General features: G+C 40.9%; 3 protein-coding genes and 2 pseudogenes across 6 annotated transcripts; 1 reads left to right on the forward strand and 4 right to left on the reverse strand.

Moving 5' to 3' along the window:
- Positions 1-11,046: 11,046 nt before the first annotated feature.
- Positions 11,047-37,729, forward strand: ELMOD2 (ELMO domain containing 2). 3 transcript variants are annotated; one of them, XM_033215331.1, is made up of 10 exons: positions 11,379-11,599; positions 11,676-11,677; positions 12,331-12,481; positions 14,388-14,416; positions 19,141-19,238; positions 20,822-20,951; positions 23,932-24,065; positions 26,334-26,402; positions 27,201-27,334; positions 34,189-34,334. In XM_033215331.1, exons 3-10 carry the CDS (start codon positions 12,340-12,342, stop codon positions 34,332-34,334), a joined length of 882 nt encoding a protein of 293 aa, XP_033071222.1. In that variant the 5' UTR covers positions 11,379-11,599; positions 11,676-11,677; positions 12,331-12,339. The 3 variants fall into 3 exon arrangements, with proteins under 3 accessions (XP_033071220.1, XP_033071221.1, XP_033071222.1); XM_033215329.1 differs by lacking the exons at positions 11,379-11,599; positions 11,676-11,677 and adding an exon at positions 11,047-11,169 and having other exon boundaries at positions 34,189-37,729; XM_033215330.1 differs by lacking the exons at positions 11,379-11,599; positions 11,676-11,677 and adding an exon at positions 11,058-11,164.
- A 5,610-nt stretch (positions 37,730-43,339) lies between these two features.
- Positions 43,340-54,074, reverse strand: UCP1 (uncoupling protein 1). Its single transcript, XM_033213297.1, has 6 exons — positions 53,716-54,074; positions 52,900-53,098; positions 47,373-47,573; positions 47,160-47,261; positions 46,239-46,419; positions 43,340-43,911 (listed from the first exon to the last, which is right to left on the reverse strand). The coding sequence occupies exons 1-6, from the start codon at positions 53,839-53,841 to the stop codon at positions 43,797-43,799; spliced, it is 924 nt and encodes a 307-aa protein (XP_033069188.1). The 5' UTR covers positions 53,842-54,074; the 3' UTR covers positions 43,340-43,796.
- Positions 54,075-94,124: 40,050 nt separating this feature from the next.
- Positions 94,125-94,993, reverse strand: LOC117085951 (annotated as a pseudogene). Its single transcript, XR_004438145.1, has one exon. The product of XR_004438145.1 is annotated as a ferritin heavy chain-like (transcript).
- Positions 94,994-99,463: 4,470 nt separating this feature from the next.
- TBC1D9 (TBC1 domain family member 9) lies at positions 99,464-239,162 on the reverse strand. Its single transcript, XM_033215332.1, has 21 exons — positions 237,853-239,162; positions 181,411-181,521; positions 166,470-166,588; positions 159,476-159,704; positions 158,808-159,069; positions 156,436-156,643; positions 149,473-149,679; positions 148,388-148,558; positions 147,680-147,830; positions 140,874-141,088; positions 138,913-139,030; positions 136,805-137,090; positions 136,374-136,503; positions 118,051-118,149; positions 117,811-117,879; positions 112,637-112,877; positions 106,989-107,054; positions 106,080-106,166; positions 102,990-103,064; positions 102,792-102,895; positions 99,464-101,602 (listed from the first exon to the last, which is right to left on the reverse strand). Exons 1-21 carry the CDS (start codon positions 237,980-237,982, stop codon positions 100,880-100,882), a joined length of 3,801 nt encoding a protein of 1,266 aa, XP_033071223.1. The 5' UTR covers positions 237,983-239,162; the 3' UTR covers positions 99,464-100,879.
- LOC117085950 lies at positions 119,913-122,947 on the reverse strand (annotated as a pseudogene).
- Positions 239,163-243,295: the final 4,133 nt, after the last annotated feature.

The following is a 243,295-nucleotide window of genomic DNA, read 5'->3' on the forward strand; positions in this document are numbered from 1 at the left end:
TGAAATGGGACTTCCTCCATGAAGTGTTTTTTGAACTCCTATAGCACTTGGACCCTTTCTCAGAGCCCTCAATCTACATTATATATAATTGTTATGCCCATGTTTTATTTCCTCTACCATGTTATGAGCCCCTAGAAGACAGAGATCATGACATTTTCCTTCTTTCTTTTCTTTTTCTTTTTTTTTTTTTTTTTGAGACGGAGTCTTGCTCTGTCACCCAGGCTGGAGTTCAGTTGCGCAATCTTGGCTCACTGCAATCTTTGCCTCCAGGGTTCAAGCGATTCTCATGCCTCAGCCTCCTGAGTAGCTGGGACCACAGGCACGTGCCACTATACCTGGCTAATTTTTGTATTTTTATTAGAGATGGGGTTTCACCATTTTGGCCAGGCTGCTCTCAAACTTGTGACCTCAAGTGATCCGCCCGCCCCGGCCTCCCAAAGTGCTGGGATTACCAGTGTGAGTCACCGTGCCTGGCTGACATTTTCATACCATATTCCACACTACATATTTCAAGGTGCTTTACAGATCAAAGGTATTGATTGAAACACAAGCCTCCACCTACAATCAACCTACCTACGACCAGTTAAGCCAACAGTAAATATTACTCCAGGAAATCCAGATAGAGAATGCAGCAGCATCCTCAAGGACCTTCAGAATTCTCCTTTGTGATGTTTGTCCAAATTAATGTTACATCCAGTCCATGGGAAGTTGAGAACTGTCAGGCTAAAGATAAATATTTGCTAAAATAATAGGAATGGAAAGAGTATCCTCTGAGGATATTACCAGTGTTACAAACACCCATCAAGGCTTCTTTAGTTAACCTTAATCTAAATGGTGATCTCATAACTATTATTAGCACAGAAAAGTAAACTTAGTGGAGACGTCTTTCTAGTGTCATCTATATGCAGGATCCTGAAGGTGAAAACAACCTGAAAGACAATGACTTTGGACAGCCATTCTTCTCAAACTTCAGCATGCATAAGAATCACCTTGTTAAACACAAGGTGATGACTGGGCCCACTCTCAGAATTTCTGATTCAGTAAGTTAAGGTTGCGGGCCCAAAATGTGCATTTCTAACAGGTCTCACATGCTATTAATACAGCTGGTCCCGGAGCACACTTTGAGAATCTCTGCACAATAGCATTCCATAGAATCATAGATCAGACCTATAAAAACATTTCATTATGTCCCTTGGACATCATATTCTGGAAGTGAACAATATTTACAAAAATTTATCTCTGCTATCCTTGGACATACCAAGACTGGCCTGATTAGCTGACAAAAGACACAGTAATTTTAGAGGCATCAGGTTCTAGGATTGTCCCCTGAATCGAAAAGCTGAGCTGCAGACAAAAGGAGGATGCCCCTTCCAGCCAGCAGAACGTGTGATCCAACAACTGAATGAACAGAAACAGGAATAGGGTACAGACCAGTAATAAGCATCAGAGCGTCCAACAGAGAGTGACAGGAACGGATTTGTTTTCTTTTTCTTTTTCTTTTTTTTTTGACAGAGTCTCATTCTGTCACCCTGGCTCACTGCAACCTCCGCCTCCCAGGTTCAAGTGATTCTCCTGCCTCTCAGCATGCTGAGTAGCTGGGATTACAGGTGCACGCCACCACGCCAGGCTAATTTTTTTATTTTTATTAGAGATGGGGTTTCATCATTTTGGTCAGGTTGGTCTCGAACTCCTGACCTCGTGATCCACCTGCCTTGGCCTCCCAAAGTGCTGAGATTACAGGCATGAGCCACCGTGCCTGGCCCTGATGTGGTCTTTTAACTGTCCTTCCCACTGTAACATGACTTCAGTTTTTCTTAGGGGAACTGTGGTAGTTAGCTAACAATTCTTCCCATCTCTGTGTGCTGCTCCTCCCATGAAGAGGTGAAGTCTCCGTGCCGACCTTATAATTTGCCTTGATGAATAGATATTATCAGAAGAGATGTTCTGGGACTCCTGAACCAGGCTTTAAGAGGCCTGGAAACTTTTGCATCTTCCTTCTTGGAGCCCAATTGCCATGCTATGAAGAAGTCCAAGCCAAACTATTGACTGATTAGAATCTTCTTGGAGTGGAGCACCGTGATGAGAGGTCAACCTGACTACTCCAGCACCAGCCAAGCTCCAACTGAATGCAGTTGTGTGGGAGACCTCCAGAGAAACCAGCAGGAAAGCTGTCTACCTGAGCTCAGCAAACCCACCTACTTATAAGAAATTGTTATTTTAGGCCACAATGTATGGAATGGTTTGTTTTGCAATAACAGGTGAGTGATAGAGGAACTAATGCCCTCTCTGCCAACTTTATGCAGAAAGGGTTCACATACAACTCAGCTCTGACCAAGCATCATAGTCTCTGACCCTTTACACAGAGATTAGTTCGGCACTTGACTCAAATCAGCCAAAAGTGGCTCAATTATGAGACCTTTCAATCTAGACCGTCTTGCCTACAGGAAGGAAGAACTTGCCAGAGGGTAATGCTGACTAGGGTGGAAGCAGCTCTGAAGGATTTCATTTGATTACCTACCCAATCCAGTCATGCCTAGATCTATATTAATCTATGGTTATCTTAGTTGCATGAGTCAATGCATTTCTTTCATCAATTATATCAGCTTGAGGTAAGGTTTCTATAGGTTGTAACTGAAAGACTTCTGACTAATATGGGGAACCTAGCAGGTAAGTAAAGGACAGTAATAGAGAATCTAGAAAGAACAGATAATTTGGAGATTCAGCTAGGTGCAGCCAGCACCGGGAAGAAACAAACACACACAATTTCCAGCAACGTTGGCATTCTGAAGTAAGACCTCAGGCCCCAGGATCACTGAGTATAGTTATATGAGTTGTGTCCTACCAAAGGGGTGCTGAAGGAGGGCTAAGGTGAAGGCTAAAGATTGGCACTTGTTCCAAATGAACTGTGGTGCAGGACTGTGTCTGTTTAGAGTAAGGAGTGCATCTTTTTTAGATTAACAAAACAGCATTGTGTAGGCTGAAGCCTCAACTGTCCCTGGAGGCAATGGGAGAAGCCCAAGGCACAGTCCTGCTCCCAGTGAAGGCTAGGAAACCACATGGAGTACCTAGAAAAGAACTAGAAAAATAGGCATAACTCATAAATCACAACTGAAAAAACAGTGCCAATCTGCTACCATTCAGGCAGGGGTTCAGGGATCCTGGGTCAGTTTTTCTCTAGCTTACCCATACAGAATTTTCAGGCCAAACGTAAATCAGCTTTAATTTGATTTGGGAGGAGAACAGTTCTGAAGGTTTATTCCATCATCAACCATGATGTGGCTTTCCACCTGAGCCACAGGTGCATTATTCTCTCACCTTGAGACACTCTAGGGGGTTCAGAGTGACAGTACCTTCCCCAGCGTCATCATTTATTTGTTCTCCTGTTTTCTTTCTCTTAATATTTCACCTTTTTATCCATTTGTCACCTGTCAGAACATAGATGTGGTCTGCCAGGCAGGGGCCTCTGGTTCAGACATACTGTCAATCCATAAAGAAGACAGCAGTAGGAAACGTGCCAGGGCCTTGCCTTTTGTCAGTTCTCGGGAAGAAGTGGCAGGGCTGCCACAGTCAAGTACAACATAGCTATATTCCCACTACATGGGGTGAGTGGAAATAGCCAATCCTTGTTTGGCCACATGATAGGAAGTCACTACCCAGCATAGGGGTTCCCTGAAAAATATGTACATGTATGTTCAAAGCAATAGAAGTTGTGTCTTGGGCAGCAATTTTTTCTTCGACTGGATCACCCAAATGCGAGAGAGACAGAGAGAGAGAGAGAGTTCTAGTAGAGCAGTATCCTCTGTCTCTTCCCTCCTGTAGCACTAAAAAGCCTTTTTAAATCTGTTTCTCCCTTACTTCCCCTCATATGTGGACAGAGCACACAGTCACCTGAATGAGCCAGCCAGCCGTTCATATCCTGTGTTTTATACTGTATTTTCAATAATAAATATTTCATTATCTGTTATCATATCAATTTGACAGTTACTCCATCGGTGGAATATGATATTGACATGTCCATATCAATATGACATGCTGGGATACTTTCTGGGGAGGGGGGCTAGTTCTGCACAGTGGCTACATAGAATACCTTCTTTAGTATAGTGAGATGTATGATGGGGAACCAAATGGCTGTATAATACACTGTTCCAAGTCCTTGATAGTGTTTGTGTCTGCAGCCTTAGCCCAAGATGACATATGCATTAAACTTATTTGAATCCTCTGGTTGGGGGGGGGGCTACAAGTAATAATCCTATATAGTTCACTGGCCCATTCTGTGCCCAGGAGATTTTCCCAAATGGCATTTTTAAATGGCTATTTTGGGTTAGCATTCATTTGTCTCTTGCCATATTAGTGGCTTAGGTAAGGAACAGGTGGAATATATAACTATTTCACACATTCGTGCATGGCTTTGGCACCACTGTGCCTACTTAAATTGCCAAGGAGACTACTTCTAGGGAATGGCAGGTGATCATCTTCACATTTTGTTCATCTTTTGAATCAATTTGATTCTTATCATGGGCATCTGTTTGATCCACTATCATCCTTCCTTGGGAATCCCACAGGGCCTTCCACAGTCAAATCCCCTGCACTGGGGTATTCTTAATGTTAACCTATCAAGATTCTCAGATTCCTGGGCCTGGTGGCTCATGCCTATAATTCTGGCTACTTGAGAGGCTGAGGTGGGAGGAGTGCTCGAGCCCAGGAGTTCAGGGCTATAGTGAGTTATGATTGTGTCACTGTACTCCACTCTGGGTGACAGAGAAAGACAACATTTCTTAAAAACAAACAAACAGGCCGGGCGCGGTGGCTCAAGCCTGTAATCCCAGCACTTTGGGAGGCCGAGAGGGGCGGATCACGAGGTCAGGAGATCGAGACCATCTTGGTTAACACGGTGAAACCCCGTCTCTACTAAAAAAAAAAAATACAAAAAACTAGCCGGGCGAGGTGGCGGGCGCCTGTAGTCCCAGCTACTTGGGAGGCTGAGGCAGGAGAATGGCATAAACTCGGGAGGCGGAGCTTGCAGTGAGCTGAGATCCGGCTACTGCACTCCAGCCTGGGTGACAGAGCGAGACTCCGTCTCAAAAACAAACAAACAAATTCCTGACCACATAGCTAGACTATCAGTTACTATATGACTCTGTAAATATCCAAACATTGCTCTGAGGTAAAAAAAGAAGCGGTTCTTCCTCCGCTGTCATGAACATTGCTCTCAACTCAGCCCACTGCATGAACTTACCTTGTGTTATTTGACTGAGTTTTTACCGGGCATAGGCAAATAATAGCAGACTTTTATATTGGCATTCCTGCTATACAGGAACTCTCATGGATAAACCAAGAAACTTGTTCTATTTGGTGGAGAGTCATGAGGTTTAGATCATTCAGCAACAGAAGGGGTCTCCTAATTAGTTTTAAAGCAAGGATGCTACCTGCTCACGTATGAATTATAACTCCCCAGAGACATCTCTCATGACATGAATTCTTTTGAAAATTGTGTTGTGCAGATTCCTCTTTATTACAACCTAATTTTTATATCACTTGTGATATAATAGGTAGTTCAAGTCTTACTATAATTTGATGGTCTTAAGTTATGGGGACTGTTTTCAGTGGAGTCCAGTAGCATGCTGGCAAATGGGCTCTCTAGCCCCATTATCAGGAACTTCTTGAGTCAAAAAAAGTCTCAGTGGTTGCCACAAGGCAGTTTGCATGTACTGTATTCAAGTGTCAGACACTTCTAAAATCATGTGTGAATGTGCTAGAATCCTAAGGTCCCACTAGCATACTTGGGTTACTGCCCACTACAAATTTTCACAGCTTGTCAAACTGTCCCTCGAGATATTGTATCTTCTTTTTATTCGCAGGGTCCTAAAGGGAACATAATACTGTTTGTGGAATATCCCTGGTGGCCCAAAGTTATGTTTAGAAATTTTACAGATTGGGCTAAACTTGGAATCTCAGCTGGATTGATGAACCATCCCACTAGTCTTATTTGCCACTGTAGCCCTCGACGCTCTTTGGGTTTTTTCCTCAAAGCAGGAAATCATCACAGTATCATCAATATAATGAATTAACTTCATTTTGATGATGATAATGTTGAAATCTAATCTCACCAAATTGTAGCAGTGAGTTGGAGCAGTTGGAGATCCTTGAGGAAGGACCCTAAAGATATATTACATTCCTTCTCATGTACAAGCAAACTGTACTTGACTTCTCTCTGAGTGAGATCAAAAGGATAACATTAGCCTAATCTGGCACACACAAAAAACAGTCATATTTATCTTGCTGTACCTCTTGTACAGCTTGTACAATGCCTAGCACAACAGACACTTGTTTAAATCATGGGAACTACCTTGTTTAAATCATGATAGTTAACTGTTCTCTCCAAAGCCTGCTCTTTTTCTCCTGGGTCACATAGGATTAATAGAAAGCATTAGTGGGGATTAGCACTTTCCCTCCCATTGTTTCTTAATGAAAGATAAGATTTCTTGTGTCCTTCCAGAATCTGACACTGCCTGATTATTTACTACAAAGGAGGGTTGGTGTGAGTCTCAGGGCTTCCATATTGCCTGACTAATTAAAACCAAGTGGAGGGCAGACTTCTCTATCTTTTAAAGACATTTTTCTTGGCTTTAAGCTGGTAAGGACAAGACTTTTCATCACATCCATCCTCATTACATATCCAGGTGTAGACCAAAAATAAAATTCTAAACCTCTGCAAGAAACTGAATGGACCCCTCCTCTTGGCCAAGGGGATGTCAAAGAAACCTGAAAAACTAGTTAAGCTCATGATGGGAAGTGGGGGTCAAACAGCCCTCATTATACCCTCGTCCTTTGGAATTCAGGCACAATAATCAGCATTAATATTAAAACCGAGACCTTAAGACTGAAAAAGCAGACTGTTTGTAGCAGTATGATATAAAATTCCAACTTTACTCTAGTATAGCGTCTCACAACAGATATAGCAGGCCCTGAAAGTATCAAAGTATTTTACCCCAAAATATTTGGAGATGGCCCTGCAAAGTTGATTCTTATGGATAAATTTGCATTCTGTAGAGAATCCCCTTCCCTTTCCAGGTGTTTTTCTGATCCTAAAGAGATTAGCTGAGAGTCTAGCACCTTTTAAATGTCTAAATAGAAAACATTTGCCATCTATTGCCTCTAAGGGTGGCCACATATGAGATTTCATCTACATAATAAGAACCTTGGTCTCTACAACCCTTATCTTAAACCAGACACTCCTTTCTGTTGATTCCAGGTCTTTAGATAATAACTCAACTCTTTCAAGCAATTACCAATAAGAAACTCTTTGAATCTACCTATGACCTATAAGTCTCTCCCCACCACAACTTCAAATTTTCCCAAGTTTCTGGACCAAGCCAATATATACCTGACATGTATTGATTGATGTCTTATGTCTCCCTAAAATGTATAAAATCAAGTTGTAACCCAGCGACTTTGGGTACATGTTCTCAGACCTCCTGGGGGTATGTCACAGGTGATGGTCCTCACATGTGGCTCAGAATAAACATCTTCAAATATTTTACTGAGTTTGGCTTTCCATCAACACAGGTAAAGGCAGGAATTTCATTTTTGTTTTTTATTTCTTTATCTGTAGCTTCATAGTGATTCTGGTGCTATCTACTGTAATATTTTGATATGCTCTAAACTTTCCTTTTCATACCTTAATATTGTCTTTTTATTCCCCTGCTATTATGGTACACTTTACACCATCATTATGGTACATCTGATAACTCCAAAAAAGGTTTCCACTATCCTCTGCCACTCAACATTAACTTATATCATACAACCTTGGACCCTTCCAACCAGGGGTCATATGAGGATTTCTTCTCTCTCAAGTTTTTCTTTTTATTTATTTATTTTTTTTTTAGACAGGGTTTCATTCTACTGCCCAGGCTAGAGTGCAGTGGTGCCATCATGGATCACTGTAGCCTTGACTTCTCAGGCTCAAGTGATCCCACCTTAGCCTCTCGAGTAGCTGGGGCTACAGATGCGCACCACCACACCTGACAGCTTTTTTCTATTTTTTGTAGAGAAGAGTTCTCACTAGGCTGGTAGTGAACTCCTGAGCTCTAGTAATCTTCCTGCCTCAGCCTCTCAAAGTGCTGGGATTATAGACATGTGCCACTGTGCCCATCCTTCCCTCGTTATTTATTCTTTTACCCACAACCTTAATAGACAAGTTAAAATCATTACCCTGTGCTAAACACACTTTATTTTCCTATTTTTTCATCATTGCTACCTTTAAACTCCTCCAGGCTGGGATAATTGGAACAGATCTGATAGGGTAGCTTAGGTGAGGTAGATGCAGGAGCTAGTAGGTTTCCCTTCTCTAAGCTATTGTTAATGTGCTGTCAAACCCTTTGTAGGGATCCTGTCAATTTCTTCCTTCACTATTCCCTCCCCTCACTTGCCCTTCAAAAAATTTTTAAAGATCATTCTACCTGATTCAATGTTTATTTCTCTTATTCTGGTCAGTATCTTCACCCCAGCCCATTAGCTTTCTTCTGAACAGCTTAAACTTTCTTTTTATTGATAAAGCCCATTATCAGTAGCTGTGAGAACAAATCTGCCTTGGCATTCTGCATATTCGAATCCTTGTTTTCTCACTAAAAGTATCCTACTGGGAACATACGCATGAGGGATTCCCCCAATCACAATGTCTATAATAGTGCAGGGCAGAGGCATAGGGAAGCTCAACACTAATCATCATAAAACCAAGCAGGGTTGCCACTGCCCTTTATATTTTTAATGCTTCCACAGAAGCAACAGTTTCACTGTTAACAAAATGGATATAAAGTTTTCCTTTTCCATATAAATTCAAGGTATTTTAGACATCACACACTCCCAAAGGGGCGCTGATATTTAATTTGGGTCTTCTGTGGATCAAATACTGAACACTGTGACAAGTTGATGATTAGTAGTCATACCAGAGAACTCTTTCCATTAAGCAGTTTCTAAATTCAACAGTTCCATGGCTGTTTAGCCTGAGAATCCAAGAAAGCAGAGATTCCTCAGTACTACTAAAAAATATAACCAAATTTCATTCCACTATTGCCTTTGGTTTGTATGTAGGTATATCTGATAAGGCCAGGTAGATGCACACAGGTTGAGAGACCTAGGGACCTAACCTGTGAGAAGGCCCCACTTTCTCCATGAAACCAGAATCTTAATCTTAGGATATGATTAGCCTTTAGCTAGCCACAAGAAAGAAGAAAACCAAAGAGAATAAGAAATAGAGATGGACAATCTTTCCTGAGAAACAGGATTGATTTAATGTATCTGCCAGTCACATGCAAGGAAATTAGTGGAAAAGGGAAGAGGCAAAAGGTATGCATAAGAAATTTTAATGTACAGTGACCCTGCTTACAATAAATGCAGCTTAATCAATTTCTCAGGTTCTGACAAAACATATTAGCATTCTCTTCTCTTGGGGAAAGACATAAATGGAAGTGGGACAACAGGCAACAGGGAAACAAGGAGGAGAGAGTTCCTCTACAGCACTGCCTACACTCAATATAGCACTTTGAAAAGGCAAAAGGATTACGTATAGAATTACCTCACCTTCTACTATGTAAAAGTTTGTGTAACAATGGAGAGCCTCCTGAAATAGAAGTTAGTTTACATCTCAATTTGCCAAATTGGCTGTGCACTTTGCCTTTCTATCTACAATTAAAAAAAATTACATTAGATGATAGTTATAAGTTCTCTTTAAGATTTAAGATTCCATGATTTTACTAATATAGTGTCTATCCAGACTTCATTACAAGTTCATTGTTGGTATGGGACAGGGACGATGGCTTACGCACCTTGCACATGGCTAGTGTTCTGCAATTCGTCCATTGTTTAAATGCCAGTTGAGATGTGGGAAGGTGTGTATCACTTGCTTCAATTCAAGGAGCTGGGAGGAATATACATATGTACACTCGCATATAATATTTTTGGAATTAGAAAGAAGCAAATAATACTGGTTGTTTCTCAGCAAGGTGACTGAGGTATCAGGAGTTTTGGGTGGATGGGAAAATTTGTTTTCAATATCAGTTGTCCTTTGTACTTATATTCGACTCCCCCTTGCTCTTTCTCCTCCAGCCACCCCGACCTTCTTGCTGTTCCTCCATTTCAAAAACGCTCTCAACTCAAGGTCTTTGCACTTGTCATTCTGGTGCCTGATGCACTCTCCCTCCAGATACTCCCACAGTGAACTCCTTTACTTCATTCAATGAGGCCGAAATGCCACGTCAATACTGAGACTTCCCTGACCACACCGTATGTAATGACTTCCCCCACAGACTCCCCATGACCCCTTAGCTAACAACCCTTAACATTTAGTAGCATCTGACATACTGACATGCCTGTTTGTTTAGTGTTTGACTGCCTTTTGGAACACTGCCTGTGCTAACAATCAACAAATACTTGTTGAATTAAGAAACTTACTGTTTGAGATTTTAAAAAAGTAATCACGAAATTACTTTTTCAACAAAAACAACCAGTTAGGGAATAAACATTTGATAAATTAACTTTTAGATCTATATAGTATTATAGGATAAAGTCCAAACTTCTTTTCTCAACACACGGATTTTCCTCATTTGCCACGTATTGACCACAGTCAAGTAACCCGTTCCCTTTCCTCCTGCATAAAGTGGGGCTATTCATAATTACTTTACAGAATTAAGATTCAATGCAGATGAAAGCGCTTTTATAACCAACGCACTATAAGTTACCATAAGCACAGGGTTTCTTCCGCGCTTGGAGCCTAGGAGTAGTATGTGGTGTCAACCTGCGCTAATGACCTGAGGTTTAAGGACAGGAAAATCTCCAGCGCAGCGCTTGCAGACACTACTCTGCCGCGGGGCGGGGCTCCTTGCCACCGTTGCCAGGGAAACTGTCCGGGGGTCCTTAGAATCTGAGCCCGCGCGCCGGGGACACTCAGCTCGACCTCTCTCCTGCGCTAGCAATAGGTGGAGCGCCGGCCAATCGGAAGAGGCCGGAGGGGCGGGGCGGGCAGTGGCCCTGGGAAGGCGGGTCCGCGGCCTCGCTCCCTGACTTCCGGGTCGCGGTGCTAGCAGGGAGAGTTCCGTCGTTTCCGTTGCCGGCTGTTTGCAGTGGGGAAACCGAGGCAGCTCCTGCTCCCCCTAGTTCTTCCGCTCCTGTGAGGTGGCTGCTGTTTCTTTTCCTCTTGCCCCGCGCTGCATCGGTGCGGCTGCGCTGAGAGTGCGCGGCTCGCGAGCCCCGCGGGGTTCTGCGGGAACCCGGGGGCGCCTGGGCCGGCGGGTCTTTGTGCGAGCCCTGCCCTCCCATTCGCGGGCGGCGCGCGAGGGGGGTCGGCGCAGTGACGCCCCGAGCCTTGGGGTGCTCAGGCGCCGCTAGTCGTGCATCCCTTCTGCTCGGCAGTTCTGCGCTTTTGTCCTAATGAGCGCGGACTGGATGGCTTGGTTTTCAAGATAATGATCAACCCAGCTGTGCTATGTGCTGTTTCTGCACTGACCTGCGGCGACTTCGAATTTGACAGCCCCTCCTCAGGCCCCAGTCCAGAGATGACGTGTCTGTGGGAATGTTTAAGGCAGGAAGGAGACGAGCAATTTAAGTATCTCCCTCTCACTAGTATCTCCCTGACTTTTTCATTTAGAAGCTGAAGAATTTTCTTAAGACATAAGATACAGTTGTATCGAGTGTATACTTAAAAAAAAAAAGCAAAAGAAACTTGTTAGTATTTCTGCCCTTGACCTATTGAATGGAAAGTCAATAATGAGCTAAGGTGTTATATACTCCATGTTCAACTTGTATACCTAAGTTTATAAGCCATATGTAGTGTTTTTATTTGCTGGCATCACCTGACTGGTACAGTTGTAACGAATTATCCACATGGGATAAGAAGAGCGTATTCTATAAAAACAATTCTGATGTTTTGGTATATATTTTAATTGTTGATTAGTTGGGGTCCTCTTGATCTTGAACTGTTGAACCCCAATTCTCAAAGAATGGGAAATTTGGAAACTAAGATATGAAATACAATTATTTAGCGAACCATTCTGTTATTCTTTCAAGCCATTGAGTGGTTTGACTACGTTGTGTGAATTTTCGTTTTGAAAAAGTGATAAATTGGCCATTGAATCATCCATCATTTAATTAATGTAAGCGGCATATATTACACCTGCCATTGTTTTTAGGTGCCTAATTAAACACTATCCCAAAACAGGCACAATGAAATAATAGATACATAATTTGAGATTTGATCAGTTGTATAAACTAATTTTAAAAAATTTTTAAATTCAGTTTAAGGTCATTGAGCTTGTCTTGTATATTTCCCTCCTCCAGGAAAAAAAAATGTTTATTTCTTTGTGGGAGTTCTTCTATGGGCACTTTTTTCGATTTTGGATGAAATGGCTATTACGACAGATGACTGGGAAGTGTGAATTGCAGCGAATATTTGATACCTATGTAGGTGCACAGAGGACACACAGGATAGGTAATGTTATTCGAAAAAGAAAAAGTGCTAATAAAAGTTTAACTGAATATATTTCTCAGTACTCACAGTGACAGATGTATTTCTTGTGTATCCTGACAAGTCACTTAAACTGAATTTCATAAGCTTTGAAATCCTGCTTTGACTCCTTCAGCTCTAAAATTGTATGAATTTGTAGAAAAAGTGATTATTGAGTTGCTTATCTGTGGAAAGAATTATCTCCTTTGACTCCTGAAGTTTATCAGTTATTCCTTAGATTATAGTTGCAACCTATTTTCTGGTGAAAAATTTCTGTACTTCTATAATCCCTTTGGAATTTTCACTCACATGATGGGATGAGTGCCTCAGTGTAGATCCATTTTTATACTTAGCATCCTTCATCAGCCTTTTACTTTCTTACTGTTACTTATGAAAGGCCAGTAATTAGGTATCCAGTGGTCTCTAGGAAAGACTATTAGACTCATTCTCACTGTCCAGTACCGTAGCCAATAGCCACATTATATTGAGCATTTCAAATATGGCTAGTCTAAATTGAGATGTGCTGTGAGTGTAAAATATAAACTATATGCCAAAGGCTTACAAGAAAATGTAAAAAAATTTCAGTGATTGTTTATATTCTCTATATGTTGAATGGTAATATTTTGGGTATGTTGGGTAAAAAATATATTAAAATTTTGTCTGTTTCTTTTTACTTTAATGTGGCTATGGAGAATTTTAAAGTACACAAATGGGTCACAATTTGGGTTGCGTTATATTTCTGTTGAACAGTGTTGCTCTGGTACTTTGTAAAATACATCAGTTTTCAGTGCTTCACTGAAAATTTTACTCTAAAATTTGAGCATAAATGAGTAAGAACTGTGGTTTGAAGTCGCTTCTTTTCAGCCAGGGTAAGGAAGTGCAGGGAAGTGCTCTAGCTCATGCTCTCTGTGTTAAACAGAAAATTGTGAAATAGCTAGATTTCCTTTTGTGTTAATCAAGTGTGCTTCGACCGAGAAATCAACCCCTGTCAGGTTGAGAGAGTGGAGTATTGGCAATTGGAATCTGCATCCAAAACAACATCAGAAGAATGACAGACAGAAGCTGCCTCAGGGCAACTGGTTGATGAAGTTTACTTTCTTTCCTAGTTTTCTTACAACTTCATGGCTGACTTAAATTATTGCTGCTCTTTTAATTTGCCCTTCTGACTACTCAAAAGAACAAAGTACATCTTGATAAGAAATCTCTTCAGGCAGTACGGGTTGGTGTTTTAGAGTGTGGGGGAAGAATATATATAAAGGCATTTGTTTGTGGCAAAAGCATTTTTCTTATATTTTTCAAATTGCTGAGAAAAGAAGATTATTTGTAAATGTGCCAGAAATTTTTTTAAATAGACCAATAAAAATGTTCCTGTCATTCTTGATATAGAAACCAGGAATGGAGAAGCTATTTGTCTGGTGACAGAAGGGTTGACCAGATAATCGGAAGTCCCTGCTTCTTTGTTGTACAATTTGGTTGCTGTCACCTCAGATGTAAACGCTCAGGCTAACAAATGAAAATGCGGTAGAGAGTACTCTCATTGTAGTCTTAAGATGAGTTTCTGGGACCTGAGCTACTGTGACGCAATCATGGGTGAGTTTGCAGTGGTTGGTAGACACTTCGGGGCCTAAACAGAAACAGATGACCCCAGGTAATGAGGTTGGTGTCCCCTCTTTGGATAGATATGTTGTGTTTGGTTGAGTTTTTTGAAATCATATATTTATACTGTAAGATTAAATTTTAAAATGCTTGCTGTTATGTAGAAATTATATCTCCTGGAACTATTAGTTTATTACTGGTTTGATATTTTTACTAGTTGTTTATTATAGGGTAATTCACAAACAGCATTCAATGGTAACATCTTTTTTTTTTTTTTTTTTTTTTGTCATTTCAGAAAATTCCTTGACATACTCCAAGAATAAGGTAGGATAACATAAAGGTGGTAACTCTAGAAACCTTAACTTGGACATATTTTTCCTTAAAACAATAAAAAGTGCCCTGCTAGAAAAGTGTTTTCTATAAGGAACATTGAGTGAAATTTTCCCCCTTTAAAGGTAATATTCTGTTTTCAAACATTTCTCTATGTATGTGTGTTTTTCATGTGTATTTCAAAGAAAATACTTGAATAATTTGTCCTGTTCTGAGGTTTTACTTGTTTATTTTGCTTTAAGAGTTGATAGCTTTTGGGAAAGCAGGGCCTTAGGAGGAAAGTTGTCTTTTAGACAGTGTCCTCAGGATAGGTTATGTGAGAGAAAAGCAGCTTGGGATAATTAGAGAAAATCCTGGGTTGTGTACCTTCTGAGCTAAAATAAGTCATAATTCATGCTATGTATTAGTCAGCTTTTGCTGTGTAACAAACTATTATAAAATCTCAGAGGCATAAAATGATAGTTGTTTCTTGCTCACATGTCTATGGGTCAGTTGGAGAAGCCTTACTTCAAGCTGAGGCCAAGTTCCTGTTTATTCCATTCGTCTCATCTGGGACTCAGGTTGGGGGTTAACAGGTACCTGGTGAATGTTTTCACCATGGGTAACTGAAGGCCCAACCACGCAAACATGTTTTAAGTTTCTTTGTGTCAAGTCTGTTAGCAGCCCGTTAGTTAAAACAAGTTACGTGGCCAAGCGCAAGTCAAGGGGTGGAGAAATATGATATGCCCACCATAAGGCTGTGGTAGGGAGTAGGTTGTATAATTCAATTACAGGGTAATGAAGAATTGGGATCAGTAATTCAGTCTACCATGTGCTGTTACTTCCCTATTGTAATTCACAGTTTTGTCTACACGTAGATTATTTGATGTGGCAAGGATAGAATATGGGTGATCTAGACCATTGTTTGAAATCCCATAATAGAACACAACCAGTATTAAACAATAATAGGAATAGAATAGAAAATATTTAGAAACCATTGGTCATAATATGGTTAAATATATTTTAGGAATTTTTTTTTTTGTTTTTTTTTTTTTGAGGCGGAGTCTCGCTCTGTCGCAGGGACTGGAGTGCAATGGCCGGATCTCAGCTCACTGCAAGCTCCGCCTCCCGGGTTTACGCCATTCTCCTGCCTCAGCCTCCCGAGTAGCTGGGACTACAGGCACCTGCCACCTCGCCCGGCTAGTTTTTTTATTTTTAGTAGAGACGGGGTTTCACCGTGTTAGCCAGGATGGTCTCGATCTCCTGACCTCGTGATCCGCCCGTCTCGGCCTCCCAAAGTGCTGGGATTACAGGCTTGAGCCACTGCGCCCGGCCAGGAATTTTTTATATTTAAATTTTTTCTATTTTTAATTTTATAATTATATAATTTATAATTTTATAATTATATTTAAATTTATAATTATAATTTTAATATATTTTAATGCCTCTCGAAGTGCTGGGATTATAGGCATGAGCCATCGCACCCGGCCCGTCATGTTGAGTTTTCAGAATCAATGTATGTAATTTACTACTTTAACAGAGTAAATCAGAAAAATAAGATCATTTCAGCAGATACTGAAAAACTGTTTTGACAGAATTCAGTACCAATTCATGATTAAAAAATCTCAACTAGATAAAGAAGGAACTTTCTCAACCTATGAAAGGCTGTGAAAAACATGCAGCTAACATGATACATAACACTGAATTATTGAATGCTCTCCACATTCAACTGAGAAGAAGACAAATAGATGTACTGTCTCTGCTTTTGTTCAGCATCATACTAGAGATCCTAAGTAGTGCAGTAAGGCAAGAAGAAGCAATATAAGACATAATGATTGGAAAGAAATAAATTATATTAACAGATGACATTGTGAATGTAGAAAATCTTAAGAAATCTACAAAAACTACTAGCATTATTAGTAAATGAATTTAATAGTATTATAGGACATGGTATACTACTGTATGTTAGCAACAAACTTTTGGAAAATAAAGAACAGTACCACTTACAAAAGCATCCAGAAAACATAAAATATTCAGGGCTAAATTTAATGGAAGATACATAAGACTTCTGCACTAAAACTCCCAGAGAAGACTGCTGAGAAAGATGAAAATGGAACCATACACTGTATTCATCCATTGGAGGTCTCAGTATTATTAAGATGTTAATTCCCGAATTGATTTATGGATTCAATGCAGTTCCAGTAAAAACCCCTGCAGACTACTTTTGAAGATTGTGACAAGCTCATTCTAAAGTTTATAAAGAAATGGAAGGGACCTAGAATAGCCCTCATAATCTTCTAAAAGGACCCCCACTACCTGACTTTAAGACTTTCTAGTCAAAAGTTGAATATAACAGATGAGAGACCAGAAATTGGCCACACCTAATATGTCATATAATTTTTAACAAGGGTATCAAAGCAATTCAATGAGGAGGAGAAAGTCTTTTCAATAAATAGTGCTGGAACAACTGGGTATATATATAGGGGAAAAAACAAACCTCAGCTTCAATCTCTTACTATACACGAAAACTAATTTAATATGGACATTAGACCTGTGTTTAAGCTAAAACTTTAAGTTTCTGAAAGCAAGCATAGGAGAATATCTTCCACCTTGGGTTATGCTACCACTTAAAAAAATTGAAAAGTTAAACTTCATCAAAATAAAACTGCTTATCAAAGGTATCTTTAAGGAAAGGAGTAGGCAGGCCACAGACCAACAACATATTTGCAGGATATTTTTCTGATAAGGGACTTGCCTCTAGTAAATAACTTTTATAAGTCAGTAATAAAAAGATAGCAGAAGTTTTAGTGGACAAGAGCCTTGAACAGTCACTTGACAAAGGTGTATATATACATATGTGTGTGTGTGTGTGTGTGTGTGTGTATACACACTTGGAAAAGTGCTCAGCATTAGTCGTCAGGGAAATGCAAATTAAAGTCACAATGAGAGGACACTAAAAGTTACCTAAATGACATAGACTAACAACACAGATGTTGCAAACACCAGTTGGAGTATAAGATGATGATATCACTTTGGAAAGTGGTTTTGACAATTTCGTTGAAAGTTAAACACATACTGCCCTATATCTTAATAATGTCACTCTTAGGTGTCTAAGAAATGAAAATATTTATTTATCAAAAGTATAATAAAGTGTGATCCCAAACTGGGAACAATGCAAATTTCCAGTACCAGGAGAATGAATAAGCAAATTGAGGTATATTCATGCAATACAACTCAACAATTAAAAGGGACAAATTACAGATAAGAGAAAGAATGTGGATTTGAGTAAGAATGTGGATGAATCCTGGAAACGTTAGTTGAACAAAAGCCAGACACAAAAGAGTACATACTTTGATTCCATTTATGTGCACACAGCTAAGCTATGGTGGTAGAAATCAGAACAGTGGTTGCTTCTTGAAGGAAGAATGGATTGAAAAGGGGCATAAAGGAACTTTTTGGGATGATAGAAATGTTCTGTATCATAGTAGGGATGTGGATTATCTGGATGTATGTATTCGTCAAAACGGATCAAATAACATCTGTGCCTTTCACTGTGTTTAAATTATAAATCAATTTTTAAAAAAGTAATAGAATAGTATATACAGGAAAGAGTATTTGCTTAGAAACTAGATGTGGTTTCTCTTCTTAACTCTGCCCTGCATTTATGTATGCCTTGGGCGAGTTCATTCAGTCAGTCATTTGTTCATAATATATGTAACGAAGTTTTGAGCATATAATCAGTAATGTGCTATGCTAGATGCTCAAGATATAAGAGTAAATAAGAGAGACAAAAGCTGATAGAGAACATGGAGAAACAAAATATGGTGTGGTCAGTGCTCTCTAACTGAAGTATGACTGTGAAAAGAAGTAGGTAACTCTAGGGCTGGGGAAGACTTCGCAGAGGAGGTGACATTGAACTGGATTTTTAATATTTTAGGAGTTTGTAATACATGCAAAAGGTATGGCTTTTGCCTTGACTACACATGGCGAAGGTAGTCCTTTTACCATTGCTGGTATTTAAGCTTCAACACTTTTCCTGTACCCATATTATCTCAGGATTGGACAAACTAGACTTCGTTGACCACATCTGTATCTTTACTGAGTGTTATTAATAGATCTTTGACCATTTTCTTCTCACCTTTTACTTTTATCTGGGGAAATCTGTTTCTTTCTCTCTCTCTCGCCTTGGGGTATATCTAAACTGTGGACTCTATTTTTATTTTTCTTACCAGTTTTGATTCGAAGTCTTAGTTTGTGAACTGTTCTTCAGTATGCACAGTAAATTCCTACAGTTCAAATTTGATCTGATTTTGTTTTCGTCAATGCCAGTTTGTTGCCAGTGGTGATCTCTGGAGACAAGATTATGAGATTCAACTCTTTTCTGCATTTAATTTTTTAAACTTATGCATTCAATGTTTTTTAACATTTGTATTATGTAATTAAAATATCTACTTCATAAACACTATGGTGGCAGCTCATTTGCTAAGAACTCGCCAGCTGAGAACCTGTTGACTCAGTTGAGGAAGCCTTCCTCTGATACATCATGTTGCTGTTCTTTTATTATAAAACTATATATATGAGGTTAGCCCTAGAGAAATTTTGAAATAAACTGGTTGCAACAAACTGAGTTTATTTTGCATTTTCAATATCTACTTTGTAAGGTTGATTAAATGCCTCAAAACTATGTCTTTTTCAGCTACAAAGAATTTTTCTCATTTGGCTTTCTTTCACATAAATAGGTTTTACAGAAGGCGACACGTGTTGTTCAGAGTGAAGTGGACAAATGTGTGGATGATATTATGAAGGAAAAGAATATTAACCCTGAGAAGGATGCCAGGTGTGCTTTCTTTTACATTATTATTTTTTTATTATGCAGTTATAGCCTGTGAAGTATCGAGATCACACACTGTTGTAACACTTTAGAGCTGAAGTGTTTGTGGAGATCATCTGATTCAGCGCTCTCACTTCACAAGAGGAGCAGTCGAGATCCAGAGAGGACAGTGATAGAATCAGTACTAGAACCTGTATCTCTTGGTTTCCAATCCAAAACTAATGCCAATGTATCATCTGCCTTCTTCAAGGTGTCCTACCATGACTTTCCCAAGGTTAATAACTTTGGCTACTAGGTCTTTTGAAATACAGTTCCTATATCCTCCTCTAGTAAAATCCTCCCAGGCTCCTCCATTCTGAGTTAGATGCATTGCTGTGGCATCTCATAGTTCTATCATACCATGCAACCCATTGTACTGTAGTCATTGATTAACTCTTGTCCTTCCCCCTGTAAATTCTAAGTTCCATAAGAAGTGGACTTATCCCATTTCTGTGTTCCCAGCACTGGTATGTTGACATAGTATTTCATATTTTTTCCTTCATTCAGCATTTTCTATGTGAATATAGAGGAAGGAACAATTTATTTCAGCTGAGACGAGGAAGGGTCTAGGAGGGAACTGTGAGGATAGTTCCACCCAAGAGATGGCATTTACACTGGACCTTCAAGAGTGGGTAGGGGAGCAGTGCCAGCAAGGCACAGAGATATAGAAATATTAATACTTTTGTATCTGGAATGATAGGGAGTTATTTGTAGCTGGATCATTGAATATGATCAGAGTAGTGGCTGGAGAAATGAGTGAAATGCTAGATTGATACATCACAGAGTCTTGTATGCCATACTGAAGGATGTAGATGTTGTCCTCTGGTTTTTAAGCAGACAAGCTACATTTTTAGATATGTATTTTAGGAAGATGGAGAGTAGATTTGATGATGGGGGAGGCTGGCAGAAGGAGTAAATGAGGAAACTTGAGTCATTCAGGCAAGAAATGACAAAGGCATAAATACAGTAGAAGAAAGAGTGCTATGAGGATTGCTTTGAAGGACATTTCAGAGCTAGAAAGGATTAGGGTATGGAGATCTTTGGACACATTGTGATGCAGAGAGGCAGGTCAGAACTTGGAGTGTTGTAGCTTGGGGAACTAATGGGTAGCGATGTCGTTAATAGATCTAGAGACTAAAGAAGGAGCATGTTTCTTTAGGGAAGAGAAGCAGTTGTATTTAGAGCTGAGATAAACTGTTGTGGAGCTATTTGTTTTATATATACTTGGAAAATTAAGTCTACTGGTGATATCTGGCAATAAGGATTTAGGAATGTATAGGATTGCCCAGAGAAAACATGAAGAGAAAATCCTTCACAAATCCTTACAGTTGTGAAGTTTGCCATTCCTACCATATCTTGCCCTCTTTCTAGGCCTTGTATCCTATATAATACTTTGCATAATGTTTTGTGTTTAAGGAGGCCTTTGGTGGGTCTTATGTTAAACTGAAAACCAGGAAATGCTTTCTAAATAGATATACGAACCCCAAGCTATGAAAGACTTTATTGTGATAAGAAGGTATGCTTTTTAAAAATAATTTTATTATTTTTAGTTTTAAAATCTGCATGAAGATGTGCTTACTTCAGATAACTGGTTATAAACAGCTCTATTTGGATGTAGAAAGTGTGAGGAAAAGGCCATATGATTCTGATAACCTACAACATGAAGAGCTACTCATGAAGGTAAATTTCTGTTTTCTTTATGTGGAGTTGTTGAACACTAGAAAAATAAATCAGGCTTCAGCTAAGTAAAGTCTGTGCAAATTCTAGAGGCTTATATGGCTAGGCTTATATGGTTTCTTTGCCCTTAGAGAATTGTATTATGCTGGATTTCATTGATATGGAAAGATTTTTAGTTAGCTATTTTTATAATTTTCTGATAAGCATTATTATAAATATGTAATATGTTTTTATGAATAAATATATGCAAATAAATTTTACTTTAATGTTTTTAATTCTGAAATAAAAACCTATAGAGATCTTTTCAACCAAAAAGTACATGTCTACAAGTTTCAGATTTTTCTCCTACTTTTTATACAAACTGCTCATATAAGTTACGCTTTTTTTTAGCTACTTACAAATTGAAAACATGCGTATCCCTTTTCAGATTATTATGTCCAATCTTTTGGGACTTACAGAATGTTAATTGCCAAGTAATGCCACATAAGATTTAAACTTTATGAAAGTAAAAATTATTTACTTAGAATTTTTCTATTTCTTATTTCTAAAGTCTAAATGCATAAAGCCAATGAAGTGCCAAAATTAAAGAGTAATAGACCTAGAGTAAGCTTTACAGATCATCTGGACTAGTCCCTTTGTTTGAGGAATGAAGATTCTAAGGACCAGGGAGATGAAGTGATTTGCTTTAGTCCTAGAATGATAGGGACTGGAACACAGCTGAATCTCCTGCCCATCCTCTACACCTGTTCCAATTTTATTTGAAAATGGTTAAAGAAAGTAGCACATTGCACTTGGAATTAGGAGTTCTGTGGAAACAAACATTGATACTATCTAAGTAACACTAAGCAATACAAGTTTAAAAACAATGAAGGATTTTTTTTGCTTTTCAGGAAAAGTGTATTTTGTTAAATGAGGATAATATAAATATGTATCTCAAAGGGTTATTGTATGGATGAGTTTTTAAAGTGTTTAAAATAGTACCTGGCACTTACTGAGGATTAACTGCTGTTTCTGTCCCCATTGTCATTGTTATTCCCTTCATGTTAGGCCCTTGCTACACAATACCGTTCCTTTTGAGGGAAAAAAGTACAACTCCTAGCCCTCTAGTCCAGGGAATTTTACCTTGGTGCTTCATGGTGGAATTCAATTCTACACTACACATACTCAGCAGTCTACACTACACGTACTCACCAGTCTACACTACACATACTCAGCAGTTCTACATTACACATACTCAGCAGGGTAAAGAGCTGTGTAATCCGTCTTGCTTTAAGTGTAGTTCAAGGACCACATTTACTAGAGTTAACTAGTGTTCAGTATGTAGATTCTGGAGTTCCACCTTAGACTTACAAAAATTACAATCTCCAGGAATGGAACCCAGAAATTCAATATTCATGCATATTAAATTTTTAATACTAGTGGTTCTACACTGTGGCTCTCACCACATCACTGAGACCTTATCATTGGCATAATCAAACTCCTTGCAGAATTCATGGAGAGAGGCTAATGTAAGCAAGTCACATGTGTTGGTAATAAAAGTAGTGACCAGGTAAACCTAATCTAATGCTTGGATTTAGCTTCAGAGCCAGTCTTGACCCTGTTTTAAAACACGGTCACAAGTCTTCACATTTTATTTTAGGTAATAGAATACTCCTTTCATTAGGGGTCCTTATTTCAACAATGCCTGAAATGGTAATGAAATGGGAAAAAATGCAAGTATTTCTGTTTTGCAAATTTTCACAAACCTTTTTTAGTCAACTTCTGTGTCTTTTTTTTTTTTTTTTGAGAGCGGAGTCTCGCTGTGTCGCCCAGGCTGGAGTGCAGTGGCGCGATCTTGGCTCACTGCAAGCTCCGCCTCCCGGGTTCCCGCCATTCTCCCGCCTCAGCCTCCGAGTAGCTGAGACTACAGGCGCCCGCCACCGCGCCCGGCTAGTTTTTTGTATTTTTAGTAGAGACGGGTTTCACCGTGTTAGCCAGGAGGGTCTCGATCTCCTGACCTCGTGATCCACCCGCCTCGGCCTCCCAAAGTGCTGGGATTACAGGCTTGAGCCACCGCGCCCGGCCAACTTCTGTGTCTTTCATTTGATGGCTTGTATTGAATTTAAACAATAAATTTTCTTTATTTTGCATTGATTAGTTTGTTGGTATATAATATTTGATAGCTGTTGTTGTTGTTGTTGTTGTTGTTTTTAAGATGGAGTCTCACTCTGTCACCCAGGCTGGAGTGCAGTGGTACAATCTTGGCTCACTGCAAGCTCCGCGTCCCAGGTTCACGCCATTCTCCTGCCTCAGCCTCCCGAGTAGCTGGGACTACAGGTGCCCGCCACCACGCCTGGCTAATTTTTTGTGTTTTTAGTAGAGACAGGATTTCACCATGTTAGCCAGAATGGTCTTGATCTCCTGACCTCGTGATCTGCCCACTTTGGCCTCCCAAAGTACTGGGATTACAGGCGTGAGCCACCACACCCAGCTTGATAGTTCTTAAATCCTCATCCTTAAAGATATTTATTTAAAACCAAATTATATTTTTTAAACTGAAAATCTGTAAAACAAGTTGGAATGCTATCAGTATCATTTCTTCATCCTCTTAGACCGATTTTCATTCTGATTAAGCACTATTAACCCACCATTATAATAGAGCCTATTTAACTATACAGTATCTGAAGCAAGGGCTAAGTTCCTAAAATACTGTGTTCTTCTCAAGCAAGCAGCTTACCAGTTCTGGGCATATCTGTATTAATTAGTAAATAAAGACATCTCATTGTTTAATATTTTTGTGTATTATTTGTTTTCAAAATCTGTTCTTTATACCAGTCTTTTTAATGGGAATAAATGTGCTGTATGTTTTAGGATAATTTGAAAAATGTTCTAAAGTCTTTGCTTAACCTATGATTTTTCTACAAAAGTTATTTGATAGCATTAAATTACTAGTAATAAGCTATGAGAAAGAAAATGTCTTAATAATGGAAATATGTTTGTACAGCTTTGGAATCTTCTAATGCCCACAAAGAAGTTAAATGCTAGAATCTCCAAGCAGTGGGCTGAAATTGGTTTCCAGGGTGATGATCCCAAGACAGACTTCCGAGGCATGGGCATACTTGGATTAATCAATCTTGTGTAAGTGAAAGTGAACTTTCTTTTCTTCCCTAAATGAAATTACATGTAATCTCTGATCTAGTTACTTCTAATAAGAAGTGATCTAGTTGATTCATACTATCTCTGAATTTTAATAACTGCAGTGCAAGAAGTATTTGCTAATGTGTTGGCAACAATATGAAAATATTGGAGGCCAGGCACATGGCTCATGCCTGTAATCCCAGCACTGGGAGGCTGAGGCCAGAGGATCACTTGAGGCCAGAAGTTTGAGACCAATCTGAGCAATATAGTGAGACCCTGTCTCTACAAAAATAATTAGCCAGGCATGGTGGCATTTGTCTGTAGTCCAGCCACTTGGGAGGCTGAGGCAGAAGGACTGCCTGAGCCCAGGAATTCAAGTTTACAGTGAGTCATGATTGTGCCACCTCCAACCGGCATGACAGAGCAAGACCCTGTCTTTAAAAAAAAAAAAAAAAAAAGACATTGGTGGAAATATACTTGTGTTTGTGATTTCTTTACTTACCAATGCTTTCCTGTCCTTTTTCTTTCTGATCTCCATTCTGATACCTCTTAAAGAATTATGTATCCTCCTACTGCCTTTATTCACTTGCTTTTTCTCTCTGGGCTCCCTGATTCTATTTTGGCAAATATAACCAGGTAAGGTGATAATAAAGTCTCTTTACTCTTTACATATGTTCTTCACCACCTGTGACAACTTACCTACCTGCATTCCTGACTTTGTATAGACTACCATATGAACTTTCTCTCCTTTGTCTTCTTTAATACTTATGATTAGCTACATGTGTGAAACCCCAAATATGTAACTCAAGTCAATTGATAGCCAAAACTATTCTAGAAGATGGCCTGGAAGATTAATTTCCTCCCATAAGGATATGCAAATGTACAAATTGTAGTGTTTGGGTCTGTCCATGAAATTGTGATTTATAGACTATGAAATGTCTAGAATGGGAAGGTGATTTATAGACTATGAAATGTCTAGGCTATTAAAGTTTGGATAATTCTTACTGTGAAAAAATCCTGAAATTGGCTAAATTAGGTTAATTTTGATGGTTTTTCTTATTGTGTATAGATGTTTATTTTTCACCATTTGATACTGTTAAGACAGGTTAACTAAATTCAGGAAGGAAATTAAAAGTTGTTCATTATTACAGATTGAATATTTTAAGAGTTGTTTGACTATTAATGCAATGCTGAATTATTAAAAAAATGAAATATAGTCAAGTAAAGGCATTTTAGAGTCAATCTAGGGATAAAGTAGAAAAATTAGAGTACTTAGGAAAGCATTGCATTAAGCAAGACTTTTGAAACTATTTTGGTGTTTACAGATCCCTTAGGGAATCTGATGAAAGCTTTGTATACTCTTTCCCCGGGAAACATATACACAGAAAAAGTTGTCCGTAATGTAAGATGGTTCCTGGATTCCCCTTCATTCATAAATTATCATTAATTCATGGACTTCTAAGTTAACAGCCCCTGGTATAATGGGTTGAAAATTAGAGCCCGTGAAGAAATAAGGAAGTTTATATTAATACTCTGTAGAAAAATAAAGAGGGAAGAGTTAATTAGAAATTTCTATGCTTTATGAAAATGTCAATGATTTTGTCCTCTAAAATGTAAAACCATGGACATTTATTTTTTATTTTTATCTTCATATGAGCATTGTGTGTGTGTGTCTATCATTTAGAGGTGATCCTAAGGTTAAATAGATTTGGTATAGGCCAAAAGGATGTATGTGCCTACAAATAGATAGTTCCATATCCATCTCTCTTGTGCTACTAATACTTCTGTTTTATAGCTAGTATTTTAGTTAGATGATTGATGAAGCAAAAGATTGTTGATTCCCTTCTGATTGCACTGAAAATGGCACTAAACAACACAGACTTAAATTGTAGTGGAAGGAATGAACCTAGGTGAACGGAAGAGTGTCCTAACAGGTACATATTGACTCTTCTATAGAACTAGAACCAGCAAAGAAACAAAACTCAGTTTTTTTTTTTTTTTTTGAGGTAGTCTCTTTTTATATTATCTATTTACTAAAGTACATTACAGTCTTGTCAACGGCCTATATTCTGTACTACATAGGCCTGATAGCTTAGGAAATTTTGACTGAGAAGCATTTGTGAATCACTGAAGTGATTTGAGACAGATACCAGGATACTCATGGCAATACTAGGACTATCATTTTGACAGTAGCTTTTTAAATTGGTTCTGGATATCTTATATTTGAATGGCATACATTCGTTTGATTGTTTTTCTTAAACTTTTTAGGTATTTCAGTGAAAATTACACTAGTGAAGCTCATCAGATTCTTTCCCGTTCAAATCATCCAAAACTAGGGTAAGCTGGGTATATTAAAGAAGCTGTAATCTCTCACATTTATAATGCTTAGATGATTAATGAATTTGAAGGTATATCAAAGTATTTCTTAAAATGAAGTATTTAATAAGAACTTTATAAAGAATATTACATGATACATTATTTTTAAGGATAAATGTGATTGTAAACCAATTTTGTATGTATTTCAGTATATTTTTATCACAAGATATAGTTTATCTATACAATGGAGATAAGGGCCCTTATAAAATCTTTTTGAGAAATAGATTTGAAGATAGGAATAGGAAATAGTTTGGAAAAATAATAGGAAAATGGGAAATAGCTTTGAAAATTATAAAGTGAAATGCAAACTAAGGTGGTTTTATTAGCCCTACCATTAGTTTTTAAAATATTCTGATGGTATCTAATGTTTGAAAAAGCATAGTAACAATGTTAGATCATAAAAATAAGTACCCTGATAACGGAGAAGAAAATGTCAGATTATCCAGTGTATTTTAGAAATCAGTGAGATTTGGTGTCTGTAGTCCCCTGACCCCTTTTTTATTTAAGAATTTTAGTTTTAGATATCATGTGAACAGAGCTTTATTTTTATTCCTTAGATTATATCCAGAAAAATATACAGGCTTTAAAAAGCAAAAATGTTAAATTCTTTCTAGTATATTTTTCTTACCGTGTAGAGATTATCATAAAATCAGTACTGTGTTAAACCTGAAGTCATTTTCTACTAATTCCTAACATAATTTTAATTTATTTTATGAGTTATTTGGCTAGCTGGTATAACTGGTAATATTTCTGACATAGGTATTCTTATGCAATAGTTGGAATCAATCTTACAGAGATGGCTTATAGCTTACTGAAGAGTGAAGCTTTGAAGTTTCATCTCTATAACTTTGTTCCTGGTATACCAACAATGGAACACTTTCATCAGTTTTATTGTGAGTATTAAAATGAGTTAAAACTAGATCTGAGATAATTCTTAAACCACTAGGAATGTATAATATATATTTTAATCTGTTGCCTCTATGAAGTATATAACTTATGTTTATCATTTTATTACTTAGGGTCTTTGAAAAACAAGAAAATAGTGGAAGATGAGTCCCCAAGAGTATTCTGTACTTCAGTGTTTATATTTGCTGATTATAAAAGGCAGTATTTCACATGTAGACACATCTAAGATTCATGTAATTTTTCTTTAGGCATTCATTTTCCAGCTAACTACAAAATATATTTTCCCTCTTGGATGCTGGTTAATGAATGCTGTTAAGGACAGACCATTTGCAGATTATTTTATTATTTTTGGAAAGAAATTTAATTTAGAGGAACTTTTCACCTCCCCCTGCCTTGAATTTCAAGGCCAAATTTTCTTGTGGTAGGTTAGAGGTACTAAGTAACTGTTCCTAAAGCTGTCTTTACTTTCTCTGTTCTATTCACTTTTAGTGATAATATTTGAATACTGAAGGTTTAATTGAATGAATCCATCTTCTGAAGCTATTGTTCAGAAGCAAAGAACTCAAATCTAGTTTTTCTTCACATACTACTTTTCTTGATCTTTTTCTGTCTTTAGCATGTCATTTGCATGTTGGTAGCATATAAGAAACTACTTAGATAATCGGTGGCCAAATCATAATTTCTTCATCTCCATTGTTGAAAATATCATCCATGTCTCCTTTTCGCAGAACCTTTCCTGCCTTTACTTACACCCTAATTCCAGTTTTGTCTGCATCTGAACTTTCTCTTGCATGTGTCTGTTTCTTTCCGTCCCCATTGTAACTGTACAATATCAGGCCTTTGGCCGAGCGTGGTGGCTCAAGCCTGTAATCCCAGCACTTTGGGAGGCCGAGACGGGCGGATCATGAGGTCAGGAGATTGAGACCATCCTGGCTAACACGGTGAAACCCCGTCTCTAAAAATACAAAAAAACTAGCCGGGCGAGGTGGCGGGCGCCTGTAGTCCCAGCTACTCGGGAGGCTGAGGCAGGAGAATGGCGTAAACCCGGGAGGCGGAGCTTGCAGTGAGCTGAGATCCGGCCATTGCACTCCAGCCCAGGCGACAGAGCAAGACTCCGTCTCAAAAAAAAAAAAAAAAAAAAAAATCAGGCCTTTGTTACTAGGTTACTGTAATAGCCTTTAGCGGTCTGTTTATGGTAACACTTCTATTTCTTCTCCATGTTGAAAGTATAGTTGTTTAAAATGAAAATCTCATCATTTTACTCCACTGCCAAAAATTCTTCACAGGATTCCCATTATAAGGCCCTGCATAATCTGAACCTTGGTAACCTCTCCAGACTCATTTTTTGCCATATACCAGCCCCCCTCTCACCCCTACAAACTCTATAGTGGAGGCATCCCAGTCTTCTTTTTAGTTGCTCAGATATATTATGCTCTCTCGACTCTGTGCCTTTGCAAGTGACATTCACTTGGCCCGAACACTCTTCCAGCTCCCTCTGTTCTTTCCAGGTGATGCCTTCTCATCTTCCAAATCTCAGTTTAGACATGCTCTTCTCGGGGAAGTTTATTCATTTACTGTGTGTTAGGGGTTGTTCTAGGCCCTGGGGATATAGCAGAGAAGAAGACAAAGTCACTGCATTCAGTGAGGAGCTGTCATTTTCAGAATCAAAATTTCCCCCTAATGCAGTGTCCACCTCCAGATACTACTACTTTTCTCTGCTCCCTTTCTTCATGAAACTTTTTCAATAATTGCTGTTTTTCATTTCTTCATCTCCAATTTTTATCTAATTCCAATTTAGTTTCTCTCTCCATGACTCTGCTCACACTGATTTTTCTCAAACACCAAGTTTTTTTGCTGCCTAATACCATTGCCATGTTTTTTCTTCATGTTATTTGATCCTTTTAGTGGCACTGGGCATAAATGACCACACGTTTCTTCTGGAAACATTATCGTGACTTTTCTGATGCCACATTCTCCTTGCTTTTTTCCTGCCCCACAGGAATTCCTGTAGACATCCACTACCTTACTGGATGTAGGAGCACCTCAGGGCCCAGCCCTGTGCCCACTCCTCTCTTTAGCCCGCATACTTTTCCTAAGTGATACCATCTGGTCCCTTGCTTGAAATGCCAAATGTGCATTAAATGCCAAAATATATATCTTCAGCCCAACCTCTACTTTAACCCCAGCACTGTATGTCCAGATCCTTTTTCTCCCTTAATGGATAAGGATAAAGAATCATATGGGCATGCTTACACAAAGTAGGAGCCAATGCAGCATGTCTTTAGATGGAGGGACAGGTTTCAGGTCCCTAAGGACAGCATTGATGATTCTACCCAAGTGTACTAAAGATTTCTGGCAGGCATGAGATGCTTTCCTTTACCATTCCAAAGTGTCGTCGCTGGGACTTTGTTAACTTGCCTCTAATTTTTTTTTTTTTTAATGAAATATATCTCTTGTTCATTAGCTACCTATTGAACATAAATATAAAAACAATTTAAAAACTCCCCAAACAATTAAGCAGTTTCCCATATCTCAATATATACAGGAAGGTGGTAGGTTAGAAAGCAGTGCAAAATGACCTCTGTGTAGTATTTTTCCCCTAAAGACCAGGGAACTTGAGGATCTGTGGGAACTGTTGCTCTCCAGCACCCTCACACCGTCTCTGCTGGTTCCTCTATAGGAAGGACATTAAAGTGTAATATCTGAGATAAAAAAGTCATTGTAGAACCCTTTCAGTTACCTCCTGTCAGCTCAATCTATAGAGCTATAGATCATCCTGGAAACCGTGAAGCTTATGGTTTTCAATTATTTTGAGATATTAAAATGCACATGCACATATACCTATGTACCTTTTAAGCAGAAGTTTCCAAAAACTTGATTTCCATACCCATTACCATTGCAAGTTTCACATCTTAAGTAAGGTTCTGCTTTTCTTCTTAGGAGGAACATATTCTAACTAGAATAATAACTTGAAACCTTGTCTTTTGAATGTGCATACTTTTTTTGTTAGAGGAGTAGGATCAATTGGTTTGCACAAATTAGTTCCAAGGTCATAGTTTCTCTCCAGAAGGAAGAACGGTTAAGAGATTAGTTTCCACATTTTTTGTTTCCCTACAATCTGCCTTCATCTCCTCCTTTTCCTTTGATCTCTCTGCCTTTGTTTTAATGCGTCCTGTGTAGGAAGGGCTGGAAACATTGGTAGGTTAGCTTTTTAGCTCCATTGTCATCTTGTACGTCCAAACTGTGAGCAGGTATCTGCCATGATTGTGGAAAGTTACTGACCACTAGTCCAGCAGGAGGGCTTAGGATTTGGGGACCTCTGTCTTCTTTATATTCCTGTCTAGGATGTCTCCATTCTAGTTTTGTAGGGCCACAATTTTAGCTGGACTTCTGGTTTGGTGGTTCCAAAAAAAAAAAAAAAATAGTAACCCCTCAAGTTTGTGTAACAAGAAAGTTATGCCTCAATAACAACTTTATTGAGGTATAATTTATATACCATAGAATTTACCCATTTTGAAAATACACTTAAATGGATTTTAATGAGCTAAATTGGGTAGCCATCATCATCATCCACTTTTAGAACATTTTCATCACCCCAGTGAGGTGCAGGTTTACAGTTAATCCCCCTTCCTATTGTTTTCTTATCCTTAACCTCTGCAGTAAATACATGCAGGGAATTTCAGGTTTAGACATTTCATATGACAATTTCTACAGAGTCTAAGTGTTCCAAACATCTGGACTCAAAAGGACAAAATATGTGCATCATGGAAAACAGCTCTGTTCCATCACTTTTTGCAAAGCTTTGGGGGTCTTATGCCAAGGATGGCCCTGCCAGTTTCCTAGAATTTCAGTATTTTTTCCTGTGGTTTCCTGATGTCACATTAAATCACTTTAGCTATTATAGTCTCCATTCTTCAAGTTAGTCTTTCTCTGACACTGATTTATATTATAGGTCAATAGCCTCACTCTGAAGCATGAAGTTCCTAGTGCTTTAACTTCAGCATTTTGTTCCAGGCCCATGTAGTCATTTGAATGGGCCACATTACTGACAGTAATGAAAAAGCAATTTAAAGGACATAAGAATGGTAAATATCTAAAACATAATAACCAGATATACCGAAACGAATGGTATGGCCATGAAATTTGGATGGCTATCTCCCTTATCATACTATGCAGAACATTAGTCTCTAAATATATTTATTGTACATCCCTGACAGTGTATGGGGGATAGAGATAGCAGATGGTATTTCTTCAGAGGCTTCATTTCTTGATATTACTTGTATATCATGGTTGACAGAAATCTGTTTTATCATATATTGAGAATAATCCAAAAATCTTTCTTTTTTTTTTTTTTTTTTTTTGAGGCGGAGTCTCGCTCTGTCGCCCGGACTGGAGTGCAATGGCCAGATCTCAGCTCACTGCAAGCTCCGCCTCCCGGGTTTACGCCATTCTCCTGCCTCAGCCTCCCGAGTAGCTGGGACTACAGGCGCCCGCCACCTCGCCCGGCTAGTTTTTGTATTTTTAGTAGAGATGGAGTTTCACCGTGTTAGCCAGGATGGTCTCGATCTCCTGACCTCGTGATCCGCCCGTCTTGGCCTCCCAAAGTGCTGGGATTACAGGCTTGAGCCACCGCGCCCGGCCCCAAAAATCTTTCTTAAACTGGCCTTCTTATGAAATGATATTTCAGTGTTGGAATATGATGATTTTAACCATTAATGTTTGCTTTATGACCAATATTATTAAAATAGGATTTCCATTTTTTTCATAGTAGGCAGTCATGATAGTCTAGCCACCCTTTTGTGTAAAGTCATTGGCTTTTACAACAGAGACCACTTACAAACTGTGTGGTTTGGGGCACATCATTTAACCTCTCTGCACCTCTGTTTCCTCTTCCGTAGAATGGGAATAACAGCATAGTACTTGCATCCTAGGGCTGCTCTGACAGTATATGAGCATTTAGTGAGCACTGTAGAAATATTTGAAAAAAAATTCAATAAATACATTTGATTACACACAAAGTAGGACTGGGGTGGTTTTATTTTTTGTTTTACTTTTTAACAGCTTTATTAAAGTATATGATAAACTACACATATATGATAAACTGCACATATTTAAATGTGTATGATTTGATAAGTTTTAACATATGTATACACCTGTGAAACCATCTCCATGATCCAAATGGTGAATATAATCACCACCTCTGAAAGTTTTTATGTGCTCCTTGGTAATCCATGCCTCTTGCCCCTCCCCGCCGCCATCCTAGGTACCACTTTTTTTTTGTCACTATAGAGGAGGTTGCATTTATTTTCTAGAATTGTATTTAAGTGAAATCATGCAGTTTTTACTCGTTTTGGTCTGGTTTCTTTCTGCATAATTTGTTATGTGTATTAATAGCTTTTTTTACTTGTTACTTTTTTAAATTGACAAATTAGCTCATTTATTTTTATTGCTGAGCAATATTCCATTATATGCTACACATTGTTTATGTACTTGTTGGTAGATATTTTGATGTTGGGTGGTTTTAAATTCACGTTTAAGTTTACATATGTGTGTGTGTGTATGTGTGTGTGTGTATATATATAAACAAGTTCAGTTTCATGAAATACCTTTAACATTTTGGGGGTTAATTTGGCTACCATAATGACGATATTGAAAGCCAAAAATATGACGCCGATTTAGAGTGGATTTTTTTTTTTTTTTAAAGAAAAGATGCTGATAGCTCATTAAAAAAAAGTAGAAATAACTCTTAGATTTGGAAATCAGGAATTAAGTAGGAAATAGCTTTTTACCACATGCATGACCTTAGACAGCTTGCTTCCCTTTTCTAACCTCCAATTCCTTTTTCATGTGTAATTGGGCATAATACTCATCTTAGACTATAAGGATTAAATTTAATAATGTGTTAAGCACCTAGCATAAAGCCTGGAACATTGTAGGCTCTCATTAAATGTTAATAACTATGAAAATAGACTAAAATGGCTTATTGACTAATTGGGGTCATAGGCCATTTATCATCAGAAATAAATTTGAGCTGATTTTCCACAGCATACCAACAGATTCATTATGACCAATATAAATAAAATGTTCACAGGGTGATTCATGTACAATAAAATCATTAAAATTGTCTTTTTGGAAAAAAAAAAAAGTAGGAAATAGCTTTCCTACATGTTAGCCTTATCCAACATTTTCTCATTACTTGCATTTTTGTGCTTCAGAGGTTTCTCGGGAAACTTCTCAAGGTATCTTTTCAAAGTACTACATCTTTTTTTTTTCTTTTTTTTTGAGATAGGGTCTCACTCTGTCACCCAAGTTGGAGTGCAGTGGTGCAATCATGGCTCACTGAAGCCCTGACCTCCTGGGCTCAAGTGATCCCTTCACCTCAGCCTCCCAAGTAGCTGGGACAACAGGCGCATCCCACCATGCTTGGCTAATTTTTGTACTTTTTGCAGATACGGGGTTTCGCCATATTGTCCAGGCTAGTCTCTTAAGTCCTGGCCTCAAGCGATCTGCCCACCTCAGCCTCTGAAAGTGCTGAGAGTTCAGGCATGAGTCACTGCTCCCGGCTGAAAGTCCTGCATCTTTTAAGCTTGAAGGACGTTGTTGATTTTTGAGACCAATAGTAAATGCACACTAAATCGTTTATTGAAATTTCTGTTCATTTTGAACATACAGAAACATTTCTTATTTAGTCCCTCAGGCTTCTAATAGTTTTGAGATTACTTTTGATTATTGTATTCTAATACGGAATTTAAAGGATGGTTATATAAACTTTGTAAAATGATGTGGTTTGAATGTGATTCCAACATTGAGGACTAAATGTTTTGTTTTTCTTTAACTGTAGGTTATCTTGTCTATGAATTTGACAAGTTTTGGTTTGAAGAAGAACCAGAAAGCATTATGTATTTCAACTTGTATAGAGAGAAGTTTCATGAAAAGATTAAAGGACTTTTACTGGATTGTAATGTAGCACTTACTTTAAAAGTATAAATCATCCACTGTATCTTCTATTTCTACCACATTTTGCACATTCAACAGAATTTATATGTTGTAATGGAATTATCTGATCAATTACACTCTTATATATAATTTCCTACAAAAATATTTCAGAAATTCTATTTAAGAAAGCTAGTGGACAATCAGTGTATGTTTACAATTGTTTATACACTGTTCTCCAAAGGTACCTTATCCTTCCAAAGATCCCCTCTGTAGAGTCATGCGAACTACAGTTTGGAACTTGGGACTTAGCCCGTTGGTGTAAAAGTATAAATCAGGTATTTGTATTAAATTGTTGGTTAAAATGTGTAAAATCAATTTTCATTTTTATGTGTTGTGGGATCAAGTTGGTATCTATTTTCAAAGCTCTTTTAAGATTTTTTTTGGTTTTTAGTTTGGGAATGGCTGTTTTTAATTTTCTTTGATTTTTATTTCTAGAGTAATTAGCAGGAAGAGTGTTTATGATTTTCTTTGTTTGCATCTTAATTACATGTCATAATGTTGCTTCATTAGTAGCAAACAGAGCAGAGATACGGCAGAGAGAATAAAGAATTATGGCCTCCTTTTGGGTTTCTGTGATTATTGAGCATAACTGATGAGAGAATGACAGTATTGGTGACTAGCTTTTTTGTTTTTAAATAACACACTTTAAAATGCCACAGTGTTATTTGAAAGCTTAAAGGCATTTTCTCATCTTCAGTATTTGCTTTTTATCAGTTGTAGAAAAGAACCTTAATGTTTTCTTCTCTAACTATGTATGTTTATGAAACTGCTTTACTTGTGTATGAAACTTCTCTACCTATGTGTGTTTATGAAAAGAGATGTATTTGCCAAGAAAATCTTGATTATATAAAAGACAAAAAGATTATAAAAGACAGTTTTTATTTAAATAAAACTGTCTTTGAAACTTAAGAAAGTTTAAGTTTTAAAAAAAATCTCAGTTAAACATCATTGGTTTATTTGACTTACTGTTAACTCTTGCTTCTCTTTGACTCCATGGTGTTTTTAGATAACGATGTATGAACTTTATGTTAACGGTTTGTGGGATACTAAAATAGCTTGAAGATGACATGATGACTGTGCATTTTATATAGTTTTATTCTCCTAAAATCTCAGGAAGGCAGCAAGTGCTTTCAAGGATTATATAGTGATGAGATTCTTATGGGAATGATTTCTTCTTGGTGTGTTTTACACATTTGTACTGATAGCAAAACTAAAGTTTAAAGCAGGAAAGTTTAAGTTCTCCTTAAATCCTACAGAAACCAACCTTTTGAAGACATAAGTTCATCTAAAACATGATGATATTTAGCACACCTTTTAATGTGGGTGTATATCAAGTGTTTAAGGACTGGCTCGTATATAATAGAGCAAGACCTCAGAGTTTTTAAGTATTTGCTCATGTCTGTTGACGTTTCTCTTTCAAACTTGTTAAAGAGAAGAGTGGTAAGACATATCCAATTGGAAAATAAGACGCAGTGTTGTATAGCACATACATTTAAAGTGCATGCGTTAAAATTAGTTTCTCAATAAGATAAAATTATTTTAAAATTTTGGTTCCTTTTACCGTAGTGGCAATTTAGCTTTTCAGTATTACAGGAATTTAAAAATTGGTTTCTTGTAGGGGACATCTCAACTTTGGGAATGTCTTCACTTAATTTTTAAAAAATATTTTCATGCTTTATTGTCCAGCTATATGATATATCGCAAAATCCTGACAAGTTCATTGTATTAAGGTACTAACTATTACATGGAAAGCAATTCTGTTCATCTTTTGATGTTTGTGCTGAAAATGCTTATCTTTGTATTTTGATCCTCCAACAGCAGAGAGCTTGAACTGATTTAAACCTTTGTCAGTGTACTTAAGAATGCTTTAAGTATGGAAGGGGAAAATTTTAAGGAATTAAGTTTTTTCCCTTCTAGGAAGAAAAACTATGATGATGTTAAGAAAATGTCTGTATAAAGTTTGCTCAATAATATGTTCTTTAAATCCACCTCCATATGTACGTTATAAGTATCATTCTATTTTTGCTTAAAATAATCTGCATCCATTTCAGACAGTTTTACAGCAAATTGATCTAAAAGCCACTATTAAATTCTAGGTTTGAGTCTAGAAGCCAAGCAAAATGTCACCAATGTCAGTTGTAAATTAGAATGCAACATGGGCCTTCAGACTCTTGATAGTGATATACATGAAAACAGAAATATAATTGCGTCTACCTTCCTACTTTCCCTTTTGACATATGTAGTTGGAATTTTATGTAGTCTTAAAATCCATATTTAGAATCTTACCTATTTCTATAATGATTAGTAAATTGCCAAAGTAGTGATAGAATATTGTGGCATTGAAATAGCCAAAAAATTATGTTAGTTTTAGCATCAAAAAAGTAAATAAATGTTGAAATGAATTTTTGTATGTGCCAGATTGAAGAGAGTGTGCCAGTGACAGGAAGTAGTCTAAAAAATTAACAGTTATGGTTTTAATAGGGTCTGAAAGACAATCTTTAAGAAATGGGAGAAATCAGGGGGTATCAGTGAACCTATACCAACCTCTCTTTGTACATAAATACGGTGATGTAGCTAGATATAAAAATCAGTGTCTTACTGGCACCATTTACAGTTTAGAAAACTATCTTTTTCTTGAAAATTCCCATCTGATTCATATTTTTAGGAGCTACTTGGATTTGTATGTATTTTTTCTACGTGAAAATATATGTACTCTTCACTTTTGTTCCAGTATTATAATTGCTCATGTACTCTTTCTCCCCTTTGAGAACATTCAGTGAAATATAAGTTCATCAAAGATTTGCTCAAAGGAGAAGCATCACATGAGTATGAAAAGTAGATGCTTGCAGCCAGAACAGAAAAGGTTACACATGATCATGATAGATAGGAGGTTTGACTTGGAGGGCCATAATGTTTATTATCTTTCTTGAAATAATGGGGACCAGTAGCTGTTTTCTCAGGATAAATGGTCTACCCCACTTCTCCATGAACAGGTGTGGGGAGGCTTACTTTCCATTTTCATATTTATACACCTCTCTACAAAAGCAATTTTTAACGGAGATTAGTGGAATTGTTAACAATCTGAGAGGAATCATGACTGGAGGTGTTTTGGGTTTTTTTCTGTATTCAGTTTTTAATGAGAAAAGTTTTAAATGTAGTACAGGTAAGACCCAACTACCACCTTATTATTATAGGATGATTCTGTGTTTCTGTTAAAGTATTCAAGTAGCTTTCTCTGGGGGAAAAGTACCACTTGTACACTTAAAGGAATTGGGATTTTTGTCTACTTTGGATAAGGCAGTTGACTTCTTAAGTAAAAGCAATAGTGTAAAATGTCATTTTGTTTGGAATGTTAAGTGAGCAAATAAAAAACATGTTGAAATTGTTATAAGCCTTTCTGTTGATACTTTTTTTCCATATTCCCTCATTTGTCATTCGTGCTCATTAAACATTTTTCTTATGTTGCTATAGGTAAATCAGAATATACAGAAAAAAGTTTTGATTTTCTTGACTTTTTAACTGCTAATTACCTATTTACAATGTTGAATGAGAAACAAGTGGTTATGAGACTGAAAATGTCCGTTATTTAAAAAGAAGCCACCACCTCCACCTGCCTGTTCTTACAAACAGTAGGAATAATTCATGCTAAACTGCACTGTTTTATTCTTAACTTTACATAAAAGTTATATTATCCATCATAAAACGGATCTATTTTCACATAAATACATCATTTTTTACAGCTGCATAGCATTTCTGTGTGTATGTATGTGTATGTGTGTATATCTTTGAAATAAAAATATTACAGTGGATCTGGTTGGATAAGGTTAAGTTAATATATTAGTACTAACTTTATTAAAGTTAGTGCTAATTATAATTTTAAATATATGTATATATTTGAAAATAAGAAAGGCTGGAAATTAAAGACAAAACATCCATCTTAAGGAGTTTGATGAAGAACACAATAAATGTAAAGAAAATAGACAAGGAAATATTAAAGATAAGTGCTTAAAATGCATAGAATAGAAAACAAGCATATAGGATCAACAGAAATAAGTTTTTGCTTGAAAAGGCTAATATTGATAAACTTGATGATACTAGTTAAGAATAAAAGAAAGCAAATAATGTCAATGAAATATGGGACATCCCTACAAATTATACAGATGGTGAAAAAAATTAATTTTTTCAAAAATTTGAAAATTTTAATGAGATACAAAAATTTCTAGAAAAATACAGCTTACCCAAATTGTACAAGAAAGGGGGAAAGTCTTAGCCCTATTAAACTGAATTAGCAATTAAAACCATTTCCGCTGAAAACTGCAGTTCTATATGGCTTGCATCGGTGAGCTGAATGACACATTTAAGAGTAAAATCACTTTTCACAAACTCTTGCAAATGATAAGAGTATAGACTCTGCAATTCATGAGACTATCATAACCTTGATGACTAAAACTCCACAAGAACAGTATGAAAAAAAATTGTATGCCAATGTCACTTTAGATGCAATAATTATAAACAAAATGTTAGCATACTGAATCTGGAAGCTTACTAATTGTAATATATTAATGACCTGCATTTATAGATATATTGCTTTAATATGTGATCAGTTATGGCTCAGTTGATCACCAGAATAAAACTAATATAACTTTCCATGTTAACATTTGAAAATCATATGATAGTCTTACATGCAGAAAAAACATTTGATAAAAATTCATTTATGTTTAAAAAATAGTAAATGAAAAATAAAAAGTGATTAATTTTATAAAGTGTATCCTTATGAACTACAACAAATACACTTTAAACAGTAAAATATTGGAATCAAATTTAGAAAGACTGGAGAACTATGGAGCAGTTTGATGCAGATCATTTCCCTCTAGGGACAGACTATTAATGATAAAAATAAATGCTTTAACTCTATAGATTGCATTAAATCTGTAAGATAAATGTAAAAACAGTTTTTCCCAATCCAAGAGTATGTTATATACCTATATAGTTTTAAAAAAACATATTTCAATAGAATTGTAGCCTTTATAGTGATACCACACATCTTTTGTTGTATTTATTCCCAGGTACTATTTTAAAATGCTTTTTTTTTTTTGAGACAGAGTCTTGCTCTGTCACCCAGGCTGGAGTGCAGTGGTGCCATCTCGGCTCACTGTAACCTCTGCCTCCCGGGTTCAAGTGATTCTCCTGCCTCAGCCTCCCGAGTAACTGGGATTACAGGTGCCCACCACCATGAGCAGCTAATTTTTTTGTATTTTTAGTAGAGACAGGGTTTCATCATGTTGGCCAGGCTGGTCTCAAACTCCCGACCTCAGGTGATCCACTTACCTTGGTCTCCCAAAGTGCTGGGATTACAGGCGTGAGCCACCACGCCCAGCCTAAAATGCTTTTATATAATACATTTTTAATATTGATTTTATTAGCCACTTTGCCAAACTTATGTATGCCAATTCTTTTGGATTTTCTGTGTACACATTCATATCACTCGTGAGCAGTAACTTTTATTTCTTTCCATCCATTTATTTGTCTTACTGCATTAGCTAGGACTTATAGTACCATGTTGAACAGATGTGCTGTGCCAGTTTGGATTTATTCAGCAAATATTCAGTCCTCTCTGTTTCCCAATAAGGAGTGCATTTCCCTGCTCCTTGATGTTAGGCTTGACCATGTGACTTGCCAAGATCAGTGGAATGTCAGTGGCCATAAGCAAAGGCTTGAAATAGGTTTGAGCAATTGGGCTTATTCTTGCGCCTCTGCCATCACCATGATAAAGAACATGCCTTGGTTTATCCATGGGTACCAGATGAATCAGAGCCACATGGAGTTGATCAGAACTGGTCATAAACCCATGGCCTGAATTTAAAGGCCAACTGAATTCAGCTAAGATTAGCAGAGCTGCCTAGCTAGCCTACTGTTGTGTGAATTCTAAATTTGTAATAATGGTCAAAAGATGCACACATAAAACATACTGGATGATTCCATTTATTTGAAGTTTAAAAATAGACAAATGAGCCATATAATTTAGGGATGTATACTTAAATAGTGAATCTGTATAAAAACACACGGAAAACCATTTACAATGAAAGCAAAGTTAAGATGGTCTCAAGCTGTGATCCCGTGGGTGGAGGTGGTTCTGCGGTGCTTGCAATTTTCTGTTTCTTGAGCTTCACTTTGGTTACCTGTTAGTTCACTTTGTAATAATACATTAAAATATTCATTTGCTTTATGCACTTTTATGTATATGTGTTATATTTCACAATGAAAATTTTCCCATTTTAACAAATGAAGACAAGATGCAAGAATGATTTGCGGACTTTATATCTTACCTTGTTTCAAGTAATGGCTTGTCTTGTTAAACAAGGAACAGAGTGTGATTATTGCCACTTACTTTGCATGAAAAAGAAAAACTTTGTAGTGATTCTCAGGCCTGTAGGGGCTCCCCCTCACCCCCCGCAGTTGTGTTCCCTATCAGATGAGATCACTGAGGCTGTTATCAAAGCACTTGGTAAATCCCCAGGTACCTTCTGATAACAGATGGATTCCCTTATATTTCCTTCTGTATGGGGGCAGGGCCTATGCTTGTTTTATGTACCACTGTGTAGTATACACAGTGTCTAGAGTGTAGCAGATCCTCAAATATCTTCCGATGACTGGCATTTCTCTGTACCAGGAATTGGCCAACTTGCTTCCCTCCATTTGCAGCTTCCCATTGCCTGACCAGGGTCCCAGGCACAGAAACAAAGTTACATGTTTTATTCCTTATTCTTGAAAGAAACATGCTATTTTAAGGTTGTGATTTGTCCTAGTTTGAATTCCCTGTGAATCAGACCTTGAGGAAAGGATTTGCAGTTCATTTCGGAGGTGATCCCAGGAAACACTGGTAACGGAGTAGGAAACCGAGATAGGGAATAGAAGTCAGCCCACGAATGTTGTAAGCTAAAAATAAAATCTAAAGCTTCCCACTGACTAAAGGACCCCCTCTTGGCCAAGGGGACCCCAGAGAAACCCTCAAAACTGAATTCCCAGCCATGATAGAATGGAAGGTCAGATATGCTTTGTTATACCCCCTCCGCTGGATGGTTTAGACACAACTGACCAGCACGAATGTTAAAATAGAGATCACAGACTGAGGGAACAGACGCTTTGTGGCAATATTCTTTGTAGCATTGTAGTCTTCTCCATAGTGATATGACACATCTTTTGTTATATTTATTCCCAGATACTATTTTTAAATGCTGTTATACATTTTTACAGCTTTATTTTCTTACTTCCTTTTGCTGGTATATAGAAATGTAGGTATCTAGTCTTTTAAATATTGATTTTATTAGCCACTTTGCCAAACTTCTATTATGCATGCCAATTCTTTTGGATTTTCTGTGTATACATTCATATCACTTGTGAGCTGTAAGATGCCAAATTATAAACAGGACCTAAGGCCATGCCAGGCAGGATTAAGTTACACACTCCTACACTTAAAGAATAAACTATGTTCTAACTGCCGCAAGATTTTTCTTTTTCTTGAGCAGCTAAACAAACACTGGCCTTGAGTGTCTGAAGCAATTGCAGCTTCACCAAGTGTTGACTGACTCCAGCCCATTTTCCACCAGCCATAACTACAGTTTTAACTGGACAAGAGGATTCTAGTAGCTTTCTCCTGGTAAGAGACCAACCACTGTGGACTGGCTCTGGCCCATTTACAGAGATGGTGCATTGTGTGCCTTTGTGTGCCTGCTTCACCTTGTCATGTATAGGGCCTAACTGTAATGCATTTAAATGTTAAGTCCCCACCCCAAGGTGTAACACGCATGTTTGTTTAACATGCATGCATCAGGACTGCCTTCATGAATATTCATGGATCCATCTGTAGCCTGTTGAATATGTATACTTGACCAACCCATTCAACTTAAATTCCTGTCTTACTCTTCCTTTCCTAGAAGTGCCTGCCTCTGGTCTTTGCTGGAGGATACGCTTTCTAACCTGCAGAATGACCACCTTGAAGGCTGTAACCCTTTGTAAGAAATAGTCTCCTTTCCAAATGCATGAAGACCCTGTGATTTTTTAGTTAGCCATAATAAGGAAAACACTACTGTGTGTTACTAGAGTTTGATCCCTCAGCAGTACTCCACCTGACAGTTGAGGGAACTGAGATATTTGTACACCAACTACTACCAGTTATTGGTTATGGGCTGCACTGGGGCTGTGTTATTTTCCCTGCTCTTCTAGAATGCCATGCACAGGTGAGTAAAGCTGGCTCTGGTGGCCAGAAGACCCTAAAAAGGGCAGGTGCTGACATGACAATAGGAAGTCAGGCCAGCAAGCACTAAAGAGCAAAATGATATGTGTGGGACATAGAAGATATCTGCTACAAGACACTTTTGCGGGTAATGAATGGGGAAGATAGGCATGAGGGCAAGGTGAGGATCCTCAGTAGTAAATGTAATGTGGAGTTGATTAAAACAGAACTAGAATGATGTTTGGCAACCTGTAACCTTCCTGGTCGTCCAAGCTGCCAATCCTTGTATTTGGCTTAAAATCAGACTGGGCTTTGTCTTAAAAACTTCTTTTTAATATGTTTTACTGTTTCCCTATCTCTTCTGCATGCAGTTTGTAGGCATTAAAAAGGTTACTACGGGTGCTAATGATGAATTTGAATTTGACTTTGCTGAAAGATTCCATGAAGATTCATTTTCATCTCAGTAGGAATCTCAAACTGTTCCTCTGTCTTCCCAGAAGTACCCTCCAGCTCTAAAATTAGGTGATGCTATCACAGATGCCAGGACTCTAGTAACAATTCTGCTAAAATGAATATAGTGTCTTAGATTAGAAGTTGTTAAAAATGTCATCAAATCTGGACTCTAAACATTAAAAATTTATACTAATAACATTCAGAGTAGATTTATGCCTATGATTCTACAGACCTGCACTTCCTATTGGGCAGTATTGTTTTCTAGATGAACTTGACTCCTACACCCAGGTATAGATCTCAAAAGACAAACTTTAAAAGGTATTAGCAATAGTTTATTGAATATATTAACTGACAACTGTGGTTAATAAAAACTAATATTTTTAATAACTTCATTTTTAAGTATTTATAAATATAAAGTGTATTTCACTCAGTTTCTTTTCTACCAGTTGGAATTGTAATTAAAATATGTTAAAGTTCTTCACATTCATTCACACAATTGCACTCCAGAAATGGTCAAATGCAGTAGCTTATCTGCATTACATTTGCCAGGGTATATGCTGAATGTTTTGCTTTCCCCTTCTTAAGACACTGAGAAAAAAAAGTTGTATGAAATAGGCATTAGTTTTCCTCTTTTTTATAAAGTCCAAATTTCTCTACCAAAATTCCTTTATCTTTTTAGGTTAAAATAAGTGAATAAGTTTCGTTTGTTTTTATGATCCAGTCAGCAAGATTCCCACTGGTATGTTACATCATTTTCTTGAAGCTGATTATGTGGCACAGTCTATAGTCTGCCTTGACTTTGACAGTTCTCGTTTCAGTTGTTCAAAGCACACAAACATAATGACGTTCCAGGATCCAAGTCGCAAGAAGGAAGGTACCAACCTAGAAAAGTGCATGTCATCGTTCGATTAGTTTGTTTGAGATTCTTTTATTTTTATTTTTATTTTTTGAGATGAGGCTTCACCCTGTCACCCAGGCTGGAATGCAGTAGCACAATCAGCTCACTGCAACCTCAAACTCCTGGGCTTAAGTGATCCTCCCACCTCAGCCTTCCGGAGTAACTGGGACTAGAGACTGCACCACCACACTCAGCCTGAAATTCTTAAAGTGATTATAGCAGGTTATGCTTCTCATTTTGCCACTCCTCAAGTGAAGATGCTTAAAAGTACATATTCTTCATCTTTCCTCTGCTGAAAATAAATTTTCCTTTAGATGTCCTATATTACTTCAAAACAACACAGCCCTAATGATCACATCTATACAAATCCACAAATATCCTTCACTCCCAAAACATGTCTTCTCTTCTCTGACATGAACTTTTTCAAAAACTCTTTCCTTGTTTGAGGGAAGGGGGAATTTTTGCTTGTTTTGCTTTGCTTTCTGAATGGGAGGTAGGAAACTTAGAAGGGGGAAGGAAGAAGAGAAACCAAAGAAGTATTGAGTAGAGTCAAGAAATCAATGCTGTCTCAATCTTGACAATTCTTAAATGTCAAGAAATTGTTAAATGTTTAAATGGCTTTTATTGTTTAACCTATAAAAAACACCCCTCTGCCCCAATTTTTTTCCTTCAAGTCTCTTAACATGTTTCTCTTCACTTCTCAATGTGGGGTATTTTATTGCCCAAAAAAACCCACAAAATTACATTTCAGTAGCATTAAGTACATACACATTGTGTGTAACCATCACCACTATCCATCTCTAGAACCTTTTTGTCACCCCAAAAAGAAACTATCCATTAAACAGCTCCCCATTTTTTCCTACCTCCAGCCCGTCGTAACTTCTATTATTTCTGTCTCTATGAATTTGACTACTCTAGGTACCTCATTTAAGTGTAATCATACAGTATTTGTTCTTTTGTGTCTGGCTTATTTCACTTAGCATAATGTTTTCAAGGTTCATCTGTGTTGTAGTATTTCTCCCCCAAAAGGTTTTTAAATGTGAAAAAAATAAAATTATTAAATGGTTAATGGTTTAATAACTGGCATATCCATTTTAAGTTAATTTTATAAAGAACTTCATTTGTATTAATGTATCATAAGTACGGATTATGATGAGTTGGAACTTTTTATAAAATGTATATGATGCATTCATGCTTAATTTATAAGGCTTGAGGAATGGCCTTACAGTTTAAAAAGATAATAGAATTTTTTCATTTAACCACTAGTGTAATCCTTGTGGAATATATTGACAGATTACTTAATACTGTATCTTCCTCTTCCTCTTCCTCTTTTTCTTTCTTCTTCTTCTTCTTCTTCTCCTTCTTCCTTCTTCCTTCTTCCTTCTTCCTTCTTCCTTCTTCCTTCTTCCTTCTTCCTTCTTCCTTCTCCTTCTCCTTCTCCTTCTCCTTCTCCTTCTCCTTCTCCTTCTTCCTCTTTCTTTCTTCTTTTTTGAGACAGGGCCTTGCTCTGTCTCCCAGGCTGGAGTGCAATGGCACAATCATAGCTCACTGAAACCTTGAACTCCTAGGCTCAGGAGATCCTCTTGCCTCAGCTTCCCAAGTAGAGGGGTCTATCAGTGCGTGCCACCACACTCAGCTAATTTTTCAATTTTTTGTTGAGACAGGGTCTTGCTTTGTTGCCCAGTCTGGGCTCAAGTGATCCTCCTGCCTCCATCTCCCAAAGTGCTGAGATTACAGATGTGAGCCACCACACCGAGCCCATACAATATTTTCTTAGGAAGGAAGTTTCCAATACAACATTGCATTATGGAAATACGTAATCTATTACACAACACTTGTTTCTAGGTGAGTGTAATAATTACCCAAATCACATAATTTTCTGCATCACTTTTCTAGATTGGTGGTGATGTCTTATCTCTAGTTTTACAATTTTAAAACTTGAGTCCATCAAATTAAATCAAATCAAATCTTGTTCTCTCATAGCTCTCTATTATGATTTCCCTCTACTTTATAGCTCTCTTGCCCAGAGAAGGCAAAATACTGTCTACTTTTCCAATAGATTGGGACCAATGGAAAAGGCACTGATCTTGAATGAGCCTTTGATCAAAGTTGAGAAAATTTTAATATAACGGCTTTTTACTTTCTGGCACAGTGGAATTGGTGGATTCAAGAAATCTATGGTAAGGAAAAGTCAATACTAAGTATATGAATACTAAGGCTTGTAAGCTAAATGTCAGTTGTTTGACATGAGAGTGTCCCAAAGCACATAGACAGTCAGAACACATTACAGATACACAAGACCACATCTTACCCCTTGAAAAAAGCCATTGGTCCTTCATTAGTGAACATTTTCATTGCACAGTTGGGCACACTTCTATACTGTCCTGGTGGAGAATTAATAAATCTGGTTTTTACTACATCCACCGGGGAGGACATAGCTGTTGCGCAAAATCCAGCAATAAGAGCCGACACCAAGTGGCAGGGGACATCATCTAAAATGGATCAGTGAAACAGGTCAACATCAGACTTTTGGGGGCTTGCAATTTAGTTATCTGTCATATCTTTATAAACCTGTTGATAACAGTAGCTCAGTGAAGATGTCTTATAAATAAATAAAATAAGAAAGGTATTGTACTAGAAAAAGAAGGTAAAGAGTAAATGGCTTAATAGATTGTTAACACTTTAGGAAAATAACCTGTTAGTTTCCCTTGTGCCTTTAAGGCCTGCAATAATGCCTAATATATGAGCATGTAATACTTTTTTACTGAAATAAAGTGCAAGGGAAACTTTAATGTCTCTAGAAGTTGTTAGAATATTATTTTTAAGAACCTATCTTGTGGAATTACTTTTTGGATGAGACCACTGATAAACTCCTTGTATAACTAGATCTTTTGGATATAGTGCAGGATGGACTTACCTCCTGGATTCTGCTGTATAAAGAAAAAGATTCTAACAAAAGTCCCATATATTAGTGTTAAATGAGAATAATGCTGACCTAAGATGAAATTGCCTGTTATTTTTGTTGCAAAACATTTCTGTTGTGGCACAACTTCTTAAACTTAATATTTTGGTCTTTTCCTGCTGCTCACAAAGTTATATATAGTTTAAAATTACTTATTTTTAAAAAGAGAAAACTATTAGAGTTAAGGGATTGAGTATAAGGTGGCTGCAGAAGCTCCAAGAGGAAATTCTAAAGGTGCAGACCTGTTTGTTATATGAAATGGGAAGTTACCTGCTAATATGTTGTTTTTCACAAAGGCTTCCTTCATTAGATCATATGTTACTAGCTCTGTACAATTGATGATGACACTTCTCATCAGATTGGGGGTAGTCCCTAGGAAAAAAAAAAAAAGAAAGAAAATGTTTACTAACTCTACTTTGTAGTAAGTTGCTAATTGTATGTATGTGCTTTGGTGGTTCTAAAACCCACTTTGAAGTTAGTTACCTTTCCAAAGACCCATCAAGCCTTCCGTTGTTGCTATTATTCTGTACGCGTTATAAGTCCCCGTGTAGCGAGGTTTGATACCGTGGAGATGGCTCTGCGCTTGAAGTCTGACTTTTACAACCTCTGTGGGTTGTCCGATGAATACTGCCACTCCTCCAGTCATTAGACCAGCTAAGATCTTGCTTCCTAAGCTAGGTGTTGCTATCCAGAGAGAAAAAAAAATTATTAAGAAAAAAAAATTAAAGACCTAGAATGCATGCATGTCTTTTTAATTTTCAGTGGTTCATATTTTTGTATTCTTTTTTTTTTTTTTTGATATGGAGTCCTGCTCTGTTATCTAGGCTAGAGTGTAGTAGTGCAATCTTGGCTCACTGCAACCTCCACCTCCTGGGTTCAAGCAATTCTCCTGCCTCAGCCTCCCAAGTAGCTGGGATTATAGGCATATGCCACCACACCCTGCTAATTTGTGTATTTTTAGTAGAGACAGGGTTTCACTGTATTGGCCAGGCTGGTCTTGAACTCCTGGAACCTCAGGTGATCCGCCTGCCTCGGCCTCCCAAAGTGCTAGGATTACAGGTATGAGCCACCACACCTGGCCCATGTTTTTGTATTCTTACAGCTTTTCTACTCCTCTAATGCATGTTCATGTGTTGATCATGTACTAAATGCGTACCAACTCAGAGTAAGGCTAGAAAATGTCAGGTGTCTGAAATTTTTTTAAAAATGAAGACTTTCAAGGAACAAGAAAACACAATGCTTATTTTCACAGTGGTCTGATTTTTTCCTGTGTTCAGCTTGGTTCTTTCTTATATTTAGCTCTCTCTTCAGTATTATCCGACTATGAGGAGGCACCCATCACCAATGAGGCTTGATCTTTCTCCCATGAAGGATAATGTTAATTATGGGACTTGGTGGCCTTAGAAGAAACCCAGTGGACAAGCTGCACCAATATGGGCCATCAACTAGTGTTAGGCTACAACATGGGAAGGGAACAAAAATAAGAAGACAGGCGAGAAGAAAGTGATTTTTGTCTTAAAATTTTGAAAAAATTAGCTTATGTTGCTCAAGACAGATATCATTAAATACAAATAGTCTTGAAGCCCAATATTCATTTCTATCATTAAGTAAATATAAAATTATGGTTCAGTAACATTTACTCAGCAAAGACTTTCTTAGTCATTCTAATTCAGTTTCCTAATCTGTCAAACAGGGATAATAATATCTACCTCCTCGAGTTGTGTGAGTTAAATAATACTGATAAAGAGCTTACACTGTCTAGCACAAAGAAAATCCACAAAACTGGCAGCAATTTTTAAATCACTATCGTGATTGTACTCTTCTCATCATGCTTTAGCAGGAGCTGGGCATATGATTGACAGCTGTCTTTTAATTGGCAATATCATATGATTACAAATGCCTTCACTTTTAGCTCACATTTGTAATGCATTGCACTACAATGTAGTGTATCTTAATGTACTCATCCTATCCTCCAATCTCCAACTTTCAAATCCCTCTCTTCACTTCTCAGTCAAGCTTCCTGGAAAAGAGGCTATGTATTTTGTTTTTCAAGAACTAAAAGAAATTTATTTACAAAATATATTGTTTGTCTTTACTTCTCAGACCCATTTCTTCCTCAGTCCCCTACAATATAGCTTATACATACCCACTACTCTGCTGAAGATGTTTTTACTAGAAAATCAGTGAGCTTCTATTTGTTATGTACAATGATCACTTTTCAGTCCTTTCCACACTCTCTGCTGTTTGACCCTGTTGATAGTCCCTGCTGTGACTTCCTGGAATCTAGCCCAGACTTTTCTCCTAAACTCATGTGCCTATTGGACATTACCTGTTGACATGGCCTAAACCAAATTTCTTGTGTTCCCCCTAAGACAGCTTCTATACATCCTCCCTCAATAAAGGGTATCTTTAACCAGAAACTTGGAAGTCATCTTGTATTTCTACCTGTCCCTTATGCCTTACTTCTATTTGTTCACCAATTCAATTCAATTATACTTTCTCAGTCTTTCTGATTGACTTCTCTTTTTCCCTGTTGCCAGTGCTTTAGGGCATACCCTGATCAGTTCTTGCTTTCTAACTTACCTCTCTTTCTTACTCCTTTTACATATATACTCTATCTGCTGCCAAAGTGATCTTTTGAAAATGTAAATTGTTTATGCCACTCCCCTGCTTAACATTTTTATAGTGACTTCCCACCAGGGTAAGGATAAAGTCCAAACTCCTTAGCATCGCCTGCAAGGCCTTCTGTGATCTGGCTCCTTCCTGCCTCTGTGGCTTCACCCCTCCTTCCTCACCAACATGTCCTCCCTGTGCTATGTTCACTCTACTCCTCACTGAGTCTTTGTGCATGACCTTCACTCTACTTGGAAGGTCTTTCTCACCCCTTTGCCTGGATCACTCCTGCTGGCCTTTCAGAATTGATCCAGATATTAACTCTTCAGGAAAATCTCACAGGACCATGCCTCCATGGCTAGGTTAAATAGTTCTGTTTAATATGGCCACCATCTTGTAATTACAGTTAATCATGTGCTGCATATGTGATGGTGGTCCCATAAGACTAGAACAGAGCTGGAAAATTCCTATCATCTAGTGACATCCCAGGCACCATAAGGTTGTCATGTAATGTGTTACCTTTTCTATTTTTAGGTACACAAACACTTAACTGTTATACAACAATTGCCTGTAGTATTCCATACCAACAGTCTGCATAGGTTTGTAGCCTAGGAGCAATAAATTATACCATATACACTAGGTGTGGCTATGCCATCTAAGTTTGTGTAAGTGCTCTCTGTGATGTTCATACAACAACCAATTTGCCTCTTAACTCATTTCTGAGACTATATCCCCATCATTAAGCGAAGTAGGACTGTATTGTAATACAGCATGTGTCATGGTGTTGCTGGAAGTCAGGGACCCCAAACGGAGGGACCGGCTGGAGCCACAGCAGAGGAACATAAATTGTGAAGATTTCATGGACATTTATCAGTTCCCAAATAATACTCTTATAATTTCTTATGCCTGTCTTACTTTAATCTCTTAATCCTGTTATCTTCATAAGCTGAGGATGTACGTCACCTCAGGACCCTGTGATGATTGTGTTAACCACACAATCTGATTGTGAGACATGTATGTTTGAACAATATGAAATCTGATTGTAAAATGTGTATTTGAACAATATGAAATCAGTGCACCTTGAAAAAGAACAGAATAACAGCAATTTTAGGGAACAAGGCAAGACAACCATAAGGTCTGACTGCCTGTGGGGTCGGGCAAAAAGAGGCATATTTTTCTTCTTACAGAGAGCCTATAAATGGACGTGCAAGTAGGATAGATATCACTAAATTCTTTTCATAGCAAGGAATATACTATTAAGACCCTAGGAAAAGAATTGCATTATTTGGGGGAGGTCTATAAACAGCCGCTCTGGGAGTGTCTGTCCTGTGCAGTTGAGATAAGGACTGAAATACACCCTGGTCTCCTGCAGTACCCTCAGGCTCACTAGGGTGGGGAAAAACCCCACCCTGGTGAATTTGAGGTCAGACTGGTTCTCTGCTCTCGAACCCTGTTTTCTGTTGTTTAAGATGTTTATCAAGACAATACGTGCACAGCTGAACATAGACCCTCATCAGTAATTCTAATTTTGCCCTTTGCCTTGTGACCTTTGCTTTGCCCTTTGCCTTGTGCTCTTTATTGGCCTCAGAAGCATGTGCTCTTTGTGACCTACTCCCTGTTTGTACACCCCCTCCCCTTTTGAAGTCCTGAATAAAAACCTCTGGTTTTGCGGCTCAGGTGGGCATCATGGACCTACTGATATATGTCACCCCTGGTGGCCTAGCTGTAAAATTCCTCTCTTTCTACTCTTTCTCTTTATTTCTCAGACCAGCCGACACTTAGGGAAAATAGAAAGAACCTATGTTGAAATACTGGGGGTGGGTTCCTCCCATATCATGGAATATAGTCATCTATTCACTTCTCCCCACACCCCCCTTACTGTCAACTGTAAACTCTGTCCAGAGACACATCTGCCATCTAAACATCTAACATAGTTACTGGCACATGGCAGTTCAATAAAGCCTACTAAATAAACTGAATCTATATAACATAGAACACTGCCAACATATATCCTATTAATTTGGTGCCCAAAGTCCACAACAATTGATAGAACAGTCAATCTGTGAAGAAAACCACCAGAACGAGCACTTGAGCTCCTTTGTGTTTCCTCTCTTGTACATCTATAAATATCAAAATGCAGTTTTGATCTAGTAACATACAGACTTTATCTTCACTTTGAAAGTACTTGTGTGGATAAGTATAATTTACATATTTGTATAGACAATATTTATAAATTATCCCATAAAGCTACAGTATTGAAGGTTACTCACAGCAGAATTGATGAAATCTACAAGATGGATTTCACTTAATATATTCATTTTGTCATCAGCACATCATCTCTCTGGTTTGTCTGCTCCACATGAAAGTGCCTCTCATGTTGATTAGCTGTGTGATTTTGTGCATGTTACTTAACTGCCCTGATACTCAGCTAACAGTTTTTACTCACAGCATTGTTGTGCGGTTTGAATGATGGACAGAATCATATGCGAAGTGTAGAAGGCAGTAGAGAACAGGGTTAAGAGCCTGGAGTCCGAGGCCAGACTGCCTGGGTTTGAATCCTGGCTCTGTCCCCTCCCAGCTGTGTGACCTTGGGCAAGTGATGAATTGCTCTGTGTTCAGTTTTCCCATCTGCCAACGGATAATGATACTAGTACCCTTCCAGTTGTAATGTATCTGAAGCACTTAGAACAGTGTCTCATTCATAGTAAGCCCTCAAATAAATACTAAAGTGACAGGAATTCTTAAAGTGCACTTGCACTCGGGAAATATGTTTCTTTTTCCTTTTCCCGTAAACAAACTCCCTACAGCATTCGTCCATTTTTTCTGGTCTGGTCTTCCCTGGACCTTATGAGGAACCTCTTAAAAGGAAATATGTCTTTTCCTGTCCTTTCAACTCTCCTCACCAAGTCTGGCTTTCTTTGCTTCAAACAGAAGGTTTTGAACTTTGTTGCATACTCAAATGATGAGGGAAGCTTGCGGAAACACAGATACTCTGGTTTCTAGCCTGAGGATTCAGACTCAGAGGACCATGGTAGTCCTTGTCTGGATTTCTGACAAGCTCCATAAATGTTTCTGATATATTTCCCTGTTTGGAGAACTTTAAGTTAAACATCATTCTGTAGCTCATTCATATTCTCCAGATGGAGATCCAAATTAGGTACAAAACTTCCATGACTGGGTGACTTTTTAAAAGTATAAACCTGCATCTAAAATGTCAATTTTGCATACTTTTTTCTTTCTATGAACAATGAGCTAATATTTGGGGAAGGGAGAGAGTTCAAATATGAATGTTTTCTCGCCAATTTGTTATGAAAACCACTCCTCGATGTGTTACATTTTTTGGAACAGAGCAGAGCCCAAGGTTTTTCTGCCCCTCCCAGGAACGTTCACGGCTTACTTTCTTTGCCTGCGGTGAGGAACTCCTGGACCATGTCATAGAGGCCGATCCTGAGAGAGGTGGAGCTGATTTGTCTCTGAAGCCCCGCAGGCAGCCCGCTGTAGAGTTTCAGCCGCCCTTCTGTTTTGACCAGAGTGGTGATTGTTCCCAGGACACCTTTATACCTAATAGCACTGGACGTCGGGCGTTCGCCTTGGACCTGGAAATAAGAAAGGTGGAGATCAGAAGGGAGCGAACACTGAGTTCACTCTTAAGCCAAGATTTCCCCCACCGTGTTCCTATTTTCCGTTTCTTTTCTCAGCAACATCCCCCATCCACCTCCCTCTACCCCGTGTGTGTGTGTGTGTGCGCACGTGTGTGTGTGTGTGTTCGCGAGCGTGCAGATTGGGGGAGGCTGGCTACAATGCACATTTTGAACATCCCCCTCCCCATGAACTCTCCAGAACCCCTAGGGCAGTAGGATAGGACAGAACCCCCGAAGAATCAAAGAAAGGAAAAAGCACCTGGCTAGTAAACTCAGGAGAAGCCAATATTTTCAGCTCTTAGAATACTAAGTGCACCCTAAATTTTGGGAGAATTTAGTAGTAGTCATGGTCAACCCATCCTCTGTGGCCCTCGTGGTTCTTCAGTGAATCCCAGAAAAAGTTCCAGTTTCCCATCCTAAAGCACCAGCCCTGGGACAAGGCCAGACTGCTTTGGAAGGGCACTTACCCTACCTAGAAACAGTGGTTACACCAAAGCAGAGAATAAATGGAATGCACTCAACAGCATCCCCTCTGCCCTGAGAGCCCTCGTCATACCCCTCTGGCTGGCTACCTGGAGCCGGACTTTGGCCGTGTCCAGCGGGAAGGTGATCACGTCCGCTAAGCACGCCGCTATTCCAGCTGAGAAGAGCTGGATCCCCAGGGTCGGGTGCACGTCCGAGGCTGTCAGGCCCCCCATCTTCACTCAGAGACTGGAGATGCAGAGGAAAAGGGTTCCAGCCCCGAAGGTGTGGGAAGTTTCTTTCCCTTGCTCTTAACGCCTGTCTCCCGGGCAGCGAAACCCGCTTTCTGTTTTTTGAACTCCCCACCGGGCAGCTGAGGTGCAGAGGCTGCTGCTCCAGACGAAGCGCGGCGTTGGGGGCCGAGTCCCCGGGTCCCCTCCTCCCCAGCCTAGGGCCAGCAGGACCCTCTGCGCCCCGGTCTTCCTCTGGGACTTATATAGCTGGGCCGCTCCGGGGCTGGGCCGCGCGAGGCGTGGGACCTGGCAGGGGCGTGTCCGGGAGCACCGGCTCCCTCCCATTCCCATCCTCGCCCGGCGCCTCGGGAGCCCGGCTTCTCTCCCCAAAAGCCCTAGGCCGGTCCCTGGTTGTCTGCGCCCGGCACTCCGCGCGTCGGAGGGAGGGCGCACCGCGGCGGTCAGCACCCGCGCCCTCCGCACGCGCCTCACCTTCTGTCACCCTTTGCTGCGCACCTTCGGCTGGAGCTTTCGGAAACCAGCACGATACCAGAGACCTTGGTAAAAGGTCCTGCCAAGCTGGAGCTCTCCCAGGAGAAAGAGCTAGGCACTCTCCCATTCCTCCGACTCCTCAGACATCTTGCAGGCACCTTGCAGCCTTCTCTGCTTCCTCTTCCTCTCGTTTAAACTTCTCATCCTCCTGCCTCCGGATTCCTTCTCTTCCCACTACCAATTTCAGACTTGGAAGAATCCCACACAGGAACCAAGAACACTCTGAACTTGTCAAAGAAAGCGTTTCGTTTCATCACTTTTTGAGAGAAGATGTCAAACGAGGCAATAGACACACTAGAAAGCAAATAGTACATTGCTAAAGCATATACAAAATGAGATACCACTTGTTCCTTCTAATGACATTTCTTAGAGGGTGCAGTGGAAAAGACAGGGCAGGTTGCTTGGCTCCTGGTGCAGCTCTCCAGCTTACCAACTCTGTGAACTTGGGAAAGTCATCTGCACTCCAGCTTTTATTTTCAGCAGTGTGAAATGTGGTTCCAGAGCTAGCCCAGGTCTGAAATCTTCCTGCTAACTTACCTATAATGATGTAATGTGTGTTGGTTGTGTGGCCTTTCCTAGTTCAATCGTTGTGCAAATTTTATTTTCAATGTTTATTCTTGTGAAAACTTTAAAAAAAAAATCTTTTAAAAAACAGTGGGAAATAATAGGAAACAGGAGAAAGAGGGAAATGGGCAAGGTCAGGTCCCACCTTCCAGAATCTCTCAGATGAACCAAAGATCCATTTGATATTACCAGAATCCACATCCAGCTATCTAGGGGTCAGGTACTCAACCCTGACTTAAGCCCCCCAAAAGAGTCAGTGGAAGTGAGAGTCATCTCCTCCAGGAGCAGGGGAAATAAGACATGAATAAAGAATAATCTCCAATCCCTCTGTAAGTAAAGGTTGTGTACTGTGCAAGAAGCCAGTCCTAAGGCACTTCCAAGGGAGGTCAGGCTTACAGAGCTTCCCTGAAAAAGGCAATGTTGACCTGACATGGTAGCCTCTGAAAAAATTAGAAAGAAGAAGGAGTGAGCGAGGTTCCCCCTCTGCAAACACTTGTTGAAATAAAGATCAACTGAGGCAAATAAGTGGCATGCATGCAGGCAAAGATGTTGAGGAAAGCATGTCGCATATATAGAGTGCATTCTGTTGGCCTGACTGACTGGGAAATTGGGTGACGAGGAAGAAAGAGAGAGGTAGGGCAAGAAGTTGGTGAGGGATGAGGCTGTAGAAGCCAAATGAGAAGCAAAGCCTGCAAATCCATTATGAGTGTAGATTCATGTTATCACCTGTGTAGTGCTTTATGGACTATGAAGTGTTCTCACATAAATGTCACGTTTAATATGATAGACAATACAGCTTTATGAATGATTAGATGTGGAGTCAAAGATGACTCTGTTTAAGAACATGGGTTGCAAACTTAGTAATGGTACCAACAGATTGTCATGAGACAGTTGGTAAGGGGGTGGATTTTAGGGGTAAGAAGATTAAACCAGTTTTTAAAGTCTTAGAATTATTTGGAGAGAATACTGTTGATGTCTAGATAGAGAGCCTAGGAAGTTGCATCTAACATGCTAAAAGAGCAAGAAATAGAGCTGGGAGGTATTTGGTGGTCATGATATGGATGCAATGAAAGGGGCATGCTTTACATGGGAAAATGGGACTAGTCCAATAGGACTAGGAAAAGAGTTCAAGGGCCAAATGATAGGGGGACCCAGAGCCAGAGTTATAGTCTGGAAAGAATGGCCTTGTCAAAGGTAGAGTGAGAACAAGAAACTGTAACATATCCAGTGATAGAACTGGTATTTAAGGATATGATTAAATAAAGATTGGGTCTTGACCAGTGTCAAGTTTAGAAAAAATGTCAAGAGGACAAAAACAAAGGAAAACCTACTGGATTTGACTCTAAGATTGTTGGTGATCTTAGGGAGCACAACTATGATGGAGTTGTTAGGTTGTGAGGCTGATGGCTAAGCAGTGGTTAAGAATGTTGGTATAGTATGACTAAAATGTAGAAGAGGAGACTTTATTCCTTGCTGACTCTAGTGAACCTCTGCTATCAACAGGGTCATTCTCAATCCTCACCCCAAAGCTACCCATGAATCTTTCTCAGTGGTTCTGTCTGTAGTAGTTTTAAAACATAATTTCAAATCCATCACATTCTTCCCATCAAAAGATGAGGGTTCATGTGCCTTCCGCTTGCATCTGGCAGGCTTATGAATGCTTTGACCAATAGAATAATACAGAACTGATGCCATGTGGCTTCTGAGTCCAGATTATGAAAGTCCTTGTATCCTCTACTTTACTCACTGCAACATTTGCTCTTGGAGCCCTGGGGCAGCATGTAAGAAAGCAAACTTCTCCGAGCTGTCATGCTGGAGAGGCCCCACATTGTCATCCCTCTTTACCAAGGCACCAGGCACCAGAGTACAGCTATCTTGGACCCTCCAGATAAGCATACCTGCCAGTTGAATACCACCAAGTGATCTCCAATGATGTCAGTAAAACAGAAGAATCGCCTAACTGAGCCCTGTCTAAATTCCTGGTCCATAAAATTATGAGATATAATAAAATAATCATTGTATTAAGGTAGCAAAAGATAACTGTAACAACACCTTTACTTGTTTGAGCAGTTGGGAGGGGCATGCATTCTCTCTGTGCCCCATCCTACTTTCACAATGAGGAGTTCAAGGCAGTGGGTGTGTATAGAGTTTTGGATTTGGACTATAAGAAGAAGCCACAATACATTTGTAAAGAAGAAGCAAGGTAAATTAAAATTGTCTTTTTTTCCCCATAAGGCACATGTTTGCATGTTTAAAACCAGAGTATGACAAACTGGAGGAGAAAGTGAGAGGAAAACTATGAAAAGGGAAGGAAATATGAGAAATAAATCTATTAGAAAATAAGAAAGGTTGTTATCCAAAACAGGTAAGGACAGGTAGGGAGACCTGTGACAGGATAAAGGGGCTGCTTTATTTGAGCCTGGAAGGAAGAATGACAATATAAGCTTCTGGGATATTAATATCAGACTAAGATGGAGAGTTAAGAGCCTTTGCCAGGAGACAGTATGACTGTAGTTCAATGGTGACTGAGCACCTGGGATGTGCGAGGCACAATAGTGACTTCTAAGAGTCACAGGAGAAGCTGACGTCAAAAACTTCACACAAGGAGACCCTGAGAGGTCACAGAAGTTCAAGATTCTGAAAATGGTTCTGGATTCCAACCAGCAGGTGGCGTCACCACTTCTGAGAGGCTCTGGGAAGTAGGAGAAAGTTTGCCTCAGGTTGGAGAGAGCAGTAGGGGAAAGGGTGGTATCTCCAAAAGGTCAGATTTCTGCTCTTCTGGCATGAAGAAGAAGCAGAGAGGTAAAGAATAGGTCAGTGTGAGCAAGGGCAACTGACCCTTTATGATGTAGCAAAGGAGTGGCAGCAAGCTCTGAATGTACCAAATTCTCCTCTCCTTTTTAAAAATTTAGAACACATGAACAAATGCACTTGATCAAACTGTGGTCAATCAGAAATCGCTGCACAACATGTCTTCCTATTAAAAAAAAATCATACAGTGCTTTGCACTTGAATAGTGTTCTATACTTTCCCATAATTCTCTCATTAGTCATCATTGGGAAATATCCTGTTATAGTTATACAGATAAATGTGCAAATGACAGAAAAATCAATTTATAAAAGAAGAAATACAAACTTTTAAAATGGGAGAGAGGATATATTTATTACCACTAATAAAGAAATGTATATACTTTACCTAATAAATTAATACTGTGTCACTACCAAAATTATAATTACTATAACTTTATATATACTATACATTAAATTTAATATTATAAATATTAATAAATTCTGAATGTTATAATTATAAATTATGAATGTTAAAATGTAATAACCATAATATCAATACTATATTAATGATAGCATTATACATTCACACAATTCTTTTGGAAAACAATTTGGCGGTATACACTGAGCCAAGAGAATGTCTATTTTTTTTTTGAAACAGAGTCTAGCTGTGTCACCCAGGCTGTAGTACAGTGGCACAATCACAGTTCACTGCAACCTCCACCTCCTGGGTTCAAGAGATTCCTGTACCTTAGCCTCCCAAGTAACTGGGAGTACAGGCATGTGCCACTCTGCCTGGCTAGTTTTGGTATTTTTAGTAGAGATGGGATTTCGCTGTGTTGACCCAGGCTGATCTCGAACTCCTGGCCTCAAGTGATCTGCCTGCCTCTACCTCCCAAAGTGCTGGGATTACAGGCATGAGCCATCACACCAGAATGTCTATATCCACTTCTGGTAATTCCACTTCTGGATTTCTACCCTAAAATAATTAACTAAAATATGAAAGAGTCATATGTAGGCTAATGTTTATGATAGCTTAATATTTATAACAGCAAATTAGTGAGAGTGCCAATCTCAGCTTGGCATCTAGATGTGGGATTGTCTGAAGAGCTGTCCAGAATAGTGGTGCTCAAGTGTCTACCGTTAGGAACTGATACACACGTGAGAAAGGAGAGTGCTCTTAGGAATAGAGAAAAAGTAGAAAGAGGACAGGATTGGGTTTTCTTGGTCCAGCCCAACACAAAGAGACAAAGACTATCAAACTCCATGTTAAGGAGAAAATACTCCATTTCTATGCTGATTCAGGTGGTATAGCATGGTGATTAAGAGACCAGGAGGCCCATGTTCAAATTCTCGCTAAGATACTGACTGACTGGGTAAGCATGGCCAAATTACTTAACTTTTCTAAACTTCAGATTCTTTACGTATGTGATGAATATTCCTGCATCATGAGCCTATTCTTATTAATAAGTCACTCTTTATGCTAAGCACCTGATGTACCTAATCCTCATAACTCAATGAAAGATTTATTCATGTCATGTATTTAACAAATATGTAGCATTGAACTAGTGCCAGACACTATAATATTTTAAGCATTTTACAAAACTTAACACAGTTAGTCCTCATTGTGGCCTTTGGAGGCATATATTATTATTATTCCCACTTCACGGATGAGGAAACTCAGAGGCTCAGAGAAGTAAAATAACTTCTCCTATGTCACGGAACCGGTAGATGGTACCCTGAGGATCTGCCTGACCCCCTAACTCTCAACTACTATGTGATACCCCAACTGTCTTCCCAATACATTTGTGACATGATACTTTCCTATGATTTGAAGACACATAATGGCTACGTATCCTTATATATTTTTCAATAAATCATATCAAAAGTTAAAATATCACATGTAATATATATCCCTTACTTGATTTGTATATATTACTAAGGAACTTACAAAGACAAAAATAAACAAAAAGCACTTTTTTTCATCTTCAGTAGAACCTGGTAGAAGAGATAGGAAAAGTGACCCCTGAGATTCAGAAAAATGAGGTGTATGGGTATTGAAGCCCCGTGGAAGGACCAGAGAGTGAAAAGGAGAAAATGTCTTACAGAACAGGACATTACTGTTCTCAGATACTTGAAGGCATAGCCAGTGGACAGGGGTAGATTTGTTCTGTATGCAATTAAGCAAAAAAATTAGTGCCAAAGAGTGGAAACTACAGGTGGGCAAATTCTAGATAAGTGTAAAAATGGTGATCCAGAGATAGAATGTGATGCTATTTGGGGTAATGAGTTCTCTATCAATACAGGCATTAAATTTCAGGCAGTTTGGTATAGTATTCATTCAGGGCATTAGATTTATTGTCAGAAAGATATAGGTTTGAGTATGCCATTTGCTATGTGACCTCAGGCAACTTCTTTAATCTTTTAAAGTTCCTGTTTTCCTGTCTATAAAATGGGGGCAGTAATTATAGTTATGGAGATATTGTGAAAATATAATTAAAGAATACTGGTAAAGATCTTAGTATGGTAACTGGAGTGGCACCTGGAAAGGGCATAATAAGTGATAGTTATAATTACATTTTCTACTGATACAGTTTGGATGACCACTTTGTAGGCTGTTACAGGGAACCAAAAGATTGAACTAAGGGCTTTACTAAAAATCATGAAAAGGCCTTGTACATCCTGAGATCCTACAAGTCCATGATACTGTGGCCCACACTGGGACACAGTTTCTATGCAGGGAGGCGAGGCAGGACTGCCTCCCAGATCCCTTTAGAAACGGTCTGAGGGTGAAATGGGGACGTTCCAGCTAAGAATAAGCCTCAAGACTCCTGGTATGCAGAGACTACAGGGCCTCTGTACAAATGAGGACATGGCTGCCAGGTGAGAGGTCACAGCCCAGTGACAGGGCCCTCTCCTTCCATCGTCCTTCCTCTTTCTAATCTCCCAGACAAATGGAAATTGCAGAGTGCTGCAGAGTGGTGCGTCCTGCCTGGCAGAAAGGACTTGGTTAAAGGTGAAGAATTGCAGCCCTAGAGTGAATGTGAGGCAGCCAGTGGGGGAAGGAGCAAAGACGAACTGAGGTTACATTGGAAGCGTTCTTTGTGATGTCTGTGGTCGTCTGCCTATTTCCAGCACTATGTGGAAGCCAGGGGACAAGCCAGGAGGCCTTCTTAGCCAGTGCCCTGCCTCTATGAACAAACCCCTGTAGGCCCTCCTGTGGCCGTCTATTGATCCTGAGTGTCTGGGAAAGATGAAGCTCCCACACCAGGACAAAGAAGGATTTTATTTCATCTACAGCATGATGGGGAAAATACAGAAAAGAAATCACTACCCTCAACAGTTTTCACTTTGTTGTTTGAGCTATTATACAGTACGTGAAATGCATTATATAGTGAGCAGGTAATGGGGAACCTCCCGCAGGGAATTCACACATCTGAGCTGCCCAGGGTGCTTCGTCTGAAGGAAAAGCAGAGGGAGAAAACATCTAGGTGTACAAATATACTTGTGTGCCTAAAAGTCCATAAAAGCTCACTTTTTTTTTTTTTTTTTTTTTTGATACAGGATCTCACTCTGTTGCCCAGGTGAGTGCAGTGGCACAATCAGGGCTCGTGTATTCAAGTGATCCTCCCGCCTCAATCCCCCAGTAGCTGGGATTACAGGCACGCACCACCACGCCCAGATTTTTGTATTTTTAGTAGAGACAGGGTTTTGCCATGTTGCCCAGGCTGGTCTTGAACTTTTGGCCTCAAGTGATTTGCCCGCCTCAGCCTCCCAAAGTGCTGGGGTTACAGGCATGAGACACCTGCCTGGGCAAAAGCTCACTCTTTTACATTTACTCATGTGGTTGAAATTCTTACTTGGAAACACATATGTGACTGGTTTTAGAATGTCTCAGTCTCACAGACAAAAGAGTAAACGTTCCTTTCTATTGTTTTCCTATGATCTGTCGAATGACCTTATGATCACTCTCCAGGAGGGTTTCTTTGCCCAGCTGAATTTCATAATGAAGTATAGTGCTTGGAGTTTAGTTCACCTTAGAAGCCATCCTTTGGCATGATCTCCACCTCATGTTTTTGGGTCTTTGTCCTTTTGAGGTGCATCTTTTGTGTTTAGATCCTTTGCTAGAAACATTCTTATTGAACATTTCTTGGTAGGGTATGAAGAGGATCAGCCTTTGCGGTATCTGTCCATTGGGCAGAGCTGTTCTAACATTCTTGGAGCAACTGTTTATTCAATGAATGTCTAATTCCACACACATTTATTAAGCACCCCCTGCATACCCTGTGCTAAAGTCTGGAGAGACTGACACATTGGTAGATGATTACGATATAACATGGCAAATACAATGTTAAAAATGTCTCCAGGAGAATTGGGATCAGACAAGAAGAGCTCCTGGCCCTGGCTGTGAGCATTTGGGGGGCTTCCCAAAGAAGGTGCGAATAGATCCAAATCTTGAAGAGTGAGTAGGAGTCACCCAGACAAGAGACGGGCATGGGAAGTGGGAGTGAGGTCATGCAAGACAGATGAGATGGCACAGCCAAGACAGGGAGTCAAGGAACACCATGGTAAGTTTGGATAAACAAAAACTCATTGGTATTTCTGGACCATAAAAGTCAAAGCAGGGGAAAGCAAGAGATTGGACTTGAGCCTGAGGAGGCAGAGCAAATCCAGAGGCTTTGATCCTCCTATCTCATAAATAATGAGGAGATTTTAAATCCGGAAGTGACAAAGGTAATTTTATGTTTTAGATAGATCCCGGTGGCTTTGGGATTGAAGTCCTGAGGGCTTTGAGAAGACCCTGTTGCATGTCTCTCCCTAGGCTTCTGGTGGTTTGCTGGCAAGCTTTGAGTTCCTTGGCTTGTAGAAGCATCACTCCAGTCTCTGTGTCCATCTTCTTCATCTTTCCATGATGTTCTCCCTGGGTGTCTGCTGTGTCTAAATTTCCCCTTTTTGTGAGGACACCAGCCATACTGGAATAGTGCTCACTCTAATGACCTCATCTTTATACCTGCAACAACCCTGTTCCCAAATGAGGTCACATTCTAGGGTACTGGTTGTTATTACTCCAACATATGAATTTGGGGGTGGGGGAGACACAATTCAACCCATAGCAAGTGCCAGTGACAAGCTGCATAGGCCTCTTTTGGCAAGACTTGAGTCTGTCACCCTTGGGTTAAGAATGAATAAGCCAGGTGTGGTGATGCATGCCTATTGTCCCAGTTACTTGGGAGGCTGAGGCAGCAGGATCACTTGAGCCCAGGAGTTCTGGACTATAGTGTGCTATGCCGATCGGGTGTCTGCAGTAAGTTAGGCACCAAATGGTGACCTCCTGGGAGCATGGGACCACCAGGTTGCCTAAGGAGGGGTGAATTGGCTCAGATCAGACATGGAGCAGGTAAAAACTGCCCCGCTAATGGGTAGAGGGATTGCACCTGTGCATAGTCACTGCATGCCAGCCTGGGCAGCATAGCAACACCCCATCTCTAAAACACAACAATGAAAGAATGAATAAACAAAAAAAGAAGCATGGTAACAAATACAACTTCTTTTTTCAGGAGCCAGAGGAAAATTTCAGAAAAATAGCATAGTGTATTAAAAGTGATGTAACGAAGACACAATTTTTGAAAAATGGAGCAGAAAGCCCAAAGAGAAATCATGCTTCAATGAAAATTAAGAGAAGATAAGATGCAGACAAGTTGAGAAGAAAATGGATTTAGAGAGATAAGAAAGAAATGCAGGTAAATCAAAATTTAAATAGCCAAATGGAAATCTGACTTGGACTTTGGTGGAAGACATATACAATTTGCAGAGGGCTACTTAGCATTTTGAAATATTACTTTATTCAAAAGTAATACAGTGAGGGTTTTTTCCTCCCTATTTTCCCCCTTTCCATTTGTCTCATTCACGCAGGTAGTTGGGTTTATGCCTATTGTTTTAGGAGATATGAGATAGGATGGAAAGGTATATTGTCCCGAAAACTCTTTCTTTCTATGTTTTATTTCCCAAAACCTAAGTCCAGAAAGGGAGAGAGTTCCCAGGTAGGGGTAAAATGACTTCCAAGTACAGTTTAACCCACAACAGACATGCCCTGTCTTCTTCCTCCTCCCTGCCCTCTAGGTCCCGGGGAAAGAAAGGCAGCTACAGAGTAGTTTCTCGCACCCTACATGTGGCATGAAAGCAGCAGAGACAGGCTGCTTGAAGAGCCTCTTCCCACCCTTGGCATTGTGCAAGATGAATGGCACGACCCCAGGATGCAGCAAGCATAGGGATAACTAAGAATAAATTTATGCCAAACCTGCAGAAAGGCACTCTGAATCAGAAATGAAGTTGCATTCCTGAACTTGCCATTGTCTTAGAGGGGCTAATGGAATTTAAATCAGTGATTGGAGAACAGACCAGAAAACTTCCCAAATGTGGAGGACATTGGACAAGAAAACTGATTAGAGAAGTGATAAATATGAAAAAGAGAATAGTGATCCAATTTTAAGATATCGCAAAGCTCAGAACTTGGTAAAAATCACCTGAACATGCAGGCTAGTTCATGGAGCAGGCTAGTTCATGGATCAGAAGCAAGAGCCCAAGAGGCTGGAGGAGGCGCACTGCTGCAGGCTTGGAGGGGCCGCTCCAGCCGGCAAGGGGTTCCCCGGACCTGGGCTGGCTGCCGCAGAGGGGCTTCGGCTTGAAGGGATCCAGGGCAAGCGCGCGGGCTTCGTGGTACCGCGCCGAGTCCTTCAGCGTCGGCGTCAGCTCCTGCCAAGAATCCTATCCCCGCGCGGTGCAAGACCAGGCGGGCGGCGCTCCCTTCCTGCCTCAACACCTGCGGGGCAGGTGGGAGAGCAAACGCCCCCTTGCGCCCCAGCTCCCGGCTGCGCCGCTGCCGGCCGCGCCGGGGACCCCCACGCGATCTCTGCTCAGGGAGACCCTCCCCAAGTTGTTCGAGGAGAGGAGCCCACTAGGTTAGGCGCCTTACCATCTACACTAGGCGTGGGAAAGTTGAAATGTATGGAGACAAGAGAATAAGCGGAAGAACAGAAATAACATTATAATTAACCTAGAAATGTCATCTGCGTTCGAAATACCTGCTGGAAAAGTCAGAACAAATAAAATAAAGCAATGCAAGATTATAGCTCTATGTATTTCAGCAGAACGTCTGAAATTTAACCAGAGGAGTGTGACTACCGTTTCCTGAGAGAAGTGTTCTTTTCCGCACCAAAGCCGTCAACCCAATCAGCCTCTGGGTGAGAGCTGCCTGGTGTTCTCAAGATTATACTTAGGAACACATAACGGAAAACTTCGTCATACGAATGTACAAAAAAGCGTGTCAGAATATTATGGAATATTCTGCATTTCAATAGCATTCATCAACCTTTAACTTTTTGGTAAACGTTTCAAGATTTTGCATATTTCTTCAGTGAGTTATTAAATAGCTGTCTGTTCAAATTATGTCCTTCATTTGTGGATTTTTACATTAGTAAATTGTTTGACTTATTACCTAAATTTACCTAAACCCATCAAGTTTCTATATATGACTGACAGATATTTCATTTTCCTACAGTAGCTTCAATTTGTTTTATGATCTCCATATTTGTTCTGGGAGATGCAGCTACCTATCACAGTCTGAATTCACAGAAGTTTTATTTTTGCACATATCTTCTTTACAATTATGTGATGACTGTCACGTGTCTGGCTTTTAAAAGAAAAAGGGTCAAGGGTTAAACCATAGAGGTACCCAGAGTTTTGGTCTTGTTGAGCAGAAGTTGTCACCCAGGCACAGCTGGTTAGGATAGTGTTGGGTGGCCAGGTGCGGTGACTCACGCCTGTAACCCCAACACTTTGGGAGACTGAGGCAGGTGGATCACCTGAGGTCAGGAGTTCGAGACAAGCCTGGCCAACATGATGAAACCCCGTCTCTACTAAAAATACAGAATTAGCTGGGTGTGGTGGCACATGCCTGTCATTCCAGCTACTCAGGAGACTGAGACAGGAGAATCGCTTGAACCCAGGAGGTGGAGGCTGCAGTGAGCTGAGATCCCACCACTGCACTCCAGCCTGGGTGACAGAGTGAGATTCTGTCTCAAAAAAAAAAAAAAAAAAAAAAAAAGATAGTGTTAGGAAAGCCATTGTGCATGCCCCCTCTCCATTCCTGCTTAGCCACAGAAGAATGATCCTTGGGCCTGGCACACTTGCTTACCAAGAGCCCACATAGCCTGTGCTGGGCTTATTACCTTGCACAGGAATATCTTTCCCTGTTTGAGACTCAATGTGTACTCCTTTGTTCTGCGTAAGCATATGTGTCAGTGGGCCTTAGGCATGCTCCCAGCTTTCAGTATTCCCAGCTCCACTGGAGAGAGGTTGGGGTCCATTTACCCCAGGAGAGGGGCACATGTAGCCTACTGCCCTACTTCAGCTGCCAGAAGAGACCCTCTGGCCGTGGGAGATCACCATACATACTAAAGCTCTGTCTCTTCTCTTAAAGCTAACCCGTTGCTCCATCCAGCACTTGACTGTGTTGTTTCCCTTGCCTACTCTGATGTCAATATGCAAAGGAAAGAAGTGTTTAGAGTCCTTCCCTGGAACTGGTAACCAGAGAATGATGTTTTGCTTCCCTGGGACTGATGACTGGTGCCCAGTGCTCTGCTTAACAAGATAGTTTTCAATGTGAACGAGTCTATTCATCTTTTCATTTTGGATGTGATTCATTTTGGATGTGATCAGACCCTAGTTTATTATTTGTGTCTTTTTGAAAGCGGACACTGTATTTACTGTTTCAATAATAACCATTTTTCTAGTAGTATAGATTGTAGCCTTTATTGAGATAAACATCTCAATCAATAGTTTTCTTCTTTTTACAGTTGACTAGTTAAGGTGCTACAAGCTCGTTTATTTTTTAAATTTTATTTATTATTATTTTTGAGACAGAGTCTCACTCTGATGCTCAGGCTGGAGTGTAATGGTGCTATCTCAGCTCACTGCAACCTCCACCTCCCAGGTTCAAGAGATTCTCCTGCCTCAGCCTTCCGAGTAGCTGGGATTACAGGGGTGCGACACTATGTCTGGCTAATTTTTGTATTTTTAGTAGAGGCGGGATTTCACCATGTTGGCCAGGCTGGTCTTGAATTCCTGACTTCAAGTGATCTGCCTGCCTTGGCCTCTCAAAGTGCTGGGATTACAGGAGTGAGCCACCATGCCTGGCCTACAAGCTACTTTTTTTTTTTTTTTTGAGACGGAGTTTCGCTCTGTCGCCCAGGCTGGAGTGCAGTGGCCGGATCTCAGCTCACTGCAAGCTCCGCCTCCCGGGTTTACGCCATTCTCCTGCCTCAGCCTCCGGAGTAGCTGGGACTACAGGCGCCCGCCACCTCGCCCGGCTAGTTTTTTGTATTTTTTAGTAGAGACGGGGTTTCACCGTGTTAGCCAGGATGGTCTCGATCTCCTGACCTCGTGATCCGCCCGTCTCGGCCTCCCAAAGTGCTGGGATTACAGGCTTGAGCCACTGCGCCCGGCCCACAAGCTACTTTTAACAGGCAAAGTATCACCTGTGAATCCACTTATCAGCTCAAAAATGCAGCCTTATTTTATTTAAATTCCATGATCATGAATAATTGGAAAAACTTAGATTAAAAAAAATCTGTTAATAAATTGCCATGTTAAAATGAAGTAAAAGGGTTTGTTATATCTAAATAGTTGGAGAATAACCTTAAATATTTTGCACTCAAAGATTTTGTAAAAATCTATACTTTCCTGAGAATGATGGTTCAAAGCATATAAAAATGCTTAGAAAACCAAACACTGCATGTTCTCACTTGTAAGTGGGAGGTGAACAATGAGAACACATGGACATGGGAGGGGAACATCACACACTGGGGCCTGTCAAGGGGTGAGGGGCTGGGGAGGGATAGTATTAGGAGAAATACCTAATGCAGACGATGGGTTGATGGGTGCAGCAAACCACCATGGCACGTGTATACCTATGTAACAAACCTGCATGTTCTGCATATATATCCCAGAACTTAAAGTATAGTTAAAAAAAAAAAAAAAAAAAAAAGGCTTACTTAGATGAATTAGTTAATATTCATGGTACAGTGGGGATTGGAGTTTTTACACTTGAATTTTAAGAACTGAAATTTGAACTTAAGTTCCCTTTGCAACTTCCGTCTATTCAAAAAATACCATTTGGGATTGTGATTTTGTTTGTAAAATAGTACAAAGCAAAACAAAATAATTTCAAGAAAAGTTTTACACTTGTCCAGGAAAGTTATCCACCAAAATTTGTTCTTAAGACAAAACACAGAATAAAGTTGAGAATATTTAGCCATATTAAGGTTTATGTTAATCAAAATTTTATTGAATACCCATTGTTTATGTTAACCTGAGATTTACTAATGACTTTGAAATTATAAAAACTTAAACATCTTAGCCAAATAAAAAAATGAAGAATTTGGAATACAAAAGGACTGGCAGTGAGCATTAAAACTAGTTAAACAAATTTACATGTTGTTATCAACATGTTTATAAAACAGCATAAACATAATTTTTTAAAACAGAAAACATGAAATGCAAAAAATATAATATTTGAACAATAGCCTTAGTCCCTAAACCCCAATTTTCAGAGACTGGAAATTGGGAGGGCCTCGGAAATTGGTCAATTGGTGAATGGATAAACAAGCTGTAGTATGTTTGTAGAACAGTGAAATACTACTCAGCAATGAAAAGGAATTATATACTGACACTTGCAACATGGAGGAATCTCAAATGAATTATGCTAAGTGGAAGAAGCCAGACTCAAAAGGCTACACACTGTATGACTCCATCTGTATAACATTTTGGGAAAGGCCATGCTTAGAGAAGGAGAACAGACCAGTGGTTCTCAGGGGCGGGGAAAGGTTTGACTACAAAGGGGCTGAGTTTTTGGAGAGTGATGAAACTCTCCTGTATCATAATCATGGCAATGGTAGTTATGGGACTCTATGAATTTGTCAAAACTCATAGAACTATACACCAAAAAGACTGTGTTTTACTATATCTGGATACAAAATCAATTTAAAATAATAAAAAAATCCCCTCAAATCTATTGTCATCAGACTTAGAACAAAATTAAAGGTCTTTATTATATCCTCTAGGACACTGTATAATTTGGCTACTGTCTACTCTTAATTTTATATATTAAAAACAAGGGCACTTCCAACGTGGGCGGGGGGGGAGAACTCTTTTAAATCTCATTCACAAAAATACATGAATTAAAGTCCTAACTATTAAAGAAAAAAAACTATAATAAAAACACTACAAAAATATACAAGATTATTTTTATTAATTTGGAATAGGAAAAGCATACTTGAATCAGACAAAGTTGGTGAAAGAAATAAAGGAAACTATTGAGAAATTCTATTGGATCAAAATTTAAAACTTCTGAATGAAAAGTCATGATAGATAGATAAATATAGATAGGTAGATGATAGATAGATAGATACATAGATACATAGATAGATAGATAAAGTTAAAAGAGACAGGGAGCAAAAGCAGAAACTTTTTTTACATCCTAGCAAACCTAAAGTGATTTCTGTTCCTCCTAAATGTTCTCTCTTGTCTGCCTCACTTCTTATGCTGTTCTCTCTGCGCGGAATGCCCTTCTCTCCTCTGTGTTTGGCCAGCTCCTATTCACCCCTGAGACTCAGAGGAGGTGTTGCCTTCCCCATACTTCCTCCCTAACCATTCCTCCTTACCCTGCCCCCAGGGTGGTTAGACACTTTTTCAGTGATTCCAAATTTCCTGCACAAGTCCCTACTATTGCACTCCCCCACTGTTTTGTAATTGTTTATTTTTGCATTTATGTCCTCTGATAGATTGGGAGATCTTGGAGGATCAGAATGCTACATCATCATATTTCCTGGGCCTTCCACTTGTCTGACACACATAAGCACAATGTGTACTTTAAATGAACTAATTTCTGTGCATAACTAACTTGATTGGGGCCAGCTAGCAGGGCAACTAAGTGCCCTTTCTCCCTTAGATCAAGTGTTCCAGGCATGTCCTTAACAACTGGCAGCCACTGTTTCAGAGATTCTTGGCTCCAATCCTCTTCAGCACATTAGATACATTTTACTTCATAAGTTGCTTTGGAATCCATATTGTGACTTGTATACTTTGTCATATATGGTCTTAATTTTAATCAGCTAAATAATTTAGGCCCTTAAATTTGAACCAGTCCTTTAAGTACTGACCAAAAGTTTTACCAGTATATAATTTTTCATGGTTTGGGAGTGCTGGCCTGGAAATGAGTACTTACAGTTGCTACTATATAGACATTTATTACCTATAGAAGTGTCTACGAATATGGCTATAATGAAAAGGAACAGAAAACTCTAGGCTAAGGAAAGTAGGAGAAAACATTCCTTTGCTAGTACCTTTTTTAAACTCCAGATTATCAAGCTCCAAGTTTCTCCAAAGGAATCCTCTGCTCTCTACATTTTATGTTCTGAGTTTCACAAGAGTTATACATAGCTGTTCTCTTTGAGAATTTAAGCTTGCTTCTTCAAGTGAAAATTCAACTAAAAGAAAATCAAACAGTCAATTTTCAACATGAGGCATTGTCACTGTCCATGAGAACAGTGTCTCACAGAAGCTGAAAGAAGGATGGGAGAAGATGATTGAAATGTTGCGTATCTCTGTTGGGCCTGAAGATACTCTCTTCCCTCCACCATGCCCTGGGATGAAAATTTAGACTAGCCCCTCACCCAGCCTGCTATCCTGAGTCCCCAGAGCCAGTTAAGGCACCTCTAGATTTTGGTCATCCTCTGAGGCTGGATTCTAAAACTTTACATAATATAAACAAATATAATGACTTAGAATCACTTACTGTTTTCAATCCCCTGTATAGCTTTTAAAAGGGGGATCTCCTCCATCCCTCTGTTTAGTTACGATTAGGGTTAATCTAATTTATGATTGAGTATATAATCCTTTCCTCATTTTAACAGGATTTTTGTTAACTGTGTTTACTTCATGTTTATTTCACCCATTAGCATAGTGCTTTATACATGTAGGAGCTCAATATAAGTTTCACTTACTGAACAAATATTATTTGGTACTCTCTATGCTTTAAGCACTGTTCTAGGCCTTCAGGACATGGCAGAATGTTTGCTTTCATGGCATTACACTAGGGGTAAGGGAAAGGGTAAAAAAGATAATAAATACACTGGTAATATTTCAGGCAATAAATAAGTGTTATAAAAAAACAAAGGAGACATACAGCAATTGGGGGCTGTTGTTTTTGATGCATTACTCGGGAAGGCCTCACTAATATGGTGGCATTTGAACAGAGACCAGAATGAAGTGACAGAACAAGCCATGCTTGTGGCTTAGAGAAGTATAGTCCATGCATAGGGAACTACAATCACCAAGGCTCTGCGGCAAGAATGTGCTTGAATGTCCAAGTAACAACAAAGAGACCAGAGGGACAAGGGGGATGTGTCAGAGTAGTAAGTGACCAGTTAGAGCAGCCGCCAGAGCTAGATCATCTGGGCCATGACGAAGACTTTGGATTTGATTATTAGTGTGATAGGAAGTTACTGGACATTTGGGCAGAGAAGTGTATGATCTGGCTTACATTTTTAAAAAGAACAACTGTAAGCTGGGTTCAGTGGCTCACGCCTGTAATCCTAGCATTATGGGAGGCTGATGTGGGCAGATTACTTGAGGTCAGGAGTTCGAGACCTGCCTGGCCAACATGGTGAAACCCCGCTCTATGAAAAATACAAAAATTAGCCAGGCATGGTGGCAGGTGCCTATAATCCCAGCTCCTCAGGAGGCTGAGGCAGGAGAATCTTTTGAACCCGGAAGACGGAAGTTGCAGTGAGCCAAGATTGTGCCACTGCACTCCAGCCTGGGCAACAGAGCAAGATTCTGTCTAAAAAAAATGTGTATATATATATATATGTGTGTGTGTGTGTGTGTGTACATATATATATGTATACATATATAATAAAAAATAAAAAGAATAACTGTAGGGGGATACGATCCTAGCAGATAGACCAATTAGGAGGTATTTGCCAAATACAAGTAAGATGTGATGGTGATTGGGACTAGGGGAGTAGCAGTGGAGGTGGTTAGAATAGATCAGGCCTGATAGGATTCTCTGACATATTTGAAATGGAGGTAGGAGAAAGAACAGTCAAGAATGATTCCAAGGTAATTTGGCCTGAACAAAGGGAAGAATGGAGGTAGCATGGGAGGAGCAGGTTTAACGGAGTGGGTGAAATAAAGAATTCAACTTTGGAACATTAGATTTACTATGTCTATTAGATGTCCAAGTCATAATTTCAATCAAGCAAGTGGGTGTGTGATTCTGGGATCAGGGGAAAGTCAACAACATACAGATGGTATTTAATGCATGGGACTGAATGAGATCATCTAGTGAGCGCAAATGGAGAAAAAAAGAGGACCAAGGACCTAGACCTGGGCACTTCAACACTGGAAATCAAGATGATGATGAGTAATCAGCAAAAGAGACTTGAACAGGAGTGACCAGCAAGGTACTAGGTGGAGAAACAGAGAACGATGTCTCTGTTGCCAAGGGGTTTGTTTCAAACAGCTGTTCATAAAGTTTTGAGTAGGTGCCTGTAAATTCAGGAGGCGATCAGAAGTGTAGACCTGATCCAAAGAAACTAGTTAAGAGAATAAAGTAACCAAACAGATATCCTGTGTGTGTTGCTGCATACCCTGGGACCTTTGCCTTTCTAGCGTGTCAGCTCACCCACCTGCAAGGGTCCCTCCTCCTATGGGTGAGGACTGCCCCGCTGAGCTCAGAAATATGCAGTGAAGGGTTCTGCAGCCAGCAAGTACCACCTTCACCCCAGGCCAGGCAAATCCCTAGGGTCTCAGCTCTGGCATATCAATGACATGGGAGGCGGTATGTTACAGTGGAAAGTCTTGGCCTTTGGAGTCAAAAAGGTTTTAATTTGAACCTTGAACCTTGGCTTTACTGCCTGCTTGCTAGATGAGATTGGGCAAGTTCCTTACTTTTCCCCCTTTGCCAAATGGAAATAATAAATATTAGCCTAGGAGGATTGTTACAAGAATAAGAAATAATATATTGAACATGATATTCCTGATGCACATTGTATACACACTAAATGGAAGGTATTATTATTACTATAGACAGGAAGTAAGGGCTACTATCAAATACAAAGCTTTCTGCTAGAACTATGGAGGGAAATGAACAAAGAGGTAGACAAGATCGATATGAATGATCAGTGAAAACTCTAGTAGTGAAACATCAGGACAAACTAAAGCCCAGGAAAACTCAAATACTAACACGATTTAGGGGATTATTGGCCCCTTACTCTTATCTTCCTGGAAACCTACAAAAGGCTTTCTCAGAGGCTTCCTAGCAGTGATCCTACTGCCTCTTGGGACACCTGACCTTACTGGATGAGGACACTTGCCAGTGGAACTGCCTGACCTTCATGAGTGCTAGCTCTAGAAGTCTGTCTCCTCGAGGCCAAGGGCTGTCCAGCTGTTTCTGAATCTCATCAGGGAGGATGGTACGTGAGAGGCCCTGATAGGCTCCAAATGGTGTGGCAACTATGGCAAAGTTTAAAAAAATCCTTTTGGGATTTCTACTTGAACGTGCTAAATAAGCACAACCAATATTGACCTTGAGAGAATGAGGAAAAGTCTGTTTTCATATGGATTGACCATCACCATTTGTTGGGAAAACTGCACTTTCTCCAGTGCTCTTCATTGCAACCTTTGTACTAAATCAAATGTTTTATGTATAGGTCTGTTTCTGAGCTCTTCAATCTATTCTATTGGTCTGTTTGTTTCCCCTGTGCCAATTCCACATTGTCTTAATCATTACAGCTTTAATATAAGGTTTAGTACTCAGTAGTTCTAGAACTCTGCTCTTTAACACTGCCTCGGCTATTCTAGGCTATTGCCCTATTAATTTTAGAACCAGGTTTATTTCCACTAAAACAAAACAAAACAAAACCCAGAAATTTGACTGGAGTTTTGTCTATAGATTCATTTGGAGAAAATGGACATCTTTATAATATCAAGCCTTCCAATCCATGAATGTAATATATTGTTAGGTTCACGAATATGCCAAATGTCATGTTGAGGTCCGAAGAGAGTGGGTGGATGAGCAGAAAGAACACTCAAGAGGCTGTGGGCAGGTGAAAGACGAATTTATTCAGCAGTAGCTCTCATCAACAGCTTTCTCACACTCTCCGCCCTGTCTCAGCTGCTTAGTCCAGCAGCTCCCACACACAGCTGTGTGCGTGGCCAGCTCTCCCTTGCCAGGGTCAGCAGCTTAACTCTTTCTCTCTTTGGGCATGAGTGAGCAGAGCTGTGTTCTGACTTCCCTATGTGCATTGGCAAAGACCAACAGCTTTGGCTTTCTCTTTCTCTTGGCACCAGCGCGTGTACAGTGTTGGCAGGGCAATTATACCTCTTACAGACAATAGTGGTATAGGGTTGAGAGATGGCCTTCCCATGTTATAGCTACATGGCTGTGATAACAAGTGGAGTTACACGCCTGTGCTCTAAACTCTTTAAGTAACTCTGGCCCAGGTGTCCGTGTCAGCGTATTCCTTGACCAAAGCACAGCCATGTTCCTTACATATATTCTCCCATTTGTTTAAGTTTTCTTTACCTTCAAAGACATTTTGTAATTATCAGTGTAGAGGTTTTGGTTTTTGGGGTTTTTCTGAGACAAGGTCTCACTCTGTTGCCCAGGTTGTAGTGCAGAGGTGGTGATCACAGCTCACTGCAACCTCTACCTGCTAGGCTCAGATGATCCTCCCAGTCTACAAAGTAGCTGGGACTACAGGTGTGCACCACCAACCCCGGCTAATTTTGCATTTTTTGTAGAGACGCCATGTTTCCCAGGCTAGTCTTGAACTGCTGGGTTCAAGCAATCCTCCCAACTTGTCTGGGATTGTCTTAACACATATTTTGTTAAATTTATTTTGAGATTTATGATGTTTGTGGATGCTGCTGTAGATGGTATGGCTTTCAAAGTTTCTTTGCTAGTTAGTTAGTTTCTGGTGTAAATAACTAAAATACATTTTTGTGTATTGACTATATTCAGCCACCATCTGAATCCACTTGTTAATTTCAATAGTTTTTGGATTATTTGGCTACACCATCAAATCATCTACAAAGAGTGACGGTTTTGTTTCTCCTTCTTCTTTTTTAATCCTTACAATGTTATTGGTTTCTCTTGAATTCTTGCTCCTACTAGGACCTTTAGTAAGTTTGTGCAAACATAATTGCAGTTTTTGCATTGTTGAAATTTGCCATTTGATATTGGAATAATTCTTAAATAAATGGGGTTATGTTATATGTCATTTTAATGTGCATTTCTCACTTTATGTTGCTTTGCGAATGACTTATTACTTGCTGTTTATTTTATGTTTATTTTAAACTATGGAAATGATGCTATACAAAAAGCAAATTCAAGTGATTTTCTTATTTGAGCTCAAAATGGTCATAAAGCAGCAGAGACAACTCGCAACATCAACAATGCATTTGGAACTGCTAACGAACGTACAGTGCAGTGGTGGCTCAAGAAGTTTTGCAAAGGAGATGAGAGACTTGAAGATAGGGAGCATAGCGGCCAGCCATCGAAAGTTGACAATAACCAATTGAGAGCAATCATCGAAGCTGATCCTCTTACAACTACACCAGAAGTTGCCAAAGAATGCAATGTTGACCATTCTATGGTGGTTCAGCATTTGAAGCAAATTGGAAAGGTTAAAAAGCTCGGTAAGTGGGTGCCTCAATGAGATGCACTGAAAACTGCAACAATTGCAACCAGCATTGGTCAACAGAAAGGGCCCAATTCTTCCCCAGGACAAAGTCTGACCACACATCACACAACCAACGCTTCAAAAGTTGAACGAATTGGACTATGAAGTTTTGCCAGATCTGCCTTATTCACCTGATTTCTCACCAATGGACTAACACTTCTTCAAGCATCTCAACAACTTTTTGTAGGGAAAATGCTTCCACAACCAGCATGATGCAGGAAATGCTTTCCAAGAGTTTGCCGAATCCTGAAGCACAGACTTTTTATGCTACAGGAATAACCAAATTTCTCGCTGGCAAAAATGTGTTGTTTGTAATAGTTTCTATTCTGATTAATAAAGATGTGTTTCAGCCTAGTTATAAAGATTTAAAATTCACAGTCCCGAGCCGCAATTACTTTTGCACCAACCTAGTAATATTAAAGAGAAGTGGCGATAGAGGTCATCCGTGTCTATGTCCTGATCTTAGGAGAAAGGTGTTTAATATTTCACCAGGTGATGGAGGTGAGGTTCTACATAAGCCAATTAGGTCAAGCTTTTATTTTAATGAAAATTTTTTTTATTTCCAACTTTTAGGTTCAGAGGGTACATATGCCTTGGTTATCTGTACACCTCCTTAGTTATCTGTATTCCTAGGTATTTTGTGTGTTTGTGTGTGTATCTACTGTAAATGGGATTGCATTTTGATTTGGTTCTCAACTTGAATGTCATTGATGTATAGAAATACAAGTGATTTTTGTGCATTGATTTTGTATCCTAAAACTTTACTGAAGTCATTTATCAATTTTAGGACGCCTTTGTCAGTATCTTTAGGGTTTCATTTGTATACAATCATACCATTAGCAGAGAGAAAATTGGCTTCTTCTATTCCTATTTGGATGCCTCTTCTTTCTTTCTCCTGCCTGATTGCTCTGGCTAGGACTTCCAGTACCATGTTAAGTAGAAGTAGAGATAGTGGGTATCCTCGTCTTGTTCCAGTTCTCAAGGAGAATGCTTCCAGTTTTTGCTTATTCAGTATAATGTTGGCTGTGTTTGTCATAGATGGCTCATTAGTTTGAGGTATGTTCTCTGGAAGCCTAGTTTGTTGAGGGTTTTTATCATGAATGGATGTCAGATGTTATCAAAAGCTTTTTCTGCATCTATTGAGATGATCATATGGTTTTTGTTTTTAATTCTGTTTATGTGGTGAAACACAGTTATTGATTTGCATATGTGTTGAACTAACCCCTCATCCTAGGAATAAAGCCCACTTGATTATGGTGAATTAATGTTTTGATGTGTTTCTGGATTTGGTTGAGGATTTTTGCATCTGTGTTCAGCAGAGATATTGGCCTGTGTTTTTCTTTTTTAGCTGTGTCTTTGGCATATTTTAGTATCAGAGTCGTGGTGGCTTTGTATAATGAGTTGAGGAGGAGTCTCTTCTCAAGTATTTGGTATAGTATTAGTAGGATTAGTACCAGCTCTTCTTTGTAGGTCTGGTAGAATTCAGCTGTGAATTCATCTGGTCCAAGGCTCTTTTTAGTTGCTGGGTTTTTTATTTGATTCAATTTCAGAACTCAGTGTTGATATGTTCAGGGTTTTGATTTTTTCCTGATTCAGCTTTGGGAGGTTGTGTGTTTCCAGGAATTTATCCACTTCCCCTAAATTTTCTAATTTGTGTGCAGAAAGGTGGTCATAAGAGTCTCTGAGTATCTTGTATTTCTGTGGGATCAGTCATAATGACACCTTTGGCATTTCTGATTGTGCATATTTGGATCTTCTCTCTTTTTTATTTGATTATCTAGCTAGTGGTCTATTGATCCTGTTTATCCTTTCAAATAACAAGCTTTTAGTTTTGTTGATCCTTTGTATAGATTTTGGGGTCTCAACTGTACTCAGTTCTGCTCTGATTTTAGTTATTTATTTTCTTCTACTAGCTTTGGGGTTACTTCTTATTATTTCAGTTCCTCTAGGTTCAATGTTACATTGTTAATTTGAGATCTTTCTAACTCCTTGATGCAGGCCTTTATAGCTACAAATTTTCCTTCTAACACTGCTTTTGCTGTGTCTTAGAGATGTTGGTATGTTATGCTTCTGTTTCCATTTATTTGAAAGCATTTTTTGATTTCTGCCTTAATTTCATTGTTTACCCAAAAGTCATTCATGAGTAAGCCATTTAATTTCCATGTAACTGTGTAGTTTTGAGAGACCTTCTTGGTATTGATTAGTATTATTATTCCACTGTGATCTGAAAGTATGGTTGGTATAATTTCAACTTTTTTGAATCTATTGAGACTTGCTTTATGGCTGATCATGTGGTTGATCTTAGAGTATGTTCTGTGTGCAGATGAGAAGAATGTATATTCTGTGATTGATGAGTGGTGCATTCTGTAGATGTCTATTAAATCCTGTTGTTCAAATGTCAAAATTAAGTCCAGAATTTCTGTAGTTTTCTGCCTCAATGATCTGTCTAACACTGTCAGTGGTGTGTTGAAGTCCCCCACTATTGTAGTGTGGCTGTGCCTTTCCATAAGCCTAAAAGTACTTGTTTTATGAATCTGGGTGCTCCAATGTTGGGTGCCTATATGGTTAGGGACTGGATGAGGGTTGGGCTAGCCCAGAGTTCAGGTACTGGCTGTGATGGGGATGGGTGGGCTGGTCCCTGAGTCACCAGCCAAACTCGAAGGTGGAACACTTAGGTGGTGGGAGCCTGAGGAAATATCAAAGGCCTGTTGGGGCTGGGTTATGAGAAGGGCTCTGGGTCGCAAGTAAAATGTTCAGGTGGGGGCAGGGCAGCTGTGCTGTGGTGGGCCTTTCACCTTTCACCGGGAAGGGCTGGACCCCTGAGTTGTGGCAACAGAGACTGGTGGCTGTGTGGTATGTGACACATTCACGCTTCCCTCCCAACCAAGCAAAGCTGGGCTTTGCTGTTGGGGCATGCAAAGGTGTCAAGCTTTGTCTGTTATCTCTGGGAGTTTCACCCCAGAAGAACACAGAGCCACGAACAACCACAGTATTCAAGCTGGAACAGAGCAGCTGTACTGGGAGCCCAGGCCAGCAAGTCGTGCCCGGCAAGGAGTGATGGGAATAAGATTTTCCACGGTCTACAGTCTGGGCACTTCCCAGAGAAGTATAGGGACCACCTGCAGTATTCAGGCAGGGTTGTTGCTCTGGAAGCCCAAGCTGAGCCCTACGAGGAGCAGGAGGGCAGTCTGGCCACTCCTCAGCACTGTGGATGTGACCTTTATTGGGGCTATGGCAGCTGGCACTGGGTAGATCCAAGGCCTGTGGGGCTCCATGTGGACTTGAGTGGCACCTCTGCAAAGACTCCAGGCACTTCTCTGTCAGTCTGGAGGCCAGGTAGGGGTCAGGGAGGCTCTCCTGTGCCCAGGATTGCAAAGGTCTGTGGCAGAAGTGTATGTCCCCGGGGACTCTCACTATTCACCCTCTCCTCACATTAGGGAGCCTCCCCTGGCTCCACTTTGGTCCTGGGTGGGTGGCTGCCTGGCTTTGCTTCTCTCTGTTCTCTGTGGATCTTGTCACTTCCTTGGTGAATCCCGCCATGATCTCTTAGATGATCCACTTGAAGAGCTAGTATTTGCTTGCTACTTTGATTCCTGTCTGTGAGAGAGGGTAGGCACCATCTCCTTCTAGTCAGCTTTCTACAATCTCCCCCAGTCAAGCTTTTAAATCACAATTTCCAAATTTTCTAGATGCTTACGGCTGTTGTTTTCTGCTTGTTCTATTAGTAATTGAGAGAAGTTCTGAAAATATCCTCCTATAATTGTGGGTTTTCCTTTTACTTCTGACAACTTTTGCTTCCTATATGAAACTATCTTTATTAGCCACATGTATGTTTAAAATTGTTCTAAATCCTGAGGGGTTGACCATCTTTTTATTGTAAAATATGCTTCTTTATCAATAGCAATGCTTTTGCTTTACTTGAAGTAGAATTTATTTTTACAGCCACACCAACATTTTTTGGGTTATTATTTGCATGGCTTATTTTTCCTCCATTTTCTTATTTCAACATTTCTGGGCCTATCTATTTAAAATGTATCTACTATAAGCAGCATATAGTGTTTTTTTGCTTTGTTTTGTTTTTAGACGGAGTCTCACTCTGTCACCTGGGCTGGAGTGCAGTGGTGTGATCTCGGCTCACTGCAACTTCCACCTCCCAGGTTCAAGCAATTCTCCTGCCTCAGCCTCCTGAGTAGCTGGAACTACAGGGGCCCGCCACTATGCCCAGCTAATTTTTTGTATTTTTAGTAGAGAGAGGTTTTCACCATGTTGGCCAGGCTGGTCTCGATCTCCTGACCTCATGATCTGCCCACCTTGGCCTCCCAAAGTGCTGGGATTACAGGCTTGAGCCATCGCGCCCGATCAAGATTTGCTTGTTATGTAGTTTGAAAATTTTCATATTTTGGTGTTTAGTCCATTTACAATCAATGTAATTAGGAATAGATTTAGAATCACATTCATCATTTTATGATTTTTTGCCTCATCTATTCTTTGATGCCTTTTTTCTTACCTTCTTTTTAATTAATCAAGGTATTACTATTATTATAACTCATCTTTCATTTTCTGTTAGCTTGTTATACATTATTTTGCTATTTTTATTAGCTTTATTATATATTATATAATTATATAGTTATTTTATATATTATATATTATTTATGTATTTTTAAATTTAGTTTATTCTTTTATAGAGCTTATAGCGTGCATCGAGTATTTAAAGCTTAATGATAATAACAGTACTTTTCCTACTCTCCAAAATATGCAACTCCCATAGAACATGTTCATTTCATTTCCCCTCTCTTATCTTTTGTATATTGTTGCCACACATTTCAATTCTATGAACCCTACATGGCATTATTGTAATTGTTCTCTATAGTCAATATTTATTTCAATTTGGTCAAATATTTACCCTTCCTGGTGCTCATCTTACCTCCCGGCATTTTTACATTTCCATTTAGGATCATTTTTCTTCTGTTTAAAGAATTCTCTTTGATATTTCCTTTAGTGCATGTCTGTTGGTAATTAAATATCCTAATTTTTATTTGTCTGAAAAAATCATAATTTCAATACTTCACTTTTATTTTTGAAAGATATTTTCATTGAGTATAGAGCTTTAGTCTGTCAGCTATTTTTCTTTTAGAACTTTAAAATGTTTATTCTGCTTTTTTCTGGCTTCCATCATTACTGAAGAAGTAACTGTCAGTCTCTTTGTTGTTCCTTTGAAAAGTGATTTCCCCAATACTTTTGAGGTTTGTCTATATCATGAGTTTTAAGCAATTTTACAATGTCTAAATGTAGTTTTCCTTGTATCTGTCCTGCTTGGGATAGCTTGCACTTCTGCAATCTGTAGCTTAATGCCTTTTGTAAATTTGTAAAATTATTAGCCATTATATCTTCAAACATTGCTCTGTCCATTCTCTTTCCTCTCCTCTTCTAGGCTTCCAAAAATGTATTTTAGACCATTCCCCTAAGTCCCATATTTATCCTATACTGTTTTCTATTCCATTATTTTTTCTCTCCATGCTTCTGTGTGGACATTTTTTGTTGACCTATTTTTTTTCAACTCATCAATATCTTTTTGGCTATGTCTAATTTTCTTCTTTTTTTTTTTTCATTTTTAGCTGTGTCTAGTTTTCTACACAGCTCATCCATTGAGTTTTTAACTTCAGTTATTATTTTTACCTGTTATGAAATTTGCATTCAATTTTTATTCCGTTCCTCTCATGAAATTCTCCATGTAATTTATATTCTTAAATTAAATGCAATCTTTTAAAAGCCTGTGTGTATCTGATAATGCCAATATCTGGATCATCTCTGGGTTTGATTTTATTTCTGATTTTTTCTCTAGTCATGTCCCATAGTACACTTGATACTTTTAAAATTAAATGTCATACATATATATGAAAAATTATGTAGGATCTGGATAATATTATATTCATCCAGAGAGGATGGAGCTTCTTTTTGCCATGCAGTGAAAATAGGCACAGCTCTCTTTATCTTTGTGATTAAACTGGCTTCTGGGTTTCAGTTTTGATAAAGACTATTTTTTATTCACATGTGCTTTTTTTTTTTTTTTTTTTGAGACGGAGTCTCGCTCAGTCACCAGGCTGGAGTGCAGTGGTGCCATCTTGGCTCACTGCAACATCTGCCTCCCGGGTTCAAGTGATTCTCCTGCCTCAGCCTTCTGAGTAGCTGGGACTCAGGCACCTGCCACCAAGCCCAGCTAATTTTTGTATTTTTAGTGGAGATGAGGTTTCACCATGTTGGCCAGGATGGTCTCGAGCTCTTGACCTTGTGATCTGCCCGCCTTGGCCTCTCAAAGTGCTGGGATTACAGGAATGAGCCACCACACCTGACCCACATGTACTTTTAAGATACAAATTTTCAGGAGTCCCAACTAATAGTTTGGGGTGCCTTCTAGGATCTCAACTCCTTGGCAGACTCTGAAATATTTTTATCTCCCTGTTCCATGAGAATACCTGAAGTTCGACTCAGCTTCCTAACCTGTTGCTTTGCATGTTGCCCAAGAGTCAGAAAATGCCTTGAAGGGAAAGGGGTACCCATACAGAGTTAACTTCTCTCTGTATTTACATTCTCTCCAGGATTTTGGCTTCTCACATCCTTGCTCCCTTTTCATTCTCAAACTACAACTTTTATTTCTCTAACTTCAAGAGACTACCAAAATCTCTTCAGCATCTTCGCCTCTTTGAGACCCTTTTTGCTGGGTTTCTGAGCCTCTTGCTCCTGCACTGATGAATAGTTGACGAATTCCTTAAGAGGAAAAGTTGAGAAGAATGTGGCAATCACCTTTATGCATATTCCTTTGTTCTAAGACCTTGGTCCTTTAAGTCCTAGCTTCCTTGGTAGCTTTCTAATGCTAGAGTTTGTTTGTTTTGTTATTTTATCCAGCGTTTAAGTTCTTCTTGCGATACTGTTAGTCTGATACAAGACAGTTTATCATACTTAGAAGCAGAAGTACTTGATAACATATTTTTTAAGAAGAGTAAAGAGGGGTGAGCTGATGCTTGATCTTTAAAGTATTATAAATTCTTATAATAAAACCATAATAAAATAGACTATTACATTTAAACATAAATTAGCTTACTTTGATTTAAAAAATCAGTTGGTACTGAAGATCCCTAAGAATATAAAATGATCTGAAAAATTGAGAGATACACATCCTCTCAATATTTTTGTTTGCATATATGAGGCATGCTAAATCAAAATCTATGTGAAAACAATCAGGCCATACTGTACTCTGCAGCCATAAGCTCACATTTTAATGGCATTTGTGCAAATTGAGCAATTTTTACTGCCAATTAAAAACAAAGGGTGTTATTTTTACTGTAAATAGTGAGAAGCAGCAGACAAGTTTGTATTTCCGTTATTAAGTTAATTCTGATTTTTGGTGGGGGTGAAGGATGATCCGCTTTCTCCCCTCATCTTCTAGAGCGTGCTAGGGAAAAAGCCCCCAGGACATAAACACCCCTGGAGAAAGGCTGCGTGTGTGCCTCCTATCAGGACTGTCTAGAAAAGCACTGTGAAATACTGGCAATCAGACAGGTTTGAAACTGAAGATTGCCAAATCCATATTCATTTTTATTCCATTAAATTGATTATAGTTTAAACATGTAGAGTCTCAATTTCTTTCTCTGTAAAATTAGGGTATTTGGACTGATAATCTTCAAGATCTTTTTAAATACCAAAATGTTATTCTGTGAATATGGGTTGTGCCATATGAGGGTCAAAGAACATGACTGCCACCATTGCCACCTGACAGCCATTCTGGTGTCCCTCAGTGATCCTGGTCACTTTGTGTGTTACTCTATCCATTTGGGCTGAAGCAGGATGGTCTGGAATTTGGGGATTCCTTTGTTGTTCACCAATAAGTCTCAAGTGCCTGAAGTTGCTCATACAGCCTAAAGGAGGAGGAATTGTGGCAGCAAGGGATGCCATGTGAAGGAAGGGTGATGAGGACAGACAGTCAAACTTCTCCTAGTATAAGGTAGGGGGTTCAGGATAAGACAATGAATACATGACCCAAAACCATCTGCTTGACTTAGATTTAGCAGAAAGGAGGTAACTCTGGTTTTCAGAAAATAAAAACCCAGATATTTTGTTAGGATTCCAGTCTTTATTCTAGCCTCTGTAGGATGTTTCCAGTCTAAGATAGGATTGAGTCTAAAGAGTAATACCCATAGGAAATTTTCAAGTACTTCTGTTTGACGAAGGGTGGCAAACACCTGGCACATGTGTGGCTATTTTTCTATCCGGCTCCAATGGTGGTTCTGGCTAAGTGATCATGGCACACTTTTTCTGTGACTCCAGAAAATGTGTTAGAATCCTTACCAACAAAACACACAAGCCAGGACTTGGCCTACACAGTGAAACTTGTCAGACGTGCCTGTCTTCAGCATTAGGCTTGCAATTGGGGTACTTGTCACGAGGTGAAGAGTAATGTCATTCAGGGTGCCAGGCCAAGGCTAGAGTCATTGATTAGATGTCTAGTTGTGCACAGCATTGCTACAGGACCCAGTCATATAACTCAGTGTCTTCTCCACCTCTTCTTGATCCTGCTTATTGTAAATGAAAAATAAAATTCCAGGTCCCCCAATCATCTGAATGGATCCCTTCTCTCAACCAAGGGCATTCCAAAGTTAACCTGAAAAACTAGCTCGGGCCTTGATGGGAAGGGGGTATTGGACATGCCTCATTAAACCTCCTCCCTTTCAGAATTACTGATGGAACAGATTCATTAAGTCTGTTAAGAAACATTTACCTTCTTTTCTCCCTGAAGGCTTGCTACCTGGAGACTTCACCTGCATGATAGAACTTTGGTCTCTACAATCTCTTATCTCAACCTGGACATTCCTTTCTATTGATTCCAAGTCTTTAGATAATAACTCAATCAAATGCCAATCAGAAAATCTTTGAACCCACCTATGACCTGAAAGCACTCCCCTACCCGCCACTTCCAGTTGTTCCACCTTTCCAGACTGAACCATACACATCTTAACATGTATTGACTGATAGCTTATGTCTTCCTAAATTACGTAAAACCAACCTGTAGCCTGACCCTCTTGGGTGCATGTTCTCAGGACTCCTGAGGGCTGTGTCACTGGCTGTTGCTCACTCATATTTGGCTCAGAATAAATCTCTTCAAATATTGTACAGAGTTTGACCCTTTTTGCTGACATTACGTATAGTGGTAGAGTCCAGTGGTGAGTCTGTAAACTGATTTCATACTAATGAGTTAGTATTGTAGTCCCTTTTTGAAGAAATATCGCTAACCCAAGCTGGCCTACCCAAAGCATGTTTGGGTCGGGGAAGAGTACACATGGAAGTCCTAGGCCCACCCCTCAGCATTCTGTATCTCGTTGTGGATGGCGTTGTGCATGTGGATGTGACACCCCAGCTTATATATGGAGGGTCTATAAATGATCCTCCCAACAGGCAACTCCTAGGCACCCTTCTGCCCAGGGTGCCATGCCTGGATACATGGCTCTGCTCTCTCCAGCATGAGAAGAAGACTGGGCAGGTCCTAGGAGGGGCTCAGAGCCGTTTGGGCAGGGTTACCCGAGTGTGGTCTAGACAAGGCGAGTGGCACAGTCCCCCTGACAACAGTCTCCTTGGTCCTTCCAGAGCAGTGCATCGAGGGGCAGCATAGTCAGAGTGGGTGGACCAGGCAAGGCCCACTAAAGCCTGAGGCCCAAGGCAGGACACCAACAGCCCATGTCTGAGGACAGCACTAAACCCAAATGGCTCTGGCTAGTGGCATTTCAGTCTGTATAATAATCAGATATTGAAAAATACGGGCAGAGTGAAGAACAGGTAACTCAGTGTAGTCTGCCCACAGGCTTAGCTTCACTAAGCCATTTTACTAATTTTCTTCCTTTTCTCTTCTTGGGAATCAGAGAGCTCACAGAAATCTCCAGGCTTGTTTTTTTGACTCACAAGACTTTCAGATTGGCAGCTGCAGTTAGTGAGGAGAGAGGGAAAGAAGACAGAGATGGGAGTCCATTTAGGAGGGCAGAGATTTGTGTGGGGAGAGAACATTTATTCCCAGGAGAGGGCTCCCGTGATCTGCGCACTGCTTTACTGACTCTTCACCACTCTTCCCTTTGTACCCCCTTCCCAGGCTCTCAAATTACAGACTTTAAACTGGGCATAGCATGTCTTCCCATTTCCAAACTATCCGTCATAGATGGGGAAGGGAAACCGTAGAAAATATCCGTGGAAGTGTAAACAAGTGACTGTGTTACCTGCTGATGCCTGCTTCAGGTAGCTTGGCCCTGTTGCTCTTCTCAATACCTTGGGGTCAGTCAGAACCAAAGGTGACAATCAGAAATAGAATGTGTAGGCTGGGCGCGATGGGTCACGCCTGTAATCCCAGCACTTTGGGAGGTCGTGGCAGGTGGATCACTTGAGGTCAGGAGTTCAAGACCAGCCTGGCTAACACGGTGAAACCCCATCTCTACTAAAACGCATGGTGGGGGGCACCTGTAAACTCAGATACACGGGAACTGAGGCAGGAGAATTGCTTGAACCCAGGAGGCAGAGGTCACAGTGAGCCAAAATCGCGCCACTGCACTTCAGCCTGAGCAACACGAGTGGAACTCTGTCTAAAAAAAAAAAAAAAAAGATATAGAACGTGTAGCTAGGTGCTGTGGCTCACATCTATAATCCCAGCTACTTGGGAGACCGAGAGTTCAAGGCCATTCTGGACAAGATAGCACAACCCCATCTCTTAAAAAAAGGAAAAGAAAAGAAACAGAATGTAAAAGTCTCTAAGGGGGCTGGCCTCCTTTACTCTTGATGTTCTTGAAATTCGGCCTAGCTCTTTTACTTAGTGAGCTCATTAGGTCTTTCTTCCACATGCATACAGTTCTCTCTCTCTCCTCTCTCTTTCTGTCTCACCAAATCTAGAAGAGGAAATTACCCCACTTTGTGTGCTGGTGGTGTTGTCTGTGAGCTTCTTAGTGAAATACTGGAAGGCCCAACCTGCTTCTATCTCTCTGACAAGGTCCAGGCTGCATTGTTTTAAAAGTAACGCCCTTGGCCAGGGGCGGTGGCTCACGCCTGTAATCCCAACACTTTGGGAGGCTGAGGTCAGGAGATCGAGACCATCACGGCTAACACGGTGAAACCCATCTCTACTAAAAATACAAAAAAAAAAAAAAAAAATTAGCCAGGCATGGTGGCACACGCTACAGTCCCAGCTACTCGGGACTGTAATCTCTAGTGATTGCATTACCTGCTGACCGCACCCAGCCTACACATTCTGTTTCTGATTGTCACCTTTGGCTCTGACTGACTCCAACGTATTGAGAAGAACAACAGGGCCAAGCTACCTGAACCAGGCATTGGGAGGTTGAGGCAGGAGAATTACTTGAACCAGGGAGGTGGAGTTTGCAGTGAGCCAAGATCACGCCACTGCACTCCAGCCTGGCAGCAAAGCAAGACACCGTCTCAAAAAAAAAAAAAAAAGAAAAGAAAAAGAAAAAAGAAAAAAAAGTAACGCCCTTGAATCCTTAAATGGTTGTGTCATTTAATTTGGATCATTTTGACCTTTAAGTTTCTTTATTCAGACCTTTGATGTTTTTACAGGAGCTGTTAGAAGAGGAATTGAGTTTGCCTCCTTTACAGAGAAAACTGAAAGTGTGCCATGACACTGAGTGCCCTTGGAGAGAGGGAAATCTTTGGAAGGTTGAAGGGTGATCTTACCTAGAAGGTGCTTTTGTACGTGATTGTAGAGGGGGCAAAGAAAAAAAATGGCCTCCACCCATTGTGTTTCTCCATGGGCTATGACTGTGAGTGAGGCCACCGGGGAGTCACCTGTTCCCACAGGTTGGCGCTCTGATGGAAGAGTGCCAGTTAGGCAGGCCACGGAGGAAGGCTCTGTGACCCATGAGACACTGACACTGCAGGAATATGACGTTGGCAGGGTTTTAGGAGGGGATTTTGCCAGCTTAAGGCCATGAAGCCAAGAGGAAATTAGATTTTAAGCAGAAATAAAATCCTGCGGAACTATTTAATGTTAGGTAATGTTTGCATCATGAAGGACATCATCTCTCTTCCATTTAATCTTTTCCTCTTTTTGTCCATGGCTTCCTGTGTCTGTAATAGAATGAAATGCATTGTCTCCACTGAGTGCTGTCTGGAGCAGAGGCTTTTGTCAGGCTCTTCTTGATAATATCATTTCAGTTACACTTGAATTCAAAGCTCTGCCCTCTTTTTTTCCCCCCCCTAAATGTCTCTAGCATTAAGGGAGGAATGGATCCTTTTAGTTTTGACCGCAGAAATAAAACTTTAATCAGAACATGTTGAATGCTGTCTTCAAATTTAGTCACCAGGAATGGTCTTTAGCCCAACATTCCCCCCTAGTGGGATAAAATAGAATAGATATTAATGAGGTTATGTGGGATGCCTTTGAATGGGTGTAACTAGATGTTCTGGCTTGGGCCTGCTCTGTGACAGATACAAGTGGCTGTTAAGGCCCCATGGAAAAATGCATCTCCCCAGTTCTTTGGAAAGCCACTGGCCTTCAGTGAGCATGGAGCAATTCATTCTGCTTAATAACCTCTTTCTCTTTCATTTTATTCTCTCGTTGTTTTCACAGTGAGTGGCATTTAAGAGCTGGAGAAACAAAACACAGAAGTCATATGTAAAAAGTGTAACAGATTTGATTTCAAAAACATGCACACTATTGTGTAATGCAAGACACCAAAAGTTAGAAGGCAAATTCAAAAGACACCTAAAGGAGCAATAAACATTGTTTAAAGTAGCCCATAAATATGTAAAATATTATGTATCCGTTTAAAAAATTCAACTTCTTCACTGTGAAAGGAATTTGAATTAAAATGAAATATCATCTTTTATCCATCAGATTAGCAAAAATAGAAAGTGTTAATTTCAAATGTTGCCAAAGGTTTGTAAGAAGGGAGCACTAGCTGTTGATGGGAACGTAAACAAGTGAAGGACTTTGGAAGGCCATTTGTCAGGATCTGTTATGACTTTAAATGGACATACGCTTTGATCCAGAAAGTTTATCTTTTCAGTTCTATTCCCCAAAGATATTCTTATATATGTCAAAGATCTCTTTACAATAATATTCCTTGCCACAATGTTTATGGTAAGAAAAGCCTACATATAAGTAAAAGTCCATCAACTGAGACAGAGGGTGGGGCAGCAGAGGTGTAATTAAATAAATTATGGAACATTTCCTTTTCACACAATACTGTGCTGACATTAACATAAATGAGACAGAACTCCATATACATCTATGGAAAAAATCTCCATGACCCTTAGGTGAAAAACAAAATCACAGAATAACTTTTAGTTTGATTCAGTTTTTGTGTGTATGTTTTAAAAACGTGTATGTGGCCGGGTGCGGTGACTCACTCCTGTAATCCCAGCACTTTGGGAGGCTGAAGCAGGTGGATCACAAGGTCAGGAGATCGAGACCATCCTGATTAAGACGGTGAAACCCCGTCTCTACTAAAAAATACAAAAAATTAGCCGGGCGTGCTGGCGGGCGCCTGTAGTCTCAGCTACTCAGGAGGCTGAGGCAGGAGAATGGCATGAACCCAGGAGAGGCAGAGCTTGCAGTGAGTCAAGATCGCGCCACTGTACTCCAGCCTGGGCGACAGAGCGAGACTCCGTCTCAAACAAACAAAAACCAAAAACGCATATGTGTATGTAGACATGTATAGAAATTTCTAGAACAAATGAAATTCAATCTATTAATAATACTTACCTCCAAGGAGAGAAGTAGGAGTACAGAAGTTAATAAAGGAAGACTTTCTTTCTACATAACTTCTTATTGGTCAATATGGGAATTCATTTTGCTGTGTCTGTGCATTACTCGTACGGAAAAAAGGAAGCAAAAATAAACACTATTATGTGATATTCATACAGATGCATGATGTTTCAATGGAAACTTCTCTACTATAAGATAAAGAGAGTTTAAATTTAGCATAGCAGCAAGGCTAAGCCCAGTGACAAGTCCTTCATCGATTGTCTTTTTTTTTTTTTTTTTTCAAGAAATCTCAACACATGGGTAAACATTGTGCTGGAGAAATGAGTGGTTCTGTAATTTCCCAGATAGTCAGAATCTTCTTCTGGCCTCGTGGCTTCATCATTACCTGAGTCAGCATTGTGTACTCAGGGCCCCTAGAGTGAGCCATGGTGAACCAGGTGGTTAGAGTTGCAGGGAGTGATGGTGTAGCCTGAGGACTCCAACTGCTATGTCTCTTCACAGCAAACACCTGGATATGGACAAGCCACCCAAGAGACAGTTTTGCTCTAAAATGGTGTTTTTTGCCCCTTCCCATTTGGAGCAAAGATCAAATTCCAAAGAAGATTCTGAAATATTCATGCCAACTTGTGTATACTATTAAAGCTATTTCATCTTATTCATTTTCAAAAATGTTTATAATTTCATAGGTTGCTTAAGTATTTTAGAAAATCAATATACCCAGGTTAACTCCACAGCAGCAGGTATTTACAAATTCTCTTTATGAGACAAACTATTGAAATAAGCCAGTGTCCTATCTCAAAAGATTTTGTGCTTTTATCTTTTCATAGACTCTTCCAAATATCTTCTCAGTTTATATGAGCATTTAAGAAGGATCTGGCAAGTTCAGGTATTACTTCCTTATTTATTTCCTCATTATTCAGCACAGTTCTTTATTTTTCACAGTGAGAAGAGACATGGTGTTGCATTACACTGAAAATACTGGACAATTCAATACAAATTATAGAGGTGTATTATCCAAATTCTGATGCTAAGTTTTCATTTTTGGCTTTTGAAATGTCATACTGATCACTTATTAGTTTATACCAAACTTTCTTTCACTTTTGAAACTTCAAAAGTAAATACTCTTCCCCGTTTCCCACTCTAAGGTATAAATTTGCAGCAGGAATTGAAGGAGGGATTGAAATATTGCACCTGACTCATAGAATTTGACAGCATGACAAAGGATGCTGTAAAATATGAACCAAAAGGGGAAAATGAATATACTGTAATACCTTGGATATTTTTGGTCCTTTACCTGTTAGAATACCAACCAGTGTTGAGAAATAGTATATAGAGTAAAGGTAGTGACTGATCATAAACTTTGAATATGCTTGTCTATTATGCTGCAGGAAGATGGGATGTTGAGAGGCTTGAAACAGAGGAAAACATGATTACATTAAAGTTTTCAAAAGATCACGTAAGCAGTAGTTTAAAAGAATAACTGAGGAGTATGAGAGGGAGGACTAGGGGCAAACAATAAAATGGCAACAATCCAGCAATCTTTGTTGTGATCCAAAAAGTTTGTTTCAGACACTTGCTGCAAACATTCATGTACACATAGGAAAGTGTGACATGATGAATTTACAGACTTGCCCGTTTCTATCTTGCTTGCCAATGATTAGAAGAGTAATTATGTCACACACAGACTGACAAAGAGCCAAAGGGCCATTTTCAATGACTGCTTTTCAGTCTCTCATTGATGCAGTTAGGTTGATTCCATGCCTTTGCTATTGTGAATAGGCTGGATGAAGAAAATATGACACATACGCATCATGGAATATTATGCAACCATAAAGAGAATGAGATCATGTCTTTGCAGGGACATGGATGGAGCTTGAGCCCATAATCCTTAGCAAACTCACACAGGACCAGAAAACCAAATACTGCATGTTCTCACTTATAAGTGGGAGCTAAATGATGAGAACACATGGACACATAGAAGGGAACAACACACACTGAGGCCTATTGGAGGGTGGAGGTGGGGAAGAAGGAGAGGATCAGGAAAAATAACTAATGGGTAACAGGGTTAATATCTGGGTGACGAAATAACCTGTACAACAAACCTCCATGACATACATTTACCTATGTAACAAACCTGCACATGTACCACTGAACTTAAAATAAAAATAAAAGTTAAAAAAAAGAAAGAAAAAATGAATGACTGCCTTCCGATTACTGAAAGCAGACATAATTAAGGAAACTTAAGTTGCCGAGGTCAGGGACTATAAGTGCATACGTGAGCTTCCATCAGAGCACCAACCTCTGAGTTCTCCCTTTGGGTCACACTTTGGGGCAGTTGGATCATCAGATATTGGGCAAAGGTGTCAAGAAGAAGCAAGATGCTGAGAGCCTGCTCAATCCACAACAAGCCAAGGAATGTTTTGTTTTGTTTTAAGTAAAAAGCAATCAATCTCCTTTTGCTTTGTGAAGGTAATAGGATTGATACTTTTGCTTAAGGATAACCTATACAAATACAGTCTGGACTGAAGAGATAGATCAAACATTAATTTATAAACCTAATAAAACCCTCCTGAACCTATCGCCACATACAAAGCTGGACTGTCAGTATAACTGAGAATAGGCTGAGGAGCAGAGATTGAATGGTGTTTATAAAAAATAATGGGGCCGGGTGCGGTGGCTTACACCTGTACTCTCAGCACTTTGGGAGGCCGAGGCAGGCAGATCACAAGGTCAGGAGATCAAGACCATCCTGGCTAACACGGTGAAACCCCATCTCTACTAAAAATACAAAAACTTAGCTGGGCGTGGTGGTGGCCACCTGTAGTCCCTGCTACTAGGGAGGCTGAGGCAGGAGAATGGCATGAATCAGGGAGGCAGAGTTTTCAGTGAGCCAAGATCGCACCACTCCACTCCGGCCTGGGTGACAGAGTGAGACTCCATCTCAAAATAAATAAATAAAAATAAATAAAATAAAATAAAAACAAAAAATAATAAAAAATAATTGATAAGGGCTGGGCACAGTGGCTCATGCCTGCAATCCCAGCATTTTGGGAGGCTGAGGTGGGCAGATCATCTGAGGTCAGGAGTTTGAGTCTAGCCTGGTCAACATGGCAAAACTCTGTCTCTACTAAAAATACAAAACTTAGCCAGGTGTGGTGGTGTGCACCTGTAGTCCCAGCTACTTGGGAGGCTGAGGCAGGAGAATCACTTGAATCCCAGAGGTGGAGGCTGCAGTCAGCTGAGCTCATGCCAATGCACTCCAGCCTGGGTGACAGAATGAGACTCCATCTCAAAAAAAAAAAAAAAAAGAATAGGGGTCACAAGCAATTGGGAGGAATCAAGAATGACATACATTTCTGGCTTCAGTTCTACAGGGATATTGCTGTTATTAATTAACGAAGGAATAATAAAGGTATAATAAAGGGAAACGTTATGGGGAGAGAAGAGTCCAGTTTTTGAAGTGCATATAAGTTCAGGAAGTGAGAGCATTGTTGTGCCACTTGTTCATTGTCAATGCTGTTATTAGCCCATGACACAAAGCCTGGAACACCTAAGGCACTCAATACATGTAGACTAAATGAAACAGTTTCAGAGAGAAGCCTGAGCTGACTTAGTACTTGGGAGTCAGTAGTAGACAGATAGGGGCTGAAGTTATTGAAGTGGGTGCATTCTTTCAGGGCAAGCAATGAGAAAGGAGCACCTTGGGAAGATCCTTGTGGTGCCCATCATGTAAGAGGTAGGCAAAGGAAAGCAGCCCAGGAAAGTTCACGGTGAATTTATTAGAGAAACAAAGGGGAATTGCAAAGATACTGGTGTCACAGACACCTTGAAAAGGAGGAGATAATTTTAATGAGGGAGTGTCAAAAGATCTAAACACCACAGAAAGAGGAAGTAAGTTAAGAATCAGGATCTATTGGAGTTAGCAATTAGGAAATCATTGTTGCCCTCAGCAAGAGTAGTTTCAGTGCAATGGTAAATCCATGCTGAAGTGCATTGAAGTTAGACTGGAAGAAATAGAGGTAGTAAGATAAGACCACTCTTTCATGTTTGGCTGTGATGCAGTTAGATAAGTCAATAATTAGTATGTTGCAAAGTTAAGGGATTGAGCAAATATTCTTACAACCTGAGGCTATTGTGAAGAAGATGTTGAAGATAGAATAGGTTGAGAGTGCTGAATTTTCCTCCAACACGGAGGAAGGAGAAAAGGAGATTGCAGGTGCAGACACATTTGCACTTGATGGGCTCAGAGTTGAGAGTTGCAACTGATAGCTCCAATTATTTCTGTTAACCGAGAATCAAATTTTCATCTAAGAGGAAGCAGGTGTGGGATTAGGGGGTTCGATGAGACTAGTAAAGAATTAAAATAGTTATTTGGGGGATTAGGAAGATTGGATCAGAGACATAGAACAATCATGGATTGCTAATTGGCATTCAGGACCGATCTGAAGATAAAAATAAAACTGGAGTAGTATAAATCTATATCATGTAAATTTTTTCACCTCTAGCAGTGTCTGCTACTCAGTAGCCCAGATGTGAGTGCAGAAGGCAGATGCTTATAACAATTCCTGATTTGGGGTTTACAGAGTAACCATCACAGAGGACAGATGGCAGATACAGGGGATCCGGGCAAATTGAGTTGAGAGAGCTGAAAAGATACTGGTGGAAGAGATGACCACAGGATCATATCTCAATAGGAAAATCAGTGTGAGACCTCATGGATTAATAGAGGAGTTGAAGGAGGACTAGAAGTGCTGTAGACAAGTGTCCTGGGAATGACAGAGCTGAAAAGGTATGAGTTCATATTTCTTTTCTTTTTTTGGGGGGGGGTACCAAATTTCTTTATTTGAAGGAATGGCACAAATCAAAGAACTTAAGTGGATGTTTTGGTACAACTTATAGAAAAGGCAAAGGAAACCCCAACATGCATGCACTGCCTCGGTGACCAGGAAAGTCACCCCATGGCTATGGGGAAATTAGCCTGAGGCTTAGCTTTCATTATCACTGTCTCCCAGGGTGTGCTTGTCAAAGAGATACTCTGCCAAGCCAGATTCGGGTGCTCCCATCTTGCGCAAGTTGGTCACGTGGTCACCCAATTCTTTGATGGCTTTCACCTGCTCATTCAGGTAATGCGTCTCAATGAAGTCACACAAATGGGGGTCATTTTTGTCAGTGGCCAGTTTGTGCAGTTCCAGTAGTGACTGATTCACATTTTTTTCCAAATGTAATGCACACTCCATTGCATTCAGCCCGCTCTCCCAGTCATCACAGTCTGGTTTCTTGATATCCTGAAGGAAGATTCGGCCACCTCGTTGGTTCTGCAGCTTCATCAGTTTCTCGGCATGTTCCCTTTCCTCATGACACTGGTGAAGAAAGTATTTGGCAAAGTTCTTCAAAGCCACATCATCGCGTCAAAGTAGTAAGACATGGAAAACGTAGGAAGCGTAGAGCTCCAGGTTGATCTGGCGGTTGATGGCGGCCTCTGAGTCCTGGTGGTAGTTCTGGCGCACCTGCGAGGTGGACGCGGTCGTCATGGCGGAGGCTAAGGACAGGCGGCGGCGGCGGGGTCCTTGGGGCGGTCTGAGGACGCGGTGAAGAGGTGACGGAGGGCTGGTTATGGGCGGCCGGCCGGGATGGGGGACGAGCGCCAGGTTCCGTCCAAGCACTGTTGAAGCAGGAAACCCCGACGACTCTTGGCGAAGAACGTCTCCGTATGAGTTCATATTTCTAAGACTCTCAGCGAAGAACGTCTCGGTATGAGTTCACATTTCTAAGACACAGAAGGGGATGGAAAAATCACAGGAATCCGGGAAATCAAGGTTAAAATGTTTTCTGGGTTCTTGGTTTAGATGTAGAAGTTCCCTGAATGATAGAAAAAACTGGGGCAGAAAGGAACTTTATGAGCTAGATGCTAAAATATTTAGTGAACGTCCAAGAAGGCCCAGGAAAACCCAGAAGGATGGTCGATGTGGCAGAATAGGGGAGGACAACAATTCTTTGACATGTCTCTCATTGAGAAGTAGGATCCATCCCCCTTTCTGACAGGTCTTACCTGTCCTGTGCCTGCTTTGACCATTAGAATATGATGGATGTGCCCCTCTGCTCCTTTCAGGCCTCAGAAGTGAGGATAGATTAAAAAGTCATCATCAACTCTTACCTGGGTTCCTGCAGTGACCTCCTAAGTGGTCTACCTGCTTCTATCCTTGTGCTTCTACTTATTGTCATGATAGTGGCCAGAATTACTGTTAAAGCCTTGGTTGGGTCATGTCTCTCCTCTGCTCAGAACCCTTCAGTGGCTGCCATCTCCCTCAGAGTTAAGGGCCATCTTGTCGTTGGTTCCTTATTCCCTCTCTACTGTCATTGCCCACCACCTCACCTCACTCACTCTGCTCCATCCACAGCATCCTTGATGTCCCTCAAACTTACCAGGCGCACTCACACCTCCGGGCCTTTGTGCTTGCAGTTTCTTCTGTCTGCAAAGCTCTTCCTCCAGTCATCTCATCTGCATGGCTCGCTCCTTTGGCTTTTACTAAACAGTCACCTTCTGTGAAAGGTCTTCACTAATCACCCCATCTAAAATTTCACCACCTTCCCAAGCCCAGCATTTCTAAACTTGGTTCCCCACTGTTTGTTCTATTGCATATGCCGCTAACATAACAGATATGGTACTTATCTTGCTTATAGTCTGTCACCCTTATTAAAATAGAATTTCCCTTAAGGACAATGATTGTTTTTGGTCATTGTCATTTGCTGCTGTACTCTCAGTGCCTAAAACAGTATCTCACATAGTAGGTGGTCAATAGTCATGAAATGAATGAATTCACCAGACCTATTCTAGGACTCAAAAGATTATTTCCAGGCCAATTGTAGGAGGTGGCATGAATCTAGCTGATACTTTCCCTTAGGTATTCTAAGAGCTACAGGATTTAGCTTTGCAGAGTTCTTCTGGTTTCTCTGTGAAGGGTGAGGGGAGGAAGTAGTTATGAATCCAGGAAGCCCTAATAATCTACAGCTTGGCCCTCTGTCGTCTGCCAAGAGAATCCTAGTCTTAGTCTACTCTACTCACTTGTGTCTAACTAATCCTAGTCTTAGTCTACTCTACTCACTTGTGTCTACATAAAGAGAATCCTAGTCTTAGTCTACTCTACTCACTTGTGTCTAACGATAAACTCCCTTGTCTGACTCCTGTGCTTTCCTTTTAAAGAATTAGACTGTCAAGAACGCGTTAAACAAAAGGCACAGGGCTCTAAATATTATGTAAAGGAGTCATTTTAAAGCAGAAAATAGTATGAAATACTTTCTACTCCACACATCAATTGTTATTCTTTTCAGGTTAGAAGTTGAATCTGTAACAAAAGAGCCTTTTTACAGGATGGGTAATGATGAATACACAACCAGAGGAGCCCTTAACCGGAAGTGGAAATAAAGCAGCTGCCAACACCTCCACTTCAGTTTCCCTGCTAGGCTCAAGAAGCAGAACCTCTTTAAGTTCAGGTTCCTAGACAAAGCTTCAGCTGGAGACCAGACCAAGGTTACTCTACCGAGATCGGGAGGTTCCTATAGAGTCTCTGTGGCCAGGAAAGTGAGGAGGAGAAGCCTCACCACCCTTCCTAAAGAGGTTTGCCCTGAAGAGGGCAGGCTGCGGGATTTGCCCTGTGCCCAGAAGCCAGGGTACTCGGCTCCCACCCCTTGGTGGGGGTGAGGATGCTGTTGGAACATGAGCCTCCTTATTGCCCGTGGCTCTCTTTGTGGTACTACTACATGGCTTATCCTGCTCCTCCCTAGAATCAGCTTCGAAGTGGTGCTGAAGCAGTGATATCCTTATATCTGTGGTTTCTCTAGCATCATCCCTTCCCTGCATCCACACTCTGCATGGTTTGCTTTGTTCCTTTTCTGTAGCAGTAGCTTTCTCTTTTGCTTGTTCTTATATGAAAGCTCCATTGAGGCCAGGACCCAGTGCTCTGGAGCAGGAACCTCACTGGGATATAGACACTGAACCCTTCATCTGCACTGGTGTCATCATTATCATATTAGCATGGGAAGGACTGACAGAGCTGGGGGTAAAGTGGCCAGAGAAGATGATAAAGGCTGGGTGCGGTGGCTCATGTCTGTAATCCCAGCACTTTGAGAGGCCAAGGTGGGTAGATCACTTGAGGTCAGGAGTTTGAGACCAGCCTGGCCAACATGGTGAGATACTCGTCTCTACTGAAAATACAAAAATTAGCTGGGCATGGTGGCGGGCACCTGTAATCCCAGCTACTCAGAGGCTGAGGCAGGAGAATTGCTTGAACCTGGAGGCAGAAGTTGCAGTGAGCAGAGACTGTGCCATCACACTCCAGCCTGGGTGACAAAAGCAAAACACCGTCTCAAAAACAAAAACAAAAAACAAAACAAAACCAAAAACCCCACAAAACAAACACCCCGTACCACCCCCCCAAAAAAAAACAGATAAGATGGTGAATCACAAGTTGAAATCAAAGAGAATAATCCATGGAGACACGAAAAGTACGTAACACAACCATGAACAACTAGAAATGTATCACCTGCCTTCTGGAAGCTGAGGGCAAAATGATTCCCCCAGGGTGTTCTTCTGATGTAGTGAATGAGCTGATGAGCCTATTTGTCTCACAGACTAAGCTGGAAATTTCAACTCAAGGGTTCAGGCTCCTCCCTGTGCATCCTTTAGAAGTAAACACAGACTAAAACCTGCCATTATGTATATTGCTGCTGTGATGAAAAGCACTATGGTGTGCTTGAACGAATAAGGACAAGACTGCAACAGAAACCTCAGCACATTAATAGAGACATAGGCTTTCAGAGGGACTTGCTGCTCATTTACTGTCTCTTTCTTAATGATAATGGAAAATGCTGGCTCCTCTTCTTTATCCAGGGCTACACATTTAAACACACTCTTATTTCCCACTCAATCCTATCTTTGATTTTGGCAAAGTACAGATGGGTGAGAGTATTAGATTTTGCAGTTATTTCTTGAGGCATATTTAAGACCTCAAAGGTAAAAACACATCGAGTCATGTGTAACAATCAGAGTCCAATAAATGACTAGCTACTTGATTAAACCAAATGGCATTATAGCCTGCTAATAAGGATTAAACAGAGGAATTTTCACTGTTATTACTTACGTGGAATGAGTATTTGTTTTTTTGTTAACTTTTATTTTAGGTTCAAGGGTACATGTGAAGGTTTGTCATATAGGTAAACTAGTGTCATGGGGGTTTGTTGTACAGATTATTTTGTCACCCAGGTACTAAGCCTATTAACCAATAGTTATCTCTTTCTGCTCCTCTCCCTCCACCCAGCCTCCACCCTCCACCCTCAAGGAGGCCTCAGTGTATGTTGTTCCCTTCTCTGTGTCCATATGTTCTCATCATTAGCTCCCACTTACAAGTGAGAACATGCAGTATTTGGTTTTCTGTTCCTGCATTCGTTTGCTAAGGATAATGGCCTCCAGCTCCATCCATGTTCCCCAAAAATACATGATCTTGTTTTTTATGGCTGCATAGTATTCCATGGTGTATATGTACCACATTTTCTTTATTCAATGTCATTGATGGGCATTTAGACTGATTCCATGTCTTTGCCATTGTGAACACTGCTGTAATGAACATTCATGTGCACGTGTCCTTAGAGCAGAATGATTTATATTCCTCTGGGTGTATTCCCAGTAACGGCATTGCTGGGTCGAGTGCTAGTTGTTTTTAGCTCTTTCAGAAATTGCCACATTGCTTTTTACAATGGTTGAACTAATGTACACTCCCACCAACAGTGTATTTGTGTTGTTTTCTTTGCAACCTTGTCAACATCTGTTCTTTTTTGACTTTTTAATGATAGCCATTTTGACTGGTGTGAGATGGTATCTCATTGTGGTTTTGAAGACAGACATGGAACCAACAAGTATATTTTAAAAAGTTCAATATCATTGATCATTAGGGATAAGCATTTTAAGTTAGATAACTGATAACAATTATATTCCTTATTTTAAATATAGTCATTGATATACTACAAATTGTATTTGTCTCTATATGTTTGCCTACAAAATTTATTTAATCAAAATGGTTGCCGAATACAATTTCCCCTGCAAAAGTTGTCAAAAGAATAATGTTATTGCCTTAGGCAGGAACTCAAACACAAAGAGAAAAAGCTGTATCTGAGTATTTGATGTATTTTATTTGTTCACATTTAGCCTATTTGAGGTTAGCACTACTTCATTTGACAGTTTAAAAATCATCCTGTAAACAGAATAAAAAACAGCAGCAATAGCTAAAACAGGGACACAATGTATCATAAAATAAAGGAATGTGTTGAAAGGAATATTCCAAAGAAGCAAAGGAAATGAGACCATGATTATGAATTCAACAATCGAAAGAAAAAATCGTCCAACATCTGTAAAAAGCAAAATCATAACAGTAATAAAAAAGAAGCAAGAATTCAAAGTGCAGGTGCGCTAGTTTTCATTTCCACATCCATTCAGGAAATAGAGCATATTGTTCTTTTATATAAAGTGACAAGTTCTGTTTTTAAAACATTCAGTTACATTATCTTGCAGATGTTTTTTCAGTTTACATTATCTCTACATTGATTTAATGGAAAGATGGTCATATGCGATATGTGGTATAAATTTTTTCAATCTATGGAGAATACAGAAATGGTAAAGTTGACTGTTTTACTTATGCTTTCTTTTTGCAGTAAGAAGCTAAACATCCAGTATCACAAACATCAGTACTTTTACTCTTTCAAAAACAAAAGCAAAGCAAAAACAAAAACCTGTCATGAGCCCTCTGTCTTTGCTGCTACTTTCAGATTCTCTGTGACAAAAGACTGTTACTTTTCACTGAATTCCAATGAGTTGATGTAAATAATCAGAACAATTTCTTAAATGCAAAATTGGTCTGGTATCTGTCTAAATTGATCAAATACAAGTGTTATTTTGGAATCATGTAAAAATCACTTACTTTCATAACTGTTTAGAGCCCCAAATGTTTTCCCTTTGAAGGGGAACATCTGCGGAATATGATTTTGAATAGAGGACTTTTATGAAATATATTTCAAATCTTAAAAATATTTTTAATACTTCCTAAAGTGGTATAGGATTTACCCTCGCTGACGATGCCTTCCATTTAAGAACAGTCTTGTATTTGTGGCTTTTCATTTTCCTTATAGCTCTAATTTTATTTTAAAAGCCTGAATACACAAATGACTGCTGCCTTACTTAGCATTAAACGGTACTATTTTTTAAACCATGTATACAGCTCAACAGCAAGATTAATAAGTTATAATACACACATATCACTGACAGATTCATTTGTTTTTTAGAATTCACTAAATAAACTGTATTCTGGTAAATCCCCTCCCCGAAACAAGAGTGTACTGTACCTACATTGAGGTGTTTAAATATTTCTCCAACAGTTTTCATTGTATTACATTATGAAAACACTAGGCTTCAAGCCAGGTACTAATAAATATTTAATTTAAAAGAAAGAAAGAAAGAAAAAAACTCAACACAGAAGAACATAAAAAAGTCCCTCCCCTCCCTGTCCTCCCACTCCCCCGGGAAGGCGTCCGTGTCAGCCGGACATGGCAGAGATTTCATAGTCACTGGCCGAGGTGAGGGGCTTGCCCATCATCCGGATGTTTTTTGCACTGGTAATCCTGGCCATCATGCACACGGGCTTGTCAAAGTACTTGACCAGGGCAGGCTCAGTTAAGAGGGAGGCCAGGAACTGCTCGAAGGTGATGGCCCAGTCCCGGTCCAGGCTGGTGCTCCGGGGCAGTGCCGCTGTGCCCTGGCCGCTCCGCACCAGGACCGTGTCCTCTCCGATGTCCTCGCAGTGCAGCTTGTCTTCCTCGTGGGAGCCGGCACTCAGCACCGAGTACGAGGACATGGAGCTGTCGTCCTTGGTGTCATCGTCAGAGATCAGCATGGAGGAGCAGGCCCCGTTGTCCCGGGGCGAGGAGTCCTCCAGCTTGATGTCCTCCATCTGTCCTCCCAGAGAGTGTTCCTCGCTGTCGGGGGCCAGGCTGGCTGGCAGGGGCTCAACAGACTCCACCACGTAAGGCTGGCCTGGCCCCTTCTTGGGGAAGAGCACGCCTGGGATGCCCTGGTGGCAGGACGGCCCACTGCCTCCGCTCCCGCCCTCCTTTGCAGGCTGGGCCACAAACAGCTTGCCGACCTCGCCAATCTCCAGCAGGAGGCTGGTCACTGCTGCCGTGGCATGGTACAGCTCCTGCTCATTGGGGTCTTCGCTGAACATGTTATACATTGTCTTACACAGTTCAATGAACTGCCCCTGAAAAGAGATTTGGAAAAACACAATGTGAAATCTTCAGGGAGCAGAGAGGCAGGACTGAAGTGGACTGAAAAGCCATTTAAATGGGAATGCCTAAAGATCCCTGGAAAGTCCTCCGCCTAGGCAGGATGGACATGTTTAAAGTCTCTTATTGATGTTTCCATTTTTTATTTTTAATTTTTATTTCTTTTTGAGACAGGGTCTCTCTTTGTCGCCCAGGCTGGAGTACAGTGGTGCAATCACGGTTCACTGCAGCTTCAACCTCCTGGGCTCACGTGATACTCCCACCTCAGCCTATGCTCGCTAATCTTTGCATTTTTTGTAGAGATAGGGTTTCGCCATTTTACCCAGGCTGGTCTTGTATTCCTGGGCTAAGTGATCCTCCTGCGTTGGCCTCCCAAAGTGCTGGAATTACAGGCGTGAGCCACAACACCCAGCTTATTTTCCCATTTTTTTAATTTGAAAAATTTCAAACATCTATGAAAGTCGGAATGAAAAAGTAAATATCCATGTACAGCTCACCTAGAGTCAAGAAGGACTATGTCATACATTTGTCTCAGTAACTTTTTTCTTGTTCTCTTTTTCCTTTTGAAACATCTTAAGGAAATCTAAGACTCATCTCTTCTCACGTCTACACACTTTAGCATGCACCTCAATTTTTCCAAGCTAAGCTCCAATCCCTCCTCCCACGACACATGCCCCATCTCCCCGGACAGAAGTAATGCGTTAATGCTTTCAGTCTCCACCCAGATGATTTCTGTTCTCTGATTACAAAACTTAGCATTTTCAGCCTATAATTCTTTATATTGTTTTTTTCTTCCTCATTTCACCAGGTTTTTAAGGAAAATGTGCAGACGCCTTTATAGCTAAGCACAGTGATCTGAAAACAGCATGTGCTTGTCTTTCCAGTATCTGAGGGTATTTTTAATGATTGGAATAGGATACATTTACTCTCGAAATGGAATATGTTGTGGTTCACATTTCCTCTGAGGAAGTCATTCTCTCACAATGGAGCATATTTTTGATGCATAAATACATATGCACAAAATAGGTCCAAACAGATACTAATTAACTGTCCCAAAGTTATTATTTTTGAGGGGCACTGAGTCCACATTTATGGATGACTTTTCAGTCATAGAAAAAAGAGCGACCAGGTTTGAAGTGAATGATTTGAACTTTAAGCACTTACCTGATTTAATTTGGGTAAATCCTTTGCGTTCTTTGACTTAGATTTATTTTCTGGAGTCCACAGTCTCAAATAATTACGATTTTCTTGGGAATTTGCTCTCTTCCCTACAACCCAAATGTCAAGAAGTAAGTGCTTACAGGCCAAAAAACAAGTGTACAACCAGCAAGAAGGTAAACATATAGAAGAGAATATCCATACCTTTGTCTGGCTTTAGGCTCACTGTAACGAAGCCATCATCTGCACCCTGTTTGCTTCTGCTATCCAATCCAACAACTACCAAGAAATAGTTCAGAAGAAAAAAGTAGAATGTTATAATATGACCATGGAATTAGCATTTGTAGTGGAAAATAGAAGACTCTCTAGGTAGGGTTGCCTGATTTAGCAAACAAACAAACAAAAAACTCCCCAAAACAAAACATTCAGTTAAATTTCAATTTCAGACAAACAACAAATTTTTTGGGGGGATAAGTGTAACCCTGTCATTAGAGGGGACATACTTGTATTAAGAAAATTATTTTATATCTGAGATTCAAATTTTACTACATGTCCCATTATTTTATTTGACAACACTATCTCCAGATAAAGGACCTCTGCAGAATTCTTTCTCACAGCTTGGGTTCAGTGTACAATAAAAAATTAATGGAGGGCCAACCACTGTGGCTCATACCTGTAATCCCAACACTTTGGAAGGCTGAGGTGGGCAGATCACTTGAGGTCAGGGGTTCGAGACCATCCTGACCAACATGGTAAAACCCTGTTTCTACTAAAAATACAAAAATCAGCCGGATGTGGTGGCATGTGCCCGTAATCCCAGCAACTCGGGAGACTGAGGCAGGAGAATTACTTAAACCCAGGAGGCAGAGGTTGCAGTGGGCCGAGATGGTGCCATTGCACTCCAGCCTGGGCAACTAGAGCAAAACTCCATCTCAAAAAAAAAAATTAATGGGATAATGCCACATAGACTTCACACTTAAAAAATGGTAGTGCTTGCCCCCATGAATGCTGATTTCTCTCCTGTCTTTTCTATATTATCATTTAACTTTGCATATATGAGACTGATTTTTTTGCCAGACCCTGCAAAAGATCAGTAACTCACTCTTTCAAGGAAATTAAAATCTATGTTGGTAGAAGAGAGAAAAAAATTTTTTTGCTAAAATGTTATATGCTATAAAACTACTTCAGATTTATAATTTGGTACTTCAAAAATAAGACTTTTAAGGAACCCACTTATAACTGTTTCGTCTTCTTAAAACAAGACATTACAGGGCACGCAGGGACTTCAAAACAGAGAGGTGTACAATGCCCTCAGTTTCCCATGCACTTTGTTGGCTGTTAGGGTGCATTCCAGCACTTCTTCAACCACCCAAAGCTGGCTGGTCAGCCAGATATGTGGCCTTCACTATACTATGGGTCAAGGTAATCTCAGCAGCTTTTAAGACACAGTGAGGAAAGTGTACTATATATCGTTGGGAAATTCCTCCCCTCTTAATGTTGCAAATGATGTAGGAAACAAGTAGATATTTAAAAAATATTTAATGTATGGTAAGTCCATGCAGTGGATACTATATAGCCATCTAAAAACCACGTTTTCAAAGAAATTTTAATGACAAAGTAATATTCTCACTGGATTTTAAGTAAAAAAAAAAGCAGGTTACAAAACTGTATAGGTAGTTTGATTCCAGTTATAGATATATACAATTTGTGTATAATTTGAAAACAAAATTAAAATATTTCAAGGTTAGTTATTAGTTTTCTACAGTAAGATTTTAAGACAGCTTTGGCTTACTTATTTTACCTGTATCTTAAACATTTTCACACAAAGCAATAGTACTTTTGGCATTGGAAAACCTTCTTCAAAAAGCATCTTTCAATGATATTACATGCTATTGGCATGTGACCATTCCTGAAGCATTTCTAAAACAAGAGACTCCCTTTCTGAGATGAATGTCTACTAAGAAATGTGTGAACATTTTGTAGCCAGAATGTGACTGCTAATGATATTAGGTTGGTGAAAAGTAATTGCAGTTTTTGTCATTACTTTCAATATATAATATTAAGACTACATACGATGCACTAAGGCATTATGCAAAAAGTCTTATTACATTATCTTATTAGGTTCTAATTACACCCAATATGATAGTGTCATCTCCATTCTCCACACAAGGAAACTGAGGCTCACATAGGAACCCCCCTGCACTCACCTAGATAACAATATACATAGCTAGTGTTCTGTCCAAAGCTCCTACCCTCAACTTGTATTGCCAGTCATAAGACTGAGCCTGGCTTACTCCCTCTACAAAAATCACTTTGGTGCTTACAGTCTAAAAGCAGGTCTATATTGTGCTTATCTGGGGATGGCAAAACTTAAGAGGCAAAAGAACCCAGGAGAAACCTACATTTACTTTTGGACTTAGGTGAGTTGATAAAGTTGACCTAATGATGAATTAGAAGGTGGGTAACTTACTACAGTAGCAAGCCAAAAGACAATGCTAGATTAATGTAAGACAAAACAGTGTATGACTTAATATATAAATTTGGAGACATATATGAGTTGAATCACATCTTTGTAGACCTATCGTCCACAGAGAGCAGGGTTCAGCATACGTCTTCTGTAAAGGACCACACAGTGAATACTTTAGGCTTTGTAGGTCATACTGTCTCTGTTTTAGCCACTCAATTCTGCAGCAGGAAAACAGCCATAGGCAATACATATATAAATGAGCTTGGCTGTCTTCCAACAAACCTATTTATAGGCACTGAAGTTTCTATTTCATATACTTTTCATGTGGCAAAAATATTTTACTTTTGATTTTTAAAAACCATTTAAAACTGTAAAAAAACATTCTTAGTTCACAGGCTATAAAACCTAGGTGGTGGGCTGGATTTGGCCCCTGGCCCATAGTTTGCTAATTTCTGCTACAGAGCAAACACAGATATAAGAGAATGCTTTCTGACAGAAATGCTAGTTCCAATTCTGGATGGCTGCCTAACAGGATATTATTATTAATGAGGCTGATCCTAGCAGAGAGAGGGCAGCAAAGCATATAGCTCTACAGGACACAAGTGTCCTAATCTACTGGGAAATAATGTACATAGTTCCTTCAGTGGGCTGAGGTACCTGCTGCCCAATAGTTGCTTAATCTCAAAAATTGGAAAGGAAAGTAACCAATTAGGCAACCTTATTTACATAAGTCTTTGATTGACTAGCTTTGGAGGAAAGTCTTTTTCCAATAACGGAGGGCTCCGTAGAAAACAAATATAGTATCTTTGGTGAGAAAAGTCACTTACCATGTGTACACTCTGGGGTGATATCTTCAAAGAAGTACTGAGTTGCTTCAAAAGCAGAATCTGGCTCATCTTGATCAGAGGATGGCTCTAGGGAGGGGAGGAAACATAATTCTCATATTGGTAGGGCCATGAACCAGTGAAAGTATGCTTAATCATTAAATGAAATGACATAAGTGGGGATGAAAGGCTAAAGTTACAAAGGTGGGATGGGGCGTTGAGTGCCTACTGCCTCTAAACCTTAGTGGTCACATCACTGGGGAGCCTTGAGTGGCTACTGTCTCTAAACCTTAGTGGAAGGGGTCACTCCCTTTCTAACTCCATCTTCCCTTTTAACAACCCCACACCAAAGTGTTCCTTCATATTTTCTGTGGTATGAACAATTTTCCAAGTTGTATGGAATAACGCTTTATCAACAAAATTTTAGGAAACCGTATGCTATAAAGAGAATTCCCAAATCTAGTTTTATCCTACCTCTACTGTTAGTGTCAATTTCATCTCGTTTTTAAAAGTATTTGCTAGATAGATCCCAGCTGGTACCAACCTTGTTTAAAATTGAACTCAAAACCTCACCATTTTCCCCACTTGTTCCTGTCAATGTTCCTACGTTCCTTTTCTCTCTCACAATCCTTGTATCCCAGGTGTTACCAAGTGCTATTTATTCTTTCTCTTGCAGATGCCTGCCTGCTCTTTTCTGTTACCACAACTCACTCTTCACACAGGTAAATGACCATACAATCAAGTGCATGCTGATTCAAGAACTTATGGAAATTGTCATGGTTCCGTTAGTTCTTAGTGACTCATGAATGACTGTGTATATCAAAAAGAGGACAATCAGGTTACACCTAAAAAAGAGACTTCAAGCCAGGTCATGGTTACAGACACATGTAGTGCTCCATGTAGCTCACTCACCAGGCAAGACGTGCATTTTGTACAGGAGTTTGAGCTTCTCTGTGAGATCCCCATGGCATGCAGCACCTAGAAGTCACATAAGTACCAATGTGAAATGTATCACATGTGCTAGTAATCTCCAGGCCTAGTATTCCCCTAAAAAGTCTACTTCATACACATTGCAACCAAGACACTGCATGGTGAAAGGCCTGGCCAGGACCTATTTGGGTTAAGAGCTCAGGAACCAGGATGGTTGGTTTCAAATCCTCTGCATGTACTATGTACTCTTGGGAGAGTTAAACTCTCTGTACCTCGGTTTCCCCTCTGTAAGGTGAGATGATACTAGAAGATTCTACCAGTGATCTTGATGTCAGGACTCCATGAAATGTCAGAACTAAAAGTGTTAAAACATATAAAGCACCTAGAAGAGTGCCTGGCACCTAACAAACTAGCTTTAGTAATGAGAAAGGTCATGTGATTGGGTCACAACATCTTAAATAACTATTAAGAGTTCAGAAATAATTTCAAGATGTGTTTGATATCATTCCTAATTACTCATTCCAGAAATCCTTTTTAATTGTTTTTGAGCTCCTAAGTATTTCCTTAATTTGTCTGAACCTATCTGTCATTATATCACCATAGCTTCAATCAGAAGAATCCTGTTGCTTTTCCCCTCAAAGTCCATATTTATTGTTAGAACCAGAAAATCCTTTGTAAATACATATTCTCAGAGTGCCTAAAGATAAATGAGATTTGGAAAAAGAAGAAAAATAGGAATCATAGAATCTGGGTTGGAAGGGACCTTAGGGGTTATCTTGTCTGACCTTCCACTTAATGTAGGATCTCCTCTCACACACCCCTATGAGACAGGACTCCAGCATCTGCTGAAACACTCTCAAAGATGGGGAACTCAGTACAACCAGAGGCATTCAGTTCCAAGCTATATTCTTTAAATACTGAAAGTTCTTCTGTAATTTTTAGTCTAATGACCCTTAAAACCTGTAGTCTCAACTTTATGAAGTCCATGAACCCCTCAAAATGCAAAATTGTATTTATGTGCATATGTTACTTTGGGGAAAGAAAATGTCCATAGTCTTTATCAGATCTCAAAGAGCCCATGACTCAAAAATGGTTTGGAACTACTTCTCTTTCTCTTATTCCACTCTTTAAAGCCAAACAGAATGGGTGTCTCATCTCTTCCACACAACAATCCTTCAGATTTTAAGAACAGCTGTCCTGTCTTCTTTAAGCTTATGCTTTTGGGGCAACTTTATCTTCTCAGATTAGATCTCTCCCATTTTTTCAATTTTCTCATCTGATGTGATATGTATATCCTTCCCTATTATGATCCACATCTACCTTATGTGTTAATTTCTCAATCAATATCCCTCTGGAATGAGTTCAGAAGCCTCTTGGCCACTCCAGGAAATAGGGGAACTGTTCCTGACTCTTCCATTAGTATAGCCTAAGTGTGAATTCAACTGTTCACACTCTTAATGATCACATGGTTAACTAAACCCCCAGATGTTTGCATGATTAATAAAACTAATCATGAAAATAATGACAGACATTAACCATCCACTCTGTGTTAAGCCCTGTGCCAATTACTTCATATGTATAATCCCACTTATATATCATAACAATTCTATAAAATGGGCACAATTATTACTCCTATTTTACAGATAAGAAAAATTGGGCTTATTCAGGTTAAGTAATTTGTTCAAGGTTCGTAAGTAAGTGACAGGTCCAGGATTTGAACCTGGATTTGTCTGACTCTAGATTCCATGCAGGAAACTATTATTATACTACATGCAGACATCCTAGCTAGTTCTTTTAACAATTATTTCTTTAAATGTAGAACTTATATTTATCCTTACCAAAACTTGTTTTTCCGCCAATCATTTTGCAACAGTGAAACAGCAAAAGAACATAACTAATTCAAGTTTTGTTTAAGGGACCTTTACCTTCATGTAGGCTAGGATAATTTTAGAGCACTAAGATAATATGCAAAAACAGCAATCATGTAGTTTTAAAAAATTAACTCTGAAATTGAAGGAGAAGTGTGCAAAAAACTGTTTTGTTAAAGATTCATAGTAGCATTATAATCTGACTGAAGACGAAGAAGTTCCCAACCTTCTCGGACCCCTGCAGATGCCCAGATGTCTGTGCTGTCTGTCACCTCTTGATCCCAATTGCTTCTCATTCCCCTGCCCTTAACACAAAAAGAGCCTAAAATCTGTACTGACTTAAGATGGTAGTTTAGGATGCTAGTCTGCCATTTTCGCAATTTGCTGGCTCTCAGAATAAACCTGCTTTTCCTCCCACCCAAAAAACTCTCATCTCCTGAGTTTGTTTTTCAAGCGGTGAGCAGCCAAACCTGGGTTCAGTTACAATTTCTCGCTATCACAATTTTTAAAAACCTACTTTGGTCACCTAACATATTGGCTCTCTAGTCTGCCTTCATGTGGCCCCACCCATTCAGTAAGTAAGTGTTCTTTGCCTTCATGGTTCAAGGTGCCTGCTGAGTGTGGTAGAGGAGAATGAGTAATAATCATAGTGACAATCATAACCGACATTTTTTTAGCCAGACACTCTTCTAGGAACTTTACTTGAATTGTTTCATTTAGTTTTGATGGTTAACTCTATCGTGCAAATAAGGATGCAAGCACAAAGAATCCAAATACTGGGCCCAACGGTACTAGTGAATGCTCTCTCAGTTGAAATGAATTTATTACCCATCCCACTTTTGGGTGCAGTGTTCAGCCAGTTACACAATCACCAATTTCCATATACTTTTGCCTTTTCCATTGATAATGAATTATTCATCCAATGACCCGCTGCATCACAACTCATTATGCTATGTTTATAGACAATAAGTTTCAGCCACACTGTTGGAAAAAAGAGATACAGCTAATTTATGGCTTCTGACAGAAACTCCTCATTTCTTTGTTTGTTTGAGATGGGAGTCTTGCTCTGTTGCCCAGGCTGGAGTGCAGTGGCGCAATCTCAGCTCACTGCAACCTCCGCCTTCCGGGTTCAAGCAATTCTCCTGCCTCAGCCTCCCAATTAGTTGGGACTACAGGTGCCTGCCAATATGCCCAGCTAATTTTTTGTATTTTTAGTAGACACAGGTTTCACTGTGTTAGCCAGGATGGTCTCGATCTCCTGACATCGTGATCCACCTTCCTTGGCCTGAAACCCCTCATTTCTAATTCCACAAACACCATCTATCTGTTCAGTAATTTCTAGAGGGATCTCTCTGGGGATTGATATAAAATTACTGATACATGTTTTTCGGAATTCATTTTTTAGTTTTTCTTTTTTTTTTTTTTGAAATGGAATCTTACTCTGTCGTCTAGGCTGGAGTGCTGTGGCACGATGTCTGCTCACTGCAAACTCTGCCTCCCAGGTTCAAGTGATTCTCGCACCTCAGCTTCCTGAGTAGCTGGGATTGTAGGGACCTGCCACTACGCCTGACTAATTTTTGTATTTTCAGTAGAGACAGGGTTTCACCATGATGGCCAGGACGGTCTTGAACTCCAGACCTCAAGTTCTCCGCCCACCTCGGCGTCCCAAAGTGCTGGGATTACAGGCATGAGCCACAGGGTCCGGCCCATTCTTTAGTTCCTTTAAACACAGACAGAATTTCTAATTTCTGCTTGACTTGCCCATCTCCATAACTATAACTGACCAAAGTAACTGACAACAGCTCTGCAATCACATCTGAGAGTTCTCCCACTAATCTGGGGTATAGTTTACCTTGCCCAGGAACTCAACTGCATTTTGAAGTCTAAATATTCTTTTCCAGTGTTTTCTCTATGCTGGACTTCAAGTTGCTTTTTCCTTCTTGAAGATTTTAAAAAGTATTCTCTTTACTGGAGTTGACTAAATTTAAGTAAATTAAATATTTTTGTTTATTTCTGTCACTTTCTACATGTAGAACCTGTCTCTTTTTTCTCCTCTTTATTTTTGCCCAAAGGTATTTTTTTAATATCTCTTTTGATGGATACCTATATGACAATCAGTAATTACCTTGGAAGTAAAAAAGATTAGCATGGGGTCGAAGAGGTCTTTAGCATTATCTGATTTGTGCCATGTTTTAAAAAAGCACACTGTACTTATATATCACTTGTGTAATTAAAAATTAATACTGCCTCCTTCTTCCTAAAAAACTCCCTTTTATTATCCTGAGTAGAGAGTAGTGAGAAAAGGATAAGCTTTCAGGACAGATAGCCCTTGGCTAAATCCTCGGTCCAGCATGTATTAGCTGTGCCTCTCAATTCAGTTCAATAACAGATATTTACTGGTTTGCTAAAAATTAATGTTCCAACAAGTTACTTTAACTTTTCTGAGCTTCTATTTGTTTAGCTAAATATGGAGATAATAGTAGCAAGCAGGTAGGTAATGAAGCATAAGAGTAACAGCACAAACTGTGCCTCTTGGGTACTTGGTATCAAACACAAACTTTATAGTTGCATGCCCTTAGACAAATTAAATGCACATGAATTGTGCACATAAAAAACATTAGGGTAGTGTCAGGCATGGAATAAATGCTGTATAAATGTCAGTTATTACTGTCATTATTATACCTAAGAGCTGCTGTTTGGATTAATATAGTAAAAGTTCTAAAGTTTCACAACAGTATCTGCACTCTAAATAAACGTTGAGTTCTCCCATGTCTCCTCTTTTAAGCGTATAGATGAGCGCTTTACACAATTTTTGTTTTAACCTCAAAGAACCTTACCTACATCCCTTCCCTTTTTAATAAAAAACCATCAGCTTCCTCTGGCCTTTATGTCTTCTAGATATAACTCTTAGAGATTAAAGATGTTCTTTAGAAATGCTGGCTCTATGCCTGACATTTTCTCCTTCCTTGGGTACTTCTTTTTAAAGCATATGGCCCAAGGTCATAGAGTAGCACAATTAGAATTTAAAAAAAATTGTTCTTACCTCATTCTGGCATAATGCCTGCTATACTCTCAACCTTACGTCAGGTGGGCCAGGCTCCACTACCATGCAGCTTTTGTGCCCAGTTATAAAAGGAACAAGAGTCCAAAAAGGCAGTCATATGTAGGGCAGTGAGGAAGCCAGACAGGGAGCTGATGGGTAGCTGCCCTCATGCTGTGGTGAGGTGTGGGGTGAGGCTGGGCCTGCTCCTGCTGTGAAGTCCCTCCTCCCAGCAAAAGGGAGAGAAAAGACTTTCATTTAGGCTGCGGGGCTGCTGTGGTGCTACTTTATTAAAAACATTTCATAATGTTTTATGAAACTATGAAATTACATATAAAATTTATTATGAAATACATGTTTTATGCAATTACATATAATATATTCAATAAAATATTCTGGGTTTTTTGGGTCAAATAAAAGTAATCCACCAACCCAAACATTTGTCTCTTGTAAAATTATCTCAGTCTGTGGTTTCAGTGATTATGTTGACATTTCATTGTCTTGTGACTTCTCTAATAATGTATTTTTAACTAGTGTTGAGGGCTGTCTGATGTAGAGGCAACAATTTATCCATATACGATGTTCGTGAAAAACACATTTTATAATCAGTTTGCAAACTTCCCCTTGTGCTTCTGTAGCCCTGAGGGCAGCATGGGCGACACTGGGCCTGGGCACAGCTCCGTCATCCCATCCCAACTCATGCAATAGTACCACGTCCTTACTTAGCCCAGAGACAAACTCCCGGAAGTTAATCAAAGAGTCTCCATTTTCATCTAATAACTGGAACAAGCGGGAGGCCAGAACGTCAGAGTGAGTTCCACATGCCCAAGGAAAGAGAAGAGCAAACATCCCCTTGAACTGCTCAAAGTCAATGCGATACTGTTCGAGGTAGGGCAGGCTGGGGTCATGCCGGTCCAGCGCGTTGCTGCTCCCGCCCCAGTAGCAGCTGGTGAGATGTTCTGCCTGAAAAAGAATGGATGATCACTGGGGATCTTCTTTTGCAGCAAATACCAGAAAGAAAAGGCCGTCCTCCAGTTTGGAAAGCGCTTTAAGTCAATCTGTGTGCATCCCCTGAGGCAGGGCTATAGCCTCAGGGCCCCCTCGGTCTCTTAGTTCTACACACACCTCCACTTGACCAGCCCTTCACCGCCTCCACACCAACCATTTCTGCAATTTACACCTGGAAGGTCTGCAATTACTGGGTGTAGGTAAAGAAAGAAAGGGAACTCTCCCCCACCACATTCTCTTCCCTCTTACCTACACACTCGCATACATTTTAGAACTAACTCCTATAAAGAGAAAGAAATTTTTTAGCTTAAATAGAATGCTACTTGAAAAAGACAGGAATTTAGGTAATGTGACCACCTTGTTTTCTAGGTGACAATAGTAAAGTCCAGACTTTATGTGGCTCACATGAGGTCAACCAACCAGTTAGTTAAAGCAGAATCATGATGAGATTTTGGGTTTCTTAATGCCCGCTGTAATGTCCCATGTATCATACATAATCCCCTGCTTCCCTGCTCACCAAAATCACATAAATAACATCACAGTCACACAGTATTCAACCTACAAGTGCATGGTCATCCAATTTCACACATCTGTAAATAGCTCCAGAAAAACTGTCAGCATAGGAACCACTCCGGCGAGCAGAATAGAGATTCGGACCCAGCAAAGGGCTTCCTGTTGCTGCCCTTGGAAAAAAGGCAGCCTCTTTATTCATGAGGTCATGGTGACTCTGGTAGAAATATCCACTCCTTTTAGAAAGACCACACAAAAAAGCATGCACTAGAAAGTTCTGAAAGAACGCCCTCAACCCCACACAGCCTTTATAGTTAACTCTGGGTGGCAGGTGGGGGAGAAAGGAGGAGCACAAAAAGGAGGACTTCGTTTTTACTTTTTCCATATTGTATTGTCTGAATATTTCACTATAAGCATGAATAAATATGGTAATAGAAAAAAAAACACCTTTGGCCAGGTGCAGTGGCTCATTCCTATAATCCCAGCACTTTGGCAGGCCAGGAGGAGGAACACTTGAGCCCAGGAATTTGAGAACAGCCTGGGCAACATTCTGTGACCCTGTCTCTACAAAAAAAAAAAAAAAGTTTAAAAAGTAGCTGGGCATGGTGGCACATGCCTGTAGTCCCAGCTACTTGGGAGGCTGAGGTGGGAGGATAGCTTGAGCCCATGAGGTCAAGTCTGCAGTGACCCAGGATGGTGCCACTGCACTGTAGCCTGGACAACAGAGACCTTGTCTTAAAAAAAAAATAATAAAAAAGAAGGAAAAAAAGCACTTTTGAAACTCTTTCTCTTTTCCATAGGGGTTCTGAAAAAGAGGAGAGTCAATTGTGAGTATGTTGTCTTTCTATTTTGCTCTCCCTTAGAAACGGAGCAGAGAAGATCAATGTCTTTTCACAATTGTTTATTGGGAATTGTAGTGAAAAAACTAAAAAGAGGAGTGGGAGTAGGGAAGAGAGGAGGAAGGAGAGGTGGTGAGCAGAACCAGTCAGGGTTTTTGCAAGGCGACCTTGAGAGAATAAAGGAAACGGTGTCAAAGTTCCGCAGGGCTTTGGGACTGCATTCCTGGGACTGCATTCCTGGGACTGCATTCCTGGCTGCAGGGTGGAGGCAGTGTGTGTCAGAGGCAGGAAGGCAGATGCTGAGGTCAGAGTGGCCTGCTGGGTTAAGCTGTATTCTGAATGAACATTAGTGGAGCCCAGCAGCCTCTCTGTGGGCAGCATGGTGTTGGTGACATACTCCAGGAAGGAACCCCTTAACCTGAGCTACATCGGTTGACAAAGGTTACCCAAAGCATTTCCTCCTAACTAAGCATCCCAAGTTGCTCTGAACCTGGCCTGAACGTGGGTGCAGGCACTTTTATGGTGCTCACAACCATTAGGATAAAACATGCCTTTCAGATCATCTCCCTTGTTCCTTGCTGAGAGCCCACAGACCATCATTTGGGGACTACGGGCCCAGAGACTGAAACAGAAGGGCTAATTTGGAAAGAGTTCAAGAGAAACCAGGTCAAAGGGCCCCTGAACCACATTTTCCATGATATCTGCCTTAGGGTGCATTCTTTAACCTTTTCTCCTCAAGTTCCACCCAAAAGCCTGTGCAGTCAGCTCCTTGGGAGGAGGACTGCATCAATCCTTTGTATCTCCAGAAAAATACTCAGAAATGGGCTTTCTTAAAAAAAATCTAAGAGACAGGGTCTCACTCTGTTGCCCAGGCTGGAGTGCAGTGGTGTGATCCTGGCTCACTGCAGTCTCAACCTCCTGGGCTCAAGCGATCCTCCCAAGTCAGTCAGCCTCTGTGCTACAAATGTGTGCCACCATGCCTGGCTAATGTAAAAAAATATATTTTTTTTAGTGATGGGTCTTGTTATGTTGCCCAGGCTGGTCTAGAACTCCTGGGCTCTAGCACTCCTCCCTCCCACCTCAGCCTCCCAAGTACCTGGGATTACAGACATGAGCTACTGTACCTGGTTCTAGAAATTGGCTTTTTGAAGTACTAAAAAGTCTGGCAGGGTGACTAACACATCGTGATGACTTAATAAATGTTTGAGAAAATGAATGAAAGCCAATTGAAGTGTTACAATGATTCCATAAAGTGTCCATAACTGAAGTTTTATATTGGATTCTTTAGTAGAAGAGACTCTGTCCCATCCCTGACACCAACCGAGTCTCAGGTTCTTCTGGGTCCTCAATAGAGCTGGGGAACTTGTGTTATCAACACACTGTTAGGAGAGGGTTTTGAGTATAAGAAAAGTGCTTTCCTCAGCATATTCTCAGGGTTCAAATGACACAGTTGTTATCTGAAGGTACACAGCCCAGAGAGCGCAGCAGTGCCCAGGTTAAGATGTGGCTTCGGCCGAGTTTGGTGGCTCATGCCTGTAATCCCAGCACTTTGGGAGGCCAAAGCAGGCAGATCACAAGGTCAGGAGTTCGAGACCAGTCTGGCCAATATGGTGAAATCCCATCTCTACTAAAAATACAAAAATTAGCCCGATGTGGTGGCAGGCACCTGTACTGCCAGCTACTCAGGAGCCCAAGGCGGGAGAATCGCTTGAAACCAGGAGGCAGAGGCTGCAGTGAGTCGAGATCGCGCCACTGCACTCCAGCCTGGGTGACAGAACGAGACTCTGTCTCAAAGAAGAAAAAAAAAAAAAAAAGATGTGATTTCAATGACTTCCAGATCCAGGACTTCTGTACAGTCATCCCCGGTCCTCCTCCTTTTGCTTTCCCCGAGTCAGCCTCCTCTGTACACTGTCACAGTCCTTTCTCTTACCTGTCCAGGCTCTTGCTGCCTCCAGCTGCTACTTCCACTTCCATTTAGATCCCCACAAGAATCCTGGCCCTGCCCCCATGCCCTGTGAAGACTTCTGGCCCTCAGCATCCCTTAAAAACCTGATCTCAGTTGCATCATTGTTTTCTCCTGCCTTACGGATCTCCAACTTACACTACATGGAACAATTAGCTACAGGTGCTTAACATGTACGAATAAAATATTCATTAGCTGGCACACCACAGAGACTGCACCCTCAAGTGCTGGAGGCAGGCTGGCGGGGGCGCCGCTGTCCACTCTGTTGATAATGCTGATGCTGCACCAAGCGCACCACCAAGCAGCCTGGACACCCAGAGTGCCTCCATCTTTCTGGGCTTCGGTTTCCTCATCAGAAGAATGCAGGGACTGTGTTATATTGAGAACTGATCACTAATTTATCTATTAATTCAACACACACGTTTGGAACACCTACGAAGGCAGAGACTCTAGTATTAGTACTAGTGCACTTTACCAGGCACTGGTGACACCAACATAAATAAAACGGTGGTGCCCTCCAGTGGCGAACAGGCAGTGGGCGACACCAGCAAGAGCAATCCTAAGCAACCACATTTTCTGACTGTAAGAAGCAGAATACCAGTGTTCAACTCTGGTTTTTATGCTCGTTTCTATTTCCTCCTGTACTATCTTTGCAATTCTCAAAACAGTCAAATTTTAGTTCTGACGGTAATTAGAAACTGTGATGAAATTGGCACCTGTATAAAAGGCATATTTTAAATTTTTTTTCCTGTTGATTATCACATTTTAACCTCTGATGCTGATGATACCTATGATAAAAATATTTTTTTTCCAAAAGAAAAAAATTGTACTTTGCTTTATTTATGACCATAATAATTTACTTTCTTATTAAGAATCAAGATTGGGGCCAAGTGTGGTGGCTCACACCTGTAATCTCAGCACTTTGGGAGGTTGAAGCGGAGGTCAGGAGTTCAAGACCAGCTTGACCAACATGGTGAAACCCTGTCTCTACTTAAAAAAAAAAAAAAAAAAGAAAGAAAGAAAAAAGAAAAATACAAAAGTTAGTTGGGTGTGGTGGTGTGTGCCTGTAATCCCAGCTGTCCCTCGGCAACAGAGTGAGAGATAGACTCTACCTCAAAAAAAAAAAAAAAATCAAGATTGGTAGAGGTGGAATTATAAAAGGAAAATCACAGAAATTTAACCAATTATGCTTTTCCTTGGGCATTTAAACAACTTTATTCTAACTACATAAGGGTGTTTTTACAGCTTAACACAGGAAATCACAATTTGCAAGAATTCAAGCAGAATTTAAACTTGATCACCATTGTTTTTAATATGTATTATGAAGCAATAACCTTTTTTTTAGGTTCAAGTAAACAACTAGAATATTATATGGAGTGCAAGAGAACTAAAACATCAACTTAAATTGGTTATAAGAATGTTTATTTTCATATTAAGTACTCCAGTTTTGCACTCTCAGTTCTAGCTTCCTATTTATATTATCCCTTAATTTAACAGAAAAATCAAGAACTAACTGAATTATTAAGGTGAACTCCTTTACTCCTCTGAATGGGCATAAATTTACTTTGAAACTCACCTTGAAAAGAGCATAAAGTTCTTCCAGCTCATCAATGGTAAAGGAAGTTTCTGTCACAATGGTTCGTACCTATAAAAATATTAAGCACAATGAATTTCACAAACTCAAAAAGTGTCATGCTGGAAAAATCCCTAATTTTCCCCTTTCAAATTGTTTTCAGTTCTGTCAGGCAGAATTCACAGCCAGCAGGAGTGTGAAGAAGGAATACAACAAAGGCTGCCTGCTACTTCTCAGACTTACCACATTGCGTTTCGTAGTATCCTCCAGTGTCTGGATCACTTTCAGTCTCTGTTTGAATCTCATCTGTTCAATCAAATCTGCCCGGATAGTTCCAAATTTCTGGAAAGGAGCAATATTGGTGTCTCTGAAAAAATCTCTTACAGCACATAATATCCTGTCTGCAGAATGCCTGCAACGCACTCTTGACACATGAAAGAAATGACCTTTCATATGATAGGCATCCTATAGCACACCTTTAGTCACTGTTTTAAAGCCACTGAGCAATTAGAAATAAATACCTGGAAATTCTCAGGCAGCTCAGCAGTTGAATTAAATTTCAGAGTCAAATGTATTTTCCTTAAGTCATCGATTTTGTCAAGAAGTGCTAAATAAGGCTACTTGTGTATGAACAAATGCTTCAAAGAAAGAATCTTCTCAACTAGCAGAAAGGTCTGAGGCTAACCATTAGACTAGAAGATTGGAAGAAACCTCCAACCCTGTGTGAGGCTCCCTGCTCCTGACCAGTAGGTTCAAGAGCATTTGTCCATCTGGCCCAGAAATGCATGCTGTGTGTCTCCTGATGGCAGGCACTGTGAGCTAGCCATCTCTTCAAGCTCCCTAGTACCCCCTAAATATTTGTTGTCAAAAGCCAAACCAGTCTATCTGAAGGCAGAGAAAGAATATGTAAGACTTTATATCTCTTAGGGATGCAAAATAAAGACAAAGAAACCCCACTTAAAATCTGGAGCTTAACCCATGGAAGCTGTGACTGCCATAGTTAAATATATTTGGAAATCAAAAAAGTATCTGAGACAGGTCTCAATCAGTTTAGAGGTTTATTCTGCCAAGGTTGAGGAAATGCCTGGGAAAGAGATGCAAGTCACAGTAGGCTATGTGGCTTGCACTTTTTCCAGGGAGGGTTTTTAGGGCTTCAATATTTAAAGGAGAAAATGGGCAAGAGGGGGAAGAAAGGGGAAAGCCAAAAAAAAAGGATGGGTATCACATGTTGCGCAAAAAGGTGGGGTAGAGGGAACAGTCAACTATGTATTTGTGTGGCGCTCAGTAAATCTGCACTTTACATAAGATAAAGTAAACATATAGTAGGGGAAGATGATAAATATGACCTTATCTTAGGGTGGGGGGGGAGTAGGTGGGGGTGATTTCTAGTCTTCCGTGGTCTTGTACCTGTGAAGAGCTGTTAATTTACATTGTCAGGGTGAGGGAGGCCCCCTTGGGAGACAGGAGGCCTTCTTTCTTGCAGCTATATGTCTAGTAACAAAAGGAAGGGCAGCTTTTTACAAGACTCAGTTTCCAAGCATAATTTTTCCCTTTGGCAATGAGTTTGGGGTCCTGAGATTTTGTTTTCCTTTTGCATAAAGGATAAAGAAAAAGCTGACAAACAGCATCGAGTGTTGGTAAAGATACGGTGCAACCAAAACTCTTATATACTGCTGGTTGGAGTATCAGTTGGTACAACTGTTCTGGAAATCTGTCTGGCAGTATCTACCGACTGAACATTCTTAAGATTCTCATATTCCGCTACTAAGTATATACCCCCCAAAAAAAGCATATATATATATGTGTGTGTGTGTATACATATATGCTATATATATATAATTTTATTTTTTTACCAAAAGACATGTGCTAGAATATTAATAGTGACACTATTAACCAAAAGTCAGTAACCACTCAAATGCTCATGCACAGAATGGATAAATGGCAATATCATCACATATTCAACTATTTTGCAGCAATAAAAAGAACAATGTATTTAAATCTTACAATCATAATACAAAGCAAAAAAAAAAAAAAAAAACAGAAAGCATATTCCGTGAGATTCCATTTGTATCAAGTTCAAAAGAAATCAAAGATAATCTATGCTTTTAGAAGTCTGGAGACGTATTAACCATGGTTGGATGGACAGTGACATGAAAGGGGCACAAGGGGCACTTCCATGTTGCTAGTATGCTCTATTTTTGATCTGGGTAAACAGTTACATGAGTATATTGAAACAGGCTTTAGAAAGAGTGCCTTTGTGAGCCTTTGACCTCTTTATCAACACCTACTCCCCAGGAATTTGCAACCATTTCTATCACCTCCACTTTTTCGTTGTTGTTGTTAAAAATGAACTCAATATGTTTTAAAGCTTGGTATTACCAAAATCGCAGTACAAACATCAAGTCACATGCCCACATGACAGAATTCAATTTATAAAATGTTTCTCGGGAAGCCCCCACTGGGCCCATGCCCAAAGAGAGCCCGACCCAAGCCTGGGATCTCTGGGTGGGTAGAAAAGGTGAGTATGGGGGTCGGGAGGGAACTCGGGGTAGGGGGAGGCGGACAGAGAGGAGGGAAAGTGGAGAAAAATGCAGACTCAGAAGCAGTCCATATAACAGCTCAAAAAGAGCTAGCCAGCAGTAGTATCACAATGATACAGTATATATCAAAGAAAAAATAAAAATAATTTGGCTGATACAGCAGGCTACACTGCCAAGAACCCAGATGGCGGCCTTCCTGCGGCCATCCGCACGGGCCTCCTCACCCACCATCTCTCCCGTGTGCCCACTCGCTTCCCTCTCGCTCACTTGCAGGCACTCTCTCGCTAGGAAACACGGAAAGTATTTTGTGTCTGGAGCTAGTAACCTTAGTCAAATGAGTCCTCTGAAGAGTCGCTGAAGGAGGAATGCACCTCAGCCTCTCGAAGCAGCAGACAAAATGGCCGCTTCCTGCTGGTGGCCAGCTTGGGTTTCAGAGATGGGCACCAGGCCCTCTTGGTCAGCTAGGGGCTGCCAGCTGCCTTGCTGTTCTTTGCCACCATGCCACACAGGAGGGAAGGCGTCAGTGTGGATCTAGCTGGAGAGGCCTTGGGCGGGCCACTCTCCTTCAGGAATTCTTCCTCTTCCTCTGAGTGCGTATTGTAAGAGTAGCTGCTCACTTCGGAGGCAAACGCGGAATGAGCCGACTTGGGCTGGCCTCTGGCCTTGAACCCCACCCCTATCCTCCCGGGTTTGGCGGCCCTTTTGTGTTTACCTTCTCTGGAAGATTTCAGAGACAGGTAGAGGCCCTTGGCCAGCACCTTCCTGTCCTTGCCCAGCAGGCTGTCATAAGGAGTTAAGTACCTGCTGCAGCCCCGGCCAGTTTTCGATTTCCCCCCAGCACTGTCCGAAAACTTGAAGGGTGACTTCAACTTGTCCTGCTTGGTGAAGGACAGGGCCTTTGTCGAGCTTGCCTGCCAACTGTTCCTGGTCGCTGGCCATCTTCTTCTTCTTAATCTTTATTTGACTTATGAAGTCAGACGAGGCCTTGCATTCATACCAAGTCTGGTTCCTCCCCCTGGCTTTCCCCATTCCAGTGAGGGCATTGTGTTCCTCCTCAGGCCCTTTGTGTCTCTTCCTTATTCCTGCTCCGAGCTCATAGTCATCTGATGTCAGCAGAGACTTGCTGCTCAGCTTTCCGCTACTGTTGCAGCTCTTCCCCCTCTTGCAGGGGGCGACAGGGCGCTCGGGGGCATGGGTCTGTTTCCGTGGCCTGCGTGCCAAGCTTCCATGGGACTCCTCATGCCTGTCCTCGGAGTCCCGGCGCCGCCGCAGCTTCACCAGCTCGCGCTGCTTCTCCTTGTACTGGCGCTGGACCTCGGCCAGCCGCATCTGGAAGTCCAGCTCCAGGGCGTCCATGTCCTCCAGGGCGTCCATGTTTTCCAGGGAGGACTTTTTGGGGTACATCCGCTCCTCCTTCTTGAGCATCCAGCTGTACTTCTTGTGGGCTTCAGCTCCCGTGGGAGCTGCAGGTTCTTGAGCGGTTCCCACCACGGGCCCATCCAGCACCTCCCTCAGCATGTGGCTGCAGGCTGCCAGCAGGCTCTCCAGTGAAGGTCGCGCCACCAGGGCCAGGGCCGCGCCACCAGGGCCCGCGCCGCACCTCCCATCTTCTGGCTCCTCCTCTCCAGTTCCAGCTCCACGATCTCGCTCAGCAGGGTGATGCCGTGCAGAAAGCTCTTCTCCAAGACAAGACTCTCTGCAGCTTCCAGCTTCTCCAAGGCCTGGACTCCAGCAGCACCTGGAGAGGGCAGAGGCCTGGCCTGGGGCAGCTCCACGGCTGCCTCCAGGGCGTTCATGCCAGCCAGTGTGTCTTCCAGGCTGGGCAGGAACTGCTCAGAGCTTACCTCTTCCAGGTAATCAGGTGCTACTGGGCACAGGCACGGCCTCCTGGGGCTCCAGTCTCAGGCACTGTCCCTCCCCGGCGGGCACGTCACAGTCTGACATTTCCAGGCTGGACTGAGGCTCGCTCCGGGCCACTTGGGCCAGGCCTTCCTCCGTCGGTGCCTCCGCCGCGGGCACCTCCACCGGTTCCTCTTTGGCCTCCACCAGCGTCTCGGTGTCAGCTGCCATCCCAGGTCCAGGGCGGCCATGCAGGGTTCTGTCCGGCCCGGGGAATCCAGGCGTGCTTCAGGCCCCTCTGCAGTCTGGGCACTTGGAGGGCTAGGTGCAGCCCTGCCTAGTGGCACTCAGCGCATGGGCCTCCGACAGGCCACCTCCGCAACCGCCTGCAGGGCTCGGGGTAGCCATGGTTTCCGTGGCGGGCAGTGGCAGCGGCAACTCCAGAGGTGGCAGCTCTGCGGGGTGCTCGTCCATGTCCTCCAGCTCCACCTTTGCCTCCCGCTCGGCCAGAGGCTCTTCCTCCGGGCCCTGCCGCAGCGGCTCTGGGATCTTGGAGGGGGATAGGCGGATGGGCTTGTCTTCAGACGAGAGTGTCAGGCACCTGGGCCCATCAGCTGGGAACAGCACAGCAAGGGCCAGGCTATCCGCATTGGCGGCTGCTGTGGGCTGCCCCAGGAAAGGGTAGGGCCTCGCGTAGTGCGGTGGCAAGGTTTGGAACGGGTACCTGGGAGGCATATCTGAGAACAAGGCCTGGAAAGTAATGCGGCTTCCTTCTACATCTCCAAGTCTTCCTTCTTGAGCACATTCTCGGGGGCCTCTTCCTTGCGGGTGATACCCGGGGTGGGCAGCGGGGAGGGCGGTGGCGGGCTGGTGGGGTGGGAGCTGGGGGTAGCAGGGTAGGTGTAGGCAGGCGGCTTGGACACGTCCTCCAGCTGCTGGATGATCTTGGTCTTCGGGGAGGCCACGGGGGACGCGCGGGGCGATGGCGGCAGGCTCACTGCCTTGCCATAGATGTTCGCAGGGCCGGCGGCCAGGCCGGGGGCTTCCGCAGCAGCATCCCGGGGCCAGCGGTGGCCAGGCCAGCCTTGCCCGCGGCCTCCAGGCCCTGGTTGCTCCCCTTCTCCTCCATCTCTGCCCGGTACTCCTGCGCCTTCAGCCACTCCAGCTGGGCGCTCCTTTGCAGTTCCAGGGCCTGGGCCACCCACTGCTGCAGGTACAGGAACTCCTGTGGCTGCAGGAAGTGCTGCAGCGAAAAGAGCTGCAACTGCTGGGCGTGGTGCAAGGGGCTGCCGCCCGGAGAGTACAGGACGGGGCAAAGGGGCGGCAAGATGGCCCACTCCATCAGCTCCGCAATGTGAGGCAGGTGATCGCTGGGAATGACCAACAGCTGGCCCTACTGGGAGTCCCTGACAAACTGGTAGGCCGACGGCAGGGAGCTCCCAGGGTGGGTGGGAATGCAGGGGCCATGCCCTAGTGCAGAGATGGGGGGCCCAAGCCCTAGAGGTGTCCGGCAAGCCACATGGACGTGCTGCCGAGTGGGACAACCAGGGGTGCCTGGCCAGATGGGCTGCGAGGTCCATAGACTAGCAACCCAAGCCTGCCAGCACCGGCCTCAGGTCACCAGGAGGTTGGAGTTCAGGCCGTTAGGAGCACAGCTGGTAGGGTGCAGGTGGGCCAGGTCAACCAGCTCCTTACTCTCTCTGAGCAGCTTCTCCCGATCTCAGTCCAGCCAGGCCCCCAGCAGCCGTTACTCCTGGTGTCTGGCCCAGGGTCCACACAGTCTTCATCTGCTAAGTTATGCCCTTTCACATTACTCAGTGACAGAGGACACTCCTGGTCTGCCAGCCCAGGCCCCAGCTGGCCACTGCCACCACTATCCTTCTGCCAGGCCACGGCCACTGCAATGCCCACCGGTGAGTGTCACACTTCTGCCTCACCCTGGGCACCAGAGCCCTCGTACCCGAAAGCCTTGGCGCTCTCCGGCCTTTCCCGGCCCACTTCAGCTGCCGGCCTCCACTTTTAACTACCCCTAAGCCACTATCCTGTCTTGCAAGAGCCTCTAAATACATCTCTGCACTTCCTCTAGGCAATGCATCATTATCTTCCCCCAGTAGTAAGAATATCAGACAACGCTCTTCCTTTGTTTAAAATTCCAGTGATTTTTCATCCTCTCTCGGGATAAAATTCCAAGGCCTCTAAGCCCTTCATGCTCTTTCCACCTTTCACAATGTCGTCTCTGGCCAGCCACCACCAACCTCTTCTTACTCATCAGTTCTAGTGGCCTATTCTTGTTCCCCAAGTGCATCATGCAGACTCCCTGCCAGCCACAGCCTGAGCACCGGCTGCTGGCTGCCCACTCTGTGCTTCTCTCAGACAGCACTGTGTTCGGTCCTCCATGGCAGTGTGGTCTCTGCTAATTGTCATCTCACCAGAACAATAAACGCTCAGAGAAACAGTATGTCCCCACCCTTCACTGTGCTGTGTTCCTTCTTACTTGCCTTTAGCACCACCTTGCATTTGTTTTTGTTTGTTTGTTTTTGCTTAGTAAATCTATCACCACTTACTCTATGGCAGAGACTGTGTGACCAGGACATGAGCTGAGGACAGTGCTGACTCACATGTAAGTGCTCAACAAATATTTGCTGAACTTAGGGGGTCCTCATGATCATCCCAGGAATTAAGTGCTCTTCCTATCCCCATTTCAGAGACAAAGAAATGGAAGTTTAGCAAAAATCATTAACTTGCCCAAGTCTACACAGCTGGTAAGCAGCAAAGCTAAGTTTGAACTCAGGTCGTCAGATTCGAGAACTCATGCTCTTAGCTCCATCCCGGGGAAACTTCCTAGCGCCTTACCTTTCTGAGTTGCTGCACAGCACAGCAGGCACCCAATAACTGGCTAGGGATGCCAGATTCAATGAATAAAAATATAGAAAATACAGGATGCCCAGTTAAATTTGAATTTCAGGAAAACAATGAATACTTTTTTACTATAAGTATATCCCAATCAATATTAATTAATCCTGTATTTTTTCTGACATCCCTATAAATAGCACCTCTCTATAGATCAGTCCGTGTAGTGGACTCTAAACTATTATATTTCCTAAGTTGGAGTTTACAGCAAAAAAGACTATGCCTTTCTAGTATCTTTTACTTTCTGTTTTGAAACGACTAATCCAGGGAATTCGGTTTTGACCCAGGCATTCCTTTCAGATGATCAGAGCAGAAGAGTACACTGACATCTCTGAATCTGCCCAGTCCATCTTCCACCAGCAATGTGGTGAATGGGTCTCAACCTTATGAAAGCAGGATTTATGGAAGAAACTTCTTATCTCCAAAGAAGTGCCTTCCAAAGGTGGAATCGGATTCTTCTCAACAATGAAGATGCAATATGTATTTGCACTGAAAAGCTAGAATTCAAGAGTTAGTAGGGGCTGCCATTAATGATGAAAAGCAATTATATTTAATTCACTATGGGGTTTTATCTTTGTCTAGGAAAGAAAAACTTTCAAGGAAGGTAAGTCATTTGATCCAAACAGAAAAGCAGTGAGCATCCATTGCAAATTACATGCCTAATGATGAAGAACTGAGAATTTATTACTTCAAACTGGGCCATAGGATGCCTGTGATCAATAAAAAACACTAGCTGTGAGACAGAAGGAAAGATAGCTTTATTGTACCTACAACTGTTAGGGACATTAACATGCCATCTTATTTGCATCTTACAATAACTTTAGTGAGTCTAGACCTCTGTTTTATGAATGGGCAAACCAAGGTTTGGAGAGGTTAGGTCCCCCAGAGTTCCACAGTGGTTGAGCTGTAAGTGCTCTGAGACCCAGATAAATAGCTTTGTAACTCCACCAACTACCATTCTATCATAGGCAGTAAGTTCCTCCTTGTCTCTGGGTTAAAAAGAACATAAATTGTGGAGCTAGACAAAATTTGATTCAAATTATTGTTCTTTGACTAATTAGCTACGTGAATGAGCAACTCAGTTGAGTCTTCTGACCCTGTTTCTTCCTCTATAAAATGAGACCCCAAAGCTGTCCTTGTAAAACTGTGTTGGAGATAAAGATACATTAATATAAAGTCCCAATAATAGTAACTAATATTAAACATTGGCTTTGTAATCTTTTGCAGGTTGCTAAGCAAAAGAGCTACTTCCTCACAAGCCTGACATTCAAACAGCCCCGTGTGTCTCATATCTAATTAATATCAACTAGAAATGGATTCTGCTATTTGTTAGGTAGGGACCTTTCCTCAGCCAGGACTCTGCAACTTACCAGAGACCAAACACAATGGCCCTTCCCTCTGGAGCAAATGGTCCCAACCTAAAAGGAAACCATGGACTCCAAGTTTCTGCTTGGCTATTTTTGGAGGATTTGTAAAGGAATGTGAGCAATTAGAATGACATGGGGATCTCTCTCCCTCCCCTGACTTTGGGAGGGGCTCTGCCAGAATTAAATGCTAAAAACAGGACAAACAAAACTTGGCTCAGTAAATGCTGCAGCCAACACTTCCCATTACCCAAAACAAAGACACAGGTGTGGATATAATACCTTCTTCCAGGCATCGCATATTCCAGTTCCTTGAGAAGTGCTAGTTCACTAATGTAACAGTAATACTTGTTCCAAATAGAATTTGTGCTGGAGGTAAGGGAGCCTACAACTATTATTATTATTTTTTGTTGTTGCTTTGAGACAGTCTTGCTCTGTTGCCCAGGCTGTAGGGCAGTGGTGTGATTTTGGCTCACTGCAAGCTCCACATCCCGGGTTCACGCCATTCTCCTGCCTCAGCCTCCCGAGTAGCTGGGACTACAGGTGCCCGCCACCACGCCTGGCTAATTTTTTGTATTGTTTTTTAATAGAGACGGGGTTTCACCATGTTAACCAGGATGGTCTCGATCTCCTGACCTCGTGATCTGCCCGCCTCAGCCTCCCAAAGTGCTGGGATTACAGGTGTGAGCCACCACGCCTGACACAATTATTTTAATTTTCTAAAATTTCCCTTCCTTGAACAATAAACAAAATTATCCATCTTTGTTTATGTCTCTTCTCCAACTCAACTATTTTGAAAATTTTGTTTTGATGTAATCCAACTCAATTCTTATCTGAATGTTTCTGTGGCCTGTTTCTAATTTTTTCAGTTTAATTTCTAACATCTTTATTGGCAGAAAGGCAATTTATTATTTTTTTTGAGACAGGGTCTTAATCTAGGGTCCAAGATGGAGTGCAGTGGCATGATCATGACTCACTGCAGCCTCAACCTCCTAGGCTCAGATGATCCTCCCACCTCAGCCTCCCGAGTAGCTGGGACTATAGGCATGTGCCACTACGCCTGGCTAATTGTTGTATTTTTTTTGTAGAGATGGAGTCTCCCTATGTCGCCCAGGCATGTCTCAAACTCCTGAGCTTAAGTGGTCTGCCTGCCTCGGCCTCCCAAAGTGCTGAGATTATAGATGTGAGCCATGGCACCTGGCCAGAAAGGTAATTTTCAAAGCAGACGGTACTTCTTTTTGTTGCTTTGCCCCTGTGGGTCCTGATACCAACCAACAAATAGGTGTGTGGCCCTTCATTTCACACCACTTTCCTCCATCCTGCCTGCAGATGTTCCCTTTCTCTCCCCCAGACTTAGAACAAGGAGCAAGTAGCTCAGATAAAGGAATGAGGTGGAGATGAGTCTGTTTCAAGTTTATGTTCTCTGGCTCCTCCCACCCCACCATCATTCCTGAGTGGAACAAGCGTTCCCCTGCCCATGCTGGGCAGTGTTTCTGTGATTTACTTTATCCTTCAAAGCTTACCCTGTGTTACTGGGAAGACAAGATGGATGAAGAACAGATATAGATTTTTAAAAGAGACTGACCACATGGTCAAGCTCAATCAAGTTCAATCAGCCCTTCCTATCTAAATCCTCCAAAGAGAACTTGAAATATTTAAATGCTACAGCTTAAAAAACACCCAGCAAAACAAAACAACAACAAAGCTCAATGTAGGCCAGAGGGCCATGGAATGATGTGAATGAGTCTGCCCACCACAGGGAAATTCACTGAAATAAAAAGAAGGCATTGTTTCTAATATGCAAAGTCTATGGTTTATTTCTATTTTAAAATAAAACTAGGTCATCAAATCATGCTCAAAATGCCTCTTCGGTGTTTCTGAATTTGTGGGGTTCTTATTTTCCCAGTATGCAGAATGGGGTTCACTACTGTTAACAGAAGGCTGAGCACCAGTGACACCTGAGAGACATTCCTTGATCAGAAAAAAACTCCAAATACTTAAGATAGTAAATGAGGCTCTGCCTTGGATGACTGGGTGAGAGAGAGGAGAAATTGATGGAATGTGAGGCTTTAGGGTATAGAAAAGCCTAACATTACAGGAGGCAGAGCCCAAGAGACAAGAGAGGGGTTCTCACACACAGGGGGCTGCGAAGAAACAGCCCCACACTCTCTACCTTGACTTCTAAGGGGGTGGCGTCTGTCTGCACCTGTGTACTTATGTGTTTGGTGGGGAGTAGATGTTAAGGAGGGCAGAAGAGGAGGGTGAGGGGGGCAGAGGAGACAGGAGATGATAAGAAGAAACAGGGATATGAATTCAGGTGAACAAAACTCTGGTAGAGTCCCATGTTCATTGAATGGGCAGCCCTTTCTAGGGTACTCTGATCTCTGAAGAGTCTCCACCCATGACTATATTCTCATCCAGGAACACCCTCATAACTCTGCCAGAAGTGGGCACATATTTTATATTTGAATACAGTATTTATATTTTATGTAAAAATATATCATTTAATATTTTATGCTTCTTTAGGTGCCATATCTTTTGAGATCTTTTGTCTATCAGAAAGGGCTAGAGAAACAGTTGTCACATAAATATGGAAATTACAAAAAACATTTAGTTTCAATATTCCATGTGAACTATTAGCTGTAGTGTGAACATGCTGCTGATTAAATTACAAAAACTAACTCTAAGCATAGTGTCCAGTATCACTATATTTTTACCTAGAATTTATTTTGAAGGTTGCTGTAAAGCAGAAGTCATGAACAGGCAGCCAGTAGGCTAGAAAGTCCATGATGAATATTGTTTGGCCCAGGGAGTATTATAAAAAACAGGAACTTTCAAGTAAAATAAAGAGTTCCAATTTCTCTTGAAAAATAAAAAGTTTTGGCAGTAATGGTTCCTTGCCTCAGGTGCTAAAGAGACTGTCAACTTTAGCAGGTCCCAGCTGTTTAGTTCCATAAGCCCACCCTTTCCTACCACCTCCACTCCCTGCCCCATTGTTAAGTGCCTTGCTGAGTGACGCCACAGTCACGTGAATTTGTAATTCTGCTCTAGAGTATTTTCTTTTACTTTTTCTTTTTCTTGAGATGGAGTTTCGCTCTTGTTGCCCAAGCTGGAGTGCAATGGCAAGATCTTGGCTCACTGCAATCTCCGCCTCCTGGGTTCAATCGATTCTCCTGCTTCAGCCTCCCGAGTAGCTGGGATTACAGGCACCCGCTGCCATGCCTGGCTGATTTTTTGTATTTTTAGTAGAGTCGTGGTTTTGCTATGTTGGCCAGGTTGGCCTCAAACTCCTGACCGCAGGTGATCCACCCACCTTGGCCTCCCAAAGTGCTGGGATTACAGGAGTAAGCCACCATGCCTGGCCTCTATTTTCTTTACATATACACCAATAATGTAAAGTTCGGCCTCTGTAAAGGAGACATGCTTTTGACACCTGGGCATTGTAGAAAGGGCACAGTTTCACAGTCACATGTAGCAAGTAGGACACATAGCAAGTCCCAGATTTCACAGAAATTTTATAAAAACTGATGGCCCTCATGTTCTTCATCAGCAATATAAGGAAAATAATTCCTACCTCTTTGGAATGGTGTAAGAATTTTATACACACATAGGTAAAGCAATTAGTATGGTAGCTTTTATTATTCCTAGCATTGTTGATAAGAGAAACAGAAAGATGAAGAGGAGAGAAAAAACACGTTTTAAAATCAGCAAAACCTGGCCGGGCACAGTGGCTCACGCCTGTAATCCCAGCACTTTGGGAGGCCAAGGCAGGCAGGTCACTTGAGCTCATCCGACGAGCCTGGCCAACATGGTGAAACGCCGCCTTCACAAGAAAGACAAAGATTAGCGAGGTGTAGTGGTGCACACCTGCAGTCCCAGCTACTCAGGAGGCTGAGCTGGGAGGATGGCTTGAGAGCCTGGGAGGTAGAGGTTGGAGTGAGCCGAGATGGCACCACTGCACTCCAGCCTCGGTGATAGGCCAGACTTTGTCTCAATAACAACAAAAAAATTGCCAAACTTGCTAATGTTATAAGTGAGGTTCCATCAACAACTGGTGAGAACTAACTTATAGGTCCACATTTTCTTTTGAGGTATAAACAAACTTTTAAAAATTAAACTTAAAATTCAAAGTCATGGATTAGCAAAAAATGCCACACCCAAACTCACCTTATCATTAGAGACACATAATGAAGAATTTATCTGTTAGAGATACATTCTTTAACAGGTGAAATAATATACTGTCTGGAGTTTGCTTTAAGTTACTCCAGGAAAAAAAGAAAAAAAGGTGGGGAGGAGTAATAAAACAAAGATCAGAAAAATGTTGATAGTTGTTGGGATTGGATGATGGGTTAAAGGAAATGTATTATGTTATCCTTTTGACTCGTACTGTGCTTGAAAATATCTAGTGCTGGCTGGGTGCAGTGGCTCATGCCTGTAATCCTAGCACTTTGGGAGGCCGAGGCAGGCGGATCATGAGGTCAGGAGATCGAGACTATCCTGGCTAACACAGTGAAACTCTGTCTCTACTAAAAAATATAAAAAATTTAGCCGGGCTTGGTGGCAGGCGCCTGTAGTCCCAGCTACTCCGGAGGCGGAGGCAGGAGAATGGCCTGAACCCGGGAGGCAAAGCTTGCAGTGAGCCGAGTTCGTGCCACTGCACTCCAGCCTGGGCGACAGAGTGAGACTTCATCTCAAAAAAAAAAAAAAAAAAAAGAAAATATCTAGTGCTGATAATGTATCCCCAGGGCTGAGCATGATACCTGGTATAAGAAAGGTGCCTATACAATCTTAAGTAAAAATTTCCTTGGTTGGGCACAGTGGCTTATGCCCGTAATCTTAGTACATTGGGAGGCTGAGGTGGATGGATCACTTAAGGTCAGGAGTTTGAGAACAACCTAGCCAACTTGGTGAAGCTCCATCTCTTCTAAAAATATCAAAAAATTAGCCAGATGTGGTGGTGCACGCCTGTAATTTCAGCTACTTGGGAGGCTGAGGCATGAGAATCGCATGAACACGGGAGGTGGAGGTTGCAGTGAGCCAAGATCAAGCCACTGCACTCCAGCCTGCGTGACAGAGGGAGACTCTGTCTCAAATTAAAAAAAAAAAAAAAAAAAAAGATTTTGTTAATACATGAATAGACAAACGCTGTTTCTTGCAACTGTTGGGTCCTTCCCATCTTTAACCACACTATCTTTTTTGCTTGTCTGTTCCTTCAGCTCTCCCCCTCCTCCAATGTGTTGCACAGAAAGCAGAGATAACGTACTTCAAGAAGAATGCTCTTCAGTCTCCAGTGGCTGTTGGATGCCTTCCAAGTCAATTAGTGATTTCAAGACTCCCTACTAACCAGCTCCACTGGACCAGTTGACCTCATGACCATCGGTACATCCGTAATTCCATCTCTCTTCTAATCCAGATAAACTCCCTTAGTCCTGACTTTAATGCAAGGGAGCTCTTACTTGGATACTGGCTGCTGCTTTCTAGCTGTGCAGCTTGGAAAAACTAGCTCAACCTCTCTTAACTTACATTTTCACCTTGAAATGTGTTAACATTTACATGGCAGGGCTGCCTACAAGGCACCCAGCACCTTGCCCCACACATGGCAGGCTCTCGATGAGTAATAGCTATTACAGTAATCATTAATAAGCCAGAGACACATTGCTCTAAGCTTTCACAAATGCCTATCCATCTTCACAGATTGTGCCTTCTGTTTTATTAGCCACATCCTTTCCCTGGTTAACACTTTTCAGACTAAACACACTGGGCTGGGTCATCTCGAACATGAAGAGGCTCTGTGACAGCTGTGTACCCACTTTAAGGCCTATTAACATCCTCTTGTGCCTTCCAGGAGGGGCATCTCAGTCTATGAATCAAACTTAAAGATTGGGACTTTGTCTTTTACTTCTATATTACTCTGCCCAAAGTGCAGGGCTTCACACAAGGGTCCACGCAGAAGAAAACTGGAGTCTCATACCACCTGCACAATTCCCTTCAACAGAGGCTTAAGGGAACTTTTAATGAGTGAGATTTTCCCCACGAGGTATTTATGAAGTGAACTTATCAATATCAGACTGATTTCTAGCAACCTCAGGAGCCCTTAACTAAATCTCAAAAGACGAATGTGCTTTCAGGATTTCTTTCCTATGTTTCAATTGTCACAGCTAATTATCCTGAGGAACAGAAAGAAATGCATTGTGTACATGAGAACATTCAGGTGTCATGCCTGAGCCCAAACCAGATTCTTACCACATCAGTGATTAGCCCCATTCTGCCAGTGCAGTGAATCTCAACCCTCCCCGGACATTTGGAATCACCTGGGAAATTTTTAAAAAAATACATACTCTTGGGCTTCATGCCTAGATTCAGATTTAATTGGCCTGGGATGGAGCCTAGGAGTTTATTTTTAAAAGCTTAGCTTAAAAAATAAAATTAAGTGATTTAATGCACAGGCAGGATTGAAAACCACCAACGTACTGGTTAGGAGGGAAAAAAACGATCAGCAAGAGTTCGTGGTGTTCTCTTAAAGTTGGTCTACAAGGCGTTAGAGAGCCATGGAAACATGAGCAGAGTAGTGACACTTAAGCAGAGAAGAGAAAACAAAAACCCAGTTACCATGCACCGAAAGACCTGGTAGTACAGGCACTGATATAAATTAAAAGGATTGTCTTTCCAGGCAGCGGAAGGGAACTGCAGCTTTGTCCTGTTATGATAGGATGTTTGGCAGCCTGAGGGCCACCATTAGGGATCAGCCCAAGAGGATGTAAATGGAAATCAGCCCTTGGCCTTGTCTCAATTCTTTGCTTTCCCTTTAAAAATGGGCAAATTGCTGACGTCAGCATGAAGCTGGCTTATCTGCTGTTGAGAATAAAGCTGAGTTGCCACATACTAACCTTTAATACTTTAGGAATAATGCTCAAAATCCTAAGGAAATTGAACACTTGAACAAAAGATTCTTAGCAAAACAATTTCACTTCTGCGCAGAGGGGTGCCTCCTTGGCCAGTTGCCATGAGAGCACATCTGAACAAAGGGCAGGAGAGCCTTTATTCCTGATGCAGGACCTGCCCCTGTACCCTTTCCCCATTGGCAGGGGTCGGGTCATACAATCTAAACTAATCCCGGTTGGCCAAACATTTGATTTTTTTAGATAGGGTGGGAACGTAAAAGAAAGTGGAGAGAAAGGGGAAGCGGGTGTCGGTAATGAACAAGAAAGTGAGTCCTCTTTCCAAATAAGGAAAGGAATGTGAGCTGGTACTGGTAACGCTTGGTACTGAGGCGGCACTAGGCATCTAACAAAGGCAAAAAGGAAAAAGGAGAAAAAGAAGAAAAAGGTGGGGCGTACTATGAATTAAAGAATAAAAGATTGATCAGATAATTGGAAGAGAAACCCCATTATATCCCACAATACCTTGGTCCAGAATTCTTTTAACAATAAAGGTCTGAGGATTCCTTTAGAAAAGCAACCCACAGATAGAAAAGCTCTTGCTTACGTCATACAGTACTATTCCAAAGTCCTGGGACAATGATTTTTTTAAATGCATATGGAAATAGTTTTGGAGATAGTAAGGTGAAATATTCATTCTTTATATCTAATAGTGGAAACATAAATTGAAACATACTTTATGGAAATTTGACAGTGTGTGCCAATAGCTTGATCCTTCTTTTTTTAAAATCTATTCTTTTTAACCCAAACTTTTAATTTAAATTCATTTCTAGGATTCTAAGACAATAATCAGAGATGTGATATTTGGGTACAAGTTTATCTTAGAATGCTATATAATACTGAAAATTTGGAAGAAATCGAAGTAAGTGTCTAACAAAAGGGAACTAGGTAAATAAATTTTGTTACCTCATTAAAGCAGAATACAATTTAGTAAAATCATGCCTTCAAATAATATTTAATATATTAGGGAATGCTCATGGTATACACAGAAAATGACAAAGCAGTATTTAGAAGGACCTTTTTTTAAAAAGTGTATGTTGTAAGTATAAAAACATACTTAAGGGAAATGTAAAATGCTTATAGGATACAGTTTATTTTTTTCTTCCTATTTCCCTACAATTTCCAAAATAAACATGTATTGCTTTTATGATTCTAAAACAAAATATTTTGCTTTCAATATATATGGAGTTTCAATGAAGATTAAAAAAAATAATTACCAGTCTGTCTCATTATGAGTTAGGACAAACATTTCTGAAAAGATTTCTATATCCATAGCAATTTTTTTAAAGCACTAAATTTTTTACTTTAAGACAGACTTTCTGATCTCACTCCATTCCTTACTATTTCTCTCTTATCCACTTTGTTGCTAGCTGGAATATTGACAATCACCAATCAAAATCACAAAACATCTGCAGAGAGCACAGTGTGCTCAGCAGAATACTCACGCTTTCTCTTTCTTAGTGACCATTTCTATAAAAGTTTAGAGAATCAAGGATCAGGAAATGAAGAAACCATCAAGTGTTATGAACACTTGGGGCCTCACAAACCACCAGGTGCTTAAGGGGGCAAGTGGCACTGTGGTTCCTTCACCCCAAAAGAAGAATATTAGTTCTGTTGTGAGATTGAGCAGCAGATCAGGCTGATTCCAGGGTCATCATGGACAAGAAAGCATCCTCCCCCACCCAGGCCAAGCAATTTTAGAGGAATCCTAGGACTCTGGTCTACTCTGGGCTATACAGGCTATTCTAAGTGTCTCAGACTGTCTACTTCAAAGAAGCCCTAAGTACTTAGCATGGGAACAGAAAGCAAATTGATTTGTGAAGGTCAGCCTCCCCATGCCCACTCTCAACAGCCCCTCCTTAATCTATAAAGAGTTGAAACTGAGCTGCTACTAGATCAGGCTTCAGGATGGGAATGGTAAAGCGCTGGAGAGCCACAGCTTGTCTTGCCATGTGCTACTATGGTATTAGACTCATCAAGACATCCAGGCTCCATTCAGTGTCCATCTCTGGAGGTCAAAGCTGTCAGCTAGCACAGAACTACTTACTTCTGACCAGTAGTTCTCACAATGTAGAAGGAAGCAGGTAAGCCTATGGTCTCAGTGTTTTTATTCCCTCTAAAACGCATGTTGAAAATTAATCCCCATCGCAGCAGTGTTGGAAAGTGGGGTCTCATAGGAGGTATTTAGTGTGGAGTCCTAATTAGGGAAAGGGAATTGGGCTAGCAGGACCCAGGGAAAGCAAAATAAATAAATAATCAAAACAAATAAGCTATAAGTCTACCCTTCTTCATGATCAAGGACACATAGCTCTCCTGCACAAATAACTCATAATCTTCCTGTGCCCAGCTATCACCAGACCCTCGGCTGACAGAAAAATGCAAGTTAGCTCACTACAACTGCGGTGCTCTCAGTACTGCACAAAGCCCTCTCCAGCACACAGCACGAGAACCATCCTATAAAATCCCCAGCAAGCCTTTGTCTCTTTGCAGTTAACTCCTCTCTTGCTAACTTGCCCATTGCATCCTTGAAATGTATTTTCATGCTTTCCTTAATAAATCTGCTTTTCTTTACTTACAACTGCCTTGGTAAATTCTTCCTACTATCCACATGATAGCAGCCTCAGATAGTTGCCAATCACCTGCAACACTGAGGTCATGAAGACTCTGCCCTCACAAATGGATTAACGTCACTATAAAAAGGTCTTATGAGCATGGGTTCTCTCTCTTCTGCTAGTGAAGTCGTGGTATTCTTCCCCTCTGGAGGACGCCACATGCAAGGTGCCATCTTGGAAGCAGAAAGTCCAGGCCCTAACCTGCCAGTGCCTTGATTTGGGGTGTCCCAAAGTCTAGAATTGAGAAATAAATATTTGTTCTTTGCCCAGTCTGTGGTATTCTGTTACATCAGCACAAAACAGGCAGCAATGGAAGTGTGGAATGCATGGTCAAGCTCTGCTCAGCTAGGAAACAAGACCTACCTCGTAGGAAGTTCTGATGAGTCTGAAGATGTCTACCTCAGGGTAAGGTTCCACATCGTCGCTGAGCAAGGAGTGGAGGTGAGGAATGGGAGGCAATGTGCTGTCTTTATTGGTCACACTGTCTAAATACCTGGAAGAAGAATGCATCAGACGTCACAGGGAGAAGAAACTGGAATCCTCCCATTATAATTCTCCAATCACTTTCTGCAAGTTCTACATTTTAAAACAAAGGACTAGAGTTTCTTTAAAGATGGCAAGAGAGAAAGAAATTCTGTTAATTTCTAAAGAAAAAGCACATGAAAATAAATCGTCAGCCACAGGAAGAAGTGAGCATTATGATCACCATCAAATCAGTTAAGACTCACGAAATGAAGAGAAAGCATGAGGAAGAAAACCGGAGGTGGTTTTCAAAGTGAGGCTTAGTACGATACCTTCCCAAAACGGTCATGGCCTCCCCATCATCCTTGCAGTTCAACAGTTTGTCCACATTTGCATCCAGCACAGCTAGGGCCAACTGGAATATCACTTTAATTCCTTCATAGAAGAAACAGTCAACAACCACAACTGCACTCTCAAAAGGCATCACACTGAGAAACAGTGTGAGGAACCAAGACAGGGAGATGGTGGAAATCACGCCCAGGTCTTGCATGCAGTCATACAGCTGTGGGACGTAGTCTCGTGCCAGCTCCTCAAAGACACCTTGGTCCACCAGTGCACCTGTAGCAGCGAGGTACACAAAAAGGCACAGCTTAGCCAACTACACAGTGTAACTAAAGAATCCATTCAAACAACTTGACTAATAATCCAGTTCACAATGACTGCTAGCACATGACTCTGTTCCTTTCTGCTAACTGTTCTGCTGTGACTGTTACTAGACCAAGGTGTCAACACAGCTCAGTCACCAGATTAGTTCTGGCTGCATCTTCTTTTTCGGGGCTCTTCCTGTCTCGTTTTCCCTTCCAAAACAGAACAATCACATGACAATTATAAGGGTTGTTAAGAAAGCCAGTTTATAAAGTTTTCATGACATACAATTAGTTATTGTGTTGGCAACATAATGTTTGGTTTGGCATGAAATATACATCCATGTATAGTCATGCATCACTTAACAATGGAGACATGTTCTGAGAAATGGGTTGTCAGGCGAATTTGTCATGTCAGCATCTTAGAAAGTACTCACACAAACCTAGGCGGTAGAGCCTTACTACACACCTAGGCTATATGGCATAGCCTATTGCTCCTAGGCTCCAAACCTGTATAGCACATTACTGTACTAAATACTGCAGGCAACTATAACATAATGGTAAATAGTTGTGTATCAAAACATAGAAATGAAACAGTAAATATACAGTATTATAATCTAATGGGACATCTGTTGTATATGCAGTCCATCATCAGCCAGAACATCAACACATGACTACAGTTCCAAATGTACATCTAAGCAGCTTAGCTGGCAAACTTTTATTTATTAAAATAATATTAATAATAATAATTCCAGCACTTTGGGAGGCTGAGGCAGGTGGATCACCTGAGGTCAGGAGTTCAAGACCAGCCTGGCTAACATGGTGAAACCCTGTCTCTACTGAAAATACAAAAATTAGCCAGGCATGGTGGCGGGAGTCTGTATAGTCTCAGCTACTCAGGGACTGAGGCAGGAGAATCGCTTGAACCTGGGAGGCGGAGGTTGCAGTGAGCCAAGTTCACGCCACTGCACTCCAGCCTGGGCAACAGAGCTAGATGGTCTCAAAAAAAAAAAAAAAAAAAAAAATCACACTTCCGGATGCGTGGTGCCCATGTATTAATCATTTTTTAAAACAATTACTTTTTTTAAAACTTAAAAGCATTCCTGTTGTACACATTCATGATCAACTTAAGGACATTTTTGATAATATTTTCAGTAATCAAATTCATGTGCAAATGTTTAGAAATATAGAAAGAAAGCAAGCGAGAAGCATAAACAAGATACTGTATGACCCTAGCAATGAAAAGCTTGTCCTGCTAAAATGAATCACTGACATTTGAGAGAATTACAAGGAGTTACAGCAATAATTTAAATCCTCAAAACAGGTGTTTGCTTTGCAATAAAACTAGTCCTGAAAAATACCTTAGAAACCTAGTTTTCAATAAACCTCTATATTCTATTTTTTCCACCCCAGATAGCCTTTTTTTTGGGGGGGGGGTGGAAATACCTCTGTATTTCATAGGTTCCCATCCTCTTTATTAATTTTCTTATCAAATCTCTTTGTGTTGATGGTACGTATACCTGGTGTAGCTCTCACATGTCAGAGTGACACACACATCAAATATTTTCTAAAATAATTTCTGGAGCAGTGGTATGTGTGCAGTCCCTTAAACTCCATGGGGCTCCTTTGTATACAACCATATTTATTCAACCTCTCTCATTTCCATTTTGAAAAACTGGAGTAGTCTGAAACTCTTCTGGCTTATGGTGACCAGAAATAGTGTTCCGGCTGGTACCTCTCTAAAAACATCTTTTTGACAAGACATAGGTTGAAATGTTAAATGCATCTCCACCTACCCACAACTCTGGTGTTGTAGTAATCTGGGAGCATGCGCTCACACAAAGCCACGAGCAGCCAGAAAGCTTCCTCCTCTTTGGCATAAAGCAGCAGCACTGAAGTGACAATATTCATGGCCTAAAAAAGTGAAAGAGGATGTCAACAAATACAGTTTAAAATATAAGAGATTCTGTTAGCATATTAAAATTACTCAGTTATTCTCACAGGGGCTGGCAAACCTTTTCTATGAAAGGTTAGATAAACATGTTTAGGCTTTGGAGGCTATACATAGTCTCTGTCACATATTCTTCTGAGTTTTGTTTTATGACCCTTTAAAAATGTAAAATCTTGAGTCCTTGAACCAGTAAGTTTGCAGAGTCTTCCTCAGCACCAATATTCACCAGACAGAGCCCTGAACTCCTACTGGCAAACCCCTATTCCAAAAATTTGCCCAAAGGCTATTTCACAAAGCTTTTAACCTGCTAAAATCTCTCAATGTTCTTAATTCAGTGAGGTAAACATTTCCTTTGTAACTTTCCATAATGGTTTCTATAATCAGGTACACATGGCTCCAGGCTTTCCTCAGAGAACAGTGAAACCTTTCAGACTTGGAGTCCTCACCCAACATTTCCATCTGGAGAGAGATGGTAGTGATAACTGAGAGTGATTTAAATTCTAAAGTAACTGTACTTTATTAAAAGATATTATCAGATACCTCATAACCACTCTAGACCCAACTACTTTAATAGTCTTCTTAATTAAAAAGAGGAAGATTAAAAGATAAATATGAACTTTATTATATTAGAGGCCAATTATCTCCTATGCTTTTGATCTCCTAGAAACCAGTAACTGTTCATCAGGCTTCTACAATATAATTTCAAAAAAGGTATTTTGGTTGAATAGGCTCTTTCTTGTAAGTCTTACTCATTTTGTTCCCAAGTGACATCATCATGGAAATTCCACTTGAGAATTAACCTGCTGATCCTAGTACATGATGATGGTCCCTGCCAGTTCAGTGGAGATAGGTTTTTTAGGGGTCTACCTTGTAACAGGCTCTGGACTAGGTATTGGAAGATGAGGGACACTGGTGATATCTTGCATGTCCTAAATGCTGGTGTTAGATAAAACAAAGATGAAAAGGTTAACTAGTCTGTGTGGGGGGTTATTTAAATTGAAAGTTATAAAAAGGTAAACTAATGCAGTAGAGGGAGACTAACATGTGCATGCACGTGCACTTGCGTGTTGAAGTAGGAGTTCAGCCTCTTTTAGCTTTTGCTGGATGGTCAGGGAAGGCCTCTATGACGATATGGCCTTTGATTCTAAGGTCATGTTATTTTGGAGCTTCCCAAATTTTGGCATCTATACCAGTACAAGAGATGACTTTTGTTGGTATGTAGGCACCTTTCTTAATACTAAGTTAAGCATTTATTTTAGTGTGTATTAAGACATAACCCTAGCATATAAAAGCTCTATTTAAGGACATGATTACTTAAGAGGATGCAAAGTAGGAACACTGTGGCGAGCCACAGTGACAGGCCTGGTGCTCAGGATGCTCTCTCTTCCTCCAGGGTGGGATGAGGGTTGAGGCAGGGAGTGATCAGAAGGATCTTCTCCAGGTCACTAGCTAGGCAGTGGTGAATCCAGAAAGGGCTCCTCCGCTCAGTGCAGTGGTTCTCAACCCAGGATGATTCTGCCTCTCAGACACTTGGCAATATCTAGAGACATTTCTGGTTGTTACAACTGGGGATTTTCTACCAGCATCTAGTGGGTAGGGGCCAGCGATGTTACTAAACATTCTACAAAGAACAGAACAGCCCATACAACAAAGAATTAACCAGTCCAGAGTGTCAACAGTGCCAAGGTTGAGAGGGCCTGGGGAAGTCATAGTTCTGTTAACCGTAAACCTTCCTTCCCACTATGTGTTGGAAAATAAATAGAACTTTTATTTTATTTTTTAGCATAAACCACCTGTGACATTTACCTGGCAATACCCTATGTTGGGATTTCGAAAAGCATAAGCTGTTAAGACTCTCCTTAGTGCAGCAATGCCCATTTCATTCTGAAAAGCTGGGTGTTCTGGAAGGGAGCGGTGTAAATCCCTCTCAATCTCCTCCGTGGCGAGATTATACTTCCCCATGGACTTCTCCACTAAGTCTTCATAGTACCCAGGATGTGTGGCCTTTTCATTGATGGCACCTGAGATATATCCAACAGATACAATATCAAAAATATGAGCGCTCTGCCCTTTGGTTTGCAACTACAGCTTACGATTGAACCACTTTACTTCCCTACCTCTCAAAGGAAACTTGCAAGAGAAGGTGAAATCACAGATGTGGTATGTTGCAATTGTGGCTAGACTGGTGAATTTTCCTGTGGCCTCCTTTCCTCTTTCAGTTCCACAGTAGGCTGGCTACTTAAAAACTTTCCTAAGGTAGAGGTTCCCAAGCTACAAAACCATGCACCGAGGAACGACCACAGACAGTCCCAACGGGCCGCTTAGGAGCACAGGTGGGGAGGTCATCATAACAAGCCAGGCTGACGCTTCACCTTCTCATCTTCACCTTCTCATCGCTCTCTTCAACCCCAGCAGCTTTGCTTTTATTTTATTGTGGTTTTCATTAAGATTTCACTTGAAAAAGGAGGGTCTGACTCTCAAAATAAGTTTGAAAACTGCCTGCTAACCTGTTAGTTCTGAAGGGTTTAACAGCCATATTGAGGAGAAGGTGGAGATACTTGGTGGGGTTTTTCAAATTGCAGAGAGTGGTAAGAGTATTCCTAGCAGTGGTGAGTCATCATTAGTGATGGAAGTTCCTTGGGTGGTGGGGATGAGGATGGAGAGTTATACTGAGCCTCATCCATTTGAGATACTTACACTTTAGGATTCTTTAAGACAGAAAAACCCTATATGCAAATATCTACTTCTCAATCTAAATTTTAATTACATTACTGTTGGGAAGACCGAATATTCACATGCAGAAGAATGAAAATGAACCCTTTTTTTAATACCGTGTACCAAAATGAATGCAAAATGGATTAAAGTTTTAACACAGTTCCTGAAACCACAAAACTGGTAGAAGAAAATATAGAGAGAAAATGCTTCTTGACACTGATATGGCAATTATTTTTTGGATGTGACACCAATAGCACAGGCAGCAAAAGCAAAAATCAGACAAGTGGGATGGCATCAAACTAAAAAGCTCTGCACAGCAAAGGAAGCAATCAAAAAGCAACTTAATGGCAGAAAATATCTGCAAACCATATGTCTGATAAGGGGTCAATATACAAAATATATAAGGAATTCACAGAACTCAATAGTCTAAACCAAACAACCTGATTTTAAAATGGGCAAAGGAAATGAACAGACAGTTCTCAAAAGAAGGTATACAAATCACCCAACAGGTGATTTAAAAGTGCTCAACATCACTAATCATCAGGGACATGCAAATCAAAACTACAATGAAATACCACCTCATACCTGTCAGAATGGCTATGATCAAAAAGACAAAAGATAACAAGTGTTGGCAAGGATGTGGAGAAAAAGGGAACCCTTGTACGCTGTGGTGGGAATGTAAATTGCTACAGCCATTATAGAAAACGGTATAGACGTTCCCTAAACTAAAAATAGAGCTACCTTATGATCCAGTAATCCCACTCTAAGCATATATCCAAAAGAAGTGAAATCAGCATCCTGAAGAAATATCTGCACTCCCATGTTTATTGCAGCATTTTCACAACAGCCAAGATACAGAAACAATCTAAATGCCCATTAAGAGATGAATGGATAAAGAAAATGGGGCATATATACAAAATGGGATACAAACTCTCCCCACCAAAAAAAAACAAGAAAAAAGACAAAAAGAAAAAACATAGTAACAATGTGAGGTAATAGGTATGTTAAATTAGCTTGATTACAGTAATCATTTCACAATGTATATCAAATCAATACACCTTAAATATATATAATTTGTATTTGTCAATTATACCTCAACAATGCTGGAAAAAATGAATGAGTTCATGAAGGCTGCAGGATACAAGATCAATACACAAAACCTATAGGCTAGCAATGAATAATCTGAAAATGAAAGTAAGAAAAGAATTCCCTTTACTATAGCATCAAAAAGAATAAAATATTTCGGAATAACTATAACAAAACAAATGTAAGAGTTGCACACTGCGGCCGGGCGCGGTGGCTCAAGCCTGTAATCCCAGCACTTTGGGAGGCCGAGACGGGCGGATCACGAGGTCAGGAGATCGAGACCATCCTGGCTAACACGGTGAAACCCCATCTCTACTAAAAAATACAAAAAAAAAAAAAAAACTAGCTGGGTGAGGTGGCGGGCGCCTGTAGTCCCAGCTACTCGGGAGGCTGAGGCAGGAGAATGGCATAAACCCGGGAGGCGGAGCTTGCAGTGAGCTGAGATCCGGCCACTGCACTCCAGCCCGGGCGACAGAGCGAGACTCCGTCTCAAAAAAAAAAAAAAAAAAAAAAGAGTTGCACACGGCAAACTATAAAATATTGCTAAAAGAAATGGACAGACTTAAATAAAAGATGTTCTGTGTTTATGGGTTGGAAGACTTAATGTTGTTAAGATAGAAAAACTCCCAAATTGATCTACATTTTCAACACAATACCTATCAAAATCCCAGCTGTCCTTTTTGCAAAAATTGGCTAGCTGGTCCTAAAATTCATATGCAACTTCAAGAGACTCAAAAAAGAACAAGAAAATTGGAGGACTCACACTTCCCAAGTTTAACTCACTGCAAAGCTACAGTAAGCAAGACAGTGCAGTACTGGCATAAAGACAGACATACAGATCAATGGACTAGATTTAAGAGTCCAGAAATAAATCCTAACATTTAAGGTCTATTAATTTTTAACAAGGGTGCTAAGATAATTCAATGGGGGAAAGAATAGTATTTTCAACAAATGGTGCTAGGACAACTGGATATTCATACGGAAAAGAATGAATTAGACTGTCACCTTCATCTCATACCACATAAAAAATTAACTCAAGGCCGGGTGCAGTGGCTTATGCCTGTAATCTCAGCACTTTGGGAGGCCTAGGCGGGTGTATCACGACGAGGTCAGGAGTTTGAGACCAGCCTGATGAACATGGTGAACCCCCGTCTCTACTAAAAATACAAAAATTAGCCAGGCATGGTGGTGCATGCCTGTAATCCCAGCTACTCAGGAGGCTGAAGCAGGAGAATCACTTGAACTGGGAGATGGAGGATTCAGCGAGCCGAGATCATGCCATTGCACTCTCCAGCCTGGGCGACAGAGTGAGACTCAGTCTCCAGGAAAAAAAAAAAAAAAAAAAAAAAAGAACCTCAAAATGACCTAACTATAAGAGCTAAAACCATAAACTCTTAGAAGAAAGTATAGGTATAAATCTTCATGTCATGAGAGCAGAGTGACAAAAGAAAAAATAGATAAACTGTTATTTCATTAAAATTAAATTTTTTTGTGCTTCGAAGGATACCATCAAGACAGTGAAAAGACAATGCACAGAATGGGAGCATTTTTAGAAAAAATCTGATAATCAATTTGTATCTCAAATATGTTTGAAACTTTTACAACTCAATAATTAAAAGATAACCCAATTAAGAGCAGGCAAAGGATCTGAGTACATATTTCAACAAAGAAGATATAGAAGTGGCCAGTAAGTGCATGAAAAAATGCTCAACATCATTATCCTTCAGGAGAATGTAAATCAAAATAATGTTTAACCTTTAAAAGGTTAAACATAGAGTTACCACACGAACCAGAAATTCCACTTCATTCATACATTCAAGAGAAATAGAAGCAGGTGTCCATATAAAAACCTGTATTTAAAAAATTTTTAAACTTTCTAATTTTCTAAATTTTAAATCTGTATTTTATTTTTTGAGAGAGGGTCTTGCTGAGTCACCCAAGCTGGGGTGCAGAGGTCTGATCATGGCTCACTGCAGCCTCAACCTCCCAGGCTCAGACGATCCTCCCATCTCAGATTCTTGAGTAGCTGGGACTCCATATGCATGCCACCACACCCAGTTAGTTTTAAAAAAATCTGTTTTGTAGAGATGGGGTCTCACTATGTTGCCTGGGTTGGTCTCAAACTCCTGGGCTCAAGTGATCATCCCGCCTTGGCTTCGCAAAGTGCTGGGATTACAGGCATGGGCCACTGTGCCCAGCCTACACAAAAACATGTAGATGAACATTCATAGCAGCATTATTCATAGGAACCAAAAAGTAGAAACAACCTAAATGTTTATCAACTGAAAAACGAATGAACAAAGTGTAGTATATCCATACAATGATATAATATTTGGCCATAAAAAGGAATGAAATGCTGATACATGCTACAGCATGATGGAACCTTGAACACAGTATGCTATGTGAAAGAAACCAGTCACAAAAAACTATATATTATATGATTCCATTTGTACAAAATGTCTAGCAACAGAAAGTAGTCTGGTGGTTGCCTGGGGCTGGGAGGCGGCTTGAGGGGAATGGAACTATCAGTCTGTATTTCCAAACACTTTATATCTATTTTCTAAATGGATAAAAGGTATGGGGTATTTTGGGGAGATGACAAATGTTCTATAATTGTGATCATTGTACAATTCTGTGAATATACTAAAAAAAAAAAAAAGCCACTGAATTGTACACCTTAACTGGTAAGTTGTGAATTGTATCTCAATAAAGATATCATAAAAATATATAAATGATATATATATTGACAGGGTATACACTCACATTTCATAATTCAGAAAATTGGAGTCCCAAGACTCCTGGACTGGCCCAGGCCTTGTCTCTGACAGTCACTAAGAGAGCTGGCCTCACCACTCACGCTTGCCCTGGAAAAGCCAACCCGGCTGACAGGGACGTAACGCTGGCTTTTGCTCTGTTGTTGTGGGAGAGATACTGTGATTTCTTGTCATCTCACCTGCATTTCATGTCAGTGGGTACAGACTTCAGGTCATGAGGCTGTCGCCCTAAGGGTCACAGGGAGCAGGTGAGACCCAAGTTGGGCTCTGGCCTGGAGCTGTGCTCTCTTCATGACAGGCTGGCCCTCAGGCGAACCCCATTCCTGGATGTGGAAATACGGGCTCAGTTATTGCCCCAAAAGAGGACTGCTGTTAAAGGAAATGCTGCCGTTAAAGGAAACGCTGGGTCTAACTCTCAACATTATCTCTGAGATAGGGCTGTGTACTATTGATGTATATACTAGTTTCCCGGTACTCGTCTTGAGTTTCATTTTCACTTAAAACACAGCTATAAATAACTTCTAATTTGAACAAGGAAGATGAAAATGGAACTCTGTTTACTCTGTCAGTGATGTGAATCTGGTTGTCAAGGTGACTAGTTCACGAAACACAGGGAAGACAAGAGAAGACTGGATGGTAATGATCTTCTTGGGTTTGAATTATAATTAGAGATGAGTTGACTCAAATTTAGGTTTCTAAATGAGGAGCTATGGCTGGTCTACTTAGGGAAAATGAGGCCAGGCACAGTGGCTCATGACTGTCATCGCAGCACTTTGGGAGGCTGAGGTAGGGGATTGATTGAGCCTACAAGTTTGAGACCAGCCTGGGCAACACAGCAAGATGCCTATTTCTACAAAAAGAAAGAAGGAAAGAAAAATGAAAAATAAGACATGTATTAAATAAATATAGAACAAACTAGTTTTACATGAAATAGACAAAACCAATTATTTTTCAGGATTATATGTCCCTATTTCTGAGACATTTATACATCTCATTATGGGCATTTACATCTACTTTTACAAAGAGCTATAGGTTTTTTTAAAGGCTTTCCTGTGAGTCTGGTAATTATTAATTTTAATATCACTTTCTAAGAATAAAAGCTTTTAATAATAGCATTTGTGTCAGACCATCTTAGGTTCAAATAAAAATATTCACATAAGCCTATTTAGAATGATTATATTTCAGGCTTCAATCTAGATAGAGCAACTGATTTACATGTGAAAGTAAAGTTAGTGAAACTAAGGAGTGCTCTGATGTCTGAGATACTAAAGATCCCCGAGACACACTCAGTGCTTCAGATGGGAGGCAGCAATGTGGGCTTAGCCTGAAGGATCTCTGCTTTCTGTAGCAGGGCTCAAAGATTTGATGTGACAGAATGATAGACAGGCACAAGAGCCAGTTCTGTGGACCAATAAAGATGGATACCTCTTCACCACTGGTCCATGGACGTGTCCCCTTCTGTCCTTCCTGGCATCTCTGGCTTGAAGTACAAGGTATGATCTGAGTAGGCTTTTATTTCCAGTGCAGACTCTGGCCTCACCTTTATGGTTCCAGTGATGACCAAAGACTTCAGGTGGTGGCAAAAATCAAACACCCGGGCCTTTTCATTCCTCTCATTTCTTTCCTCCCACTTCCCTACCCGATGACTGCTCTGAGGATGTGTCACACTTAAACATTCTCAATGAAGTTGACGTAGCTGGGAAAGGAAAAAAGAACTACCCAAGTCACAAAGTATTCTGCTCTTTTACTTCAGGTTCTCCTTTATTCCTAAATAGCCTGACTGAAGAAATGGAAGTACTTATAAAGACTCGAAGGATGGTGGCTTCAACATTTGGTCTGCTTCCTATGGGTCCTATAATTTTATAAAGGGAACAATAATTGAGGGACTTCAATACTCTGGTGAGGAAACATGATGTAGCTTTCAACTGGGGGATGCATATTTGAAAGAACCCCTGAGGCATGACTGAAGGCACAGAGAGGCCCTGGCGTGGAGTCCCACAGACTCTGACGCCAGCACTCCCAGCCCAGCGGCCGTACCTGACAGCAGCAGCCAGAGCTCCCCACGCATGCTCTCCGGGATGCCCTTCAACACCAGCTCCCGCGTTTTCTCTGTGCGGTACATGCAGATCCCTTGCCCATACTCAGCAAAGTGAATCTTCCAGGCTTGCTCTTTCAGAAACTCTTTGGCCTGAAAGGGATAATGAAACATTACGACATCCAAAGTACCCTGAGGATGGTAAGAGAAGAGTGATGGAAGGTCAGAACACGTTCCCTGCTGAATGGAGTGACAAGTTCCAGAAAGAACTCATGAGAAAAAGGAAGTCAGATTTTCTGGAGTTCTCTAATTTTACACATCTATCATGGCCTGCAGCTCTGCCACAAAGCTTTTGGGCCCAGAGTCAGAATCCTACTTACCTGATATTGTATTTATGGTTTTATGTCTACACCCCCAAGTGAAGGTAAGTTAATGATGTTTAAATATCTGAGAAATCAGGTATTTATTTGTTGGTTTAACTTAAGCAAGAGCGAAAAACCAAACAAGACCAAAAGAAGTCACCTGTACCCTCTGTAGCTCACCTCCTTCCATGAAGCCACTGTGAAAGTTATAATATATTTAGACCAAAATCTGCTTAATAGGAAAATCTCCATTTACACAGGCATGTGTGAATTTACTTATAGTAAAATATATTGTTAGTGGCATTGTTCAAATCTACAGAGTTTCATGGAAAAGTGAGAGGCACCCACCAATTTCGGGTTGAACTCCTCGGGAGACCGCCGCCGATACATGGTCATCAGGGTCTGTGTGGCTGTGGGGACGCTGTTGCCATTTAGGTTAAACTGGCGCTCTCCATCAGCATCAGAGCTCGTGCTTCTCTGGGGACTGGAGGAGACGAGGCTGCTGGGTCGAGAGTACACCTGTCAATACAGAGAGGAACAAGACATTGGGAGGACACGGGCAATATAACCTACTTCTTCAGTGTCTTCTGTATGGTTATCAAAAGCTCCATCATTTTTTCCCAGGATGTTTCTTGTTATGTGAAGAAACAGCAGAAAAGCAGCCAGCCATCATTCTGGCAGGGATTAGACAGGTGGCTGGGTCCCGGGTTGCAGCACTTCAATGCTCACAACAGGTTTCTGAATCTTCATGTTTTAGATGTATATTCGCAACAAAGTGCTTGCCCATTTGTTTATCTGATTTGCATGTATGCAAAGCATGTCATGGTTGAATCAGCAGCTATGGCTGCCTCATCACCCTATTGAGTTTCTGGTGCCTCAAAAATGCCCATATAAGCTTGGAGCAGGTGAATGGAGACAGGGATGTTATGTGTGAGCTTACCACCTTCAAAACATGTTTTATCTGCCAGTAACTTCCTCTAACCATTCAGCTAGTCGCCTGTCTTTTCAGGCCTCCAATTTTCCTGAATGTTGGTCCAGGGAAGAATTCCACAGGGACCCAATATATATTTTATCATAATAAAATCAACATAATGATTTGTATTTCAGGTTTGAGACTTTATTTAGTGACCTCTGTACCACTCTCAACAATGTCACTATATGGACCCAAGTCACTTGCTATGTAACTAGAACAGATTACTTAAGAATTTCTTCAAGTATAAAATAAAAGTGTTATTCCAGGTGATCTGTAAGGTTCCTTCCAAATCTATGACCCCAAATACAAAGTCCTTGAGATTTAAATGAGATATTGCTGAGATATCACTCTGGGCATCAGATGCAAAGCTGGAAGATCAAACAAAATGGGCAAGGAAGTGAACACACTTGGGCACAGGAAGAGCATAAACCAAAAATGCTTTCAGGTGTCTTCCACAGACCTCATCATCTGAACTGTTGTAGCTTCCTGCAAACTCCTTGTCAGAATATATTTTGGAAGTAGTCTGTTGTAGGAAATCTGAGATCCTTTGCACTAGAAAGTCTCTATCTTTCAAGTTGGCAAACAGGAAGGTCATCCTGTTTCGGGTGCTGATGGATAAGGGACTGGGGAGCACACTGGAGCTGTCTGCCTTTTCTACAATTGTCACCTGAAAAGAAGTGGGAAACAAAGAGCATTATTTTCCAAGAATTACCCAACAGTAGCCTATGAGCAGCACTAAAGGAGGAAGGTGGCACTTTCATTGTTCTGTAGGGACCACCTATATTTTATTGAGGCAAAACTGAGACTCTTTGACTCTGTTCCAGTAAAATAAAATAGTTCAAAACAATTAAATTGGAGATTATGGTAGAAACTGGAATCGTCTCGCTGGTTTTTCCAAATCAGTGGTTCAAAACTGGGACTTTTTTCCTCTCAGGAGACATCTGGTAACATCTGGAGGCATTCTGGGTTGTCACAAGTGGAGGGAAACTACTGGCATCTGGTAGTAGAGTCCCAGGGATGCTGCTAAACATCCTACAGTACACAGGACAGCCCCTGCCATCCCACTCCACCCCCATCCTACAGTACACAGGACAGCCCCTGCCATCCCACTCCACCCCCATCCTACGGTATGCAGGACAGCCCCTGCCATCCCACTCCACTCCCATCCTACGGAACGCAGGGCAGCCCCTGCCATCCCACTCCACCCGCATCCTATGGTACGCAGGACAGCCCCTGCCATCCCACTCTACCCCAGCGAAAGCCTGTCCCAAAATGTCAATAGCTCCCAGGTTGAGAAACCTTGCTATAAAGGAATTATTTGATTTTCATTAAAATTTCATGGAGCTATAAGAGAGAAGGCTCCTAGCTGCTTCATCAGCCATAAGAGACAGAAAACAACCCCAGGATACTGGTTCCTTTTACCAAGCTTAATGTTGGAATGGTTTTCAAAATACCACCAATCCTTCAAATGTTTCATTTAGACTCCAGGGCTTTTCATCCTTCACCTTTGACCACTGCAAAGTTTTAAAGGTTCTATTCTTAACAGACATGTAAAGAATGTAAACAGCTTAATTGCAACCCTATCTGAACTACCAGACCGTGTGTGTGTGCATGTGCACATGTGTGTGCCTACCACATTGGGCAAATGAAAGGAAAGGAAGACATCTGTTTTAGCTCTAAACTGAAGACATATATGGGTGATTTATAATAGGATTTTCATCAACTGGAAACTGGGATAAATACATTAAAACTTTTTAGCACATTAGAAAACAAATCTCAAGGCAAGCACTAGAAAAATGGTTTACTTGCAGCAGCTCTGACAATATACTTAAAGCTAAGAATTTTTCCCCTTCTTCATTTCTGCCTGCAAGCAGTCTAGACAGGTTAAACTTTAAGCTGTTCATTAGCATTTTCATGTGAAATATATTTCCTCCAAAGTACAACTTTAGAAACGTTTTCCCTACTGAAGACTAAGTAACCTATTGAAGTTGTCTAAAAACTCTTGCATGCCTAAAAAAACAAGTCTGCTTGGGGTCCATCGAGGGAAAAAGTGTAGCGTCTGACTTCTGTTTTCAGAATATATGTGTTAGAGTATATACAAGATTCCCTTAATATCTATATTAAATATATGTATTAATATATGACATATATAATATACACTATATATTAAACATACATTATAGAATATTAAAATATATATTAAAGGAATCTTCTGAGACACCTGAAGTTGTACATAAGGATTTTCTTTCTAATGAAATAAATGCTAGATAACAGAGGGAAATACCTCCTTTTCATGAAAATAATTTTCCCATAACACTTAAGGCATGTATTAAAGAATACTCATTTTTTAAAAATCCACAAAAGCCCCTCTTCTCACATCAAATTTTTACTAGCTCTTTTGGTCATGAGCTGTCTGGGATAAATGGAAAATGCCAAGGAGACGAAAGGTTAAATTATGTGTCTAAAACACAGATAGCTATGAGGATCTTGATAAAGTCAAAGCGAAAAATTCCTTCGTCTAGCTGGAGCATGTATACAGCAACAACAAAGCTCCCACATAAAACACATAAATGCTCACATGGCTTATAAAATGTTTCTCACTGATAAATGAGTTCTGGCAGAATTCTATCACAAAAGCTTCCTGCCACCAGGAAAGGAGAACAGTTACATCAGAGTGTTCTACAATATAACGCAACATATTTTCATGACCAATTTGAGTCATAAAAGACACTGCAACTTAATCAAGTCTTGATGTTTAATATGGAATACCGGAAAGTAATTTTGAATGAAACCAAATGCCAGACACGTGGCTCACGCCTGTCATCCCAGCGCTTTGGGAGGCCTGAGCGGTCAGATCACTTGAGCTCAGGAATTCAAGACCAGCCTGGCCAACACGACAAAATCCCGTCTCTACCATACTAAAAATACAAAAATTAGCCATGAGTGGTGGCACATGCCCGTAATTCCAGCTACTCAGGTGGCTGAGGCAGGAGAATTGCTTGATCCCAGGAGGTGGAAGAGGAGGCTGCAGTGAGCTAAGATTGTGCCACTGCACTCCAGCTTGGATGACTGTGTGAGACCCTGTATAAAAAAAAAAAAAAATTCCTTCTCTTGCTGGCTCAGTAATTTCTTCAAAATCTATAGCAACATGATCCTGGATAAATGCTTAGCATCTGTTGACTGGGTCTACCTAAAATCAATATGTAGAATGTATGTTAAAAACCTCCAGCTGGCTGGGCACGGTGGCTCATGCCTGTAATCCGAGCACTTTGGGAGGCCGAGGTGGGTGGATCACGAGGTCAGAAGATCGAGACCATCCTGGCTAACATGGTGAAACCCCGTCTCTACTAAAAATGCAAAAAAATTAGCCGAGTGTGGCAGTGTACGCCTGTAGTCCCAGCCACTTAGGAGGCTGAGGCAGGAGAATGGCGGAGCTTGCAGTGAGCCAAGATCGCGCCACTGCACTCCAGCCTGGGCAACAGAGCGAGACTTTGTCTCAAAACAAAACAAAACAAAACAAAACAAAAACCTTCAGTTAATATTTCAGCTTATTTATTTAAAAAAATTAAGTGAAACAATTCTCGGTCTACACAATCCTAAAAGTGGACATTCCGTGTAGGATGTAATGTTCCCAGGGATGTCAAGCAGCCTGACGTGGTTCTGAAAGGTACCCAGCTCACGTGGAGGGCACTCTCCACTCAGACCCCACGTGGATGGTGGAGACGCCCCCATTGCTCTTCTGACACTATTGTTACCTAAAGGTAATAGAAATTACATGAAGTCTTTTGCTTCTTTCATTAGTTGGGGTGGGGCTCTACCATTAATACATCTCAGAGTCATCAGTTCAAAGAAAAGGCACTGCAGTCTCACTGAACGCTTCTTTAAAGCTGCGTCTTCCAACCACAACAAGCTTGATTTCTAAATTCTACCTCTGCAGATTGCCTCTCTTCTGATTTACCCTGAAATATAGTCATATTTATTATTATCTCTGCTCTGCTAGAGAAAACAAGCAAGCAGAAGAGAGGGTGAGAATATTAATCACCATTCTCTCAATTCCTCCAAGATTTCAACAGTGCATTCTAAATCACACTAAAACGTAAACAGAGCAAGGCGGCTCCAACACCCAGGAGGTGGTGACCAGAAGGACCAGCAGGACAGCAGATGTCTTCATAGCGGCTTCCAGACCCTTTCTGCTCCTCATTTCCCTTTGGATAAACTTAGAGTGATGACTCATTCAGGTCATAAATAGCACATTCATGGTATTCTTAATCCCAGAATTGGTTTCCTTAGTCGGTACAGGTAATGCTGCTTTACTACATTTGGGTAGCACTTGATGAAGAAAATTACATTCAGAATTAGGTGAAGAAAATTATGTTTAGTAACCTCCTATAGCAAAAACTACTAAGAAGGTAAATTTGGGCCAGGCGCGGTGGCTCATGCCTGTAATCCCAGCACTTCGGGAGGCCGAGGTGGGCAGATCACAAGGTCAGGAGATTGAGACCATCCTGGCTAACATGGTGAAAAACCCCGTCTCTACTAAAAATACAAAAAATTAGCCGGGCGTGGTGGCGGGCACCTGTAGTCTCAGCTACTTGGGAGGCTGTGGCAGGAGAATGGCGTGAACCCTGGAGGCAGAGCTTGCAGTGAGCCGAGATTGTGCCTGCACTCCAGCCTGGGCGACAGAGCGAGACTCTGTCTCAAACAAACAAAAGAAGAAGGTAAATTTGGTAGAAAAACTTACAAAATACATTTCACAGTCAAATGTAAAACTGTTACATTTTTCCTGTCAGAATTTACCCACAACATATCTTGGCCTCAAATATGTTATAATTCCAGTTAGTTGACCTTATGATAAGGAGAACTAGATTTGTCAGTTGCCTAACATTTTTCATTCTTTCTGATTCACAGTTTGACTTCTGTTTGCAATTTATAACTTAAGGAAAATTATACTTACGTTTGGGAGAAAACTAGGAGCAACGAAAAGGTCCCATCATAGCTAACTGAATAAATTATGTATGTACTTTATGGAATAAACTGCAGGATTTAAAATTTAATTGTGATATGGATGCGATGGTGTATGCCTGTAATCTCAGCTACTCATAGGACTAAGACAGGAGGCTCATTTGAGCCCAGGAGTTGTCTAGTCTGTGTAATAGAGCAAGGCCCCCTATCTCTTAAAAAAATTACATTGTAGAAGAATATATATACATAAAAATATTTATATAAAAAATGTATATATATATTTAATCTTTTATTTTTTAGAGATAAGGTCTTGCTCTGTCACCCAGGCTAGAATGCAGTGGTTGGATCATAGCTCACTGTGATCTCAAACTCCTGGGCTCAAGTGTTCCTCCCACTTCAAGCCTCCCAAGTAGCTAGGACTATAGGCACACGTCACCATCCCCAGCTACTTTTTTAAAAGTTTTAATTTTTTGTAGAGATGGGACCTTGCTATGTTTCCTAGGCTGGTCTTTGAACTCCTGGCCTCAAGCAATCCTCCTGCCTTGGCTTCTCAAATTTCTGGGATTACAGGTATGAGCCACCACATCTGGCCTATAGAAGAATATTTAATGATTTGAAGGACACTTTAAGATATATTCAATGTTAAAGGAAATAAATAAAAATAAAAATTCCCTATAAAGTTTTACCTCTAAATTACATAAATGACATATACACAGCAATGCAGAGAAAAAACTAGAAAGCTGTGTAATAGAATGTTAACAGTGGTCCTCTCTGAATAGTGGAACTATGGGGGACTTTTTTCTTTTTATTTGTACTTTTACAAATTCTGGGATAAAGACATATTACTCTTAAAACAAGAAAAGAAGAAGTAACTACACCTAATTAAAAAGAAGAAGAAAAAGAAGGCAGAGAGAAACCTGAATCCTTTGCTAAAGGGATGTTAGCAAGGGGACAATCCTGACCAAATATCCAAAGCTTCCGGCCACCTTAGCTTCCCTAAAGGACCAGGGTAGGCTGGAAGAGGTCAGGTTAGAAACTGCAGGGCTGCTGGCCCCTGCATTGCCCTTTCTCTGATATCCTAACCTGGGGTCTTTGTCAACTGCAAGCCTCATGGCAAAGCTTCCAGACAAGTACCAGAGTAAGCTATCATCCTGGAGTTAGGATGGAACCCACCTCCACCCCAGAACGATAATAATGTTTCTTAGACTTTACTGTGCATAAGAATTGGCCTGTAAATTTATTAAAGCTCGCAGAGATACAGATTCAGAAGACCTGGGATGGACTCAGGGAGCTACCACTGTGAGCAGCAGCACGATGGTTCTAACACAGGAAATCAGCGGAGCAGAGCCGAACAAACATATGGCTTTCTGACTCACAACCTAGACCGTCTCCTTGAGACCAGGGTGCCCTCAGACTGTGAGCCAGGTACAGTAAACACGTTTCCTAGTTTCTATATTTGATGCTTTGACATCGTGGGGGCCTTGCTGACCCTGGAGGGATTACCCTTCCCAGAGCTAGCCAGTTTCCAGAAAATTGCTTTCAAAGCAAATCAACCAACCTGGAGACCACACCTCAACCACTTCCTTTACTGAATGCTCACACTCAAGACTACTATTTCCCTGCCCTTTCTAACCCAGGGACAATTAGGGACATCCCCTATGCCCCAGAGCCCACCAAAACTGTTCCAACTATCCAAGCCTAAGCCTGTTTACTCGGTGTGGCCCATTTCTTCCCTTGAAATCCCATAAAGGATCTTGCCCACATTTTCTTTCCCTCTTGCCTCCTCTGACCATGGTGCTTCCACGTGTGGCCCAGCACATAGTGTGGCATGCCCTTGCCTCTCAGGATCTGTGTATAAAACAAGCTATTTCTATAGCACTCACTCCCTGATTGCTGGCCTCATCAAGCCTGAATTGTAATAAAACCTACATTTAGGCCAGTCACAGTGGCTCATGTCTGTAACCCCAGCACTTTGGGAGGTCAAGGTGGGTGGATCACCTGAGGCCAGGGGTTTGAGACCAGCCTGTCCAACACGGTGAAACTCTGTCTCTACTAAAAATACAAAAATTAGCTGGGCATGGTGGCAGGTGCCTGCAATTCCAGCTACTCAGGAGGCTGAGGCAGGAGAATCACTTGAACCTGGGGGGTGGAGGTTGCAGGGAGCTGAGATCATGCCACTGCTCTCCAGCCTGGGTGACAGAGTGAGAATGTCTTTAATAAAATAAAATAAAAACAAAACCTACATTAAAAAACCCCACGCTGCTTCTAGAAGAAGAGATCTCATAGGTCCCAGAGTCACAGCAGTGACAACAAATGATAAAGAGTGCAGCTGCCACCAAAGACACACGAACACTCTCCTGTGTTCAAAAGCCAATCAATTGTTGGTGAAAAATTACTCCTGGTTCACCCTGGAAAGTATTACAAATGAAACTTAAAATATCAATTTTTATCAGACACTTACCTCACGGAGAGGGATAATGAGGCTACATAAGTTCTCCTCCTTGCTGGTAAAACAGATGTAATTTGTGGACACAAACATCTGCCCCAAAATGTGCATTTTGTTAAATGGAGTCCAGAGGGTGCAGTCTGTGTGGCCATCTAATTTTTCATCTTTGGGCAGCCGGAAAAGCGCACGGTATCTCTCACTCTTTGCCCTGGCATCAAGATCACTGGAAAGCAATAATTATTATTCACGTAAGAAAAATGTTTCCATACCTTCTAAATTATGCAGCAGCGGAAGATCCCCCGGCCCATTTTTCCCCTCCTCGATCTTGCTAGACTCATCCCCGCCTTCTCAGCTTTCTTTATACTGGAGTTAACCCCAACCTAATGACCCAAAAGCATCATAAAATTATCTTACCATATTTCAGTCCCTTGCATAGTCACTTACCATCAATGTCTGTAAATGTTAAAGAATCATAGCAAAAATAAGCCTCAACAGGAAACTCCTCCTCTTTCTAAAGAAATGCAATACACTCTAAAGAGGTCACTGCATTTCCTCTTATCCAAGCACTTTGTGGGGGGACCTTATCTTTTAAGACCTAATGAGAATGCAAACCAGCCATATGAATCCACCGGGCCTCACTGTTCACCCCAAATCAATAACAAAACTGCATGAAAAGACACAGAAACAACTTACCTTGGGCAACTAAGGCTTCTGACCTTAGCTGGGTCTTCTGTTAACTAGTATCTTGTCTCTAATGAGTTCTTTGTTCTTGCTTATCATGTCAGTTATTTAAACCTCTCCCCTCAAGCTTCTACCTGACATCAGGCTCTTGATGGTCTAGTTTCTGACTTCACAGAGCAAAGGGCCATGATGCAGAAGCTCCCTCCAATTCCCTCCCTTCTGTCTCCAAAGTCACCTCCATCCTCACCTACTGTTACTTCCTCTCTGTTCCAAAGGAAGAGGTAGTATATCAGGACACACAAGCATCCTTTCCATGCTTTCTCTACAAAATATCAGTTTTTAAATTATCAATTTTCTTACAGCTTTATCTCTATGTCCCTTCCTGTCCCCACACCTACCCTCACCAAAATACTCTTCTCATCTGCCTCCTTCATTTGATTCTATGTCCAATCTTTTTCATTCTAAAAAAAAAGCAATCCTCCCCTCCTTTACCACTGAATTTCTTGAAAAAGAAGTCTGTATTTGCCTAATTCCCTTTACTTGTCTTTTTTAATTTGATCCGCCGCAGTAGCAGCATCTATCTTTTTTTTTTTTTTTTTTTTTTTTTTTTTTTTGAGGCGGAGTCTCGCTCTGTCGCCCGGACTGGAGTGCAGTGGCCGGATCTCAGCTCACTGCAAGCTCCGCCTCCCGGGTTTCCGCCATTCTCCTGCCTCAGCCTCCCGAGTAGCTGGGACTACAGGCGCCCGCCACCTCGCCCGGCTAGTTTTTGTATTTTTAGTAGAGACGGGGTTTCACCGTATTAGCCAGGATGGTCTCGATCTCCTGACCTCGTGATCCGCCCGTCTCGGCCTCCCAAAGTGCTGGGATTACAGGCTTGAGCCACCGCGCCCGGCCAGCAGCATCTATCTTACACTGCTCTTTTGAAACATGTCTCAAATCACCAAGGACATCTTAATTACAAAGACCTCTGGTCAGATTTCAACTACCCAATGTACATCAATGATTTCCAATTTCGTATATCTTACTGCACTGATCTCCAATCAGATGAGCTACAGGCACCTCAATTCAACATAATCAAAACTGACCTACAGTATCCCTTGGACATGCTCTTCCTTCTCTCATTCCCTGTGTTGACGAAGGATAATTCCAGGCACACAGGGCATCAACTTTCCATCACTCTCTCTCTAGCTCTGCTCTCACATTCAGACTTTGAGTCTTCTCTGCAGCCTCTCCTCATCCCCTGCCCTGCCACCTCCTAGCCATGTGACAAAGTTACTTCTCTCTGTGTTTTCCCTTGTGCTTCCCCCATCATCATCTTCCCTCTGGCTGAAATATCCAGGTATGGATATGTACCTGCACAGGTAATTCTATCACCTCTTCAGAGCCCAGCTCAAAGCACCCTCCACTGAGAGGCCTTTCTTACACACTCTTCCCCACCTGGGCTGAGGCTAACACTCCCCATGTGTACACCCACAGCACTCTCTTCATAGGACCAGAAGACTGCCTACTGCCTTGTGTTACAGCAGGTCATGTCTGTCTCACTTTCTGAACTGGTAGCACCTCAGCTAGTCTTTTTTAGTTTTGTATCTATACACCGAAAAGTGTTCAGAACCCTTGAAGTTGGTCAGAAAAGGTTACACTGAATAAATGAATGGGTGAGTTTCTCATTTCTAAAGTCTGGAAGACTCAAGGTCTCCATCACACACCGTTTTAGAGCAGACACTTTTTTAGGAGATTTCCTTTTGAGTTTGGGCAGGGATCTATCTTGTTCAAATCCCTCGTTGTCTAAGAGTTGCCTCATGGCTATGTTGGCGAGCTGCTCCATTAACTTGAAGGTCTCGTTGATGTTGAGGAATACAGAGAAGAAATGCTCACTGGACCGTGTGCTCACTTTGATCACATCAGGCAGAAGCAGGGTGGCATTCTTCTCGAGTTGAGTGATGTCTACCCACCGGATGACCAGTTTTGCTGAGCACAAGGAACAAACCTGGGTCAACATCTGATTCCTGAAAATTCTTTCAAGATACTGCAATCTTACAACCCCACTCCCCCATCCCACTGAACTCCTTTGAATTTATAATACCATATTTGTTTTGCTTGTTTACGAGGTAAATCTGAGCCATGTGAATTCTGAGGTCAGAATTATAGATTTAATCCAGGTCTACTTAATTAATTACACCTTTAGTGAATCTTTATTACTTAGTGACCATTTTGAACTGAAAAATAATTAAATTCACTTAAGTAGTAAAAAAAAATTAGTATTGACTTAGTTATAACTATAGATTTATTTCTGATATTTTGATGCGGTTTATGAGTTCAGGGCAAACCTCAGTAGACTTTCCAAAGTTTCCTACTGAAATTTTAGATGACTTACCTTCCCTTCCCATAAGAAAAGAATAAAAGCAAAGGTGGTTAATGCTGAGGTACATCCAACCCTGACGGGGGACCTTCCCCTTCCAGTAGCTGCAAGAGTAATAGTTGACAAGTTTCTCTTCCTCTGGCATCCCAAACAGCCTGTGAAATTTCACAATGGCTTCTTTAAACTTCTCCGTGTCATCATCTTCCTTTACATCATTGATTTTGTTGTATTCTGCAATGATGCCCTAATAAGGGACAAAACACAAAAGCACACAACTGGTATTAATACGACTAGAGATGTACATATTCCAGAAGAAAAAATTTCTAAGGCTAGAATTAAAAAAAAAAAAAATGAGGAATGCTCTTCAATGGCAACCCCCAAATTCTAAGCCAATTAACAAGTAGTATTTGTGTACTAAAATATTTTCACATAATATAGATTTTATTATACTTTCATTGGTGCTAATTTTGTTAAGTTTACTAGGAATGAAGCCTATAGTTTTACTTTACAAATGAAGAGATACAAAGATTTTGCTAGTCCTAGTGTTTTTACTGAGCTTATTATGGTAGAGTTGTCTCAAAAGTCAACTTCCGCCTTTCTCCAAGATCGATAAAAATTCATCATGTATGAGCAAGCGAGGAAAGAAAGACCAAACACATGTCACTAACTGACACTCAGCTCCACATTCACTGTCTCAGGGCCATGAAAAACACTGGGGAGCCTATACGGAAAAACAAGTAATCATTTGAGCAGAAAAGGGGGTAGATATGAGAGCAAAAATTATATTAGACACAGGATTTTTGGATAGTTAGACAGGAAATGAAACATCTGCATAGCAAGTGACCAGGTTAATCTACCATTCGATCGTTATAATAACTTGAGAAGCCATTTCACTGTTACCCAGTTCCTCTGTAATTCCCTGAAAATTGGCTTCTACATATATCTTGACAGAAAATGTTCCCTTGAAATCCACCTTTGACTTTGTAATCCTCAAATCCCTCCCGCCTCATCTTCATTTTCTCTGATCTCAAGGAAGAACTGAAAATGCATGACCTTTAGAGCATGTAAGTCTTGGGTTTGTCTTCCCACTGCATCACTCTGTACCTGTGTAGCTTTGGCCAACTTCTCAGATTCTCATTGACGTGACTAAGCCCTCTGTAGCCCAAGGACAGAAAATTGCAATGGCCTCCTCATACCTAGAATTCCTGCTTTCTGGCTCTTAAAGCTTCTAGTGCATCCTTGATGCTCCCTGAAAATTTGTCTTCCTAAAATGGATTTGACCACAAAAATCTTACCAAAATCCTGAGCGGTTTCCAACCACAACCAGTATAAAGTCTGAAAATCTAGATCATGTACACTTTGTTTTAATATTTTAATTTTTATTTTTATTGCAGACTGGCTGCTCCTTGTGAAGCAGAGTAACCCACAGGCAATGTGCCCAGAGTAGCCTAAATCCATGTACATTTTTGGATCCAACCAATGCTGCAACTTTTTCTCATTGTACTGTGTCTGACCCAAATGTCCCATCAGGAACTGTGCTGCAGCCAGCCTGAGGCACCCTTGGGGCCTGAATATGTCATTTCTGCACTTTCCCACCTTCTTGCCTGTGGTCCTCCCATTCTACATGCCTAAAATCTGGAATCAGACTGTTCTGTTTCGTGAATCCTACCAAGTCCCTAAGTCTCCTGTGAGCCTTTTCTCAACTATCATTCTTTTCCCCCCACATGATGTTGATTCTCTCTGCATTATGTATTGAAATCATTTCCTGAGTCTTATTTCCACTGCAGACCTTTTACCCTGTTGCTGGTAGTTGTGATGCTGCTGAGTGGATGGCAGGAGAAAGGGCTTCAGTCTCCTGTAATCTCTGTCACTGCTCAATTTTAGTTAAAAGGATAGAATAGCTCCTTCCCAGGTTCTACAGGACAAAGGATAGAATAGCTCCTTCCCAGGTTCTACAGGTCTTTCTACAGGTTTCACATAATATAAAATAGGTCATTCCAGTTCTAGGCAACAGCTTCTTATGACTTTGGAAAATCCTATCATATCAGATATTCAATATAAATTTAAATATGCAAAAGAACATTGACGGGTAATTTATAGAAAGGAGAAATTTAACTTAGCAAACATGTTGTTTACTTAGTAAACAACAACTGTAACAGCAAATGGTGGGCTTACTATGCAAGCACAGCCCCAAGACAAGTCTTCATCCTGTTCTAACAAAACCATCCCAAAGTCCCTCTACACAGTCCAGGAATTACTATATAATAGCTTCTCAAATGGCATCCTGATAATACTCTCCACACTCTAATTTACTTTATATGGTCACTTTTCTGAAATAGAGATCTGACTATAGCATTCCCACCTTAAAATCTTCCACAGGCTATCAGTGAAAGAGAAAAGAAGTCTGCACTGAATCTTAACCCATAAAATCTGCTCTCAACCTTCCCAAGTCAACCTTTCCAGGTCCAGCATAAATACCACCCTCCCTGTGAAACCAGCCCCATTCCAAATGGGTTCTAAGCATTCTCACGTCTATGTGGTCTTAATTTACATGCTGACGGAAAATAGCATGTTTATGTGTCCTTCTACAACTGAATATGAATTCCAAAGATAAAAAGAGTGTCTTGATCACTTTAATCATCAATATCTAGCACCTAAAAGATGTTCAAAATTATTAAATGAATCCATGTTGTTTTTCCAAATTAAAAGATCTCTTAAGGGGCCATATCTTAAGTCTTTATTGTATAATCCAGTGTTGTAGATTTCTAAATGTAAAATTGTTTTGGAGTTAGCAATGCCTGAATAATTAGGTACCAAGTTGCTAATTTCTGTTCCTCGGTCATACTGGAGGGCATTAAGGATAGCAATAGAAGTAGCAACATGCTTCCCTGGAAAAATATCTAAAATAAGGATATTTTCCTCTAATTACTATTGATATCACTCCACCAAGAGAACAAAGACATTAAGCTCAATGAAGGCCAGGAGGGAGCTCAATTTTGGACCCAGACTATTCTAGGGACAAACAGGCATTGGTAGTGTTACTTTAAGAAATTCAGACAACTGAAGGCAGCATGAGGGCATGGGACCTGTGGGTGGGAAGGAGAAGTCAATTCAGAAGGGAAGAGGGATGAAAAATGCCTTTCGCAGTTGGCAAATACACCTATGGCCTATGTGACATTTCAAAGTTGTCAGTGCCTTTAGAGAAGGATCAAAAAACATCTACGAATGAAAGATTAAATAAATGAATGAGCACATAAAAATAACTGAATGAGAACCCGCTAACAGAAAGCAGCAGCTGGGCCTCCAGGGAATCATCAAAGGCTAACAACTCAGGGTAAGCCTGCAAACCCTCAAGAGGGCTAACATGCTACTCTCCTGGGTCACTGCAGTAGCACTCTTATCTAAAGTCAAAATGAGCAGAATTTGAGAATGAGTGACACATAACAAACCAAATAAAAGCTACACATTTTGAGCAGAACTATGCTATCTAAAGATCTACTAAATACCACATTTCTAGAATGCTCATTGAATTTTTTTTTTTTTTTTGAGATGGAGTTCTGCTCTTGTTGCCTAGGCTAGAGGGCAATAGCTTGATCTCAGCTCACTGCAACCTCCACCTCCTCGCCTCCTGGGTTCAAGCGATTCTCCTGCCTCAGCCTCCCGAGTACGTAGGATTACGGGCATGCAGCACCACACCTGGCTAAATTTTTTTGTATTTTTAGTAGAGATGGGGTTTCTGCATGTTGGTCAGGCTGGTCTCGAACTCCTGACCTCAGATGATCTGCCCACCGTGGCCTCCTAAAAATGCTAGGATTACAGGCAAGAGCCACCGCGCCCAGCCCGCTCATTGAAATTTTAAAGAGAAAATGCTTTTATATATGAGAGTAAATACAGCCAAGAACCATCACTCAGAAACACTCCAGGGTCTAATATACTAGTATCAACAGACAAGGCCTTGCCAGCTCATTTCAACAGTGAGGCTAATAGTCTCCATAAGGCTAATATCCCAACTTTCTCAACTCTAAGAAAGGAAATAATCCAGAATGTAGAACCTTTTCTTAGTTGGCTATAATTTTTTAGCCAGGTAGACTAGAATATGGAACAAAGGATAGAATAGCTCCTTCCCAGGTTCTACAGGTCTTTCTACAGGTTTCACATAATATAAAATAGGTCATTCCAGTTCTAGGCAACAGCTTCTTATGACTTTGGAAAATCCTATCATATCAGATATTCAATATAAATTTAAATATGCAAAAGAATATTGACAGGTAATTTACAGAAAGGAGAAATTTAACTTAGCAAACATGAAAAACTATTCAACCCCATAATAACCAAAGACAAAACTAAAACATTAAGGCCTTAACTTCTACCTATTATATTTGAAAAACAATTTAAACAACCAAAATGCTGAAAGCAAGCAACGGTGTAATCACACAGAGATTTTAATATACTGACAATATCTACTAAGGTCTATTAAAAATACTTAAACTACTTAACCCATTCATTCAAATTTTGTAATCTATCCCAAAGGGGGAAAAACACAGCCTGTGGGTAAAGTTATACTATTTGAACAAAAGTATTAACTGGATTTTTATTTGTACCTGCCATCCACTAGTCTAGAAGCTAAGGTGACTTCTAGAAAGACAGAAATGGTAAAGTCAATTAGGGAATAATAACTAAAAATTATATAACAATATTGTAGATACCGATCAAGAAAAAAAGAAGAGAACAAAATTATATGTACATGAGACTACTATTATGACAATATGCATATTAGAAGTGGGGAGGCTGGGCATGGTGACTCAGGCCTGTACTTTCATCACTTTGGGAAGCTGAGGTGGGTGGATTGCTTGAGCCTAGAAGTTCAAGACCAGCCTGGGCAACGTAGTGAGACTCTGTCTCTAATAAAAAAAAATAAAACAAATAGTTAAGAAAAAGGAGGTCTGGTTAGAAATACACAAAATGCTACATAAGTTGTTTGGATTAAGGTTGCATCTGTAGTTAACTATTACAGTTATAATTTATAAAAGCTAATTAGGTCTTAAATAACTTTGTTGGTTCCCTTGATTACTGGACAATATGTGAAAACTTAAACCATTCATTTGCACATGAATGACATTCTTTCACACATAACTGCATTAATAGCAAATCACTCCTCATAATTGGTTTCAGGGGAATTAAATCTGACATTTTTGGTGTAATACAAACAAAAAGGAAAATGCCTGTTTGACATAATTGGTCCTTGTTTGTTTTACTCGTTTCTCCTGGCTATTGTCACTTCTAAGCTTTAGTTTCTTCCTACAGCTCTTTTTTTCTTTTTTTGAGACAGAGTCTCACTCTGTTGCCCAGGCTGGAGTGCAGTGGTGCAATCATGGCTCACTGCAGGTTTGATCTCTTGAGGCAGGAGAATCGCTTGAACCCAGGAGGCAGAGGTTGCAGTGAGCAGAGATCGCACCACTGCACCCTAGCCTGGGCAACAAGGGCGAAACTCTGTCTCAATAAATAAATAAATAAATGGGGACTATGACAAGGACAAAGGAGGCAATTTGTAGGGGCTCCCTCTAAATCTGGGATAGTGTGAGCACCAAAATAATTAAGTCCAGTAACGAAACATATACAACTGGAAAATATAGGAATCCATGAGTCCATATCAATCATCAATAAATAATAAATAAATGGAGGGAAGGCTCTTGCTTATAGTAGAACAATAGTTGCCAAATGGTAAATGTGGGAGAGGCCTGGAATTGGACAAGCATTATTTTATAAAATTACCATCTTGTCAACTATCACAGTAAAGACTGGTTCAGATGAAAAATCATCAATGGATCAATCCTAAATCAAGAGGGAAATTTTGACAAGGAGTGATATATTTGTGTGGCCTGAAAATGTTTTCTTACAGAAAACTGTTTATTATCTGCAGAGCCAAAATTAGTAACTCTACAGTGGAGAAATTGGATATAACACCTTGGGCTTATAATGCCAAAGAGGGGTAAATGAGTGTCATGTGCCTCAAGAAATAATACCTTGAGGAGGACACAAGATCACCTACACAGTATTCCATCCAGGAATGCAACATCTGAATCGATTCATAATATCTGACGAAATGTATAATGAAAACATTCCAGTAAAAAAACCAGAATTTTATACTTTAAAAACCTCAATGTCATACAAGACAAGGAAAGGCTACGGAAATATTCCAGGCTGAAGGAGACTAAAAAATGAAAACTAAATGCAATGTCTTCCTAGATAATAACCTGTATTGGAGTGGGGGTAGCAAAGGCTATAAAGGGCATTAAGTGGGCCAGTTAACGAAATTAGAATGTGTGTCAAATATTCTAGTATTAATGTTAAATGTACATATAATGTTAAATACTGCAGGTGATAAATGTAGTGTTATTATTTAACAGAACATCCTGCATGTTCTCATTCACATGTGGGAGCTTAAAAACTTGGTCACATGGAGATAGAGTAGAATGATAGATTCCAGAGGCTAGGAAAGTTGTGAAGGTGGGATGGGGAACAAAGAGGCTGGTGAATGGTACAAACTTACAGTTAGACAGAAGAAATAAGTTCTAATGTTTCATAGTGACTAGGTGACTACAGTTAGCAACACTATATTATCTCTTTCAAAGTAGCTAGAAGAGAGGACTTGAAATGTTACCAACACATAGAAATAATAAATACTCCAGATGATGAATACCCCAAATACCTTGACTTGATCATTCCACATTCGATGATGTAAAAAACACTTACATGTACCCCATAAATATCTAAAATACCATGTATCAATAAAAGAAAAAAAAAAGAATAGCCCTATTCTTAGAAAATACACACTGAAGTATTCAGGAGAGGAGGTAAACACACACCAACAAAGCAAATGGTGTAAAATGTTATCAGGTGAATTTGGGTAAAGGGATACAGGTATGTTTTATTCAATTCTTATTTTTACAACATTTCGATAAATTTGAAATTATTTCCAACTAAAAAGGTTTTTCTTTTATCCCACTACCTGTATTTTTCCTCTCACGAATGTGGTGATATCATTCTCATTTTCAAAGATGGAGAGTGTCTCCAAGAGATTTTGCTCAAGCCATTCCCAGTGTTCAGTGATTTCTTTCCTGGAACCACCTGTACAAATGAAAATAATCATTCATGTCAGATTTCATGTCAAAGATATTTTAAAAACCAGGCTCACTTTGTCAATATAGTCTATACCATCAAAGGAGACTATCAGATTAAGAGCTCTGCCTTCAAATGTTTTCTCTCCTCCAGAGGAGACACACACACAAGATATTTAAGGATGTGGAAACGCAAGAGTAATATTATAATCAAGTTGTGTTATAATCAAGTTTGATTAGGTGAGTGCAGAGGCTTTGAGGACACTGTTTCAGATCAGAAGGCAGCAACACTTCTCAGATTCACTTTTGTAGATTAGAGTTTAGCACATCCCTCCCCTTTCCTCCCTTCTAGAATTTGCACTTTACAGAGTAACATAGATCTTATGATACCAGGTTACAGTCGTTAAGTTGCAACAATATGAGATCTTTGGTATGCCACTGGAGAACTGATGTAACCACCTCCTATAATGGCCAAAAAATTACTCTCACTCACTTCAATTATGAATGAGATGTGAAAATGGACTATCACTAGGGAATAGCAGCCTGGCTCTCATTAGCACGGTTGCCTCGAAATGTAATGGGATGAGGTCATCCTTGTAGCCTCAACCAAGTCACCACATTTTGGTCAATAATAAGAAGCATTTAAGATACCTCTTCTGGCAACCTCCAAACTTAAACAATCAGCTTTGCAGCATATGTAATCACTACTCTGTTTCTGCTCACAGCTGCAGGGCATAATAGGTATGCCATCAGGGTGGGGGTATAAAGATATTGGACTAAATTCCCCTAGTGATTGTTAATGATCTTATAGAAAAATGGCTTTTTATAATTTGTCCATATATCATATATATGTGTGTGTATGTGTGTCATATATATATGTGTGTGTGTCTATATATGTGTGTGTGTATATATATAGTATGCACTGCTCATTCCAGAACTGAAGAAGGATTTTGTGATTCCATTGATTCACCCCTCAGGATTCTCCTTCGATTTCCAAGTTATATTTTACTTGATTTCTTTAAAGTACCTTTTCTCTCTGTTCTTTGTCATCAGTGAGATCTCAGAATCTCTGATTCTTGACAAAGAAAGAAAGACAGGAGACACAAGTGTATCTGCAATTATACTCAGAACTGTGGCAGAACTAAAATCTCTGAGAGAATGAGAGAAAGAAATTCATGAGAGAGAGAGAATGACAAATTTCAGATACACTGAGGAAAGGCAAAACAAAACCCACATTTACTTTCTTTTACTTTGAGACTAAACATCAAAATTGCCTACAAGGGATGCTTATGTGAAGAATAAAAAGCAGGTATCGGCTGAGTGCAGTGGCTCATGGCTGTGATCCTGGCACTTCGGGAGGCTAAGGCAGGAGGATCACTAGAGCCCAGGAGTTCAAGACCAGCCTGGGTAACATGGGGAGACCCAGTCTCTACAAATAACAATAAGAAAAATTAGTCAGATGTGGTGGCGTGTGCCTGTATTCCAGCTACTTGGGAGGCGGAGGTGAGAGGTCCACATGAGCCTAGGAAGTTGAGGTTGCAGTGAGCCATGATCACACCACTGTACTCCAGCTTGGACAGCGACACATTGAGACCCTGTCTAAAAGAAAAAAAAAAAAGCAGGTCTCTTAGTGGAGAAGAGTCCAGTGAAAACACTGAAGAATACATTGCTCCTCTTCCTGGGTATTTTCCACACTTGCTCCTTCAGGGCCATAGATGACCACGTGTAAAAGTAGTGGGATAACTGTCCTACAATGTCATGGCAAGACTCTGAAATCAGGACACCCGGGTACCCCCTCCTTCTTTGCCAACAGTCAGCTGGGTGACTTTAGACAGGTGCCTAATCTCTGTCTCAAATTCTGTAAAATTGAGATCAGTTAAAAACACAAAACTGGCTGGGGGCAGTGGCACACTCCTCTCATCCCAGTGCTTTGGGAGGTGAGGGGATCACTTGAGGCCAGGAGTTTGAGACCAGCCTGGGGAACATAGTGAGACCCTCATCTCTACAAAAAATTAAAAAATTAGCCGGGAGTGGTGGCACACACCTGTAGCTCCTAGCTACGCCAGAGGCTGATGTGGGAGGATAGTTTGAACCCAAGAGTTTGAGGCTGCAGTGAGCCATGATGGTGACACGGCACTTCAGCCTGGGCAACAGGGTGAGACCCTGTGGAGAGAGAGAGACTCCAACAAAACAACCACCACCACCTTTACCCATCTCAGAGAAATACTGTGAAAATCACAAGGGCTAATGTCTGTAGATACATTGTGGACAGTAAAAATACTGTTCAAATGCAAAGTACAATGCCTATTTGAAATATTTAGGGAATGAGTCATTTTGGAGTTTGAGAGCTTTAAAATATTTTAAACTTAAAAATTTTAAATACTAATTGGAACATTTTTTCAGGCATACAGAGTGCTTCCTTGTCTGTAACCAGGTCATCACCATCACCAGCTGTGACATGGAACAGACACAGAGAGAGCCCTGTGCAGAATAAAGGCCAGCCATGAATCCTCCACCCGGCTCTTCCATCTGTGCTTGTTGGCACTGTCAGATGGACTGCACCTTAGGACAAAGGTATTCCTGGGAACCACAGGACTGACTTCTGCAGACCCAGGAGGCATAATTCGTCTCTGTTTTGCCTCTCATCTGTCCCTGCCTGCATTGATCACAGATGTGCCTTGTAGAGTCTGAGCCTTGGCTCAGCCAGGATAATCTGGCTCTTGATTGGTATCTCACTATGCTCTACGCTTTACCAAGTTGTCACACCAGGTACTTTACTTTCAGAATCCCATGGAATCCAACACTATTCCTTGGTTGTCATGGATAGAAAAGCCCCCATCAGCCACAAGACCTATCAGTTTTGCACACGCTGCTTTCAAAGCTTCCCTTCCTCCTTGCTTCCCCCCTTCCCTTCCCCTTCCCTTCCCTTCCCCTTCCCCCTTCCTTCCCCCCTTCCCTTCCCCTTCCCTTCCCCCCTTCCCTTCCCCCTTCCCTTCCCCCTTCCTTCCCCCTTCCTTCCCCCCTTCCCTTCCCCCCTTCCCTTCCCCCCTTCCCTTCCCCCCTTCCCTTCCCCCTTCCCTTCCCCCTTTTCCTTTCCCTTCCCCCTTTGCCCTTCCCTTCCCCCTTTCCCCCTTTGCCCTTCCCTTCTCCCTTTTCCTTTCCCTTCCCCATTCTTTTCCCTTCCTCCTTCCTCCCCTTCCCCCCTTCCACCCTCCCCCTACCCCTCCTCCCTTCCCTTCCCTCCCCTTCCCCCTTCCTCCCTTCCCTTCCCTCCCCCTTCCTCTTCCCCCTCCCCTTCCCCCTTCCTCCCCTCCCTTCCCTCCCTCCTCCCTTCCCCCTCCCTTCCTCCTCCTTCTCCCTCCCTTCCCTTCCCTTCCTCCCCCTTTTTTTTTTGGCGGGGGACACAGTCATGCTCTGTTGCCCAGGCTAGAGTACAGTGGCATGATCTTGGCTCACTGCATCCTCAACCTCCTGGGGCTCAGGAGATCCTATCACCTCAGCCTCCCCAGTAGCTGGGACTACTGGTGCATCTCACCACACCCCGCTAATTGTTTTTATATTTTTAGTAGGTCTCAAACTCCTGGCCTCAAGCAATCCGCCAGCCTTGGCCTCCTGAAGTGCTGGGATTACAGGCATGAGCCACCATGCCTGGCCTGTGTGCTTTATGCATTAAGAAAGGATGAAGGTTTCTTTATGCACACATTTCTATATGTACATCCCCACCACACACACACTTCCATAGCAGAAATGGTATATGCCCATATGAATGCACTCATTCACTAAACATCTGCTTGTACCTCTAACCTTCACTGACATTATATGAAGGTCCACATGGCTAACGTATCTTTCCCACCCCATCTTCAAATAGTCATCTGAGTAATCTTGCACTGAAGTTCAGGTTTACTATCATTGTTTCCCCATCTGTTGCCTCCTCTGCTGCCCCAGGATCTGCTGTTCCGCACTGCCCACTGTCCATCATTTCCATAATCCCCACCATCCACCTCCAACATTGTTCTCACCACTGGCTCTTTTCTCTACTGCTCGCTATGAGGTAGGTAATGCCTACATGTCTATCTTCCTTTACCAGCACTAGCCCCAAACCTATTGCTTCTGCTTGTACTGTTTTTGTTCTGTCCTCTGTCTCCTTTCCTTCCTCCCATACTTGTGTCACATGAAAAGCCTGGCCGTTTGGAGTCATCACCAGCCACTCATTACTCCCATGTACAGGAGAGGTACTGGGACCGTAAGTCCCAGGATCTTCAAGCCTTTTGGCGTGCTCAGTGCTTTGTGGCTGTTTCAGTACAGCCAAAAGAGGTTTTGGAGGTTTCTTCTGGCTACATCCAAGCCTAAGAAGTTTCAGAAGACTGGATTCTATGACCAGTGTAGCAGGAACTCTGAAAGTAAAGGTCCTGGTGTGATGACTTGGTAAAGGACAGAGCATGGTGAGAGCACCACTCAAGAGTCAGAAGAACTTTGTGTATCATAGTATGAACCCATTATCATCATATGCTATTTTAGAAATGATAAAAGACAAACACCATCAGTAAACAGCAGCTTTAGGAATTGAACTATGGATTCCTGTCTAGACCTAACAGATACTTTCTGGGGAGAATAATGTCAAAGTATGTTTTTAAATTTATATTTACTGCACAAATGTACCATATTCTCTGAATGCTTTCCTAAATGCACAAAGAAGCAGTGAGGACAGGTGTTCCAGCTCCAGGTTCTGGTCACTAAAACTATGAGGATACCTAAAGCCAGGACTGAATTCACCACTATCGTCTGAAGATGCCAATCCAGTAAAAATACTTCTGGAAGCAGATGGCCACTTCTGTCACTTCTCACCCCAGAGAAAAGGGTCCAAGTTACCTCTCAGCCATATCAGAGCAAATGCCACTTTTTCTGGACCACTCCTTAGCAACCTGTGAGACTCCAAAGGAAACGTGTTTGAATCCCAAATGTTGCTTATAAATGGCTCTTCCATTTCTCAAGTAAGTAAGTACAGTGCTGCAATAATTCAAGTCTAAGAACTTGTTGTTAAAGTGAGATAGTATGAAGCTCCTTTGTCATGACCCTGACAAGGAACTAATCTGTTTATCCAGCAGCTTGAAGAAACTGTGTTAGGACACTCAGAAGAGAAAGGAATGGCTTGGCTGTAGATTTTCTGGACAGGCCCCATTTACAGAGATGCAGCAGGAAAAACAAGCTGACCCGACTGTGTAATCAGCTGGAATAACAAAGAACCCTGAGGCTGGGTATGAGAATCCTTCAGGAAATGCAAGTTAAAGCATTCTGCTGTGGCTAAAAACTAGAACGCTTGATAGGCTTAAGGTTTAGACATTGATTTCTAAAAAAATAAGAATCTTCATCATTTAGAGCAGTTTTTTAGGGTAATGGCCAGAGGCCCTAAATATACACCTGGACAAACTTTTTCATGTTGTCTGCAATGATGAAAAATACGAAATCATCATAGTCTAATTATTCATCTAGCTTGAAATCTATCTTAAAGTCATGAAGTCTACTTGAAATAAATAGAAGATGAACCTTCAAAATGATTCTATCATGTCTGGCCTCTGAGGATTAAGAACAAAGGTTTAAGGCTCCATTGATAGATATTTGGCAGACATTTCTTGCATGATGCATGAGTCATAATACATTTTTTTTCTTCCTATCTCCTAGGAATAATACATTTTGTTTCTGGGACTGCAGAACTTGAGAAAAACCTGTATTGTAGAATAACTAAAATGGTAAATTCTCATTGATCATAAGTGTATGTACGCACATGTGTAGGTACACTTGTATGTGCATATAAAAATAAAAACCACTCATCACATAGCAGAAAACAAAACAAAAAACCCAATAAGCCTCCAAAGGATTAAAAAGCAACTGACCTAGTATTTTCAGATTCAGAGCAGGCTCTGTGGATCACTGAGCTCACATGAATAGCACTTGAAGCTAATTAAATAAAGGGAACCAAATGAAGAAATCATCTGTATTATGGCCTTTTCCAATATAATCTTAGCCACAAAGATGATAATTTTGAAGTTTCCATACCAAATGAAGGCAAGAGTATTACTCCACACACTGGAGCAACATTTAACTTGTCCCTGTATTTACTAAGCCACCTTGTACTTTCTACACCCAGAAAAATTGCAAACTTACATTCAGAGAGGGCAAAAGACAAAACCCAAAAATAACATGGTGATTTGAAACATTTTTAGAAACAAATGAAAATATACTTTTTCAAAATCCACATCTAACTAAAGTTATAATTATAATCAGGTTAAGTAAGATGATAATGATAATGCCCTCTATTATTTGTGCTTACCAAGAATAGGCATCACACTTAACTTCGGAAATGTCAAACAGGCCGGGCATGGTGGCTCACACCTGTAATCCCAGCACTTTGAGGGGCCAAGGTAGATGGATCACTTGAGCCTAGGAGTTCGAGACCAGCATGGGCAACATGGTGAAACCCTATCTCTACAAAAATTACCAGGGTGTGATGGTGTGTGCCAGCTACTCAGGAGGCTGAGGTACGGGGTCACCTAAGAATGGGAGATCAAGGCTGCAGTGAGCTGTGACTGTGCCACTGCATTCCAGCCTTGCTCACTCCACTACAGAGGGAGATCCTGTTGCAAAAAAAACAACAACAAAACTGTCAAACATATCCAGATTTTTCTGGCTCTGAAGCCTACATTCTTTTTTTTTTTTTTTTTTTTTAATATTTTTTCATTTATTTATTTATTTTAATAGAGACAGAGTCTCACTATGTTAGCCAGTCTGGTCTCGAACTCCTGGGCTCAAGTGATCTTCCCAACTCAGCTTCCCAAAGTGTGGGGATTACAGGCATGAGCCACTGTGCACATTCAAAGTCCACACTCTAAATTGCTACACTTTGCTGCCTTCTACCATGTTTTACAAGTGCAGCGAGTAGGAATAAAGGTTAAATTATCTGAAATAAGAAGAAGCCTGGTTATGAGTGAGGCAATTTTACTTAATGCCTCAGACCACGTCAAAAAAGCACACCTGGTTTCAAACTTCTACAATGCCACATGCTAACTCTGCGGCCATGGGTAAGTTACTTTAACCTCTTTGTCCTTCAGATTTCTTGTCTGTAATATGTAAAAAACAACATTTAATACATTGGTTTGTGCTACAGATTAAGTCAGGTAATACACTTCAAGTCCTTAGCATAGGCCTAGAACACAGAAAACACCAAATAATTACTTTTGGAATTATCTTAAGCAGCAGAACACAAAGACCTCATCTTGAAATGTGATTCAGAAAATATTTCTGTCTTCTGATGTCAAGAAAAGAAACTAGCTGCTTAACTATTGCTCGACTAACATACATTTAGCACAAACCTCTTGGGCCCTGGAACTCTTATGTTTGACTGCAAAGGGTACATATTATATGCCTAGATGCCCTTGTATAACTATGATAAGATTCTGACATAACTCTGCTTATAATCTCTTATGGGCATAATAATATGCTCACAGCTTTATAATCACTTTGAGAACAGAGAGTCCCAGGTAACTCATTCAGCCTTGGCAGTAAGAATCAGTATTAACATCCTTATTTTACTGGATAGTGAGAACACAAACGTCTATCTTTCTGGAGGGCAATCAGGCTAGAGATATTAATTACATGCATATCCTCTTTTTAACTTTTTAATTTTTGCTATTTTAATTATATGTATATTCTTTGATTCAACATATCTACTTCCATAAATTTATCCTAAGGTGATAATTAAGAGAATGTGCAAAGATTTTGTTAGGAGAATATTCACTAAGATTGTTCAAAATACAGTAACATTCGGGGAAAAAACCCTAGATTTCCAATAACATACTGAGTAGATCATTTATGTTATATTCACATAAAATATCTACTTATTAAAATTGATAGGTCAGGTACAGTGGCTCACACCTGTAATCCTAGCACTTGGGGAGGCCGAGGTGGGTGTATCACTTGAGGTCAGGAGTTTGAGATCAGCCTGGACAGCATGATGAAACCTCATCTTTACTAAAAATACAAAAATTAGCCAGGAGTGGTGGCGTGCACCTGTAGCCCCAGCTATGTATTTGTATATATAGGTATATAAAGTATATTGGAGATTTTTTAAAGTCTAGAAAGTGATGATTTATGATATGGTACTTTGTTTTCTTTTTATTCATTTTATGTATCTATATTTTGTAATTTTTGCAATAAACATGTATTGCTTGAAGAAAAACAAGCAATTATTTTTGTTTGCTTTCTTAACTCACTGTGTTTCTAAGGATACGAGAATAGTCCTTGAGTTACACAGACCAAGAAAGAATTACAAAAATACCTATCAACTTTCACATTACGTCTGCCTCATGCAGAAGGCAACTAAATTACCCAACACTTTCTTTATTTACAGTAGAGAATAAGAGCAGAACCAATTAGCAATCTTTAATTAAACTCTGGGTCTTACCATTTGCTAACTAAAAGAATATTTAATCATAAAAGCCAAAATGGTGCCGCTTAAGAAGTCCTGGGATGGGACTGGGGAGACCTGAGAACTTGGTCTGAGCACCACATAACTAGTTATAACCAGGAATGTGAACTTGGACAATTCACCTTGCCTCTGCATCCTACTACAATAAGAGGGGCAGGCAAGACGGTGGCTGATCTATCTTTCATTTCTGAAACACAATGACCATCTAGGCCCAGATGACATTCTGGAATGGAAGGGATACTAAATCAATACACAGCCAAATCAAGGCACTGTTCAGTATTGTTATCAGTGAGCTGTCCGTCAAACACATCCCCTCCACGCTTTACTTTATTAGCCCTTTTTGAAGGTCAGATGCATCCAGAAGGAACTGAAAGCAGCTCTTCTGTATCTTTGTTTCTAATTCTCCTGAGCTGTCCCAGAACTCCTTTCTTTAGATTGTATCCTTGGAATGACCTACATTCCTATGTGTCCATATTCCCATGGAGATCACATAACCAACCCTTTTTACTGTTAGAACCTTCTAGTCCTTATAATGGAGAGAAAGCCAAATGGCTTTCTACCTCTGCCAACCAAAGGCCAAGGAAGACAATGGACTGGGCTCTCTCCCGCCTCTGGAACACCATATCCAAAACAAGAGCTGCTGGGGGCATATCTGTACCTGTTTAGTATTCTCATGTGAGCCCCAGGTGCAAAATAGTCAATTCACTGGTAAACCATGAGAGACAGAATTGTCAGAGTACAGTATAACCAGCTCAACAAAACTGGCTGGATAAAAGGTAGAATTTACCGTACAAACCACTAAACAAAATGCCCTTCTGTAGGCTAGAATTGTTGACATAACGGCATATTAGCCAAAAAGAACAAAAACTGCATTTTGGGTACTAGTGAAATGAAATGGTCATTGTTTAGGAAAGTTTTTTGGCTCCCTTTCCCAATTAAATTTCTCCATGTCAAGGAAATGTAAATGATCAACTTCTTCAGACCAGTCTGGATAAACTAACAGAAGATTATTTGTTAGTAATTATGAGGCGAGCTGGGCATGGTGGCTTACGTCTGTAATCCCAGCACTTTGGGAGGCTGAGATGGGCGGATCACCTGAGTCAGAAGTTCAAGATCAGCCTGGCCAACACGGTGAAACTCCATCTCTGTTAAAAACACAAAAATTACCCAGGCGTGGTGGCAGGCACCTGTAATCCCAGCTACTTGGGAGGCTGAGGCAGGAGAATCACTTGAATCCAGGAGGCAGAGGTTGCAGTGAGCTGAGATTGTGCCACTGTACTCTAGCCTGGGTGGCAGGGCAAGAGTCCATCTCAAAAAATAAAAAAAATAAAAAGAGGAGGCATATGAAAATAATGTCTCATCAAATAATTCGTGGTACCTCCACCCCGCTTTCTGTATGATTCATATTGCCCAGGGCCAGGTGCTTATTATAGTGGCAGTAAGATGGTCCGAAAGAGTCCTCCTGCCTGATTTCATTTGGGTCAAGTCTAAGGCAAATCATACAGCTAGGATTTACCAATAACACTACTACTGCTCTATGTGGTCTATGTCAAGACATTGGTGGCAGATGCTCCCTTTAACTCAATTTATGCTTATTAAAGGTTTACAAAACACATGACAAGATCAAGATTTATAGAAAAAGGTTTTATAATCCCATGGATTCCACAAGGCAGTGAGTTAGACTTACCCAGTTGTCTGCGGAAGTTTCTTTTATAGCAATATTTCATAAAATCCTAGCAAATCAGAAGTTTTTAATATATTTTCCTATCCCATACTAACTTTGTAGTTTATGAAAAATAACATTAAATTTACAAACAATAAGGTACAGATACATTTTAAAAATCTTAAGGGAGTAGCTTCTGCTCTTAAAATCTTATGAAAGGGAGCCAGTAACTTGGATTTGAAATGGAAATCAGTAAGAAAGAACAATTAATGGTGGCCTGTCATGGTGGCTCACACCTGTAATCCTAGCACTTTGGGAAGCTGAGGCAGGTGGATGGCTTGAGCACAGGAATTTAAGATCAGGCTGGGCAACATGGCAAAACCCTGTCTCTACAAAAAATAAATAAATAAATAAATTAGCAGGGAACGGTGGTGCCTGCCTGTAGTCCCAGCTACTTGGGAGGCAGAGGTGGGAGGATCACTTGAGCCTGGGAGGCAGAGGTTGCAGTGATGAGCCGAGATCACGCCACTGAACTCCAGCCTGGGGGACAGAGTAAGACACTGCCTCAAAAAAAACAATACAAAATGCAACAAAATACAACAACAACACAAAACCACTTTCACAACACTTGTCTCGCTCTGTTGCTCAGGCTTCCATAAAGAAATTCTGGAGCTATCTCTATGGATAATCAATATATACAAAAACTAAAATCATTCTGGGTTTATTATAATGAAATCATGCAGTGATTTCATTGTGACAGGTACCACTGGGAAAAGAAAACTACACATCACTTTGGACAATAAATTATGCCATTAGCATTTACAGCTTAGTGTTCCTTAGCCTGGGCTCAGCAAATAATTCAGGAATAACTCAGCTTTGTAACACCCAATTCTATCCCATAGGAGTATTCACAGGAAGATCTGTGTCATAGCAATACCATGGCAAAGCCCCAGAATCAGACTGAGGAGTAGTAATGTCAGGCAATGACATTATAAATGTCAGAGACAACAAAGGTGATGGCTCAGGGTCAGAGGAAAAGTCACAGGAGACACAAACCAGTTCCTTACATCACCAGAAATTGAGGTGGGAAGACCAGGAGGCTGGAGGGCTGTAAGGAGAGATCTGAGGGCTCTGAAGACCTCCTGCCTGCAAAGGATCTCGCAAGCAGTTGGGCACTTGCGGCAGGATTGCTGGAAACTGAGCGAGAAGGAGGTGGCGGCGTCCTTTCCACACCCTTATGAGGTAGTGGCTTTCCCTGGCTTTTAACTTCTTTCTTTTTAGTTCTTCATCTGCTGGCTACAAAACATGATTCTAGATTGTTTGCCAACTAAATGTGATGCTTACCCAATCAACTATGGCAGGCCAGATGGTACTTTCCCTTCTACGGGCTCCCTCTGTGGTGGGTAAACGTGCAGAGAAGACTGGAACACTGTCTTCCAGGACCCTGGGTTACACTGGTAAGTCTGTACAGGTCAGAGTCCCAGCTTCCTCTTCCTTAATCCTTTATCAGCTTCCTCTCACTCAATCCCCATTCTTCACTTCTAGATAGGTTTTCCCACTGCTCTGAACCTTGAAGCCATGCCTTCGTTCATGGGATGTGTAAACAATGGTTACAGTTAATTGTCTCTCATTGGGCTGCTTGCATCTCAGAATACATTTAAAAAGACATAATTATGGTCTGGTATGGTGGCTCATGCCTGTAATCCCAGCATTTGGGAGGCCAAGGTGGGCGGATCATGAGGTCAGGAGTTTGAGACCAGCCCAACCAACATAGTAAATTCTGTGTCTACTAAAAATACAAAAATTGGCCGGGCATGGTGGCGCGTGTCTGTAATCCCAGCTACTCAGGAGGCTGAGGCAAGAGAATCGCTTGAACCCAGGAGGCAGATGTTGCAGTGAGCTGAGATTATGCCACTGCACTCCAGCCTGGGCAACAGAGCAAGACTCTGTCTCCGGCGGGGAGCAGGAGAGACATAATTACAATGTTAGAATTTCAGATACTACTAGATCCCTGAGGGAGAATTACCCAGGCAATGGAGCTTGCCAGCAGCCTGAAATCACACCTAGATAACCTCTTCTAATTCTGTAGGAGGCCAGCCTATATTCCTCTGTTTAGTTGGATGCCCAGAAATTCAATGGAACCGTAAGGCACTGGTTCACACTGGGCTGTAATTGACTATTTACTTGTATCCTCACTAGACTGTACGTTTCTCAAGAGCAGAGACCAAATATAATTGTCTTCATATTTTTAGATCCCAGCACAGCACTTCCAACAAAGTAAACATCAATTTTAAAAATGAATGAAGTCAACTGAAAAAGCTCCCAATGGCTGAAGCCAGAACAATTTGAGCCAAGAATAAAGTAGTGTTGGATTATAACCCAGAAGATGAAATAAATAGGCATGAGTCTATAGTGACATAAATAATTAAATAAATAAATGAGGGAGAAGAGATAAATTTACTGTGTAAAAGAATTCTCCACAAATTATGTAGACAGTCTACCCTAAAGGAGAGAAAAATCCCTGCTCCTTAAGTATGGACTGCACATAGTGATTTTCCTCCAAAGAGAATAGTTTGAAAAGGGGAAGAACAGAGTAACTTTACAGTGGAGAAACCTAAAAAAACACTATTTCAGGGAGGTGATCAAGGAGGCCCACAGTCATAAATCATGTTGATAAAATGTACACTTGGCAATGTGAAACAAAATGGTCCTTTATCTCTGTGATCTAAATCTATGCCCCTGTCTAATCATGAGAAAAATATCAAACAAGTTCCAATTGAGGAGCATGCCAAAACATACTGGATCAGTATCTTTCAAAACTGTCAAGATCATCCAAGCCCAGGAAAATTGGAGAAACTTCCACAGCCAAGAGGAGCCTAACGGGATATGACCGACTAACTATAATGTTATACCAGATGGGATACTGAAACAGAAAAAGAAAAAGGGAAATCTGAACAACAGACTTTACTTACAAATAATGTATCAACACTGGTTCATTAATTATAACAAACGCACCACAGTAAGATGTTAACAATAGTGGAAACTCTGCATGGAGGGTGGTACAAATGAGAGTTCTCTGAACAATCTGCTCAACTTTCCTGTAAATCAAGTAGAGGCGAAAAAATAAAAGTTAAAAAAAGTATTCATATAGTGACCTTACTTTTCTTATGGCTGTTTTAAAAGCCACATGCAAACAAAAACTTGGCCATTTTGGGCCAATTGCAGTGGCTCATGCTTGAAATCCCAGCACTTTGGGAGGCCAAAGCAGGAGTTCAAGACCAGGCTGGGCAACCCAGAGAGGCACCATCTCTACAAAAAAAGAAATTGTAGAAAAAAAAAAAAAAAAAGTCTGGGCACAGTGGTTCATGCCTGTAATCCCAGCCCTTTGGGAGGTTGAGGGGGGTGGATCACCTGAGGTCAGGTGTTCAAGACCAGCCTGACCAACATGGTGAAACCTCATCTCTACTAAAAATACAAAAATTAGCTGTGGTGGCACGAGCCTGTAATCCCAGCTACTTGGGAGGCTGAGACGGGAGAATCGCTTGAACCTGGGAGGCGGAGGTTGCAGTGAGCCAAGATCGCGCGACTGCATTCTAGCCTGGGCAACAGAGCAAGACTCCGTCTCAAAAACAACAACAACAAAAAACTTGGCCAATTTGGACTAGAAGTTCTTATGAGAGATCCAACAAAAGCAAGATTAAAAATTTTTTTTTGCTGGGTGCACTGGCTCACACCTGTAATCCCAGCACTTTGGGAGGCCGAGGTGGGCAGATCGTTTCAGGTCAGGAGTTCGAGACCAGCCTGGCCAACATGGTGAAACCCCATCTCTAGTAAAAACACAAAAATTAGCTGGCATGGTGGTAGGCGCCTGTAATCCCAGCTACTCGGGAGGCTGAGGTAGGAGAATTGCTTGAACCCAGGAGGTAGAGATTGTGGTGAGCTGGGATCATGCCACTGCACTCCAGCCTGGGCGACAGAGTGAGATTTCACCTGGAAACACAACAAAAAAAAATTTAAGACTAGTCAAGTGCAGTAGTGAGAAGTGGGGACAGAGTAGAAAAGGAGTTCCATCTGCAACTGACTGTGATGAATGGAAATAGCTCACAACCATCAGGCCAGCCAAAGCAAGACTGTTGACTACTATTTTAAGCACAGCATAGCATTACTGATTATCATTAGGAGAACTAAAGAATCCCTACTCAGTAGAAAGTACTATGCTAGGATATACCAAATATTACTTAGTACACCCAAGTATTCCACACATCCTTCTTCATTTCCCAGCTTCCTCTGCAGTGAGGTTGCACCCACATGACTAGTCTTGGCCACTAAGTATGAGTGGAACGGAAGGCGGAGTGTGCCACTTCTGGGCCAAGGAAGTTAAACACAGATGTGCTCCACCCTCACACTCTTCCCTTGTATGCTGATCTTGGAGGCCTTGTGTTCCAGAGAGTCACTACACATGGAGGAGGCCACATAATCCCAACACGACTCTACCCGAGTGAGAAAGAAACTTTTGTTGTGTTAAGCCACCGAGCCTCTGGGTTCATGTGTTGAAATGACTAAGGTTAATTACCCTAAAATACCAGTGATTGCATTCAGCAAGTACACACTCCTTTCCTTCTGACAAAAAGTTGTTAACCCTAACATTTCTTTTAAAACTTGCGTATTTCAGGATGCATTTGCTTACCACAGGCGATGGTCCAGTAGACCAGGGAGTCTGGAGTCTGGTACAAGATTCGGTAAGGAGCGACCCGGGCACTGGAGTCCAACACAACATCAAGGGTGCCCACCAGCAGGCCTGAGGGTGGAATATGGGGAGAAACAGGTAAGGATTGCCTTAGTACTTTCCCAAATTCCCAGGGGCAGCGTGAACATGCCCTTTCACGAGCTCTCCCAACAACCCCATCTCCCATTGTACCATGCCTTGAAAAATTTCATTTAAGATGATGCTGGCTCTGCACAAGTTGCACAACTTGACAAGGTCACAAGAACCAGTCGTGCTTATCCGATTCAGTCTGCCAGGCTGCCCCACATGTTATTTTCATCTGCTCCACTTTCCATTTATGTTTAAAAAATTAGTACAATTCAGCTCAGCAAACACTAATTAAATTCCTACTATGTGCAAGACAAACCCTGTGGGCACAAAACTGAATAAGACAGCATCCCCAGGGCATTTATCATCGAGTGGAGGAGAAGGTCAGGCAGTGCTTTGGCACTGTGTTTAGGAGTGAGCCAGCGCCGGGAAACAGAGGGATCTTCCCATTTCAACAGAAGAGTCCTCTGCCATTTGTGACATCAGTCACGATAACCAGGGCTAACCAGAGTTGGTCTATGCTATGAAATGATGCAGGAATAAGGTTGAGGATCAGGGTCTGCATTTTTAGCACAAAGTTTAGTTCTTTGAGTCAAGAACCCCAGTGATCCGCTTATTCAGGGTTTACCAGGCCCATGTGAAAACTTGTTCACATCGTCAAGTCCAGACAAGCCTGAATGTTCAGCAAATGAATTTAGCAATTTATTTGTAAGGAATACAAATGCCCAGTATACCAATGCTCACTTAAGAACAGGCTGTACCTTCTCTTTCTAGGAGGAAAACTGACAAGGAAAAGGAAATTAAGAGCAGAAGGCAGCTTAGTGAGCAAAGGTGGAAGGTTAAGGCGGCCCAGATGACCCGGCTGAGGCACTCCAGCCATGCGGAGAATGCACAACCCTGTTTCTCACTCAGCAATCCTTTTCCAATGTTCCCAGACAACTTGTCAGGTGTGGTGGTGACAGTACAAGGATTCTGACAGCTTCAAACTGGGAGGGAGCCTGTCATCAATGCAAATTTCTCTTTTAACCACCTTTTAACCACACTTAAGCGGGATTAGACATCAAACATTTTCTACAGTATTTTAAAACAACACGGATTACACACACACATTCTCCAAGGTATAATAAACTAGATCCCTTAGTTGGAAAGATGAATCCAAAAGATTCCCATAATGTAAATGCCCATAGTTATTCTAAAGCTACATGGAACCCAGTATATAGCAGGGCTTGGACTCAGAAGGACCAATTAGGAACCCAGAACAGTTGACAATATTAGCCCAAGACATTTTATTTCCAAAATCTCGCTTTTCTCAATTGCCAGATGGAGACACCATTACTACTCCAGGATTGTTTTTGAAGACTGACGGTAATAAGACTTAGGGGTAATAGGCTGTTTGAAATGAGGGGTTAAGCCACCTGAAAAAAACCTGCTAAGATACTTTTATCTAATTTTACCTCTATTTAGATCACATGTTTATAGAGGATGACTTTTGGATAGAACTAATGGTATTTGAAGCTGGGAGATGGAGGCTGAAGGCCCCCAGCCTCCCTTGCTTTGCAACAGTTGATACTGAAAGCAGCAAAGCTCAGTGCCAGACTGCAGGCTTTTCCTGAAGTTTCGCTGAATCTGAGGCACAAATTCTGAAAAGGTTGCCACCGGTACCTCTTGTTGTATTATTCTGTAATAATGTCTTGAGGTTTGGTTCTGGCCATACCAAATTAAGACCCTGATATGCACAATACCACTGAAATTCACTTCCCTCTGCTCTGGCATCCTGGTGTCATGGAGGGAGCTATGATCTAGTCAACTCATGTTCGGAAGAGCTCAATTCTGTCTCTGACTCTGTTATAACCAGTCCTGTGGAGTGGGACAGGCCATTTAACTTCTCGTTGCTTTGATTTCCTCAGTTGTAAAGTGGTCATAATCGCCCTTGCCTTCCTGAACTAGGGTTATTAATCAAGAAACCTAAGTGAGGTAGACCATGCAGAAGTCCTTGGTCTTTGTCCAACGGCAAAAAATCCATTTAGATTCACTCCAAACCACAGTGACCATTAGCTGACCTCAACATATCAGGATGAAAACAAACAAAAAAACTTTTGCTCAGTAGAAATTAACTTGTTAGCTCTGGCCTGTATGAAATACATTAAAAATGAAATTTTTACAGCCTGCAAAGTCTTCCAAGGGGGTAGATTTCTACATTATATCACACACATATGCAGTTTTGTTTGCTTTACTGTGACTTGGATTTGCTACAGAGACCTCTAATTTCTTAAATGACTTTTCAGTTATCTACAGATGGAAGAATATAATAGGAAAAGCAGAAAAGAGTGAAATAGTGCTAGCCGAGAACACTAAATTTCCTTCTCTGTTAACTAGACACACAAATGCATCACTCATAATTGAGTGTTTGTAATACCTCTCACATCTTGAATCAAAATAAGAAATAAAATGCTGAAACTACTACAAGTGTCATATATGTCGGTTCTAAGGCATACAAACTTTAGTCTGGGTTTAGAGGGTTGCAATCAAGAATCAGCTTGTGGGCTGGGCGTGCTGACTCACACCTGTAATCCCAGCACTTCAAGAGGCTGGGGCGGGTGGATCACTGGAGGCCAGAAGTTCAAGAAGAGCCTGGCCAACATGGTGAAACCCCTTCTCTATTAAAAATCTAAAACAAATTAGCCAGGCACAATGGTGTGCACCTGTAATCCCAGCTTCTAGGGAGGCTGAGGCAGGAGAATTGCTTGAACCTGGGAGGCGGAGGTTGCAGTGAGCCGAGATCATGCCACTACACTCCAACCTGGGCAACAGAGCAAGACTCTGTCTCAAACAAACAAACAAACAAACAAAAGAATCAGCCTGTGTGGTTTAATAAGTCTCTGAGTGTCATCATAGACCAAGACTCTTTCAAGGGCAAGCATAATTGACTGGGCAAGGCAGAGCAGTGGACAGGGGCAGTCCTGGTTCTGGAATGCTTCAATCCTGGCTCTGCCACTTCCTCCTGGAGCCTCAGTTTTATCATCCTTAATGGCTCACTGAACTTTTGTCCTCTGTAACACAAAAGAAGGAAGACCTCTGAAAAGGTCCAACCCAATCCACATATCTCCATCACCACAATGTTCCCAATTAAAATCCAACCTCATCATAAACCATTCTAATTAACAAAGCCTCTGGTGTCAATTAGAGATAAAGAAAACCAAGTTGCTTAAAGCAAGGCCCCCTGGAGTGAGGGTTTCTCATTAGATGCAAGTTTACCAAGCCTACCTCTGCATTCACGACTGGCTCCACCAACTTCCACTAAGACTTGGATGAAAACTAACAGATATACATGTACGTAGCACAGGTACATGCTGAAATATTTTCAAGTAAGTTACAGAAAGTATATCAGGATATTCACATTAGGTACATTTAAATGAGAAAATTTCTGTGAAAATTCCCTGGACATTTAAGGCACTGGATATCCAAACAGAAAGTAATATTGTGAACTGAGGTATGCAGTTGGCCAGTTAAATCAAGAAATAGACTCTTTCCATATTAACCCAGAAGTGCTGAGTCCTTTCACGCCTGGATAACACTGATCACTCAAAATGTTGTGCTTGTCTGTCTGCTCTTGTCCCCCCAACCGACCTCAAACAGCAAACTCCTAATCTTTGAATGCCACCTTTTTCCTACTGTACTCTTCCTCCCAGTTCTGCCTCTATAATGCCTATTACATTTGTTTAAGTTTACTTACACATTTTGCCTTGTCCCATTTTTTCCTCTTCTCTCCAGACTGAGAGTTCCTTGAGGGCAGGGTCTAGTTGATTATTTTGGATCCACAGGCCCTGCACTTTGGAGCCCAGTAAGCACTAAACCCATGTTTGATGATAAATGGACAAGTTAGACAGTGTGTGTGCATGTTTAAAAAAAAAAAAACCCCAAATAATAAATTATCACCATGCTATCTAAACTCTATTGGTGCATGAAGTGAAGACCCTGGGAAAAAGGAAATACTCCTTCTTTGTCCTCTATCGATGTAGAATACTAGGAGATGGGAAATCTGGTCTAGAGAATCCCCTTGCCCCGCCCCCCCACAAAAGGAGCAACAATTAGGATTTTCTTAAAAGTCTTATTACTCATACCTTTGAAATGGCTGTCAAAATACTGAACCTTTTCTTCATTTCCCACACAAAGTGCTGTTTTAGCAGCTGTTCTAGTCAGCTATTCCTGGTGTTAAACAATCTTGATTGCCTAAGATAATGAAATCAAATTACAGCCTTCAAAATAACTTTTATCTGCATCTACCTATTACATTAGTACAGTGGCATCTTATAATGTAAAAGTGCTGTTTTCAAGGAGATTCAGAAAACACTTGGCAAAATTGTTCCATATTCGCTTCCCATTTGGTTGTGGGCACTGGAAGATGTGTGATGCACAGTCACCACTGCACAGCTGCAGCCGGGCTGGGAGCTGGAACAGGTGGCAGGTCCACAGTGCTGCAGAGAAACCCCCATCAGCCCTCTGCAGGCAGGGCTGTGTCAGGAGAATGTTGCCATGCAGAAATATGCTCATGGAAATGATCGATCCATCTACTGATGATCAGGGCTAAGTAAACTGGACAGGATCCTAAAGATCACTTGGCTTCCCCTACTCCATTAGTCCTGAAGCCGGTCTGAAATGACGCAGAGATCCAGGAAGTACATGGCATAGTGGTCAGGGGAGTGGGCTCAGCCTCAGCTTACATACCAGTCAGTCCCTTAATCTCTCTGTGCCCCTGCTTCCTGATAAAGAAATAATAGTATCTACCCTAGAAAGTGCCTAGTATGCATTAAGCACTATTGTGTGATGAATTATTCAAAACAATAGAAAAGTATAGGAATTACAAAATACATGTACCACTACTCTGTTTTGTTTGTTTGTTTTTAACATTTTGCCTTACCTGCTTCAGATCTACTTTTTTTTTTTTTTTTTTTTTAACAGAAAGAAAAGGTAACAGACACAGTGAGGTTCCCTTTGCACTCCCTTAATCCCATTTCCCTCTCTCCATTAACCATTCTTAAATGGTTTTGTATTCTTCCTATCCAGGTCCTTATATTTTTACTGACCCATATGTTTTTCATATAAAACATTTAAAACTGATGAGTATTTTACAAATTTGCTGTAAGTTACACTGCAGCTTATTTTTTTCAATCAATATATTTGTAAAATTTATCCAGAATATACTTGTAAATCTGATGCATTCATTTTAAAATATTGTGCAATATTCCACTATGTAAGTATATTACAACTTATCTGTTTTCCTAGTAAAGGACATCGGATTTATCCACAGTTTTTGCTCTATTATGCAACTGTAATCATATTCTGTTTGCATAAATCCTTAAGCACCTGAGCATATTTCTTTAGAATGGAATTGTCAGGTCCCACAGTCAGTGCATTTCTACACCTCATTAGATATTACAAAATTGCTCTCTAAAGTGCTCAAGAAAGTGTGGGAATACCTGTTTCTCCATAATATCTGCAATACTTAGTATTACCAGGTTTTTTTTATTTTCACCAATTTCTAGAGTGAGAAATGGTACCTACTTGTGATTTAAATTTGCATTCCTGTGATTATTAATTAATTTTCCTGTTTGTTGGCCATTCCAATTTCCTTTTCTGTGAGTTACTTGCCTTTCCCATTGTGGTGACATTTGCTAAGAGGTACAGTTAGACAGAATTCACCATCTAGAAGCTTCCATCTATATACATACTGGATTTCCATTCATTTGAGCAAATATTCACTGATCTCCCCAAAGCCAGAGACGCAGTATCCTTGGATTTACTTCTTTATATATCTTCTATACACATGCAAGACTTTTGGCTCAGTACTTGCTCTCCCGTGCATCACTTCCATGCCTGGCTTACTATCTGGGAAGATGGTACGTTTCTGTAGGCCACCTGCTGCCACCTGTTCTTCTGGCTGCTGCTCCTTAGATGTAAGTGATACATTCTCTAGAAGTCTTAACACTTACATGATACTGGGCAGAAAGTAATTAAATGGAAACATTCAGAAGCAGCTGCTGACATGCCCATAAACTCTCTAGCCATACCATAACTTTTACCCTTCTTTAATGAGCCTTGTTTGTTTGCTTGTTACTTTTTAAAGCCTCCAAGGCTTTGCACAAGTGTTTCTCATTCTGGCAAACTTCTATTTGCCTCAATATCCAAGTCAAGGTCACCTAATGCATGTGTCCCTGTTTTCTCCGGCATGCTCCCAACCAATGCTCTCAACACTCAAGCCCCCAAATCTCCTGGCAATTAACTTCGCTTTTTTGGGTTTTGCCAACCATCTTGACTTATATTACACTAAGATAATTACTACATTGTTTCCTACTTCAAAAATAAAAAAGTACAGTTTCTTCCCACCAGACCCTGGGCAATTTGAGGACAAGCACTGCCTTATTTATCTTGGGAGTCTCAAAGCCTACAATAATGTTCAGCACATTATGCTGAATATTTATAATGTGGACCACAAAATTCTCAATTTGATGAACATTGGGAGAAACCAAGAATTATTTTAAGAACTAATTCATCTTTGTACCACAGTTTCCAATATTACAAGTTCTAGCAAATCTGCCTTAAATAATTAAAATTGTCTATGAATCTTACAAAGGAGACCAAGACTTGGGAAGGCGGCTAAAAATCCCATTTCAAAGACTGTGAGGTAATAATGCAAATCAAACTCATATCTGGAACTGCTTACCTTGGGAAATCAATTTCTCCAGTTTCGGAAGTAATTTGTCACTTTTTAATCAGTATTGAAATTTATCTGGAATTAAGTTAGATCAAAAGCAGAGATATTCAGGGAAAAGACAAGCCTCTATTCCACTTTTGGAAAGAAGTTCAGAGATCGGCAGTTGTCAAAAAAAAAACAAAACAAAGCAAATTCAAAGGTTTAATTAACCAATTGAAACCCTTGTGCCCAACACACAGTAAATACGGTTTGCATACCATACTGGCCAGGGTACCAAGGGAGGGATTAGGAAAATGGCTCCGTGTGCAAGTGTGAAGAATGCTGAAATGGCCAGGTGAGGGTCATCTCCATAACTATAAATGCGCCAGAGTTCCTAGAGGTACCATAACCAATGTGAAGGTACACGTGGGCTGATGTTGGCCAGTCACATTATGTATGAAAGGGGAACACAGGCGGAGGCTGTTCTCTGGGTAAGGAGGTGGAGGATGTGGGAGGTTTGTCAGGGAAGGTGGCTGGGACAGGAGATGGGTACAACGCATTGTTCTCTGTTCCATAACCTCAAAGAGTATTATAGTTACTCTCAGGCACAGGTATTATTGGCAGTAGGGGAAAAGATTAGAAGGGCATGGATAGACATGTAACCAATCCCAATACTTGGATGCTACCTTCAGTGTCGAATGGTGGGAGCAATTTTATTTTCATAAGTACCATACATTCTTCCACTCTTCAGCATCTCTAGATAAAAATGGTTCTCAACAAGCCTACTATGGAATGTTGTTGTTTTAAACAGGCCATCCACAACTCTTTCCTCTCAATTTCAACAGCTGCTTCTCCTAACCCCATTCTAGCTGCCCCTATATCATGCTGCCTTCAAGGATGACACCGTTACCTGGGGGGAAGGAACCAGTCTTCTCTCTCTCTCTCTCTCTCTCTCTCTCTCTCTCTCTCTCTCTCTCTCTCTCTCTCTCTCTCTCTCTTTCTCTCTCTCTCTCTCTCTTTCACACTCACACACACACACACGCACACACACACCCCAACTCATCACTGTTCGTTGAAAGATGAATTAAGAAGTCTAAGAAATATACTGTTGACTCTTAATTAGGAGAGTGCTTCTCAAACATTTGTGGTTAAGAATCAGTTTTGCCAACTTGGGGACAGGGCTGAAAAAAATCAGTTTTTCTTTGTTTTTTAGTTTTCAATCTGTTACAGACTGACACTTTCATAAAAATATGATGCATATGGAATACTAAAAAAAAAGAAATGACATAAAAAATATAAGCTTCCAATTTTTTGATTAAAATTAACAGACAATTGTTCTAGGTTCCTAAATGCTTAATCTCAATATCTGTTCTTAGCTGGAGGCAGACTGGTAACAGTTTAAAATTTGGTACTTTTAAGTCAGCAGTCCCCAACCTTTTGGCACCAGGGACTGGTTTTACAGAAAATAATTTTTCCATGGACCAGAGGTGGGGGGTGGGGTGGTCGGGGGATGGTTTGAGGATGAAACTGTTCCACCTCAGATCATCAGGCATTAGATTGTCTTAAGGAGCATGCAACCTAGATCCCTTGCATGTGCAGTTCGCAATAGGGTTCTTGTGCCTGTGAGAACCTAATGCTGCAGCTGATCTGAAAGGAGGTGGAGCTCAAATTCTCCCTTACCTGCCGCTCACCCCATGCTGTGCAGCCCAGTTCCTAAAAGGCCACAGACTGACAGGTACTTGTCTGCAGCCTGACAGTTAGGAACTCTTGCTTTAAACAGTATTAAATTAGGGGAGGGCAGGCTCTAGGGCAGTCATATTCTTGAGACTGTGTTTCTTAGAATCATTTATATAGCTTTACAGAGCACATGCAATTCTACAACTTTCATTTGGGAAAAAGTAACTGTTTTCACAATGCAAACTAACATAAAACTCAACAAACTAACATAAAACTCAACATACATGAATGAAGGAGGCGTGAGGGTTTTGTTGTATGTTTATCCCAAGGGGCACTGGTTAAAAAGTGCTGGGAATATAAACTAGTGTATTAGGTGATCCCCGAGAGACCCCTGCCTCATTTCTTACCAAGAGGGGAGTGAGCTACAGGGGAAAGAATGACAAAGCTAAGAGAGGTGGAGCACCCACTCTGTAGAATTTCAAACAGTAATTCTGGATCACAGGGTCTTTGATATACATGCTTATGTAAGTACTCACGAAATAAATGCTCAACGAGAGAGAGAGAAGCTGTGACTTTCATATTTTCCACCTCAAAAGATAAAACACAGGCTGGGTTATAACTAAGCAAACAGAGTAGAAAACTGAAATCTGAAGATCATTTTATCTGTATCCAATTAGTATGTGCTGCTCAAATCTCCCAAGCACCCTCAAAAGGCCATGTCTTCCAGGAGCTGTTCCATTTCCCCTGCAGGCCCATCTCTTAAAGTCACAAGCACCTGCTCCTGCATAAAGTCAGAACAGCTGGAATGGATTTTTCCATCCCCTTGGGGCAGGGGTCTGAGGAAGGAATGATTCAAATACTTTATTAATGCAATACCTTACTCTACACCCTAATCAGGACCAGCTACATAATCTGTGGGGCCCAGTACAAAAAGAATATTCAGGTCCCCTTGTTAAAGCCGTCTTCAGAATTTCAAGGCAGCAGCAGAATATGAAGCCAAGCCCAGTGCTTTTCTAAGTGTAGGTTCCTGTGTACAAGCATACCTAGGAAGCTGGCCTTGACCCTAGCAGTGTGTTGGCTCGTTCTCTCCCCACAAACAAGCTCGCTGCTTTCAGACTTTTGTGCAGGACTCAAGTCTGCTCTGATACAGACCAATGAGGACAATGGGGCTGAACTTATTAAAAAATCACCCCAAGCCTTGTGTGATCTAATTCCTCAAAGAAGCCCCTCAACAGGAGGGGGCTTAATTTAATTTCCCGTCATGCCCCGTAATAGGAAAGTGGATGCTATTTTCTTAGATTTACAGCTGCTTCCATGTGCAACAGGAAGTTATATTGATTCTAATCTTGGCTGTAGAGGCGGGTCTGAAAAACCTAAAACTCAAAGGTCAAAGCTGACCAAGGTCAACCTTGAGAGGTAGGAAGGAGGGGCCTTTTTGGTGCTAGTAGGAAGAACTGATCGCTATGAAGCCCACCTCTGTTTCTAAGAGATTAGCTATATCAATCCTCTCCTGGATACCTGGGGGCAACGCCCCTCAGATCCTTCTCTCAGGAAGGCCACATTTGCAGAAGTCATTCACCGTCCTGAGTTGTCAACCCTTTTTCTAATTCATGTATCCTCTTACGTAGAACATCTGCAAATAATTGAGAGCATCTATAAGCTAAAAAACAACTTGACAATGAAATAATATGAAATAGAAATAATTCTGAATTAAAAATTACATTTAGGTAATGACCTAGAATGTCTAAATAAATTATAGTACATTGATATAATATTTAGACATTTAAAATCATATCCTCAAATAATTATTTAATGACATGGTGAAATGCACCTAGTATATGAAAAATAGCACAAAACTAATTACTGTTCTATATGATCCCAATTTGTCCAAAAAAGTATCATATAACCTATATTACAAATTATAGTACATGTATTAATTTTAAAGAATACAAAACTAAATACGAATATTAACATTAGTAGGTGAGATGACAATTCTGCTATTTTATGGTCTTCTGTGTTTTCAAAAATTTCTCAAATGTGCATTCAATACATTTATGATGAGAAAACAAAAAATATATAATTACCTCCAACCTTTTATTTTGGGCTTTTTTTAATTCAAAGAGAGCTCATGCCATCAAGTAAACAGACAGTTACCATGGTTATACTAAAGCTGCTACTTCACAACAGATAACTACAGGTTAGAAATCTTGTTGCTAGGTTGCAACATGCTAGTTAAGAGTCAATATCTAAATGAGAAGCTCCCTCAAAAACACACTTCCTTGGAGAGGGACCTGATTTTTACATTTTAGAAATTTTTTTTTGAAGTTCATTTTTTCCCTCTGGTATACAGAGTTCATCAATGCTACAAATTGGTACATATTCATACACAATGAACCACATTCCTTACTCCAGTTGCAGGCACCTGATGTTTAATAACTAGTTTATCTCAAGTCAGGAAATTTACAGTGCAAAAATGAATCCAATTGATTTCATCATTTTTATCACCAAGTATTCTCTGAGTATGCTCTTTAAAATATATATACATATATACACGCTGGGCGCGGTGGCTCACGCCTGTAATCTCAGCACTTTGGGAGGCTGAGGCGGGCGAATCACAAGGTCAGGAGTTTGAGACCAGCCTAGCCAACATGGTGAAATTCCATCTCTACTAAAAATACAAAACATTAGCTGGTCGTAGTGGTGGGCGCCTGTTGTCCCAGCTGTCGGGAGGCTGAGGCAGGAGAATCACTTGAACCCGGGAGGTGGAGGTTGCAGTGAGCCGAGATTGTGCCATTGCACTCCAGCCTGGGCAACAGAGTGAGACTCCGTCTCAAAAAAAAAAAAAAAAAAAAAAAAAAATATATATATATATATAGAGAGAGAGAGAGAGAGAGAGATAGATACATGGGGCCTTGCTTTGTTGCCCATGCTGGAATGCAGTGGCATGATGGTTTCCAGACCAAATTGAGGGTCGGGCTGCTATTTCTCATGCCCTAATAACAAGATGCAGATGAACTGGGGAGGAAGAGAGTTTTTATTTCTGCAACCGGTTACAGGGAGAAGGCCTGGAAATTATCACCAGGCCAACTCAAAATTACAAAGTTTTCCAGAGCTTATATACCTTCTCAGCTATATGATTACATGTAAGTGTGCATTCATCTAAAGACATAGTGATTAACTTCTTTAAATCTATAACTAAGGTCTGAGTCTTGAGGTTAATTTTTAAGCTTTTTTTATAGAAATGGGGGTCTTGCTATGTTGCCCAGGCTGGTTTACAACTCCTGGGTTCAAGGGACCCTCCCACTCTGGCCTCCCAAAGCACTGGGATTACAGGTGTGAGTCGCCTCATGGGCCTTCCAGTGAGTATCCATTAAATTTGTAAGTACCCATGGTGTTGCCTTCAGCTATATATAAGCAAGACAAAGAAAAATGCTATCTGTGCTTATACTAACAAAGGAAATGCCAGGAAAGATGCATATTAAATTTAATAATGGTTACCTCTTGGGAATGAGAATGATATGGCAGAAATCAGAAACCTTTTTTTATTATTTGAACTATATTTTTAGGCCAGGAACAGTGAACTGTAATCCCAGCACTTTGGGAAGCCAAGGTGGGAAGACCGCTTGAGCCCAGGATTCTGAGACAGCCTGGGCAATAATTAAGACCTTGTCTCTACAAAAAAATATTAAAAATTAAGCAAGGTATAGTGGTGCATGCCTGTAGTTCCAGCTACTTGGGAGACTGAGGCAGGAGGATCACTTGAGCCCGGAAGGTAGAGGCTGCAGTGAGTTAAGACCACACCCTGCAGTTCAGCCTAGGAGACACAGTGAGACCCTGTCTCTGAAAAAGAATTATTTTTTAAAAAAAAGAACTATATTTTTTGAAGTAATTTTTATACTATTAGAACTATACACTATAAAACATTGTACTTTATAATTTTTACAATGCACATGTATTATAATCAAATAATGAACCACTAGGTTGGTGTAAAAGTAATTGCAGCCGGGCGTGGTGGCTCACGCCTGTAATCCCAGCACTTTGGGAGGCCGAGGCGGGCGGATCACGAGGTCAGGAGATCGAGACCATCCTGGCTAACACGGTGAAACCCTGTCTCTACTAAAAATACAAAAAACTAGCCGGGCGTAGTGGCGAGCGCCTGTAGCCCCAGCTACTCGGGAGGCTGAGGCAGGAGAATGGTGTAAACCCGGGAGGCAGAGCTTGCAGTGAGCCGAGATTGCGCCACTGCACTGCGACCTGGGCGACAGAGCAAGACTCCGTCTCAAAAAAAAAAAAGTAATTGCAGTTTTTAATACTATAGGAACAATGAAACATTAAAGATCCTACTATAATAGTTTATAAATGATGAAGTCACATAACCAATCAGCTCCTACTGCTTTCTGTAAAGGCAAAAATCAGAATCGGTAACACTTGGCATAATGCCTGGGGGGCTGAAGAGGCGAATGCAACATGATACAGAATAAAGCTGCCTTGTGCAGCCTTTCACCAGGGACTTTGATTAGTGCAAACATGCAAGGCTAAAACATGGCCTAGGATGAAAAGATGAGCCGCTTCCCTTGTTGGCAAAAAAGAGTCAAGCTCTGTAAAATATTTAAAGAGGTTTATTCTGAGCCAAATATGAGTGTTCAAGGCCTGAGGCAATCTCAAGAGGTCCTGAGAACATATGCCCATGGTGGCTGGGTTACAGTTTGGTTTTACATGTTTTACGGGGACATAAGACATCAATCAACACACGTAAGGTGTACCTCAATTTGGTCTGGACAGGAGGAACCACTCAAAGTGGGGACTTCTGGGTCCTAGGTGGATTCAAGGATTTTCTTAATGGCAATTGATTGAAAGTTATGATCTAAAGACTTTTAATCATTAGAAAGAAGTGGTTGGGTTAAGATAAGGGGTTATGGAGACCAAAATTCTTATTATTTAGATGATGTCTCATAGGTGGCCACTCTGAGAGGCAACAGATAGCAAATGTTATCTCTTCCGACCTTCACAAGGTGCTAGGCTCTCAGCTAATCTCTTCAGGATCAGAAAAACACCTGGAAAGGGAAGACTTTCTACAAAATGTACATTTCCCCCATAAGAGATAGCTTTCCAGGACCATTTTAAAACATGCTAAAGAAATAAATTTTGGGGTAAAATAATTTTTTCAGAGTCTGCTGTCATGTGATGCTATACTAGAGTCAAGTTGGAATTTGGCATCTTACTGCTAAAAAGAGTCTGTTTTGGAGCAGGCATAGTGGCTTATGCCTGTAATCCCAGCATTTTGGGAGGCTGAAGCAGGAAGATCGTTTGAGCCCAGGAGACCAGCTCGGGCAACATAGTGAGATCCTGCCTCTTCAAAAAAATTTAAAAATTAGCCGGGTGTGGCGTTGTGCACCTACAGCCCTAGCTACTAGGGAGGCTAAGGTGGGAGGATTTTTTGAGCCCAGGAGAGATCGAGGCTGCAGTAAGCAGTAGCCCCACCACTGCACTCCAACCTGGGTGACAGAATGAGACCCTGTCTCAAAACAAACAAACAAACAAACAAAAAGTCTGTTTTGTCAGTCTTAAGATCTCTGTTTTAATATTAATAGTGGTCAGTTGTGCCTGAATTCTCTCTGAATGAGGCATATCCGACCCCACTTTCTCATCATGGCCTTAACTAGTTTTTCAGGTTTACTTTGGAATCCCCTTGGCTGACAGGAGGGGTCCAATCAGTCAGATGGGAGGCTTAGAATTTTCAGTTTATACCCTCCAGTTATCTTGCTTCTGGTCTTTCAGACTGGCTGCAGTTTGCATGCAATCTGGTAACAAAGCCCAGCAAGTTGAATTCACAGTACCTTGAATGAGTCCTGTTCCTTATAACCCAAAGTACCCAACTAAAACCCTAACTAACTCCTTTGGCTCCATCTGGATAGACTTTTTGAGTAAATGTTCCCTTCTACACTATAGCAAGTTACATAAGAAGGTGCACAGGCATTAATAGCAATAATGTTTTCCAGTCTTGCATCCAAATATTCTAACACAGAAAAAAATAGTGGCTACAGACTGTAATTAAAACAATCATGCTATTTGCAAGGGAGAGATACAGTAGTAGCCTGGCTTGATTCCTGGGAGTTTCGTGGAACCTCATCACTTTGAGGGCACACAACTCCACCTGCATTCCACTTCTTTTTTTTTTCTTTTTTTTTGAGACGGAGTCTTGCTCTGTTGCCCAGGCTGGAGTGCAGTGGCCGGATCTCAGCTCACTGCAAGCTCCGCCTCCCGGGCCCATGCCATTCTCCTGCCTCAGCCTCCTGAGTAGCTGGGACTACAGGCGCCCGCCACCTCGCCCGGCTAGTTTTTTGTAATTTTTTAGAATAACGCGGGGTTTCACCGCGTTAGCCAGGATGGTCTCTATCTCCTGACCTCGTGATCCGCCCGTCTTGGCCTCCCAAAGTGCTGGGATTACAGGCTTGAGCCACCATGCCCAGCCGCATTCCACTTCTATCTTAGCCTTTATTCACCTGGATAAGACTGAGGGACTTCACAGAGAAATTTCATTTTGTGATGGATAATGTGACAGCAATCTTCAGCTAAAGTCTAGATAAAGCCTTAAAGAGAAAATTGAGCTTAGAGGACCTGAAAATAAAGAAAACACTGTGGCACCAACAAGGGAGAGAAATGAAACGAAGAAGCTCACCACAGATGATTTGACTGTGAAAACCATAGGTACAGTAACCAGTAACACCCCTATTTTATCAAGATGTCTATTGTAACACAATGTGTTTTCAATAAATGAAATAAGCTGTAAATGTAGATAAGTCCCTTACAGAATACATTAGGCCCAACTGAAATTTCCTAAGAATTAGTTTAGTCATGGCCTGAAGATAGCCTTGCAACCTGTTTTGAAAAACATTGATAACAGGTTGGACACAGTGGGTCATGCCCATAATCCCAACACTTAGGGAAGCTAAGGAAGGAGGATTGCTTCAGCCCAGGAGTTGGAGAACAGCAAGGGCAACACAGTGAGACTCCCATGTCTACAAAAGTTTTTTAAAAATCAGCTGGGTGTAGTGGAGCTTGCCTACAGTCCCAGCTACTTGGGAGGCTGAGGTGAGAGAATCCCTCGAACCTGGAGATGGAAGTTGCAGAGAGCCATGATCGTGTCCCTGTACTCCAGCCTGGGTGACAAAGCAAGACCCTGTCTCAAAAAAGAAAAAAAATATATCAATAATGGATGAGAAGAAATCATCACTGGCACTCAAAAAAAAAAAAAAAATGTAGTGTACTAGAGTAGGGGGGCCCTTCTTTGCAAAGTTATTACAAAGTCATTTCCAGGAAACCATTCACTTTTCATGCTATCAACTTGTCACAACAGAGGGGTACGATACCAACGATATCACTCACTCCTTACATCCTCAGTTAGAAACTGATGAGCAAAAACACAAGGTGGGAGAAATTATTTTATATTATTGATTAATGGGGAAATTTAAAGTAATGAAGAACTTACGTTTCTTTCCCCCTTAATTATATTGTCTACACCTAGTTCCTCAAAGCAAAAATCACACCCACACCCACACCCTCTACAATCCACTATGCTGATTTAAAACATGCTCATTTAAACTGAGTTTAGAGTAATGGGGGTTCTAAAAATAAAAACCAAACAACACCACCATCAAAAAAAAAAAAAAAACACCTCCAGGTTTGGTCTCAATCTATCTTTGCATTTAATAAAACAATAATGCAATGAAAGACTTGGGTTATATCAAAATAAATATTTTTAAACTTTTTAAAAAGACAGTCACCTGCAAGAATTTATTTTATGCCAGTGTTTCTCAAAGAATATCCTCTTTGAATAAACAAAGGTTTCCCTTTCTTCCTCACATTCTGTTATATCACCCTAAATAAGTCATAATCCTTATTAGGACTTATGTAGAGAACCAACATATGTTCCCTGAACCAGGAGATGCAGACAGGAGCTTTTGCCCAACTTTCCTGTGTTGTTTTGTAGTCGGGGTTGGGAGGGGGGTCAGGAAAGAGAGAGGGAGACGGAAAAGGCCCAAGTTGTTGTTGTTTAAAATTTCCAGTTATAAAAACAACCAAATTTAAGCTGCTTCTTCATACTGTGCAGGGCTTCCTGTTCAATAGCTATGACATAAATGATTCAATAATGGCAATGATTCTTTGTTGATGGCTAATTCACCATCCATAATCCTTTTAGACATGACTCAGCTTTCCTCTTGGAACAATATTTCATTTATGACTATCAAATTAATTTCTCTACAGCATGTTAGCTATAACCATATACTGGGTTCAATAAACCTTCATTTTCAGCTGAAAATGAGCAAGGGCAGCACTAGGCATCTCATCTCAGAACTTGCTGGCTTCAAAACTTTTCCTTTGCTGGTCGAAGACCAGGTGCTCTGTGAAATCTAGGACACAGATCAGGGAAACAGATTCTTTCTACAGCTCAGTTGCAGCGTGAAGATTATGAGATTGAGAGAAGTATGTGTTTCATGTTCTCAAGGTTCCCAACTGGGTACAACACAGTGCAGTCATGAAAGACAGACTGGAAAGCCATGGTATCCCCAGGAGTCCCCCAACTTATTTTTCTAAGTCTATAGGCCACAACTTCCCAGTGGTACCCCAGAAAATGATGACAAGCTAGCAATATACCTATTGTATTGGTTCCTAGGGTACCTTTTGTGCCCTGAAAATACTATCATTTTCTAAGTATTCTATGACATGAAAATAGGTAGAAAGCTCTGTATTAGAATAAATAAAGCATTAAAAGCCTTTTAGATAATACTGTTTTACACTATAATATTTCTAGACATTTAATTTCAATGCATACTGATGGGATTCAATTGAGTTAATAGTATATAGTTTCCCCATAATTTGCTTTTAAAAAGTTAACTGAAATATGCTTTATTTTATTTAAATGTGATATACCTAGTTTTTTTCTGTTCTTTTTTTAAGAAAAAAAAAGTACATTCAGCTATGCACATTGGGAGGTGACTCACAGGACATTCGCCTGATCTTGATGCTAATTCTTGGAACATTTTTATTTAGACAGAACAATCACCTCTTTGCAAAAGTGTGAGCATCTCTGGTCTTCATTCCTCTCTCCTCTGAACGAACCCTGAGGAAAACAGAGTCAGAGCTACCCTATATAATCCTCCATGTAATAATTACCCCACATAAATCCAGGGCCTCATACCTCCTTAGCTCTTCCCAGACAGTCCAATGAATAAGCAACAACAATGACTGAACACTTTACAATGAACAAGCCACATGATTAGGAAATTACCAACACGGCTATTTTCAAATAACTTCCAGAAGATGACCAGGGAAACCCCCAGAAAAACTAAGTTCACGGAACTTAAATCCAAAAGAGCACTCCGCAGTCTAAGGAAAACATTTAGATGTTTGTTCTGGCCTATTTCTATGACAGCAATAAGAATGTCCCTGACATTCCTACCTAGTGTTGTGTAAAGTAATCAGAGAAAATGGATTCAGTCTGGGCGTGGTGGCTCACACCTGTAATCCCAGCACTTTGGGAGGCCAAAGTGGAGGGACCTCTTAAGGTCAGGAGTTCAAGACCAGCCTGGCCAACATGGTGAGGCTGTTTTTATTTTTGTAAAAATACAAAAAAATTTGTATTTTTAGTCTGTACTAAAAATACAAAAATTAGCTGGGTGTGGTGGTGGGTGACTGTAATTCCAGCTGCTTGGAGGCTGAGGCAGGAGAATCACTTGAACCCAGGAGGTAGAGGTGACAATAATCATGCCACAGCACTCCAGCCTGGGTGACAGAGCAATACTCCATCTCAAAAAAAAAAAAAAAGAAATTGGATTCAAGTCTTCATTTCCTCACTCACAAGCTGTGTGGCTTCAGACAAGTCACTTAGCTTCTCTGAGTCACAGTTTCCTGCCACTAACTGTATCAGGGATATTTCATCTTCCCTGCCAGTCTCCCAGGGTTGTTGAGAAACAGATGACATACTGTGTATGGGAGTGCTTCAAAAACTGTAGAGTCTCTCGGTCATGTAATCTAACTAGGATTTTTCTTTAATGCTTAATTTTGGAGTAGGGAAGGAGCTTCAAGACATAAACTTGCATCTTCTTTTTCTACAGAGAAGGAAGCTGGTCACTGGATGGAAGTGCTTGCTAAAGTTATGTTCCGAATCCCAGGAAGTAGTCACCATGATTTTTAGTGTCTAGAAGAGGTGAAGGAAAAATATGGCCTTAGTCCCGGAGGCATGTGATTTCATCCTTAGCATCATGAAATAGACACTGAGCACCTGTGGAGAGGATGCTTTGCTGGGCACTGGAAATATAATCTATCACTGATGTCTCTGAGAATAGGATCTGGCTGCAAAGAAAGAAGCAGCACATACAAATAGCAATCATTAAAGTGGTCATTTGCTCAGTCAGTTCAAGGGTACGTAGCTCAAGGGTAATAGAGAAGATGTTACACGGTACTTACCCAAGGCTGGCGTACTCATGCAGGAGACTGTTTTGAACTGCCTCCTGGAGTTGGGTTTGGTAGAAGGTAGCTTTTCAAAACCACAGGCTTTGTATTTAAGAACCTGGGTGGAATCCCAGTTCCACTGCTTCCTAGGGTCATGACCTTGGGGCAAGATATATAATTGATAAAAACCACAATTTCTTCACCCATTTAGTGAAGATAATAGTATCTTCCAGAGAGGTTGTAATGAGGATTAAAGGAGATACTGCACATGAACCAATTTTGCACAGCACCTGGCACTTGGTAGGTGTTTAATAAACAGCACTGATTGCGGTTGCTGAAGTGTGGCAAGGCAGCCCCCAAGGTGGAAAGGCACATGGGAATGTGTGGAGAGCAGTAAGTCCATCAGCTCAATAGCAAGGGAGTGCTTCAAAGGCTTGGGGTAGACATCAGATTGTGGCGGGCGGCCCCATGCTAAACTGCTTAAACTTTATCAATAAAACAAAAAGTTTCTGGGCTCAGGAGTCACATGTGTTGTTGTATAAAAACCACTCTAACAACAGTGTGTGGTAGTTAGGAAAGAGACAACAGGGCCGGGCGCGGTGGCTCAAGCCTGTAATCCCAGCACTTTGGGAGGCCGAGACGGGCGGATCACGAGGTCAGGAGATCGAGACCATCCTGGCTAACACGGTGAAACCCCGTCTCTACTAAAAAAAAAATACAAAAAATTAGCCGGGCGAGATGGCGGGCGCCTGTAGTCCCAGCTACTTGGGAGGCTGAGGCGAGAGAATGGCGTAAACCCGGGAGGCGGAGCTTGCAGTGAGCTGAGATCCGGCCACTGCACTCCAGCCTGGGCGACAGAGCGAGACTCCGTCTCAACAAAAAAAAAAAAAAAAAAAAAAAGAGACAACAGGAGCAGAAGACCAGCTAGGAAACTTCTTATGAGGAAGAGGAGATTGATTAGGCCCCTTCCTTTAGGCTAGGAGGTTTCCTAATACGGAATTATCTCTTTAATCTGCACAAAAACCCAGCTAATTATTATCTCCATTTCACAGATGAGGAAATGGAAGCTGAGACATTAAGTGAGCAAAGCTATGATTTGCTCTACTGTCCAAGTCAATCCACTTTGCTGCTTCCCACACACAGGAAATGTGGGCTGTGGCCCGTCAAGAGGAATGAGGATAGCAGCATATTACCTGGGTGGTAATATTGGCCACCCCAGAGAAGGGGGCAAGTTCTCTGCTGTTATTATTTCTGTTAGGGGAAAGACTCCTCAATCTACCCTCTTCCTGGAGGATTAACCTTTGAAGAGCTGGTTTCTAAGGTGACCCATAAGCTTCTAACCTTGGTGACAAGTTTCAGCCTCAGCAGGTTTAATATTTTCTGTTTATTCTCTGGAAGGGAACAACATGGCCCTTGTAGGTGAGACCACAGACCAGCTCTTTGTGTGTGCGCCCAGACGGGAGCCACTGTGGCCCAATCAGTAAATGCAGCTCCTTTCTTTCTTGGCTCCTGGAAAGTGCTCTTTCTCCGAGGTCACAGCCCTCACTCAGTTCAGCCAGCCTTTGAAGGTTCCCAGACTTGTGCCGCACCTGACTGCCAGCAGATAAGTGGACCTAGAAGGGTGGGGAAGACTGGAGATCCTGGGGGGCCCCTCTCTGAGGGTGCAGCGGGGTCTGGGGAACATGGTCCCCATTTGCACTGTAAATCTTGTTTATATTCTGGTTGGCTTTGTTACAAAAAGGCAGAAGTGAAACTAAAAATGTTCTACATAGGCTACGCATACACTATTTCAATTAACTCTTGAAACAATAACTAAATATCACTAGTAATAGCTAACAGTGGTGACCTTATGCCAGGTACGCTCCTAACCACTTTATATGCATTTTCTAATTTAATCCTCACAATCCTAAAACATACATGCAATTATTATCCCTATTTGATGGATGAGGACACTGGAGCATGCAGTTACCGGGTGGCAGCTAAGTGGCAGCTCCAGTCATTGGGCCAGGGCGGCAGGACCTCAGAACCTGTGGCAGTGTTGATGCATCAGCTTCTAGGATAAGTTCAAGGGAGTTGAGGATGCTCAGAGAGAAGTTGCACAAATACAAAGAGGAATAATTGGACTTTCTCTAGCTTCCAGAAAATTCAACCTTATTTGAATTACTACCTACTTCAGATTCCATAGCATCCTTCCCATTTTCATTATTTTTAGCTGATAATCTATAACAATTTCAGTATTCTCCTTAATCCCCACTTGTGTAACTTCTGGAATGTTAATAGATTCCAAACTCCCATCTTCCTGCTGGTTTTATTAATAACAGGATCATTTTGACCCAGTGTCTAGAATTGTTCTCCTGCGACTGAATGCCCATCTTGATAACTTGCCCAACACCACATATCTCCTGAGCACGTAGTCCTTCTGTCTGCTAACATCTGCTCATCTCGGCCTAGACCTCAACCAACTGCCTTCTGCTGAGCCCTTACCAGATTCCATGCCTAGCCTCGGTGAATTTACATACCTAGCCCATTCTCCCAGATCTGGCCTGTCCCATCACCAGATCAGGATTTTTACACCCCTGTCCTGTGATTCCTATAGGAGTCTGTTTTTTAATCAATAGAAGTAGTAACTGAAGTGCAATTCAACTGAAGTGCAGGGAGCCTGTGGAGGGTAAGAAAATGTTTACTCAGACCAAGCTTCAACCATAATAGCTTCAAATGGCATGAAAACAAGGAAAGGAACATGCCTGAGAAATTCCACTGATCACTTTTAAATTCCACTCATTCATTTCAATGAAAGGCAGGGAGGAAGCTCAGAAATAAAGAGAAGCAGCAACGTAAACTGCATCCAAGTGTGGTTGTTGAAATCCTTCCCCTTAACCTTTCCATCTGGTACTACAAATAGACAGGTAAATCAATGTCTTAAAGCCAACACCATAAATATTTTTATTCAGCCTACACTTGGGTCAGAGGTCTAAATATACTCCAACAGCAAATTCATTTATCATTCAATCATTTGTTCATCTGGGAAACATTTGCTAACTGACTTACCATGTGTCTGGCACTGGGCTGAGTCTTGGTAATGCCATGTTAAATCTTAAGGAACCTTGGGATGGGTAGGGAGTAGCAAGGCTGGCAAATCACATAATGAAAGAGAACACTAAAATTCTGACCTAATGATAATTTTTAAAAGTGATACCCTTGTAAACTATCTTTTTACTCTTCAATTATTATTAAAACAACTAAAACATTATTTTCTGCTCCAGGTTGGTGTTATTTCTTTTTTAAATTTTACTCGGAAAAGACTCTCATCACTACTTTGTCTGAAATGTCACTCTCACTCCCTCCTGGACATACCTCTGATTCTCCCCTGTCCTTTCCTTCTCAGAACATGGATTACACCAGGAGTTCTCCTCCCCATTGAGTTATAGCTTATTACTCTTTGGGGTTCTCTCTCATCTCTCAATTCCTCTTTTTCTTTTCTGTCCCTTCCCCACTCTTTATTTGATTCAACCTCTTTGTGAGGGAGTAAACATTTAATCTTTTCTTAGGCTATCAAATTACATTGTATAATGGAAATCATAGTACCAACTCATTAGAGTTCTTCCAAATAAGAAAGGCCTTACTGTGTCTGAGTGATTATGGCCACAGTGATTATGTTACACGCTATGTACTCTCAGCTTCTCTTCTCAGGACCCTGGGTAGCCTGCATGAATACAAAGGATGTCCATGTTTCACAACTTATGATTATTATGGCTTCAACTTGCGTTACCAGTGTCCTTGAAGGGTTTAATAAAAGAAAGTGTCAGCCACACATCTGGCTTCAGGTCTTTATTCCCAGAATTTTTTTTTGTTCTTGAGACATGGTCTCACTCTGTCGCCCAGGCTAGAGTACAACGGCGTGATCTGGGCTCACTGAAACCTCTGCCCCCTGGGTTCAAGCGAGTCTCCTGTCTCAGCCTCCCAAGTAGCTGGGACTACAGATGTGCGCCACCACGCACGGCTAATTTTTGTATTTTTAGTAGAGACAGGGTTTCACCATAATGGTCAGGCTGGTCTCAAACTTCTGACCTCAAGTGATCCACCTGCCTCAGCCTCCCAAAGTGTTGAAATTCCAGACGTGAGCCACCATGCCCGACCTACTTCCCAGTCTTTAACACAGATTCCTTCAAATTGGGACAGGCTCTTAGAATTACCGAAATGAGAAAAATTTTAACATATAAGCTCCACAAACTGCCGTGTATTTATTTTTAATTTGTATTTATTTATCAATTTTATTTTTAGAAACAAGGTCCTGCTCTGTTGCCCAGGTTGGAGTGTATGGTGTGATCACAGCTCAAACTCCTGGGTTCAAACACTCTACCTAGCCTCCTGAGTAGCTAGGACTACGGGTGTGAGCCACCATGCCTAGCTAATTTATTTTTATATTATAGAGACAAGGTCTGGCTATTGTGCCTAGGCTGGTCTCAAACTCCTTGCTTCAAGTGATCCTCCCACCTCAGCCTCGCAAAGCGCTGGGATTACAGGTGTGAGCCAGCCAAAAATGTCAAGTTAAAAGATCAAAGCTCGGCCGGGCGCGGTGGCTCAAGCCTGTAATCCCAGCACTTTGGGAGGCCGAGACGGGCGGATCACGAGGTCAGGAGATCGAGACCATCCTGGCTAACACGGTGAAACCCCGTCTCTACTAAAAAAAATACAAAAAATTAGCCGGGCGAGATGGCGGGCGCCTGTAGTCCCAGCTACTCGGGAGGCTGAGGCGAGAGAATGGCGTAAACCCGGGAGGCGGAGCTTGCAGTGAGCTGAGATCCGGCCACTGCACTCCAGCCTGGGCGACAGAGCGAGACTCCATCTCAACAACAACAACAAAAAAAAAAGATCAAAGCTCAACTATTGAGGTGGCATTGCTTTCTGAATACATTTGAGATACTAAAAGTCACAAGAATAACAAATGATGGCATATTTGTGAATGGGACCAAACAGGCCTGATTAATGCAAGGCCATGGCACAGTGTCCCGGACCAGCTGGTCATTTCTACTCTACTTCTTCTTTCTTACCACCCACTCAAAAGTACCAAGAAAAAGAAATGGGATACAAGCTAAGGATGGAGCTGGTCTGTTAACAGTTCAATAGGCAACTGGAAATAGCTTTGCCTAGCACCAGCTCCCTGAAGCTATGCTACAGACAAGAATGATATAGAATGAGCCATAAATTTCCAGCCTCACATAGCTGTGATGTGGCCCAGGTACACAGTGGCCATTTTCTCAATGGCAACCTAACCAACACCGATACGTACAAATTTTTGAAAGTTTTCTTCAAAATTATCTTTGTATTTTAGAGTGGTGAAGGCTTTCTAAGTGTGACTCACAATCCCAAAGCCATGAAAAACCTGATATATTCTTCTACATAAAAATTCAAACTTCTACATGTCAAAAACACCATTAAATTAAGAAAAATTGGAAAAAAAAAAAAAGAAGACTTGCCACTCAGATCACACACAAAAGGCTCATGTATGTAATATACAAAGTTCCTAAATTGGTCAATAAGAAAAGGAGCAACCAAAAACAAAGTGGGCAAAGAGCAAGTACAATTTATAGGAAAAAAATCTATAAATGGCTCATAAACATGAAAAAATGTTCAACATCACTTAAAAGAAAATGCAAATTAGAAGTACACTGAAATACCATTTTCACTTGTCAGAATGGCAAAAATCCATAATATGATAACACATTCTGTTTTGCAAGACTGGGAAAACAGACATTCCTCACACATGGTTTGTGAGCATGCAACTTGGTAAAACCCCCAGGGAGGGCAATTTGGCAATACCTATCAAAACTGAAAATGCGTATATCCAATGGCCCTAGAATTTCACTTGTTGAAATTTATTCCACAAATATATTTCACATTTAGCCCAATAACGTATGTACAAGGCTATTTATTGCATCAGTTTTATAGTATATGCCTGAAAATAGAATAAATGTCCCTTAACAGGGGAGTAAATAAAATGATGGCATTGCCATATAATGGAATATGCAACCATAAAAATAAAAAGCAAAAGAATGATGACATGCTATGTTTTGATACAGAAAGATATACCATTGTACGGTAGATGAACCTGACAGCAATAACTTAAGCATACCCCTGTATGGCCTATGCACCTGATTGTGTGTTCAGAGTTCCAAGCTAAGCAATCCAAGAGGAACCAACCTGGAGATTCATTCCTTATCTATGAGGAACATCTGAACCCCTGTCAGGTCCAGTGGAACAAGAGCTGTTCAGAGGATGGGGGCCCTTTGTTTTGGTTTAAATGAAGGTTGCCGGGTGGAGGTTGTTATGGGGAGAGTGCTAAGTTAAAATGCGATATCAAGTGCATGCTTTTTACAACTGGTGGCAGTTCTCCTGTCCAGCCCACTGACACTGGACCACTCTGGAAATAAGTTCCCTCTAGTAAAACCCCATATCTCGTTTGCTGGATGCAGATCTTTTCTTTGGCCTCTCAAGCCTGGTGCTGTCCCTCCTGGAGTTAATAGGGGTCAGGCACGGAAATTGTTCACTGAAAAAAGCATGGTATGGAAAAACCCTTTTGTACAAAGGTTTCAGGGAAGTGTGGGATAAAATTACATATTGTAATTTGCTTGTACATGCAAAAAGAATCTGGAGAGCATGAAAAAATAAATACGGTGGCGACCTAGAATGGGTGACAATGGGGTAGTTGAGTAATGGGGCTGAGAAATTTTCCACTGTATGCTGTTAAATATCTTTGGATCTTCGAACCATATAAATATATTATTACTCAAAACTTTAAAAAATGGCTGGGCACAGTGGCTTATGCCTATAATCCAGCACTTTGGGAAGTCAAGGCAGGTCCCTTGATCACTTGAGGTCCTGATCACCTCAAACTCCTGATCACTTGAGGTCAAGAGTTCAAGACCAGCCTGGCCAATATGGCGAAACCCCATCTCAATTAAAAATACAAAAATTAGCTGGGCGTGGTGGTGCATGCCTGTAATCCCAGCTATTCAGGAGCCGAGGCAGGAGAATCAATCAAACCCTGGAGATGGAGGCTGCAGTAAGCCAAAACTGCGTCACTGCACTCCAGCCTGGGTGACAGAGTAAGACTCTATCTCAGAAAAAAAAAAAATTAAAAAAATTTTAAAAAGTATATTTGTGCCTGTGTCAAATATATTTTTTGTTGAGAACATTAATAAATTATTAACCTCAAGAATTTGGGGATGCTTGAGGGAGAGCTGCTCAGGGTCAACATGCACAAACTTTTCTCCTCTTACATCTTTTCTTAAATGTGAATTATGGGGCTTGAAGGTAGAGACATTCTCACAACACCCCTACCCCCAGTATTACCTTGTCTTCAAATGGTGTTACTTAAATACACACAAACATAAAACCAAGTATAAACTTCTTATGTTCAAAGCTCATTTATAATATAATTATAAAAAATAATAAAAATATTTATAAAGTAAATACGGTAAAATTATAAAACCAATGAAAGTCTGAAATAACCACATTTACTTACGTGCAAGATGAGACTGTTTTGTTAAAACTAAATCATGATTTGATCAGAAATGCTGTACAGAGTAACATGGCCCAAGTTCTCCTGAATTCAGCATACTACATTATCTTTTGTGACGCAAAGCAGTTACTCTACCACAACTTTTCTCTATTCTTTGCTTAGTGTGCTGCGAAATCATTTGTCCTTCTTTTGCCCAAAAGCATCTGTTACATAGTCAAGCTGCCACTGTCATTTACTCAATATCTCATAACAACTGATAGGCGGTCAACCCAGTCATAAATCCAAGTGCCAACTCAAACACTAAAGTTGGGTGTCAGTGGTGAGTCATAAGGTGGTCATTCCGATAACCCCAAATAAACCTGTATCAAGGTTATCTTGTTAGCATTCTTAATATCAAAACAAAAATGAAAATATCAAATGCAAAAATTACAGAGAGAACGTAGACTCTGAGTGGTATACAGATCCCCAGCAGTTCACAGAGTCTAGTGTGCAAAACACAGCCGTAATGAGTTACCATCTAATTATCTGTAATTTGTTTGAAAGGCAATGATTGCCTCTATTCACTGCCCCAGTGGAAGACTCTGCCATGAATCTGATTCTCAAGCCTCTGAGGGGTCAGACTCCTGACTACCTGGCTCTCTCCTGGCTCCTGCATCTACTTTCACCTTTAATTCTCTCTTTGCATCACTGCCCAAAGCAGTGGGGCAGGCCAGGCCCCATTCTGGTGCCCACATTCAAGCTCTCAAAGCCCAGCCTGGGGCAGAGTCCCAAACCACCTATGGCCTAGGATGGAAGGGTGGATATTTTGTGATGCTATAATCCCCATTTAGCACAAATAACTATTTTCCATAAAGGCCACATATATTACAGTATGCATTTCAAAGCCCCTCATTAAGTCTTATCAAAAACCAAGAAATGAATTTCCATATTAAAAATCTATTCTTCTGATTCAGAATGTGCTAGTCAGCAGATTCTTGCTGAATACAGTCTCTTAAGCATGGAAATTTGTCATATATTTCTGCATCCTTGGTGCCTACCTGTGATAAGCACCTAATATCTGTTCCATGAGTGAACAAGTAAATAAATGAATGAATGAATGAGTGATGAATTAGCCAGGAAGTTAAAAAAAGAAAAAAAAAAAGGAATGGCAAAGCACCCATCAAAGTACTACACACTGGTCAACTCCACCTGAGCAGTCAGTTGGCCTTTCTTTGCTGTCTATAATTTCTCTAATTGCACAGAAGGAGTATTGCCTTTTGCTAATTAAATTCTTTCTCCAGATAAAATTCTCTTTAAGAATCATAGTCTACCACAAAAATATAGTAGAGTTCCCATCCACATTTATTTTATTTTACTTTATTTTTTTACTTTTAACTCTAGCTTCTATAGCAGGAAGGACACATTTATTTTTAAAGTATTTGCAGATGTAGTATAGGGAGTCATTCTGATATCTGGCCTGTTGCCATGGCTAAAGCTAAAACAAGCAGGTTCTACTGGCCTAAAGTTAATAAAGAAGGTAAGATGGTAAACACTGTTCCACCAAATGCAGTGCACACAGTCATTATAAAGGTCACTGGCTACATACTGCAGACATTCTTTTGATACCATATTCTTCACCAGTCAGGAATGCTGGCCAAAATCCAATGTAAGGGGAAAAGAAACAAAATTCTGTCTCTCCAAGTCAGGTGTTTCTGGGTTATATTTAAAAATGTTTAACTTTAAATGGTAAAAAAAAAAAAAAAAAAAGTAACAATTTTAACAAAGCTTTCAATTAATTTAAGTTAGCCATCTTAGAAAAGTAGAAATCTACTTTTTTTTTTTTTTTTGAGACAGTCTTACTCTGTCACTCAGGCTAGAGCGCAGTGGTGCAATCTCGGCTCACTGAAACCTTCACTTCCCAGGTTCAAGCGATTCTTGTGCCTTAGCCTCCCGAGTAGCTGGGAAGCTGGGATTATAGGTGCATGCCACCACGCCCGGCTTTTTTTCTTTCTTTTTTTTTTTTTGAGAAGGAGACTGGCTCCATCGCCCAGGCTGGAGTGCAGTGGCTTGATCTCGGCTCACAGTGACCTCTGCCTCTCAGGTTCAAGCAATCCCCCTGCCTCAGTCTCCCAAGTAGCTGGGACTACAGATGCGAGCCACCCATACCTGGCTAATTTTTGTATTTTTAGCAGAGATGGGGTTTCACCATGTTGGCCAGGCTGGTCTCAAACTCCTGGCCTCAAGTGATCCACCTGACTCAGCCTCCCAAAGTGCTGGGATTACAGGCATGAGCCACTGCACCAAGTTGAAATCTACTTCTCTGGATGAAAACTGAGACACATGGAAGGTAAATAAATTCTCAGTGTAATTCTGGGGCCCATGCTAGATCCTCTTGGCAATGCTTTAACATCTTTCTATTCTTACTTCTTACTCTTTCCCCTCTTAGGATTTTCTCTCTGTCATGCAGTCCTCATTTGCCACAGCCATTAATTGGTTACCCTCGCTGAAGGTTGACATTTCAAGTTTCCCATAACAACAGGGTGAAACCACCTCACTGGATCTCAGAATGTGAAGCTCTATGTAAAAGTAAAATTACACAGACATAATGTGTATACTAGATAATTTACTTTTCATAAGATATGAGAGATATGCATAGTTTAAACAAATCCCCAGTTTCAACGAGATTTAACTAATCCCAGAAGATTCTGATGATATGAAAATGAAACTGCACTCAAACACATTCTCGAACTGCAACTTATCCATCACAACAGCAAAGGGCCCCATGGAGGCACCAAGGAGATGATAATTTCAGTTCCATATAACAGGCTGCACTTCCCTTCCTTTTGGTTTTCAAAATAGAATAAAAAATAATGACAAGACAGGGTTTTCTCCCTTGCCATATTCCTTTGTAAAAATCCCCTTTTGGGAGGCCAAGGCAGGAGGAGCATGAGGTCAAGAGATCAAGACCATTCTGGTCAACATGGTGAAACCCCATCTCTACTAAAAATACAAAAAAATTGGCCAGGCCTGGTGGCATGTGCCTGTAGTTCCAGCTACTCAGGAGGCTGAGACAGGAGAATTGCTTGAATCCGAGAGGCGGAGGTTGCAAGGAGCCAAGATTGCGCCACTACACTCCAGCGTGGTGACAGAGCAAGACTCCGTCTCAAAAAAATAAAAAGAAAAAATCCCCTTGAGTGGTTATTTCATTGCACCTGAGCAAGCTCTTTTGTCTTTTTTCCCCCGGGGGTACCCAGCACTGAGAAAGCACTGTTTTGAATGTATTATCACCACCTACTTTTCCAGATATTTTGTTGTGGTTTCTGCTGAGCCAAAATTCCCCATTTTAGCAACAGCCAGGGATTATGCCTTCCCCTACATAGACTCCCGAAAATCAGGCAGAAAAAAGTCTTCATCCACTTTACGTGTCTCTTTGTGTAACTTCATAAAGCTTAAACCCTTGAGTCCCACTCTCATTCCAGGCACTAAAAAGCTTTTTCTGAGAGTTCAATCCTTGATATGATAAGTAAGCCTGCATGGGACCATCATGGGTAGCTCTTCCTCATCAGGCCACTCTGACATTAATGTCTATCCCATAGCCTGGTGTGTGTCAGCTGGCCACTCTGAGAACAAAGGGCACCTGGTCAGGAAAAATCCCTCTGCCTTACATTCTTGGTACCAGGGGACGTCAGATGTTGTCTAAGACTTTCAAAGATACCCTGACAAATAATGGATCTGATGGCACTGTCTAACTGAGACATCAATTAATAGGACAAGGGCTAGGCACGGTGACTCATGCCTGTAATAATCCCAGCACTTTGGGAGGCCGGGGTGGGCGGATCACCTGAGGTCAGGAGTTCGAGACCAGCCTGGCCAACATGGCAAAACCCCGTCTCTACTAAAAATACAGAAATTAGCCAGGCGTGGTGGCAGGTGCCTATAATCCCAGCTACTCAAAAGGATGAGACAAGGAGAATTGCTTGCACCTGGGAAGCTGGGTTGCAATGAACCTAGATCTCACCACTGCACTCCGGCCTGGGCAACAAAGCAAGAGTCTGTCTCAAAAACAAAAACAAACAACAAAAAAGAAATAGGACATGAATTTGCTTGCACCTGGAAGCCCCTGATGCACAACAATGGTATGGAGCTGAGGCCCACAGGCAACAAGTGTGAAGCATGAGTACTTGCACTCTAAAATGGAGAATCCTACAGATACACCTTCTTACTACTGGAACTACTGCTGTCCATTCTGAAGATGCTTTGAGCTGCTATTCCGAAGAATCAGACAGTAATTGCTTGTCATCAATGGACTCAAGTTAAATGATACTCGTCCTTTACCCAAAGACAGTCAGCCACATTCTTACTCAGACCATGGGACCATTCAAACTTGCTTTTGAGGTTCTAGAAATGGAAGGGGGAAAGGCAGGTAGGCTGCAGAGTGTTTAAGCAGGTAGACTCAAGGAAGACTGCCTGGGTTTACATACCACCAGCTCAAGCGCTTATTGCTGAGGAGCTTCTCACTCAGTGCCACCCTCTGCAGCACAATGATGATGGTAAGTGCAACTTACTGGCTGTTGTGTTGGTCAAGGAGAGAGCATGTATAAGGCACTCAGCACAGTGCCAGGCTCTCAGTAATTAATATTACATATTATTAGGATCACTAATTATTATGTGGAGTCTCACTGCCCAAATCCAGAAATTGTCTCCTGACTATCCATTAAAGAAGGAAAAAGGGCTGGGTGAGGTGGCTCACACATATAATCCCAGCTACTTGTTAAGCTGAAGTGGTAGAACTACTTGAGGCCAGGAGTTCGAGACCAGCGTGGCCAACATAGTGAAAACCTGTCTCTATAAAAATAAAGGTTTCTAGAACCACCAAAATGATTGAATGATTGATTCACAAAAGGGTCAATGGTTTCCAAGCTGTTGCGTGTCTTATAGAATGAATACCTAGTCTAAAATTCTACACAATGGCACCATAGGTTTAAAGCACACACACACACATATACACACACCAAACATTTGCAGGGACTTCAGTGCACTCACTACAAATCTGATCTTCACAAAAAATCCTGAGGAGCAGATACAATTTTTCTTACTTTACAGCTCTACGAAAAAACATGCTGGTGGAATTTGGTCTCAAAGTGAAGTCTTCTTATTCTAAAACCTGTCTTCTTTCCACCATACCATAAGAGAAAATGTTCCTTAACTGGTATATTGGTGTTCCATCTGAGTGATGTGCACATTGCATAAAGGTACCTGGATGAGAGGGATGGGTGGTGCTGAAATCTAGCCCCAGCCCTGCCTGGAAGTCTGTGCCTTTCTGGTGACACAGCTCAGAAAGGATACCTTTTTCTAAGTGCACAATGCCCACAAAGACCCTACTCAGGTAACGGCTCCAAAGTCAGGCTCTTAACCATAAGTCTACGCTCACTAGTCTGCTGTCCCTAGAAGTAGTACCAGTTGAAAATGCAAATTCAAAGGAGTGTTGATAAACACATGAATAACATATAATATGCAGTGGTTTTAATTTATTAAATGGGAATGAGACTTAGAGGTATGGGAGATATTATACCTTAATCTTCTCCAGTTGACCTCCAACACATCAAATCTCCATGGACAGTGGCTTGTCTTTGTCAGAGACATGTCACAGGTCTTGTTTAGAAAGAAAACCCAACACTAATGGATATCTTGGTGCAGTTGCAAAATATTTAAATCTGCAAATACATTCTGCCTTAATAGCCAGATACTATTGTAAGATGTCTCAAATATAATTACAAGAAGACTTTTGGGAAATCAGAACACCCTTCCCATTTAGGACATTGTTACTGTTTACTTGCCCACGTTCTCCAAGTTCTAAATAAAACACTGCTCAGTTCTTTCTTCCTCTCATTAAGTACTTATTTAATTAACTGAAATGAAATCTGGTGTTGGTTGGGTAACATCAGCCACACCACTACAAGTTAAAATCAGTTTCAACATAGAACACAAGTCCTCCACAGCTGTCTGTACCAAGGAACACAACACCCCACCAAGTCCTAGAATTCCTTCACTGTTAACAGGAAACCAGGGTTTTATTTGGTGGAAAGGGTGATTATTTGAATCAGTAACACTTTGGGGCAAATGTCAAGGATGCTTAATAAATATCATGAAATGAAAATTCCTATTGATACAATCCAACAGGTACCATATATATGTAAATTATAATATACATCAGTGGTGACACTGTACAATACAATCGCCACTATAAAAATAGCTTCTGACTACTGAGTTCAGCTACAGCATGGACTCTCCAATTTCCCCAGTCCTCATCACTCCAGACCGTCTCCTTGACATTAGAGCTGAGTGTCAGTTTCCATTTATCACCTTGTACTCTTAAAATTAAAACTACAAGCATTGTTCATAGAAATGCATCTCTATAACCATAAGCCGTATCTCCCTCCATGGTGGAAAAATAAAGAGAACTATATATTTTAAAATATTTAGGAAAAGGTATCTATCTACACAATAAAGAATATTCCTAATTGTTTAAAGTTTTGAAAATCTGACCTTTACAATACAGACAATGTACCTCTTTCCTTATTCCCCTTTGAAAATAATTATGTGATTTTTAAAAAATGCCAAGAGTTATTAAATGTCCCGATATTAATCCCTCCTCTGTTTAGCTGATGTCAGGACCAGACTTGCCCAGGAAAAGAAAAAGTCTTTGAAGAGAAATCTGAGAGATGTTTTCTACACCCTTCAGGGTTTTTCTGGGACAAAAATTTGATTCTCTTTAATGCCTAGACCTCCATTTTCCCTATTAATTTCAACAAACACCCCTGCAACTTTAAACTAAACATTATATTCTTATTATATGTGTTTACATACTTATTTCCATGAAGTCATAATCTTACTGACTATACCTGGGCAGTCTGCACAAATGGCCTCCAGATATCTATTAAGTAGGTTTTCTGCCTGTTTCTAGTTTGAGTGTCCTTGACGAAATCTTCATAGGGTATATGGAATCTAAAGGTTCATGAAAACTCAAGGTACATGGAACTGCCTGTGCTTTCTGTTTAACTCTATATGTGATATAAAAATAATGCACTATACCATTTCCAAATAAATAAGCAATAGTCATTCCGTTTCACCTAGATTCAAAAAAACAAATGGGCTGACAACTTACCTTCCAAATAGTTACTGTAACCAACATTTTTCTTTTATTTTCTTCTTCTTCCTTTCCTCCCCCTTCCCTCCTTCACTCTTCCTCCTCATTCCTTCCTTCCTTTCTTCCTTCCCTCCCTCCCTCCCTCCCTCCTTCCTTCCTTCCTCCCTCCCTCCCTCCCTCCCTCCCTTCTAATGAACCTCTGCTCCATCTGGACAAGGCTGTTTTAAGTATACTATCCTTATATGGTAAATGCTGTCACCAAGCTGATGGCCACTTTGTAGATTTTTGATACTGCCATTGTCACTGATCCTGATTTTGTTAAGTAGATGGAGGATACTTTGTTTTTTGGATTTGTATTTAATTGTTTGAGACACAGTCTCACTCTGTCACCTAGGCTGGAGTGCAGTAGCACTTCCCTGCAACCTCTGCCTCACTGAAATCATGGCTCACTGCAACCTGTGCCTCCCAGGACTCAAGCAATCCTCCCATCTCAGTCTCCCTAGTAGCTGGAACCACTGGCACGTGCCACCACACTCAGCGAATTTTTCATATTTGTTGTAGAGATGGGGTTTTGCCATGCATCCCAGGCTGGTCTTGAACTCCTGGGCTCCAGCTATTCACCCACCTTGGCCTCCCAAAGTGCTGGGATTACAGGCATGAGCCACCACACCCAGTCAGATGGTGGATACTTTGATAAGAGAAAACTACATTGAGGAACACAGAATCCTAGTACCACATTAGGCCCTACATAACGCAGGCCAGGTGCGGTGGCTCACTCCTGTAATCCCAGTGCTTTGGGAGGCTGAGATCAGAAGATTGTTTGAGGCCAGCAGTTTAAGACCAGTCTGGGCAACATAGTGAGACCCCCATCTCCACAAAAAAAAAGCTTTTTAAATTATCAGGATGTGGTGGGGTGTACTTGTAGTCCCAGTTACTCTGGAGGCTGAGGTGGGAGGAACGTTTGAGTCAAGGAATTTGAGGCTGCAATGAGCTATGATCAAGTCAAACGCACTCCAGCCTAGGTGACAGAGCAAGACCCTGTCTCTAAAATAAAAATAATAAATACAAATTTGAAAAACCTAATTAATGCTTTTTGCTTTCAGTATCTCATTTGACCCTCACAATAAACACATGAGGTGGTAGGAGGAACCATTCCCAATTTCAGATAAGAAGCAGTCTCGAAGAAGTTAAGAACTACAGTCACATATTTAGCAGACACCACCGCTGGGTTTCCTTATATTCCAGAAAGGCCTTTAAGATAGCAAACTCCAAAAATGTTTAAATTCTTTCATTGCACGTATAATTTACAATGAAAGATTAAATATAGAATTTCCTTTTATCAAACTCTTTCAACCTGCCTAAATGATTTCAAACAGAAAGAGATATTCTCTTTGACATTTACATTCTGTTTGAAGGACATTCCTAAGGCCCTTTGAAAGATGATTAACCCTAAAGAAACTGCCTACATTTGCTAAGCTTTTTGAAAATACTATCGCCCATTCTGTATAACCACTATGGTCTCTCTAAGACAAAGATCTGGCTGGTGAATAAGAGTGAAAAAAAAAGGTATTTATCTAAGGACTTTATAAAATCCTGTGCTCATCTAAACTTTAATGAAATGGGTTATAGGCACATCGGAAATAAAAATCTGCAAGTGACTTTTAGAAGCACGTATGTCAGCTGGGCATGGTAGCTCACGCCTGTAATTCCAATACTTTGGGACGTCGAGGCAGGAGGATCACTTGAGCCCAAGAGTTGGAGACTAGCCTGGGCAACATAGTGAGACCCATTTCTACTAAATATCACAAAAAATTAGCCGGGCATCATGTATGTGTCTGTAGTCCCAGCTACCTGGGGACTGAGGCTGGAGAATCACTTGAGCCCAGGAGTTCAAGGCTGCAGTGAGCTATAACTGCACCACTGCACTCCAGTCCAGATGACAGAGCAAGACCCTGTCTTAAAACAAATAAGTAAATAAAAATAAAAGTGCACATGTCAAAGTTTAGTACAGTTAACACACAGTAAATAGGAAGACCTACAGTGGCGTACAATAACATCCCACTGTACACAGTCCCTGTGACAAACTGTAATGACCACAAAAACAAGAGATAAGAGTAGTCTTTTGCTAGAAACCAGAGTGTTCACTGGCACTAAGAAAGCGGGATGGATCACAACTCATTATACCTATTTCTATCAAGGACACAACCTAAGCTACTTACGTTGTGAAAAAGTTACTGAGTGCTTTTCTGGGTAAACACACCCTGAAACTGGAATGATACTGACAAGATTAGCAGGCTTCTGAAAAATAATGGCTCACAAATTTACAAATCATTTACAAAAAGAAAGCTACCTGATACCTCCCTAGAATATGCCATGAAGCTGAGGTTGTCAGAAAGGAAAATTGGGTTTTATTAGGGAGAGAGTGAGGGGGAAGGAGACAGTAGGTTCAGAGGAACAGGTGAGAGCAGATAAACAGATTAAAATCAAAGGGCATCGGCACGATGGCTCACACCTGTAATCCCAGCACTTTGGGAGGCCAAGGTGGGCGGATCACTTGAGGTCAGGAGTTTGAGACCAGCCTGGTCAACATGGCCAAACCCCATCTCTACTAAAAATACAAAAATTAGCCGGGCATGTTGGTACATGCCTGTAATCCCAGCTACTTGGGAGGTTGAGACAGGAGAATTGCTTGAACCCGGGAGGCAGAGGTGCAGTGAGCCGAGATCATGCCACTGCACTCCACCCTGGGCAACAGAGTGAGACCACGTCTCAAAAAATAAATAAATAAATAAATAAATAAATAAAGTCAAAGGGTAAATGGCACCCTCTTCCTGAAGATCAGTGGTTACACTCAAGCAGAGCCATATTTGAGAAACTAGAGGTGACCCCACTGCAAAACAGAGAACAGGAAGAAAGAGGGCTTTGCAGTTCTTATGACTAAGATTAGCCTCCTGACAGTTAAGTAGAGCAGAGTATGATCTGTAGGGTTAGCCATGCTATTTAATCAGAACTGTACAATGATTAGGCTGAGAGCTGAATTGCAGAGTGCAGAAAGGAAATGCCAACACACTGTGTTGTATCTGGACCCCACTCTTTTCTCCATTCCCCGGTGGGGAAGCAGAATTAGCAAGAGGCAACCAGTGGAGTCACTTGTCAGAACTGCATGCTCCACATCAGCGGTCTCCAATCTTTTTGGCACCAGGGAGCAGTTTCGTGGAAGGCAATTTTTCCATGGCCGGGGGTGTTGGGGCAGCAGGGGCGGGGATGGTTTCAGGATGAAACTGTTCCACCTCTGATCATCAGGCATTAGATTCTCATAAGGAGTCCACAACCTAGATCCCTTGCATGCGCAGTGCACAGTAGGGCTGGAGCTATTCGAATCTAATGCTGCCACTGATCTGACAGGAGGCAGAGCTCAGGAAGTAATGCTCGCCTTCCCGAGTACTGGACTGTGGTTTAGGGTCTGGGGACCCCTGCTCTACATTACAGAGAATCCTAGTGAGGGGCCCCTGAGCAGAACATCTGCAGGAAGAGGGACAGCCAGGGCAACATCAGTTCCTAGATTAAGGAAAGACCCTCCGTTTTCTTATTTCATGCCCTGTTCCCTCTCTCCCTCTGTTCTCTATCTCTCTGTCTATCTCTGCCTGAATCTCTCTCTCTCCCTGCACCCTCCCTTCTCTCTCTCTCCCACACACACACACACACACACACACACACACACTCACATCAGTAGGGTCTTCCCCACAATAAGAAACTAAGTGCTGTGGTTGAAGGGCTCCACATCTGGGTACCAGGATAAGAGTAAGAGATAAGCACTAACATGTTTACCATTTTGTAGTTACAGACAGTGATACATTCCTATTGCTTAAACAATATATAGTGAACTGAACATTTTCAACTGATTGAAAGGCTAAAAGAATTTCCTGGAAATGAGATAAGATGTCTTACAATTTATGGTAATCCTGCTGCAAGCACAATACTAAATCCCTGAAAATCGCTTTGGTGGAAAATCTGGAGTTGAGGAATGTCAGACATTAGGAAACCGGTTCTTAATTCTTTGATTCACAATCTAATTTAAGAAGCTGACAAAAAGTGGAACCTCAGTTACGGAAAAATACACCTTCACACTTAATTCCATCAGTCTTGTATATAATTTCATGTTGTTCAAGAACCTCCTGAAATTGCTACCAGTTTCAAGTACTACTAAAAGGAAAAATAGATTCGTGAGCCAAGGTTGTAATGATCCTATGAAAACTTTAATAATAATTTTATGTCCACATAAATATTAAACAAAGAATATTAAACAAAGAATATCTTTATGACATTTAACACAAATTACATTAATGAAAATCAATACAGTATGTCAAATGTGCAATTCTCCTCTCTTGTTCTTTAGAAACTATAAAAGGAAAATCTTGGGACCGCAAACTACGCTGAAAGGAAGAAGTTAGGCGTGGGAACTGAGTCATGCAAAAACTGCCTTCCTTTTGTTCTCAAACAGATAGCCGTAATTTCACATGCTTACTTTATCTTATGTAAAATGTAGATTTGCCAAGCATAAAATGAATGCATAATTGACTCCTCCCACTTTCTTTTCACATGTAAAATGTAGATTCACTAAGGACTAATCAGAGCCTCATAAGAATGTAACCACTGGCCTCATTGCCTACCCCTCTCTCCCTTTTTACTCCTTTTTTCCTCCCCTCCTTCTTGCTCTTTCCCCTTTAAATGTTGGAATTCCCAAAACCATCTTTGGAAAAAGCACAAGACACAGATCCTACTGTGACTTGCGTTTCTTTTCCCCTGGTACATCCTCAACCTTGGCAAAATAAACCTCTAAATTGAGACCTGCTTTAGACACTTTTTGGTTTACAAAACTTTTTGAGAGTGACCACCCTCACAATAAACAAGAATATTTGTCTTTGTTGAACATTCATACAAACAAGTCTTTTCCTTGTCTAGTCTTCCAGTCAAATGCCCAATGCCCTCTTAATTTTATATCTCGGAATGGCTCTATATTGTTGTCTCAAAGACAGCTGGACTTAGCAGCCTTGAAATGGGGAAAGATTGGAAAACTTTTTTGAGAAAATCCACATAGTTTTCACACTTCCCCCTGGCATAAATTATATAACTATAATCCATGACAACCAATAGCCAATGACATCAAAACACGGGAGAAGGTACAGCCTCACTTTACTAGCTTCCTCATTTCCACACTCAAGATTGAATTTTTTTTGGAGACGGAGTTTTGCTGTTGTTGCCCAGGCTGGAGTGCAACAGCATGACCTTGGCTCACTGCAACCTCTGCCTTCTGGGTTCAAGTGAATCTCCTGCCTCAGCCTCCCAAGCTACTGGGATTACAGGCAGGTGCCACCATGCCCAGCTAATTTTGTATTATTAGTAGAGACAGAGTTTCTCCATGTTGGTCAGGCTGGTCTCGAACTCCCGACCTCAGGTGATTTGCCCGCCTCCCAAAGTGCTGGGATTACAGGCTGAGCCACTGCACCTGACTCAAGACTGAATTTTTAAGACTGGAACTGACTTTGCCCCAGTTTCCTTTAGCTTTCTAAAGGATGCACTGTAAGATCATCTTCCTCCCTCCTCTTGTAAAAATAATCTCCCTTTTTAATCCTTTTCTCTTTCTAAACTCAGTCAAAAATGAGTACAAATCCAAGCTCTGCCTATGCTACCAGGGTTTCCTCAGGTAAATACTTCTATGAGAACTCAGCTTCCTCACATATAAAGGGGAATAATAGCTAACCTACAAGGTTGTTATGACAATCAAATTAGAGAATGAAAAAGTTCTCAGCAGGATGCCTGAATCACAGATTTTTGGCAAATTTTAGCTCCTCTGTCTATATATTGTCTATGCTAATTATAAAATGAATTTTTAAAAATTCATTTGTACATACTACCAAAATGTAGAATTGTCCTTATTTAGAGACATTAAAGCTGAGCACAGCGGTACATGCTTATAGTCCCAGCTACTAGGGAAGCTGAGGTAGGAGGATCACTTGGGGCCAGGAGTTCAAGACCAGCCTAGGCAATAACAAGACCCTATCATATTAAAAGAAATTTTTTTTAACAGAGGCATTAAAAGTAATCTACAAGAAACAGAATTAGATAAACAAGAGTTCCCTTTTGTTTGTTCAGTGTAAACGGAGATCAAATCCTTAATGTTCTGCTTGATCTTCACTCTAGCAAGTATCTGCCCAGCAAGCCTTAGAATAATGGAGCTGAAAAGGTAGGAGTGGAGATACAGTCATGGGTGTGCATTTCTGACATCACCTCATGGATCTTCATCTAGCTTTGTGCTCCTTGGACCCAGATATAAAGTAGAAGAGTTGATTTTAGTCCTCTGAATAATAATCTTCCCTGATTAAACCTCTGGAAAACCTCTTTGGAAAAATAATCCCTGAACTTCAGTCTAGAGGCTGAGTCATACAACAGGCCTCTTCCAAATGAATAGTTGTTCCTAACACTATGTATCAGCCAGGTTCCCATGGAAAGGTAAGAGGCCTCAGGCATCTGCTGAAGGACTGCCCTAAAATATCTTCAATAAGTAAATTCTTTTCTGGACTTCCATAAACAGGGACAGACAATTTTAACTTGAGGTCAACAGTCTGAGCCTAGCTCCTAAAACTAAAGTGTTTTCCACACCAATAATATTCAATTACAATCTTATCTTCCTGGGTGCAGGAGAAAGACACGGTTCATTTCCTCCACCTACCTAGAAAGGGTCTACATAATGAACTCCCCCTTTACTTGCTTTTTCTCTTCAAACATTCACCTTATCTTATGTAAAATGTAGGTTCACTGGGCACTAACCAAAGTGTCCCAGGAATGTAACCATTGCCTTACATCATACCTTCCCCTCTTCCTACATGCCTTCCCCTGCTTTTAGGAAATGTATAAATATTAACCATATTAATAATTAAATATTATATAAATATATAAATAATTAAATATTAAATATAAAAACCTCTTTGGAAAAACAGCCACAGATGTGTCTGCGCTAATGTTTTTCCCAGACATGCCCTAAAGCTGGTTTAATATATAGAGAGGAGTGAGACTTATATCTCAATCACTCATTTTGGTTGTCAATTTCATCGAAATTAAAGTTCCTTAGATCTCCGGTGGAGAGTTAGAAGGAAAATCTTAATGGATTTCCTGAGTGGATCTCACAGCTAGAAAACCTAGCAATCCAATGTTCCCTGAAAGAATATGTAAATAACCTATAAACCAAAAATGAAATTCTAAGCCCTGCAACCAACTGAATGGACCTCTCCTCTCAGTCAAGGGACTTCAAAAGTAAACTGAAAAACTAGTTCAGGCCATAGTGGGAAGAGTAGTGGGGGTGCGGTGGTGGGGGCTGTCAGTCATACCTCATTATAATCTCCTCCCTTTGGAATTCCAGAAAAACTGACCAGCATTAACATTAAAACAGAGATCTTAAGACTTACAAAACAGATTCTTTGTAGCAAGAATATACTAAACTCCAATGTGACTCTAGCATAGCATCACATGACAAATAGCAGGCCCTAAAGAAAGAAATTGAAGTATTTTACCCCAAAATACATTTCTTTGACCTATTTAAAATGGCCCTGCAAAGCTATCTCTTTTGGGGGAAAATTTACGTTTTGTAGAGAATCCCTTTCCCTTTCCAAGTGTTCTCCGGATCCAGGAGAGATTTAATTAAGAATCTAGCACCTTTTAAGGTCTGATCAGAGACATTTATCAGGCCAGGTGTGGTGCCTCACGCCTCTAATCCCAGCACTTTGATAGGCTGAGACAGGAGGATTGCTTGAGCTCAGGAATTCAAGACCAGACTGGGGGCAACATGGTAAAACCCCATCTGTACACAAAAATACAAAAATTAGCTGGGTGTAGTGGCATGAGCCTGTAGCCCCAGCTACTTGAGAGGCTGAGGTGGGAGTATGGCTTGAGTCCAGGAGGCAGAGGTTGCAGTGAGCAGAGATCATGCCACTGCACTCTAGCCTAGGCTACAGAGCCAGACCCTGTCTGGAAAAAAGAAAAAAGAAAAAAGAAAAAACCAGAGACATTTACCTTCTTTCTCTCTAAAGCCTGCCATCTGGAGGCTTCATCTACATATAAAAACCTTGATCTCCACAACCCCTTATCTTAACCCAGAAACTTTCTATTGATTCCAAGTCTTTAGACAATAACTTAACTCTTCCAATCAATTGCCAATCAGAAAATCTTTGAATCCACATATGACCTGGAAGCCCCCTCCCTTTTGAGTTGTCCTATCTTTCCAGACCAAACCAAAGTAAACCTTACATGTACTGGTTCATGTCTGCCTATAACTTGTGCCTCTAAAAGGTACAAAATAAAGCTATAACCCAATTACCCTGGGGAACATGTTCTTAGGACCTCCAGAGACTGTGTCATGGGTCATGGTCCTCACATTTGGCTCAATAAATCTCCTTAAATATTTTACAGAGTTTGGATTTTTCATCAACAAAGCTAACAGCAAAACTGTGACATGCCATTTGAAACCAACTACAAGCCAGTGGCAATTGCAGAACACCTTAAAAAAATGACTGACTCGCTGGGCACAGTGGCTCACACTTGTAATCCCAGCACTTTGGGAGGCTGAGGCAGGTGGATCATGAGGTCAGGAGTTTGAGACCAGCCTGGCCAATACGGTGAAACCCTATCTCTACTAAAAATACAAAAATTAGCCGGGCGTGGTGGTAGGCACCTGTAGTCCCAGCTACTCAGGAGGCTGAGGCAGGCTAATTGCTTGAACATGGGAGGTGGAGGTTGCAGTGAGCTGAGATTGTACCACTGCACTCCAGCCTGGGTAACAGAGTGAGTCTCTGTCTCAAAAAAAAAAAAAAAAAAAAAAAAGCTGACTCATCCACTGGGCTTTTTAGAATGCACATCTGACAAGAAAAGAAAAAGAAAAAGCAGAAGGTGGCTTATTGACTTCTTCACAGTTCTCTAGTTTCACTAGTAGAGGATGTTTTCAACTTACAAATTCATAATAACTATACATACACACACTCCCCACAAACTTGCAAAGAGAAAAGGTAACCCTTCCTCCTCTCTCTCCCACTCCAGTCCTCTCCCTGGTGATTCCAGTTTGCCATTCTCAGAGAGGACCATTTGTGCAAGAAGGAGACAGAAGAGAAAAGAGAGAAGAAAGAAGGTGTAGGGGCAGGGGAGAGAGGAGGAGGAGGAGAAAGAGAAAGAAAGAAACTACCTTTTACTGGTAGAGCTTTCAAAATGTACACACAGTATCAGGAAGGGAGGAAAAGGAAGGGAAGGAAGGAGAGAGGAAGCAAGGAAGGGATGGAGGGAGGGAGGAAGGAAGAAAGAAAGAAGGAAGGACAGATGGAAGGAATGATGTAGAAACAATTTAAGGTTGCTGATCAAAAATTATCTTCTCCAAAAAGCCTGAGTATTTGACTCAATGTTGTCAAGCTGCCTAAATATCAGACAGATATCCATTTGCTTTAACAGCATCCTTCAGAAAATGTAATGTCTCTGTAAACTGCAGAACTCTTCCATTACTCACACATTGCTGTGAATTAGAGCCAGTTGCCTCCTAATACCTAAATGAGATCATCACCAAGGGAGGACAATCATGGGACAATCATCTATGAATGGTTCTTTATGTTTCCTATATTTTACATAACTTATCTCAGATTCTTCATAACGGGTGCTAAAAGGTTATTAAGCCACATTTTAAATAAGGAAATTAAGCTCAGAAAGGAAGAGAAACTTTACAAATCACATGTCCAACAGGTGGAGCTGTGATTTGAATCCAGTTGTCGGCTTACTAAGTAAAGGACTAAAGAGTAGAAGTCACTGAGAGAGGTAGAGAACACAAAGACGCTGTGCAAAGAGCAACCCTCAGGGTTTTGGTCTGTGGCATTCCCTGCACACTGCTGTGCCATGAAGCAGGCATGGGCTTCCACCTCCAAGACTCAGAACTCAAGGTGGTACCTACCACAGCTGTTGGCATTATAAGCTGCCTAGATCCAAATAATTACAAATCCTGGTCTGTTCGTAACTACAAAACAGGCTTTTGTGGTCAGGCCTGGGAACCATACCACAATTCACAATCTGACCCCTTCATAAAGTGGGTCCTCTCTGTGCATGAGGATGGCAAAGCAGAAAGGATATGCAGTGTCCCTAGAGCAGCAAGTCTGCCTCAACCTTTCAAATTCCTCAAATTTCTAGAGGGAAGCTTGGAGTAAATATTTTCTTGCCTAGTTTTTGTGGCCAGTTTATAAACACCCAGAAGTTGTCAAATGTCATGTCAAATCCCACACAAATTATATGCATTCATTCCCACGGTTTCTTTGTAGAATAAGGCAGTCCCAAGACAAATTGGTATGGATGATGGAATTCTGTGAACACAATTATCTTAAAGTTGATAATAATAATGCGGTGGAGGTGGGGGGGGGGTTCATGGAATAAGCAAGCCAAATCTGCTTTTGTCTAGTCATGCTTCCTGCCAGCAGCATTTTCCTATTAATAATACGTAAGTATTATGAGCCAGCTCCACACACAGCTACAGACTACTGCCCACCCCAACACATAGAAATCACCAATATAAACCAACAATAAAATTCTAACCCCCCAACTGACTGAATGGACCCCCTCCTCTGAGCCAAGACGACTTCAAAGAAACCAAAAAACTAGTTCAGGCCATGATGGGAAGGGGGGTTTTCAGACATGCTTCATTATACCCTTCTCCCTTTAGAATTCAGGCACAACTGACCAGCATTAACATTAAAACAGAGATCAGGTCTTTTTTCTGATCCTAAAGAGATTAGTTAGGTGTCTAGTACCTTTTAAAGGTTTGAGTAGGAAACATCTGCCATCTATTGCCACTAATGGCATCCACCTGTGAGACCTCACTACCTAAGTACCTTGGGGCCCTGGAGCTATAGTTCACGCCTGTAATCCCAGCACTTTGGGAGACCAAGGCGGGTGGATCACCTGAGGTCAGGAGACCAGCCTGACCAACATGGTGAAACCCCGTCTCTACTAAAAATACAAAATTAGCTGGGTGTGGTGGCACACGCCTGTAGTCCCAGGTACTTGGGAGGCTGAGACAGGAGAATCGCTTGAACCTGGGAGGTGGAGATTGCAGTAGGCCGAAATCTCGCCACTGTACTCCAGCCTGGGTGACAGATCAAGACTGGTTTTTTTTTTTAAAAAAAAAAAAAAGAAAAAAAAGAATCTCAGTCTTCACAACCCCTTATCTTAACCCAGTCACTCCTTTCTATTCACAACTCCTATCTTAACCCAGTCACTCTTCTATTGATTCCAGGTCTATAGATAATAATTCCTTAATAAAACCAATTGCCCATCAGAAAATCTTTGAATCCACCTGTTACCTGGAAGCCCCACCTCTTCAAATAGTCCTGCCTGCCCAGACCAAACCAATGTACACCTTACATATACTGTTGTCTTATGTCCATCCCCCTAAAAAGTATAAACCCAAGCTATAACCCAGCCACCTTGGACACATGTTCTCAGGACCTCTTGAGAATGTGCCTTGGATCACAGTCACTCATATTTGGTTCAGAATAAGCTTCTTTAAATATTTTACAGAGTTTGATTCTTTTCATTGATACGAATTATAACATTAAGTTCCATTAGGAGCTAACATAAATTTTAACTGCTTTTATATTACAGTTGACCTTTAAACAACATGGGTTTGAACTGCCTGGATCTACTGCCTGGATCTATTCAGCCTCTGCCACCTGAGACAGCAATACCAACCCCTCCACCTCCTCTTCCTCAGTCTATTCAACCTTGTGAAGACGATGAGGACAAAAACCTTAAAGATGAACCACTTCCATTTAATGAACAGTAAATATACTTTCTTTTCCTTAGGATTTTCTTAATAACACTTGCTTTTCTAGCTTACTTTACAATAAGAATGCAGTATATAATACATATAACAAAAAATATGTGTAATCTACTGTTAATGTTATCGGTAAGACTTCCGGTCAACGGTAGGTTATTAGTAGTTAAGTTTTGGGGGAGTCAAAAATCATACACAGATTTTTGACTGCATGGGGGATTGGCATCCCTAACCCTTGAGTTGTTCAAGGGTCAACTGTATAAATAAATACACAAGCACTACTAGTTGCAACTTTACTAATACAGTACTTACAAGCTGGCAAGATGAAAGCATTTATCCTAAAAACAAACAAACACCTCCTAACCAGTCAGAACTTCATGAATACCACTTTGTTATTTCTCCTACATTTCTGGGAGTTATCTGGTTGTTTGATTACGAAATGGAAAGTCTCCCTAGTTGTGGAGGTCTCCACTGAATGCAGTACGTCGAATTCCTGGACAGTCCAATGCTCTAGCTCAGATGGAACAATTTGATATGGACTTAATTTGTCTGCACTCTTATCATCTCCATGCCTATCTTCTTAAATCTCCTGAATTTGTTCACCCATGTTTCATCTCAAGGTTAATAACGTAACCCAGCAAAAACTGGCTTTTTCTTTCTTTTACATCTTTGTAAAGTTCAGCACCCTAAACATAGTTGATACACAAACACATTTCTGAGACAACAGTTTATTGAGCAAATCACACATTTTATTTTGTGTAACGAGAAACAGTCTCCATCTCTTGAGATCTTTTAACTTGAAGCCCTTATGTTCTAATTCACTTGGGATCCATTAAGCTCCTAAAACTGCAGGCAAATTTTTGGAGTGCTTTCATTTTTCTCAAGGTAGAGTCCACAGCTTTTATTAGATTTTCAAATGGGGGGTGGTTATAAGAGGAAAATAAGATTAACATACACCATTATAATTAATCTATTAGTTCATTTTCACACTACTGATAAAGACATATCTGAGAGGGGACAATTTACAAAAGACTGAGGTTTAATTGACTCACAGTTCCACATGGCTGAGGAGGCCTCACAATTATGGTGAAAGATGAAGGAAGAGCAAAGGGGCGTCTCACATGGCGTCCAGCAAAGAGAGAAATAAGAGTCAAGCAAAAGGGGTTTCCCCCTATAAAGCCATCAGATCTCGTGAGACTTATTCACTACCACGAGAACAGTATGGGGGAAACTGCCCCCATGATTCAATTATTTCCACTGGGTCCATCCCACAACATGTGGGAACCATGGGAGCTACAACTCAAGACGAGATTTGAGTGGGGACATAGCCAAACCATATCAGTCTTGTAAAGAATACTAAACAGGCCAGGTGCAGTGGCTCATGCCTATAATTCTAGCACTTTGGGAGGCCGAGGCAGGAGGACTACCTAAGCTCAGGATTTTTAGACCAGCCTGGGCAATACAGTGAAACCCCATCTCTATTAAATAAAAATAAATAAATAAATAAATGCATATAAAGAAGAATACTAAATAGGCTGGATGTGGTGGCTCACGCCTGTAATCCCAGCACTTTGTGAGGCCTAAGTGGGCAGATCATCTGAGGTTAGAAGTTTGAGACCAGCCTGGCCAATGTGGTGAAACCCCTCCTCTATTAAAAAAATACAAAAAAATTAGCTGGGCATGGTGGCATGCACCTGTAGTCCTAGCTACTTGGGAGGCTGAGGTAGGAGAATTGCTTGAACTCAGGAGGTGGAGGTTGCAGTCAGCCAAGATTGTGCCACTGCACTCCAGCCTGGATGACAGAGAGAGACTCTGTGTCAAAAAAAAAAAAAAAAAAGAATAAATAAATACAAAATCAAACAGGCTCGCACTTATGAGGTGTGGGACCTAGGGTAAATCACTCAATCTCTTTAAAGCCTTAGTTTCCTTTTCTACATACTGAGGATAATAATAGCATCTACCTTATAATGTCAGATAAGATAATCTATACCAACATCAACTAATCAGGACAACTATACAAACTGGACAAAATATATTTTAAAATATCAAAAAATTAAAAAGCAACAAATTACCATACCTGAAGAAAAGACAGGCTCAAGGGGGAGAGCTCTGTATTTTAGAGTGACAATTATTTTGGGAGGCATGTGCCTCTTCCATAAGGGGCTGCTGAGTAATTGAGAGTCTGGATGTGCTTTTAACAGAATCCTGGACTAGGGGGACCAGGATAGGAGTTAGTACCACCAAAGAGGTAGGGAAGCTAATGATGCCACCTTCTCCTCTTTGGGTTGGGACAATGGAGGGCTATGACCTAATCATAACTGTAAATCCTAAGTAGGCAAATCCACTCAAGTTAGAGCTCAGCTTGAAAATGTATCAGCACAGCCGGGCGCGGTGGCTCACGCCTGTAATCCCAGCACTTTGGGAGGCCGAGAAGGGCGGATCACAAGGTCCGGAGATCAAGACCATCCTGGCTAACACGGTGAAACCCCGTCTCTATTAAAATACAAAAAAATTAGCCAGGCGTGGTGGCGGGCGCCTGTAGTCCCAGCTACTCGGGAGGCTGAGGCAGGAGAATGCGTGAACCCGGGAGGCGGAGCTTGCAGTGAGCCGAGATCGGCCCACTGCACTCCAGCCTGGGCGACAGAGTGAGACTCCGTCTCAAAAAAAAAAAAAAAAAAAAAAAAACAACCAAAATATATCAGTACCAAAAATTAGTGATTGTAGTTTGCAACTGACAGAAAAAAATTTTCTCATAGAAAATAACATTATCTTCTCCTTGAGATTAGTTTCACAAAGTAGAAGTACAATGTCCAGTTCATAATCAAAAGTAGCCAGACATAAAAAATGACAACAGAGCATGAATGAAAACCAGGAGAAAAAAAGCAGACAAGAGGACAGGCTTATAAGAGCTGGAGATATTAAGTTAATTGAGGCCTTACAAGAACCATACTTGCTCAAAAATAACAATAAAATAAGATTGAGAATTGTAAGAACTGAAAATCAGACAATGAATCAAATAGAAATTTTTGATTAAAAAATAAAAGCGGTTGGGCTGAACAGATTAAATACAGTTAAGGAGATAGTTATTAACTTGGAACAGAGATCAGAAAAAAGTAGCCAAAATGAAGTAAAACTTAAAAGGTAACAGACATAGAAGATACGATGAGAATGTCTAACATACATATAATTGGAGTGCCAGAAAGAGAGATGAGGGAATGAAAGAAAGGCAGTATTTGAAGAGACAGTGGATGAGAAGTCTACTAGCCCAAGGAAAGACATATTAAAGAACACCTACTACCCCTAAGCAGGATTTTTAAACATCCACAAATTATCTAGATCATATTAAAACTGCAGAAGACCAAAGTCAAAGAGAAAACCCTAAAAGCAGTTAGAGAAAAAAGACATATTACTCACAAAAGAACAACAATTCAGAGTGACAGTTTAACTCAAAAGAAATGATGTCTCAACCACGCTTTTTTAAAACATATTAAGTGCCAACCATTCAAAATAAAAATATCCTTCAAGAAAGAAAGCATAATGAAGACATTTGGAGACATACAAAAACTGAGAAAAGCTGTCACAAGCAGGTCCTCACTAATGGAAAGAGTAAAGGATGTTTTTCCTGGCAGTGGAAAACGGATTCCAGTAAAACCATCAGAGAGGGAAGAAGAAAGTAAAACAAAAATGGTAAACATGTGGAGATCCAACTGAATATAGGCTTTAAAATCAGTAATAACTGCACATCCTTGGGTTGAAAATATGTTAAGAATTAAAATACACTATTACAACAAAAATGGCATGTAAATTGCGGGTGGGGAGTTAAAGTATTCCATGGTCTTTGCATTATATGAGAAAAGATTTAACATGTCAATTTAAAAAATAAAAAATAATGGCCAGGTGCAGTGACTGACACCTCTAATCCCAGCAATTTGGGAGGCTGAGGTGTGAGAATCACTTGAAGCCAGGAGTTTGAGACCAGCCTGGGCAACATAGTGAGACCCTGGCTTTCCTTTAAAAAAATAAAAGGTAAAAAAAAAACAAAGTACTGGTTGACAATATAATTTGATGAGTCAAAACTGCATATGTAATGTCCAGAATAACCACTAAAAGAATAATAAAATGGGCCGGGCGCGGTGGCTCAAGCCTGTAATCCCAGCACTTTGGGAGGCCGAGATGGGCGGATCACGAGGTCAGGAGATCGAGACCATCCTGAAACCCCGTCTCTACTAAAAAAAAAAATACAAAAAACTAGCCGGGCGAGGTGGCGGGCGCCTGTAGTCCCAGCTACTCCGGAGGCTGAGGCAGGAGAATGGTGTAAACCCGGGAGGCAGAGCTTGCAGTGAGCTGAGATCCGGCCACTGCACTCCAGCCCAGGCGAGAGCGAGACTCCGTCTCAAAAAAAAAAAAAAAAAAAAAAAAAGAATAATAAAATGAATATAGAACTTCTAGCTAATAGAGTCTCAAAAAGTTTAACTTGAAAAAAATTATTCCCATATCCCACCAAAAGGCAAGGAAGGCAAAATAAAAAGAACACAAGATAGCTAGAAAAAGTATAAAGCACTTAATAAAAGAGCAGATTTAAATCCAAGTCACATGGACATTAACTAAATAATACAATTAAGAGTCAAAAAATTTCAAAATTGAATAAGAAAAAGTCAACTGCCCGGGCATGGGGGCTCACACCTGTAATTCCCAGCACTTTGAGATGTCAAGGTAGGAGAATTGGTTTAGGCCAGGAGTTTGAGACCAGCCTGGCCAATATAGTGAGACCCCATCTCTATTTATAAAAAAGTAATTAAATTATTAAACATTATAAAAAGGAAATAAATCAACTATCCACTATTTATAAAAGACACATCTAAAACATAAGGATAGAGAAGAGTTGAAAGTAAAAGTATGAAAAAGAGATACCATAAAAATACTAACCAAATATATCTGTTCTAACCATAAGAATGAGACAAAAGCAATTCTGGAAATATATGTGAATATTTCATAATGATAAAATGCTCAATTCACCAGGAATATATTACAATTCTAATGCTATAATGCTATATTATAAGGATTGCTTTATAAATGCAAGTTCAGGTAAACACTTGAAAATCAGTTACTATAAGTTACCACACTAACAGGATAAAGGTAAAATCATGATTACATTGATAAAAATGGAAAAGCATTTCTTAAAACTTCAGCATCCAAATATAATCAAAAACTCTTGGCAAACTAGGAATAAGAACTCCTCAAAATAAAATAAAATGAAAACAGGCAGGGAGAACAAAAATTTAAAAAAAAGGAAACAAAAAATTTTACAAAAATTACCATACTTAACAATGAACAAATGTTGAAAGTCTTTCTTTTAAGACCTGGGAAGGGATAAGAGTACATACAATTGCCACATCAATTCATAATCGTATATGAGGTCCTAGCCTGTCAAGAAAGGCAAAGACAATTTTTAAAACCATAGGAATTAAAAAAGAAATAAACTGTCAATATTAGCAGGTGATATGGTTGTTCATGTAGGAAATAAAAAAAAGAATTTACAGATAAATTACTAGAATTCATTTCTTAAGTTAGCTACATTCTGGATACAGGTGAATATATAAAACAACTATATTTCTACATCCCAGCAAAAAAGAAGCAGAAAATAAAATTTTAAAGACAGAATATACAACAGAGTGAAAAAAATATGAAATACCTATGAATAAATATAATAAATGAAGCTTAAAACCTCTACAAAGAACACTATAAAACACTGAGAAAAAATTTTAAAGATCTAAATAAATAAAGGAATATACCATGTTCATGGACCAGAAGACTTGATACCAGAAAAGTAAAAATTTTGCCCAAATTTATTTACAGACTCAATGTAATGTCAATCAAAATCTCAATAGTTTTAACATCTTTGTTGCTGCTGTTGTTTTGTTTTGGTGAGACTTTGCAAGCTGATTCTAAAATACAGATGGGTCCCAACTTACATGGTTCGACTTACAAATTTTTTTTTAATCATAATGATGCAGAAACTATACAAATTCGGTTTGCTCCTTGACATACAATAAGGTCACATCTGGATAAACTCACTGTAAATTGAGGATATTTTAAGTTAAAAAAATGCATCAATATTTTCAACTTATTGAAACATAACTCCACTGTAAGTAGAGGAGCATCTGTATTGTACTCAAAGAATAGTCAAGAAACCTGTAGAGAACAAAGAACAAGATAATAGAACTTTATCTACTGCATATAAACTCTTACTATAAAAGTACAGTACACAATTACCCATGTAACTGTGCATGTAGCCCCTGAATCTAAAAGAAAATTAAAATAAAACTACAGTGTGGTGTTGGTGCAAGAATATACTAATAAACAAAACAAATAGACTAGAAAACCCAAAACAGACCCACACATATTGGTACCTGATTTATGATAAAGATAGCTCTACAGAACAGTGAAGACAGAATAGCCTTCCCAATAAATCACGCTGGGGCAAATGAATGTCCACAAAAAATTTAAAATACAATACCTAACCCCTACTTCACATAACATGCAAAAATTAATTCCCAGTGATCTATACACGTTAAGGTGGGGGTTAAAACTGTTACATTTCTAGAATATAGAAGAATATCTTTATAACCACAGAGCAGGAAAAGACTTGTTGAACAGAACACAATAAAATATTAACCATAAAGGAAATGGTATCTAAAAGGAAATGGTATCTAAAAAGGACTTAAGAAATTTTAAAAATAAGAATCTCTGTTCATCCTTTACAGAGTAAATAGGTAAGGAACAAATGAAGATTTTGCCACACATGTAACAGTGGGCTCATACCCAGAATATATTTTTTAAATTTCTACAAGTTAGTAAGAAAAAAGACAATCCAGTTGAAAAATGGACAAGAGACTTGAACAATCATATCTCAAAATATTCCAAATGGTGAATAAACATGGAAAAATGCTCAACTTCATCAGTCAGGAAAAAGCAAATTAACCCTGCGATGTGACATTACTCCAAAACCACAACAATGGCTAAAATTACAAAGACTGACAGTGCTGACAAGGATACGTGATGGAACAAGGGAAACTTCCATATGCTGCTGGTGGGATTATATTGGTACAACTACTCTGGAAAACTGTTTGGTATCATCTACTGAAGTTGATAATACATTATAAGCTAGCAATTCCTCTCCTGTTTATAGAGCAAATAGAAATGTATGCCCACAGGCACCAAGAAACATGTCCCAAAATGACCACAGCCACATGATCCATAATGCCCCCAAATGGACCACCCAATGGTCCACCAACAATATCGTTGATAAACACATAAATAAATTGTGGTATACTCATATCATAGTTTTCTACACAGAACAGAAAAATGAATGAATTACAACCACCAGCAACAAAATGAATATCACATGCACAAGGCTGAGCAAAAGAACCCAGACACAAATGAATACATACTCTATAATTCCATTTCATTTCTTGCTAAAAAAAAAAAAAAAAAAAGGCAAAACCAAAATATAGAGTTTAGGGATATGTTCTTTGGAAAAACTATAAAGAAAATCAAGGAAGTGTTTACAAAAAAACATGAGGACAGTTTTTATCTTTGGGGGAGGTGACAATGATTGCTGAGAATCACAAAGGGGCTTTTGGCACAATAGCAGTGTTGTATTTTTTTAATCCTGGTGTTGGTTGCCAAGTGTTCACTTTGTACTAGATCACTGCACTTTGCATCTGATGTCTGTAATTTTATGTATATGTATGAAATCTGTCAAAGGGAGTTAAATAAATCAATCAAATGCATCCACAATAGAAGAAGGACTTCATTGCATCAGTGCCTATACATATTGCTTGCAATCAGGAACCCAGAATATCTTAATTTTTAAAAAATGTTAAGGGTCCTCAACTTTGACCCATTGCTTTTACAGCTTTCTGTGCTAATCTTTCCAAGCTCCCTGATGATCACACTTTGAGAGCACTCCTGGCCAGTTCACACTGAGCAAGTTTCCCTACTCATCTGTCATCTATTTGCTGGGTGTACACATGTGCACTGATCCAGATAATGCATATTATGTAAAAGTCCTGAGATCTTCCAGAAAATCTCCAACAACTGAGACCTAACACTTATTCTTCCCTCCTCTCCTCACAGGTAGATATTTTTCTTTCTTCAGTTCTAAGCTCAAGGGTCACTTCCTCAAGGAATCTTTCCTTTGCCTCCACCTCCAAGACCCCATCACTTAACCGGGACTAACCAACATCATGGTTCTCCTCTTACGATATTTGTTCTGATCATTCTCAGTTTGCCCCTATCCATTCCTGGGAGGCTGATCCCAACAGACTACATTACCAGGACTCTCTTTCCAGCTAGATTCTTTTTTTTTTTTCCCTTTTCTAGAGATAAGGTCTCACCACTTTGCCCAGTCTGGATTCGAATGCCTGGGCAAAAACAATCCTCCAGCCTCAGCCTCTCTAGCAGCTGGGACTACAGGCATACGCCCCCATGCCCTGTTCCTTAGCTGGCTTCTGTTGGGTTCCAAGGATGGGAGGCAGTGGCAGAAGCTGGGAGGGTGGGAGAAGACAGAAGTCAGGGCATGTATTCCCACTCCCTTTCTGCTATAGTCTGTATTTTTACAAGTGGCTGCTTCTCTCCAGGCTCAAGCTCCTCTTCCCTGGCTCCAGCTCTCACAGACTCCTGAGAGTCCTGCCTCTGGTTTGTCTTACACCAGTTCAAATAACCATACCTCCATTTTTCGAAGTTGTCTTTTCACTCATCTCTCTTCATTTGGATTCTGTTTTCTGCTGGAACTCAGTAGAGTGGCAATTTTACTTTAATTTATGTGATTATTTCATCAATACCTGTCTTCTACTAGGCTTGAGCTTCATGACATTAGCACTTCTAGAAGTTGCCAACAAATATTTGTTAAATGATTTAGTAAGTTAGTGAATGAATGAACTTACATTAGAATCAGAATATACTACACAATGTATAACATTTCTAAAATGTTCCTGCTACATTTAACATGGCACCAATGTATTAGACCAAACATTTTACCTCTGTTGCTTGAAAATAGGCTTTGTTGTGAATATTTTTACTCATGACAATGATTTCAATGATTCCAATAAGTGTAATTGCTGTGATTTCTCAATTCACAAGATGTAATTTTAGCTATGTGAAATAAATCATTGATGACAAGATGAGATTTCAAGTGGACTGTAGTCAGTTATAGCTCTAAAAACCAGTAAGAACACAATACAAATGTTAAGCAAAAAAAGAAGGCTCTGAATCCCTGAATTTTTCACATCCTATTGCAAATGATACAGGTAAATGAATACTTAATGTTTACAAGGTGTAGGAGGGTTAACTGCAGAAGGAAATATTCTTTTTTACTACAGTAAATTATCTACTCTATGTTGTTGTCCTAGGCTTAAAGGACTATGTGGGCCAGGCGAGGTGGCTCACGCCTGTAATCCCAGCACTTCAGGAGGCCAAGGTGGGCAAATTATTTGAGATCAGGAGTTCAAGACCAGCCTGGTCAACATGGTGAAATCTCATCTCTATTAAAAATACAAAAAAATTAGCTGGGCATGGTAGTTCACGCCTGTAGTCCCAGCTACTCAGGAGGCTGAGGCAGGAGAATCGCTTGAACCCAGGAGGAGGAGGTTGCAGTGAGCCAAGATCGCACCACTGCACTCCAGCCTGGGCAACAGAGCAAGACTCTGTCTCAAAAAAAAAAGGACAATGTGGGCTGATTCCAATATTAGACATGTAAATTACATATTAACATTTAGAGTTAGATAACTTCTACAAAGTGAACTGGAAAATCCTGGTATCAGATCACTAGTCAGTATTTCCAGAATGGGGTCTGGAGCTCTGCATATTTATCTTTTCTGGTAGAAGCAAGATCCTTCAAACATACCAGTATATATTGTACCACATGACACTTGAATTTTAATCTTGAGAAAATTAGTTTATAAATATAATCATAAGTAAATACATATATCAAGAATCTTTATTTCATAGCACAGCATTTGAAAGCAACAATTTACCTAGTGTGCAAACCCCAGGTGATATATGAGGTTGATAAATGCTCAACTCTGAGGAGGTCAAAGTTCATCTCTTTTTTCCAGTCTCCTTCCTAGTGAAACTTCTACTATTTCTTCTACTAACTTTTTCACTGTACAAAGTATTCCAGTTCTGCTCGTTCTAAATAACACAGAGAGGGAGAAGGTCCAATTTCTCTAGTATGGTATGAGTTCAAGATTATTTCGAATATGGCACTACTTTGGATATGGGTCTGACTGATCTTATTATCCTGAAATGATATGATATGGCTTCAGCAACAATTACAATAATACCTTGAAGGAAGGGGGTTTAGGGAAGATGTGATTGAGCCAAAATAGTTAAAATGCAGTTATACAGCCAATTATTTTTACAACTAGAACCAGACAGCTTGCTTTGCTTTATTTCTAATCAGGTGAAACAAAAGAATTCCTGTTTCCTTATTCATTCTCTTCGGTCATAACTCATCTAGGAAATGACCACATCAGTTCCTTACTGATCGCTTCCCTGGAAACAAAAGAGCATTTTACACCTGATCCTGCTGTTGCCAGTAAAGAAAGTGGAGTAAAAATTAACCTTCTTCCTTCCCTCTTCTCCATTTGGAAAACAGTATTTTTAAGGGGGGGAGGGGAAGGGAATGCTGCATTCAATTTATAGGGGATAATACATTCCCTCCGCCCCAGACTCACTCTTTTCCATTCTCCTCAACATCATCTACTTAAAGAGCGCTCAGTACGCTAAGGGCCCCAAAGCCTGACAGAGTCAAAAAAGAAGCATCTCTGCCCAACCTGAACAGCACGACTTTCGAAGCCTCGCACACAACGAGGCAGGGCGAGTCGCCCAGCCCCAGGGGACCGGGCGGCGTCTCCGGAGCCTGCAGCCCAGGGCGCGGGCGGCGCCGCAGCGCTCCCGGCTCCCCTCCTGCAGGGATCGGCCAGGGTCCTTACCCGCCAGTCCGCCGCCGCCGCCTCCATCGCCAGCGTGGCCCTTCCTCCGCTGTAGGATGAAGTATGGGTTGGCCCTCTCGGTGATCCACAGCGCGTTGGCCAGCAACACCTCCTCGGGGTTCACCCACATGGTCCTGGCCGCCGCGGGCGGGCGCACAATGGGCCCGTGGGTCGGGTCCTGCACCCACCACCGCGAGAGGCGCGCCCTCCTGGGCACTCGCGCGCCCGACCGCCCGCCCGTCCGCTAGGTGCGGCGGCCGCGGCGGCGGCAGGAGACTTCAGGGGGCGGCCTGCGGCGACCGGGCAACAACAAAGCCCCAGGAGGAGGCCGGGGAGGAAGGCGAGGACGCGGGCGCGGCGAGCAGCATCCTCCCCGCAGCGCCGCCGCCCCGCAAGAGCCCGCGGCCGCAGACGCCCGGGCCTGGCGCTCTGCAGCCCGGCTTCGGCCCACGGCGGCGGGAGGAGCGGGAGGAGGAGGAAGAGGAGGAGGAAGGGAGCGGGAGGAGGAGGAAGTGGTATAGCTCAGTCCCGGGATGCGGCTCGGCGGCGGGCAGGGCTCCGGGCCACCCGAGTGGATTCGGCCCCGCGGTCAGGCCCAAGCTGGGCTGGGGCGCTGCTGCTCCCGCGGCGCCGACCGGAGCTCCAGGGCCCCTGCCGTCTCTACCTGCTGGAGCTAGCGAAGTGGCCGCGCCTTAACGCGCCGTGTCGGGACCGCTGGCGCCACTAGCGAAACCCAGCTACCAGCTGGAAGGACGCTCCGGACACTGCGAATGAATGACGACAACGCGGCTCACTTGGAGCGGGTCCGGGTTTCCGCGGACTCGGTACCTCCGCGGGCTCTGTGCGCCGAGCTGGGCAGCTGTGGCTGGCTTCGGGGGAACCTTCGGGGGGAGCTCCTGGGGACCGTGTGCCAAGCACTGGGCCCGACGCCCATCCCAGCAGGGAGGACGCCGCCAGCCTGCGTGGGTGTGTGTGTGCTGTTTGTGTTTAAGGTTGACGCTCTATGGGATAGCGCCACCCCTTTTCCCAGGAAACGTGTTTCAAGGTTCCAGACCTGGAGCTCGGTTAGAGACCCGGGTCGGAAGCCAACGCAGCCAATGGCCGTCGATGTTTTTGTTTCCTGCATCCCCAGGGCAAGTCATGCGCTAAACTTGTCACCGCTTGTGACCCCTCCCCCTCTCCATTCCATTGTAATTAAAGTGGCCTAGCTAAGTGCATTACATCACTTCTTTCCTTGACCTGTAGGGCATGAGCAATAGCGAAGTTGGAAGCAGCCCAAAAGCTTAGACCAACTAATTCACACCACAGCTGTTCCTTATATCGCGTTTGTAGCTTCGAAAACTGGGCATGGCAGAATTTTAAAATTTATCCACGCTTGGTAGATGGATTTTTTTTTTAATCAGTGAAACCCGAAACACACAAAGCAGGCCAGCTTTATCCCTAGACAGTTTCAGTTTCCCCAAATACTTCGAGCTTCCTGTGGTGATCACAGCCCATCTGCCTGCATATCTGATGACCTTTTTTTTTTAAATTTTTTTGCCATCCCGCCCAGGAGATCTGGAGGATAGTTCAGGCAAAAACAACAACAACAACAAAAAAAAAACAAAAAACAAAAACAAAAAAACTCCTCTTCCCAAATGATGGGAATTTAGCAGACCCTGCTTTGTTGTGGATGCTGGGCGATCCTAGGGACTTTTCCCTTTCCAAATAAGTAAAGATTCAAACGAGACTTTCTTGTGTGGGCTTCAAAATTGTGACTTTTGTAGCTCCGACTTGAATTGTTGAATTCCTTCAAATAGTCGAATGAGCGAATCACCAGCCATTCTAATGAGACTGCCATTGCATCTGTTCGCTTCCTACCCCTTGGGCTCTCAAGGAATGGAAATTTCCCTCGATGTTACCACACAGACTGATCTACCTCTTCCAGGCATCGGTGGAAACCTGATATATTTAACACAGACTCAAAAAAGTCATTTGGCACTTTTGGTCACAGTGCAGTGCCTTCAGTCACAAAATCTGCAAATGAAAAGCAAACAGTAAGATTACAAGTCATACATATGTAAAAATTATATTAATATATCATGTAACTTTTATATTTTTGAAGTGTTTCCATAGGTATTCTTTTACTTGATATAATTGGTATTTTAAAAAACTAAGTGCCTTTATACCATGTCAGGGTTTGGAAAATGATACCACAAAGCATGGTGCTTTGGCATGCTGAGTACTTTGAACTGAAGGAGATTGAAAGGCCTCAGAAGCAGTTTCTCTCTGACCTTCTCCTGCCCTCCTGTCTCCCACCTCTCTTTCTCCCCCAAAGTGAGTCATGGAAACTGAAGGCCAGTCAGAGAAACTAAAATCCCTCTCCCCAAAGCAAGCTACAAAACCTAGAAATACTACCATTCCTCACTTTTCTGTGTAAGAATAGGCATAAAGAATAGAGAAATAAAGAAATTATCTACCCTACCTTGTCTGATAGTAGATCTCCTTTCCAAAGGAGTCCTGCTCTAAACCCAGCAGGAGGGAAAGTTACATGGAGAGGCCAAGAAGAATCTGAAAAGACAGGCTCGGTCTCCGTTCTCAGAACCATTGGATCCTACCCTTCTGTCCAACCATATCTACATGGCTGCTCACTCTTCATTGAACCTAAGCACAAAAATGGACAGAGCGAGACTCTGTCTCGAAAAAATAAACAGGCTGGGCACAGTGGCTCATGCCTGCAACCCCAGCATTTTGGTAGGCGGAGCCAGGAGAACCCCATCTCTATTAAACCGGAGAGACCTCATCTCTATTTTAAAAAATAGACAGGGTTCCCTGGGTCTTTCCGTCTTCATTTCTGAAGGTTCCCATGTCACCTAAAACTTTGATTAAACAAATGTGTTATGCTTTTCTATTAACTTGTCTTTTGTTATAGGTATGTTGGCTATGACCCTTATGGGAAGGAAAGATATCACACCTTTTCCCCTACAACAATCTTTTTTTTTTGTTTTGTTTGAGACGAAGTCTCACTCTGTCACCTAGGTTGGAGTGCAGTGGCACGATCTCAGCTCACTGCAACCTTCACCTCCCAGTTCAAGCGATTCTCCCACCTCAGCCTCCTGAGTAGCTGGGACTACAAGTGCGAGCCACGACGCCCAGCTGATTGTTGTATTTTTAGGAGAGACGGGGTTTTACCATGTTGGCCAGGCTGGTCTTGAACTCCTGACCTCAAGTGATCCGCCCGCCTCAGGGCCTCCCAAAGTGCCGGAAGCCACCATGCCTGGCCTACAACAATCTTTTGGCGTGTCCTTGGCATGCTGCTTAAAGTTGTGGTTTCACACCAAAACCTATAACCTAGCCCCAAAATGTAAGTTACTTTGACCTTTTTTATATACTGGTACCAAATGCTATTTACTTATACGATTTATGCACTCATTCATTCATTCACTTACTCAACATATAATTATTGAATGCCTACTATACCCTAGGCCTTGGAATAAAAAGTGAATAAGGCCAGGCGTGGTGGCTCATGCCTGTAATCTTAGCACTTTGGGAGGCCGAGGCGGGTGGATTGCCTGTGCTCAGGAGTTTGAGACCAGCCTGGACAACACAGTTAAACCCCATCTCTACTAAAATACAAAAAATTAGCCGGCATGGCACTGTGCACCTGTATAGTCCCAGCTACTCAGGAGGCTGAGGCGGGAGAATTGCTAGAACCCGGGAGACAGAGGTTGCAGTGAGCCGAGATCGCACCACTGCACTCCAGTCTGGACGACAGAATGAAAAAAAGTGAACAAAACTACCAAGTCCCTGCTTTTGTGAAGATTAAAGTGTAACCAAAACAAGTCTATAAAAATTTGCTTTGAGAACAAGATAGGACACCAAGAGGAAAGAAGAAACATTTTAAAATCCTTAGCCATTTTCTAGTTTCTTGGAAGACTTAGAGCACATTCTCTCCGGGAAATTAGGACTGCCATTATTATCATGACTTGTGATAACCTGTAGTAAAAAGACATTGCAAAAACCTAGAGAAACTATAAGGAATTTATGGTGGCTTTCCAGTCCCATACTGCTACCTACTCAATTAAATGTGACTTTGAAAAAACAAAAGACAATCAAATATACCTAGACAAGAAATGACACAAGGAGAACCTAATTAATCTAACTAGTTCCTCTGTGAAATAGATGACTATTTTTAGCTTTCAATTTATTCTCACAGGTTTTAAGCCCTAGGATAGTCTCAGACCACCTGAGGAGGAAAAGCATTCAACAGATGGCTAGATAAGGTAAAGGTAGATGATGTCTTTCCCTCCCTCCCTCCCTCCCTCCCTCCCTCCCTCCTCCCTCCCTCCCTCCCTCCCTCCTTCCTCCTTCCTTCCTTCCTTCCTTCCTTCCTTCCTTCCTGCAGAGTCTTGCTCTGTCATGCAGTCTACAGTGCAGTGGCACGATCTTGGCTCACTGCAACCTCCGCCTCCCGGGTTCAAGCAGTTCTCCTGCCTCAGCCTTCCCAGCCGCTGGGATTACAAGTGCCCACCACTGTGCCTGACTAATTTTTGTGTTTTTTAAGTAGAGATGGGGTTTCATCATCTTTGCCAGGCTGGTCTTGAACTCCAGACCTCATGATCCACCCACTTCGGTCTCCCAAAGTTCTGGGATTACAGGCGTGATCCACTGCGCCCAGCCTTGTTTTTCTGTCCCTCAGATCTCTCACTCTCCCCTCCACCCTAATAGGTTTCCCTTTTTTTTTTTTTTTTTTTTTTTTTTTTTTTAGACGGAGTCTCTCTCTGTCACCCAGCCTGGAGTGCAGTGCTGCCATCTCGGCTCACTGCAACCTCTGCCTCCCAGGTTCAAGCGATTCTCCCAGCTCAGCCTCCCAAATAGCTGGGATTATAGGCGTGAGCCACCATGCCCAGCTAATTCTTGTATTTTTAGTAGAAATGGTGTTTTACCATGTTGACTAGACTGGTCTCAAACTCCTGACCTCAGGTGATCTGCCTGCCTTGGCCTCCCAAAGTGCTGAGATTATAGGCGTGAGCCACCACGCCCGGCTGACCCTGATAGGGTTCTGACTGCTTGACGTTTGAGCAGTTAAGCCGTGTATTGCTTAGTGGGAAGATCTGACTGATGCAAAATTCCAAGTGTAGTTAGTTAGTCTTTGGCAATTTCCACCCCCATTTCTGCAGTATGCCCTCCTTTTCTGCTTTTTCACCTTCACAGTGGTGTGTTTTCCTCCTTATCCTCACTCCTCTCCCACTCAGTCCTCTGCTTGGTCTTCTTGGGACTTGCCCCACTTTGGAAATAGCATGGAGTCTCAGAAGCACTGTGCCCACACATCTCGCCTCCCAACTGCAGTGTCTGCTCCTTCATGGCTCAATTCTCCCAGAAGCAACGGGACAAAGGCTGCAGAACATGGGTGTTAACAACCATTCCAGGTTGGGTGCGGTGGCTCACGCCTGTAATCCCAGCA

This window comes from Trachypithecus francoisi, unplaced genomic scaffold (genome assembly GCF_009764315.1).
Source record: "Trachypithecus francoisi isolate TF-2019V2 unplaced genomic scaffold, Tfra_2.0 Lachesis_group1, whole genome shotgun sequence".
NCBI classification, from domain to species: Eukaryota; Metazoa; Chordata; class Mammalia; order Primates; family Cercopithecidae; genus Trachypithecus; species Trachypithecus francoisi.

What these genes read in the sequence shown, in the direction of transcription:
- ELMOD2 (XM_033215329.1), top strand. Translation starts at nt 12,340, where the DNA reads ATGTTTATTTCTTTGTGGGAGTTCTTCTATGGGCACTTTTTTCGATTT. An exon ending in ACAGAGGACACACAGGATAG is followed by an intron (nt 12,482 to 14,387) that starts GTAATGTTATTC and finishes TTGTCATTTCAG; the next exon opens with AAAATTCCTTGACATACTCC. An exon ending in AACCCTGAGAAGGATGCCAG is followed by an intron (nt 19,239 to 20,821) that starts GTGTGCTTTCTT and finishes TATTATTTTTAG; the next exon opens with TTTTAAAATCTGCATGAAGA.
- UCP1 (XM_033213297.1), bottom strand. Translation starts at nt 53,841, where the DNA reads ATGGGGGGCCTGACAGCCTCGGACGTGCACCCGACCCTGGGGATCCAG. An exon ending in CGGCCAAAGTCCGGCTCCAG is followed by an intron (nt 53,099 to 53,715) that starts GTAGCCAGCCAG and finishes TCTTATTTCCAG; the next exon opens with GTCCAAGGCGAACGCCCGAC. An exon ending in GAAAAACAACATATTAGCAG is followed by an intron (nt 46,420 to 47,159) that starts GTAACTTCCCAT and finishes GATCCATTTTAG; the next exon opens with ATGATGTCCCCTGCCACTTG.
- TBC1D9 (XM_033215332.1), bottom strand. Translation starts at nt 237,982, where the DNA reads ATGTGGGTGAACCCCGAGGAGGTGTTGCTGGCCAACGCGCTGTGGATC. An exon ending in CTACTGGACCATCGCCTGTG is followed by an intron (nt 166,589 to 181,410) that starts GTAAGCAAATGC and finishes TCATTTGTACAG; the next exon opens with GTGGTTCCAGGAAAGAAATC. An exon ending in AGGAGTTCAACCCGAAATTG is followed by an intron (nt 147,831 to 148,387) that starts GTGGGTGCCTCT and finishes TATCCCTTTCAG; the next exon opens with GCCAAAGAGTTTCTGAAAGA.